At 42.5% G+C, this 288358-nt stretch overlaps 1 protein-coding gene and 1 non-coding gene across 3 annotated transcripts; both read left to right on the top strand.

Moving 5' to 3' along the window:
* Nucleotides 1–92440: 92440 nt before the first annotated feature.
* On the top strand, nucleotides 92441–271529 carry Prickle2 (prickle planar cell polarity protein 2). 2 transcript variants are annotated; one of them, XM_090323515.1, is made up of 8 exons: nucleotides 92441–92509; nucleotides 196206–196389; nucleotides 222755–222868; nucleotides 225859–225996; nucleotides 226800–227003; nucleotides 228868–229054; nucleotides 233417–234307; nucleotides 270595–271529. In XM_090323515.1, the coding sequence occupies exons 1-8, from the start codon at nucleotides 92505–92507 to the stop codon at nucleotides 271458–271460; spliced, it is 2589 nt and encodes an 862-aa protein (XP_090179641.1). In that variant the 5' UTR covers nucleotides 92441–92504; the 3' UTR covers nucleotides 271461–271529. The 2 variants fall into 2 exon arrangements, with proteins under 2 accessions (XP_090179641.1, XP_090179652.1); XM_090323526.1 differs by lacking the exon at nucleotides 92441–92509 and adding an exon at nucleotides 125949–126185.
* Trnap-agg (transfer RNA proline (anticodon AGG)) lies at nucleotides 130510–130580 on the top strand. Its single transcript has one exon. It is a non-coding gene; the product is annotated as a tRNA-Pro (tRNA).
* Nucleotides 271530–288358: the final 16829 nt, after the last annotated feature.

Genomic DNA, 288358 nt, shown 5'->3' with positions numbered 1-288358 from the left:
AGCCTGCGGGACAGTGTTAATACCAAACATCTGTTTTTCTTTCTTTCGCCCAGGTACCCTGGTTGTGTGTCTTTTATTTGGCATTTCATTTAGTAAGCACAAATCCCCCAGAGGTAATATAGGCTTGCTATCGACATTTACACACAGGGAAATAAAGCCATTGAGATGGAGAGGTTTGTTGTGTGACTACAGGAAAGTTACTAGATTCCACTGGGTCTTACTTTGTTCATCTGTAAAACACAGGCATTAGATTAAACAGCTTTCCTGATTCCAAGCTGAGAATGGTGGTTCATACCTGTAAACACAGCTACTCAGAAAGGGGAAATTTGGAAATCTGAGGTTCAAGGCAAGTCACAGCAAAAAGTAACTGAGATTCCTTCATTTTAACCTACAAGTCACTGTAGTAGTTCACATCTATAACCCCAATGTATAGAGGAATAATGAAGGATCATGATTCAGCACTGGGAAAAAGGTATGAGATCCTATCTGGAAAATACATTAAGAAAGGCCTAGAGAATATCTCAAGTAGAATAGTACCAGCTTAGTAAATGTAAGGCCCTGAGTTCAAACCCTAGCACTGCTAAATATGAAACTAACTAAAATAAAATCCTCATTTCCTCTGGTTGAGGATGAAATCAAATCAAAAGCATTAATGGCAGTTTCTCATGGAAAACAGATTGTGTGGGGGTGGAGGTGTTGAGGTTATTGACAGGGAATCAAGGCTATGCCTTGTCTTTGGCTTAAAATTCTTTGAGCTGAGTCTAGGGCATGTACAAAGCCCAGTAGTGACTCAGCTTTAAAATCCATCAATGTCAAGATGCTGAGCCTGGTCTGGTCTGAGCAGTCACCTGTTGGTACCCCTAGGTAGGCAGGCACTAGATCTGCAGGAGTGGGTCAGAGGCAGCAAATGCAGAGGCAAATGGTGAGCATGTGGAATAGACTTGAGATTCATTTCCTTGTGTTTTTGTAATTCACATTTACTGAAACAACCTGACTTGTTACTCCCCCTAAAATTAAACTTACGGTGCCTGAGCTTATTGGTTGGAAGTTTTATTCTCTTGTGCAGCAACCATCAGAAGAATCAATACAGAGTCTTTTTTCATTGGCATGCTCACCTTGAGCCTGTTCCTTGCTACTTAGCTGACCTGGGTTAAAAGCAAGAGTGAAAAAAGCCATGTCAAATGGCTCTTAGGTGAGTGTGAATTTTCCTTGGTCATCATGCATCTGGTCTTTTCAGGGTATAAATAGCAGCAAGTATTTAATGACTGTGTTTATGAATCTCATGGCCAGAAAGCATCATTTTAAAGAAAGAAAGAAAAACTTATGGTAGAAGTGAGAGATATAGTTTTTATTTTTAATTGATTGCTATATATAGTTGTACCATATGAAATTGCTATTTGGCGAGGAACATCTAGGCTGGGGAAAATAAATCTGGGTATCATCAGGATATAGGATGATATTTAAATGTGTTAGCAAGATCACTTAAGGAGCAAATATAGTTAGGATTCAGGACCCTGCCTAGGCTTGAGGCAGTGAAGCATTCTAGATGAACCAGCAAAGAAATTCTATATGGGGGAAAATGTATTCTTGGAAAAGCATATTTGTGAGGTTTGCTGTCAATCCCTGCATTGTGATCATTTCACATGCCAATGTGACTGGGTCATGAGGTGCCCAGGCATTTGACCATCTATGCTTGTTGGTTCAGTGGCGGTGTTGTGAAGTGAGATTAATGTTTGAATCAGTGGATCCAGGCACTGGTGGCTCACGCCTGTAATTCTAACTGCCCAGGAGGCTGAGATCTGACGATCTGAGGGTTTGAAGCCAACCCAGGGAAGGAAAAGTCTAAGATGCTCATCTGTAATTAATCACAGAAATCCAGAAGTGGCTCAAGTGGTACTAGCCTTGAGCAAAACCACTCAGGGACAGTGCCAAGGTCCTGAGTTCAGGACTGGCACATGCGCAGGCACACACACACACACACACACACACACACACACACACACACACACACACAGAATTAGTGGACTTCAGACAGGCATATTGCTCTCATTAATGTAGGTATACTCTTTCTAACCATGAAAGGCTACACGAACACAAGCAATGCCCCAGTGAAAGTTCCCCTAGTTCAAATTTCATCTTCTAATGACCTTAGAACTGGGCCATCTGGTCTACCAGAACCAGCTGTATGTCTTGACTCTACAGATTACCAGCCAGTTTTGGATTTATCTGCCACCATTGTTGTAGATGCTGATTCCTTACAGTTTCTATGTTTCCAGCTCTAGTTCTACCTCTATCCTTCTATGTTTCCTATTTCCATTTCTCATCATTTCTAAGAGATCTGGGCTTTCTACCACTGTCCTCTACCATCAATTTTTAAAAATATTTTTTTAATTTCAATGTATAGAGGGGTTATAGTTATATTCGCCAGATAGAAAGTACATTACTTCTCACACATTGATATCCCTTCTTATGTTTTTGTCCCCATTTCCCTCCCTTCACCTCCTCTCCTCATTTTTCCCCTCCTACTTCAAATAAACAAGTAAACATCTATTTAAAATACCAGGTAACAAAGTAGGATACTGATTAACCAAAGAGTAACACAAGAGAAGAGAGAAAAACATAATACATAAAGAATAGCAGTCACTTATAATTAAGCTCTTTTTTCCATGTCCTGGAGGTCCATTGAAACCATCAGTTTTTTTTATTCATGTGAACTTCCGAGGTCTTGACATGATACAGTCTGTTATATTATTGATGCTGTTTGGACACCAACAACAGGGATGGAGTATTGGGTCCCATTCACATCATGTTGATTGCATGGCTCTCTGAGCTGGGGCATTGACCTTGTTCGAAGATTTAGAAAATTCATGGCTACCACAAAGCACTGTTTGGATTCTGTTCCATTAACTATTTGAACTCTGCCTAGCATAGTAGCAGCAATGTGCTGACTGTCTTAGCCCCTCGGGCCTTATTTTTATTTATTAATTTACTTTCGTATGTGTTGCAAATGGTTTCATGGAATTGGTGAACAGGAATCAAGAGAAGAAGGAAGCACTAATGCTTAGATTTTCTTTTCTTTACTTGACAAGTATGTATTCAGTAGCTAAAAAGGTGTCCCAGAATATATTTTAAGCAATATTTACTGTTTGTTTTAGAAGACATCTTCTCATGCATTCACTAATTTAAACAACACAGGAATCCCAGGAGAGTACAAAATAAGACTTTCTCAGGGTTGAAATTTATTCACAAGGCCCCAGAATTACTGTGCTGTGGTTACACTGTTGATTGACATTGGTACTAAACTAGCAAGGTGGAGAAGACCTGGAAGGTCAGAGGACAGCTAGGGGAACTAAGTGGTAAGGCCATCACAGGGTCTGTCCTCTGTTGCAGAGTGACTGGCAATGAGCAGAGCTTCAGGGAAGGAGACAGAGCAAGAGATGTTGATGGCATCAGCAGCAGAGGCCAAGGTTGGCTGTGTCTAGATTGTATGGGAGGAGCCGGCACCTGGTTGCTGGCCAAGATTGAACCAGTAGCATCTGGCTTCCTTCTGGCTAGAGCAAAGTACTAGGGGTTGGCGTCTTCTTGATTGTGGATGATGCAATGTCCTTGAAAAAGATTTATATGGGTCCCTGATCCAGCTAAAATTCAGATAGGGCCATCATTGACTAGTAAGAGTGCACCTACAACCCGCAGAGTCAATAAAACATTTTAGAAAACTTTAGGATAATTTACGTATTATGTGATAGAGCCCAGGTCACATAGCAGTTTTTGGCAGCAGCTCACTTTTATGCACATATATACATTGCTTCGAGAAGACACGGGAATGCATTTTTAAATCTTTGTCTGTGTTTATAGATCAAGCTGTAGTAAGTGAATTGTTTTGAATATAATCAATGAATAGTCTCATTTTACAGAAAAGCAACCAAGGGTGTCTGATGCCAAATGCTGGGCCTTTTCCATTCCATTCTGCTTCTTTGAGCTTTATTGATCTCTTCTCTACATGATTTATATTCATAGATTTGCAGTAACCAATCAGGCCTGATGCTATTAGTCTTATCCTAACTGCTTCACAGAAACTGTCATAGTTAGGGTACTGGAAGGCAAAGTATTGAGTTAAAACTAGTTGGCATCGAGTAAAATGTACTCAGAAGACTTTAGAACCTAGACAGCACAGGCGTTCTAATAGTAGCAGAAGATTCTGAGGCTCTGAGCATTACTGATCTATAAGAAGGACAGTTTGGAAAGCCCAGTAGGTTTATGTGACTCAGTGGACAGATGGTACACAATTATGGTTAAAATGATGCATATAATCGGACCTGGGTTCCAGGTTCAAGTCTTGTCTCTTCATATATATATATATATATATATTGCTGAACCAGTCATTTTCACTCCTAGTCTTAGTTTTTTATCTGTAAAATTAACAAAATCTTCAGACATGATAAATGCTTCTGAATATTTGTGATGATTATTGCTACTCTGTGTGTGTGTGTATGTGTGTATGTGTGTATGTGCCAGTGCCAGTGCCAGTGCCAGTGCCAGTGCCAGTTCTGAGGCTGTAAGTCAGGGCCAAGGTGCTGTCTGTTAGCTTTTTTTAATCAAAGCTGTCACTTTACCACTTGAGTCTACTTCTGGCTTGTTAATGGTGAATTGGAGATCAAGGCCTCACAGACTTTCCTGACCCTACTGGTTTCAAACATAAATTCTCAGATCTCAGCCTCCTGAATAGCTAGGATTACAGCTGTGAAGTTCCTAGCTTATTAATATATTTTTCTTCTTAAGTGATCATACAGATTAGACAGACTCTTAATTTGTCAGAAACTTTCAACCTTTGTTCAGAGATGCTTTGGTATTTGTTGGCAACATCCATTTTGCTTTCTAATATAATCCCAATTTATAAAATTTGCTTCCAGGTGTATTACCTGAAATATACCCTTAAAATTTCTGAAATGTTCATCTTTTGCCATTAGATCACTCAGCCCAGGAAGTATTTTTTTCCATTGGATGAGTAAAAAAATGACGATGAGAATTGTAATCCTAACTACTGTGGAGGCTGAGATCTGAGGATTACAGTTAGAAGCCAACAAAATTAATGAGACTCTCATCTCCATAAGCCACCAGAAAAAAAAAAGCCAGAAGTAACTCTGTCACTCAAGTAGTAGAGCAATATCCTTGAGCAAAAGAAGCGCAGGGACAATGCCTAGGCCTTGAGTTCAACCCCAGAACCAGCATACATGCGCATGTGCGCGAACACACACACACACAAAATCATGATCAACATTGATACAGGGTTCAGGAAATATGTTTGCTGTCTCTAAAACCACTGTGACCTTGTTAATACCTATGGCCCTCATTCTTCCCCCCCATTTTGCATGTTCACCCTATTCAAGGTGACCTCAGTCATGGGCCTGCTCCCTCTTCGCAAACAAAGGCTGCAGCAATAAACACATCATCTCTTCTCACACTTCTATAATGTGGTCATCATTTATAGACAGATATGCCTAGTTTCTATTCTCCTGGTCCAGAGGAAAAATGAGCAGATATATAAAGTATCATAGGATAGCCAGTCAGATATTGCCTAAATCAGCCAATCCCTAGACATGAGAAGTAGCCAACCTGATTTGCCTGAACCATTCAGACTCATGGGAAATAAGTGCTGCAGTGATTTTATACTCATCATTATTGTTGTATTAGATAATGGCTATAACCAGGCATGGAGGAAACTATATGTTCCACAGTCAATTTTTCCATAGGGAAAATGTTGGGTTGTTTTTTCTTAATCTTCTGAAAATTTTATTCCCCAAATACATTTATTTCTCAAAGGGATTATGGCTATAAGCTGACAGATCCCCAGGAGTGTCAACTAGATTTTCAGCTCTGGCAGGACATTGTTGTTTAGAGTCTGCAGGGAAATAAAACCTGTGTACTCATTTGATGCTGCTTGTAAGTGCCACAAACAATTATCTATAAAAATAAGGAACGGGATCTGGTTGCTCTGAAGAATTCTGCAGATAAGTGCCAAAAATAGTGAGAGCCCAGGTCTTCCAATTACCATCAAGAAAAAAAAAACAATCTCTCAGGGGTTACTCTATCAGTTATTTTTGTGTTGCTTGTGTTGCTGAGCCCCCAAATACCTGACAGAAACACTTAAGAGACAAAAGATATAGTTGGCTCACAGCTTCAAGAGTTCAATCTGTGCTTGCTGCAGCAGAGCATTATGGTGGGGGGATTTTGCATTAGAAGAGCTTCTTCACCTCATGGTGGACAGGAAGCAAAGAACAAGTGGAAGTTAGTGACCAGCACAAGATTTGCCCTTCAAAGTCATGTCCCAGTGACCTACTTATTCCAACCAGGCCGTATTTCCCTGGTATGGATCTGGTCTACTGTTAAGAATGCGGGATGGCAAGGAAAAGGAGAGTATCCCTGAGTATTTTATAGATTGTGTTTGAAAGAAGGTTCCATTTCCAGGAACTTTGGTGGGGATAGTTGCTTGTGGCCACTTGGACCCATCTCCTTCAGGATGTTTGTCCCAACAGCTCTTAAGGAAGCTGAGCATCTGCTATTATAACACATTCTGCCAAGGGTCTGGAACAGAGCAAGCTCCCATTTGACTAGGATTCCTCTAGGACCAAGTGAGACACTCCCTTTCCTTTGGGGGGAAGTACTGGGAATTGAAGCCCAGCATCTTTCTAAAGTAGTATTTATCATTATGTGATCACAGTTGATTTTTTTTTGGGGGGGGGAATCATTGGGCCTGAACTCTGACCTGAGCACTGTCCATGAGCTGTTTAGCTCAAGGCTAGTGCCTACCCCTGGGTCTGGATGCTGTCCCTGAGTTCATCAGCTCAAGGCTACCACCCTACCCTTGAGCCACAGCTCCACTTCGTATTTTCTAGTGATTAATTGGATAACAGTCTCGTGGCTTTGTGGCTTTGTATTGCCGGGGCTGGCTGGCTTTGAACCTCTATCCTCAGATCTCAGCCTCTTGAGTAGCTAGGATTATAGGCATAAGCCACCATGCCCGGCTTTGATCTTCTTTTTACCTTTGGAATGAAATGGAAGTGAAAAGGAGACATGTGGTCATTTTATGGTTACAGAAATAGTCAAGGCATTTCCTGAATATCATGACACAGATGCCCAGAATTGACAATTAATAATGTCCACAACCTAGGGAAGCGGTCATGGATGGAAATGAGTCCTGGACCCCAGTTAACCCTTTGGTACTAAGGAGGGTACATCGTGGAAAGGTGCACAATAAAATGGCTGCTTGGTAACAAGTACTTTAGTGCTTGGTTATACGCTGAGTGTGTAGCTGTTCATGTGTATGGACCAGCAGGCAGTCCTGTAAAGACCCTCCTTATCCACACATGAGATGTCATTAAATTCTAAACTCCATGCCCTATCCCCTCTTTCTCCAGGTAACTTGACATTTTTACCACATAGGGAAATTTCCTCATTGAGTACAAATGGAGGCGCATGGGTGAGGTGTGACGGCCTTTGGAAAGCATGTGCTCATGCCCTGCAGGACAATGATACATTCTACACACATTCAATGAAAACATAGTGAGGGTTTTTTTGTTTTGTTTTGTTTGTAGGTCGTGGGACTTGAACTTGGCCTGGGCACTGTCCCTGAGCTCTTCAGCTCAAGGCCACTGCCCTACCCTTGAGCCACGCCCCACTTCCCATTTTCTAGAGGTTAATTGGAGATAAGAATCTCAGGTCCTTTTGTGCCTGGGATGGCTTTGAACCTCGATCCTCAGATCTCAGCCTCCTGAGTAGCTAGGATTATAGGCGTGAGCCACCTCTCTGGCTATGTTTTTTTAAGCCAGCATTCTTCTCTCTCCCACTGAACTAGTTCTGCCTTTTGTCATTTCATACAAGCTTGATTGTCTTCGCAAAAGTGCCTCCTCCCTCCTCAAACCCAGATCCCTGAGCAGCTGCTGGCTCTCTAGGTATCCTAGCCTAGTCCTTCCTTCCCAGTATTTTCTCCTCTGTGGTTTCCAGACAACCCCCTAGCTTTCGTCCAATATAGCATTTTGTGGTCATAGACATGCATGCACAGAGCTTATTGAAGTTGATGGGCATTCTTTTTTTTTTTTTTTAACAAATTGCTACCTTTTGAGATTTTCTTTGGCAAAATTCATATTCTGTCCAGAGAATTTTGGCAGCATTGGCTATCTTATTTGGCTTGTTTGTGTTTAATATTATAATTGCTTTGTTATCTGTTCCTGCCTCCAACTTGGTAGAATGTTTTTGCCCAGTGCCTGTGCTTCCAGAAAGCATGCTATGCAATCTATAAATGTGTTTCTCTTCTCTGGCTTATCTTAGTGTGGCTTTTTAGTTCAGCATGGCAGAAATAGGTACCTTTGACTGGATTTGATAATAATAAACAACTTTCACTCAGGCTAGGGGAAGGGTATTTAACCCAGTCACAACCCCTAGGTGTGTATTAGCATTTGAAAGAAGAATATGCCTGAGGTGGTAGAACTACAGAATGCACTGTTTAGCAAACATTTGTGAAGTTGTAAGTCATTAAGTCATCTTTGTTCCTGGCTTTAGGTGAAAGGATTTAATTTGTCAACTGCCTTACTGAAGAGATACTTGTGCCTCTACACATGACTTGGTAATTTTAGTCAAATCAGATCATTATTGACTGGTATTGTTGAAACTCTGCCCAGGAGTAATTTTTAAGGAGATAATTATGAAGTCACAAATCAGAGCCTTAGTGAAAAGGAATGTGTCACTGAACAAAAAAGGGGAGGGGGCATTTCCCTGCCATGTATAATGGAGCTCAATTTGTTCCTCTACAGTAAAGTGGGAGATCTCATTCTGAATCCATTTCTCTCCTTCTTGAGCCATTTATTGCCATTTCCACAGTCCCAGTTAAAGGCCAGAATAAACGGTAGAAAGTTACTGGAGGATTTATGCAAAGAGATGGTATCAGATAAGAATCTCACTGAATTTCTTTTTTTTACTGTTGGGGTGATGTATAGAGGGGTTATAGTTCGTCAGGTAGTGGGTACATTACTTCTTGAATATTGTTCCCCTTTATTTTTCTCCTACTTTCTCTCCCCCCAATCCCTCCCACTCAATAGACTTTCTTTTCCAGGCTCCCTTCAACCTGGGATCCTCAGATCTCAGCCTCCTGAGTAGCTAGGATTATTGGCATGAACCATTCAGCTAGCCTTGATCAAAAGAAGCTCAGAAACAGGGCTCAGGCCTTGAGTTCAAGCCATAGGACTGGCACATACATGTGTACAGGAGCATGTGCATGCATGCACACACATACACACACACACACACACACACACCACCACCACCACCACCACCACCACCACCACCATTCCTTTTTTTTTTTTTTTTTTTGTCGGTCCTGGCGCTTGAACTCTGGGCTTGGTGTTGTCCCTGGGCTCTTTAGCACAAGGCTAGTGCTGTATCACATTCATTAAGTCACAGGGCCACTTTTGGTTTTCTGTTGATTAATTGAAGATAGGAGTCTCATGGACTTTAGTGCCTGGGCTGGCTTTGAATCATGATCATTAGATCTCAGCCTCCTGAGCAGCTAGGATTACAGGCGTGAACAACTGATGCCAGCCGCCATTCCTTATAGTAGCCCTATTTAGAGGGAATTTGAATTTTATTTTATTCCTTTTTGCATTTAATCAAGCTACTAGAAGTGTTTTTCTCCAGGCTTGGAAAGATACAAAGATCATCCTCAACAAGACAACTGAGTTGATTGATTCCTGACACACAGGAAGAAGGTATTGAGTATACTGAAAGTCTTAGGTGGAGAGTATTCACTCTACCAGGATTAAGAGCCCTGAATTCTGAGTATAGTCTTCGCAAATTGTCCTTTATTCATTGATTATAGTGCTGATTACGGTGACACTGAACCAAAATGACACATGGCTAGGAACAAGCAGTTACACCAACCAGCTCCATGCCTAGGCATACAGTCAATGAAAAAAATGCTGTGCTCCCATAATTCCCCAGGCCAAGAAGACTAGTTCAAAATAGGCATCCCATACAGCAAGGCAGCACATGACAATAATACTATTTAGAGGAAAGGTACATCTTCTTAGCTCATTAAATATACATATAGCTCATTAAATATACATAGAACTCAAAAAAATCAACCACCCCCCAAAAAAAGAAAATAAATCCTCAAATAAACAACCACCCACTAAAAAGTGGTCTAAAGAATTAAAAAGAGACTTTTGGGCCAGGAGTTTGGCCTAGTGGTAGAGTGCTTGCTTAGCATGCATGAAGACCTCAGTATCGCATACATAGAAAAAGGCAGAAATGGTGCTGTGGCTCAAGTGGCAGAGTGCTAACCTTGAGGAAAAAGCCCAAGGACAGTGCTCAGACCCTGAGTTCAAGCCCCAGAACTGGGAAAAAGAGAGGGGGGAGGGGGGAGAGAGAGTTTTCTCTGGAGAGAAAATAAGAATAGCCAATAGACATATGCAGAAATGTTCAGAATCTCTGCCCACAAAAGAAATGCAAATCAAAACCACATTAAGAGTCCACCTCACTCCAGTTGGAATGGCCATTATCAAGAAAATGAACAATAGTAAATACTGGCTGGGATATGGCCAAAAGAGAATGTTACTACACTGTTGGTGGGAATGCAAACCAGTTCAACTACTCTGGAAAGCAGTATGGAGGTTCCTTAAAGGACTAAACATAGAACTCCCTTATGATCCAGCAATCCCACTCTTAGCATTTATCCAAATGATCACAAACAAGGCCACACTAAAGCTACCCACACAACCATGTTCATTTCAGCATTACCTACCATAGCCAAGATATGGTGCCAACACAAGTGCCCCTCAGTAGATGAATGAATAAAGAAAATATGGTACACACACACACACACACAATGCAATGCTTCCATCTGAAAGAATGGCATCACCCTATTCATAAGGAAACAGAAAGACTTAGAAAAAAAATCATATTAAGTACAGTAAGCCAGACCCAAAGAAACATAGAATCTATGGTTTCCTTCATTTGTAGTAATTAATATATGTCTAGGATTTTCCTAGCAGAGGATCACAATAGCTCATTAGCTATGGATATAAAATATAAAATATAAAATAATGGTAACCAATACATTAAATTGTTGTTTTTAACATATGTATCTTTTCTTTTCTCCCCTTTTGTTTATCTCCAGTAATCACTGTTTTTGATTCTGGTATCCTGTGTCTTGTATATATGTTTATCTATTTGGGGGAAGGGAAGGGAATAACAAAATGGTAAAACAGAACAAAGGGTAAACCAATCCAGCAGTAATACTCATTAAACACTAGATGGAAATGAACTTTACAGCTAGGGAGAGAATTGGGAGGAAAGGAGAGTGGGAGAAAAACCAAAGTAGGAGAAAATAAAGGAATGGGTAACAATTTTGACAAGAAATGTACTCGTTACCCCACTTATATAACTATAGCCCCTCTGTACATCACCTTTACAACAAAATTAAAAAAATCAAAAGTCAGTTAAGTGCTTAAGGTAAACCAAGTATTCCTTTGAATGTGAAAGGAAAGCATGAAAGAAAGTAGGGAGACTCTCCCCCTAGAGAAGAATCCAAAGAAAATCTAAGGAGGAATCCAATGGAGTCCTCTCTAAGGGTGGTTTCTGTAGTATAGAGTTCTTCCCATATCTCTTCTTCAGGGCTCTGTGCTGCTTCCTTGATGGCTCGTGCATGAACTGCCCTGGCTTTTTTAATGGGTTGAGCAGGAACCTAAGGTATTATGGGAAGAAGAAACATTTGAGCAGGAACCCAAAGAACTACGGAAAAAGAAGCACCATGATGAGACAGGCACATATTATCTGCCATGGAAGGCCTACCACTTTTTATTCCTATCTAACAATGGCCTTGTCTCTCTCTCAGAAGAAACTCATCCTGCTGTAGGGGTTTCTTTCTTTCTTTTGTTGTATCAGAAGTGGGACCATAGAAAGGAAATGCCCAGTGGGGACTGCAGTGGAGTCCTGTGACTTGAACAGTAGAAGGAGCAGAAACTATTCTCTCCTCTGGGAGGTTCAGTACTGAGCAGCTGTTTGACTATTCTTCATCTCTGAAGCATGAGAGTAGCAGAGTTCTATACCAGATCTGAAGACTGCATAGAAAGCTATAGATGCACAGCTGCAACCTTGTTGATTGACAGAGACCTGGCTCTGGCTAGAAAGAGAGCAAAATGTTTTCTCAGAAAGGCCAGGCTGGCGCGTGCGTGTGTGTGTGTGTGTGTGTGTAGAAGTGAGTTTGCTTTCTCCCATTCTTTTCTCTTTTACAGTTCCTTGACAATTCTGGTCATGCTTTGAAATTAACTGGGCCTGAAGTCATGTTTGTGTAGAACAGATTTTGATGACTCCCACATTCTGTATTTATTTGCCACTTAAATCATCTTTGGAGCAGATTCAGTACCTGTAGCATCTGATCTCTTATGGTGAAGTAAGGAAAGGTGATAGGAAGCAGGTCCCCTTGGAGGGGCCTGTTGTGAAAGGAAGTCCCATGGGGACAGGAGGGAAAATAAAATTCCACATGACAAGGAGGGGTTGCCAGTTAAAAAAAGCTTTGAGGGAGCTGGTGTCTCTCACTCCTCCTGGAGGTTGATGGATGGATGCCTTCAGGACGGTTCTTATCATGTGGAATACACAGTGCTCATTGTTTCCTCCCAGCTGGGCCTTCCATTCAGCTCTACTTGGGTCTCCTTTGTTGTGCCCTGCCTTAGGGTGACACCAGGTGCTGGCTGGTTTCTCAACCTAGAATTCAGGAGCTCTCTCCACTCTGATGGCAGAAGAATAAAATATTGAAAGTTTAAATCAATTCAATTAATTTTAAATGAAGACAGGACAGCAACAGAGCCCTGCAATCCTAATACTGGAACCTTGGGTGAAGAGAGGACAAAAGAGATATATTGAGTATTTTATGTAGAATATTTGGTATTTTCTTATTGTTAAGTTATGGAGGACATTTCATTTGATCTTTAGGTATGTTGTAGGAAAATATTGTTATTGTTTTCTTTTTTCTTTTGTCTGTGTTCCTTGAATTTCATGTTCAAGGTGAGTCTCACTTGCTTCTCTTGTGTCCCTGCCCTGGCAATCAGTTCTACATGAATGATTTTAATAAAATTACTCTAATAACTTTGGCAATGCTACTTGTCCTCTGCTGAATGCTTGTGCTAGCCTGTTGTCCTGAGCTGACTGTTATCCCAGTTCTTCAATTGGAAGGAGGATCACTGTCCAAAGTTGACTTCTGACATAAAAAGTGAGGCTATCAAAAACAAAGATAAATCGACAACCAAAATTAATATTTTTTAAAAGGCTAGGAATGTAATGGAAGCAGGAGGGCCCCTGCCTAGTGAGCATGAGGTCGGAGGAAGGGAGAAAGATGCGGAGAAAGAGAGAAAGAGAAAGAGAACATTTACAAGTGCTAAGTCCTGAATTCTGTCAGAAGTAGATATGACTTGTCCTGTTCTAGAAAAGAAGGGGAAGAGGCAGTGGGAAACTTGAGGTTTTCCACAGAGGAAATGCATTGTCTTGATTTTTGCCCAGGATATCATGCATCAAGTTCAAGTGGAACCTGAAATAAAGGATGTGAGGAGAGTATGGACAAATGCTCAATTTTGTTCACCCATGCAAAAGGAATATATATGTATATGTATGTATGTGTATATATGTATGTGTAGATATATAGATATACTCTTCCCACTTGTAATTAAGGCAGTTTTAAAGTAATGGTTTTTAATAGTTCTACTAACAAGTGTAATATGCAGAATATCCATGTCAGTATTGGTTGGTTCATCAGTGATAGTGACAAGAATTGTTTTTTTGCTTTTTTGCCTTCTCTTGCTTTTGCTCTAATTAAACTCGATCTTTCTGAGAATTTCAGATCCTTACATGAAATGTTCCCACCCCCATTCAATGTACCTATATTTCCTAGGAAGATGGCTAAGTCATTTTGTTACCGAGAACTTGAAATGTACTAATCCTAGTTGAGATGTGTTCTACGCCAATTCATAGTATAGTCTGAAGACAGCCTAGTAAAGAGAATATGAATTATCCCATTTATAATTGTTTCATATAGATAACATCTTATAATGACTCTTCGAGCCTACTAGTTGAATGTATTTTCAAAATTAAGCCAGGTGTGGTAGGGTACACCTAGAAGCCCAAACATAGGCTGCTCTACGAATGTTCAGAATTTATCACCTAGGCATCACTGAAGATGGAGGCAGGAAGAGTTCAAGTTCTACCCTTACCTTCCGTAGCTACATAACAAGACCTTGACTGTGACTATGGCCACCCCTCCTCCCACCCAAAATGGTTGGGCCCAAGAGTGTGGCTCAAACAGTAGAGCATCTACTAGCAAACATGAGGCCCTGAGTGGTATCATCCCTCCCCCCAAAATGTTGTCAAAATGAATTTCACCTGTTTTTGTTTCCATTTGATAGACATATATAATTACATCTGTACCTTCCTTCTATTTCTGCCAGACAATGCTAGGGTAAACTATTGTTTCTCAAATGTCTCATTGATGAGGCCCATATTTGTTGTATTTTTGTCTTTAGTAATGGTGCAGGAGTAAGTAAAATCTGTCCAGATAATAAAAGTAAGAATGTTAAGTGCTTAGTGTAGAGGTGGAGGTTGTAGTCTCCCTTCTGAGTGTTCACAAACAACCCCTCTGAATTAATTCCACATTTTGTTTGTTGTTTCATCGTACAGCATCATTTCCTTGTAATGAAATAGTGTAAGGATACAGGGACAGCCTCACCCCTCCATCACCCTACCTCCTCCCCTTCCCTGCTTCCCAAACCAATCTCAATGTGCTCCATGTTCACACATGTACATCAAGTATTCTGACCATAGTCAACCTCCATCACTCTCTCCAGTCACCCTTCCTCCTGCCAGAAATACCCCCACTCTAGATAGGAACTGTTTTACATTCCTGGCCTTCTCTTTCTTTAGCATATGCTAATTATTCAAAGGGGTTTCACGATGCCATTTGTTTTTAAATTATTTCATTGGTGCTTAGGTTTTCACTTAAGTTCTGAATCTTTACATTAAGTGTACACACACACACACACACACACACACACACACACACACACTTCCTTTACATCAGGGACCCCAGTGGTTTTCTAGGTGTCAAGACTTGTCATCTTGGTTCTTATTTAGTCTATTCCAGATGCTGTGACAAACACACCTTAGAATGGGTAATTTCCAAGAATCAGACACTTAATCCTTATGTTTTTGGTGACTGATACAAAAGACTAAAATTTCTTACCCCAGATATATTCTTTGACATATTTTGAGGTAGTTTATTCAGTAGAACTATAGATCTCTGCAGACCTAGGTGACTCTAAAAGCTATCTTTGGTTAAAAAAAAAAAAGACAAAGGAAAAAACTTGACATCCATCTTGATTGGTAAATTGTATGTGCAGGCACTGGCTTTTTGTTTGACATCTCCGTATTGTCCTATATGTGATCATTCCATAGGAAAGAAATGATGGAGTTTGATCCTGGCCCAGACAGAGGTGACCTTCTGATAACTGTTAACTGGGATATTTTAAAGGTGGCTCCTTCTGGCTGGATGACTGCAGGACACATATTAATCCCCTTCATGATGGCTGAGACCTAGGGCTTTTCCAAAAGACCCCACCCACTGATAAGATCAAATTGGGGACTAACTTCCTTTATAGCAGATTCATGGGGTATCCCCGGTGAAGGGCAGATTTGCAGGCGATGAGCCCTGTAACATCTGGTGTAGCGGCTTTGATCCAGATCCATCATCAGCTGTGATCTTTGCAGGGATCCCCTCCTCTGCCTCTGCTCCCATCTTGACAGGGGTGCTCAGGCTCTGTCTCCACTTGGCCTTGGGGATGTCTTTGTTTTTCTTCTGAACAAGTCTCAGAAATTGAATCCATTTCCCTTGATCCTTCCTTTGTATACTTCATAGAGTCCAACTTACTGCCAGATGGATACAAGGCACTCCTAACTCTAAAATTGTCCTTCAAGTGCATGCGTGGCAGGAAGGGGAAGGAGGGAGTTCCTTTAACTTATCTCATGAGTCTGTGGAGTTTTATTTAATCTGAAAGAGGATGTAAGTGTTTATTAGACCTTGGCACACCCATGTGTGCCATCACATTTGTTGAATGGGTGGATTTTTTTTCCTTGTTTGTCTCCTTTGAAGTTGTAAACACCCTTTCTGGTCACTCTGATTCATTGGCATATTCCAGTAGTAGGGCTTGAACTTGGGGCTTGGTCACTATCCCTGAGCTTTTTGGGCTCAAGGCTAGTGCTCTGCGCTTTGAGCTGCAGTTCTGCATGTCGGGGGGTTGGGGGTAAGATTAATTGAGATCAGAGTCTCACAGGCTTTCCTGTCTGGGCTGCTTTCAAACTGTGATCCTCAGATCTCAGTTTCCAGGGCAGCTAGGATTACAGGTATGAACCACTGGTGCTTTGCTATAGAGCATTGGAGTTGGGGTTTTACTAACCTGTACAATATGCCTGAAAGCAGCTAACATGAAGGCCCTTCTGCCTCTATCATTTTTTCTTCAGACTCTTTCAGGCTACCACGTGTCCAGTGTCCCTCTCTTTCCTACAATAGAGGTCTGTCTGGACTGTGTGTTGCCAGTAAACACGAGACCAAGTTCAAAAGGGCTTAAGTTTGGAAAAATAAAAGTGAGAATTGACTGAAGTGATTGAGGTGCTCAGGTGGAGCGGTGCTCAGAGGCTCCCTGCTTGGTGTCTCTAAGCTGCATTTCACGCAAGTACAATTGCTTCAGCCTCGGTAGCTCCCACCTCTGTAGGACGACCTCTGCTGCCTTTCCTCAGTATTTCTGGGGGTCAAAAGGTTTTAGGTAGCTCTGGAGAAAGTTCATGAGCTCTAAATTTCCTCTGGAATGGTGGCCAAGCAGATAACTTGCTAGCTTACCAGTCCTGAGTCACAGACCTACCTAGGCCAAGGGTATGGTCAACCTCTGTCCAACTGCTGGAGTTAAGAAAAAGGATAAAGATGGCACCCCACAGTTAATCCAAGCTCATTGTATTGCTAAAAAAAAAAAAGAGGAAGATTCAGTCATAATATTCAATGTGCTTATGTGAAAATGGAACTAGGTAAATGGAACTAGCTAGATAGGGTTGGGAGAGATGGGTGAGAATGATGAAAGGTGTGACATTGGTGAAGATACATTGTACTCACAAATTGACAGGCTGAATTGAAGCCCCACTGTACAACTACCTAAGGATAATAATAAACAAATAAAACATAGAGGAAAATCTAAGTACTTAGTTGTGAAAATAAACTAAAAAGCCTATAAAAATTCGTGATTATTGTTTCTTCATGAAGCTGCATTTTAGAGAAACCATGGCATGTTTCCACCTGCAAGAGATCCCTGCCGTCAATAGCCTGTGACATCATCAAATACTATATTCAACCATATCAAAGTAGAGGGTTTTTTTTTTTGATGTTTTATTTTTTTGTTTTGGGTGATTCTCAGGTTTGAACTCAGAGCCTTGGGCTAGCTCAGATTGCTTGCTTTGCTGATGCTACACTATGTGAGTTATGTCTCCAACTGGCTTTTTGCTGATTATTTTGAAAACAGAGACCACTATATTTTCTGCCCAAGCAAGCTTGGAACCTCAATCCTCCAGATCTCAGCCAGGTATGAACAACTTGTAACTGGCACTGTTTTGCATGTAGATATTGCATGAGCTTTACTTTTTAAGAATTTTTCTGATCAATAGAGTGTTATTGTGCACCTACTGCGTCATGAGATTATTAAATTAATGAGGCCTCTGCTCCTGCAATCATCAATCAGATTGAGTGTCATACTATTCTGCTATGAGGCAGACCTTTGGGATAATGGGGGTGAGTCTCTGGATCTGACTGTTACCTACTTGCCCTGAGGTGGGTGGGTTTCCAGACCCTGTCAGCCATACTTTCTTCATTTAGAAAATGAAGCTAGCATGGAACCATCCCTCCCAGAGCAACTGAGGGGGTTAAATGAAGTAATATGGGCACAGCAGTTGGCTAATAGCTAGGGCTGAGGTATGCTAATTAATATTTCTATGTATATAGTTGAAACAATAAGTATTTGTTGACTATTTATATCCATCCATTTAATCTCTGCTACAGTATTAATTTTTTTTGGCCATATGCTAGGTCTCTCATAAGGTCCCTGTTCTCAAAGTACCCAGTGGTTGCTTGGCAGAGTGGTTGTACAGACTCACAGGGAATGCTGATCAGTGCATGGCCTGGCTGAGCAGCTCTCAGAGTTGTGGACAACCTAAAGGAATTTCAAAAGAATTCAGACTTGTAGGTCAGCATGCAAAGAAGTGCAAGCTCCACCAGTGCCTCTTATCCATGGAGACATACAAGTCCTCGTCAGACTTTACCCACTGCCACCACAAAGGTGCCTTTCTGTACTCTTATCTGGAAGTATCCACATTGGTGGCTTCTCTCCCCTGATGGCTGTTTTTTGTCTCTGTGACTTAGGTATCATCATCATCTTTGCTCCCAGGTTCAGCTTGTAACTTACTTTCTCTGACAAGCCTTCCAGGACTTGGTCTTGACCATGCCTTGCTTTGCTTCTAGTTGTCTAACACGCAGGGCAGGCTGCCCACCCATTTGGTCTTTAACCTTCTGATGTCATGTCCGTTGGCCTTCATTCAAGCCTTCCCAGCTTTTGTGCATCCCTCATAGGCTGATCCTCCTTAGACAAGCTAGGGCTTCTTGAATTTCTTAGTATCTAGGGATCACATGAAAGGGAGGGAGGAAAGGAAGATCGAAAGCAAGTGACCCTTTCCGGAAATGACCCGAGTTACATTTCATGGTCCTCTGTAGGACATTTCTTTTTTGTGTGTTTGCTCCTACTGGGGCTTGAGCTCAGGGCCTCACACCCCTTCTTAACCTTTTTGATCAAGGCTGGTACTCTTCTACTGGAGACACCCCTCCCCTTCTGGCTTTTGTGCTGGTTCATTAGAGAGCAGAGTGTCATAGACTACGTTGGCTTTGAATCAGGATCTTCAAATCTTAACCTCCTGAGTACGATTACAGGCACAAGCTACTGGCACACAGTATCCATGGGCCATTTCCAATATAGTCTCTATCTTCCTATATATGATGGGTTTTTTGGCCTAGATTTTTTTTAAAAAAAAGCAATTATGCACACAAAATGGAGTAGCCTAACTACTATGAAATGACAACTTTGCCATCAGTTGGTACTGTGATGAGCTTTGAGCACTTGTTGGTGATGAACGAGTTACCTTACCTCTTAAATTTCCTTATCTCCAGATGAACATGAACATTGAACCTGATAAAGCCCCAAAGGATGGTAGATGCTATTATAAATGCAGATAAAAGTGTTTTGGAGTGGCCTGGGAGTTTGGCCTAGTGGTAGAGTGCTTGCCTGGCATGCATGAAGACCTAGGTTCGATTTCTTGGTACCACATACATAGGAAAAAAAGCCAGAAGTGGTGCTGAGGCTCAAGTGGGTAGAGCTTTAGCCTTGAGAAAGTCCAAGGACAGTGCTCACGCCCTGAGCTCAAGCCCACGACTGGCAAAAAAAAAAAAAAAAAAAAAAAAAAAAAAAAAGGGTTTTGGAGAGCTCCAGTGGTTTATCAAGATGAACCACTAACAATAGTTTTCTCCAAGGAAGTAGCTTGATTTTTATTTTTAATGATCATTAGGAAAAACAACAAGAACAATAGCATGTTGGTGGCAGAGAGGGAAAATGATTTTGTTTTGGTTGTTTTTTTGCATTTGTTTTTCACACCTGCTTTCTCTGAGGAGTGGAACTCAGTGTCTCGCCCAAACTTGACAACAAGTAAAATACGTGGTTGAAAGTCGTCAGCAGTCACAGCAAATGTGAAATCAGATCTCTCATTTGCTTTTGGAGCGTCCGGACGACAAGGACAGCTGGAGTGTTGCTATTTTTTATTTCAAATAAAAGAGTCAGCTCCTAGTTACCATAGAAACCACCAACCTAATTATAAGGAGTTTTGCTCACTGGATAAAAGTCTTCATTTCTCTTTTCCTCCCTAGGCTCACACAGGTCCCTAAAATATTTTCATAGATTTGGCCCTTGATGAAAAGCTTTTTATTTTATTATAGAATAATTACAATGTATTGACCATCCAAAACAGGAAAGAAAGCAAGTGTACCTGACTAAAGACAGTGAGAAACCACATCTACAGCTTATCTCCTATTTTGTAAGAAGGGAAACAAAACAAAACAAAACAAAGTAAAAACCTCATAAGCAATTTAGTGTTTTAAAAAGAGGTTCAAAGGAACTGATCTTTCCAACCATGAACGAGGTAGACACAGCGTTTTTTTTTGTTGTTTTTTTTTTTTGTCTTCAGTAGAAGAAAGCATTCCTTTCCATTTTGCATTCCATGCTAACTGTGGGATTTTTCTGACCTAGGATTTGTTTCTGCTGAAATTTGGAGATCAATCATGTTATATAACCTCTCAGTGTTTGGAAAAGCAGGGCTCAGGCATGTATTCCAAAAGCTGACAGGCTGTGTGGTATATGTTTGAGGTTTGCTGGTATGGTAAATAATTGTATCTCTCAACATCAAGGCCCAACCCAGGGAATGTGGAGACCTCTGGCCCACAGCTCGCTTTCCTCAAACGTGCTGTCTTGTTTACTGACCGTGTTGCAAGATATGAAAGCAGAGATTTTTTTTCTTTGACTGTGAAGAGTAAACAGCATTGGCAAGCAAGCGTCTTGGATGCATTTGGGGGCCTAACATTCCTTAGGGGATTGGAGATTTTTTGAGTGTAATTATAATATATATTTTGGGGGTTTCCATTAATAGAATGTACCAGCTGTAGGTTGCTGTTGGCACTGGGCACACTGCTTACATGTTGTTGATGCTGTGAGTATGCCATGCATGTATCAGGAGTTCTGGGAAATGCTTCTGACTATTTGGGATTGAGAGGGAGGAGTCAAGCTTCACAAGGGGGACAGGGTCTGGACGAAGTTTATGAAGACTGCGGTCCTTGCAGACACTGCAAACACTGGGAGAAGTTGATATCAACAGGGGGCAGTGCCTGGACAAGGAGTGATGTTGAAAAATGAATGCAGCACTTATAACTTGGGTTTCATCCTGTGAGAAGTAAATGCTGGTGTTTTGCCTATCCAGAGCAGATACCTGGCAGCGGACATAGGTTGCCTCTGTGTGGACTCATTCCTCCTCTGGTTCTTTTGGTTGTTTCTGTCTGCTACTTCTCCCTGACTTTGTCAAATGTTTCTTTTTGAATTGGCACCCAGTAATTGGGTACATGTTTTCATATATGTATACGTAGTGGAATGGAAATGTCAAGCTAATTAACAACTGTTGTCTAGCCAGGCATGCTGGTGGTGTATTCTCAGCAACTTGGGAAGTGGAGGTAGGATTATGGGGCTCACTTGGGCAAAGCCAGAGAGCTTACCTGAAAAAACAAACTAAAAGCAAAACATGATTCAAGTGGCCGAGCGCCTGCTTAGCAAGTTCTGTGGTCCCGTGTACTCAGTATACACACACACACACACACACACACACACACACACACACACACACACACACACCATTGCATATTTTTTATGCAATCTTTTTTTAAATATATTTTTATTGTAATTAATAAAAGGGTTACATGATATTTGCCAGATAGAAGGTGCATTAATTCACTTACATTGATACCCTTTCATATGCATTGCATATTTTTTAAATCAGATCTCTGTGGTGACATCTATGGTATTCTCTAGCTATTTTTTTTTTTTTTTGCCAGTCCTGGGCTTGAGCTCAGGGCCTGAGCACTGCCCTTGGACTTTCTCAAGGCTATAGCTCTACCACTTGAGCCACAGCACCACTTCTGGCTTTTTACTATGTATGTGGTACCGAGGAATCGAACCTAAGTCTTTGTGCATGCTAGGCAAGCACTCTACCACTAGGCCAAACTCCCGGCCCCATCTCTAGCTATTTTGAAATGCATGAATACCGTTATTAACTACAATGACCATGCATTGTAAGAGAACACAGAAACTTCCTTCTGTCCAACTGAAACTTTGTAGCCTTCACCCTAGCATTTAGTCTTTCCCAACTCCCTCCTACCCCTATCCCCTCTGGTGGCCACCATTCTGTTCTCTTCTTCCTGAGAATCTCACTTATTTGTATCTCAGCATCTGCCTTACTTTGCTTAACATTATGTCTTCTAGCTTATGCGATATTGTTGCAAATGATACCTTTCCCACCTTTTAAAGACTGAGCAGTATTCCCTTGTATTCATGTCATATTTGGGAAATCTATTTGCCTATTTTTGTATCCTTCAGTTGCTGCCATGTCTTGAACATTGCAGTAAACAGGAGAGTACAGATATCTCTCTGATGTGCTGATTTCAGTTCCTTTGAGTATATAGCTAGTAGTAGGAATGCTGGATTGTATAGCAATTCTATTTTCAGTCTTACAAGGAAACTTTGTACTGTTTTCCAAAATGGCTGCTAATTATAGTCTCAACAGTGAATAGAAGTTCTATTTTTTTCCCCTGTTTATATCTTACCAGTGCTTGTTACCTTTCTTATTACTGAAATGAATCTAACAGGTATAAACTGACCTCCCTTTGTGGTTGTAGTTATATTTCTCTGATAGTTAACGATGATGAACCTCTTTTCATGTATCATTTCATTGGCCATTTATAACCACTATTGCACTGTGTATTCTTCTTTACAGGAACGTCTATTCAGGGCCTTTGATTATTATGTCGTAAGCTTATTTTTCTGTTGTTGAATAGTTTGAGATCCATGCTTTTTTAGGAATTAGCCCTTCATGTGCTATATGACTTACAAATACTTTCTCCCATTCTCTAGATTGTTTCTCATTTAGCCATTGTTATAAGTGGTGGTGTTATTGTTTGGGGGTGCAGAGCCTTTGGATTTGTCTATTGTTGCTTCTGTTGGCTATGCTTCTAGTATCCTATGTAAGAAATCAGTCAAGTCTAATACCATATGGTTTTCCCTTCAGTTATTTTTCTCTCAGTAGTTGCTCTACATTTAAACCTTTCATCTGTTTGTTTTAGATATTTTTATTAGCATTTATGTGCATTTTCATACTTGCATACAGTATGACCAATCAGTTAACTTTACCCCTTCTATCAGTCTCCTTAGACTTCCCCCAGTTTCCTTCTTCATAGAATCAGGATCAGTAACTCAACAAAAATCAGTTAAAGAAAGGAATATATAACTAAATGTTCTATTTATCTTAAAACTTAAGAAACTATTTATTATCATGTAATTGTAGGTCATAGACACGAATGGCTGTTTATCATGACTTATCCTTTGGAACTCATGTAATGTACTACCTATAACTTGTCATATTGATTATCTGCCCAATAGCTACCTCCTTACCCATTCTGCAAGTACTTTTCTGCTTCCTGTGGTTTTAATCTATTTTGAGGTACTCTTTAGATAAAGGATGAGATAAAGATTATTTTCACTGGTCCTTTCTCCATGGTCTGTTCTTGTTACCTTTGTCAGACCTCACTGACCACAAGTAAATAGGCTTTCTGCTTTATCCTGTTGGCCAGCATTTCTATTTTGTGTTAGTATCATGGTTTATTATTATTGCTGTTGTTTTTATTGTTGTACTGTAGTTTTGTAATATATTTTGATTTATGGATGTGTGATGCCACTAGCCTTTGTCATTTTGCTCCAGATCATTTTGGTTATCCAGGGCTTTCATAAATCTGAATGAATTTCAGTATTGGCATTTCTATTTCTGTGAAGAATAACAAAGGAGTTTTGATAGTGATGTCTAGTGCCCATTAGTTAGTAACTGGCAGAATAAATACATTAACAGTATTAAATCTTCTACTCCATGAATGTGGGATGTCTTTCCATTAATTTGTGTCATCTTGAGGTATTTCTCAAGTACAGTTTTAGTGAATTTATTTATTCTGTGCATGTGTGTGCCTGCGTGCGTGAATGAGTGTGTGTGCATTGTACTTGTCAGGCCTGGGGCTTGAACTCAAGGGTTAGTTACTGTATCTGAGATTTTGTTTCTCAAGGCTATTGTTCTACTACTTGAGCCTCAACTCTACAGCTTTTGAGTAGTTAGTTGGAGATAAGAGTCTCAAGGACTTTTCTGCCAGGGCTGACTTTGATACTTAGCTCTCAGCCTCTAAGTAGCTAAGATTGTATTAACCACAGGCACCTGGCTGTTCTGTTTTCTGAAGGAATCATCCTAGTTTTCTGTACACAGTCTATGTTGTTGTCAACCAGACAATTTTATTTCTTCATATTTAATTTAGATGTCTTTATTTACTTTTCTTGCCTAATTGCTATCAGGTCTTTAGTGTATGTATCTTTAACCTCCTTGCTTAAATGTCCTGTTTAAGTTTTTAAAATGTTATTTGAAAAGATTTTTTTTCTTCAGATAGCTCCTGCCACCTAGATTGTAGCACACCTTGTTCCCTTGTTTCCTAGCAGACTGCTTAGACTTGACTTCTCCAGAGAAGACTTAATTTCCTGGCCATTCTTTGTTAATAGTAGTCTTTCTTTGCCTGTCGTGCACTCTCCATCCTTTCAACTGAAAATTTCTTCCTAGCACTTAACACTATGTTATCATATTATAAAGTTTAATAATATGCCTTGTGGGACTGTTTTGCCCCTAGGTTATGAATTTCAAAGAAACAGAGACCTCCTGTGTGTCATTTATCTCTGTACACTTACAGTTTACCACAGTGTCTGCCTCATAGCAGAAGCACCGTAAGTACTGGTTGAAAGCATTGACCAGTGAGCCTGTCTGACATACAAAGTAATCATCAGGGCAGGGTGTGGTGGTTCATGCCTGTAATCCCAACGACTTGGGAGGTAGAGACAGAAGGATCATATATCTAGTCCAATCCAAAACAAAAGTTAGTGAGACTCAGGTGCAGTTTGCACATGACCTTACCTGGAAAACAAAAACAAAAATACTAAAAGCAAATGGATTGAGAATATGGGTCAGTGCATGGCCATGAGTTCAATTCCTAGGACTGGAAAATAATATGCTATTCTTGCTAATAACAATAGCAGCAGCAGCAGCAACAACAACAATAATAATAAAGGATAATATTAAGAGATATAGTTTCATACTGTAGTGATAAATTCTAGATTAGAAATCTGAGATAAAAGGCAAGCACTTCCATTTTTTTGAAGAAATTGGAAATGAATCTTGAATTTAGTACTCACACGAACTTCTTATACAGCTCTAGCCCTGAAGTTGAACTCTTTCTCCAGTATAGCAATGCCAGAGACTAGGTAAATTATAAGGAGTAGAAAATTATTGACTCCACTTCTAGAGGCTAGTAGTCCAGTATCAAAGAACTCACATCGGGAAGGGTCTTCTTTTGTCATTCCATGGTAGAAGGCAAAAAGGCAAAGGAATCTCATGAGAGACGAAAAACTAAGGGACCCCCCAGATACCCTGCTTTTATAATGAACCCTTTACTTCCAGAATGTTGCTACATAAATTCATTCACTCCTGATAGCGTGACCTAATTGCCTTCAGTTAGGCTAAACATGTTGTTATGTTGTTCTGTTGCAGTGGAGACGGTGTTTTCAGCAAGCACTTTTTTGAGAGACTTGGGGAAACATTTAAATTCATGGCAGTTACTATTTAATCACATTGTGAATTTACTTTTGTTAGGTTTTGAATCCTACCCACTAGACCACTGGGGAACCTGCCTTTTGTTAAATTTCGACAGTGGTATATTGTGAAGTTTTGTCTTTATTGATACCTACATTACATACTTCACAAATTTAAATTTCATAACTCGGTGTATATGAGTATATACAGAATTGAACAATTATTACAATGGTTAATTTTTAAATAATTTCACTGTTAACTAGGTGCTGGTGGCTCACGCCTTTAATCATGCCTCAGGAGGCTGAGATCTGAAAGTCAAGATTCAAAGCTAGCCCAGGCAGAGAAATCCATAAGACTTTTATTTCCAATTAACCACCAGAAAATCAGAAGTGGTGCTGTGACTCAGTGAACATGGTAGAGTACTAGTCTTGAGCTGAAGAGCTCAGGGACAGAGCCCAGGCCCAGAGTTCAAGTCCCATGACAGGACAAAAAAAAACCTCAAAAAAGAAACCTCACATGCATTGGGAGTCACTTTGTTTTTCCCTCTTGCCCTGCTGACTTAACTATATTATATGTGGCCTCTGTGTCTTCCTTTACTTTAGCCTTATATTTTCCAGGTGGCTCATGCTATATCCTGTGTTACTTGTCTATTCCATGTTTTGGTTGAGGATGACTCCACAGTCTTGCTGTACAACATTTTGTGTATCGAGTCATTAATAGACATTTGGGAATGTTAGGATGATCACTGCTGTTTATGTTTTGGTAGGGATATATGTTTCAATTTTCACGAGCTTAATATTTTGAGGGGCCACTAGAAGAGTTTCAATATGGCTGTTCCTCTTCACATTCCCTCCAGCAGTGAGTGAGTAGATAAGGACTTCCACTCCTGCACATCTGTGCCAGCACTTGTTACTGTCTATTTTTATTTTTATGATTCAGTCTCTCAGAGTGTGTGAATGAGAATTCATTTCCTGCTCTCCTAGAGGAGGGAGGCCCTTGGAGCCATCAGCTGGGAAGCTGTAAGGTCTAAGTAGAATTTTCATCTCTATTGTGTTTCATTAAAAATAACAAACCACTTTCCTTTTATTTCTCTTTATTTTAAAGTGAGGTCATTATATTGACTTTTAAGAAGCAGTGTTAGTGAGATGTAATTTAACATCCCACACAAATTCCACTTGGTAGGATATAATTCAGTGGCTTTTAATATATTCACAGAGGTACACATTTGTCATGAAAATTTTCAAATGTTTTTGTTACCTCAAGAGGAACCCTGGAGCCCTTAGTTATCATATCCTAGATTCTCCTCCTTTCCCATCCGTAGGCAATCACTAATTTATCTCTCTTTATTTTCCTGTCCTGAGCACTTCATATTTTTTAACACATGATTATTTCCCTTTATAGCAGAGTATATTGGGTTATTCAAGGGAATAAAGTTTCCTTTTAAACTAAAGATATTAAAAGTGAGCATCTTTGGCTCACATCTATAATCCTAGTTACTTGGGAGGCTGAGATCTGAAGCTCTCAGTTCAAAGCCAGCCCAAACAGATAATTAAAGAGACTTGCATTTCCAATTAACCAACAAAAGACCAGAAAAGGAAGTGTGATTCAAATGCCAGCTTTTAATAAAAAAGGTAAACAAGAGGAAGAGGCTCTAATTCAAGCCCTAGTACTGGTGCAAAAACAAATAAGTAAAGCTATTGAGAGATCAAAGAAACTAATGTTGGGGGATATAGCTCATTGAGTGGCAGATTCTGGCATGCACAATGGCCTGGGTTTGAGCTGCAGCACCACATAGACAGACAGACAGGCAGACAGACAGACAGACAGGTAGACAGACAGACAGGTAGACAGACAGACACATATACACATAGACACACATACTAAAAAATGACTAAGTTTAAACAGTATTCAACAGAACAAACAAAACTGATGTGTATACTGTGTAAGTAATGGCCACAGTGGCTGTGTTGAACAATCCTGGTTGAATGCAAATGGCCAATGTTCAGGAAATAGTGGCTGATAAAAGTTTTTGGGGCTAGACTGACCAAGAATAATATAAGAATACCAAGGGTTCTTGAGCACCTACTAAGCCCACACATCTACATCACCAAAGCATATTCTTCTTGCTGTCTGGGTAGCTTTGCACAACAGTGGCTTAGTTGCTTAATCTGGCTGAATGCAGATGGTAACAAGATCTGTTTCATAGCACTGTGGGTGCAATGAGAACTAGGTGATTGACATATGAAAATGTTTAGGACATGGCCTGCCACAAATTAGGACCTATTGCATGCTCACCAATTTTTAATCACAGCCATGAGAAAGCTCTGGTCCCTACCATCTTCTTCCAGCCCTATTATATCATTCAGTCCTCTGCTTCCTCCTTTTCCTCTCCTTCCCCTTCTCCTTCTCCCCTCCCTACGTTCCCTCTTCCCCCATTACTTCCTCTCCCTCTTCCCCCTGCCCCTCTCCCTGTCTTCTCTTCTCCTCTCCCCAACCTCTCTTCTCTCTCCTTTAGCCAGTGTGTGTGTGTGTGTGTGTGTGTGTGTGTGTGTGTGTGTGTGTGTGTGTGTGTGTGTGTGTGTTCCTGTGCTTACCTCCCAAGGAAAGATTCAGTATATGAGTTCCCACTCTAAGAGATGGAAAGCATTGCTTAGCTAAGGGTATTTTGCTGCTCAGGCATCCCAGCTAGCTTTCAAGTAAGAAACACATTGACCAAGTTGACAGAAACCACAGGTTACCTCTTACTGCTTTTATAGTTACATCCAATGAAACCTGAAAGCCACATTCCACTGGGGTGGGGAGGGGAGTGCCTTTGTTATCATTTTACCAAGTAACCCTAGGGCATGTCCATGTATCCATACCCCAACATTTGGAAGGCATCAGCAGATCTAGAGGCATGATAAATGATTTTTTTTTTTTGGAAAAGCATTCTACAAGTAAAATGGGATTTTTAAAATGCACTCTAACATGTTTTTCTTGGGTTGGATCAACCATATGTTAAAGCAAGCTTCACCTATGGCAACAGTTTTCATCTGCAGCTTATTATAGCTTAATAAAAGGGTATGTGGGTGGTGAGCTGAATCTTGTGCAGAGCTGCTAGGAAATCAGGACTCTAATGGCTTTTGTCTTTTCCTCTTTTGTTGGTCGACAGTGGCTTGAGTTTTTTGGGGGGAGGGGGCCTGGATGGTAGATGAGGAAGCCAAGTCACCCTCATCCCAGGACCTAAGCTTGATTCTGCACTGTCCAGGCAGAGGACATCATTACAGGTGTGGATGAAATGACTCAGGTCTGGCTGCCTGGGTTCTAATCCTAGCTCTAACATCTTAAATAGCTTGTGTGAAGTTAAGTCCTCTGTGCTCAAGTTGCTTCATCTGACAAATGGAGATTGATGATCATACCTGTCTGACATGATTGTTGTGGGTCAAATGAAATGTGTGTGTGAAATTCTTTGCTTCTATCTTACCCCAGAGATCACTTGCCTGATATTATTGGTAATAACACCTCTCTTTTCCCTTCCCCTAAAGATGATGGAGGATTTCTTTGGGCTTATCCAGAACTCCTTCCTGTATCTGGTTTGTTTAATTGCATGAAACGCTGGCCACACTAGACTCTTCTGTTTCTTCCAGCCTCTATGCCTTAATTCGGCTACTTAGCCCTTTGCATGATAGCTCTGTAGGAAGCCTTCAGATCTGATAGCATCTCCCTCTCACTTCTGATGCTTTCTTACTCAGCTCTTTGCTTCATTTCCCACTTGAAAATATCTTGTTCCTTCATTTGTTTTCTCATCTGCTGTCCATTTGCCTCCCCCCACCCCCATCTAGGACTATAAGAAGATATGTCTTGTTTGGAGTTCTGTGGCTACTTCATAGCTCTCTGTCTAACACATAATAGGTGTTTCATAAGTATCTATGAGATTTCAGCTTGTGGCTTGGGCTTCAAATGCAGGTAGAAGGATGGGACTCGTCACTTTAGAAAAAGTCCCCAGGCCGAAAGCCTTCCTGACCCTTTCAACACATACTAGCCATTTCATTGTTGCTACTTACCACTCCTTGATCCAGCAGAGGACATTGGGAAGAAGACAGAGAGATTAATATTGACTTTTTTTTTCTTTTGATGTGCTGCTACTAGAGCTTGAACTCAGTGTCTTTTTTTTTTCAAGGCTAGTGTACTACTACCACTTGAATCACAGATCCACTTCTAGTTTCTTTCCAGTAGATAATTGGAGATAAGAGTCTTATGGAGTCTTGTGTCCTGGTTGGCTTCAAACCGAGATCCTCAGATCTCAGCCTCCTCAGTAGCTAGGATTACACAAAAGACTTCTGTCTCCAACAAACCACCCAAAAGACAGAAGTAGAGCTGTGCCTCAAGTGGTAGAGCCTCATTCTTGAGGGGGAAAAGCCCAGGGATGGCATGAGGCCCCGAGTTTAAGCCCCAAGACACACACACACACACACACACACACACACGCACACACACACGAATTCCTGAGAGGATATGAGTGTGGTTTGCTGTAATTTAATATGAAAAGCACATCTCCTGAGGGTTCCTATGAAACTGCCCTTCCCCATCCTTTGTTGGCTGAGCCGAGGGGCACCTGGTTGATGTCTTCCCTTGTAGACAACGTGGGTGCTCAGTTTGCTCCTGAGTCCATCCATTTCTCTCTCTGCTGCTTTTCTCCTAGCTGATGGCAATGAGTACTGTACAGTCAGAGGCCACACCAGATCCTTGGATCTTCTGGGACACCAGCTGCCAGGCCTCACAAGCTTAAAGCAGAGTTTTCCTCAAAGGGAGAGAGGACAGTGTTCACTTGTGGTTCAGGTGCTTGTTAGAGGGCATGCTGGCCTGTGTCATGCTAGATGCTTCCAGACTAGATCTTAGTGTTGTTGGGAGTCAGGCAGGAAGGTGGAAGGTGAAGGCTCTGCCTGAACCAGTGGGGTTTGTCTTACCCTTCAGAACCCGGAGAGCACCCCTTTGAGCACATCCCAGGCAGGCATGCTTCTGTGTGGCTGTGTGCCTACTTGTACTGATGTTCATTCCTTTCAGGCTACTTCTGTTTTAAAGGCATCAGTGTAGGCAGGCCGGCTGTGTGTAAGACTGGCTTGACCCTTTTAGCTTAAGGCCTGTGTGAACCTCACAACAGGTATGAGAGACATGGTTTTGAGGCCTGATTCCTTCCTCCAGTGGAGAGGAGGGGGACGCTAAGATGGAGCTGAGACCAGGCCTGTCCTCAGCCTCCTCATTGTCACAGGATTCCTTCATCACTCCTCCCTGCCAGGTACTTAGAATCAAGGAGTAGAAATCATTCTCATGACTAACAGGTGGGGAAAGGTGTATATATATATATATATGGACCCATCTGTCCATTGCTTGCAATTATATTGTCACCATTCACATTTCTAGTAACCACAGTTAAATTTTTGTTTTATAAACTCTATGTGGGTGTGTATATATGTACATGTATGTATGTGTATATGTATGTATATATATAAACATGTGATTATGACTTATTTTCTCAGTAACTTCTTCCCAGATTAATAGGTCTTTGCAGTGTTGTCTGAATAGTGGTGAGAATTCCTTGCAATGTGGGTGCCATGATTCCTGCCCTTTCCTCTCCCCTGCATTCCTCTTACCCAGCATTCACTATTCCTTCGCGTTTGAGATGAGTGGCCTGAGCATTCTCAGGTCCCATCTTTCCTTGTTTGAAATGACTAATGGAGGTCTTTGTTCAGGAGAGTTTTTCAACTTGTCTTATTTCTGTAGAATAATTCTTAGAGTAGTGTCCATGTCTTCTCACAAAGGACATTTCAGGGTAATTACAAAGCCACAGCTCATTAGACCTTGAAGAAAGAATTGTAGTTGTTGTGATTAGGCACTTAACCCGGCCTTCTGCTTTCTGGACTAGTAAGTACTGGGGGACTGGCCAGAAACAGTTGGCAGGTAGACAGCGATTGAAGCTTGGCATTAGATGTGGCACATTGGTATGACCTTGGTAAGTGCAATAATTGAACTCTACACAGTGCAACATATGAAGGAGAGCTACCCACCTCCCATAGGTTTCCCTGTGAAGTTAGCATGGAGAAGGGATGGCTGGCATTGAGGCTAGCAAAGTACAGTGTCCTGAGCTGAGATTAGCCAGAGTCAGAGCCAGCAAGGAGCCCTGAGCCACATCAGAGAAGGTTTGGTGTGGGTTTGTTGAGAATGATAGAAGCTGCCTCTAGATTGACAGTAGACATGATGAGGGGACTCTAGAAGGGCTTTAAGTTAGATAATTTGCATTTTAGGAGATTGATTCCAGCCAGGGAGTAGAGGATGATGATATAGGGCAGAGACAGACATGGAAGGATCATCTGTCAAGAGGATGCACAGCGATCAAACAAATAGAACAAGCTGTGCATGGAATGGCACACCCATACTCCCAGTACTTGAGCAGCTGACACAGAAGGAAGGAAGGAAGGAAGGAAGAAAGAAAGAAAAGGAAGGAAGGAAGGAAGGAAGAGTAGCAGCAGGAGGGAAGGGGGAAGAGGAGGAAAAAGGAAGAAGAGGAGGAGAGGACATGGAATGGAATGAACACTGGTTACATTAGCAGATTACATTAACCCAGATACAGAGCTAACAATACAGAAGAATATAACCCCTAGAATTCTGCCACAAGTTATGCTGGCATATAAGATATTATTTAAAGACTTGCTAAGACGTGGATGAAGGGTATATTTGTATCTATTTGTTCAAGGCAAAACGGTCAGATTTTCAAGGGCATCTCTAGTTCCATCCATGTGGCTACAAATAATGAGATTTCATTTCCTTTAATCCATTCATGTATCATTTGTAGCATTGTAGCTGGAACTGTAGGACACAATCTTAAGGGAAATTCATCAGGCCCAGGAAGATAAGTATGTATTTCTACTTCTTTATGGGGCCCCAAAATGTTGTATCATAGAAGTAAGCTGTTGAATAATAAGTACCTAGCCTGGGAAGTTATCAAGAAAGAAGACAGGAGAGAAAAAATGGGTAGTGGGTTGTGCAGAAAGAATGACAATACTCTGGGCACATTAGGGTGACCAGGTGGACACAATTAAGTACATCAAGAGGGTTTTAAATGTATCCAATACAAATGATAAGTATATATCATGTATTGAAATGTCACACTGAGTATATATGAAATACTGTATATTAATTGTATGTCAATTCACATAAGTATTTTAAATAAGATTCTCATATGTGACATCATAAAAGCTTTCTCAATCTTGATGTGAGTCATGGTTTTGCAACTCACTAAACTTGCTAAAAAAATCAATGTATTATGCATTTAAAATGAGTGAATTTTGTGTTGTGTAAATTATACCTCAATAAATTTTATTTTAGTAGAACTGGGATTTAAATTCTGGGTCCCGTGCTTGGGGAACTGGCTCAATACCATTGAGCTTTGCTTCTAGCCCTGTTTTTCGCCTAACACTCAGGCAAATATCTCAGCTACAATCCCCCTTCTGAGACACAGTGTACCTACTTTAAGCTTTCCAGGTTCCTTTCGTGTAGCTCTGATTCTCACTGTGGAGCTAGTCTCACAGATCTTTCTACCTAGATTGGAACTGTGGCCCTTCTAATTGCAGCCTGCAGTCTCCAGGCTGTGATGAAATCGTTGCCTGGTTTTCCATGCTCCTGTCCTGCACTTTAAATTTTAGCCTCTAGCCTACAATATCGACTTGTACATGAATTTTCAGTTTGCTAGCCTGCCCTGCAAGAATTCAGACTTGCCAGCCCCGACAACTGCATGAGCCAGTTCCTTAAATAAATCTTTTTCCTATTGGTTCTGTTCCTTGAAAATCCAGACTGGTATGCAAAGTGAGATGAAATCTTTCAGTTGCTTTGATGTGTTAAGTCTAACCATTATGGAAAGCATTTTCTGACCTACTGTTCATCATTGTGTGTCATGAGTAGCTGTTTGTGTACTGGACAGCTCAAGCTTGAGCTCTATATTATTGTATATATGGGTCACACTATGCAGAAACTTTGGGGAATTCTTTCTCTCTCCAGGTAAAGGTAACATTTCAGTGCTAGCAATCTGTGAGAGGCTAGACAGGCAGTATGACCCAGCCTGTGGTGGAAAGGGTAGAGGCAGGCCAGCCACTCTGCTGTTTGGACAGAGAAAGACTTCACTATGTAGGAGGGAAGAGAGTTTCATATAGCTGATGCTCTTCAACCAGCTACCCCTCCCCACTTGGCTTCTCATCAACAAACCAACCATTGGACAGTGCTGAGTGTTACTGAGAGTTGTCCAGAAGCCACATAAACCTGGCAGCCAGTGCCCCTACTAGCTCTGGTTCTCATCCCAGATCAGGTTCATGACTCACTTTGTGTCCAGCTTGCAGTTTTGTACTTGAAAAGCTAAAGGCTCCTTTCCTCCTTCCCTCCCTTCTTCTCTCCCTCCCTCCCTTCTTTCCTTTTTCCTTTCTTTCTTCCTTTCTTCTTTCCTTTCCTTTCCTTCCCTTCCTTTCCCTCCCTCCCTCCCTCCTGTCCTTCCTTCCTTCCGCTCTCTCTCTCTACCTCTTTCTTTCTTCCTTTCTTTCTTCCTTCCTTCCTTCCTTTCTTTCTTTCTTTCTTTCTTTCTTTCTTTCTTTCTTTCTTTCTTTCTTTCTTTCTTTCTTTCTTTCTTTCTTTCTTTTGTGACAGCATCCAGAGTGATCCTGCACTTGCAGATGGATGGAAGGAATTCTAAGGCAGAAATTTCTGGGGAGGGCTCCTGGAAAAGTAGAGATTTCTTTTCTTTTTCTTTTTCTGCTAGTACTAGGACTTGAACTTGAGCCTGGGCATGGTCCCTTAGTTTTTTCTTCTTATGGCTAGTATTCTGCCATTTGAGCCATAGCTCCCACTCCCAGTTTTTCAGGGGTTCATTGGAGATAAGAATCTCATGTAGTTTTTTGGTCAGGAATGGCTTTGAGTCACGATTCTCAGAAAGCAGCTTTCTGAGTAGCTAGAATGGCAGGTATGAGCCACTGGAGCCTGGCTAAGTGGAAACTTGTTACAGAGAATGAACTGGAACATGGGTGCACCTTGGACTCGAATGACTCAGTGGTTTGTGAACACCTATGATGTGTCAGTAATTGTGGTTGGCTTTGGGATGTTACTGGTTCTTATTCTTGGTGTGCTTGTAGTATTGCTACAAGTAACAGAAGTAGCAATGGAAAATAGCCTATCTATCTCCAGTGTGATGACTGGAGACATTGAAACAAATGTAAAACTTTAACAATGGAGGACTATTGAAAAGTAATTATGAACTGATAGAAGCTGTACCTCCAGTTCTAAGTCAAAGGGATGGATACCAGGACTCATGGACTGGTCTCAACCTAACAAAGTGGTTCAACCTCAACTTAGTGCCCATAGACTTGGAGATAGACAGTCTTTACTACACACTGAATTACTATGGGAAAAAAATGTTATCCTTCTTTTATGCCTACATGCAGATTTCACAATTAAACTTCACAGCCAGGATCCATGTGACCTGTATATGATGACTTCTGTGGTGTTTTCCGCTCCCCATGAATCTGTTCTTGTCTCCTTACTGTCTCCCTCCCCTCCCCCATTCTCTGCTCCTCTTGGTGTTATCTTCTTGATCACAGGGGCATCCTGTGAGGAACAAGGGTCCTCTATGAGTCCCCAAAGGAAAGCCTGAAACTGTTAACCCCATGTAGCAATGTGTCTTGAAGCAATGAAAAAAAATTGATGCCCAGACATTGTTTCTTATCACACTGATAAGCAATAAGAAAAATGACCCGCACTGGAGATAATGAACATAGCAATTATTAGAGCTTTCCATGGAGAGAAGAAGGAGGGTAACTACAGGGAAATTATATACATATATATATGCACTTACATATATGCATACACTGCAGGAAAACAGATTTGCAGCAAAGCTCAGCCTCTCACTGTTTTTTCCCCCTTCGTATCTTATTTGCTAAGGAATCTTAAGCAGAAAAGAGAACTGATTACATCTAATTGCCAGTAAAACTGTTCAGAAGAAATTTTTATTATGCAGTTTGGGCTGGGTAAATATCTAGGAGCTGAGCAGTACACATGCAGAATGGCAAGAGAAATGGGAAAGCCTTTTTCATGCTGCATTTGTTTAGAATTTAGCCAGTGAGGCCTGTGTTCATTGCTTAAACTAAGAAGGAATTGTGTTAACTCAGGACAGATGGCAGTTAATTCTGGCCACACATGGAGACTGGTGGCCCCAGGCTTCTGGGTCAGGCACAAGGCAAGATAGATTTGCTTCTGTACAAGATGGTACCATGAGACCTGGGGGTGCTGCGATGTAGAAGTGCAGTTATTTTAGCCAGGTAGATACCATGGATCTGCTTGGCAAATTTGACTTTCCAAGCCAGGCTCTGCAGTGTATGTAATGTTTCAGATACATCTGTTCATCATTCAATTTCATCATCAATGTGTGGTGGTCTGTTGAGCTCCAATTCTACCGATCCTAAGTCAAGATCACAAAGATGTGATGTGGGACTAGCACTTAAGCCTTGAGATTCATCCTTTTTGGTTCAGGATCCAGTATCATTTCCCCTAGTCCATAATTACCCATTTCCTAGTCATCCCCAAGGATTAAACACTTGCATTTCTTCATGTGTCTCTGTGTAGGCTTCTCTGTCTCCACGAGGAACCAGCCTTCTTCTCTGTCTTTGAGGGTCCCTGTGGTCCCCTTTGGCCATCTTTAAATCCATTCTTTATCTCTAAGGAACATTCACATGCTGACCTAGTGTGGGAGGGAAGAAACTCTGAAAACTTACATATATATTTATTTTTAAATAATTATCCTTACAAATAAAGACATTTGAAATAATTTTAATTTTAAGGTTTACCAAAATAGAATGAATTCTTAGATACCCTGCTCCCAACTTACCCTACAAAATCAGAGTACAATGATCAAAGATAGGAAATTCATATTACTACATACTGTTAACTAAAGAAACTAAAGGCCTTGTGTAAAATTCAGCAGCTTTCCACCCAGAGTCCTTTTTCTGGTCCTGGATCCTCTCCAAAACCTCATGCTACATTTGCTTTTCATGTCTCCTCATCTCCTCCTCCCATCTGTGATATGCCCCACTCTGTCCTTCATTGCTTCAGCACATTGAAAAAGAACTGGTCTGTGATTTAATAGCTTTATCTTTCAGTGTGATTTTTTTCTCCCAAATACATTTGTGTGATTGAACTGAGGGGTGCCCTTTTGGCAAGAAGGTCATAGAAGCCAAGCCTTTATAGCCTATCAGAGGGTACAGATCAGAAGTAGACATGCCTTATTTTTTGGTGATGCAATTTCACTTTACTTATTTGTTTGTTTTAGAGGTACTAGTGTTTAAACTTAGTCCCTCCCACTTGCTTGGCAAGAAATCTACAACTGAGCCATACCTCCAGCTCTTTTTTGGTATTGGCTATTTTTTTTAGCTGATATCTTATTTACTCCCCATGTCTATGCTTGGATCATGATCCTCCTATTTTAGGCTTTCCATTACAGCTGAGATGGCATCTAGGTCAGGCTGTGTGCTTTCTTGCCAATCTTCTTCTATTGGATGGAGTCTCCTGAACTTATCTGTTTAAGATAGCCTAAAATCTCTATCTGATCTCAACCTCCCACTTAGCTTGGATGACAGGCATGTGCCACTGGCATCCAGCCTGGTGACAGTACTTTTAATCACTTATTTCCAGTACTGTCTGTTAGGTTCCTTTTTACTTTGTAATTCATGCACTGCTCGTAGGGAGACACTTTTGAGGCTGCAGGTAGACTTTTTCTCAACATACTTCCTCCCCTATATGAGTCTCCATTGGTGATCTTCATTTGCTTTAATTATTACCATGTGGTTTGCCTAATGAACTTCACTTAAATTTAATACATCTGGTATCATGTTACATGTGTGGTCCTATGTCTGATCTATTTCTTCCATTCCAATTTCTAGATTCTCTTCACTTTGTGTCCCTATCTTTTCTCATATATGACATTAGCTCACAGTTCATGAATATCATATTAAAAACAAACCACAACAATGATTTTGTTGGAAGAGCAGCACTGACAGGAGATGAGAACTCCATGGTTGTGAGGCAGGATATTCCATGGAAAGACAGCCCCCTGCTGTTTGTGGACCAACAGAATCAGGGTCTATCTTCATCTCAGTACTTGTTGCTATAGCATAAGCATTTCCACATGTTTTCAGTGTTGATGATTTCTATTTTTAATGCCTATATAATATCCCAAGTGCTAGAGTCTGATGTTCAGATTGTTCCACATTTCATAAGGCTCACATCAATAAATACCTTCATACCCAGTGTCTCTGAAACATGGGTGCACACTGGAATCATCAGTAAAATTTTACTTCTTTTTCATTTCTTCTTTATTATTGGTTATACAAACAGGTTCCAGTGTAACATTTCCATGCATTAATATCATGTACTTCGATTAAATATACCTGTCCATCCTTTTTTTTTTTGGTCAGTCCTAGGGCTTGAACTTGGCCTGAGCACTGTCCTTGGGCTTTCTCAAGGCTAGAGCTCTACCACTTGAGACACAGTACCACTTCCAGCTTTTTCTATATATGTGATACTGAAAAATTGAACTCGGGTCTTCGTGCACGTCAGGCAAGCACTCTACCACTAGGCCAAACTCCAGGCCCATCTTCATCCTTTTAAACAATTTAATTGGTTTCATTTTTCTATAGGTATAAGAAATGCTTTAGTCATATTCATCTTCTTCTATGTCTTTTCATTCTCTTCCTTCCTGCTAGTTTTCTTTCCCAAACAGTTCCTGTGTTTTATTCTCATGCCATACTCTCTTATTTTTAAGGTATAAATTCCAAAAATGAGAGAATGTAGGCTATTTGTCTTTCTCAAACTGGCTTATTCCATTCAACATAATGATTTCTAGTTCCATCCACTTTTTCTATATACAACATAACTTCTTTTCTTTATGGCTGAATAATACTTTATTATGTATACATGCCATTTTCTTTACCTATGCATCAGTTGATAGACACGGAGACTGTGACACGGTTTTGCTATTGTGAATGGTGCTTCTATAAACATGCATGTGCTGGTATCTCTGTATATGTTGACATACATTTCTTTGGATCAAATTGTAGCTCTGTTTTTAGTTTTTCAGGGACCTCCATACTGATTTCCATAAGGACTTCACTGATTTCCTTCCTGTCAAAAACAAATGAGAGTTCGTTTTCCCCTATGGAATTTTAAAAAAGTATAGGTGGCTGGGTTCTACCACCAGAGATTCTGATGTAAGAGAGGTGGGTTTGGCTTGGACACAGACAGCTTTTAAAGATGTTCAGAGATTCTGGTATGTAGCCAAAGTTGACAAACACTAGTTCTGCAATATCTGTGGCTGGAGTGGCATGTGATTTCTTGTATATAAAGAATCTGTGTGTTTATTCTTTCCTCATGATCACAGAAATTACTCCCATTTTCTGTCTAGAAGAAAGCAGAAAGCCTAAGATTGCTTTATAGTACATGCTGAGCATCCCTGATTTGAAAATCCAGATTTCAGGACTGGTTAAGCATGAACATGCCTCAAGTGTAAAATTTCACATCATGAAACTTTATTTCATGTATCGGCCTACTAAAATGCATAGTTACCTTGATATTACATGCATAAGAGATGTAGGGGACTTAATTTCTTCCTTGAGATCTATCCCTAAGATATCGCTTTATGGCTTGACGAATACTCCAAAATCAAATGTCACTGAAATCCAAAGCACTTCTGTTCTCAAGCATTAGCTTCATTCACCACTCCCTGCTTATTAGATGAGAAAGCTTTTCTAACTTCTAAAATGCCTTTAGTTTTACACCTAGTCAGTAGTAAGATATAAGAATATCAGGACTTAGAAAGAAAAGGAAACCCAGAGCCTTTATGCACAGTTGTGGAGCACAGACATTTATTTTAAAGAACAACTGGTAAATTCTTGGTAAGATTTGAAGCCTTCCCTCTGAGGAAAGCTTTGGGCACATAACAGTAGGTCCATCCACCTTCACAAGGGTGGTTTCTCTAGGGCTGTTTCTGAGCCATTGTGGAGCCATCCTGTGAGGATTCTCCAAGGCAGGGCTGGATAAGAAGTCTAGATGAACATGAATCTCCTCTTCTCCCTGAGACATGGCCACGTGCTGTAGTCATCCCAGCTATGGAGGGGTGACTTCTCAGTGTTTGGGGTTGAATTTTGTTTCTCTTCTTATTTTACTCAATATCTATCTGCTTTGGATTTGGCTTTATACCATTGACTTGAATGATGTATGTGACATTGCAAAAAGCGTTAGCTCCCAAATGCCATATCCACAAACAAAAACTGGAATTAGGTTAAGTCTTGGAGAAAATGAGTCATAAATGAAGCCAGGCTGGAGCTCAGTTACCCTAACATTGGATATGGTTCTTTTAAGAGTCAGCAGCTCTTCATTAGCTGTGGATAGTAGTTGCCACTGTTGAGTATGTACTACTTACTGGATATTATGTTGAGGGCTTTACAGGTTTTATTTAGCACTCATAATTGAACCTTCAGCAGCAGCATGAGTTTGAAATAAGTGTTGATACACACATTTAGTGTGTGTACATGCACATGCGCATTTTTGCATACCAGTACTGAGGGTTGAATTCTTGGGACTAGATGCTATCCCTTGGCATTTTTTTTTTTTTGGCCAAGGCCAGGGTTCTACCACTTAAGCCACAGTTCCACTAATAGCTTCTTTTTTGGTGGTTGATGGGACATAAGAGTCTCTTGGACTTTCTTGCTTGGGATGGCTTTGAACTGTGATCCACAGATCTCAGCCTCCTGAATAACTAAGAGTACAGGCATGAGATAGGGATGTATCCAATTCTTACTATGGGTGTTAAGACTGTTCAAATAGTCTCATTTTTATGAACTTACTGCTCAGAGAGAAAATGAATAGCTCACCCCTTGTCACAGGAGCTGCAGTATAAAAAGTGGACATAGAGCTGGTGTTAAATCTCAGCTGGCATGATGTCTAGGCCAGTCTCTTCATTCGTGTCATTTGATTGTTTTGCCTGAAAGCTGGTGTTTGGCCAGCTCCTTAGGTGTGCAGGCATAGAAGGCAGTTGAAGATTTCATCTCTTGCCAGGCAGGAACACAAGTGGCTATCACAATGCACATCAGAACAGCTTCTATGTTCTCAGGAGCTACAGAAGCATTGGCAGTCAAAGCCTCAACCCAGTACACCCCTGCTTCTTTAAGATGCTGTCCCCACAAGACAAGGAAAGCCCCAGGAGTTAGGTTTAGGAACAAAACCACTAAATACAACAGCCTTTCTTTAATGATATGTCCTCCAATGATAGATGAACAAAGGTCCCTGTTGACTTTTCCTCCTGGGGAGTATGGACCTTTCTAGACGAAGAGGGTCTACCCTCCACAACAGGCCACTCTGTGGGAAGTTGTTCAGGGCCTTCTTGTTTATCATTCACAGCAGGTCTTTGCTTATGAAGGATAGTGCTAGACGGCTTTTTATAAATGCTGGTGTGTATCACGTTAGACTCTTTATTCTTTTGCCTTTGGGAAACCTATAATTTTTGCAGCTTTACTAAGCTCTGACACTCTCTCTGCCTCCCTATTTCCCTAGCTCAGAAATTGTTCTTAAAAAAAACCCTCATGCCCAGTTTTGCCAAAGGGGGCATCATTCTGAGTATTATTTTGTCAAGATCCCTGAACACCTGAGAGTTGAGATTCCGCCTTGTCTCATGAAGGTTTCCTGCGGGATCCTGCTCTGCAGGCCTGTCAGACCAGAGGGGCCAGCATCAGGGAGTGTAATTTCCATGCACTCAGGATGTAGATGAAGGGAAGTGATGGATGCTGAGATGAATTCTGACAGACCACTAATTTCCCTTCTAATTGGAAGTCGCTATAGAGGGAGCAGCTCGGCAGGGCCTCTTGAGTCTGTGTCCATCCTACTCTGAGTTTGGGCAGCTTTTTCCTCCCATTGTGGGCTCCAGGTTGAAAAGGATGCAGATCAAACAAAATGCACACAGGATGAGTTGTCCAGAAGTGACTGCTCTGATCGGACCCAGACAGATCAGCTTCTTATCTGTGAGTGGGAATGGGTTAGCTGGCATTCGTAGTCAGGGATAGACCAGAAGTGAAAGATGAACTAAAAAAAATATTATGAAAGCTTAAATTATGGAGGTGCCATTTTTACCTATTAAAGTTGCCATGTGTTTTGGGGTGGGGGAGAGGAGTTTGTTGCTTGTGACAGTAGTCCATACTGATGTAGAATGGATGACACACTCATCCGTACAGTTTTGGTAGAACACACCTTAGCTCAAAGTCCTGGCAAGCTGGATACCAGTGGCTCACACCTGTAATTTTAGTTACTCAGAAGACTGAGATCTGAGGATTGTGGTTGGAAGCCAGTCCAAGCAGGAAAGTCCATGAGACTCTTATCTCCAATTAACCATCAAAAAGCTGGAAGTCAAAGTGTGGCTCGAGTGGTAGAATGCTAACTTTGAGCAAAAAAGCTAAAAGACAACGTCTGGGCCCTGAGTTCAAGCCTCAGTATTGGCACTTGTACACACATACCCCTCCCTACCCTCTCTCTGGCCTCTGCTAAGAAACAGTCCTTTTGATTTATTGATGTCATGTTTTAGCAGTCCTCACTAAGGAAATAATCTGAAGAAGAAGAAGAAAAGAAGAAATGACTTGTAGTCATTCAAGCACTTATAATAATGTTACTGCTTCGTAATTGCAAATTGGAAACAATATAATTCTCAGTAATGTTATGAAACATTCTAGTAATAGGTGGCTGGAATATTTTTTTATAACTGTTATATTAATAAACTGAAATGAAGTAGCCATTAAAAATGACACATTCAACGATTTTGAGGACATGAAGAAAACTAATGCTGTATTGAAACACAACATTGTTTATTTAATTCCCCATTATTTTAAAAAATTGTAGAGAGAAACAAGAAGGGAATGTACTGAAATGTTGATGACAGTTGTGTATGGCTGGTAGAATTTTCTCTCCCTCACTCTCCTTTTTTTTTAAGTTTCTGGGTATGCTTGGCTTGTTTGATTCTGGCCTCCTTAGCACTTTTTTCTAGCCCATTCATAATGATCAGATGCGAGTTATGTGGCAGCACTGATTTATTAGCTCTATATGCTATAGAAATAGTTTTGTTTTGTTTTTTTCTCGGTCATGAACCTTGAACACAGGGCCTGGGTGCCCCCACCTTAAGCTTTCTTGCTCAAAGTTAGCACTCAAGTGCTTTGAGCCAAAATGCCACTTTCTGTTTTCTGGTGGTTAATTAATTGGAGATAAGAGTCTTAATACTTTCCTGTCTGGAATGGCTTCAAACCACAATCCTCAAATCTCAGCCTCCTGAGTAACTAGGATTACAGACATAAGCCACCTGAATCCAGCCTTTTGTTTTTTTAATAGTAATTAATGGATTACAACCTGAGAGCTGTATTCTCTCAACTGCTCAGTGGAATGAGTTCCACCACTCCAGGCCTAAGCATTCTCCTGGGCATTCCTCCACTGGAAGTGCATGGCAAATCTCTGATATTTTTTCCTTCTGCTAAAATTCCATGATGTTCTAAATAATATGTACCCATGATACATGGAGCAGGACTCAAAGGGGTGTTACCCTTGCTGTAATAGTGCCAGGAAAAAAAGAAACTGTATGCATTGAATACTCAAGATGCATGATTGATAGTGAAAAGCTCACAAGAACATGCCAAGGACACATTATCAAACCATCATGTTGAGCCAAGTGTCCTTGGACTTCAAGAGGGTACCATTAACATCACTTCACCTGCACCTGGAAGGCCAACAGTAATGTGGAAAAGTGGGTGGGGGGTAGAAAACAAAAATAGTTAGAAAGATGATGCGACGTCAGGGGACTTCAACAGAAGGAAAAGGGTTGCCAGGGTGTTGATGGCTAGACTTTATCTTCATATACCTGAGTCTAGAATGGTCAGTGTAACTGCTTTATTGAGCTCTTTTATTCCCAGTAACAAATTATTTTGAACGTGATAAAGATATGCATACACATGTTTCCCTCTCCTTTAAATTGGGGCCACACATGCAATTTTAATGTTGGATGCCCTTATTTTTAAAACAAGGGCAGGAAGAGGATAGAAAAAAAAAGGAGACCAGTTGTCTGCTGAGGAGAGAGAGAGAGAGAGAGAGAGAGAGAGAGAGAGAGAGAGAGAGAGAGAGAGAGAGAGAGAGAGAAATTTGTGAACGTGGAGAGAGAAAAGAAAGCAGTGAAGAGGAAGCAGGTTCAGAGTATTGCATTGTGGGAAGTCCCTCCTTCCCTGCTCTGGCCATTCTTAGTTGGGGACCATTGTGCACCTAAGGAGGGCAGAAGGAGGATGAAAGAGTCCCTGAAGTCAATCAACTCCATGACATGAGAAGTAAAAAGTGTGTGCTGGGTCCCCGCAGGCTGTGAAGATGCAGACAAGGCAAGTGAGTCACCCTTGCCCACAACTGCTCTGTTTGTGGAAATGTGAAATAGAGGATAAGGTCATATTGGCCAACGTTCGCATCCATAATTAGGGTGGCGGTCCCATTGAGGTGGGCACAGTGTATGGAGAACAGTGCAGACTGCGTCCCCTGGTCCAATGAGTTTGATCGCAATGGAAACATCAAGAAAAATTAAAACATGCAACATTTCCATTTCACAAAACTGGCCAGAGGCATGCGTGTGTGTGTGTGTGTGTGTGTGTGTGTGTGTGTGTGTGTGTGTGTGTGTGTGTGTGTGTTTGAATGAACTCATTTCCAGTATTGCTCTGTCACAGCGTGGATACCGCTGGAGATTTAGACTGGCTAGACAAGCGTGTGTAAAATTGAAGGTGAGATTTGTTCATGGATTCTGCTGTCACTATACGTTGTCACTGCCACCTGGGTGTGGTGTGTATGTCCTTGTCTCGCCTGAGGACAGGGCTTGTTCCCGGGGAATATGCCTGTGGGCTGTGAACCTGGCTCTCCCTTTGAATGAACTGCAACTGTTTCGAACTTCAGTTTCCCCATCTGTGGAAGAGTCTCCTCTGCTACCTTACACTAGCCTAGAAATCACAGTAGCCTTCATGCTTCTAGACTTCCCTTGGGGATGAGAACTAGGCCGCTCACCTCTAGCTCTTGCTGCTTGAGGAAGGGCCACCTGAGTTGCAGTCAGTTTTCTGTGTTACATCCCGTGAACTCTTGACAGCCAACTCTGTGTTGTGCTTGCATGTGGGAAGATTAGCAGCAGGATGTTCTCATTCTGTCCAGTTCCTGTCTCTTCTCTGACTTCTCCTTTGTAGAGCTTCTCCACTGAGTTTAACAATGACTTTTGTTGCCTGGTATTAACTATCTGGAGCTCATCTGAGCTTTCCAAGAAAGGGAATCAAACCTGAGTGTGCCCCTGTCTCTTGTCTATCATGCTTCTGTGGTATATATCTCCATGAACTGTGGCTGGGTGGGTAGCTGGACCAGGGAAGCACCTCAGCCAGTGCTCTCCTTTAATGTAGGGAGAATTTCCATAGCTTTACTTGGGAGCAAAAATCAATACCTTTATGAAACTGGCTATCATGCATTGAAGGCCTCACTTCATCACAGTTCATCCTCACTGAGAGCTATATTATTATGGATATAATGGAGTATCATGCTATCCATCTTAAAGAGATCCACAGAGGCAGAAAATCATTCATTCACACAGCTGGTCTGTGACAGAGCCAAGAGCAGAGGCTATATCCGGGTCTCCTTAACATCAGTACACTTTATCACTGTTCATGTCTTCTCTACTCTGTTTTATTGCCAGGATCCCTGTACAGGATATCCCAACCCCCAAAGCATTAAGTAACAAAAATGTCAGTTACAGCTGGGCACTGGTAGCTCATGCCTGTAATCCTAGCTACTTGGGAGACTGAGACCTGAGGACTGTGGTTTAAAACCAGCCCAGGCAAGAAAGTCTGTGAGACTCTTATCTCCAGTTAACCACCAGAAAACTGGAAGTGATGCTGTGGCTTAAAGTACTAGATCACTAATATTGAACAAAAGAGCTCAGGAACAGCACCCAGGCCCTGAGTTCAAGCCCCATGGCTGACCAAATAATAGTAATAGTAGTTAAGAATAACAATGAGGTAGTCACAGATAAAAATAAGACCACAAACCTTGTTATCTGGTATATTGTATACAGGTTTATTTGTTTATTTGAAATAGGAAAGGGAAGGAGGGAAACAAAATGAGGAAAGGGGGTAGGGGAAGGGAAATGGGGACAAAAACATGAGAAGGGGTGTCAATGTGTATGAAGTAATGTGCCTTTTATCTGGTGAACATAACGGTAACCCTTCTATTAATTATAATAAAAATACATGAAAAAATAGGACCACAAATGTATATTTGAACCAAATAGATTTTCTTGAGGAATTGAGTCATTGTCACTGTTTATAAATCATAGGTTTAGTGGGGTACTGGTAGCTTACACCTGTTCAGGAGGCTGAGATCTGAGGATTGCAGCTTGAAACCAGTCAGGGCAGAAAAGTCTGTGAGATCCTTATCTCCAATTTTCTAGCAAAAAGCTGGCATATGAGGTAAGACTCCGGTGGTAAAGTGTGAAAAAGCAAGAAAGAGGGCAAAGCCCTGAGTTTAAGCCCCCCCGCCCCACTCCATTCATGTTTCACGCTGGCCTATAGCCAGGCAAGGCTGCTTGGTGCTCAGAATCCAGTGCTTCTCTCACAGGGATACTGGTTGTGACGTCTGCTGCCTTTTCTATCTGACTGCTGCCCTAGCTTACATTCATTTTTGGGTTTATGGAGAAATCTAGTCTTTCAGATGACACCAAATGGGGCAGTGAGTTCCTCAAGGATTCTGGTGTAGCCCCAGCAACAGCAGAATTGAAAAATGGTACAGATGTACATGTTTCCCCCTCTTCCCCTCTCAAAGTCATTGAATATCAGGTCTAAAAATAACAATGTGCAAAACATTCTCAGGTACACACTGTGCCAGAGCATTCACATATTTACAAAAAAGCTTCACCAGAAAATCCCCTACAATGAGGAGCTCATTTAAATCATGATTATCTAGACTTGAATGCAACTTCTTCAAAATGTCTCTGACATGAAGCAAGCACGATCCTCCTGCACTGCAATTGTTATTATTTCTCAAAATATGGTGGCAGTGTTTGGGGGTCTATTACATGCTAGCGTTGTTTAATGAGAAACTGGGCCTCAAAGCTTGATGCTGGCAAGTGCTTAGCTGGGCATCTTTAGAATACTTACACAACTGCTCTGAGCCTCAGGCTATTGTTATTGTTATCATCATTATTAATGTAAAATGAAGTTGTTTGAGAATTAGAATAGGTATGTGAATATCTTGATGGGTATAAGTAAAATTACTAGATTCTAAAGCATTTAAACATAATGCCTTCCACATTGGAATTACCTTAATTACCTTAAATTCAATTACCCCATTGAATTACCTTGCTATGTTTAGCCACTATTGTTTTCCTACCTATACTAATCTCAAAATAAAACAACAAAAAAACCCTCTATTTTCTCTCATCTCTGGCCCGACCACTTTCTAGTACCTCTTGGAAGGGTTCATAACATCTCTAACACAGGTGATATTTTCCTATGGATGCAAGAACAGAAGTTTACAAAATCCACCCAGGTTTAGACAAGGCAATCTCTATGAGTGTTTACATTTACCCTGTACTGACTTGGGGAAATCACAGTAGCCTTCATACTTCCAGTCATCCCACGGGGATAGGGCGAGGCAAAGCTGGGAATGAGACCTCTGCCATCCTCCTCGAGCTCTTGCTGCTTGAGGGAGAGCCACCTAAAATCCACTCAAAGCCCTCTGCTACATCTTTGTGTTGTGCTTGAATATGGGAAGATAAGCAGTGGGATGTCCTCATTCTGTCCAATTCCTGTCCCTTCCCTGCTTCTCCTTTGTAGAGCTTCTGTATTTCACTTCTGTCCATGTTATCCATGGCTCTGGCTGCTGAAGAAATGGTGTCCACAGGAGCAGAGCCAAATTTCTTCTTGTCTCATGATAGGACCTGAGGACTGTACTCATTACCACTGGGGGGAAGCCTCTTCTTATGTTCTCCCAGTATCCCTCTTCCATGCCTTCTTTCAGGAACAGAGGAGGACTCAGGGTAAAAAGGACGTTGCCCAGCCTCCTTGAAGCCTGGCAGGGCTCCTCATTCTAAACAGCAGGTATGTGAAGCCCTAGGTCCTGTGCTCAGAAGGAGGTGAGCCCTCCCCTTTTCCCCCCTCTCTCTAGCAAGTGGGTTGTTGCTATGGTGATAAGAAGCCCTAGCATTTTACAGATGAGCCGGGTACCACAGAGAAAGCAGTCTGGGTCCTTGAGAACACAAGATCTTCATAGCAGTCCTGGTCTGTATGTCTTCAGTCTCTGACACAAAACAGAGAAAAATGCTCTCATCTTTAAGCTGCTACTATTCTGATCTATTAGAAAACAGATGATGTAGGATCACACACACACACACACACACACACACACACACAATTCTATTACTTCTGACTAAAGACTTGATCATCTGGATCTGTGATTCTTGTACCCAAAATGCTGTTGATACATCCTTAAAGCTTAGGGGTGAATGTAGCCAAATCCAAAGGTACTATGAGAGACAGATTTTTGAGTTTGAGTTCTGCTATGTGGTTGAACAAATCAGTGATAGCCACTAAAGCTTTAGTTTCCCATCTCTAAGATGTCAGGGCCTACCTCACAGAGTTAGTGTGAGCATTGTGTATGTATGTATGTATGTAGGTATGTAGGGATATATGTACGCATGTATTCATGTTTGTGTATGTGCTGTACATAGGTATGTCCTGTACTCTATACTTAGGCTTAAACTGAGAGCCTGGGCACTGTCTCTTAGCTTTTTTTTTTTTTTTTTTACTCAGAGCTAGCACTTTATCATTGGAGCCACAAATCCACTTCCAGCTTCTTGGTGGTTAATTGGAGATGATTCTCATAGACTTCCCTGCTCCAGGCTACCTTCAAACCAGGATTCTTAGATCTCAGCTTCTAGAGTAGCTAGAATTATGGGGGTGAGCCACCAGCACCCAGCTGGCATAAGCACTTTGGTAAAGTCAATTGAAGAGCACGAGAATGCTCCATAGACAGGAGCAGGAATTGGCTATGGCTCCTCTTAGCAAACAATTTTAGGTGGACCTTGTAGAATTAAACTAAGTCTACAGAGTTTTGGATGTTGGCAATAATAATGGCATGGGCTCACTATGATGACAAGGCAACAAGCAGTCTGTGAAGACTCCACAAGTCTCGTACTTTTTATGTCCTCCTTCTCTTGTCTAGTATTTGCTTCATGCTGAGCTCAAACCAGTGCCAGTACACTGAATTAGGAAATCCTGGACTCATTCTTTTAGTAAGCTCAAAGCTCCTATGTTATACTAGAAGTTGGGTTTATGATAAAATAACTTTAAGAAGATTTGAGACTTATTTCCTTGCTTTTGTTTTTGCAAAATGATGGCTTCTTAAATCTTGTTTGGGTGGTTGGGATACTGTTACATGGAGGAAGTTGCCTATCCCTCAGTCACATGTCTCTGAGCCTCTCAGGTTTCATATACATAAGCTTTGCTATAATGTGTCACACTTGGGGATGGTGGTCCAGTTGTTTACATCCTCATGGCTGGATGGTACTTCCTCTTGGCTTGGATATTAAACCATCTCATGTTTGCAGAACATTCTAGGGCTTAGAATGTAAATTCTGAAGCCGGACACCAGTGGCTCATACCTATAATTCTAGCTGCTCAGGAGACTGATATCTGAGGATTGTGGTTCAAAACCAGCCCAGGCAGGAAAACCCATGAGACTTTTATCCCTAATTAACTACCAAAAATGTTGGAAATGTGAATCTGTTCTTGGCTGTCCTACCCAAACTAGCTTATTGCCTTAGCTACATTACTTCGTCCCTTGATCTCTATTTCCTGATCTATGCAGAGCATGGGTTTGTTTTAAGGACTTAAAGAAACTCCATGTATGACAATGTACTGAAAAGAATAAAAATCCATGTCATAGTGCCAATTGGGGAAAATCTGAAACCGTTGTGTTTTACATGTTCCAGAAAAACTTAGCAGATGAACACACACACACACACACACACACACACACACACACGTTAAAGAGAGATCATTCTAGGTGGTGAAATTATAAGTGCTTTAATGCTATATAAACCTGTGTCCTTGGGAGTTTCCCATTCTATGTATTGACCATATAAGCAGAGAGGATATTTTAAAGTAATAATGTGTATAATATAAAGGTAGGCATAGAAAGAACCCATTTTAACAATGTATAGGACCTTTTGAGCCCTGGTGTTATTATGTTGGGCTTAAAGGAAAGAAAACATCCCCTGTCTGGAGGGCCTTGGGCAAACCCCATCCCATTTTTCTATGAGTATCCTGGAAGCTTAGAGACCTGCTATCCTTCCCACAGTTTCCAATCTTGGCACTGCACCTGATGTCAGCTGTGTGCCTTGCAGGTTGTGCTCAGGATTTGAGACTTCCTCGAACCCCCCCAGGACTCCAGGATGCTGGACAGCCACAGACTCGGCAATGAGCAGCAGACATTCCACCTTCAGCTAGCCAAACTGTTCACAGCTAGAGCTGCCATTTAAGAGCATTCATCTAGGATTCATGGCCAGCTCCATCAGGCCCCTGTGCTCATTGGCTTTGAGTACCAGATGCCCATCCATGGAGGCATTACGCAGTGAGCTGCAAGTGGGCAGTGGTATGGGTTTGCCGAAGGAGCAGACATCTTTGTGGGTGGACATACCTGGTCTTGGGGACAGGGTATGTCTGTAACCAGAGCCACCTTGTTCAGGTTTGGACTTCTGTCTCCCATGCCAGGAACTCCTTGCTGTCATAAGCCACCTTTGTCTATGCCTTTGAAACACTTTATTCTCCAGGGCCTGGGGGCAGATCAAATTCACTCCAGAAGGTGACTCACCAGGCATCCTTATACTTAGAGAAGTCATTTAGATTTCTTTATAGCACCTGGTGGAAAAAGACCAGAAATTGTTTTTTTTTTTGTTTGTTTGTTTGTTTTTGCCAATCCTAGGCTTGAGCTCAGTGCCTGAGCACTGTCCTTGGACTTTCTCAAGGCCAGAGCTCTACCACTTGAGCCTCAGCACCACTTCCGGCTTTTTTCTATGTATGTGGTACCGAGGAATCGAACCTGGGTCTTCGTGCATGCTAGGCAAGCACTTTGACCACTAGGCCAAACTCCCGGCCCCAGAAATTGTTTTTTGTGCCAGTTCTGGGGCTTGAATTCAGGGCCTGGGTGCTGTGTCTGGTTTTTTTGTTTTTGTTTTTTTTCTCAAGGCTAGCCTTCTATCAGTTGAGTTGTGGTTCTCCTTGCTTTGTGGTGATTAATTGGAGATGGGAGAATATTGGTCTTTCTTGCCCAGAGTTGGCTTTGAATCTTGATCCTCAGACCTGAGCTTCCTAAATAGCTAGGATTACAAACATGAGCCATTGGTACCTGGCCTAGGTTTTGGTGGTTGTTGTCTTCATCAGAGGCTAACTCTCTTGTTGGAGTCAAGTGACCCTGTATTCTAGGTCTAGAGTTAAGTGCTTAGTAGCTGAGTGGTCTTGACACTCAGCTTTGTCTTTAAGTTTTGCAGTAGACTTGGTAAGAGGAAGGTAAAAACAGCCTCTAGGTCTTGGCATTGGGACAGTAACTCAGGTGATCTAGAGAGAGATGCTCAGCATAGTGTGCTGTGCAGTAAGTGTTGAGTCTAACCATTGATTGATGAAGACACCTTTGGCCTACTTAGCTTGTGGAACCAGAGCAGAGTCTGCATTTGCCTCTCATCCACATCCCAGTATTCATTTCCGAAGTTTAAGAAAACTGTGAGGCCTAGATTTGAAGTTATGTGTAACTTATTTTTTTCATAATTTTTTTCTTTTCACCAGCATAATCTTTTTCCAAAATCACATGTCCCCTCTATTTTCCTATATCATTAAGAAATTAATAAGAGCTAAATAACAAGAAGAACAGCAAATGCATCAATACATAAAGAGATATTTGTACTGGTTTGGTTCCTGTGAGTCCACCAATCTTGTGGAATTCTGAACTTTTTAATTCCTATTTTGCAAATTAGGAAAGTAAAGCCCAGAGTTTGCACAGTTTACTCTGTTAATTAAATGGCAGGGCTAGGACTTACATGCAGACCATTGGATCATAACTACTATGTGAATTTCCCAGGTGACATTCCTCTAGACATTTTTAGGGCCCAGTCAGGCCTTCTCCTTTTGCTTGTTTTGATTTTGGAGACAAGAGTCTCACTACATAACCCAGCCTGACCTCAGGTTTCTGTGTAGCCTGTGAAGGCCTCAAACTTGGCCTCCTGCCTCTGCCTGGAAGGCTGGGATTACAAGTATGTGCCACACTTCATAGGGATTAGCCTGTTTCTTTAAGGATTGTAATAGCTGAACACATTGAAAGCAAGGCCTGGCCCAGGAAAGAAATGAATCACTTCAATTCCTTGAATGCTTGCTTCGTGTGTGTGTGTGTGTGTGTGTGTGTGTGTGTGTGTGTGTGTGTGTGTCTTTTTAATTTCACTAAAGAGCCAGACAAGATGAATCAGCTATACCTTGTTTTAGGAAGGGAAAATCTCTCTAGGTAGTTCAAGGTAATAACAAAAGAGATTATTGGATTGAGAAAAGAATAAATACCTTCCCATTCCTACATCTTGGTGCTTCCATTTGTCAATCTGTCAAGAATGAAGACTTCTTTTTTTTTTTTTTTTTGCAAGTCCTGGGCTTGAACTCAGGGCCTGAGCAGTGTCATTGGGCTTTCTGAAGGCTTGAGCTATAGCACTTGAACCACAGCACTACTTCCAGATTTTTCTATGTATAGGGTACTAAGGAATCGAACCTGGTTCTTCATGTATGCTGGGCAAGCACTCTACCACTAGGCCACACTGCCAGCCCCAACAATGAAGACTTTCATTGGAGAGTTTCCTAAAACAGATTTCTCCATCAGGGTGCTTTGGGTATTTGGGGCTGCGTGGAGTTCTTTGCTACAGGATCTGTCCTGAGCTGAGCATTGTAGTGATTCCAGCATCCATGCTTTTAAACCTCTTAAGTGCCCATACCATTTCTACCCCTCTTCATAGTACATCATCCAAATTGTCCCTGTGTGGTCCCAAATAGCCCCTTGAGTGCACAGTCATCCCTGTGGAGAGCCATCAGGGAGTGGCCCTGGTTCCTCAGGACATATCGTGGCTCTTGCTTTGTTTTCCTCCACTATGTAAAGGGTACTGCAGTTCCTACCTGTGGCATGACTGGGAGGTGAGGAGGGGAAGCCCAGTTACACTGTCCTGGGTGGTTAATTCCCTGTGTGTTTTGGTGTTCTCCAATTCTACTTCTCCTGCTTTCAAAATCCAGCAGTTCTTATCCTAATTATAGTTCTTCATTCCATTCCAGAGGCATGTGTTAAATTAATTTATAGTTCCGGGGAAAACAACATGGGAATGGAAGTTGAGAGTTGTTTTTCTTTCCCTTTCCCTTTTTATTTCTCTTTCCCTCCTTCCCTCCCCCCTCCCTCCCTCCCTGTCTGTCTATCTGTCTGTCTGTGTCTGTCTTTGTCTCTTACTCTATTTCTTTCCTTCTTTTCCTGTTATAGTCCATCTTCTTCCAATAAAACAAAACACTGGAGAAGTCTTTTATTCTTGAGTGTAGAGCATTGTTTCAAAACTGATAAATACCAGCCCATTTGAATACCCACTGGCAGTGGAGAAGGAAATGAGTTGAAATAACAGTCCTTGGGACATCAGTTATTTAAAAGAAGGAACTTGCAGTCAGAGCTATCAGGCCAGGGGAGTACATTGCCAGGGAAGGGATACAGTGGTCTTTCTTGGGGCCTGGTGAAACCTAGAAAGCCATTGATCTAGAACAGGCTGGAGGGAGACTTCTTGGGAAACCTTGCAAACTTTACGCTCTCTTCTTTCCATGAGCTGCAGCTCCACTCCTGTCTGAGAGGGTGACAAAGGTTCTGGAATATTCAGTAGTGTGTCCCACTTTTCCTCACCTCTGCCTTCCCCCACTCCCACTAATTAATTTGCCATCAATTAAGTGTATTTTGAACATAATTTTTTTTTTTTACAGGAAGCACAGGCAAGCAGAGTACCATGATTCTTTCACAGCCACAGTACACATGACCACTACATCAGGTCACCCTTAAAAAAAAAAAAAAATGAAGGGCCGGGCGCAGTGGCTTACACTAGTTATCCTAGCTACTCAGGAGGCTGAGATTTGAGGATCAAGGTTCAAAGCCAACCCCGGGCACAAAAGGACCTGAGACTCTTATCTCCAAGTAATCGCTAGAAGACGGGAAGTGGGACTTGGTTCAAGAGTAGGGTGATAGCCTTGAGCTGAAGAAGTCAGGGATAACACCCAGGCCAGTTCAAGGCCCATAAGCCACAAAAAAAAAAAAAATTAAGGGTGAAACCCTGCCTCTGAGTCTCCAACGCCAAAGATGAGAGGGGCCCAGGTAATCATATATAGACGCAGCACACAGGTATACACAGGCCCATGTGCACACAGGCAAACACACATGTACACAAACATACACAAGCACAAGCACTTTGCATCCCTCTTCAAAGCATATGTGTTTCATGACTGTGCCTCTCCTCTGTAAAGCGAATATAGTATTAGCTGTGGAGATGATGGTGTGCCATCATTCAAATGTCATGCCTAGCACAGTGACCCAGAAAAGATGTGGCTTCAGGTTTCAGTTTGTTTTCTGTCCATTTTCAGAGGTTTGGACAACCACTGTCATTCAGTCACCTCTGTTCTAGTGCTCTTCCTTTTGTCTGTTTCCTAATTGCCACATCTGGGTGATTCTGTATCTCCTTAAGTTTATCTCTAGCTGATCCCTCACTCTTTCTTTCTCCTTTCCTCCCTCCTGTGCATGCCAGCAACAGCCTCTTGGCAGCTCTTCCTGTGTTTCCCTTTCCTCTTTTAACATACAGCCAGACTCAACTTTCAGGTGTGCATCCGGTAGCACTCCCTTCAAATCGTCTCTTGTGTTTGAAGGTGCAACCAACTTTCCCCCAGAGACTGATGGCACTTATGCCCCTCTGTAGTCTCCCATACCTGATCTGCATCACAGTGATATCTGCTGATTCCTGACTGTACTGCAGTAAGGCTGAATTCTTTTCCGTATCAGGTCCTTTGCACAGGGCTTCTTCTAAAACTCCTGGATCCTTTGTGTAGTCGACCTCCTTTGGCTTTATGGCTTAGCTTTTATCACCTTCCCAAAGAGGCCTTATCCATCCAGTCTGCAGCATATTCCTCATCTGTGTTGCATTCTTTCATTGCACAGTGCATGCGCCCTGTGGTTATTCTATTTATTGATTTACTTACATCATGTCTCCTCTGGCTATCATACATGGAATATATGGGAAGTGACCATTTTTGTTGTCTTACTCAATAAACAGTCGTCATCTTCTTGATCAGTGCCTACCACCTACTTTTATGCTCAGGAAATAGCTGTGACACAAGAGAATGAAGGAGTGATGGATAAATGGGTGGGTGCCTTTGTTTTTCCCCTGTCCATGGATAATTATTAACTTCTCTAAGCAGGATGAAGGTGGGTCCCCCAGTGAGCTGGGATAGATTGATGTTATTCAGGACAGATGTCAGGATGTTAATTTTTTCTGGAGATCTTTGGACTGGTTTACTCTTTGGACATAATGAGTTGTATAATTGTATAATTTTTCCCTTTTGCACACTGACTGCTACAAACTTAGAGCCAAATTTGTGGTCCATACGTCTCTCTGGTATGCAATTTAGCCTCATTCTTGGACCCATTTCACATCCCTGTCCTCATTTTTCTTTTCCTTTTGTTCCTATCTTTAATTTATGCCATCTTGTATTTCATATATCCTCCTAAGCTGCCTTAAATTCCCTCTGAGCAAGACAAAAGTTATCAATCAATCAATATAGAAAAATGTGAAGCATATACGAAATGTAACATCAAGTACTTCCTACATTAGAGAAGTAGCAGTTGGCAGATGACTTCTGAACCCTCCCCAGGGACAGGCAGGAGAGGTAAGAGACTTCTCTCCAGGGAGACGCAGGAAGGATGGATCCATTGCGATTAGTGAGGGAGAATTTAATTCTGGTAACTGGCTATTTTGGCTGTTTTGACTGCATGCTGAGGCTAGAGACTTCATGCTGAGTTTTCCCATTATCTTCTTTCTAGAGAAGCACAGTCTAATTTTCAGAATAATCAGGAGCCACCCACTCCGCTCCCTCTGACAGGCTCCCACCAGCTTTCCCACAACTCTGGATCAGGCTGAGTGAGTTCTTGCTGACCGGCTGCAGTATGGGTGTGGAAGAGCTGGCTGCTTTACTGCGTCTGTCCATTGCTGCATTCATTTGGTCACATCTGCATTGTTTTCAAGTGGAGGATGGAGGAGGATCACTGAGAAGCCTGTTCTGCATTCCCAGGGTTCTGTGCATATGACGATGCCACTGCCAGTGGGAAGATTTCTCTTCTCCTGGTTCTGCAAACTGTGCCCAAGACCATTGGATTCTTATCCTAAGTCCAGAGCCGTTCCCAAATGCAGATGACATTGTTAGTGGCTATCGTAATGTCTCCTCTTGAATGGTTTATAGATACGTCAAACTTAACTGGTCTAAAATTGAACTCTTGATCAGGTCCCTGAATCCTAGTCTAGTTCTAGGCAAGCCCCACATTGAGGTCATCTTTGACTCTTCTTGCTCTTACACCCCTACACATGAATTCTCTGTCCACTGCCCTCTGGCACCCCCTCTACCACCCTAATATGAATCCCTTGTCTGGATTCCAGCTTGAGCATTCTTCCATTACAACCCCAGAGGCCTCCTAAGGAAACAAGCCAGGATCCCAATCAAGACTCTACAATGTTGTCACCAGTGTCACCTCCCAGTGTAGAAGCCAGGTACCTTCAGTGACCTTCGAGTCTCTGTGTCATCCCCAGCCCCTTTCCTTGCTTCCATTTTCTCTCATTCACCTTTCCGTTGACTTCCTCAGGCCTGCCCTGTTGTGATCCCACTGGGCTGCCTTTGTTCCTTGAATGTACTGTCTTCTTTGGTCCAGGATATTTGTTCTAGCACTTCCTTTTGCCTGGATAGCCTTCATTATCTTCAAGTCTGACCTTGGTCTGCCTAGACAATCCATGCAAAATTTCAACATTTCTCCTCTGGCACTTTCCATCCCCCAAAGTGGGCGTGGGTCCTTCCTCCTTCCCTCCCATCCTCTCTCCCTCTTTCTCCTCCTCCTCCTCCTCCTCCTCCTCTTCTGGGACTTGAACTCAGGACCTGGGTGCACACTGTCCCCTAGCTTTTCCACTGAAGGCTGGTTCCTTGAGCCATTCCTCTTCTTCCAGCATGTTTCTGTTTAATTGGAGATTAGAATCTCAAAGACTTTTCAGCTTAGCTGGCTACTAACTGCTATCCTCAAATCTTGTAATCCTAGCTGCTCTGGAGGCTAAGAGTAAGCCTCCCACGCCTGGACTGTTTTTCTTCTATGCAAAAGCACCTACCAATTTCTAACATACCATACAATTAACAACATACATTTTTTGGTGTTTTTGTTTGAATCCCTGGCATAAATGTAAGCTACAGTACCCCTTCCTAAGCTTAAAGCTGGAATCTGTTTTAAGACATATCTCAAGGGCTAGAAGAGTACCTGGAACAGTGGGCTTTCGCTTATCTTTGGTGAACGAATGAGCAAAACATGGCCTCTTCTCAAGTGAGGATGATCTTAATTCTTTGACCCAGTTACCCTGTCCAACTTTCAACATTGTTATCTTAATTACGTTGATAAAACTGGAGCAGAATCCTCCAAAAATCAATGGGTTGTGACTGCGCAGCACGGGTGTGCAGACCATGGGTCATTCTTCAGAAACCTCTCTCTATGAGCCTCCTGGACCCATCTGGAAATCATTCCCACCGTCATCCCTCCCAGATTATAGATCACAATTTCCCTTCTCCCCAGAGTCCACAGTCAGCATGGAATTGAGCACTCTTCATTAAGAGTGCTCATGTTTGGTTGCCAGTGCTGCAGTCCTCCACAGTGCAGCCTACCACAACACAGGCAAGCGTTTGCCAAATGATCCATAAGCATATGTCCCAACACCACGCAGACACACTTTACATCACGGCAGAGTACTGATCCCCTCTAGTGACACAGTAGAGGCCGAGAAGGAAAGGCCATAGCTCTATTCAAAGACATTTACAGGGCTGATATAAAGGAGTAGGGATGAGATGAAGATGGAAGGGACATGATAAGGAAGAGACTAGCAAAGGAGCCAACTGTAAGTGTAAGCATCCTAGATCCCACTCCGAACAGCCTTCCAGGCAATCACTCCTGCACACCAGCTCCCCAAATGTCAATTCAGAAGAGAAGACTCCATGGGTTTTCTGATATGGCAGTTCTGGAGCTGACCTTTGACACTTTGACTTTTGTATAAAGGTGGCAGCCACCTGTGAACTCAGCAGCATGTGATCTGGCTGCTTTGTGACTGACTCACATCCACAGAGACAGAAGCATGTTAGCAACTTTGGCTGCAGCGACATAGGGAATAAATAGATGACCTCTGAAGTTCTCCAGGCATCTTCCTAATTAGGAAGCTCAGAGAGCTCTCTAAGGACAACGCCCAAACGTGGCTTCCTGGTCCTTGTGTTCAGTACTCAAGAACACAGCACCCGGGGTGGCTGGCTTGGAGACATCTCTCAGACGTAAATCTAGTGAAAAATGTAAAATGCAATACTTGAGGTTTGGGTTGTTTTCATGAGGAGAGGAGAGGTTGTCTTATCAAAATCAAATATTTATCTAGCAAACATCTCCCCCTCTCCCCTCCCTGCTTCATCTAGCATTCTGGCATTATCAGCAAGTAAATGTTAGTAAGGGCTTGCAGGACAGACAAATAGATCTTCCCAGGTGCTGAAGTAGCTGAAATTGAAAGCAGGGTAACACTGCCAGCTGTTTGGGGAGAGGGGCTCGGGGGGAGGAGTGTTCAATAGCAGTAACTCATGGTTCACTCTGAAAACTCCCTGGAATGCTTTTGAATTGAAGAATTGGAAGAATTTACAGTTGTGAAATGTTGATGGATTTCACATTTTTATAATGTGACCATGAAAATATTAGCCTGGAGCAGAGACTAAGCTGGACTCCGAATGGGCTCATCCTGTTTGTTGAGTGTGGGTTTTAAATTTAAATTCCTTTCCTTCAACTTATTTTTCTATAACGGACAGTCTTCTTATAATGCCCAGAAACTTGAAGCCCCGCGGAAGGATCGCCAGAGGCCAAGGATCAATGCAAACTGCAATGAGTCGTTTATTGAGGAACTCGAGCATGGGTCTCTGTGCACTGATAGTAGAGTGCAGACCAGAGGCCCCGAGCCCAAAATTACAGCACCTTTTATACATTCTTTGGTAGGGGGAAGGCCTCAGTAAGCATTAGTAACGAATTTATACACCACGCAGGAAAATTCATACCAAACTTCTAGCAATGATTGGCGAGACACAAAATGGGAAAGGGGCGGAGGCTAATCATTGGTCGGGCTGGCGGGCTGGCGTGCTTTGAACTGTTTGGACAGAGCCCCTATGGTGATTCTAGGAGGATAGTTTTAGCTCCACGGTAATGGGGCTTGCGATTGCCCTACTTTGCTGACCCCCGCAAATCTGACCTTGTAGGTTCCAGATGGCCCTTGAAGCCCCAGGCCTAGGTGGAGAGTCTGGAATGTGTATTCCCCCTACCAGAGGGTAACTCCAGATCTGGGAGTGTCTAGGGCCCAAGGGCCAGTGGGTGCTTGTAGATTAGTCACCAGAACTGCTGTTACCTTCCTCAAGGTTATAGCAAGCAAGTATACAGAAGCAGAAAAGCAAGTTAAAGAAAATACAAATTCAAAAATGCAAATGGTTCATCAAAATATAGATATATATTTTTCTTCGCTCCTCATTCTGTGGATAGAGAACTGCCGCCTTCCTCCCTCCCCTACTCAAATCAACGGGAAGATATTTTCCATGGAGAAGAGAGCCCTAGTGGTGGTATGGCTGAAGTGGTAGAGCACTTGCATTGACCTGAAGAGCTCAGGGACAGTGCCCATGCCCAGAAGAGGAGGAGAAGAAGAGGAGGAGGAGGAGAAAGAAGAGTCTTAACTAGGTGTGGGTGGCTCACCCCTGTAATCCTAACTACTGGGGGGGCTAAAATCTGAGGATTGCCATTCAAAGCCAGCTCAAGCAAGAAAGGCCATGAGACTTTTATTTTTAATTAACCACTAGAAAACTGGAAGTAGCACTGTGGCTCAAAGAGATAGAATGCTAGCCTTGAGCAGAAGAACTCAGGGGAACAGTGCCTAAGCCCCAAATTCAAGCCCCACAAGTAACCCCCCCCCCCACACACACACTAAATAAAGATTTCTAGCCAGGTATGGGTGGCTCACTCATGCCTGTCTTCCTAGCTACTTAGAAGGTTGAGATCTGAGGATTAGAGTTCAAAGCCAGCAAGTTCTTGAGACTCTTCACTCCAGTTAACTACCAAAAAGCTAGAGGTAGGGGTGTGAAACCCTAGTATTGATACAAAAGGTGTGGGGGGGGGGAGCAGGGCGGGAATTCTTGGGGAAAGGAAGAAAAAGAATTGGGAATCAGGCTGAAAAACTCCCAAGAGTCTGTAAGTCAAGTTAAAGTGACCTCATCCACAACCCACTGGACCTTATATCTGAGAGGAAGTCCAAGCTGAGGATTAGAAAGCAGCCTAGGGCTACATAGTTAATAGAAAGCCTTAAACAAGGTTCCTTATCAGTCCAGATGTATATCCTGAGTGCTGGACTGGGCAATTCTAGCCGACAGGGAATGAGAAACAACTCTTCCCTCTGGTTAATAGTGTCTTATCTGTCTTAGGGTAGCATCTGATTACAGCCCTGTGTATTATTTAAAAGCTTCTTTAAAAAATCATGACCTCGAGGGGGAACTGGAGTGGCTGCTCCATTCCTGCTGTCTGTGGATTATGTTTTAATCATGCCACATATAAGGATTCAGCCTTTTCTGATGAAATTTGTCAAAACTAATAAGGCAATTTCCTAAGCTATGGCAGCTTCACTTAGGGAATTGATGTAATTAGACGGACAACTCAGGCCTGCTCTGGGGTTTCAAGCAGTGTTATTGTCTTTGTTTAGCACCCCCAAAGACCTACATGGAATGAACTAACACCCCCAGGTTAATCCTGTGGAGATGTGTTTTCCAGGGGTGAAAACCTTATTGTTTTGTCAGGTAGGCTTGTTTACATGTAAGAGGATTTAATACAACCAACTTAGGAGGAGCCTTTCTTTAAGAATCTAGAATCCAGAGTTGGATGAGAGGTCAGGCAGACCTTCCTGAAACTCCTTAATTCTAGAAATCCAGAATAGTGAATTGTGAAGAGAGTGGATCAAAGTTAAAAGTGCTGACCCCAACTGGATAGTGACTCACTGGGAATGCTCCCTGTCTAAGGCAAGGTTGGCAAAAGGGTCATTGGGCCAAAAATCTAGCCCATTGCTGGTCTTTATGAATAAAGTTTTATTGGAACACATAGGATTTGTTTGGCCATTATTTACTTCTGGTTTTCTGTGATAGTGGCAGTATTGAATGAGTAATTCTGACAAATTATATTGATCTGCAAAGGCAAAAATTTTACTATATGATCCTTCAGAGACTGTGGCACCCTCTTGATCTAAAGGAAAGACTTTTTTTTTCAGTACTGAGGCTTGGACTCAGAGCCTTGAACTTCATAGGCAGTTGCTCTATCAGTTGAGCTATATTCCCAGCTCATTTCTTTTTCATAGTCCTGGGGCTTGAACGCAAAGACTAGGTAGCCACTGTTCCTAAGCCTCTTTATGCTCAAAGGTAGTGCTCTACCACTTGAGCCACAGTACCACAATCAGCTTTTTCTGAGTAGTTTATTGGAGATAAGAATCTTTTCTGGACTTTCCTGCCTGGGCTGGCTTTGAATCGTAATCCTCAGATCTCAGCCTCCTGAGTAGCTACAGTTTCAGGTGTGAGCCACTGGCTCTTGTCTTCCTAGCCTTCTCTCTCTGTCTGTCTCTCTCTCCCCCTCCCTCCCTCCTTCCTTCTGAGGTCCTCCTCTCATGGCTTCCAGAGTAGCTGAGATCGCAGGTGCATGCCACCATGCCCAGCTTATTTGTTGAGATGGGGATCTTGCTTTCTGTCTGCATGGTGACTCATACCTATAAGACTAGCTGCACAGGAAGTAGGGGTAGGAGGATCATAACAATAGCATCTCCTTAACAACATGTAGTGGAGAATATTCAGCATTTTGCATGAAATATCTGACTTTGTTCTCATAGCATCTCAGTGAATAGACGTCTCTGTGCAGCTTGCATGTGCTGTCCCCATGAGGATTTCTAGCTCCCAGTCAGCAAAGGAAGAACCAGAAATTGAGTCTGTCATTTGCAGAGAAACTGGAAACTGAGTCTGTTCATTTCATAGGATTTCACTTATACAACAACAGCAAACCCTTTTCTAATTAAGTCTGTACTTCAGATATGGGTTATCTTTTCTATTTTTTTTTTTTTTTTTTTTTTTGGTGCTGGTCCTAGGCCTTAAATTCAAGGCACTGTCTTTGCATTTTTATGCTCAAGGTTAGCACTCTACCATTTGAGCTGCAGCTCTGCTTCCAGCTTTGTGGAAATTAAAATTGGTTTTTCTTGCTCAGGCTGACTTTGAACCAGAATTCTCAGATCTCAGCCTCCTGTGTAGGATTAGGTGTGAGCCACCAGAGCCTAGCAATATGGGTGGTCTCTCAAAAGGCACACAAAAAATGTATGATGTTAATCAGCGTGCCTTTCTCCACGCTTCTACTTCTTATACCTCACTCCTTATGAGACCTCCCTCTTAGTGATTTGGGCCAATTCCTGGCTCCATCATATCCTCATTCCTTTCCATCTCTGGAGATGCAGAAATATCACAATACACACTCCGTTGCCCTACGTGGCTCTATTATACCAAACCTTGGAGGTTAGGCCCAGAAATCTGTCTGTTATCTGCATCTACTGGTATCTGTGCTCTGACCAACCAAGCATGGAAACCCCTCTTGCAGAGGCCCCCTAAATCTGGCCCTGGAAGAAGGTCAGGATGAAGGTGGGTTCTGGCTGCTAAGGGCTGACTGCTTGAACCCAAGTGACTCACCCCCACCCTTTGGAAGCAAGCAACATGTTCCTTCCATGCAGTTGAGTCCTCCTGTCCAAACACAGCCAGCCGTCTGTGGGTGGTCCCAGGCTCCCAGGAGCTCTCCCTTTTGGCACAGCCCTGACAACAGGCTGAGATACAGTTGGTTCTTAGGAAGGGAATAGAGGAGGTGGGAGTGGCAGGATTAGGAAGTCATTCCGAACTCTGACTGGAGTTCTGGAGAAGAGAGAATGGCCTTTTACCACCACACTTAGGCCATATTTTAAGCTCTTTACTGTTTTTCACATAATGCACAAGAGCCACAGAAGTTTAGAGCTGGAAAGAAAGAAAGAAAGAAAGAAAGAAAGAAAGAAAGAAAGAAAGAAAGAAAGAAAGAAAGAAAGAAAGAAAGAAAAGAGAGAGAGAAAGAAAGAAAGAAAGAAAGAGAAAGAAAGAGAGAAAGAAAGAGAAAGAAAGAGAGAAAGAAAGAGAAGGAAGGAAGGAAGGAAGGAAGGAAGGAAGGAACATGATAACAGACTATGGTCTTTTGTTTCAGAATTTATGGTCAGGATTCAAGCAAATGATCTCTAGAACCCTGAGCTATTTACAAATTATCTGCTATAGTTTAAATCCACCCAGGTCTAAATTACATACAGACTGAAAGTATGAGAGAGGCTAGCTGGGGCCCTGAAAGTGGCTGCAGGACACAACAAGTGAGCTTGCCAGACAGTTGAAGAGAAATCGACATGGAGAAAGAGGGAGGGAGGGGTGTGTGTGTGCATTTGATTTTCTGCACCAGTCCTTTGGAGGGGAACTAGAATAGTTAGTCTTGCTTTTCTTCTTCACTAGAAGTTTAGAAAGAACTTGCAGCATTTAAAGTTTGGAAAGTGTACAGGGAGCAAATGTATTTATGCTAAACTTGATATTTGAGAGTCTTCTTTTGCTCCACAGCAGCATGAGAAACTACCAGTGGGAACTGAACGCTTTCTGTTCCATACATCCATTTCTGTCTGGTTTTCCTGCTGAGCTGACGTCCTAGGAATCTCCAGGGTGCATGAAACGTCATGTCTAGCATTTGGCTGAAGTGTTCCCCTCCTGCATGAACTCCTTTAGGGGGAGTGGGAGAGCACAAATGAAATGTAAATTGCCCAGAATAAATCAGCTAATTGAATTATTAATTAGACAAACCTCTCACACATTCTAACCCCTGGAAATACTTTGCTGCTCAAGCCCATTGGATAGAAAGTTTGGATTCACATGTGGTCTCGTGTTCTGTTAGTATATGGATTTAAGAAGGGATGGCAGATGGAGTTAGCCTAATTAAAATGAAAGTCTTAATTAGTTGCAGAAAAAGAGAAAGTCAGTGTCGCACTTGTACTGCATTAACCATCCTCCCCCAGCCATCCTCTGGGGGCTGCGTTATTCTTATTTAAAATCTAAGACATAATCTCCATCTTTTGTTGCCTTTCCATGTCCTCTCCAAGAGAGGTCTCAAACCAGAAACTTGATGGCACCATGAAGAATATAGAAAGGAACTCCATGCTGATAGCTCATGCCTGGAATCCTAGTTATCGAGAAGGCTGAGATCTGAGGATCAAGGTTTGAAGCCAACCCAGGCAGGAAAGTCCCATTGAGACTCTTATCTCCAATAAACAAGTCCCATCATACACACACACACACACACACACACACACACACACACACACACACACACACACACACTGTGGCACATGCCTGTAATCCTAACTAATCAGAAGGCTGAAATCTGAGGATCGTGGTTCAAAGCCAGCCTGGGAAGAAAGTCCATGAGAATATTATCTCCAGTTAAACACCAAAACAGAAACAGCAGTAGCAGTAGCAGCAGCAACAACAACAAAAACACAACTGGAAGTGGAGTTATGGTTTAAATGGTAGAGTACTAGCCTTAAGCAAAAAAGGCTCAAGGACAATGCACAAACCCTGTGCTCAAACCCCAGGATTGGCACAGAAAAACAAACAAATAAGATTATAGAAATACTTGGAAAACTGAGTTCTGCACTTTTGGCTGTAATCATACCCCTGGCTCTGGAGGGACCTCACTGCCTAACTCTCATCATCAAGTTTCTTTTATTCCTCAGAAATAAAAATTTGTCTTGGTCATAGCAGAAACATGGGGAAATGGAACCAGGGTGGACTGAGCTTTAGTTCCTGACCTGAATCAGCACGATGTTCTAGATTGTAAGAAAGCTGTGAGAATAACACAACAAACTACTCAGACAAAGCCAAAAGTGGTCTAATATCTATGGTCTTCAATACCACTACTGCCATGTCATTTACATGCTGTTCATCCTGCCTCCGTAAGTGTATACTACAGTGCTTTCTTTCATGTTGATAGAGTCAAGCAATCATCATTAGTAAGTCTAGAACGTTTCACTACCTTAAGGACAAAGCCCTGACCCATTAACAGTTACCACCCCATTTCCTTCCAGTACATTCACCTCAATTAATGTTTGTCCATGGACTTGCTTATTCTAGACATTTATTATAAATGGAATCATATAGTATCAGGTTCATTTTGACCAGCTTCTTTCAAAAGGTAGCATAGCTTTCAGGGTTAAGCCATATAGTATATATTTTCTGGTGGTTCCTTCTTTTTTTAATTACTGAATAATCTTCCAATTACATCACATTTATGTTTGCCCAGATGGTGATGAACAGTTAAGATCTTTCCATTTTTCAATTATTGGTTTTTTTGTGTGAGGCAGATGCTCTACTACTGAAGCCACAGCCCCATTCATTTTGCTTTAGTTTAGGGGCTTTCTTTTAAAAATAGAGTCTCAGCACTAGTTTAATCATTATTGATAATGCAGCTATAATTATTTGCATATAGGATTTTGCATGTGTACATGTTTCTCTTGGGTATAGGATACTGGGTCATATAGTAAGTCTGTTTCTGGTATTTTAAGAAATTTTGTCCAACCGTTCCAAAGTCAACACTCCATTTTGAATTCCCACAATTATGTGTGAAGATCATTATATCTCCACATTCTTAGCAATACTCACTATTTTCTGTCTTTGGTTTGTAAGCATCCTGGTGAGAGTTATTTGATAACTCACTGTGGTGTTGATTTGTGTAGTCCTAATGGCTAATTTTGTTGGCCCTCTTTTCTCAGGTTTTTTTTTTTTTTTTTGGCCATTCAGTCTTCTTCATTGCCAATTATTGATGTACTTGTCCTAAAATTATTTGGGGAGTATTTTAGATATAGTCCTTTATCAGGTAGACATTTTCTGATTATTTTCTCCACTTTGTGAGTTGTGCTTCCTTTGAAGTGTAGAAGACTTAGTAATTCTGATAAAGTCCTGTGTAGAAAATGTGGACTTGAGTAGATAGGTTTTGGTTGTATGACATGAAAAACCCAGCTACTTAACCTGGTTCTTGAGTTCCCTTTAAATCCCATACAATAAGAAGTCTAGAGTAGGACCAGGAGCATGGCCTAGTGATAGCATGCTTGCCTAGCATGCACAAAGCCCTGGGTTCAATTCCCTGAACCACATACACACACAAAAATTGCTGGAAGTGGTGCTGTGGCTCAATTGGCAGAGTGCTAGCCTTGAACAAAAAGTGTCCAAGGACAATGCCCAGACCTTGGGTTCAAGACCTGGAACTGGACAAAAAAAAAATGTCTAGAGTAGTGCTTCTCAAATTTCAGAATAGAGCTGCTTGGGTAGCTTACTAAAATGTAAATTCTCACTTAGTAGTCCCAAAGAGGAACTGTATTGTTCTTCCAGGGCCATGTTTTAAGAAATAATAAGGTACAGAACTTACAGGACATAGAGAGAAGAGACATTCAAGATGACCTCTGATAGATAAAAGACTTTCATCAAGTATCACATAGAAGACCACAAAGGATACCATTTTACTTGGATTGTATAGTTCTCAATGACTGAGTTCATTTCCTTTTCTATTATCCTGTTTTCTTCATTGCCTGAGTCCAAGTTTTATGTTTTATTCTTTGCTAGTTGTTTTATTTCTTATTTTTTTTAATAAGGAAAACTAATTGAAATAATGGGAGTAGAACTTAGAATTCCTACTAAAGTGCAGGTACTCTAATTGTAACTATTAGGCCAAATGCTGCTAGGAACACCATTTTTGTTTTTGTAACTATGTTGTAAGGCAAAGAATACCAAAGAATTGATCATTGTATTAGTGAAAAATAACTTTTGAATTGTGGATAGTTTACAGTTTCTTTTTTCCTCCAGTAACATATTTATTTTGAATTATCTTTAGTTGAATAAAAGATTTAACCAATCGTTTCATCTTAATCAGTGTCACTCCTTTCATCATTCTTCCCCATCTCTTCCAGCCTGCTCCTCTCCAGACTCTCTTAGTAGGAAATGTTTGGAAATAAATTGCTGATGATCCTTGTACATTTACTTATCAATAAATGATACATAGTACTATAAGCTAAAACAAGCAGTATTTTGGGGGGGGGCAGTAGTGTGGGACCACAAAAATAACCGTGAAAGCCAGAAATTCACAAAGCAATCTTAATACTTGTACTGTGGTCTTTAATTTTTCCCTCAAACATTAAGATTTTTCTTATTATTGGTTATTCATGTGTAAGGAAATAAGGAACATAGTAAAACTAACATAGTGCTAGTTTAATCCATTGCTACTTAAAAATTTGAAATTGCCACTGAAAAATTAAAATGTTTTGTTTTTTAGTTAAGATCTTAATGAAGAATAGTTCAGGTAGAGTCTGCCTGTGTCAGCTCTCATTGCTGGCATGAAGAATGAGCAGTTTTCTGTGAAATGGTGAACTACCATACCCCAAAGTTGAGCTCTATTTCCAATACATTCTGCTCCCCAGCTTTGATGTCATGAAGCATCTCTGAGAGTTTATTTTACATGGAGGTTTTTGCCTATGTCCTTTCCTGTGGTACACAAGCTCTTTCTTCTTTTATGAAATTCTTCTGGCTTCCTAACTAGAGGCCTTTCATTCTGTGCTCTGCATGACCTTCTGGGATCTATTTGAATTTCACCTCCATGCTTATCGTTTTGTGTTTCCTGGCATCCTTTTCCATTTTAGTGGACAGTTCACTCCAGTTTGGAAAAGGTCACACAAACCTATCACTGGGAGATCAAGAAGCAACACAACTATATACTATGCTGTCTGGGAATAAATTGACTTACAAATGTCCAGTGAGCAATTCTTAACATTTCAAGCAAAGGTATGCTTTTCCTTTCTAGAAGAGAAGTCCTGTTTTTTCTCTTTCTTAAGCAGTTGAATCATGCTTTCAGGGTATTGAGTGAACTGGAGATGAAACTTTTTGTAACAAAAGGTTTTGTTTGTACATCAACAAGGCTCACAAGGCCCTTATCTGTTTATATGCTTGGGCGGTGGTAATAATGTGAAAAGAGATGACAAGAAACAGGCAGTCAGCCAAGGAGGAACTAGTAGCTCATGTCTGTAATCCTAGCTACTCAGGAGACTGAGATCTGAAGATCACCATTCGAAGCCAGCCTGGGCAGGAAAGTCTGTGAGATATGTATCTCCAATAAACTACTCAGGAAAAGCCAGAAGTGGATCAAGTGGTAGAGCACTAGCCTTGAGCATAGAGAGGCTCAGGGACTGCACCCAGGCCCAGAGTTCAAGCCCAATGACCAACAAGAAAAAAGAAAGAAAAAGAAAAACAAGAAAATATGCAATAGTCAGTTATGGCTAGTGAGTATCTATAATCCAAGCTTCCTGGGGGGCCCAGATAGGAGGATTATGATTTGAGGCTATCCAAAAGTTTAAGACTCTCCTTAAAAAAAAAAAGTTTAGGTATGGTAGTGTGTGTGCCTCTGGTTCCAGCAACCTAGAAAACAGAGCAGAGTCAGGGGAGGGAAATGGGGACCAAGACATGAGAAAGGGTATCAATGTACGTGAAGTAATGCACCTTCTATCTGGTGAATATAATGTAACCCTTCTATTAATTACAATAAAAATATATGGAAAAGAAAAAAAGAGAACAGAGTAGAGGTAGGATGATTGAAGTCTGAATTGTCATCTCCCACTAAGCAAAAGCATGAAACCCTATCTGAAAATAAAGCAGCAAAGGCCCTGGGGCACAGCTTAAGTGGTACAGCAAGGTCCTGAGTTCAAGCCCCAGAACTGGCAAAATAATAAAATCAAAGGAACACACAGTAATGCCTTCTCTTTATGCAAATGGCCAACAAATTCAGCTGGGAAAAGGATACAATGTGTCAACTTCAGTTGGAAGGTAGATTGGACAGCTATAATATTCAACAAATAAGGAAACTAAGACTTCAAGGCCTTTGTATTTGACCATTGCAATTACTGCTCAAGTCCTGAATTTTTCCTGTGTACCACCTCTACCATGAAACCATCAGGGAACACAAAGCCTAGCCTCCAATGGCCAGGTGCTCACCTTCTTTGGTAAACATCACCTTTGCATGCTATTTGATCTGTGAATGAACCAGGATGTAGCAGAAGGCTCTGGAATGCATTTACTGGCATTCTCCTTGTGGATGCTCTCTGCTTTTGCATTTTCATTCTGTTGATGTCAAGTTTCTAACAAAGCAAAACAAAACCAAAAGCACACATCACTGGCCATGCCTGGTCTCCTTCCTGCTTACTTGAAAATAATTGAAGTACATGTGAAGTCAGAGTAACTGTCTTCCAAATATTTGAAGGGGGGAAAAAAGTATCTTGCAGAAATTAAATTAACTGCTGGATTCAAGAATGTAGATCTATTTAAGGAAATGTACATATCTTTTTGAAATCTGTTTTTGCTAAATGTAAAATAGACCTAACACTGCTTACCTACCTCACAGTGGAATCTTTTGGCTTTAATTAGTGAGTCTGTGTAGGTACCAGGCACCATCACCATCCATACCATTATGGTGTTGGGTTTTTTTAAGTCTTTCTCTTCCTTCTCTTCCTCCTTTCCATTCATTCATTCTTTCTTTTTTGTTTGCCTATAGTGGGACTTGAACTCAGGTGGGTCTGGGCCCTGTCCCCTAGCAGCTCGTTCCTCTCAAGGTTGGCATTGACGCCCAACTCTACGTCTGCCTTTTTGGAGGCTAATTGGAGATAAAAAGTTTCATGGACTTTTCTGTCCCAGCTGAGTTTGAACTGGGTCCCTCAGAGCTTAGTCTTCTGAGTAGTTAGGATTATAGGCATGGACACTGGTGTCCAGCTACCATCATCCGTTCCTTTCCATACAGACAGCTCTTTTATGTAATTGCTGTACTTCAAAGACATGGAAACATTATTCCTTTCATACTTTTCTCCTCCTAAAACTTTTTCTACCTCCTCCTCCCAACTACCTTTCCATTTTTGTTGCTCTGGGATTTGGCAACCCAGTTTAATTTATGATGAGACACCCTGGAAAATTGAAATGAGATAACAGGAGTTGATTGGAGCTTAAAAAAAAAACTGAAAAGCAACCTTAACTTCATTTTAACTCTTGAAGACATCGGCCTCCCTAATTCCTTCCTTTCGTCCTTGAAAATAGAACATCAAGCACAGCGCACACCTGTGCCGAGTTCTAAAATGAATCTGTGGCAGTCGTTGCCAGAGTAGCAATTAGACAATTACAGCTAAATTTCACCCACAGAGGCAGACTGTAAAATCCTGGTGGTTTGACCTTCTAGACATGGGGATGAGGTAAATAATCGTGGGAGGTAGGTGATGTCATGAAGTTGGGGTTGGCAAGAAAGTCAATGGAGCCATTCTGACCTCCATGGCCCAGGGGGCTTTGGATACAGTATGCAGTTGACATAATTGAGCTGCTTTTTTTTGTGGGTTTTTTTTCAGTCTGTTTCTCATCTCTAAGAGAGACCTATTATGCTTGCCCCTCCTCCTTCAAGAGGAGGAGAAATCCAAGGACCTCTCCCACCCTACCTTGGTGATTCTCCTTTTAGAGAGTTCATCAAAACCAGAGAGATCCTAGTGAATTAGTATGATTCCTTTTCTCCATCCTCCCCCAAATATAGCTCTGCCCCCAAATATAACCTCCATGAAGAGTAACGTTCTCATCTGTTTTATATTTACATTGTACACACAGCTCCCAGAATGCATCTTGGTATGCTGCACATGCTCAATAAACTTTACTAAATACATGTATTTAAAAATGTCTTGGCTATATAACAGCAGAAATTACAAGCTGACAGCACAGGGGCTAAATATGGTTCGCAAAATCCTTCCTTCCTTCCTTTCTTTCTTTCTTTCTCTCTCATTCTTTTTCTGAATTATACACAAAATAATGAAATATAATATTTAATATAAAGATAGTGACTTTGTGGCTAGCATTTAAGACACCACGAGCCCTAATGCCAATTACTACACATCTGCCTTCTCTCATATTTCACTAAAAAAAAATCCAAATGCTGGACTACCCTTAGGAGAAATAGACTAAAAAAATTATATAACAGGAAGAATACACGTTCTTGTCTCACCTAATCTCCTAACCTCCTGAACTGGCTCTAGCAATTTTATTCAAGAAGCACTTTAAGCAAATTGAAGTTCCCTAAGCCATTCGCTGTCCTCAATGAGTGAAAAGGCCTGTCTAGCTTTGAAAGCAGAATACCTGGGTCACAATTCCTTTTGTCATTTCCTAATAGTGTATTATTTAGACAATCTGCTTAATTTCACAGCCATGCTATGTGCATATTTGCAAGCTGAGAATGATAATAGAACTTTCCTCACTGGGTAACAAGGGTTACATAAGTGAATATGTAGATATCCCTTAGACCCTGATATAAATAGCCTAACAAATCCTCCCTGCTGGTGCCATACTTGTAAATACATGGGCAAGCAGGTGACCTTCTTATATTGACTGGCATTGTAGCTAAGCTCAGTGTTTGTAGGCCATCACCCAACATGCTCCTTTTTTCAGGGGGCCTAGCTGGCTTCCTTGGTATACAGTTGGTCATCACCAGCCTGAAGCAGTATAGCGTGTGTCAGCTATGACTCCTCCACACACACAATGAAGAGAAGTCACATGTATTATGTGTCTGCTGTAGAGTAGGCAGGAAGCTAGACCCTCACCACATTTTTCCTCATCCATTCCCCCACATTCCTGTGTTGGTGTTTTTCATCACTGACTATCCATGAGGAAAAGGCAGCTTAAAGGAGAGGAGATTCATTTTGTCTCAAAATTTCAGAGGCTTCAATCCATCTTAGCCAGCTTTCTGCTTGCCTAGGGCAAGGCAGAAAGAACTTGAAAATACAAGCTGGGGAGTAGTGCTCCTTTCCACATGGCAGCCAGAAAGCTGAGGGGTAGGAAGGAAGGAGAGAGGAAGATAGGGAAGAAGGGTGGGAGGGAGGGAGGGAGGAAAGAAAAAAGAAAGGAAAGGAAAGGAAAGGAAAGGAAAGGGAGGGAAGGAAGGAAGGAAGGAAGGAAGGAAGGAAGGAAGGAAGGAAAGAAGGAAGGAAGGATAGATAAAATGTACATTTCAATCAAAGGCATGTCTCCTACAACTACTTCCTCCACCTATCTTTTCACTTCTTAATCACACCATCCAATTATGGCCTGTCAGTGGATCTTCATATTAATTACATTAGAGCCCCATGATTCTATCAGTTTCCCAAAACCCACTTTTGAGCATTTTATTGGAAAGAATACTATCACCACAAGAGTTTGGGGATATATTTCATACTCAAACCATAAACAATTTTGAAAAGGTTAATGTTGTTATGCTCCCCTTTATAGATGTAAAACTAGAGATTCAGAGAAGTTAAGTTACTTACCTCAATCCACACATCTGGTAAGAGGCAGAACAGGAAACATACCCCTCATCATAGCTGAATGTTAATTTATGGTACCATGATGTTTTAAGGTAGCACAGAAGGATAATAGTTGGTATAAAATTCTGCACTGGTCTAAACTATACAGCAAAGAAGTAAAACCTTTCAGCTTTCTCATAACCCTGAGGGGATCCTAGTGTAATAATAATAGTGTGTTTTGATTCTGTTAATGGAAGGTATTTTTTGAAGATTGGCATACAAACTGAGATAGGTATTTCCATCCTTATACTGACACTCAAAATACTACCCTCTAGAAATACATTTTTCTTGATTCATAATTGAATTAAAGAATTATTCTCTTTATGTGGCCATTACTGGTGGAATGTTTGTCAGGTTTGAACAGCACAGGACTCAGAGGTTTGTGGCACTCATGTGCTTCCTGTGCTTTGGGCCTTTTCAGGGACCTGTCTGTCTGTCTGTCTGTCTGATCACAGTGCTTCTGAAAACCCAGGTGTGGGTCTCTACCAGCTTGCAATCTTCTCTTTTGTCTGAAACCAAATGCATAAGCTTATCTGCAATCCTCTAACAGACAAGCATGTCTAGTCCCAATGAATATGGGTTCAAATTTACCTAATTTCTGCTCACTTGGAGCAGAAAGGTTTTCCATCCATAGTAATTCAATGAACCTTGCATTTCAGTAGCAGGGTTTAATAAACCAAGGAGCCAGTTAAATCTATGCACAGCATAGATTAAAGGTGATCTGTTGATCTGTTGCAGGGAGGTTAGAACTTTCCCGTCTCTTCTCCGGTTTGACAGTTTGAAATCTACAGAATCAACTGACAGTTGACAGATTAACAGGAGAAGAGGCATGCAAATTTATTTCATGCATATTCATGAAAGCCTCACAATATATAAGGCTCAGAGAAGGGCTATATGATTGAGCTTCAGAGAGAAATGGCTTGAGGCTCTTGGTGGAGGTGCAGGTGATATTGAAGAAAGGGAAGAAAGTGTGTGGTGAACAGAATTCTTTTGCTACACAGTAAGTGTTCTCTGACACAGCAGAATAACCATGGCTGAAAACAATTAATTATATATTTCACAGTATCTGTTTTGAATACAAATACAAAGAAACAATGTTTCAGGTGGTGGTTCTACTAAATACCTTCATTTGATTTCTTATGTGTTGTGAACTTGTATTGAAATGTCATACTGCACCCCACAAATAGGTACTGTTATTTTGAGTCAATTTAAAAGTATAAAATGAATCTAATCATAAAATATAAATGTAAGAATAAATTTTGTCTTGCCCTCAGAAAAGTAGGTGATAGACTTTCTAGGCCGGATCCTGACTTTCAGTCTCTTTTTCCTGTGCTAGGAGTCTGTGTAGCTCAGTGAACTGTCTGGAGAAGAGATTCTGCTGTATTAAATAACTTGGGAACAATCTGATCTTTAAGCAGATGAGAGATATTCCCAAATGCTGCTTCCAATTTAGTATAGTCAGTGTACCAAACCCTGGGCTTTTCTGTTCATTTTCTGAGCCCTCACAGCATATGTCACAAAGGTGGGATTTAAATGACAGGTGTTTAGGAATAACTACTCCTGCTGTCATAAGGAAGAAGGACATTGATGCCTGCCCTCAGTGTTTGCTGCCCAGAGATCCCTCAGAGGGGTGCTCTGGTGGGTTCCACACCTTCTTAAAGCTAAGTTTGATGGGAGAGGCCTGGTAGAAGGTCAAGTGATGACAGAAGAAAGACAGAGTCAGCCAGATCAGCATTCAGGGCATTGGAGCTCAGATCCAATCCTTCAGAAACAGAAACCATGTCCCTGTTACTTAGTGACTCATGTTAGATGTGTAACTCTCACAAGACCCACAAACAGGTGCTTCAATTTGAGCTGGATCCTGAGCCTGGAGGGGAATAGAGTTGTGGTTAAACTCACTCCTTGTAGCTTTCAACCTGTAAAGAATACAGCATCTATAGGGATTTCTTCCCTCCAAATGGGCCTCCAAATCCACCCTTTGTGGTGGATCCAGGGAAATCTGTATGGAATCCTGGATTTACCACTGACCAGCATCTTGAAGTAGATTGTGTTAACTACAGTATGGAAAAGGTGTATCCAATATGGATTAAGCTGATGGAACCAAATAAATTTACACAGAGCCTACTGTGTAGGGTGTAGGGTGTTTATTGAAGAAGAAGGTAACACTGGATGAAGGACTGCAAATGTCGTGTCCTTTCTTTGAAACTCTGAAAGCCAGCATCATGTCTGGGATTAGCATTTGGTTGCATTAGTTAGGGCTCTTGAAGAAGCAGCAGAAGCAACAGGTGGCCCCACCTGAATCTAAGAAAGATCATGCAGCTATGTAATCTCACAAGACCATTGGTAGATCCATTGATACAATTCTCTCTTCCTTGTGGGATGTTGAAACTTTTTCTAACAAGATTAATTAATTAAGTTAATACTTAAAGCCTGCTAAGTATTAATCCTATCAAAGAAACACTTTTACTGAAACATGTGAACTAATGCTTGATCATGTCTGGTCCTTTGGCCTAGTCAAATTAATCCATTCAAAGTAACTGTGACAGATTTTGTTGTTTTGTTGGTTGGTCAAGGGAGTGTAAGTAGAACTCTATGTCACAATGGGCAGCATGCTACTTAATGCGGGGTTGTTTAAGGAGCAGTCACAGGAGGAACTAATAACTCTAGCTCAGGTCATCAGAGGTCCTAGCTATTAGATGCCCAAATTGTTTAATGAGGACCTCTCCCCCTTATCTTGTCTACATTCTCAAGCAAATCCTCCCCTTGTAGTTAAATTGCTCTCACTGCCATTGGTTTAAAATCCCCACAAATTCTTTTTGTTCTTGGAACTTCTGACAAATTTCTGGCCTAAAATTTGACTGGACCAATTTGTGTATTCCTGGACGAATCACAGGGAATAAATGAATTGATTGAAATAGATCAGGATCCTGGGATCTCCTCTGGGCACTCAAACTTAGTGGAAGGAAACCTTGGAAAAACCAAAGAACTCTTTCTAGGAATAAAACAGGATGCTGGACAGGAGAAGACATTAAGTGACTCTTCCACCCTCACATACATGTCTTTTCTCCTCTTTGTGGGTCCAGTTCCTCTCACCCCTTTCCCTCTTTTTTCTTCTTTCTCATCAGCAGTGTTGAAACATTTTCTATCCGTTTAAAAACCCAGTTCCTTCTTTCTTCATTTTTTTTTTTAAATTCCCAGTTCATGAAAGAAAGCAGATGCTCCCAAAGCCAGCCGCTTCGGAGATCAGTTTCCAGCCCATCCGGATCGTTGCCACCCTTCTGTTCCTGTGTGGGAGAAAGGAACTCACAGTGACTTAGCATAGCTGATACTGGAGGAGGGTGGGTTGATGCTACTTCTGTCTCTCTTTTGTCTGTCTTCGAATCTCCAGGTCTGCTCAGTAGTAAGGGCTTTCAAAGAGAAAGTCAGGACTTGACCTCTGAGTGGTAGCACCCAGGAAGAAATCTCATGTTAGAGCAAAGATTAGAGGGAAGTTTCTGGACACTTAGGAGGGGATGCAATTGTACATGAATGTGGGTGCGACCCTTTCATCATCTGTGAGGTGTATGATGTCTGCTGGTCCTCTGAAGGATGATGCTTAGATTGATCCCTTGGCCAGGGGAATGTCTGCCCCATCTCTCCACTGCCGAGGCTACTTTCCTCCCATATTACTTCAGAAGTAATCTGTGGCCAGGTGCCTGTGGTTCATACCTGTTATCCTAACTACTCAGGAGGCTGAGATCTTAAGTGGAAGTTCAAAGCCAGCCGGGCAGGAAAGTCCATGAGACTCTTCTGAAAGACTGGAAGTAGAGCTGTGGCTCAAGTGGTAGAGTGCTGGTCTGTGCAAAAAAGTACTAAGGGACAGTACCCAGACCCTGACAACAAGGCACTGTCCCAAAGCAAGGAAAAAAGAAAAAAAAAGAAAGAAAGAAGGAAAGAAAATATGTGACTAAATATCTTGTTGTCCAGAACTTTCCAATCACATAGCATCTGTTACTAATTCTTGCTTAAGTCGGTGATACAGTGAGAGTTGCAAAACAGTGATTTTCTAATATCCATTCCACATTATTTAGCAAATATGCTAATTATAAGAGTCTTATTTATTTTATTTTCTTGTATCCAATTTTACTTCCTTTTTCTCCCCCCACCCCCCTTTTTTCTTTTTGATCATCTCTATGGATTCAAGATTTACTTTAATTACTGGTGTTTTGTAGTTTAAAAATATTTATTCCACAAAGTATTTTTGAGAACCTCATATGTAGTGAGCATTTTAATTTAAAATTTCAATTTCTTGTCCTTAAAGTCCTTTTAGATGATGCTTATTTTGTGATTTTATCACCAAGCAGTATCAGCATTTTTTTGCACTGTGTCCCTTCCTGTAAATAGTGCATCTAATTTCATTTATTTTGAGAATTTTTTCCTAACTTTCTAGCCAAATGTTTTGGTAACATTGTACTTGTTGGTTTCTGTTTTTATCAAAAGAACAAAAATTTAGTCAAAAGAATGAAATCAAGAGAAACAAAACTTTCAATATTCTGTGTGTCAGTGTTCAAGGCCTAGGAAAAGAGTGACTAAAGACATCATGACACTTCTAGTGCTGTCCAAATCGGTGACATGTTACCTCATGGCCACCAAACTCTCCTGTGTCCTTAGGTCACAGGCAATGTGTTAGACTTACCCTTAGATTGTATGAACTAAGTGCTCAGCCACCATTCTGCTTCCCATAATACATCCAATATGTGAAAGAGTACATGTGACTCTACCCATTTTATTCACAAGGTTTATACACAGAGATGAGTGAGACAAGAGGTGAGAACTTCACACTCATAATTCCATATATTTCAGGCTCCATCCTTCTTACATGACTAAAAATAATGTGTCATCCTCTGTTCACACACTTTATCTTTTCAGCTATTCATTCACTCTTACATCGTCTATTAGAGCTTCATGAGACCTTACATATTTTTGTCTTCTACATTATTGTTTCCTGGTATACTGATTTCATGACCTAACCCTTTACTGAGAGGTTTCTAGTTTCCTACTCTTGCAGATTATTATCTGCACAGTTGTGACATGGACCTCTTTTCTGCCTTAGAGGCTGATCAAATGACAACAACCAATGATTCTTCTTTAATCCTGCTCCACTGCTACCCACTTCCATTTCTCCCTAGCACTTGGCAGGAGAAAGGGTAGTTAGGTACCCTGAGACAGTCTACCTGACAGTTCACACCTATAGGTCGAGTCCTGTTTCTTTTATGACTTTTCTAAACCAATGCTCTGTTCTCAAAGGCTAGACTCAGAGTTCACACCATTTAGAATTGTTTGGTTACAAGCAACCAAAACTGATTCCGCTACTTCAGTGAAAAGGAAGGCCGTGTACACTGCTTCATACATTCCAGGGCAATGCAGAAGAAGCAGAACTCAGAGCAGGGCCTAAGGATGGAGGGAGAAGGAAGGATGTCTGTTTGTCTAACTTTGAAGACATTGGTCCCTGCTTAAGTTCCTCAATCACACAAGCAAGAATTCAGTGTGTCAGTTGGGATCGTGGAGATGGGACATGACTGACTTTTCTATCACAACTCTCGGAAACTTGCCCTGCTCTTTCTAGAAATGACAAAGGAAGTTAGACAGATGCAAAGAGCGTTGTTCTTCATCCAATACCACCTTCCATGTTTGTCAGTTAGTGCCTAGGATGCCTGGTTTTGTACAATCTGCCATTTTCCCTCTGCATCACTAATCTTATACCTTGTCTAATGATAATACTTTTCTCTTTCTCCTTCCTTAGTCATTTTCTGGCTTTCTGTTCTTCTTTCAAAACAAACAAAAACAAAACCCCCAAAATACCACAACAAAAAACAGGTTATTAATTGCAGGAAAAAAAAATAAAAGAGAACTGAAAGAGAGAAATGATGGGAATTGGGTTCAAATTGTTAAATCCCTTCAGGAAGTTTCCGTCTGTCAAATATTTACTTTTGAAGACTATCACCTTTCTCATCAGAAAGTCTCTGGCCTGGTCCCTGCTGCCTGGAGTGTAGGCATGTATGTAAATGTCACCTTTCTCCCAGGCAGGCTGGTGGAATTTGCATTGGTTGGGAGAGTGCATCATCTGAAAAGTTCTGAGTCACTCAGATAGGTCAGTGGAGAAGGTGGTTGGGTGGTTTGGGGCTGGGAGAGAAACAAACTGTCCTGGGGAGAAAAGTCAGGCTAGCTAGCAGCAGGGTTTTTAGGTGCCCTCTGCAAGATCATTTGCAGTTCTTTCTTGGGTCTTTGAGGTAAATTTGATGCTACCTAGGTCAGATAAGGGGAGCACTGACCATCTGAGTCAGGCTCAGAGTGAAAGGGAAAGCTCTGGTTCCCTCATCCAGAAGCCAGGTTTAGTCATAGAAATGTTGATGATCATAAGAGTGAACCATTTGTCAACCACATACTGGATATTGGCACCAGAATTCAGCAGTTGGCATCTGGCCATTGGCATGCACGATTGCTACATGAGGAAATGCTCAGGAGAAATCCATGGCCAGGTTGGTAATCCCAGGTACCACACATGGTAAAGAGGTGAAGAAAGGCCAGCATGTTGATGGTAACATTTCTGCCATGTAAGTATCAAGTGCTTGATGTCCTACTGTTCCCGTGGCCTTAGTGAGAGTTACTCTGTCAGAACCTAAGGAGCCTGTGATACTGAAGTGTCACATCTGAGCTTTTTGTGTTTTTTTTCCTATAATGTTCATTTCGTGAGCTGTGGTAAATTCATTGATAGATTATTTGCCTGGCAGGTATGAGGTCTTTGTCCAGTTCTTACCACCTTATAAAAATCATTTCATAAATGTTTACTGAGTTGTCTCTCCCTGGTAGGTATATAACTAAATAGGTGTTGCAAAACAAACCAGATTCTAAATTTCCATTATTACACCCACTGGCCACAGGCTACAAATGTGATCCTCCTATTAGAAAATTGTTTCACTGAGATTCTTATCCTCATTTAACTCCTTGATTAAATTGTAGAATACAGTTATATCAGTCTCCATCCTCTTGTTGGTTTGTTTATTGGCAGATTGGACTGGAGTTTGCCCTCAGGAACTCAGGGTTTACTAGGCAGGTGCTCTTTCACTTGAAGCCACACCCTCTGGCAGTTTTTGCTTTAGTTATTTTTCAAGTAGGGTCTCAAGATTTTGCCTAAAGCCAACTTTGTATCTGAGTCTTCTCACCCATGCATTCTGGATAGTAGGAATCAACTGTGTACCAGCATACCCATCTTATTGGTTGATATGTGGGGCTCCTCCCTAAGATTTTTCCAAGCTGTTTTTGAAATGCCATCCTCTAGATTTCTTCCTCCTAAGTAGTTGGGATTATAGGTATAAGCCACTAAGTCTGACCTTAGTATCACTTCTAATGCTGAGTTGGTTTTACAGACTAATTTAGAAGTAGGACTTGGAAAAGGGAAAGGAGATTACAGTAGGAAGTGGAGGAATCTGGCATTTGATAGAAAGTATGTTCAGTGAAACAACTTACAATGGAAACCCAGCCATTTTTGAATGTAACATAATCCAGATCACATTGCATTTTCACTCCTAACAGAACCCCAGGAAGTTCATGTGACTGCTCCATTTTATTTTGCTATTTAATAAACAAAGCCCAATAAGTTTATACTAAGTCAGCCTGCCACAGTGAACTGTAGAATTAAAACCAGGTCTTACTGACTCTAAGGTCCTGTTCATTTTTGTCTGGTCTTCTTTTCTCCTCTTAAGGGCTACTCCTTCAATATATATTGAGAATCTGATGACTTGTAGTCACTGCCTCTTTCCGAGCCACTGCCCTCTCCCATCGGATGATTGCAACAGCCCCATAGCTGACCTTAGTTGTTCTTGCCTGTTTTCAACCTCTGATCCACATGAGAGCCAGAGTGGTGCTTTCAAATGGTCCATCTTCCCCAGAGGTGAAGCCAAAGTCCTTCCTTGGCCTCCCTTCCTTTCCCAGACGGCTGGCCTGTTTGCTGTCACTGAACACTTTGGCTGCAGTCTTCCCTCAGGATGTCATCTTGCCTAGAACATTCTTCCTCAACACAATCACAGTACTTGTTTTCTCACATCCTTCTGGTCATTTCTTTCATGTCACTCAAAAGAGTCATATCTTTTACTTATCCTGTGAGTTCCTTCTTTAAAGTATATTCAACTCTAGTCAGGTGTATACCAATGCACCTAGTTTATTGGTTGCAATGGGGGTGGAAATGGGGACTTACAAAACCCAACACTGTGAAACTGGTCTATCTAAACTGTTAAAATTATGACTTTACAGTAGGACTAAATGTGGCATATGTAATAGACAGAATAACAAGCTGGCTTTCATGACTTTGACCTCTACTGTTGGTTCTGTGATTATGCATGCACAAAGTGAATATTGAGATTGGCCTGTGCCCATCTCATGAGCACAGAGCTAGCAGTGGTCTGAAGCACAAGAGAAGTAACTGCACCATTGCTGGCTACACAGGTAGAGAGATGATCATCAGTGACCTTGAGTGGCCTTTAGATGCTGAGAATGACTCCTATCTCTCAAGAGAACATAAGCTTGGGTCTTCAACTGCCACGAAGGACATTCTTCCAAGGCCCTCACAGTGGGAATCTATTTCTTCCCCAGATCCTCTCACTGAATCCTTGACTTCAGTTTTATGAGAACCTAAATGTAAAGCCCAGGCAAAGCCTTGTAGACTTCTCATTCACCCAACCTTGAAACAGTGAATGAATAACATTGTGGAATAGCTGCTGAGTTTGTGACAGTTTGCGACCAGAATCATTATCTCATGGCCTGTTGGATCCTTTAACAGTGCTTTCCCTTACAGCCATAGTGAGAAAGATTCTGAGCCTGCACATGAGCTGTGGATGGGGAAGTGGTGTCTGGGTGTGACTGTGTGTCGTTATATGATGAATGCTATTGCCTGTTGAGGATCTTTCTTCTGACCTAGAATTGTTCTGCATATGACCTTGGTAGGCCAAGGTCATAGACAGACCACTAAAGAAAGCAGTCAATCGAGAGAAAAAAAAGCATAAACCCAGAATTTAGTACCAAGCATATGCACTCTCTAAGACATGACTTTTTGCTTGTGTTTTGAAAATTTCTAAGTACTTTTCTTACCCCAAATAACACTGGGAGAATTGGTTGTGACATCGTGCAAGGGCACTGTGCAGTGAGTGCTGCACTCAATGCCTAAAGCTGCAGTCAGCATTTACCCAGTGGGAGCTCAGTTTAGATTTCTTTCTCAGTCCACGTTCTTCAATGAGGGACAGTCATGAACTTGGGCTGATGGAAAATGAGAAGTAATTAGTCAAAGAATAGCACGAAGTTTACAGAAACTCCTACAAAGATGGAGGATCAGGCTCTGAGCAGAAACGCAGGAAAAGAAAGTGCTCTCTGGAGTCAAACAACCAGCATCATACCTAAGAACAAGCCTGCATAGACACGAAACACTTACACATTGGTGAGGGCTCCAGCCCATATGTATACATTCTATACCCAATCTAGTGCACCCCCTCTGTGCTGTTGACCTTGGTCCATTGAAAGATGGTCAACACTATGCTCTTTCTTGCACTCTCTAGTGTTATTGGATCCATATTGGAGTCTCTGGACACATTCACGTCATGGTTCATGCCCATGTGCTACCCAGCAGGGAACCCCCATCAAGTTAGGGGTTGCCTTGCTACCTTCTCTGCTTTACAATTGCCCCTTCCCTTTACAAGAGAAAAATTCTATATACAAAGGAAACAGTTTTGATGGAAGACAGCATGCCCCGCTCCCCCCTAAAAAATAAATCACAGATTCACCTTCAGTCATCATTAGGTCACTAATCAAGGATCAAAACAATGATTTCAGAAGGACGCAATAGCTCCAAGGTTGAGTTTCAAGACAATTCAAGTAAAAGGGAAGATTCACAGGAATCTTGGGTGAGTGTCTTGTTTTCTGCCCAACCCTGAATTTCAACCTAATCTTTCTCCACTGCCATGGTGCCTTGCTTCTAGCTACAGAACACAGCAAGCTCAGGGAGGTACCTTAGCAGCCTGGGTTTGAATCTGGTTTCAGAGCACTTTGGTCTTCATTTCTATAGCAAGATGTATAGATATTTATGAACTGTCTAGTAACTAACAGTTCCATGGTTATACATTCAAGTATTGACTTTTATTCTTTTTCTTTTTTTCCCTTTAATCTTAGTGTCCCTTCTTGTAAACCATTGTATGATGAGGTTGCAGTTTCCTAGTGTGAATCATTTTGGGGTCTCTGGCTCAAAGCTGTGTATTATTATACAGTTTATTTAAGTTTTAACTCAGTCAGGCATGGCATAAATACTCCCCTCCACTTAATAAATGAGAAAACTGAGGCATGGGGATCAGGTCAGCCATATGGCAGGTGGCAGAATTTGGCTGCACTCCAGGATATGTCTGAGACTCAGGCTCGCGATCAGGCATGTGTTTATGCAATGCTGGAAGAGAGTAAGTACTTTGAAATATTTTGAGGAATGGTCTTTATTCTTCACAATGGAGCATCACCAAAGGTCGTTGTTCTGTGTAAATTCAGCATAGAGCCAATAGAAAATCAACTGATGCCCCTTTTAGATTTTGGGTGTAAATTCTGGAATTTTTTTTTTTTGAATTCCAGGTCTTTCCCTCAAGGTTTTGAATGCAGATAAAGCTCCTTTAAAATACAGTCGCAGTATGAGAAAACATATAATCTTTTTTTCTGTAATCAAGATAATGAACATTGTTGCCTATATTTATTTCCATTAGCACAGTGATTACATGTAATTAAGACTAAGGCATCATCAGAAAAGGTCAGATAACAAAAAAACATACTATGGAATAGATGAATTATCTTTTCACAGAGGAGAGTTTGTCTGGGCCCACTGAGAAAAAATGCCTATGTCCTTCTACCTGGATGCTAATCCTCAATACTGAGTACTACTTTCCCTCTTTTTCTTATGTTTCACTTTGTGATATTTTTATACTTATTTATTATTAATTATGCTCATTTTCTGTCATCTGGCTTTTTAAAAATGTGAACTCCTTACCAGGCACTAGTGGCTCATGCTTGTAATCCTAGCTACTCTGAAGGCTTAGATAGGAGAATCAAAGCTAAAAGCCAACCCAGGTAAACAAAGTCCAAGAGACTCTTACCTTCAGTTAACCAACAAAAGGCCAGCAGTAGAGGTATAGCTCATGTGGTAGAATGCCATCCTTAAGCAAAAAAACAAAACTAAAAACTAAGGGATAGAACCTAGACCCAGTATCAGCACCAAAAACACAAACAAAAAAAAACAAAATGTGAGCTCCTTGAGAGCTGACACTAATTTCATTCTGTTCCAGATCTCAAATACTAAGTAGAGCTGTATTGTATAATAGGTACTCAGTACAAAAAAAAATGTGTGAAGCAGTAGATGATAGACGTCAATAGTTATTGAAGGATGGGATGGAGGAAATCCTCTAAGCCTATGGAATATGCATGATAATTTAAGTCATCTACTGCTGTGAAACAAGCTGGTTCTTGTTCTCATTCATTGTGTCAGGAATTAGGGTCAGGCTTGGTTCCGATAACTTGTCTCTGCTTCAGGTATTAGCTCATTGGGTTCTGGCAAGTTTGATAGTGGGATTCTTGGTGCAGGCTGTTGGCTTGAGTATCTTGTTTTTCTTCCATGTGGCCTCTGTCTCCACAAGGCCACCCATTCTACCAGAGCATCTCTCTCCTGTGGCCTTTTTCTCCAGACAGATAGTCTGCACTTCTTTCTATGGTGGCTGGCTTCCCAGAGTGAAAGTAGATGCTCTAAGAGCTGCCAATACCTCAGCCTCCAGATCCCAGCATGTCACTTCCAGTGCTTTCTGTGGGTCAGAGCTGGTCTCGGGGTCAACTCAGACACAAGGGAGATTGACCTGGCTCTTGGTGAAAAGATCAGGAATATCCCATTTCAACACACAATTCCACTAACACATGATTCCAATATCACATGATTCTGATACAGAAGAGGGAACTGTTTGTGTTAGTGTTTTCTTTTTCCAGTTTACTATATTCTTGTGCTAAATTATACATTATAACAATTTTCAAGTATGCAATTTACAGGACTAAAATCCATGGATTTTATCAACCACAGAGAAAAGCAAACTAACTCTGTAGGGAGCAGGTAGACTTTAGCTTTCTGTCATTGTTCCTCAAATAATGTAGCCTGACAGCTATTTGCATAGTGTTTAACTTGTACAGGTATTAACATCATTAGATGAAACTTTAAAGGGCTTGAAAAATCCCAAACTTGGTGCTGTAAGTAAAAGATGCCACACCTGACCTCACATGGTAAGTCACAGTCAAAACTCAGACACACTAAAAATACTGCATGAAACTGCCTCAGGTTACATGTATAGGTAGGTGCCTGTGATGCATAAATTGAATTTGTGTTTAGTATCAGGTCCCATTCCCGATGGCTCATTTTATATATGCAAATATTCCAAAATATTGAAAGCTAAAGTATTCCTGATCCCAAACATTTTTGACATGGGGAAGTTAAGCCAGTTGTGGATATTAGAAGTAATCAAGATCATTTAAACAATATGGGGAGATGTGAAAATACTGTGTTATAGTTGATAAAGGGCCTGAACATCTTCAGATCTGGGGATCTATACAGGGCCCTGGAATCCACAAATGCTAAGGGATAACCATATATTTTTATATGGAGAACCATTGTTCTGCTTCATCTATCTGTGAATTTGACTGTGCAGCAATAACCTAGCTAGATGCTTCATGCATGTGGCATAAAACAATGTTTTTCTTTCGTTGGATTATTTTATTTAGTATAATACTTTCAATGTTTATTCATCACACACACACACACACACACACACACACACACACACACACACACACATATATATATAACTATCTTTCCTTTTAAAGGATGTATTCATCTTTGTAGCTAATTTCTAAAACTAGATTCATCTGCCACTGTACAGTGGTTACCTCTACCCTTTGGCTACCTGTATAAACATTGTGTATGTTTTTTCATATCCTTGTTTTCAATTCTGGGATGGCCTCAGAAGTGGAACTACTAAATTGTAAGGCATTTGTATATTTCACATCTTAAGAATGGCTTCACCATTTTAAAGAGAGGAGGCCCTTTATAACCATCTATAAGATCCCAACATAGACAGTATCAACCACATTTGTGTAGTGTGTGTGTGTGTGTGTGTGTGTGTGTGTGTGTGTGTATGTTCACACATGTGCTCCAGTCGTGAGGCTTGAACTCAGAGCCTGAGTGCTGCCCCTAAACTTTTGTTTGCTCAAGGCTAATGCTCTACAACTTGAGCCACAGCTCTGCTTCTAGCTTTTGGTGGTTAATTGGAGAAAAGCATCTCATAGACTTTCCAGCCAGGGCTCGCTTTGAATCAAGATCCTCAGATCTCAGCTTCCTGAGTAGCTAGGATTACAGGTGTGAACCACTGTTGCTCTGCTTTTCATTTCTGTTGAAATACATTTGAGGGCATACTTTTTCCTTTACTTTCTTTTAAAAATTCTTTAAATTTTTTCATTTGCATTTAAGGTCATGGAAAACTTAACAGTGTCAGGGTTTCTCTCATTCCTAGGCCAACTCCTCCCTAATGTCCAGAGAAAGTCCTTTCCAAGTTCAGCTAAAGGCTAAGGTCGGTCAGTGCCCAAGGTCTCTGCCCTCTGCCTTGCTTACAAGCTGCCATTCCCACAAATGTTGAGGCTCACATGGCATCATTTTCCCTGAAAAGCTTTGGAACATTGCCCTGAAAGGTGACTTTTGAGATACCTTCAACTTTCCAGCATTTTGCCAGCCTTCTCTGACTAATCTCAAAATGAACCTTTTGAGAAAAAGAAGCTGGGGGGGTAGGGGGGGAGACAAGCACCCTCCCTAGACAAACAAAGAGAAATGGCTAAAAATAATAGAAGCTTTATTGTTTCTCTTCCTAAAGGCCATATTTTTGGCTGGCTTTAGCTATTATTCATTCCCCTGGGGCACATTTCGTTTTCCCTGAAAGATTGTACAGTAAGGGGAACAGCTTATAATTTGAGCTACAAATCGTGTGTGACATTTCTGTATCTTATTTAGTGGTTATCTCTATTATTGTCTGAGAAAGAGTTTTGGCCATCGTAGGCATTATTTGGATGCAAGTAGTGCTTTCCCGCAAACAAGTGTCCCCCCTTATTTAAAAAGATAAATATAGCTCAGCTATTTTGTTGAAGAATGAGATTAATGTCCTCACCTTTCACATATACAATACTGTTCTGTACCCCACTCATATCATAACTGGAACAATTATATTCTTCCCTATAACTATTAGTATTGGGAAGGATCCTACAACATAAAAGTGAATGTCTCTAGGCCTTTTGGGGATGAAGAATATGCCTATTTCCTTTTGAAGATTATATTTGACCCCAAACTTTTCAGGATTCAGACATAGTAATTCTTCAGATTCTTCAGAGTATCAATATCAGAGTGTCAGATGGCAAGGGTTTTGCCATCTGGCAAATGTTGGTTCATGTTGGTCATTGCCTGCTAACTAGCCATATTATTTTAGGAAACATTCAATCTTGGTCTGTCCTTGTTCCTACAAAGACAGAATGTAAAATTTAGAAGTACCTACCTCAGTGAATTGTACAGTTCTAAAGGAACACTGGCTGGTAGGAAGTCTAAGGTACAAATTGTATGTTCTTCTTACCTTTCCTCAGGGCACAACTGAATTCTTTTCATCTTTGGAAGTACAGAGCTTATTGATAGACCTCATGATGGTTAAGTTTAATTATCAACTCAATTGGATTGAGAAATGTCTAGTTAGTAAAGCACACCTCTGGGTGTGTCTGAGCATGTTTCCTGAGGCACTTAGATCATAGGAACTCTGACCTAATGAACAGATTAATCCCTTGATGGATTCATAATATGATCCCATTATTAGGAGGTGCTAAAAGACAGGTGGCAGGGCCAGGTTGGAGGAAGTGGGTCACTTTGGGTATGTCCTTTGGTGACTATCCCTTGGACTGGCCCCTTCCCCTCTCCCTTTCTCTACTTCCTGACTACAATGAAGTGAGCTGTGTACTCTACCACACCCTTCTTGTGTGGTGGACTAACATCTTTGAAACCATGAAGCCAGAATACATACTACCTCCCTTAGGTTACTTAAGCCAGATATTTTGTCATGGTGATAAGAAAGGTAGCTAGTACAGACAACCATTATTCAGAAATAGTTTACTAACAAGAATTGCCATACCACAGTGTTAATTCTGTGTCATTTTGTAATACTATATATTCAGTTTATCACAATAACTGCAACAATTGAGATTTATAGAGCATTTGCCTATGTTGATTCCATTAATCCTTTCCTTACAACTGCCTTAGGACATGTGTTCTATACTTATTCTCATCTTCCAGATGAGGAAACAAGGGCAATTAAAGAGAAGTTTCAGTAACTTCCCTTAATAAGTAAAGGAGTTTATTGATAGACATTGTGATGGCTAAGTTTAATTGTTGACTCTAAGAATTTGTAGGAGATTTAAACCTATCTAGTCTGGGTCCAGAGTCTAGGCTTATAATCTTTTTCTTTGGGCCTTCTAGGACAAAAGTCTGTCTTGGAATCAGTTTCTGGGTGAAGGAGATAGAAGGCTGCTATCAGCAGAGTTTAGAAGCGTGTAATGTATGACTACTGACAGCCAAATGAGTAGAAGGTAGGTAGGCCTGTCTAGACCTTGATCATCTCATGTGAGGGCAGAGAAAAAGCAACTTCCAAATGAAAACTAAGATGCTTTGAACAAAAGAAAAAACCCTAGGGCAAAAGAATCTGAACAGGATATCTATATGATTGCTATGTTTTTTATGATATGCTATTATTTTATTATTCATGTTCTTTAGCTATGCGATTCAGCCCATACCATAAATGCAAGTTCTCTTGATTTTCCTTTCTTCCAAGTTCTTATTCAACCTGGTTGTTATATAAGATTCCATGGACACATCAAAATATTCTCTGGTCCTTTGCTCATAAGAAATTTACAGTGTTGTCTTGGAGACAAATCAGAGACATACAAAAGGCTCTGGGGGGGCGGGGGGAATGGTTACCAAGCAATGGATTTGCATATGGGAAATGAGATCATAGAATGGGTTGAAAGTCTGTGAGCCTTCACCAAGGGATTGTGTAAAGAGTCACGACAGACAAAAATTAAGGACAGAGAAGCATCTTGGATGTATAAATTGCAGGGTAACAGACACGCTTTTGGACTGCAAAAACAATGTTCTCAAAAAGTCTTTGTCATTTGTGCTGGGAGGTGAGCTATTGGGCTGAGAGTAGGAGTTGTATCAGAGACTCCCACAAAAGTTCCATCCCTTCCTTCTTTCCACCTCCCCCAGGGTTGCTGTGGTGAACGTTTTTGTATCTAAATAGAACCTGAGGAACAGCTGTTGCTGTTTTCATGTCCAGTACCTATCCGATGCTGTGCCCTTAACAAGGAGCAGCAGGAACACTACTTCTGGTGGTGGCTAATTTCACTGGAAGGATGAAGGAGTGGGTGGTTCTGAGAAACTTATGGTGCATGTTTGTCAAAAACTAAAAACTCAGCAATATACCGATGAACTGCTACCAGATCAAATTTGTGACTGAATGCCGATGAATTGCAAGAAAAGCAACTGTTTAAAAAGAAACTCTCGTATTTAACCAAGATGCTAATATTAACATAGGATTTCTGTTTAAGGGGTATTTAAAAAAATCTTTCAAGCACTTCATATATTGTGAGCCCAGCATGATTATTAACCACTGTGAACCATTTGTTTAAAGACAGAAGGGGGCAAAAACCATATAGTTGGAACTGAGCAAGGTCTGCTTAGCTGTTAACTCTGCCTCAGAAATTCAGAGACTATTACACTTATTTCAGAGTCAAAAACAACTCACTCTGCATTAGCCTCCCCTGGAAGATTTTGCTTTGAAATTTTCCCCCATTGTTTTCTGTGTGGCTCCCTTTTCCAACCCAGACATTCACAGATCACGATTCCGTGCTCAGATATTGTAATGCTCTGTCACTCTAGTGAGCAAAAAAAAGCAGAGGAAATGGGCATTGCTACAACCAGTTGGAAGCTTTTATCTCCAGGTTTTTGTGTTTGATGCTTAAAGCTGTTCTACATGCATTGGCCTGAGTTCTGCTTTCACTCAGTGTCCTGGCTGATCAGCAGCAACCAACTATCCAGTCTGGACTTTCTGTTCACACCTTCCTTCTTGGTGGCACATAGTAGGGCCTTTCCCCTCCTTCCACTCGGCTCCATTCTCCTTCTCACCCCAATCTGGATAGATTCTCCACCATTCTCACTCCATTTGATAAAACAAAAACAAATAGAGACCTGCTTTACTGTACAATATCAGTGTTGTTGATATTGGTCAGCTTGTGCTACTGTAACAAAATAGCACAGTCTTGGTAACTTTCACAACAGAAAGTTATTTTCTCCCAAGTTCGGTAGGCCCAAAAATTCAAGTTCTAGGTGCCAATAGAGTTAGTTTCTTGTCCTGGCCTGTGGTCCTGGCTCATGGACAGACATCTCTTCTCTGGATCTTCACATGGCCTTTTCTCTGAGTATGAACATAGGGACAGTCCCTGGTGGCTCCATTCCTACTATTCTATTAGATTAAGGCTTTATCCTATGGGCCTCAAATAAACCTTAGTTACCTTCTTGCTGACTTTATCTCTAATTGTAGTCTCATTTCAGGATAGGGCTTTAGCATACAAATTAGAAGGGATGCAGTTTAGTCCCTAAGTATCATTCTCTCTCTCTCTCTCTCTCTCTCTCTCTCTCTCTCTCTCTCTCTCTCTCTCTCTCTCTCTCTCTCTCTCTCTCTCTCTCTCTCTCTCACACACACACACACACACACACACACACACACACACACACACACACACATATTTAAGAAGGTAAAGATGGAAGCCTTTCCTGTGCTCTCCAGTCATGTGGCATTTTTGTCTACCACCATCTCTGCAGCAAGCTCACTGTGGGTAGGAAAAGGACAGACTCAGCTATTTCAGCCAGTCGGTGAGAATGACATATGTGAAGGCAAGCTTAGAGAATTGTCATCTCTCCTCTCTTCCGGAATGTTGACTTCCTATTTGTAACTGCCTCTTTACCACCCAGCCTTCTCTGTGATAAATGTTTGTTATTAAAGTGAATCTACCCCTGGAATGATAATAACCGAGACGATTTCCCAGGGTGCAGAAGTTGTTTTGCTTAGTGCGGAGATGAACTTTGTGCTTGGCATTCTCACCTTTACCCAGAGACTGGGGGAGTAGATCCAGGGATAGTGCTTCTTAGCTTTCTGCCATCATAATCTTACCACTGTGTCTTAATGTGTCAAGGTACTTTACTTCATAATTGTCTTAGCCTCTGATTCTATACCTGTTATATGTCCAGGTGTTTATATATCTGTAATGGAATAATGATAGGGACCTAGTAACAATTATCCTATATGGTTCCCAGAATCAGGGGCAAGACAAGATGGGAACAGTGAGCATAAGTGCAGAAGATGTTGGACCCACTTGAGGATTTTCTAAGGACCTTTTCTTTCCAGACAACAGGCCTTGCCAACATCACCCTCAACCTGAGTTGATGTAAGAGACAAACTACAGGAAAACATCATCTTTTTAGGAAGATAAATGCTTCCTGTGAGTTGTTATATCTCTTTTTGTCCTGTCAGAGAGCAGAGAAGGCTGTGCCTCGTGTTGAACTCATTGAAGCCACTTTGATTTGTCTTTAGCTTCCTTTGGAAGCTGCTAAGGAAGTTAGACTTGGGGAGTGTTTGCTGTTCTGCTGTAACATTGCTCTGATTTTAAATGAAAGCAGGCCTCAGATTCAATTCTCCCACACATACAGATATTTATTGGATGAATATGGATTAGCAGAGCAGCTCAGAACAGCTCAAAAACCCCTTTGCATGCCCGATGCAGTCCTGTCTTGCTGCCCATAGTGGAGAGATGTTCATCCCCAGCCAGGAGCTCAATCATAGGGCAATTGAAGACTCTAATGCCATTCCTACCTCCAGACATCACCATTTCTCTCCCCCCAATCCTTCTCACTCTAACAGTATTAGAGCTTGAACTCAGGGCTTAGCTTTTTCATCATAGCTAGCCGTCTGCCACTTGAGACACCCCTCTACTTCTAGCTTTTTGGTGGCTCATAGTCATTCCTGTTCATGATCCTCAGATCTTGTCCTCCTGAGTAGCTAAGGACTACTACAGACATGAGCCGCCGCCACCGCTGCTCTGTTTAAAAGCTCTGCATGGCATGCTCGTGATCAGGTAAAGTTGAGAACAAACCCTTGAGACATTCCTATCAGAGTCTATATTGTATATGCTGGCCTTGAGTATACAAAGTATACACTCAAAGCCAGCCCACAAGAACCACATGTCAGAAAAATCTCCTCAGTCAATGGCTGGAGTGTTAAGTTGTGTTGTGGGTATCACTGCGAGTATTACAGGGAGCCAGTCCTGAGGAATCCTTATACTCCTTATACAGGAGTTAGAAGGGTGTCCAGACTCATTAAGCTACTTCACACACTTCAAATGCCTTGCACCTCACCAGTGAGACCCTGTTTCTAGCATCCATGGTGTCAATGAACCAATCATTGGTATCATCATTAAGACCATGGCTTTGGAACCTCCTTGGATTTGAATGTCCCTATCAAAAATCAAGTGAGTTATTGAGAAGGTGGAAACTTAATTCTAGAATGGGGTTTAGAGGCAGGGCTTTTGGGAGATAATCTCATTAAGACTATAAGGGTAGAAACCAATGACACGCAATGTCATAGTAAGAGGACTTTAGCCAGCAGTATGTCTTACCAGCCAATGTCTCTGACTTGCAGCTCTGCAGAATAGTCTCCCCAGCAAGTAAGACTTCATCACATATGCCCTGACCCCAGCCTTGAACTTCCCAGTTGTCAGAACCATGAGGTACATAAACCATTATAAATTACTCAGCCTGTGAGATGTAAAACATCAGAAATTGGACTAAGATAGCCTCCTGATTCTAGTCAAGAACTGCTAGCTATAGACTATGCTAGACTGGGAGCAAATCATACATCAGCTATATGTGTGGATTGTAGCCCTGGATTGTAGCCCTCTCCAACTTGAGCTGGCTGACCTTGCCGAGTCTGTGTATTCTTGGTATCATGTTAGCTGACAACCCCTACAATTAAGGCTAACCTCACTGGCACATATATGATATCATAATAATTATGCCGATATATTTTAAACTCAATGGCAGTTATAATAGCATGGCATCTTCCCAAAGCCAAAGAGGAGGTATCATTTGTAAAGGCAATGGGTTATAAGGTTGGGATATTTCCCAGCTGCCAATCAATCATTCACCTTATTGGTCAGCCAAGGTAGGGTCTGAGGATCTCCTTTGGGGTTGCTGATTGTGGAGAGACTGCATTGGTTTATTACTTGACATAAACTCAGTAACAAATCAGGAGCGAGGGACTAGCACATAGCCTGGCTTACTTGGAGCTATGGATGGTGTGTTCACCTTTGCTTGTAGGCTCTGGAGCTGGATGACAGAGCAAAAAGTGTAGAGGGAGATTGTAGATTTGTTGGGGAACATGGCAGAGGAGAAGAGGTACCAGTATGGTGAGAAATGTGTCCCAAGACCACAAGCTCTGAGTCAACCAGAAAATGTGACTTCCTTACACTTTAGAGCTACCTATCATGGCGGGATGGGATGGGGAAAATAAATTGGTTTATCCACAAAACTGAAGTTTACTTCTAAGGCCTGGCCTTGGAATACTGGAATGAGACTGCTAGAATGTGAAGTTACAGACTGGAGAGTTGGATTGAGATTTGTATTGAGGGAGCGGTCCACTCAGCAGCAGAGAAGGGGAAATTTGACATGGACCAGTCAAATACTGAGACTTGTTAAAAAAAAAAAATCCATGCCATTTCATGTTTATACCTCCAGGTCCCGAGACTCCTTGGTAATCTGTTACATATGCTCACTTTGGTGTTATGCTGGGGCATGCCATTGTGGAGCCCTTTGTCTGGTGGTTGGCTGGAAAGGAGTACATTTCAAATGAGCTGTGCTAGGGAAATTCACTTAGCTTGGCAGAATGGAAAAGAACGGAACAGATGGTCTCTATGGAGATTTTCCCTTCACTCTACTGTAAGAAGTTGCTTCCCCTCTTGGCGATTCTAGTTGCCGATCTGTGCATCCGAGGCTGCCTTTGGTAATTCTCACTGGTGCCCAGTTTTGAATCCTGTAATTCCTGGTTCTCTGGGAAGGTTCTATGTTCAAAGGTATTTGGGGAAACAAATATCGTAGTTTCCCTCTTTGCAGGTTTTTTTCAGAACCTTGAAGTAGAATAGCTTGTACTATTTTAAAGAACTCATTTTATCTACAAAAAAAGCTTTGTCTTGGAAGAATATTAGATCTGCAGGCAAATGATATACAAAATGTTGCCCAAAAGAGTTTATAGGATGAATTACTTTTTGGAGTAAAATGTTAGATAAATACAGATAGTATATTGTTTCCTTTTTAATTAACAAGCTCGTTAATGTGCTCTTTGCAGAGCACTTCCACTAAAATCTGCTTTACCTCGTGAGCCTGACCCTCTGACCATGGTAATGTCTTGGGGAGCTGTCAGGCAGGGGGGCAGGGAGGGGGCGGAGTGACAAAAAAAAGAGCTTAGGGAGACAAAAAAGTGAAATTGATGGAATAGTGCACATATATCATTGATACTTCTCTCTGCTGGCAAAAGAACCAGAATTCTAAGTCAGACTCTAGTCACTCACACCTGTAATCCTAGCTGCTCAGGAGGCTGAGATCTGCAAAAGTCACAGTTTGAAGCCAGCCTAGAAAGGAAAGTCTGTGAGACACTTATCTCCAATTAACCAGCAAAAAGCCAGAAGTAGAAGCATGACTCAAGTGGTAGAGAACCAGCCTTGAGAGAACAGCACCCAAACAGAGTCTCTTTACCAGCCCCACCAAAAGAATTAGAATTCTTTTCTTCCTTGGGGATAGCTAAGGTTTATTTCATTGTAGCCATCTCCTTTGAGAAATGTAGTGAAATAGCTTCCTTCTTGGTTCCATTAGCAGAGCATGCTTACTTTTTTCTTAGCTCAAACACCATTTCCAGTCCCTCTGTGTGGTTCTACTTTCTCCCTCTTTCCTCCCCTGTGCTCCCTTTCTCTCCCCTCCTTTACCTTCCTTCCCCCCCTTCCCTTACCTCTCCCCTTTCCTCCCTTCCATTCCTCTCTCCTACCCACTCCTTCTTTCTCTTCCTCTTCCTTCCCCTCTATCTCTCCTCTCCTTTTCTCTGCAGCCCTAATACATCAACATCTTGGAAAAGTCCTGCCATTGTTTATATGTTGTGGATCCTGGGTTGTCATGTTTCCTAGGGAAAGATTCATCACCACGAGAGTGACATGTTTACACAGAAATGGTTTCCTAATCTGGCTGGGTCTCTCTGTGTTTGTCACATTTCCCATGATTCCTCTTCAAAGGGCTTTTTCTTTCCCACTCCACCTTTTCCCACAGGACGCATAGGAAAGAAACTCACGAATGATTTCCACTGCTTTATTCTCTTCTGCTTCTAGATAGAGTGGCTTTCCTGCCCTTCTTTCTCGTCAGTCAGAGATTGCCTTGAACCTTACCCAGTAATGAAAGTGGCCTGCATCATTTAACCCAAACAGCTTTTGGAGCTGTACCATGATATCCACTTCGAGGATATGGTGAAGCAATTTGTAAGCATCCCACAGTTTTGTGTTTGGATATGAAATGTTCCCTATCAAAGGCTCCTGTGGTGAAGGTTTGGTCCTCAATCAAATGCTTAAGGTCCTCAATCAAATGGTGAATCAGGGGATGAATCCATCTTGACTCTTGCGTAGGACTGGGGAAAGTACCACGTGATTGGAGGAATAGATGCAGAGAGTGAACAGCCTTCCTCTGCCATCTCCTCACACCATGATATTTTAGCTTCACTTCCAGTTCAAAGCAATGAGTCTACCTGACCATAAATTGGAACCTCTGAAACCACAGGCCAAAATAAACCTTTCCTCTTTGAAATTCCTCTAGGGAATTTTGTCACAGCCAGGCTGACTGACTAACACACTCCTCTAATGGTATCATGGTTAATCTTAAGTGGGATCCCATCCTGAAGTTGAGTTCCAGAATTCAGATAAATCTTTTTCCCTCCATCATTTCCTTCAACTTTCTTAAAGAAAATAATAACAGTTTCATACCAAGCTATGATTCACATATCATTAAATTCCCTGCTCTAAATTGTACAATTTAGTGGTTTCTAGTATAGTCACAGTTGTAACCAACATCAGAATCTAATTTCAAAATATTTTCATCATCTACAAACAAACTTTGTGCCTGTCTTTCAGCCATTGCCCACCCCTAGTTCTTTTTTCCACTCATCAACTTCATGACTGTAGCTTTGCCATTGCTGGGTATTTCATATAAATGGAATCATACAAAATGTTCCTTGGGGCCCAGAGTATGACCTAGTGGTAGGGCCCTTTCCTAGCAAGCACAAAGCCCTAGGTTTGATTCTTTGGTTCCACATACACAGAAAAAGCCAAACATGGTGCTGTGGCTCAAGTGGTAGAGTACTAGCCTTGAGAAAGCTCAAGGACAGTGCCTAGGCCCTGAGTTCAAGCTCCAGGACTGGCAAAAGAAATAAAATAAAAAAGATTTTTTAAAAAGTCCAGTCCTGGGGGAGGTGAGGAGGGAATAGTGAATGGAATCTTTCACTTAAGATAATGTTTTCAAACTTCACATTTTTAGCTGTGGGAGAATCTAACTCACATCTTGTTTGTTGTTTGGTTTTGTCTGGTCTTTGCTGAATAATATCTCCTTGAATAGATATACCACATTTCATTTATCCACTTGTTAGCTGATGGAAATTTTGTATTGCTTCTGTGTGTGGCTATTAGAATATAATGCTTTCAGTATTCATATATACTCACGTGTGCATGGGTGTTTGTTTCTCTTGGGTGTATGCTTAAGAGCATCATTATTGGACCACATAGAAAGTTTAGGTTTACTAATTCTAGGAAATTTTTTTTTTCAAAGAAGTCCTTTTGTAGTTGAACCACACTTGCATGTGAGTCCAAATTTCTCCACATTCTCAGCACTTGCTTTATGGATTGTAGTCACCTTTGAACGTGAAGGTGGTGTTATTGTGGTTATTTCCCTAATGATTATCAATGCTCTACATCCTCTGCTTGTTTATTAACCATTTCTATGTCTGCTTTGGAGAAATAGCCATGTAAATCTTTGGCCATTTTTAAGTTGAATTTAAAAAAAATTGTAAACTGTATCTGACTTTGTTAACTGGTATGTAAATGGTGTATATTTGTTTATTTGAAACAGGGAAGGAAGGGGAAAATAAGATTGGGAGGGGGGCAGAGGGAGGGAAATTGGGACAAAAACACAAGAAAGGATATTAATGTTCAAGAAGTAATGTACCCATTACCTGACGAATGTAACTGTAACCCCTCTATATGTTACCCAAACAATAAAATACAATAAAAAAGAAATCAAATGAGAAAAAATGTAAAGGTTCTCCATATCTACATATGATTCGTAAATATTTTCTTATATGTGAATTGTCTGCTTTTTCAGCTCGGAAATTTCCATTTGTTCTCTCCCTGGCTTGTTTTTACTGTTTTTCTACTTAGTTTTCTATTTCTGTCTATTAAACCTTATCCTCCTACTGTCCTCTTTTTCTTTACTTCTTTGAACATACTTAGATTGTTGATTTGAGGACTTTGTGTCATAAATCCAACATTTAAACTTACTTCCATATAGTTTTGACCAAATGCCTTTCCTTATACACTGGCCTCACTTTCCTGTTCCTTTTCATAGTGTATAATATGAAAGGTGATACGTGGTTTTAGGGGATTTTGTCAGTTAGTCTGTTTGATTTTGAAACATATTCTCACCATGTTGCCTAGACTGGCCTTAACTATCCCTGCTGTAATCTGGAAATTTTCAATAATACAATATTACAACTCTGAACATCATATCCACTCCCACCCAATGTTTCTTTTTATGCTATTGTATGTCTAGTGATTTTCATGGTTGTGTGCTATTCTGTTTGATTTCTTCATCTGATATGATCACGGATATATCTGTTCAGTTACTTAAGCTAATAATTGAACAGACAAGTTGTTTTGGTTTGGTTTGGTTTGGTGCTGGTATTAGGGCTTGAACTCAGGGCTTTGACACTGTCTTTCAGCTTTTTCATTCAAGACTTGGGCTCTGTTACTTGAACCACAGCTTCACTTCCAGCTTTTTGCTGGTGAAATGGAGGAAAGAATTTCACAGACTTTACCATCTGGGCTGGTTTTGAACTGTGATCCTCAGATCTCAGCCTTCTGAGTAACTAGAATCATAGGCAAAGGCCACCAGAGAACAAGGGACAAAGTAGTCTTCCCTTTGCTGATGGGCTTTAGGGAAAACCTGCTTCTCTTCATTAGCTTTCATTTGCTCTTCCTGCAAAGCTTCTAGGTCAGCCACAGATGAGACCCTTGACCCTCTTTTAGGTCTTTTTGCAGGCAGATTTGTAGCTTTTCTTGTGTGTGAATTTTTTAGATTATGTTGGAATTTTTAGAATATGTTGGAATTTTTCTGAGTTACAGAGCTCCCATCTATAATTTATTTTACTCTTTTTCTGGTGGGGGGTGAACTCTGGACCTGGGTGTTGCCCCTGAGTTCTTCAGCTCAAGTCTACCACCTTATCCCTGAACCACAGGCCCACTTCCCATTTTCTAGTGATTAATAGGAGATAAGAGTCTCTCCTTCTTTAGTCTTAGCTGGCTTTGAAGGGTGATCCTCAGATCTCAGCCTCCTGAGGCTGAGATTACAGGTGTGAGCCACTGGACTAGGCTATTTTACTCTTTAGATTTTTCCTTTTTCAAAGATTTTCTTTGAAGAAGAGCTATTTTTGTTTCTATTTGCTTACTTGTTTTGCCAACCTCTTTTTTTGTCCACATGATTATTGCTTCCAGTACCTGTAGTGTTAAAATGTGTGTGTGTGTGTGTGTGTGTGTGTGTGTGTGTGTGTGTGTTTGTTTGTTTTCAACAAATACTTGGGAACAAGTCCTTTTTTTTTCCTAAGCAGCTCTGATTCAGGGCTACTGACAACAAAGCCCTGTTGATGAGACTTTTCGAGGGAACTTCCAGACTGATTAAGCAAGTTTCTGGGGATAAGATTCCCAAGGTTCCAAGCCCATTCTGTCCCTTTCTGGGAATTTCTGGCTTCCCTCAGATATCCTTCTTGCAAGACTGATGCTTTTGGAGGCTGTTGTAAGAGCTGAGAACAGAAATGAGAACAGAAGGAAGTAAAAACGCTACAAAACTTGCTGTGCTTGCTAAGAGTCTGCTGTTTTTCTCCAAGTTCACAAGAAGTCCCATGCTGGTTTTAAGTTTTTAACTAATTGAATTCTAAAGAAGTAAATTTCACTATATTTACCAGTGTCCCTGTTGATTTTATAGACTGATAGACATTCAGAGGTATTTCTAGAATTGCTTCTTTAAGCAGGGTCAGTTTTAGAGTATGTATTTTAGTAAGTTCATAATAAGTACTCTGAAGACCTAGTTAAGAAAGTGATCAGACAGTTAAAGGATTGTTAGTCGTTTGTACAGGAGAATTCCTGGAGGGATTTAATATTTTTCTATTAGTTAAAGATTATGAAGGATATTTGTATCTAATAATGTGCAGATCGTGCATACAAGATGAGTTTTTCTGTGGGTTAAATTTTCATGAGGAGTGTTCCTTTGGTAGAGGCATATTGTGATTTACTGAGGGTGAACATACTCTTTTCTCTCAGTCTTTCCCTGTCACTAATCTTTTTTCAGAACATGCTATTAGACATATCTTTGCGTCTCTAAGTCTCATAAATCCACTGAAGTGGACTGTTAGCTAAAGGCAATAGAAATCATGTGACATTTTTATTTTCATTTCTGAGAACTAATATTTTTTCTCATTCTTGTGTTGGGGATATTTTTTCTTTCATGACTCATTCTTTGACCTTTATTATGAAAGGTCCTGAAACAAGATAAACTAGCTTGAAGTATATATTCATTATATTTTTCCAGTAGATTATTCTTTTCCTTCTTGGCATCCTTTTAGATGGAATATCCTTACATTTAAAGCAATGAGGCCCATCTGAAAAGAAGACAGTGAATAATACAGTGTCTTTCTCTAATTGTCCAAACTTTTTAGATTTCCTGTAGTTTAACAAGTAGATACTTTATTTTATTCAGATTTAGCATATTCATACAAGGTATACCAATCTGAATGGCTAAAACTTTTCTTGGATTTGAAAAGCTTACTTTTCATTTCTAGCTGGGGATTTGTTTTCCCCTTCCATTGAGCTATAGCGGGTACCTTTCCCTTCCCTATCAGTTTGTTACCTACAGGACCTAGTCTCCTGAATTCCAGTCCACTGTTCTATTTGCTACACTGGGTAAGGGTCTGATTAATGCCACACAGTACAAAGAGGACCTTTAAAGCCTTAGTTTCAAGGACTGGAGATGTAGCTCCATTGTTGATTTCAGGTTTAGTTTGTACAAGGCATGATTCAAGTTGTGCTGTCTGTGCTTACATTGCATAAAGAGAAAATCCAAACTGTCTTTTCTGTCCTGTACCTTAATGTTTATCTGGCTGTCTTTTGATATTTTATTACTCATTCTACCTTCTGACAAGCAAAGCAATAAAGTAGATTTTAGGCAGACTATGTTGAGTTATTAATTGCCTCATTAGGTAGGAAAAAGAGGGCTCGTGTGCCAACACCCTCTGGCACAAGGATTCAGGAAATAAAAAACGTCTCCCTTTGCTAATGCTCATTTAACTTATAGGCCAGTTCTCATTGCACAATAGAACCTGTGCAAGAAAGACACGAAGGTTTCCAAATTACAGCTATACAATGCCCTGCTCATTTGCAGGCAACATGACCCTGGGCCTCTATGTGCTTTGGGAGGCTTTTATAATGGGATCTGTCCTGCAGTCATGTTTAAGCACCTGAACGGTGCTTTCAGAATGGGGATTCTGTGCCTGAGTGCCAGGAAGGAAAAGATTCATTTGTGTTTCTCTGAAACATGCTCTCAGCGAACCAGAACAGTCCTTTAATACCGTGATGAATCCTTGCAGTAGCCAGGAGATTAGTAAAAGCAGTTCAATGAAATGTGGTCAACAGCTCAGGCTCCTAGAACAAGTGGTGATTGCCAGTCTCAGCCCCTGGCACCCACGTTGCCCTAGGGAAATATCTGTTGACGAAGAAGAGACTAAACGCAACTTTGCCTTGCGGTTTCCATAGTCTGTGAATGGAAAAAGTCCGCAGGGTAACTCCGGCCTTCCCAGGAGCTGATTTTTAATTAGCATTGCAGACAAGTCCAGTCTTTTATGAGTCCACTGGGTCAGGTGCTGGTAGCCCCGAGTTCCTGCCCCTTACTTCCTGGGTGTGCCCTTGGAAGGAAGGAAGGCTATCATGAATTTGAGTTGGTTCTATGGAACATGACCAAGGGACCATGTGCAAATCTGCTTAGTTTTGTTTCTCCCAATCTTCTCTTTATCCTCTTGCTCTTTTTTCTTTGTTCTTGCTCTTTTTGCTCTTCTCTCTCTTTCTTGAACTCAGGACCTCACACTTGCTGAGCAAGTGTCCTACCACCTGAACAATGACCTTTAGTCCTTTACCTTTTAGATTTTCAAGTAAGGTCCCACACTGATTTTACCCAGCTCAATCTCTGACTACATTCCTTCTGCTTCTCAATCTCAAGCTGGGATGGCAGGTGTGTACTAACACACCTGGGCCCGCAAGACCGCTTTCTGAAGAGGAACTGGGATGACATGGGAGTCTTCAGAATGAAAAAACATCTCTTCTTGTCTGTGTCTGCTGTTGTTCCCTGAGCTGAGATTGGAGTGTATGGTAGAAGACCAGGGGAGGATTAGGTATAGGAACAAAGATAGCTGTAACTTCAACAACCATAGACTCTAGTAGTATGAACTTGAATAATAATAGTAATAATAATAATGGTGAATTCTTAAATCGTGCCTTTTTAAAAATTTATTGTAATGTATAGAGGGGTTACAGTTATATTCTCCAGATAGTAAGTTCATTACTTCTCACACATTGATACCCCTTCTCATGTTTTTGTCCCATTTCCCTCCCTCCACCCCCTCCCAATCATCTTGTTTCCCCCCCTTCCCTTTCCTATTTCAAACAAACAAGTAAACGTATATACAATATGCCAGATAACAAAGTCAAATATGGTAACAATATAAAATTAACCAAAGGGCAACAAAAGAGAAGAGAAATAACGGAATACATTAAGAACAACAATCATACAAGATAAAGCTCTTGTTTCCATAGCCTGGAGATCCTTTCATTTAGCCTCATCCTATATGACCTTAGAGATCTAGGATTTGCACTATTGTAATCCACTGCTAGGAAAGAATGACATCCATTGTAAGGAAATAGAAAGACTTGGAAAAAAATCATATTAAGTGAAGTAAGCCAAACCCAAAGGAACATAGGCTCAATGGTTTCCCTTATCTGTAATAATTAAATGGTGCCTTTTATATTCCAAGTACTGAACAAAGGGTTTATATCTTATATTCTTTTTCATTTTTTTGTTGGTCATGGGGCTTGAACTCAGAGCCTGGGCCCTGTCCCTGAGTTCTTTTGCTCAGTGCTAGTGAGTTCCACTTCTGGTTTTCTGGTAGTTAACTGGAGATAAGAATCTCATGGACGTTCCTTCTCGGGTTGGCTTTAACTATGATCTTCAGATCTCAGCCTCTTGTATAACCAGGATTTGAGGTATGAGCCACTGGCACCTGGCTTCTTTTCATATTCTTTATCAGCAAGGATACCTTGGGAAAATGATTTTTTTTTGTGGATCATGACACTTGAACTAAGGGCCTGGGCACTGTCCCTGAGCTCTTTAACTCAAAGCTATGGCCCTAACCCTGGAGCCACAGCACCACGTCCCATTTTTTAGTGATTAGTTAGAGATAAGGGTCTCATGTTCTTTAATGCCTGGGCTGCCTTTGAACCTCAATCCTCAGTTCTCAGCCTCCTGAGTAGCTAGGATTATAGGCGTGAGCCACCACTTCTGGAGAGAAGATATTCTTTTTCTAATTTGCAAATGAGGAAAGTGAGTTATTAAGGGGCCTGATTTCACAGTTACTAAATGTCAGAGCTAGAATTTGAACCCAGGTACCCTCACACCATAAATCATATGTGATACCACTTTCCTCTGTTCCTTACATCTGCAGAATACATGTATATTTTGACAGAGCAGCTCTCTGGCAAGAGGCTGATTGTGCAAAGTGTGTAGCAAATGTTCCTGAAACTACTACCATGGGCCAGACTGTGGATGACAGCAGTGGACAAAAGGAGGCAATGTGTCCTCCCCCACCCCCCCGCCTTGTGTTCATGCTAGTGCAGATTAGCAAAGAATAAAACCTGGTCCCATGGTGACCTTTCTTGAAGACATCTGCTTCCGGCAAGGAAGAAGTGACATACAATCTGAGTCATCAGAGAGGATTGGCAAGGGGAAGGGCAGTGTTGCTCATGCAGGGGAGACCTTGACCTTTCCAAGGAACTGTAGCCTTGATGGTGAGAGGAATGGGGTCTTCAGACTGGCCTGAGCAGGTTGCTGAGGACCAAGACCTAATTTACAAGCAACAGAAAATTGTTGAAGCACCCAAAGCAAGAGAACTCAGGACCTCACAGTTGCTAGGCAGGTGATCTTCCACTCGAGTCCTGACTGTCCTTTTTGCTTTTAGTTTTTTCCAGAAAAGTCCTAACACCGTCTTTACCCAGACCCACCTCTGACTATAGTCTTCCTCCTTCCCCCTCTGGAGTAGCCACAGTCATAGGAGAATATTTGGATTTTGGAAAGATCTCTCTATGGGCAAGACAGGGGGCTCCACAGAAAAGATATTGGAAAAACAGTCTGAGGGCTCCTGCCATGAACTAGATGAAAGAAGGAGGGGTGTATGAAGGGCAATGGCAAAAGTAGATAAACAGATTCGAGAGAGTTGTGGATAAAACCTGTATTTCATCTCAGATAAAATATGTGGGAAGACTATGTAGCAGGCTCTGTATTAACATGGTATATAGACAGAAATCCTTTCCTATAGGGTTTTTTGGGGGAATCCCAAGAAGAGAAATTTATTTCCACTTTCTGCCCTTAGGAATAGTCACCAAGTGGCCTGAAGACATTTTTGAATGTCATGGTGATGGTGTTGGAAATCCACTAACATCTAAGAGGCAGTGGTCAGGGAGTTTGCTCAGCATCCTGCACTGCTCAGGAGTGCCCCAACAATGGGTTCATAATGCTGGGGTTAAGAAGGCCTGGTTTATACCTGGGCTGGGGAGGCAGGGGAGCAAGCAATATAGATTTTAATGCAGGTGATGAGGCCAAGTGCAGGGCATCACAGGAAGTCTGGTACTTTCACTCCACCTTTATAGGCGGAGAAGTGGAGGAGGCATCACCTCTCAGCTTAGGTTGGAGAGGGAGGGCCCTGGAAGTTCATTAGAGCAGTACTTAGTTTCTGTTTAAGTCAATTGAACTAAATAGGAAGTCTGTAAGTATTGGTGTTCAAAGGTTCACATCCAGCTTCTGTCTAGTCTGTGTGACCTTTGACCTCAACGCACCCCATTTCTCCCACTGTTAGTTCTTATTTTGTAGCCCTTGTGAGAGCTGGAGCACATAGCATTGTACGTATGGTGATTGATTAGAAAGTGGCTCCCAGAAATACCTACCTTCCTTCCTTCCTTCCTTCCTTCCTTCCTTCCTTCCTTCCTTCCTTCCTTCCTTCCTTCCTTCCCTCCTTCCTTCCTTCCTTCCTTCATTTTTTTCCTTGCATATTTTTCTTCATGGTTATTTCCTCCACATTTGCCCGAACTCCTTTGCTCTAGCCCCTTCTCAAACTTGTATTTCCCAATTTAGCAACTCTGAGTCGCTATATTTGAAAGAAGAAGAAATAGGGCCAGGAGTGTGGCCAAGTGGTAGAGTGCTAGGCTAGCATGCAGAAAGCCCTGCTTTTGATCCCTTACTACCCACAGAAAAAGCCAGAAGCTGTGACTCAAGGGTAGAGGCCTAGCCTTGAGAAAGCCCAAGGACAATTCTCAGGCCCTGGGTTCAAGCCCCAGGACTGGCAAAAAAAAAAAAGGAAAAAAATGCCATACTAACTGTTTTGTTTTAACTGTAGTATTCAGATTTGTGTGGGAACACCTGATGGGAACGTTGAGATTTTGAAACGGTAGGTCCAGCTTTTCCTCACTGTTGGGCAACACATGAGATCCTCTCCAACACAAGACTGGGCTTGTGTGTGGAACAACATCTTCCAGTGAAAGAATGGCTCTACAACATATTTAATCATCCTGTAGTCCTTGGCCCAGAAATGCTTCAGAATGTGAGGCATCCTAGTAGGTAAATGTGCTCAAGCCAGTTGTATTTATACAATTATGTTAACCCAAAAAACTAAAATCCAATTTTTTTTATTTCCTAAAGAACTTAATATGCTTAAATCCTTCCATGAGATTTCTGTATACCTGAATGGAAGGCATTTGGGGAAAATTCACCCTGGACTCTTGAACACTGGTTCCACAGTGAAGATTGCTTAAACCTGAGTTTAAGTTTCTTTCCCACCTAAAGATAAATGTAAGGTTTGGCAAGGCTGACAAATAGCATTATTGGAAATTTCTGCCAGTGAGAGAGGGGTAGGGCTAAAGATGCCTTCCAGTGTGTGAGAGGTCTTCCAGAAAATCAGAGAATGGGTGTTTCTCAGTGTTATAGTTCGTACAGTGGCAAACTGGGGCCTAGAGGCCAATACAGCTTATGTTTGGAACACTGACATATGTTCCCCTAGCAAAGTTAAGTGGGTGTAATCAAGATTGCATAGCCGCCAGGAGTTTGGCCTAGTGGTAGAGTGCTTGCCTAGCATGCACGAAGACCCGGGTTCGATTCCTTGGTACCACATACTTAGAAAAAGCCAGAAGTGGTACTGTGGCTCAAGTGGTAGAGCTCCAGCCTTGAGAAAATCCAGGGACAGTGCTCAGGCTTGGAGCTCAAGCCCAGGACTGGCCAAAAAAAAAAGGAAAAGTTTGGGCTGGGATGTAGCTCAGTGGCAAAGCGCTTGCCTAGGAAGTGCAACGTCCTGGGTTCGATCCCCAGTGCCAAAAAAAAAAAAAAAAATACAGTTAAAAAAAAAAAAACAAAAACCCAACAAGATCGCATAGCCCACGAAGTTCAAAATTCTTTCTGTTTGGCCTTTTGCAGAAATTTCACTGGTCCTAACACTAAAAAGAGTGATTCTCAAAGACAATGGACATAAGCAAGAACCTTTCTTTTGTTGTATTGATAGTGCTGTTCTTATACATATTAATGGTTTTCATTATCATGTTTCCGTGCGTGCATATAGTATGTTTTGAGGGGACCCATTAGGGTCCTAGACAATACCAGTTTTCATGGTGCTAAGACCACATTTTTGATGAACAGGATTCTAGGTATGGATTGGCCGGGTAGGATATTGTTTCTACAGGAGCCAAAATGTTTACTGGTTAAGAGCACAAGGTTTAGCTTTTATTCCTTGAATTTATTACATTCCATCCTGAGATGATACCTAATGTTCCTAAACTTCAGGTTGCCATTGTCTAACAGAGATGTACTATCTACGAATTGCCTGGCACAGGCCCTGGTCCCTCAGTGTGGATTCAGAACTTACTGGCCACCCTTACTCTATGCACCCTGAGACATGTTAAATCACCGTGGAGGAAGGAGTCTCAAACTCATGTGTGACCTTCAAAATGGCTCTGAGAGGATATCTTAGGATCATTTTTATTTTTATTTTTTTGAAGCCTTAGAGAGACGTTTTTAATTTAAAAGAAAGAATATTTATTTTGATACTGCTTTGGTTTTAAAATTTAATATTCAATTAACTTAATTCTTTAAGTTCAATATTCATTCGCCTTAATCTTCTATCATGTTTATAAACCTCTGGTCCCTGTTTACAAACTTTAATTATTAAACTGTATATTTTAAGATGTATTCAAGATTATAACAGTTTTTTAAGCAATATGACTTCTCTCTTCTTTTCCAAGAAAAATATATTGCCCCATACTTTTTAATAATTTGCATAGTGTTCATAAATCAAATTTATAATTACAGTAAAAATTGGTTGACTTAAATATCCTAAAAATGTATTTAAATTTTGCTAAGACCTCATTTTCAAATAAGTCTGTACCAATTACTCAACTGAATGCTTTAAATTGGAAATGAAAGAGCAATCTGTTATTTAGATTGACCAAATTCTCTTAAACATTAAAATGATTAAAGTATCAAATATTTACATGTTCCTGAAAATAAACTTGTTATATATATATATATATATATATATAAAACAAACACACACACACATATCCTCAAATGTTTATTTCTTCAAAATGTTTCTGTTCCTTATTAAAAATCTTTCTAGGGTTAAATGATGTCTCCTCACTAGGATACACTCACTATATTAATGATTTTTGGATGACATCAGAAGCTCCAGGTGGAATATGAACCAGGTTATTGTCTTTGATGACACTGGAATACTATCCCTATTTATAGTTACCATGACATTGGCTCCATAAATTAAAAGTGAATGGTCAAAAGAAACAAAAGGCACATGGTCCCCTTGATATGTGGATATTAGATCCAAACAGTACAAGAGCAACGACTTAGTACTTGGGTACTCAAGGTCATTGATGTGAACTTGGAGATATAAATATAACTACATAGACATATAAATCTATGAAGGGATATATATTCTATAGACATATTGATATATAGATCAATATGTATCTATAACTTAATTTTAATTTTGTTCTTAAATTCATGTGCCTGTGATTACATATAGAAATTCCATTCTTGAATACTTGTTTGTTAAACTTGACATTTGAAATATGATGTAAAAAAGTGTTAATAAAATCTTTTAATAATAAAAAAATAGAATGGTCAGATAACCAATAAAACAGACTGACGTTAGAGGTGCACAAGTCTAGAATAATCCTCCAGGCTGCTTCATCCTTATTGCATGGAGTTTTCATTTGTCTGTTGAGTGCCTTGATATCTTTTTTGTGTGTGGCTTGAACTCAGAGTCTGAATGCTGTCCTTTACCTTTTTTCTTTTTTTTTTTGCTCAAGGCTAGTGTTCTAGAATTGAGCCTTGAGCCACAGCTCTACTTCCAGAGTTTTTTGGTTATTGGGTAGACATAATGGTCTCATGTACTTTCCTGCTTGAGCTGGCTTCCAACTGCTATTTTCAGATCACAGCCTCCTGAGCAGCTACCAGGCTAAATAGCTTGGGTTTTTTTTTTTTTATTAAAGAATTTATTAACATTGATTTTTACAACATATTTCAAATGACGTATTTAACAAACAAGTATTCAAGAAGGGAATCTCTATATACAATCACTGGAACTTAGATTTTAGAACATAATTAAAATTAGAATAGCTTGGTTTTTAATTTGTTCTTTTGAGTTTGTTGGGAAATAGCATTAAAAAAAAAAAAAAGCAACTCCCTATCTTTGAGGGCTATAACTTTTCTAGACAAAAAGGAAAACCAGGAAAACCAGGGCTGGCCTAGTGGTCGAGTGCTTGCCTAGGATACAGGAAGCCCTGCATTTGATTCTTACCACATATACAGAAAAAGCTGGAAGTGGTGCTGTGGCTCAAATGGTAGAACATTAGTCTTGAGAAAGCTCAAGGACAGTGCTCAGGCCCTGAGTTCAAGCTCCAGGATTGGCAAAAAAAAAATAAATAAATAGTAAATAAAAAGTAAAAATAAAAGGAGAACCAGATTACTTTTGGATATCTTGAATGCAACGTTGTATAGGCCTCACTTGTAAGATCTTTCTGACTCTGTGATTTGCACAAGTCAATAAACTGCAATGGTGCCAAAAGCCATTATGTCAGTTAAGTATCTCTTTGTGGTATCTTTGGTCAACCTAATCATAAGGGAAAATATTGCAGATACAACTGGTCATGACTGTCCAGCTTATGAAATCTAACTCCTTTACTCTGAAGAAGAGAAAAGATTCATGTCCACAGTGTCATTCAGTTTCAATCAATGAAAGCCTCAACCATACTAGCTGTGGTGATTCTTGCCAGTAAAATCACTGCTACCATTTTTTTTTTGCCATAGCAAAGCCTTCTTATAAATGCTAAAAGAGAAGCTACACCAGATCCTTATTTTGATTGTTGCTTGCCTTTTATTACTTGGAAATGGGAGCAGGTCCTGGGTTATTTTGCTGTGGTTGATTTGAAAGGCTCTTGTATAAACAATAGAATTTCTCCAGTTTGGGCCAGTTTTGATTAATGGATATCTGATTGATGTTAGCACTGGAAAAAAATATGCTTTTCTGGTATTAGACTGAACTTCAGGAATATATCAAAAAACCTTGTAGTGTGTTTCTGCTATAAAGATTTACTCAGTTGATGTATAATTTTATGAGCTATATTTTTCTAGGAAGAAAATATCTGATTATGTTTCTCCGAACTAGTCCCCTGCGGAAAGCTAATATCTATCACCTAAAAGGGAGCTGGATTTTATGTGAAATTCACACTCAGGTATCTTTTGCCCAACAGGGCCTTTTTCATTGGTCATGCATTTCTTTTGTAGTAACAGGTTAATGAAAGTTTTAAAAACTCTTTTTGCTTGGAGGGGGGTCTCAGCAGTTAAATCTGTATGGATGTTAGAGATATTAAATAACAATCCTACTTCCTTAATATTAAGAGATTAAACTATTACCTCTGTTCTTGGATAGGATTAAAAACGCTAGGATTTAGCTAAGCCTCTTGAAATACATTTATCTACATTTTCCAATTTTGAACAATGAAAGATTCTTTTCAGTGATAAGTGAATGTAGGATTTATCGTCATTATTTTATGTGTGTGCCTATCTTGTGGCTAGCACTCAGGGCCTGAGCACTGTACTTGAGCTTTGGTGCTTAAGGCTAGCATTCTGTCCTTGAACCACAACCCCATTTCTTGCTTTTTGCTGGTTAATTGGATGTAAAAGTCTCATGGACTTTCTTTCCCAGGCTGGTTTTTAACCATGGTCCTCAGATTGCAATCCCTTGCGTAGCTAGCATTACAGGTGTGAGCCACCAACGCCCCTCCTCAGTCATTCCTTTTTTGCACTGATGGTAATTTTTGGTATCTCCTTAAGAAAATGGACTCTCTTCCTCTCAAGAGTCCATTCATCTTGTATTGGAATTGCATCTGAAATTCATACTTCTCTTCCTGTGTTCTCACCTGGGTCCCATTTTTGTTGTACTGTTGTTAGTGATGCATTTGAGAATAAAGTCATCCTTTAAAGTTTGCTTTAAGTTTAAGATATGGTTATTACTGCTCAAAATATTTCTGGGAGCTTTGAAAAATTATTGAACTGCATTTGGAAGAAGAAAAGACCTAAGTTAATGAATCTTGAAAAGATAACATCTTTTCATTTTGACTTGAGTTCAAAATCCAAGGTTCTACATCCACATTCAGACCCTCCAGCTAGTACCACTCAGTACCTCTCAGTTAGCACTCAGGGCCCCCAGCCCTGCTTTTGTCCTAGTAATTGTGGAAATGGAGTCTTATAAACTTTTCTGCTTAGGCTGGCTTTGAAACCCAGCCCTCTGAATCTCAGCCTCTGGAGTAAACCTCAGATGACAGGCATGCATGCCAGCCCTCAACTTAGCCCATTTTCTTTTCTACGAGCTGTAATTCTAGTTCTATAAGAGCAATAACGGATCTTTGCCATTAGAGGAGTAGATGGACAAATCAGTTATCAGAAGCACAGAGAATAAGTGATTCCTGGAAGACTTTAAATCAATTGACATTAGAAACTTTATCAGTCCATTGTAGCTCTGTTGGTGGCAAGAATATCTCTCTCTTGAGGGCTTTAGGCAATTGGATATGCCTGAACCACAAAGTCGAAGTCAAATGTTTCTGTCTCCTCTAAATGAAGAGACATCATTCAAATGTAAAAATAGCCATGTGCCAGCTCACAGATTAATATTCCACAATGAAAAGATGTGCAGTCTGTCTGCTTACGCCCACTCGCACATTTGCCAATGCACACATTCTGTCCAGGTGGCAGCCCTCCCCCACTGCTGGCCAAGACACACGGGGGGAGGGAAGTGATTCCAGATGCTTTTCAGGTGCTGACATCTGCATGGAGGAGAGTGGGCTCTTTGGAGCCTCAGCCAGCTGAGAGTTTACTGGGCTGCAACCCAGACTGGCACTGAATGCCCTGCAGGCATGCAAACACACCATCCATGCTTATCCTTCCAGAAGTGCCCTACTGGCTTCTTAATGGGCCAGACTGCAATGCCATCTTGTAGTGAGCCGTTCAGGTGTTTGCCAAGTCAGGTGAATTTGGAAACAGAAATCTGAGCTGTTTCTCAGGGCTAACAGCAGAGCTGTTAGTCTTTCCTTAGTTTTATGCATGGTGTCAGTTTCTGCTAGGTGAGCTGGCTACCCCTGGAAGAATGTTAGGGTGTGGTGAGTCTTTGTGCCTTTCCAGCAGCTTGAACTAGAGTTAAGAAGGCAGATAACTCAGTGGGAGGGAGGTGTGGAGGAGGGTGAAGTCAGTAGAGATAAGAGCTCTTGGGAAGATAAGGGAGCTGAGGTGACACAAATGACAGATCACAGGCCTCTACCTGCCTCTGGCTGACTGCACCTTCTGAAATTGTAGAGCCCAGTGTAATCTTAAATTTGTGCTTATTGCATGCACATGACATCTCCTGATGCCTAAAATGTTAGCCACTGAGGGGAAACTTTGGGAGAAAATACAAGATGAGCCAGCACAGCACAACTGTTGGTCAAAGGGCACTTTTGTGCTGTGAGACCAGGCAGGCCCCCGTATCCTCACACTGACAACCTCAGCCACAAGCAGAGTTGGACAGGAATGAAGATTCCCAGGCCTCTTCCCCTCCCTCTTTCCCCTCCCCCTCACAACCCACATTTTCATAAGATTCCAGGTCATTCCTGTGCACATTAAAGCTGAGAATTGCCAGGTTGAGAAAACTTGGGCAGGTCACCATTAACTATGCAAGAAGAAGCATTAGAATCATTGATAGAAGTATTTGTAAAGAAATTCTTATAGTTCAAAGCCAACCTCATCCTTGAAATATTAGCTTGTATGTGAACATCTCTGGAACGACTACTTTACAAAAAACCAGGTTAGGGGTTTCTCTCTCCTGTTGTCATTGCCATTTGGCCATGATTGAGGCCTCCAATGCCTGGGATAGATGAATATTCAATGAATGAGCCAAGTTAGGGCAATCTCAGTCTTTTTATTAAGCATTGCATAGTGTCTAATGAGACTTGTCAGGAGGAAAGCACAGCAATTTGGCAGTTGTTTTTCACTTCATGGCCACTCCTTTGAGGTCTGTTTCCATTTTACTAACATTTCTCCCTCACTCTAGCAGTCTTAGGGTCTGTCCCATGATGTAGCCTATAGTAGTTTCTCAGTAAGACTGTGTTAAATGGTCGAGGGAAAAAAAGCAAAGAGCTCAGGTGTGTCCCCAGCGTTAATGTTTCTCTGGTCATCTCTTTGAATTACCCAGATTAGAGACTGGCCTGCCTCTCTCTCTCTCTTTCCTTCTTTCCTTCCTTCCTTTCTTTCTTCCTCCCCCCACCTTTTTTCTTTCTTTCTTCAGTGCTTGTCCTGGGGATTGAACTCAGTACTTGGGTTCTGTCCCTGAGCATTCCATTTGAACCACAGCTCTACTTTCAGCTGTGTGTGCATGTGCGTGTGCATGTGTATGTGTGTGTGTGTGTGCTTGCACACGTGTGCTTAATTGGAGATAAGAGTTTCATGGACTTTCTTGCCTGCCCTGGCTTTGAACCATGATCTGAGGATCACAGCCTCTTGAGTAGCTAGGATTACAGATAGGAGCCACTAGCACCCAGCGCTATCTTGGGTTGTTTTATTTTTCCCTAATACCTTTTAAGTATGTATAGTATCTTCCATTATGGGAAAATAGGGGCACACTACCTTCACACCTGTTTTAATTCATAAAGAATGGTCAGAATAGCTTTCTTAACATCAGCACAAGGCCCTTATGAAATAAACCTGAGTCTCACCACAAGTGTCCTCACCAATTACCTGCTTCATCAGAACCTCTGTCAAATAGTGTACAGATAAGGAGAGAAAAAATGGAGCCAACGAGATGGAGAGATGATGTTTTCTGGGTTACTGCTTACCTTATGCATTCCCCACAAAGGTCAGTTGTCAGAGAGCCAAAAGCTTTTGATTCAAAGAGAATAACATAAGTTGAATTAAAAAAATTACAACTGGCCCTTCTGTTTGTATAGAGGTAAGCTGTCTGGGCTTCATTCTATCATAGGATTAGAAATTAACCTCATGCTTACCACCTCCATGCAGTAAATCTGTTGGAGAACTTGCTTTCTAAGAAGCTTTATGCTTCTTTCTTTTTTGGGGGTGGGGGGTTCCAGTTCTAGGACTTGAAATCAGGGCCTGAGAACTCACTGAAGGCTGTCACTCTAATCTGATGCCTCAACCACTTCTGGCTTTTTGGTGGTTAACTGGAAATAAGAATGTCAGGAACTTTCCTAGCTGGGCTGGCTTTGAACTGTAATCTTCAAATCTTAGCCTCTTGAGTAGTTAAAATGATAGGTGTGAGGTATCAACACCTGAATGACTTCTCATTTTAAAACTGTACACATGTTGGGTTTCTGTTGATGTTATTTTGTTTGCTTATGATTTTTAAAATATATTTTATACCTCCTGGCTGGCATGTAGCTTGGTTATTCTGAGTATCTTGAATTCACTTTTGAAGATATAGTAATAGCTTTAACACAGATGAGAATTAGATAGAAAATAACAACAGTTAGCAATTCTATTTTAGACTTGAAATTCTTTTTTTTCTTCAACTCAGGGAGGGTCTTGTGCTCTCACTTGGCTTTGTGTGTATGTGCGTTTTCTTAAGGCTAGTATTCTACCATGTAAGCCACACTATTGCTTCCAAAATAGGCATCCTTAAATGTATTGAGAAAGCTAAACCTTTCTACTGATTTTGCAAAGTGGAGGAATATTTGTCACTTTTGAGTTAAAATAGAACAACTTTTTTGAATATAAGGCTGTTAAAATACACTCTTGAGATTTTACACCAGTAATTTTTTTAAATTAATTGTATAGAATACTCATTTGATAGATGTTTAATAGCTATACTTCCATAATTGAAGTAAAAACCTAGACAGCTTTATTTTATATTAAATATACTGTATTTATATATTTGATATATTGTATATTAAATTATTATCTACAGTCACAAAATAGGAAGAGCCTTACTGTTACTTTATATAATATATTCATTAAATTTTATAAGCTTATATTATTTTGTGTAATAAAATATGTGATGTATACAGGAATTGTATAACCTAAAATTAACAAACCCAGTTGAAGCTTATTATATATTTATATGTATTGGAGGATCTTTCTTTCGTTATTTCTTTCTTTCTTTTCTTTTCTTTTTTTATACTGGCTCTAGTGCTTGAATTCAGGGCTTAAGCACTGTGCCTTGGCTTTTTTTGCTCAATATGGGTGCCCTTCCACTTGAATTACAACAACTCCATTTCAGGATTTTTGCTAGTTAATTGGAAATAACCTAGAAATTTCCTGGGCCAGCTTACAACCATGGTCCTCAGATCTTAGGCCCCTTGATCTACGTATGTTTTCAAACTACATTCTGACAGTAAATATATCTGTCAGAAATTTTAAATAGCATTTCCTATGAGCTGGTTGGGGATACTTTTGACACACTGCTATGGAGGACACAAAATGCATTCCTATGGCATTTCCTTTGCAGAAGAGTACATTGTTGACATAATTGCTCATTTTTAGCCATCAGAAATGAATAGAATTGAGAGTCAGTTTTGGTAGGAGACAAGTCAGTGTTGTGGAGCTAGACTGCCTGTGCTCAAGTTCTAGCCCTGTTACATTCTAGCTTTGGGACTTTAATTCCCTCATGTAGGAACTAAGTCAATACACTGTTTCTAGAGAACTGTTGTAGAAAACAAATGGGTTAATTTATGGAAAGCCCTTTGAGAAATGTCTAGCATAATATAAGCATTTTATCAATTAGTTTCTGCTGTGTAACAAAGTACCTAGAGGGTAAGCAGCTTATCAATATACCATTGATAATTTCTTAGGATTTCAGTCTTTATTTAGACAGTTCTTCTGGGCTATCTTGGCTGGAGTGGAAAGATCAGAGGGGCTTTGCTTGTGTTGTATAATGGAAGGTTGAACAAGACCAATTGTGCTTGTGCATATGGCTTGGACGCATAGTACTGACACCAGCAAGAGAGCCAAACTGGAATGCACAGTTTCTTTGCAAGCCTCTGCTTCTGTCACATATGCTAATACCTTGCTGGTCAAAGCAAATCACACAGTTGGGTCTAAAGTTGCTATGAGACAGAGGTACTCAAGAGTGTACTCAGTTGGAGGGCTTAGGCAGACAGACCAGGCTTGCACTCTACTTCAAATACTATGTGAGTATTCACTGCTATTATTATTGTCATCATTATTATCATCTCTCCAAACATAAAGCTGCTGAAATTAACTGCTCTTGAGTATGACTATAGTCAGTCATTAGCATTTGCTGTTTCCAAATATTGTGGGAGCCTCAAAAATTAATACTTGCAACAAGAGAGTTTTTAAGAGGAGCTTATTCTGCAGAGCTGAAATTATTATTTTTGTTACAAACTGTAGCTGTCTCTACTGGTCTCCCTGGGAGAATTTTGTAGGTTATAAAATACAGCGATTACTATGGTAATCATATTGCAAGTATAAAATGGCTTTGACCTACTTGTTAAAATGCAGTGTGTATTAAAATAAAGGCTGTGATCTTAAAGCTAAATGCACTTGGAATAAAAACAGAATAGCAGGCCTACAGTGTGAGAGACATCTTTACAAAACGGCGGACACTAACTAGGGAAGAGGCATGAAGGTTTTCTTACATGTCTGCTTTTTGCTCTTTGTCATCACCTGTAGCTCACTGTGTGTGTGTGTGTGCATGTGCGTGTGTGCGTGTACCTGTGTGTGTGCATGTGCATGTATGTGCGTGTGCTCATGTGAATGTGTGGATGCACACATGTCCCCAGTACTGGAGCTTGAATTCAGCTTTTGGACACTGTCCCTGAGCGTTTGTGCTCAAAGCTAACATTCTACTACTTGAACCACAGCTCTACTTCTGGCTTTTTGGTGGTTAATTAGAGATGTCTCAGAGACATTTTCTGGCCTGGTCTTTTGGTTTTGGTTTTGGTTTTGATTTTGGTTTCTACCTATACTCAGCTTTTAGTTATCTTTTTTTTCTTTTAATTTCCAATAAGAACTACTATTTGCAAAGGTGCAGTGGCACTTTGTTCAAGGTTCTGCTGTATTTTTCAATGTACTTTCCTGGTTCTTTTTCATAATATCTCCTTGAAGCGGGAATTAATAATCTCCTCTTATCTATGAGGAATCAGGCTCAGATAGGAATCAACCTGCCCCACATTTAGGCCTGGATCATTGAGGACATATAAATTGGGACTCTGAGAACTACAAGAAATTGGCCAAAGTTCACACAAGTTGATTTGATTTCCAGGAGACTCCATTCTTTGGACATTTTCATTGCTTTTGTAAATTGACTTATTCACCTATTTAAGAGATATTTATTGTCTGCCTCTTGTGTGCCAAACAACATGCTAATTGCTATGTAAATCCACAGACAGGGCCCTGAGAGGGTTTCTTGAAGTCAGGAAAGACTTCTCAGATGTCCAGATGAAACTTGGAGGATGAGAGAGCATAACTCAGGGGATCCATGCAGATTTCATGCAGTACTAGTACTAAGAGAAGAACTTACACATGGCTCACTTGAGCTCAAGTGTGGAGAGCAGGCACTGAAAAAGCAGTTCTGGTAAAGAAAGCATCATAAGCAAACATTAGATCTAGAAGGGTTTTTTGGGCCTAGTTTCTTTGAGGGCTCTGGGGAGCCCCAGGAAGATTTTTGAACAGGTTATAATATACTCAGATAGATTACTTAGCATTTGCACTCTTGACCAAGTGTGAAAAGTGAGATTGAGATGGGGAATGGGAGAGATGAGACCTCTAGCATTGGAGTCCAATTAGCAAAACTAGTGAAGCAGGCTAGGGTGAGGACCAGGACAGGGATAAGGAAGTGAAGTATACTAAGGGACATGTTCAGGTGGTGGCTGTGGAGAGTCAAGAATGACATCCTGTATCTGACTCAGGAAAAGAGTGCCCTGAGCACTGGAACTTAAAGGAAAGAGGATGCTGTACCATCACAAGTCTGAACCTTAGATGAGTTCTTCAAGCTGACAGTGAGATTGATGACTTTAGCACCCTCCCAGAATTCTCTACTCTATTTTGCTCTTTGTACTTACCTGCCTATTGTCCCCTCCCACCATGCACCCTTAGAGAGGAGGGGAAGAATGCATTTGACCTTGAAGAGTGCAGATGCCAAGAGGTCAGGAGTCCTAGACAGATTTGAGGGGCTCCACTAAAAGGAACAACAGAGTGGGGATGAGGGGGCTTTGAAGAAAATAAAACAATGCCCTCACTCTTGGCTCCACAAGGATCTTTGGAGTGAGTCAGAACGTTTAGAACTTTCAAGAACTCTTGACTGAATTGCCCAGGAAACCTGATAACTTCTGAAAAGAACAGACAGTATATAGAGAAAGCCCATCCTCTTTCTTGTTCCTCTCTCCCTTTCTCTTTCTTCTTCTCCTCCTTCCTCTGGGGCTTCTCCCGATGCACAGGGGTGAAGGAGAATAACCATAATTCCACTGAATGATGGAAACACATTTGATTTTATTCATTGTTTTTTAGTGCATTGATTCAGTCATCCATGGCTTCTTTTCACAGGAGAAAAATTCTGAGGCCAGCTGTAGGCCTGCTGGCCAGAACTATGGTCATTAATGGGGTATGCTATGGGCCTTGGCCTGGATAATGTCCCAGCTGATAGACATGTCCCACTCTCCTCCAGAGAAGCCACTAATATGGAGTATCTCTTTCCAGAAATACATTCTATTTCTCATGATGTGTGTTCACTGAGATTCTCCCTTCCCAAGTCCATGGCTTTAGTTCAGTCATTTGTGGTCCCCTATTTGGTCTTTTTGACATAATTCATGAAGGAGTTAAACCAGGCCACAGTGTGAATCAAGCTGACTTTTATAGCCTAGTAATTTTATGCTACCAGGAATGCACTGATTCCATAGCTTATAAGTTCAGGCTTTTTGTTTTTCTTATAGCACAAATAATTTTGAGGTATAAACAGCCCCCAGCATTATAATTATCAGTCATATTAATTGACCTGCTGATAATTACAGAAGTGAAAGGAAATAACGTAGAGGCTGGCTGTTAACTTATATCCCAGGAATGTTAATTCCAGATTCTACCCTGGAAAGAAATCTAAAGGTAAAAGCATCATGTATAAATAGGGTGTGTGTGTGTGTGTGTGTGTGTGTGTGTAAAGGTTTCCATTATGATGAATTTTCATTGCTCAGTCAAGAGTGATTGGATCATTAGGAATGTCTTCAGATTTATTTCAAGGAAGACTGGATTGAGAAGTACAAAGGACATTAGTAAACACATCCAGGTGTTCTGTGAGAGCTTTCCAGATGGCCTAAGGGGCAAGACCACTATCCTGTAAGCTGGGTATCATGATAGAATAAAAGGGAATGAAGAAGAAAGCTAGCCCACACATTCTCAGTCTGTCACTGTCTCCTTTATGCCTACCATGAGATGAGCCACTTTGCTCTGTTCTAATAATAGACTGAAACCACTGAAACCGTGAGCCACTATTCCTTGCTTGAGTTGAGTTGTTGCTCTAGGTAATTTGTCATAGTGACAAAAATGATGACTTAAATGCACAAAAGCAGAATATTCAACAGTCTAGACTAGTAGAAGGTTCCAATTTGAAAAACATCTCTCAAATTGGGTTTCCTCAGTAGGAAACTAAGCTATAAATCCAGCATCTGGGAACCTCAACTCTATGTCTAAAATCAGAAGAAAGCCTACACTGAAAGAGACCGTGAGAATTTTAACAGACCAGAACCAGTCACTTGGCCATGAGAGAATCTCCAAGAAAAGATTACGGATGGAGGTCTAAATGGTGTTTTTACATACTGAAGCTGTAACTTGTGAATGTGTTTTGCTGCTGCTGTATCTCCTCATTCAGAGGAGGGAAGTAAAAGATTTAGGGCCACAGATCAGTAATGATTTACTAGGGGCCTACAATGAGCTTAGCATGATTATGGAGATTGTGAGAAATTCTAGAGATTCCTGAAGATGATGAAATTCTTCCAAGAACTTTTCAGGGAAGGGCGAATTAGGAGGAGAGCTGTAAACCTAAACTACAGACCGAAACCTTCCCCAGATAGAAGACCATGCAGACACAGGAATCACAGTGTTTAGTGATCCATAGGAGAGATGGTTAATCAGTGAGAGAATGCACAAAAGGAGGCTTTGTGGCGCAAGAAGGATTTAAACTGGACTTCGGAGGATTGAGGGCTTGTGATATTCCCTTTCTGTTGCTTTATAACAAGTTACCATGAATTCAGCAGCTTACAACAATCATCTGTGTCTTATCTCATAGTTCTGTCATCCAGAAACTCATGCCTGATGTGACTAGCATCTCTGCTTAGGTCTTGTAAAGCTGGAAACAAGGCACAGGCCAATCTGCAACCCCATCTGGTTCTCTTGTGGGTGTCTAAAGAGACATAGCTTGCGAGTACTAGGGTGGAAGGTCTCACTTCCTGCTTTTGGAGTCGAGATGCACTTCCTCTTAGATAATATTTCCATGGCCAAGATATATAGATATACATTTACTGCAGGATTCTAGGCACAAAAGGTACTGCGCGCGCACGTGTGCACACACACATACACACACACACACGCACGCGCGCAGTATCTATCTGCTTGCCTGTCCTCCTACCCACCCACCAGTCCATCCATTCACCCATCTAGAGGAAGTGCTTTTGCATTTTTCAGCCCCCCCCCCCGGAAATTCAAATTCATAATGTTTGGGATATGGCATAGATTGGTGCCTCTCCACCTTGGAGAAACATTTCATGTGGACAAGAGATGTGGTCACTAGACAGTTCATTTTTTGCAGTTATGTGTAATCAATATGAGATAATACCAAGATTATTTCCCAAGCCTTCTGTTCCTAAATGTAGCTAATGATTCCATTCAGTCTTCAGATGTTATTGTCAGCTTTCCAACTTGCTTGACAATGTCATAGAGAAATGATGCACATATTAGTTTAGTTTATTTTAGTCCTTGAAACCTCATAAATCGCTCAAAGAGGGAGCCTCATTGGAGGATTCAGTTGCCCCTTTTTCCAAAATTTCATCATCTCCCTCTTGAAATGAGAAAGGAGCACCTCTGGGTTCACAGCCCGTGGCAGGCTCCGGTTCCTAATTAACTATTTTTGAGTCATATGTTCCATATCTGGATAAAAATGAGCATGAGCCAGGTGTTGGTGGCTCACACCTGTAATCCTAGCTACTCAGGAGGCTAGGAGCTAACATCTGAGGATCAGGAATGAAAGCCAGCCTGAGCAAATAAGACGCTCATCTCCAATTAAACACCAAAAAAGCTAGAAATGGAACTGTAAATCAAGTGGCACAGCACTAGCCTCGAGCAAAAATGTTCAGGGACAACTCCTAGGCCATGAGTTCAAGAATTCAAGTCTCAGGATAGTCCTAGGAGAAAAAAAATAGAGTGTGATAAGGAAAATATTTAGTATGGAATAATCATCATTAAAGTGATAACTCTAGAAGGTTTTAACTTTGGGGAGTATTACCTGCTTGCTCATTGTTTATGTTTTTCACAATATATAAAATTTATTCACAAGCTTAGAGTTAAATGAGTTTGGGCAAAATGCATAGTCATGTAGCCAGGCTCTTGATAAGGTGAGTCAGTTCTATCACCTCCCTTCCCCAGCCCTCTCTCACTACCATCCATCAACTCCCATCCTCAGCCCCATCAGCTGCTGAGCCACTTACTGTTCCTATAATTTGCCTCTTCAAGGCTGTTTTTGGTCTGTCACTTAGCGTGATGTATTTGAAATTCATTATTTTTCTTGTATCTGAGTAGCCTTCTACTATGTGGACAAATCATGCTTTGCCTATTAGAAATTAAGGCAGATTCCATATGATGCCACATGACTCCGGGGTTTGGTGAAAGCAGGTTCTGTAGAAATCCTGACATGCTATGCAAATGACTGCGTTTGGAGGAGAAACTAACGTTAACTCGTGCACGCCCTGCAGAATTGTTTAACATAGATCATCTTCAAGTTTCATAGCCACGTCATCAACAACGGGTTTGATCAAAATATAAAATATGACTCATGAATTTCAACTCAAAGCATTGCTTTTGGAGGTAAAGCCAATGGTTTCTAGAGTATCCTTTTATATTCTCCGATTTATTTATCACCTTCTTTTCTTTGTCTTTCTCATCTCCTTTATTTTCATTCTTAGGCTCTATCACTTTCTTGTTCTCTCTTCCACCCATCCTCTTCCCCCAAATATTCCATTAGCATTTATATAACTGAATTTATTAGACTTATTCTCAAGGAGCTCAAATTATATACATATACATATGTATTATGTGTATGTGTGTATATATGTGTATATATATATATATATATATTATGTACTCTTGCATGTGTGGAGGAGGTGGGGATGTACTTTGTAGCTCCTGGAGAGATCAAAGTTGGTAGCTTTCCCAATTTATTCAGCTTGCTGCAGGCAGAACACAAAGGGCTGCTAAAGGATTGGACTTCGTATCTTAAAGCTCATCAGAAAAATTCCAAGCCACAGATATTTTTTCTCTCTCTCTCTCAGCAACATTTCAGATATAGAAGTTCTTCTTGGTTGCCTCTGCTAGGGTGGCTGAATTTAAAATGCTGCAGTAAGAAAGAAAATTCTATTCTTTTCTCATCCGTGGAATGGACTGGCTATAAAATGTCACTGGTGCAACATGACAGACATCACGAATCCATTGCTGCATGCTTCCCTGCCAGATATAACCTCAGACTTTTTATCAGGTCAGCCTTCTAGGAAGTCACCACCCATCTGTGTTAGCTTAAGGGGGTGGAACTTGTTTGCCATTCTAAAACAAATGGTATTAAATCCCAGGAGTATGGCTGGGATGGTCTACAAAAAGGTCAAGGGTCAGAGGTCATCAGTAGTGAAGAAGATCTTGGATTACTGCCATTCATGCTCCCTGAAGGCAGGAGTCGTGTGTGATTCAGGTTTTCCCATCTTCACCTAGCCTATCAGGAAAGTCCTTCTCGTGTTAAACACTGTAGGAAAACTAAACAGGGCATGAAGGAATAAATGGAAGAACATGCCTATGGCTGATTCCCCTCCTTGCCTCCACCTCAGACTTTACAGTTCATTGCTTCTTCCAAAGGGCAGGCACAAGGCTTGCCCTTACTGAATTTCATCCACTATAATTCAGGCCATTCCTACAGATTGGCTAGATCACCTCATATTCTTATTTGCCAAACAAAAGCCCAAGCAGCTTGGCATCATCGGTTGGACTTCATTTCCATTTCATCTCCTTAGTTGCTCACAAACTGACCATGTATTGCTGAGAAGGGTTCCTTGGCCTTTTTCCTTTGATTAACTGTGAGTCTTTGTGGTTGCTTTTGCTGTTTGTGCTGGTACTGGAACTTAAACTCAGGACCTAAGCATAGTCCTTCAGCTTTTTCACTCAAAGCTAGCACTCCACCATTGCCTTCTAGCTGCACTTCTGGCTTTTAGTGGTTAACTGGAGATAAGAGCCTCATACTTTCCTGCCTCAGCTGGCCTCAGATTGTGACCCTTAGATCTCAGCCTCCCCTGGTAGCTTGGATTACAGGCATGAGCCACTAGCACCCAGCTGAGTTCTTAGAGTAGTTTTATGAAAATAGGCTACAGCCAATCTTCTTTAACTGTTAGAAGGAAATTCTCTTTGAACACAAAAAGAGATTTTCTCTTTTAACCAGGCACTGAATTTTATCTATTGATATCAAATACCCAAAGACTACAATGAATTATTGGTTGAATATTTTCCTAACAACCCTAGAAGGAGTGGTATGAATTCTATCTTACATCTGAGGTAAGCAAAATTTCAAGAAGTTGTACCGTATAGATGGTCAAAAGACAGGGACAATCCTAGTGCAAAGGTATACCTAACTCTAAAGTCTTTTCCTGAGAAAATACTAGCATATTTCAGTGAGGATGCCACTTCCTCCAGGAAGCCATTGTGGCTTGCATTCATTTACCAGCTTCTTCATTGTCTGATACACTGGTGCTAACCAGAGTAAGGTTTTCAAGGGCAGAGGCTATCCTTCCTTTGGCTTCTTTTTTTTTTTTTTCTTCTCTTTTGCTATTTTTATTTGGTGGATTTCCTGGGAGATCTCTGTCACTTTGCCCTGTACCTGAGTGCCACAGATAATGCACAGCTATGTCTTCAAACATCTGTCATTTTGCATTCATTATAAATGCAGATGAAAGATGAAGGGAAATGCATTTCAGTTTCCTACAAGGAATAGCAGAAGTCATTTTTCTCCTGGACAATTGAGTGTTTTACGCTAACTCACTTCTGCCATTCCATTATTAAACTGTTTCATTTTGCCACACTTCAATTTTTTATTGACTGTGCTCTTATGAATAATTAACGCATGCGAATGTTCTCATATTTGTCCTGCTTCATATGCTCTGTGCTTCTTAAGTGTGACAATTTCACAGTTTTATGAATGCCAGAAGATTCGGTGTGGTTATATCTTTAGCTATTGCTTTTCCCCAATTTCCTTAACTGTGTTTCCCAATGGAAGTCTTACTATACATATATTGGGTCTTTTCCTTTTGTATTTCATGTCTCTTAATGGTCTCTCTCTCTTCCTCTTCCCCCCCCCTCTGTTTTTCACTTCTTTTTTCCTTTGCTTTATTTTGCATATGACATTGTCTCTTCAGCAGTCTAATCTACTGAAGCTATCTGTTGAATTCTTTCTTTTCGTGATTCTGGTGATTGTCATCCTATTCAACTCTTTGCAAGGGTTCTGATGGCAGCTTCCGGGTTTAAAATCATGTTAAACTTCCTCAGGTCATGTTGTTGATTTAAGGTCCTTAATTCTTAAGTCTCTAGTTCTCTTACATGTTCACTTCTCGCTGCTCAGATCTTTGGCTGTTCAGTAACCTATTATGGGAACTTCTGCATTGCTGACTGTAGTGTGAGTTGGGCAATGGGTTCTCCAGGGAAATTTTTAATTTACTCCTGTGAAGCATTCCTTGGCAGTCTATAGATGAGACAGTCTCCCCTGCTCATTATTCCTTCAGAACTTCCGATTCTAACTTTCGCTTTCATGCCCCCAAATCCCAACAGTCACAGGCCTCAGATAAACTTAATCTCCCACGACAAACATCAGGGTAATGTCACAGGGCCAGTAGACATTTCTCTTTTCGAATCTATATCTTTTCTGTGAGTACAACCCTTGGTGAATATTCATGACTTACACAAGGGTCTTATAATAACTTCTCCTTTTCCTAGTCCCAAGGCCTTGTCCCCTCTTTCCCCTTACCCCTGCTCCTCAAGAAACTAGACAGAGCCTTTCCCTACCACCTCCCTCCGGCCTCAGCATGAATCTGCCTGCTTGTTTTTCTTATTCTCAGCTGGTTATATCCTAACACTTGGGTATTTTCTTTATTATTAATCAGCTAAGAGTTTACTATCTAGCCTCTTTATTTGAAAAGTTGGCATTTTTAAGCTGTCATCATTTTCCAAATTTCATCCTTTTCCATTTTGCTAGAACCTAGAACTTGTTGCAAGCTTCTAGGACAAATATTCAAACAATACTTAAGGATATGTGTTAAAACATTATCTCCTTCCCATCTGAAATCTTATTCTCTAGCCTTGTCAGATAATAACGTTTACCATTTTCGGAGGCTTATTTCTAGGATAGTGTATCTACAACATACACGTGTATACCTAAAATGTGAAGATTTGTTTATATAGCAGAAATGCATTTAACTTCTGCACTGTAGTGAACAATTTATCTTATATTTCATTGCATACTAGCACTCTCTTATTCTCAAGACTGTATAGTATTCCATTACATATCGTAATTTAACCAATTCCTCTATGAAAATATAACTTATTTGGTTGTTTTGATAGTACAGAAGCATTCTTGTGCAGGTATTTGCCTGTATATCATTAGAAGTAAATTATTTGTCTAATTCTGCTGCTTGAAGTCTGACCTCACCCATCCAACAGGGAGTTCCTGGCAGTCAGAAATCTTCCACTGGTGTCCTGGTGTGTGATATGTAATCTGGCACAGAAGGGGAATCCACTTCATCTTTGTTTCATGAGTGACTATTCAGCAAGAAGTACAAACCAGTAGTCAGACTCAGTCCCAACCTCCAGCCCCTGTGTTTTAATCCTAGTACTGAGGGAAGCTCTTTACTCTTCCGAGGACCTCCCACTAGACATCTCCTCTGGTCTAGACATGAGCTGATGTGGTTTTCACAACAGCCCTGTGAGATGGTAGGTTTTGTGATCTTGCTTTGCACATGGGAAATGGAGGCTCAAGGTTCCATCACCAGAAGAAGCAGACTCAGGCTTGTATACAGTTTTGCCTGAAGTCAACACTGAGGCCCCTTGATTTACCCGGAATGAACCATGATTGACACAGCCAATTACAGACACACCTCATGGTCCATTCTCTGTTTATTCATTCAGTCCATCCACAGATAGTGCCCAGGAGCCCCCAATGTTCCAGGCATATACATTTTTTTTTTTAAATGATGGATGGTGTAAAGCCATTGACAGGTTAAAGAAGTGGGAGCTGGAAGAACAAGTATCCTAAGAGTAAAGGTACAGGGAAGGCTGAGTATGAAGCCAGAGATTTCTTGAGGAGGTGGTCAGGATGGGTGGAGGATCCAGGGTGCCCGCCCCCACACCCTTTTATGTTTTTCTAACCTGGGTGCTCTGCCTAAATCCCTGGTTCCAGCCGTGGCTAGAGCTCAGCACCCGCCGAGCTGGAAGCCCTGTCCTGCTTCTAGAGAGAAAGGCTGGCTGAGCCCCTCATCAGCCCTTTCTAATTTTAAAGCCCTGGCTCCCTTGATTGAAATCTCAATTTGGGAAAGGGCCTGCGATTGGCCGGCGGCTGGCAACTTTCACCAATAAGCAGAGGGGAGGTGGGGCAGCGTCCCTTTAAGCCGCCTGGAGGCAGCCTGCCTGCGGAGCTTGGAGCTAGCGTCTTTCCTCTGGACCTAGTTTTATTTTATATTATTATATATTTATATATATATATTAATTTATTTATTGGGAATCTGGAGCTGCTGCCGCCCAGAGGGAATGTCACCCCCTTCGAGCGCCGCAGGGCCCCCTCCGGCTCTGCGCTCCGGGAGGCTGGTGTCCCGCGGGGCTCCTTAGCCTTGTCCCCCAGCCTCTCTGTCTCCAGCCCCTGCCCCAACCCGTGGTTCCTGCCTCTCTGCACGACTTCCCCCCCCCACCCCACTACCCCCGAAAAGCCAAGGACTCCGGAGTAATGCAAGGCTGAACTGGGTAAGTGGCCCCCAGGAGAGGGGGGAAGGCTCTCCACCTTCCCCTGGGAAAAGGGGCGCTTGCTTGGGGACACTGACTTGTGAGATGCTGGGAGGTGAGCTCTGCTGGGGGCAGGGGGCAGGGGGGGGGGCTGTGTCATTTTTGGTCTGCCTGCCAGCTTTGGTGTAATCATGTTATAAACCTGCAATGGGAATGAAAGGGGGTGGAGGGACCACTATCCCAAAGAAGGGAAGATGTTATTACATTAGAACTTCTTAAGGGGGGAAACATCAACTTCTCAGAATTTGCTTGTCAGACGGTATTTCCTTTTAATCCATTTCCCTCAGGTATTTAGAATGTATTGACAGCTAGTGACCTATTTGTGTCCATTAAGCTATCAAAAACATTGTGTGTGTGTGTGTGTGGTTATGTCCATATGGGGTTTGAACTCAGGGCCCAGGCGTTGTCCCTTACCTTGTTTGCTCAAGGCAGGCACTCTTCCAATTTGAAACAGCCAATTCTCCACTTAGAGCCTGGAACCTCAGAGCTCAGCCTCCTGAGCAGCTAGGATTATAGGCACAAGCCACTGGACCTTGGCTTCACAAATGCTTAATGTTTCCAGGAAGGTCAACTTTAAGATATGAATTCCTTCTCCCCACCCCATACACACACATGCTGTTATGTTTTGAGCTATATTGCCTAAAACTGGAATGTTGCTTGTTTTGCAAGGACTTAAAAAATTCATTTCTCTGGTGGTTGATGAGGACGTCTATAAATAAGCAATTCTGGATTTGTTAATTTGGTCTCCCTGATTTGGCTGTGTATGGGGGGAGAGGTAAAGGGAGGAGGGAAGGAGAGATGGTCTTTCCTCTCCTGGTCTTCCGCCCTCTGTCTATGGAAGGCAGTGTAGTTTGCACACAGAGGAAGAAGGATCCTAGGCCTGCTCTTTCTGGAATCACATATGTTCCCAGCCACTAGTCCAGAGTCACTTCCTAAAGCCTAGAATCATTGCAAATTTGGGGTGCTAGTGTATCTGTGCCTTGAGTGAGGGATGGATATAATCCACACACTGCAGCTTTAGCAGCAATCTTTTCATTTGTCTGTGCCTAAGCAAGAAGTTGAGAGGTAAAGCAGGTCAGAGATGGTTTATTATTACTATTATTGTTATTATTAATCTTCAGGATGAGACAGCTGGAAGACAGCCTTTCATAATTGGAGCAATGTCTGATGCCTCTGTTGCCAAATGCCATTTCCGCCCATATTAAAATGATTTTTGGCTTTTAGCAGCCCTCTTTTTGCCCAGCTAGCTTTTCTTTGTGATTCTTGAGGTGGTATGAATCATTTGTATACTTTGGGTTCCCTGCTTTTTTGCACACCGATGTATTTTGTTTTGTTTAAATCCCTGCAGCTAGTTGAGCAATGAGAGAGATAGCCCTGACCCTGTCTGCACAGACAGAACAAATACCATGGGGTTGGAGCCTGGGGCGGGGTTGGGGGGGGAGAATTTGGGCCTTTGCTTTCCAAAGCATCAATTGCCAAATCTTCCCAGCCATTGGGCAATCCAGATAAAGGTGTCAAATGAGCTGAGCAGTAAAGAATTTATATGTGCAGCTAATTCTGTTAGTCCCACAATAAAACATCTTCCCATGGGGCCAAAAACCAAGGTGGGAGAAGGCTTAGTTTAAAAAAAATTTAAATAAATAAAGATCCTGTGTTCTCAGTCGCTGACTATGCAGCTCTCTCTAGATTTCTGAGAACCTTCCAGAAGAAACTGTTGACTGGATGGAAGTTTTAAGAAATGCAGAGCCAAAATCAGGACAAGCCCTGCTTGAGGGACTCTTCACCTTCTGTTTGAAGGAAAGGAACACTTGGTTAGAATATCAAATCATGGCTACTTTTCAACAACAACAATAATAATAATAATAAATAATTATAAAAAAGGTCCTTGCTCCAGAGGCAAGGAATCATTTGGTTTAGGTTTTTTCTGTCTTATTCTCCCCCTCCCCTCTTCTTTCTTTTTTTGTGGTAGAGGCTTGGAGATGGTTAAACATCCTGTCTGCAGGAAATCACCAGGAGATTCGAGCACTTTCTGGTGCAGCCTCAGATGGGACTCAGCTTTGGGTATAATACAGGAAAACTCTGTTACTAGACAGGTGTTCTTCTGCCATACCTTCAGCCTTACTCATCTTCCCAGCTTCTCCATCCACAAACTTTGCTTTTTCTATTTTTAAGATTATGCCTGCGTTTGAGAAACTGAAATGCCTCTCTCTCCTTACCTTTCCAAGTTTTATGTTATTTAGTGTTTGGACAGCCCTTCCCTGGTAGCCCAGGCTTGTCTCCAAGTCTCGACCTCCTGCCTCAGTCTCCCAAACCCACATCTTCCAGAGCTTAAGACAGGACTTACTTGTGAAAAATTTGTTTTAAATCAAACCCACTTCCCTTCCTAGCCTCTTCCCATTAGCGTCAGCAAGAACAACTCTTGGCTCCTTTCCCCTAAGATTTCCTTGAAGCCGGGATTGCAGTCTGCAGGGACACAGATGTCTGGAGGAATGAGCGAGGGGAAGGTTTGACTAGCATTTGCCAGTTTGGTGGTGACATTTATGGTCTTTGTTGAGTTGTTTGTAGAGCAGGCAAAGCAGTTCTGGGGTGGGTTTACTCTGAAGCACAGCAGCCAGGCAAGGAGGAGGCCATTAAATGACTGTAGGACACAATGGAGGGGCTCCAGGCAGGGCTTTGTGGGTGCTATGTGGAGAGAACTGTAGTTTTAATTTGGAAAACCTAATCTCTGAACTGCTCTTCCCTGCGATATCTTTCTTAATCTTCCCCAAAAGATAAGAAAGCATTAAGCACTTCCTTGCTGTGTAATAAAATTGGAGCGCTCTGGGAGAATATGACTATCTGATGTCTCTAGGAGGAAGCTAGCTCTGTGTGTGTGTGTGTGTGTGTGTGTGTGTGTGTGTGTGAGAGAGAGAGAGAGAGAGAGAGAGAGAGAGAGAGAGAGAGAGAGAGAGAGAGAGAGAGAGAGAGAGAGCTTGCTTTAGTCATATCTCTCTTGACAAGCAGAGACTTCTGGGAGGCTTCCATAAGAATGGAGACAGTATGGGGTGGTGGCTGAGATAGACTCCATTACTGTGGGATACAGTGCCTGGGAAAAACTTAGAAATGATTTCCCAGAGGCCTTTGAGAGCAGCTTCACATTTGACTTTTAGCAGCCAGGCTGAATACAGAAATCACTGTACCTGTCACTAAGGTCTCTCCCTACGAAGCATCTAGCCCAACGTGACTTTGATCTTTGTCATATGTCACATCTTTGAAATTTGCTTTCTTACTGTTTTCCTTTAAAATCAAAACAACAAAAACAAGTGCTTGGTCCCTGAAGAACATTTGAGGAAGGTCATTTTGTGTTCGCTAAGCCTGCTGTTTCTTCCCACTGATTTTATTATTTTATTCTATTTTATTTATCCTAAGTCAGTGTTTCAGTGTGGCACCCAGGCTGCTCTCAAACTCATGATCTTGAAAGATACCCATGCTCCTCCTGTTTCCAATTCCTAAGTGCATTATTGTAGTTCTTCCAAGTGTTTGTTTTAATTCTTCCTAAAGCTTACTGAGTACTTTATTTTATTTTAGTTTTTTTTTTATGATTGAGGCTGTTTTGGGAATGAGGGAATATCACTTGTGTTGAATTTCAGATAAAGTCTCATCTTCAGCACTAGTCATCTAACCTGACTAAAGGCATATTATAAGGTATAATAGCCATACCCAGTGATACCTGGTGCTTTTACCAAGCACATACTTTCTCTAACTTCTCTATGCATACATACTCTTCGGCAAAAAGAAGTGGCTCACACTTGCAGGCCCAGCTTCTGTAAAGGGGAAGCTAGAACTATCACAGTTTCAGGCCAGGCAGGGCTAAAGTTAGCAAGAATTTGTCTCCCCAAAACAGCCAGGTAGCTAGGCACCAGTGACCCATTCCTATAATCTTAGCCACTCGAGAGTCTGAGGACCTGGAGGTTCACGGTTTGAAGCCAGCCAAAGCAGAAAAAGTCTAGGAGACTCCATTCCAAAATAATGAACAAAAAAAAGCAGGACTAGAAATGTGGCTCAAGTGATAAGAGTGCCAGCTAAGCAAGCAAACTGTGTAAGCTCAAGGGCCTGAGTTCAAACCCCAGTGCCACCATAAATAATCAAAACCCAAACAAAATAATACAGACAAACAAAATACATTAGTGCATGGCTCTGTAACCTCAGCTGCTGAGGAGGTGGAGAAACAATGCAAGTCAGAGGTTACTGGAGATCCTATCTGAAAACAAACAACAATATGGAAACACACACCACAAAGGACTGAGGGTATAGTTCAAGTGGTAGAGCATTTGCCTAGGAAGCAGGAGGCCCTGGGTTCAATCCCCAGTACTACCAAAGCACACCAACAGCAGATTTTCCTAAGTGTCTCAATAGGTATGGCCTAGAAATCTGCCTTTTAAGATATCCCAAGTAGAAACTCCAGGTTCTACGTTGAGATGCTCTGTGCTATTGCTTCTGGTCCCTATGAGATCCATTCACTTTGAAGGTGAGGAAGAGTTTGTTACCAGGCCACTAAGTGATCCTGTAGGGTACCTAGACCTGAGCATCTAACTCCAGGGCATATGCCCCGGGTGTGGGGGGGCTCCTGGAGCCTTTGTCTCATCACTAAAATCTCCCCACTGAAGGGCCCTTCTCTAAGAGCTGACACAGAAGAGGTGGCAATCCTGTATTGCAGAATTAAGGAACACCTCCAAGGGGGTACTGGCCCTCGTGCTGACACTGGAGTGCCTGGGGATCTGAGATAAAATGACTGCCTAAGAGAGATAGATTTCTGAGGTGCTTGGCTGTTATTTTTATTAATTAACTAATTAATGAATTAATTGCTGCTGGGGTTTGAACACAGAGCCTTTTGCTGGCTAGATTTTCTACCACTTGAGCCACACTCTCAGACCTCTTTTATTTTTTTTTCATATAAGGTCGTGTGTGTGTGTGTGTGTGTGTGTGTGTGTGTGTGTGTGTGTGTGTGTGTGTGTGTGTGTGTGTGTGTGTGTGTGTGTGTAGCTGTGTGTCTGTGTCTCCTGCCCCCCAGCCTTGGACTTTGATCTTTTTGTGTATGGCTGCTTCATAGCTAAGATGACAGGCACAGCATCTCCATGACGAGATTGGTTTTGAAATAAGGTCTCATTGGCTGTTGTCTGAGTTGACTTAAAAGTGTAGTTTTCCTTCCTCTGCCTCCTGTGTAGTTTGGGATTACAGATGTATGCTACCACATTTATTCTTGTGAGGCTCCTTGAAGTCCGCCGCCAGCTTTTAAAATCCTTTACTCAATTCTCTTCACTTTCAGAGGCCTTTCCACAAATGCCACTTCCTCTCCTCCAGCCCATAACACCTCCCACAGAATCTCCCACAAACCCAAGAATATGGAAGGCTCTCCTATAACTGGTGCCCAGAACCCTTCTTCAGGCCCCTTTCTCTTTCTTCATCCCTACTCTGGGAAGAATCCTGCAGAAACATATGCAAAGGGAAGTGGTAAAGCAGAGGAGCAAAAATGAGGAAGGACTTCACTCAGCCTCTGAACTGATTCTCCCTTGGCTAGACCTGCTTTCTCCCAACCATGGGGGCCAGTACTAGTTTTTGTGGCCTGGTTTACTACAGGGTTGTGAGACAGAACCAACTTCTTAATCTCCTGAATTTTACCTGTGTTTGTGAAATGGAATACCTTATTCAGTCCTTGCTCCTACGGTTATAAATAATAGAACCTCTGTGAAAGAGTTTTGAACTTTGTCTAAACACATTTTTTGAAGCTGGGCTCAGACTACCATGTCACCCTGTTCCTCAAACTGTGGTGTGATTGCCTGTCCCACCCTGTTGGTAAAACACTCTTCTACCTAGAAAACAGACAGCCCTCCTAGGTGCTTAGAATGTGCATGGCCCTCTACTCCTGTCTCTTGAGGAGCTGCAATTCAGATGAATATATGCAAGGTCAGAGAATTCTGGGAGGACAAAAATCTGTGTAACCTGGATTTTGTTTTGTTTTGTTTTTTTCATATTTCATGATGTTGAGGCCCTGAAACTCGTTTTCAATCACACCTCTCAAGTGCTGTAGGACACATGTCCCAGGAAGCCACCAGTCTTCTTAGTCTTGTGACAAGTCACATCCTTTGTACAGCACAGAGCTTATGGTGTGATACTTTCCCAACAGAGGGCGGGTGAAGGGAAGAGAGGTATAGACATGGTGTTTCTCCTGTAGGATGGCTCCCTACATCTTGCTTTCATACCTCAGTTGTGGTACAGTTGCTTTGTCTCCCTCTGACCTTGTTCCGCCTATCTGTTCTTTCTCCTCTCCTGCTTCATCACACATTGGTGTGGCCTCCTGTGCTCCTCCTGGCTCATCCCTTGCCTTCTGATGATGTTACTTCCTCCATGGCTTTGTAATATATAGCAAATGTTCAGCTTCGGTCTGCATCTGTATCCGGAGCCCTTGGTATCTTCAGAGGTCCGTCTAGGACCTCTCTCCTCCCTCCCTCAGATAATCAGACCCAGGGATGCTCAGGCCCCTTGCATAAATTGCATGTTCCCTTGTATGAAGTCATCTCTCAATGACCTGTCATAACCAATGCAATGTCAATGCCAGGTCAGGTAGTCATCCTTCTTGGTTCTTTAGAGAATGCCAGGGAAACAAAGCTACACATGTGGTGACAATGGTTTTTGTTGGCTACCTGACAAAAACTGGTTAGGTGGCTGGTTAGGTACCTAGGTGGCTGTGGCATGTAGAAATACAGAAGGCCTGTGGTAGAATAGTAGGTGGTCAGCATCTTCACCAGGTGGTCAGCTTCTCCAGCCTCATGTGTGAAAGCATAGCTAGATTTGTTCCTCTCTCCGTGCATTCATCATGTCAGTCAACGGTACCCACACACACCCGGACGCTTGAAGCAAACACTCTGGTACCCTTAATCTTTGTTGTGCACTCTCACATCCAATCCAGTGGGAATAAATCCTTTCAGTGCTACCTCAAAAATTATATGCCAAACTGGGGGCAGACAAGGGGAGGGACAGCAGAGGACTAAGGGCTGACTAGAAAGTGGCAGCATATAGTTTCCTGAGATAGTTGCTGAAAATCTTTTTTTCTGTCTCGATAAAGGGCAAGTTTCAAAGATGCAGGAATTTGTCTATTAAGCTCTACACATCAGAGCTATGCAATTTGCTGTATGTAAATTCCACCTGAGTGAAAAAAAGGAGGGGCCGGGAGTTCGGCCCAGTGGCTAAAGTGCTTGCCCAGCATGCACAAAGACCCAGGTTTGATTCCTTGGTACCACATATATAGAAAAAAGCTGGAAGTGGTGCTGAGGCTCAAGTGGTAGAGCTCTAGCCTTGAGAAAGTCCAAGGACAGTGCTCAGGCCCTGAGCTCAAGCCCAGGACTGGCAAAAAAAAAAAAAAAATAGAAGAGATAATATATACTGCAAATAGACCACTACCACTTCTACAGGGACAGATGTTTTGTGATACCATCTTTATGGCAGCATGCTACCTTAATTTTTTAAGCCTTTTCTCACATACAGAGGTTGATTTAGACAATAATACTTCTCTGTGTATAGCTTGCACAGCTCCCGGCTACAATAAATAAAATCTAAGCCCTATACCATGACTACTGACCTTAATACTTTTTTCATGATCCAAGAAGCTCCTGGCATGGAGGCTCATGCTGGTAATACTAGCTAATCAGGAAGCTGAGGATCAAGGTTCAAAGCCAGCTGGAACACTAAATAACTTGAGACTCTTATCTCCAATTAATCACTGAAAATACAGGAAGTGGGGCTGTGGCTCAAGGGTAGGGCAGTAGCCATGAGCTGAAGAGCTCAGGGACAATGCCCAGGCCCAAGGGCAGAGTGGAAGCCTTGAGCTGTAGAGCTCAGGGACAGCGCTCAGGCCCAGAGTTCAAGCCCCTTAATTCCCCCCCCCCCCCCAAAAAAAAAGATTTGAGAAGCTTTGTTCTGATGGCTTACATTTGTAGTCCTGGTTACTTAGGAGACTGAGATCTCAGGCTCACAGTTCAAAGCCAGCCCAAGTAGGAGATTTGGCCTGGAAATGGAGATTCTTATCTCCAATTAAACATCAAAAGGCCAGAAGTGAAACTGTTGCTCAAGTAGTAGAATGCTAACCTTGAGCAAAAAGGTTATGGGGCAGCATCCAGATCCTGAGATCAAGTCCCAGCATGAATGCATTCTCTCTCTGCCTCTCTGTCTCTGTCTGTCTGTCTGTCTGTCTGTCTCTCTCTCTCTCTCTCTCTCTCTCTCTTGCTCGCTCACTCGCGTGTGCGTGCACACACACACACACACACACACACACACACACACACGATTCAGGAAAAGGATTGTTATTCCCAGACACTAGTACTTAAGTTTCTGCCAGCACCTTCTATTCTTTCTACAGGAATGCTCTTTTTCCAAAACTTTGCCTGGCTCACAGTTAATTGTCTATATGGCCTTAGCTTTTATGAAATACATTCTTGTCAAAACTTCTTGCCAAGCTCTCTTCCATTGCCCTCACTCCTATAAGCCCCCATTTTTCTTGACATTACCTTATTACCTTTTCTCTGAAGCATTTCTTAACATCCAAAAGAGTTGTTTTCAATATGACAGCATTCTGCCGGTCCCTCTTAGTCCTGTAAAACCAGGAATGTGTCCTTTTTAGTCTCATCTTCAATGACAGTGATTGTCACTTAGAGGCAGCTCCCTAAATAGATTTTGATTGACTGTTGCCTGGGCCAGTATTTGTCATAACAACTGTAAGAAATTCGCTAGCCTATTCAGATTTTGTTAAATGATTTTTTTTTGGTGTTATTCATTCTCCTTCCTTTCTCATTTCTTATTCCCTTCCTGAGGTAGGGTTGGGGTGGAGGTGGGGGTGAGGGGCTAGAAAAACCAATGTCCCTTCTGACTCTGCTATGGTCTTGAACTTTCTTGGACTTAACATGCTTGAGCCTTGCAAAAGATCAACAATGGTTTTTTTTTGTTGCTGTTTTTGTTTCTAATTTTGATCTTTTGGGTGCTGGGGATTGAATCTGCAGCTCCACGTATGCTGAGAATATGATTTACCAATAAGCCCACCCCCACATCATCAAGATTAAGTTTTAGGCCTTCGTTTCTCCAATGTCTTTTCAGTACGTTTAGCCTGGTATACTGAAACCCTTTCTGATGAAGTTCCCTGAGAGCCTCATGGAGCAGCCCTGTGATGGGAAGGAATTCTACATCACAAAGGCATGTAAGACATGGAAGCATCATTGAGATCCTGAGGAGTCCAGTCACAAGCAGGCCTGTGGAATGTCATGGCCCAGACCTATGCCATCCAGGGCACTGGCTGATTCAAAGATACTGCTCCTGTTCCTTTGTCTTTCTCCACACCACCCGCCAAAGCAGTTGGCTGTGTATGCATTTTCTTGATGTGTTGAAATCTTTGGAACTACTGCTGGTTTCTAGAATACTTCCCCTTGGCCTGCCTTCCAGTGGAACTGAGTCTGGATATGGTGATTTCAAAGGAGCCAATGCCCAGCCAGACACAGCTCTATTTGGTGCCAGACATTTGCCCACACCCTGTACTACCAACTGCCAAGTAAGCCCTTCCTTTCCGGGCTATCTTAAGGACAAACGGGATAGGCCCCAAGTGTCCCTTTCCTTCTCCATCTGAGGCTTCCACTGAGCTGTTCCTTCCCTCTCATGTCATAACCCCAAGCCTGGTATTCAGAACAAACCTTCACTGTCTTACAGATTAGAGCGTGTCCAGCTGACGGTTGGGGGCAGAAGGGTGGAGGGAAGAATTGGCAGAACTTGCCAGAATGATGTGGACATGAGCCAGAAGCTTAGTGCCATTGCCCAGAAAGGTTGGGAAGCTGCTGCTTTAGCTCAGTCATCAAACTTTTCCTTTGTTGAGGAGGCTGGAAATCATGTTTCAAGAACTCTCAGTGTTACTTGCATAGGAAACGCTTTTGGATCCTTAAATTAAGTTTGTTCATAGGTGTAGCATAGCTGTAATGGGGTGAATGAATGATTGGATCATATCTTTGACCCTGTTTAAGGTTCCATTCATTTGTGCCAGGTTGGTGTTGTGTGTGTGGGTGTAGGTGATGGGCAGGGGTGTCCCCCTCAGGCTTGAACTCAGGGCCTAAGCTCTGTCCTTGAGCTTTTTTTTTTTTTAAATTGTAATTAATAGAAGGGTTACATTATATTTGCCAGATAGAAGGTGCATTACTTCACAAACATTGATACCCCTTCTCATGTTTTTGTCCCCATTTCCCTCTTCCCTCCCCCTCTCCTCATCTTATTTTTCCCCCTTCCCTATCCTATTTCAAATAAATAAATAAACATATATACAATACACCAGATAGCAAGGTAAGATACTGTAACTATGAGATAACCATTGTCCCTGAGCTTTTTTGCTTAAGGTTATCATTCTGACATTTGAACCACAGTTTCACTTCCAGCTTTTTGGCGGTTAATTGGAGATAAGAGTCTTAGGGACTTTCCTGTCTGGGCTGGCTTGGAATCATGATCCTCAGATCTCGGCTTTCTGAGGATTACATGCATGAGCTACTGGTGCCCTGGCTTAGATTGGCAATTTACATCTGTCAGCTGGGGGAATTAACTAGGGAAATATATGGTAGATGTTAGGCCCAGTTACCAAAACACTCCAGAGGGATATAAATGAAATTAGGCTGGGTGCCAAACACTCCTTGTCTTATCCATTTGTCCCTTTTTTATTAGGTGGCCTTAAAAATACATCTGCGACAGATGGAGAGGAGAGGGAGATGGGGAGACATTGCATCTTAAGTGTCTTTGTTAGGCTCTTGTTTATTTTCTCTTGCCTTGTGACCAAGATGTAAGAAAGCAAGTGGAGATGTTTGGGAAGGGTGAGGTTTACTCTGGAAAATGTTTATCTCTTTAAGTCAACAAAGAACTAAGCCATCCTTTTCTGTGGGATTATAATATCTCACAAAAATGAATAAATAATTGAGTAATTCTATGTGGAGCTCCTTAGGAGGTGGGGTTACAATAGCAGTTGCCTTTTATTGAGCATTTTCTTTATGAGCAGCAGTACATTAGAGATTTTTTTTCCCTACATTTTTGTCCAGCAAACTTTTTCAATAAAGGGCCATGATCTAAATGTTTTAGGTTTTACAAAATCAAAAATAGCATGCAAATGCTTGTATAATAAAAAAGAATATTCCATAGAATTGCACTGGCATAATTCAATCTCTAATGACAATAAGTGAGTATATTTGTTTTTGTAATACAAATTTATTAACAAGAGTGGACTTCTTGTTTTGAGGAAGCACAAGGTAGGGTTTAGGGCTGTTGTTCCATATCATCAAATTCATTACAAATATTTATCTATAGAAATAATTTAGCCCATGGAGCATACAAGGCCAGGAGGTAGGGCATCTAATTCCCATTTCCTGCTAAGGAAATGGCTCACAAGTTCTCTCTCTCTCCCGCCTTTCTATTTCTCCCCATTTTAACCCTGTTATACTAAAATAAATCCTGCTAAAACTTAAATTTAATAAAAGCAGATGGTGGGCTGGATTTGGCCTGGAGACCATAGGTTTAGTTATTTTATTGCTGAGTCTTATGAATATATAGTAATGCTTATGTTGGGCTGTAAAGAACAGTAAAAAAAAAATCAACAGTGGGTTGAATGAATTAGCCAAAATACATTTTAAAGGTGGCTGTGTTGAGCTCGTTTGGCAGCTTCATTGTGTCATAGAGACCTAGGTTTCTTTTTTCCTGCTCTGCAAGCCCAACATATAACGCCCTTCCTGAGAGTCCCCCATAGTCCCAGCTGCTGCTACTCTGCATGCATTTCAGGCAAGGAGATGAAAAAATGAGGGAAGTAATAAACCTCCGTACTCTTCGTAAGGGGCTTCTCAGGTTTCTATGAAGATGCTCTCAGTCATGAATAGCCCAGGTAAACATTGAAATCTTCTTCCTGAGCAGGAAGAAGAGATAATTGATGAGGAGGAGGAGTCCTCTCCTATCCCACAGTTTTGTTATTCACAATCAACTAGGGTCCAAAAATATTAAAGGAAAAAAAGTCCACACATTTAAAATGACACATCATTTCTAATAGCATGATAGAATTTTCTGCTGATCCATGGAGCACTTTGTGTTGTCTGGGACATGAGCCACTCTGTGTGTCCTATCTGTTCATTTTGCACACCACCCATCCTCCAGCCTACTTCTTGGCTGTCAGATCAACTGCAGCCATATTGGAATGCTCATGTTCAAATATCAGCTAGAGTTTGTGCCATCTGCAGTTATATGCATCCACTAGGGGGCTTAGTACACATCCCTTGTAGATTAGAGCAGTATTGCTAGTTCCTTTCCATGTCTAAACAAGTATTGAACATAAGCACACAAAGATTATGACTTCCCCTGAGGCCTTATGTTATCAGAGTGGGATTTAACCATGGTCTGCTTAGGGCTGTCTCCCCCTAAGCAAGGTGGGAAGGTATACATGTATAATATTAAGAGGTTAGCTATATTCTGTATTTCCTTGAAGGATGAAAAACCAACATCCTTCAGTGCAGAGCCTTGCAAAAGCTGAATGAAGGCACATATGTCTGAGTACAAGGCCTACTGGGATCTCTTAACACCTCTAAACACAAAGGCAACTCTGGTATATTTTTTGTTGTTGTTACATTTTGTGTGTGTGTGTGTGTGTGTGTGTGTGTGTGTGTGTGTGTGCGCGCATGCGCAAGCGTGCATGCGTGCTGGTCCTGGAGCTTGATCTCAGGGCTTGGGATACTGTCCCTGAGCCTTTTTGCTCAAGGTTAGTGCCCTGCCACTTTGAGACACAGTGACTTCCACTTCTGACTTTCCAGAGGCTAATTGGAGATAGGAGTCTCACACATATTCCTACCTGGGCTGGACCCAAACCAATGCTCAGACCTCAGTCTCCTGAGTAAGTAGGATTCTACGTATGAGCCACCGTCATCCAGCTCCCTGGCCTTCACTCCATTCTTAGGGAAGAAGAAGAAGAAGAAGCAAGTATGATGACCCACAGGTCCAGGGCTGCATGCCGAGTACCCAGTTCTCCTGTAATCCCAATTCCTATCAAGCTGTATGGAAGGAAGAATATGGGAGCAAGTTTCCCCACTCATGACTGTGGCTTAGAAAGGAGTCAGGAAAGCTCACAATGTCTTTCCTAAAAGGGCAAAGGTTTTGGAACACTCAAGTTCTTCCTCCATACATACATATTAAAGTTTATCTTCCCTTTAGGAAAAACATATGCCTACTTGCCAAATCCCAAAGGGTTCATCTCATCGGTTCTGTGTGGGGTACCGCCATTATTTACTTAAGACAAGGTGGTGTGGTGCTGAGAACTTTCCTTATGCCTATGATGCCAGCATAGATCCTGAGTTGGACTTAAATTCGTCTTCATTTCCAGCTGTACTGTTTATGATTGTAATGCTTAAGTCACCCTAAGAGATCAGAGCTCTCACAGCCTTATCAAGACACATGGGGTTACTATGGAAGGGATGGTTCATTTTGACTTGGAAAGGCAGTGGTAGGAGGTTCCAAGAAGGGATGATGTTCAAGCCAGGCTCAAAGATGACTAGGGCTTGTGTAGGTGGGAAGAAGAAAAACCCATTGAGACAAATTATGATTGGTTAGATGTATCATACAGCAGAATAAAGAACTGGCCCTCACCAGTTAGGAGGTAAGAAATAGATTGAGGTACCCTGTAATTTTGCTCACAGAAATCACATCATTATCACATTGGGGAAGCCAATCTCTCCTCTCGCTCATCATCTTATCTGACTCTGTTTCACAGGCAGATAGGGTGAACCTCTTGCCAAATGACTTCTGGTAAGTCTTGGTGGGTAGAGGTTGCATTGCTTGTCTGTCTACTGTGTTCACAACTGCAGTTTTGTCTAAAGGCTGCCTCAATGTCGGCGTAAAGGAATAATGCTCATAAATAAAAGAGGAGGTGAAAGGAGGTTTTAGTAATGAGGGGCTCTTGTTTAATCGCATCCACAAGCTAAGAGGAAAGGGCCATTAAATATTTATTGAATTGTTGAATTAACATTTTCACTGCGCTTGCTATGGACAATGGAATTCTCTGGAGAATGCAACTGTCTACCCACTAGCAAGGGACCCAATGGAAGGTGCCACCTATGTGGCTATGCACCTGTGTTCATCGGAAGGCCTCACAGAGACGGTGTCAATAGTCACCGCTCACTTGAGAAGGCTCTGATGAGGTTATGAGAGGGATACCACCTGAAAGCATTGCGGGAGCCTCAAAAGGAGCCTCCCCCGGAAATGCCTTTCCCCGAGATGCGCCTGCAGATTCTATACATGTTCCAAGCTGCCCTCTGATTCCTGCTCCCCTCCTCCCAAGCCCACTGTTGCTTGAAAGTTTTGTTTAGGATTAGTGTAACTGTGATAAACTGTGGTAAGATGGTAGGTCATTGATTTCCGCCCCACCCCTCCTCCCCCCACTTCTCAGTTTAAAGAATTCTTTAAATGGAGCTGTGTTTGCCCAGATGAGAGGCTGCAGAGTACACCACAGATCTAACACTGGTCCTGCGGTCACCTCCAAATAAGGCATGCTGTAGGTATTCCAGCTGCTGGGAGGTCTTGAGCTGGTCAAGGAATCAATTATTATGCATTAAAAAGCAATTCATCATCTGGAACAGTGAACACTTGTGTTATTTTTAGGCCAACCTTTTGATTTATGTGACACAAAGAGCAGGGTTTCTCACGTAAACTTCTGGAGGGTTCATGGGAGAGTAACGGGGTAAGGAGTGGGGTGATGGTGTGGGTGCAAGTCTGAACGACTTTGTGATGCTTTTTCATGGTTAGTACTTGTGAACAAGGGTGCCAGAATTGTCCAGCACTTTAATTCTCAGTTCTGTTGGTTTTGTAATGTTGCATGGTTACTTAGATGGCTGAAGTCTCTGTCTTATGAAAATAGGATAAGTATGCTATTACCTCAATACATTGGGGCTGAAATGAGATAATTCATATAAAAGTCATTAGCATATTTGAAGTTGTAGCAACGGCTTAATAAACATGAGCAGTCGCTGCTGTTTTCTGGATATTTACGTTTAGACTGGAACTTCCTAACCTTAAAGATTCCATCAGGAAAGCTCAAAGGTTGGTCAATCTTAAATGATCGAGTTATGAAAATTCAGAACTACCAGGTACCCAGAGATCACCTAATCCAGGTGGGGTGTCACCAGCAGCCCTCTAGCCAATCCTGCCTGCAGCCTGTTCTAAATGAAGTTTTATGGGAACACATAGTACCACATTCACTTATGAACAACAGTCATTGCAGTACAAGAGGGAAGTGCAGTACAAAGCTCAAGACAGGGACAACATAGCTTAAAAAAGATTTATTTTCCTAAAATATTTACTATCTGAGCCTTATAGAAAAAGAGTTTCTTGACCCTTGCTCTACTGCAGGGAGCTTTTACCCTGAAGTAAACCAGTAGTCAGGGGAAGGGAAATGATTTGTGAAGATATCCAGGATACACAACCAAGTATAGCTTACCACTGAAAGCCCCCAGTGTCCCCAGCTAATCACTGCCATTATACACACTGACTCTTGCCTTCCTAGAAGGATAGGGAACAGCTTCCACCACTGTGTATAGAAACAATAGTTAACAGAGATGAGGGCCAGAAGCAGACAGATTTGGCCATGAAAGGAAACTATTTCACAGGAGTAAATGCAAGTTCACTACTCTCTGTTAATGAAAAGACCAAAGGACTCAGTTTCTCCAGCCAGTTACCCAGTAGATTGGGGAGGGGGGGCCTCCCACTGGCCCCTCTAGCATGTGGTTGATGTGGGTGTACATATATACTTTTTAATTTTTTTTTTTTTGGTCAGTCATGGGGCTGGGACTCTGGGCCTGGGTACTGCCCCTGAGCTCTTCAGCTCAAGGCCACCACCCTATCCCTGGAGACACAGCTCCACTTCTGCTTTTCTAGTGGTTAATTGAAGATAAGAGTTTGATGTCTTTAGGGCCTGGGCTGGCTTTGAACTCCAATCCTCAGATCTCAGTCTCCTGAGTAGTTAGGATTATAGGCATGAGTCACCACACCCGGCTTTTATATATTGTTTATCTAAAATTTTGTATTATTATTATTATAAAGGTGATGTATAGAGATATTACAGTTACGTAAGCCAGGCAGTGAGTACATTTCTTTTGGACAATATTACCCCTTTCCCTTACTCCTAGGTTTTCCTCTCCCATTCCCATTGGGTAGGCATATCTAAAGCCACCCAGTTTGAACATCCCTGAGCCAGAAAGCTATTGGGAGGTGATTTGCAAAGGCTTTTGTTGATAGTTTGTTTCAGAAAATCTAAACATACTTATTACCTCAGATTTTGTTAAGGTTCTTTTTTCCCATATATTTTTATTGTAATTAATAGAAGGGTTACATTATATTCACCAGATAGAAGGTGCATTACTTCACATACATTAATACCCTTTCTCATGTCTTGGTCCCCATTTCCCTCCCCCCACCCCCACCTCTCATCTTGTTTTCCCCCCTTCCCTATCCTATTTCAAATAACCAAATAAGCATATATACAATATATCAGATAACAAGGTGAAATACTGTAACAATATGAGATAACCAAGGGACAGGAAAAGAGATGAGAGAGAACATAATACATTAAGGACTACAATCACTCATTATATGGCTTTTGTTTGAAGCATTTCATTTAATTCTCCCAAGAACCTTATATATAAGGCAGATAGCTATGGGTGTGACTTATGCCTGCAGCTTAATTTTCTTGAGACCATTTTTGATAGATTGAAATACATCCTTAGTCACGTTGCAATAACGTCTCCAGTGTGTTCCATTAAAGTGTGTACTCACCCATAGGAAGATCTGATCAGACAGGCAATAAATCATCTTTGCTTGCAAAGTGACAAGGGATCCATCCCCTCCTCCCAGTCCATAGATGGTGCATCAGGACAGAGGGCTATGGTTTTCATCTTCATTGATAAGTTTATTAATTCTAAAATGGGGCCTTGCACATAGTAAGATTTTGGTAAGAATTTGTTGAGTATTTGTTGAGCTAGAATTCAACATGGAAAATGGTGTTCACCTAAGTACTCAAGTGTAACTACATTGCTGTGCAGCCAAAGAAAGCCAGTTTGGATGAATGAGCGGCACAGCAGAACCAGAAATCATAAACTTGAGATTTGCTAATAAGGCTGAGCATATCAATGAGTAAACGATATCCCCCCTGAGGTGAGCAAGTTCCCAGTCTGTGATGCTTCTCTACACTTTCCCCCACATTGATGCAAAATAAACTTGACTTTGTCCTAAAGTATGCAAAAGGGGGTGGGGTGGGAAAATCTCATGACTGCTTCTCTCTCACCCTCATTGAAATCTTCCTTCTTCTGTCAAAGTCTATTGTGTCAAGGTTTGTCATCTGTGCACACAGATTCAGTGTAATGGGATTGCTTGGTGAGAACCTAGATTTCTTCCCTCCCACCACTGAGGAAGAAACAGCCCACAGTGTTTGATACAGTGTTGGAAGGAGGTGACTGGAAGCAATGATGGCCAAGCAGGAATGGCCAGTTCTTGGGATTATTTTTGGCTGGTTTCTTGTTCTGCTGATTCCAAGTGTTTTGTGGTCATTCTGTGTTTGCCTCTAGGGACTCCCTGGAACAGAGATGCTTCTGATTCAATGTTTTTAATTTGCTGCCACCTACAAGCAAGACAACCACACTAGGCTCCATGTCTTGGATTGTTTCTTCTGATTTATCCGTCAAAGGATCTTTACTGAGCATTTATTGTATGTGAATGGTGGAGACTAAGCCCTGACACTCAGGGGCTGATGTGTTCCATGGTGAAAGCAGATAATAAATAAATGGAGGGCTTGTCAGATGGTGACTTAGGGGATGACTAGAGGAGGTTGGAATGTAGTTAGACCTGGAGGACACTCAGGTGTGCTTGTATCAGGTGTGCTAGGAGTGTGTCCTAGGCAGAGGAGGCAGCACATGCTTTAGCATGGAGAGAATATGTCTGGATGTCCATAAACATTGAGGAAGAACTTGGGGCAAAGGAAACTGAGGAGGGGAAGCGGGGTGGTGGCAGAACACATGAGAGGCCTGGCCATCCTCACAGGACTTTGGTTTTCACTTTGTGCTAGGAGGGAAGCCCATACTGGACCTCACACACTGTGATCATGATAGTGGATGGATTAATCAAGCCCCATTGAATTGCAAAGTTCAGATTCTGAAGTCAAACCAACATCAGCCCAAAGGGAATTAATTGGCTCATGGAGCTGGAAATTCTGAGAGGTAGCGCTCTCGGCTGGACATACTTGCACAATATTTTAGGGCTCCTATTCTCTTAGATTCACTCTCCTGTGACTTTGTTATTAAGCAGTCTTATTCTACTTACCACCAAAATAGCTCTGGGAAGCTCTGGTGTACAGGAATATTGTGCTCTCATGAGGGAGGCTCTCTTAGCCTGGCTATTATCAAGCCCTTCTGGACCAAGAACAAAACAAAACTTCAATTGGCTCTACCTTGATGTCTCTACACAGAGGAACTAATCTAGGAGATAGAGTGGTATGACATTGGTTCAGCCATTTGGGTCATGTGCCTATCCAGGTAGTATATACCTGGCCTCAGTATAGCTCCATGTTTCTCAGCTGTGTAAACATTTCTGCCTCATCCCCCATGTTGCAATGACTGAAAATAATATTTATTGTTGGAGGTTTTATTTTAAGGGGGTTGGGGGTAGGGTGGGAAAGGGTCTACTTAGATCAAGTAGAAATTGAAAACACAGCTTCGATCCACAAGCCACTTTCCCCCAAGAAAAATGCTCAGCCCAACATAATAATATTACTGGATTTGAAAGCCTGATATCATTCCATAAGAATATATAGCTTTGTAAGAAGAACCTGTTGAACAGACATGGAAGACAGACTCTCATGGTTTTCCCAGCACTTGCTGGCTGGTGGCACCATGATGGGTAGGTATTAAAACCAGGGTATTGTTAGGGAAGGGAAGCGGATGTGGCAGTGCAAGTCCTAAGTTCCATTCTGATTTGGCTGCCCCAGTGTTTGGAAGACTCAAGCAAGTTGTTAAGTTTCTACCAAACCCTTGCACCAGGACAGTGGGAAGGCTGAATTGGGGAAATCCATGTGACCTGATACACTGCACAAATGATGCCTTCTATCAAACAAGTAAGTCAAAGTACAACCCTCAAGACACAGTCTCCATCCTCCAAGAGTATAGCTTGGGAAATATGAGCATGTTCACTAAGATGAGTAGAAAACTATTCCTTAAGAGATAGATGAGATTCAGTCCTAGGCATTCTGGGAGTGGAGTAGCACAGATGATCTGTAGATTTCAAGAAATGGACTACTTGCTTTGCAAGATATTTACTGTGTTGCTTTCCTCCACTGGGGCATTAATGAATGGTTGGCAGTGTATTTTGTTGGCCTGTAATAATAGTTTATACAGAGCTTCCCTTTGACAAGACCAGGAAATGGTTGCTACTGGCTACTTCAGTTAAATCAAATTATTATTTGAGATTGTGAGTATATATTTATTTTAGTTTATGTGTTTTAGTTTATGGAGAGGGAAACAAGCCAGAGATTTGCAGAGTAAAAAAAAAAAGTGGTCAAAACTCAGGTGTTTACTTGACCTCTTAGCCTTAAACTATGACTTTGGATATGGGATTTTTAAAATAATCCCTAAAAAAAGTTAAATTCAACTCAGTTTTTTCAGCTTTCTTAATGTTAGGTTGATAGCCAAGGTAGAATGGTATTGGGGATTCTGAAATATAGTTTGATTAGTCTTTTTTAGAGATGGGCCCTATTTTCCAGGATGAGTTACTGGAAAGGGGGAGAAAAATGGTTCTTCAAAAGAGGTGCCATCTTGACACATGAAGGGAGAAGGGTTTTCCAGCTGGGTTTTGCTTAATGGCCTCATCTCTTACTCCTTTGATGTGAATGGTGATTGATCTGTGGCTCCTCTCATCACTTTCTTGACAGTGAGAAAGGCTGACCTTTTTCTCATTTTGTGGATGACTTTAATTATTAGCCTGCAACTTGCTGAAAGTGTGGGTGTTTTGCGTCTACACGCTGGTTGCACATTAATTAACTTCTGTTCTTTCTGATTGGAAACTTATTGGAAAACAGAAGCAATTTCCCTTTGCAGTTGACTGGCAAGTTTTTTTTGTTGTTTTGTTTTGTTCGACTATTTGCCATTTGCCCCATTTTGAAGTGTTTTCTTTGAAATGAATAAGAAAGAACGAGAGGAGTTAGATAAAACTTGTTCTTGTTAAGACAGATCATTAGCAAGAAGTTAGTGGGAATGACTCAGAAAATTAACTGATGCTAAGAGGATTTCTTCTAATGGGTATTATAATTTTCATCTGGTAAGATAGTGGGCTGCCTTTTTTAAAGAGAGGTATTGTGTGCTCCACTTTCTGCTGCAAAAGAACAGTTTCAGTTACATAAGTTTTAGAAAGGATGACTGAGTTTTAAAGTTTTACAGGCTAGGGTAGGGCGAGCTAAGGGAGATTCAATTTTCCTGACCCATCTATGGAATGAATGATTTTTTTTTTAGTTGCAAACAAGCTAGTGAAAACTAGATTAGACCTAGAGTTACTTTAATCTCAAAATGACTTTACCCAGGCACTTGTGTTAGAGGCCCATTAGAAAATGTGATTCCATGCTGTAACTCCTAATTAACTTAATTTTCTTCATTATGAATCCATTCAAGTTGTCTGTCTTATGGTATTCTATACCAAAAAGCTTATTTCATGTAAAGTCATCATTTCTCAGTACAGTGATAGAAACTTTGCAAGGCAAAAGTTAATTTTCTCATGCATCTTGTCCGTGGCCTGGGTTACGTTTTCTTCCTATAGTGTTTCAATCTTCTCTTAGAGACAGTGTCTTCAATAAAAGGAAAAACTTTTTGCCTTGCTCCTCATTGCTTTGATATCTTGCATAGCTAACAATGGATTGAACAGATTCCACCTACAATTAAAGCTTGGTTCAGTAAGATACAAGAGGTTATGCATGATGCAAGACAAAAGGATTACAAAATCAAGTATCTTTATCTTCTGAGAATAATAGTTTCTTCAGGGTGTTAGTTATTCTTTCAGATCATAGTGTTTAAAGATAATCAGCAACCTATAAATACATGAGAAATGAGTATATATATATTATATAGAATAGTGTGACTTAAAAAACACTCATACCATTTGTGTACATTAAAATGCATATGTATTAATAGCTGCAATTATCCAACTGTATTTTGGGAACTTCCTATGCAAATGAGAAAAATATGATATAGATAATTAGAATCATCAGCTGATCAGAAGCCCCATTGTGCAGGAAAATGGTCCTGTGTTTAAAGATGAGTCGACAAGAAGCCCAGATTCAGGGAGACACTCTGCCCCTGGCAGCCAGCATTGTGGCTTCTGACTGGTTACATGATCTGCTTTGGTTTTAAGATCTGCTTCTGTAAAATAAGATGCTCAACTACATGATCTAGATATGTATGTGGTTTTTACAAAACTGAGTTCAGATTGGATTCGGAAGCTCTACTCTAAGTTTCTGGCGAATACCCACTGCGAGCCCTGGAACAGCTCCCATGGTGGACAGTGTGCCATCTCCTGGATTCTTTGCTGTCCTATGAGGCAGGACAGGACAGGGGCCAGAGACCTTCATGAGGGGACTTTGTACTAGGAACAGGAGTGCGATGACGGTAGAGAAATAGCATTGAAAAAATAAAACTTTGGGCCATGAATGGAATAATTAAACCCCCTTTTTTTAAAGTAGGGCCTAATTTTCCATGTTTATGAATCAAAATCAAGATTCCTCAACCTGTGATCCTACATATGCCACAACAGCTTTACCAATCTCTAGAAAGTTCTTAGAAATATAACTTTACAGCTTACGCCTTCCTCAGATCCATCAAAAAGCAGAAGGTTGAGGTCCAGCAGTCTGCCATTAACAAACCCCATTATGTTGCACATTAAAACTTTAGAGCAGATGGATCACCTTACCAAACCCTCTGGGTCACCACAGGCACAGTGAGGTGCAGAAACAGGAAGATCAAAAGGTAGCAAAGGGCCTTATGCTAAGGGTTAGGCCAGAATTATCTGAGAAGATTGCCCATGTATTTGACTTGAAAAAATTATATGATTATAACTAACCCCAATTGACATCAAGTGATCAAATAAAGTATTTCACCATCTTTAAGCTGGCTATCCATGCTATGATATGTTCAGTTTTTTAATTTTTAATTTCATTTTGCTGTACGTGGCATTGGACTTAGATCCTGGTAAGTGGTTTACCACTTGAGCCATTCCTTCAGCCCTTTGGCTTTCAGCTTATTTTTCAAATATAATTGTGTATCAATTTTCTCTCAGCCATTATTAGACCATACTTGTCCTATTTCATCTCCTCCACAAACTCCTCAGTAGCTGGGATTATAGGTGTGAGCTATCACATGTACCTGGTGCTAGAGAATACTTCTTAAATTGGAAAAAAAATAATATATGTGTGTGAACTAAAGTTTAGCAGCCAACTTTTGAAGTACTCAGTGTACATTCTCATCCATTGCTTTGGAATAATTGTTCTTCCCACAACCTCAGCATAATCTCATCTGTGTATTATGTACATAGTTACATCTTTCATTTTTTTTTTTTGCCAGTCCTGGACTTGAGCTCAGGGCCTGAGCACTGTCCTTGGACTTTCTCAAGGCTAGAGCTCTACCACTTGAGCCTTAGCACACTTCCGGCTTTTTTCTATATATGGTACCGAGGAATCGAACCCAGGTCTTCATGCATGCTAGGCAAGCACTTTAACCACTAGGCCAAACTCCCGGCCCTACATCTTTCATTTTTAAGTCATGTGGCACTTGACTAAAGGACTATGCCTTATTTTTCCTGCCTTCTGATGCCCAACTAAAGCCTGATTTATACTGAAGTATGATTTGTTGAGGGCATGAAGGCAAGAGTGAATATATTCATTCATTCATTCATTCATTTCTCTCTCTCTCTCTCTCTCTTTCTCTCTCTCTCTCTCTCACAGACACACACACACACACACACACACACACACACACACACACACACAGCTTTTTTCTTCCAGGCAGAACACTGTTTTTGTTTTTGTTTTTGCCAATCCTGGGCTTGAGCTCAGGGCCTGAGCACTGTCCTTGGACTTTCTCAAGGCTAGAACTCTACCACTTGAGCCTCAGCACCACTTCTGGCTTTTTTCTATGTATGTGGTACCGAGGAATCGAACCCCGGTCTTCGTGCATGCTAGGCAAACACTTTAACCACTAGGCCAAACTCCTGGCCCTCAGAACACTGTTTTTTATTGGTCATCATTAGTGGGCATCAGAATGGTCTGCATGTGTCCATTACATTAGCAGAATTGAACATCCACTCTCGTCAGAGAGGGCTCCCTTCTAGTATGACTTGATAATTCACCCTGACATTTCCAAGTGAGTGAGTAATTATTGCAGCCATCATTACATGACTCTTCTATGATTACAATAAAAATATATGGAAAAAAAAGAAGGGTTACATTATATTCACCAGATAGAAGGCGCATTACTTCACATACATTGATACCCTTTCTCATGCCCTGGTCCCCATTTCTCTCTCCCTACCCCCTACATGACTCTTCTTGAGCCAAGCCATCTCATATCTTCCTAGAAAAAAAAAAGACACAATATAAGTAGAGAGATCAGAACATTTTAAGATAGAGATTTCCACTGTAACTGAGAGCCCCAGGGGATTCTAGACTAAGTTACTAGTAGTCACATAAATGTTTTCATGGAGCCAAAGGAAACAGCATGAAAAGCCTGGGTTTGATAGAATCTGAGTATCAAGAACAGAGTCAGTAACTTTGAGAGGCAGGATTCGGAGCCATTGCTCTGGGTCATTAACTTTCACGTGGATGCTTTTGCCTTTGATTCAGTTTCACAGCAGACATATGGTAGGACTTCCCCCAAAAGAAGAGATTATTCTTTTTAGCTGACACAGATTGGAACCTTATGACCTAAGGAGAGATGAGAGAACACAGGTATAGAGATAACACAGGAGAGCCAAGTGTGGTGGCTCACGCCTGTAGTCTTAGCTACTCAGGAGGCTAAGATCTGAGGATTGAGGTTCAGAGCCAGTCCAGGCACTAAAGTCTGTGAGACTTCAATTAACCACCAGAAAACTGGAAGTGGTGCTATGGCTCAAGAGGTAGGGAGGTAGCCTTGAGCTGAAGAGCTCAGGATAATACCCAGGCCCAGAGTTCAAGTCCCATGACCAACAAAAAAAGAGAAAAGGGGGGAAAAAAAGAAATACAGAAGAGGAAATGGCTAGATAGCACTGGTCACTTTTTTAAAAAAGTATTTGAAACAGTGGCCAGATAGCTGTATTTCTTGGAGAAGTAAACTGGGTCCTATTCATTGTCAGTATCTCCAACTTCAGAGCCTTGCCTGTGAGGAGAGGTGATTATATCTGATACTTACTGGGGCCTCTGTACATGCTGGGCATGTACACCCTGAAGTACCACTAAAGTATACCCTCAGTCTGTAGATGATATAATTGTATGGCTCTCCATCATACATTCCAGTTTTTCTTGACCACAATGCCATTATGGTGGTATATGACTGAACTTGGCCCAGACACTGACAGCAAAGAATTATCTGACACAACTAAGCTACAATGGTAATCCTAGCACTTTGAAAGTTGAGACAGAAAGATCGTGAGTTCCAGGCCAGCCTGGGCTGTATAGTAAGATATTGCCTTATACAGCAACAACACGAACAAATATAGGCCCATCCTAGAAATGGGGGAATCATTGGAACAGCTCATCAGCCATTATCTATTGGCTGATGAAGGAAAAGCGAGCAGGCTCAGGGAATGCCATCCTTGTTCTGGAGTCTTGCCCTATACAAGCAGTGTCTAATCCTCTCTGTGTTCTGTTGCACTTGCTTGCCACAGGCTCTGGTAGGAGACAGATCTCAGTTCAAATCTCCAATTTATCCCTTAGCATTTTCCTCTGGGCATCCTTTAAACTCTTAAGCCTTCTGTGTTTCATCCTACAAATGGAGATAATCATTCTCTGTCTTGGGAACACTGGGCTGAATGTAGCAAGTGCTCATCATGGATGCCTCCCTCCTTTTGATCATTCATTTAAAACCCTGGCCAAAAAAAAAAAAATAAATCGATGAGACTTTTATCTTCAGTTAACCATCAAAAAGTCAGATGTGGAGCTGTGGCTCAAGTGGTAGAGTGCCATCCTTGAATGAAAAATATTACAGTACCCAGGTCCTGAATTCAAGCCTCAGTACTGGCACTTACACACACACACACACACACACACACACACACACACACACACACACACACACACACACACACACACAAAACTATGGGAGCTGAACTATGTAAAATGTAACCATGGGGCGGGGAGTTTGGCCTAGTGGTTAAAATGCTTGCCTAGCATGCATGAAGATCCGGGTTCGATTCCTCGGTACCACATATAGAAAAAAGCCGGAAGTGGTGCTGAGGCTCAAGTGGTAGAGCTCTAGCCTTGAGAAAGTCCAAGGACAGTGCTCAGGCCCTGAGCGCAAGCCCAGGACTGGCAAAAAAAAAAAAAAAAAAAAATGTAACCAGAAATTGCAACTCAAGGGTGGGAAGGGGTGGAAAGAGCAAAGAATCCAGGAATCTTGGATCCTATCCAAAGCCTGCTGAAATAGAGTCTCAGGGTTGGCTGGTTTTATTGTAGAATAAATTATTGCACTATAATGTAAATGGAAAATTAACTTGTGCAACCAATCAGAGAATCTTTGTGTTTCTTTGTGGAACCTACCAACCAGATAATCTAAAGATTTATGCTTTTTAAAAAACATTTTAATTTTGTAGTCAAGGTGATACACAGAGGGGTAACAGTTATATACATGAGGCAGTGAGTACATCAACTCCTTTTCCAACATTGTTACCCTTCCCTCATTTTTCTTCCACCTTTCCTTCCCCTCTAACACCTCCCACCAAGTTATAAAGTTCATTTCCAATATATTGTCTTGTGAATATTGCTGTTGCAGTGAAGATATGGAAACAAGAGGGTTTTTTTCCTTTGTTATTATTTTTAAGGCACTGTATGAAGTCATTAATTTTTTCTTTCATTTCCCCCCCCTTTGGTTTAGCCAGTGTTGTTATTGTAGTTGATTTTGGTATCCTATATCTTGTATATATGTTTATCTGATTTGGGGAGGGGAAGGGGAAGAAAAAAACGGTGAAACAAAGGACAAAGAGTGGACCAATGCAAAAGTAGACCACTATAGGAAAGAGTGTGCAAGTGGAAGAATGGTCTGTGTGCAGGGGAGGAGGGGAGGGAGAGGAGGGAGTTGACCAGGAGAAAGAATTTCCTTCTTGGAAAGATTCCCAAGGAAAATATGCAGTTGGCTATGCTGCACTTAATTCATGCAATTGAAGTTGAAAAAACAAGGCCCCAGCTAGACTGCTAAGAAGGTGACATTAAATCTGCCCTTTTCCTTCTTTAAGGACAAGATCATTATCATTATATGCACATTATTTATTTATTTGGGCCAGGTCAGCGCAGGGGTGGGAAAGGAGGGAAGCAGAGGGAATGAGGGTGGATGGCTCTAAGTAAGACCTCTAGTCCTGCAAGTCACTTGCAGAGATGAGGAAAGATGATGAGCAGGCGGGGTTGACATTCTGAGCTTTACAAAGAACCCTGCAGATCATCTGAGCACAATAACATCCAGAAGGCTTTCCTGCCATACTCCCTCCATTCCATAGCAGGTGAGGCAGGGAACTGTAGGACTGGCATGCTGAAATCACCCCCTCTCGCATTTAAGGACGTGATTAGATATCTTATGAAGGGAAAGGGCAAAATAGCAATCTTTCCCCTTGCTTTGTCCAACGTTGCAGCCTTTCTTAGGAGCTGCCTATCTAACCAGCCCTGCTGTCTTCTCCCTACAACCTTGAGAAGGACCATTGATGTCACTGAATGCAAGAGGAAACATGGGAGTGTGTTATTCAAGGACAGATCAAGGCCCTGAGCTCCCAGCCATGTATCCCAAACCAGGCTTCTTTATACTACTACAATGACTGGGGCATTTCTCCTCTAGACAATGGATGTTTTGAGTGTACATAAACAGACAGATTAGCAGAAACACACACACACACACACGTATGAAGTACATAGATGCATTCCAGAAAGGACAGTGAGTGCCCAGTAGGACTTGAAACCATTTCTCATAGGGGTGGAAGGGATGGGCATTAAAGGTAATGCCTAGAGAGAATGCACAGGATGGAAGTAATGAGTGAGGGCTCAGAAGAAGAGGTAGCAGCGCTTCTCACTGTGACATTGACTTCTGTGGTAATCGTCCCTGGTAAATAAAAATTCCCACAGGGGGCTTTTATGAGGATTGGATTCCTACTGAACCTCCCTTTAGTTAAAGAAATTGAAGACAAGCCGCTTTGCACATTTCCTGCTTCCCCAGTGCCCTGGTTAAAAATAAACACCGGAACGACTACAACACATTTTGGGATGTGAGTTTCTGGCTTTCTTCACGATGCTAGGTCATTTTAGAGATAATTGGGATGGGAAGGGAGACCCACATAATAGAAAGCACTGAAGGCTGGTGGTGTTAAAAAATAAAGAGAAACCCAGGAATACACAGAAATGTACATTTTCATATGCATATGCATATGTTCGCATTTATGTCCACCACCAATAAAGGGGGAAAATGTGGATAATGAACATGGACTGACTGTGTTTTCCAGTATTCAGGAACAAAGAAATGAGCGGTGGGGGAGATTTACACCAAGCTACTCAGATCCTGCTGAAGGCCCACCACTTGGGAAATTGGGCCCTTTGTGGCCATGTATTAGGTTGTAGTGTGTTATCTTTCAAGAAAAGCCAAAGCCAAATTGAGCCCTTAGCCAGTTTTGTGGAGGGATTGGGATCTGGTAGAGGGGTTGGGCTACGGGGATTGAATTTAGGGTCTTTGTCATTTGTTAGGCAGGCACTCTACTACTTGGGCCACACCTAAGCTCCCTTTTGTGTTTGTCATTTTCTAGGTAGGGTCTTGCTATCAGCTCAGGGTCTTGCAGCATTCCTACTTAAGCTTTTCCATGTCACTAGGGATGTTAGGTACTCACCACCAAGCTAGCCATTAGTTGATATAGTAGATATTGAGCCTCCTGAATCTCTCTTTTGCCCGGGCTGGCCTCCAACTTTTTTTTTTTGTGCCAGTCCTGGGGCTTGAACTCAGGGCCTGGGCACTGTCCTTGGACTTTCTCAAGGCTAGAGCTCTACCACTTGAGCCACAGCACCACTTCTGGCCCTCTCTCTCTCTCTCTCTCTCTCTCTCTCTCTCTCTCTCTCTCTCTCTCTCTCTCTCTCTCTCTCTCTCTCTCTCTCATGATATATGATATATGTATATATGTATATATATAATATATGTGGGGGGGGTACGGATGAATCGAACTTGTGTCTTCGTGCATGCTAGGCAGGCAGTCTACCACTAGGCCAAACTCCCGGTCCTGGCCTCCAACTTCGATCCCTGCATCTCTGTCTTCTAAATAGTAAGGATTCAGCCATGACTAGACTTCTTAGCTTGTGTGGATAAAGTTTTATTGGAATACAACCACACTCATCTGTACTGACTGTGACAGCTTTCACAGTGTCAGCAGAGTTGAGCCATTGTGATGGTAAACCATAGGACCCAGGCCATATGGCCTTCAGAATCTGAGGGACACACCCGTGTCTCCACCTCTGGCGTATAGACCCAATAAAATGCATGTGTTGGCTGAATTCCAGCTGCAAGCCATGGGCTGGCTATTCTGGGCCTCTTCAAGGGCGCTCCATCTTTCGCATTTGCTCAACTTATCCTTTTTGGTGCTTCAGTAGCAGTTGTTGGATATCATGCAGATCCTATTTCTTTAACTGAGCATGTACACAGAGTCCCTGGAGGACATCTGGGTGGGGCCTGTACATCTGCACTTCCATTAGGCTCTGACGTGGAACTGCCACTTCTGGTACGGGATCCTACTTTGAAACCACTGTTTCGGAGGGCCCCCAAGCACCCGACCCACAGAGAAGATGACTCAGCTGGTCAGAGGAAAGGCCTGAACTCTGTAAGACCCTTGACTGGAACAGACTCCCCAGGCACTTCACAGCCCACTCAAGGACTTCAAGCAAAGAATGCTGTGGCTTCCCCAGCGTCCTACAGAGTTCCTGTATTTCCTCAATTTGGAGAGAGTATCTCGTGGGCTCCATCCAAGACGAAATTCACTCAGCCTGCACAGGGGTTGTCTGGACTCAGCATTTCCCATTGATGCTGTTTCAGTCACTGACAGCACAATGAACTTGACAGTCCTTTCAGGCTTGTTCTCCTGGTATTCTTGGCCTGGCCAATGTCTTAGTACTGTAATAGTTCTCCCCACACATCTGACCACACCACATACCACTTATAATAGGATCGACTCAAATCTAGATTAGAAAGGGAAGAACCAAATCAGCCAGCCAAATAGAAATGGTAAAAACTGGAAAAATGAGCAGCAGAAAAGGGAATGCACCCAGAACTAAGATGGTTGTATTAGTCCGTTGTATTTCAGTTTCTTTATCAGAAGAGACCACAGGTGTAACCCTGAAGGATTGTGGTGTAGGTTGAAGTAGACATTGCATATGCAGTAAAAGTCATGTACAAATGTAACTTATAAAATCTTCTCCAATGTTCTTATGGCCTGGCCTCTGGATAGCAATGGCCTTCGTTGGAAAGGGAGACCCCAAGCAGAGTGGCCATCATCGTACCTGTGGGTGTAGCTGATTTGACTGTGCAAATGGGTCTATCCAGGAAGTATCCTATTTTACCAACCTCCTTTTATTCCTTACATTTCTCATTGCCTGTATGTGTGTCTCCTCTTACCCCAGCTAGCTGGAATCCCCTTCTTTATAGCTTCTTCTTGGCTGGGCTTCTAACAACCCATCCTTCTACAGCCACACCAGCTGGGATGAGCTGAGCCCAGAAGAATCTCTCCCAGCCCTTCGGCCCCCAGCAGGGCTCTTGCTCTTGCTGTTTAAGGGAAGAGGAATTCAGCTCCTGAGGATGAGTCACAGCTGCTACCTCATGGAGCACGCAGAGCTGTCTGTGAGCTGCTCAAGCTCAGGCCCCCTCAGAGAAGGTGCTAAATAATTCACAGCAGCCTGTGACATCTATCTGAGCCTGTCCCCTGGTGACCCTGAGGATGAACTCATTGGGTTCCTGCTAGATGTGTGGTGGTATCTCAGAGAACAGGAAGACTGTGAATAAGCAGTGTGAGACCCACCCTGGCTACCAGGACCACTCCCCTGCCGCCCCCCAGTAAGGGAAATGAAGGGTGATGGCACGTAAAAGCTTCCCATGGTCTGCTTACATAGGGATCCATCAACATGGATTAAATACTTGCTGTATGCTTGGCAGTTTTACCTGCAACATGTCATAGATCCCAGAAAAACCAGGAGGCACAGACAGTTAAATGAGACTCAGAGAAGGAAAGGGATTTGTTTCCATTCACACAGCTCTGAAGGGGCCCTTAAGCTGTCTTCCTGCCTGACACAGTGCCTGTTACCAGAAGTCCCAGGCAATAGTGGGCCGGTTTCACTCCCAGCAGACAATGGCTAGTTTGGTATTTCACCCTGCTCCCTGTTAGCCCTGATGCTAAGAGACTTCTCTAGAAGAAAGCACACTATGATTTTAACCTGTTCAAATTCTCAAGCGTGCGTCTTATCTTTGGCAGTCTACACTGGCGTGCTCATTTTGGGGTTAAGATGGTGGCTGGAAGGTCAACCTCAAAATGATGGCCTGTCTCTGAAGCTTCCTTCCCCGAGGAAAGATGACAGTTTTCAGGCAGAATTCCTAGCAGCTTCCAGCAGGGGCCAGTTAACCTGGCTGGGAGAGAGTTTTATGAAAGGTCGGAACTCAGACCCGGAGGAAAAGAGTGTGATGGACCAGAAAGAAACCACCAGGGGACTGTTTTGTAGCTCAGCCAGCTAGGAGTCCTTTGTTTAATAGTTTTAAGGAGGAAACTTTTACATAGATCATCACAAAGGTATTTTCTCTGATAGCACTGGTCTCAGTAGATGTGCAGAATAGGTGGATAGCTTTATATTATAACTGCTTTACCTAGAATAATAATAATGATCCTAAATGCTGAGAGCATGCTGATGTGTTTAGTGCAGTACGAGGTTATTCATGAACATATTTCAGTTCTCACCACTATTTAACTTTTTAAAAATTATTTAAGTAGTTATACAGGGGACTCAATTCAATATGTCGGTTTATGAGTACAATGCATCATCCTTCTCCCTATCTTTCTCAACCCTACCCATCCTCTTAGTTTTCCTAGTTCCATTTTTGCAGAGATATATGGAATATCATAACTACATTCTCCCACTCTTCCTCTCTCCATTTGTCTATTTCCCTCCTCTTGACTTCACCAATCTCCACACCCCTCCCCCCTGCCAGCTTCCTGGTATTCATTTTATTAGATTGTAAGTTAGTTGTTAAAATAAGTTATAGCATTGGAATCCTCACTTGTATATACCATACTTGAGTTAATTTAGTTGTTTATATGCATATAGTCCTATATATGTTTATATTTATAATTTAGGTCTAACTTCACATATGAGAAAATATACATCCTTTGTCTCTCTGAGCCTGACTTACTTAATGTGGATTTTTCCCCAGGTTTATCCATTTACAAATTTATTCTTCCTGATAGATGAGTAAAATTCCATGTATGTGTGTTTTTGATATATTCATTCACTGAAGGCTATTTCCATAATGGCTCTAGTGAATAGCACAGCAGTGAACATGGTTGTACAAATATCTTTACTATATCTTTACTATATATTTACTGACTTGTACTATTTTGCTGGATTATAGGGTAGTTGTTTGGGGAATCTCCAAATTGCGCTCCACAGTGGTTCCATCAGTTTTCATTCCCATCAACAGGCTTTAAAGGCTTTATGGAGAGAGAAGGGGAAGTAAACATAGTTGTCACAATAATTCATACTTTAAAAAAAGTTTTCTGAAGAGTAGAGAGAGTAACTTGCTCAACATCACACTGAGAGCAAAAGCCATAGTTCAACGTCAGACACAGACTTTTTGATTTTTGTAGATGGGTTGCTTCTAGGACTTTCTTTTAAACAAAGATAAATTAGATGTTCTTTGCAGGGAGCTGTTTATAGGTGTTAAGGAATATTTAAGATGAACAAAGGCAGAATCCAGGATGGCAAGTTGAGAGCTATCTATGCCATATCTAAACTTCTCACTCTTTTTGCTCCATCAATGCCTAACTTAATAACTTTTATAGGTTAGCCAGTTTTCCTGTACTGTAATCAGTTTCTGAGGATACTGAAAAGAAATATATCACTTGGAAATAAAGAATCCTAGTTACTCCTGATAGTTGTAATCTTGACTGCATCATCAGTTGTGGTAGTCTCTGTGGTCATTCATGGCACATACAGGTGCCATGGTATGGATCCCTGGTCCCTTCTTCTGTGGCTGGCTCAGCTTATCTTTGTTGGGGGGGGGGTCACCTATGTGCCAGGCATTCTTCAGTTCATAGTTGACCAACAAAATGTAGAGTGGGTTTTAAGAGTGCTGCTTGTCCACTCTAGCAGTGCGAAAAACAGGGTAGACCCTTCAGTTGGGAAAGTAGCTGTTTGCTTAAGGGAAAAAAAAGAACTCTGTGAGTGTGTGTGTGTGTGTGTGTGTGTGTGTGTATTAAAGGCAATTTTTTAAGTTTTTTTTTGTTTCAAGGGTATGCAGCCAATAATCAAACCCTAGTCAAGAAAATGTAAGTGAGGTTCTATGGCAGGTTGGCTGTGCCTGTCCTTCTCTTCCCTCTTCTGCTCTGGAGCTTGTACTGCCAAGAAGATGGAACTTCTCCACCAAGCTACTAGTCTAGGGCTATTGTTCTATCTTGGGAGGGGCAGCTTGGAAGTCTGGCCCCACCCTGCCATTGCAAGGGCACTATGCTTTCGTCAGATCAAACTTTTGAGCAATTTATTTCAAAGGACATTGTATAGAACAATAGAACAATCAACTAGCAATCAGTGGAGACTAAGAGCAGGGTGTGATACTAGGCAGTAAGGACCAGCCCAGTTGCTCAAGAAGACTTCCAAGGCCTCTGAGAACCCACATTAGAAGGTGCAAACTGCAGGGGAAACAGGATCCACTCTCCTTTTCTACCTAGTCATTAAACAAATAAGCATACACCAAGCTCTAGAAAAGAGGGTGGTAGTCATTATTCACTATTGCAGCAGTACGTTCTCTAAAACGTCCATTTTTTTTTGAGAAAACACAAAATAGAAAACTACAGCCTATACATGTAGGTTGAAGGAAGCTAAATACTAGAATTAATAAAGACTGAAAAGCAGTTATTACAAATATGTTTAAGAGCTACAGGAAATTGGGGAAGCCTCTGGTTTGTAGGAAATATCTAGCCTGAGCTCTTAATATGGTGGTGGTATTGAAGCTCTTAGACCAGAATCAAGTAATGAAAGGCAACAGAGAAGAGTAGATGTCCCAGGATTAAGCCCTGAGTTTCTCCAGCATTGAGATCTCAGACTGATGAGGCGGAGCTAGTTAGAGACCAAGAAGGAGCAGCCAGAGAGCAGGAAGGAAACCAGGACATGTCCAGGATGTTGAACTAAGAATGTATTTCCAAGAGGTTAGCTCCACCCTTTCCTGCTCACAGTAAGCCAAGGTACAATGAACAGAGAGATGTTCTTACCAAAATCATCCTGATTTTCTCCTAGTTTTCAGACAGAAAAGATCCTTGTCAGGCTTTGAGCTCCTTCCTTTGTCAGCTGAATTGATTGGCTGCTAGGCTAGGAGGTGCACCAAGGCCACAGATAGAAAGGTGAGACACCAAAGGCATAGTGCCTGCCCTCAGACAGCTTAGCCTGGTTGGAGAGAAAGATATCAGTCAAGTAGTAATATTTTTCCAGGGATGACTTGCTATTGTTAACTGAGAATTTAGATCTTTGCACCAGAAATGAGAGCTCTAAAGAAAACAGCACACATCTTGGCGAGAATACTATTCTTCCTTTGTGCAAAGGCTGTCTAACTTGGAGGGCTATAGGACCTTATGTATTTATTTTTAATTAAAAACTTACTTCCAGTATCCTGATGGGTCCACACCTGAGTTTTTGACAACCACTTTATTGAAGGAATATAGGGTTTGAAACCAGGCCCAGGATCAAATTTTAGGTCTGGATCTTTCCATCGCTGTTTATCTCTCAGAACCTCAGAATCCTCTACTGTATGATAGGAAATAGTAAAAGCTTCGCTTTTAGATCATGGCCAGGACTGACTGAGATAAAGTGTGCAGAACATCTGGTATTGTGGTCCTTCTTGTTCCTTGGAGAACACATTTGTGCTATATGTTTGTGATATTTCCTCTTCCGGATCTTGGCAGTTAGTTTGCTACTTTATGAGGCAGGGAGTTTTTCATTTTTTTTTTCCTAGGATATCGTTCATTTTTGTCAGAATTCTCTCGAGAAATGTGGAGGAGCCTGAGCACCTGCCTCTGGGAGATACTGGAAAATCAAAACCTCCTTGTGTGGGTCTTGTTTATTTTCCTAGTCTTTTACATAGAGCTAATTCAGGTGTCTACTCAACTGTGTAATAAAAGTCAGTAGTTCCCAAAAGCTGCCATATAACGCACAGCTTTCTTTGTCTAAAGAAAAGCTGTTTGTTAGCTCATTGTGCCAATTTAATAATCTTTTCATGGCCATCTACAGTGGTGAGCCTGCTGAAATCATAGCTGCAATTTTTAACCTTCTTGTGTGTAGGGGGGGAATGTGAGGACAATCTGAGAAGTCTTTCATTTTGAGATGCACAGTCTAGCCTGTCCATATTTTTCACTTTAATTAATGTAATTAAAAGAGGATAAAAGGCTGGGTTAAATTTTATGCATTTGATTATTGGGATCAAGAATAATTAAAATGTATGAAATGTGGCAGATTTCTCAGATGATGGGAAAAAGAAAGGTCTCTCCCACCACACCCCCAGCCCCAAACCTGGATTTAAAATGTGGACATGTTTTTTATTTTCTTCAAGCTTTAGACGTATCCATGATCTGAGCAAATAAAATACAGAAAGTTTACATATAGATGAGGAAGAAGGCTGTTGGCGGGGAAGGGGCGGGGAGACTGAGCCTTCATGGATCATGAATAATTTTATCCCGTATGGTAGTAGCCATCTTGCTGAGCCTTCCTCTGAAAATCAAGTGTGTGTGTGTGTGTGTGTGTGTGTGCATGTGTGAAAGAGAGCGAGAGAGTGAGAGCGAGAGAGAGCGAGAGAGAGCGAGCGAGAGAGAGAGAGAGAGAGAGAGAGAGAGAGAGAGAGAGAGAGAGAGAGAGAGAGAGAGAGAGAGACCTGGAGGGTTACATGCAGGACCCAGTTCCTGCCCATGAGTTTTTGTGCTCAAGGCTCCTGCTTTACCACCTGAGCCATGGCTCCACTTCCAGCTTTTTGGTGTTTAGTTGGAGTCTCATGACACAGATCAAGATGCAATATATTCATATGTTGCTTTGTTAACTGATATCTTCCTTGTACAAATACTTAAAGATAATTAAAAACAAAAAAAAGAGGGTCAGGAGTGTGGCCTAGTGGTCGAGTGCTTGCCTTGTATGCATGAAGCCCTGGGTTTTATTCCATGGTACCACATATACAGAAAAAGCTGGAAGTGGTGCTGTGGCTCAAGTGGTAGAGCTCTAGCCTTGATAAAGTGCTAGGACAGTGTCCAGACCCTGAGTTCAAGCCCCAGGACTGGCAAAAACAAACAAATGAGACTACTACTACTAATAATAGTAATAATAATAAAAGATTTTCCTGACTGGGCTGGCTTTGAACTGTGATCCTCAAATCTTAGCCTCTTGAGTAGCTAGCATTACTGGACTGAGCCATCAGCCACTGGCAAAAAGTGATTTTTATCTTGATATTTACTGTTTGCTGGCTAGCCTGCAAAGTTCTTAATAGATATTATCTTATCTAGTCTTTTGTAAACCCTAGATAGATAGACATCTCCATACTAATTGATTACTTATTTTTGAGTCAACATTATAGAGATGATTCATTGGGTAAAATAAAATGTAGATTGGATTAATTATGTTTATTATAATCAGCAGAGTTTTGTTAATTATACAAGAGCTGCCATCAAGGGAATAGCAGAAAACTAAATGCCACTAAGTGGGATGGTATGGAAGAACAGACTAATTCTAGTTCTGATCTTAACTCCACATATAATACTGAGTCTAGATAAGATACCAGGCAAATTCTCTGTGATGCTCAGGGACCCTTGCTGTAGTTTCATCCCCAATAATACTGTCTCTGACAGCATCATCACAAAGGGCTTATAAGTACCACCACTGTAGCAATTGATAGTCCTGGGGCATCTTGCTAGACAAGTGTTCTACCCCTAGAGCCACATCCACAGGCCTCTCTCCATTTGTAAGTGGAGAAGCTGAGCCTTATAGAGGCGATGAGGTGATTGGAATTACCCAGGGTATGGAAGTGAGAGAATATAGAGCAATATTTCCATCCAGGTTTAGTAAAAGCTCTTGCAGTGACAAGGCCCTTGTCCTTTATAGGATGTGCATGATAAATCTGAGTTGGAAAAGTGGTCAGAAAATTTTTTGGACCTCTCTTCCTCTTTTCTAGAAGGGGAGTTATACCCTCTCTGATGCTTTATGCATCTTCCCTTGCATGTTTTAAACATTTGTTTTCTGTGTGATTTCTTTGGTTGGATGTTATTGTTTGAAAACTCCTAACAATGGGGAATATGTTTTTTGTTTTTCTCCTAGTTAGATCCCTAAGTATTCATGTAGGACTACTATCAGGGCATTTTGAGTGGTTAATCTCCCTTTTGTTTTAAGGCATTGTACGCTTAATAGATAGTGTGTTTTTCTTAATGTCTTTACACAGCAGACATAGAAATTGACATCAGTGGCAGATATGATGGGGCTCCCTCATTCTTGCTTTCCCTCTTCTTCCTGTACATTCTCTCCCTCTGCCAGCCTCCTTGCAATAGGGTAAGGTTACAGAACTAGGTTGATCAAAGTATATTCTTCGTCTCCATATCATATCATGGGAAGGCCTATTCATTTCTCTCTTCTTCTATTGCTATAATTTGAAAATTATGGATTGAAATCATAGAAACACAAGGAAAACAGAGCAGTAGTTCAAGATACTATTTATAAGGAGAGAAGGTACATAGAAAGCCTCTGGAACAAAAACCAACCTTGCCTGAGTGAGAAATCAGTGTTTATTCTGATATAATCTGAGCTCTGGGATTGTTTGCTACTTCAGCATTTGCCTAGCCTAACCCTGTTAATATAACGATCTTTGCTAGCTTCTCCTCCTTCACTTATTTTATTGGATTTGGATATTTGAATGTCAGAGAACCATCTTTGAATAGGTCATTTAAGCACACACATACACACAGTGTACTAGTTTTAAAAATAAATGAATTTGTTGGATGAGTGGTTTGAAATTTTGCTATTATCTCTTGTAATAATTAGGATTTCACAGAATGTCTTTATCTAAACCAGCTAGGATAGCCCACTGCCTTTATCTTAATGAAGTTTTTCAAAAGTCAGAATTTTATCATTTTTTTCCAAGTGACCCACACCAGTTCTTTTTTTTTTTTTTTACATCAGTTCTTATCTATGTATTCAGAAGCCTTTCTTAATGTCCAAGTAAAAGCCCTCTTTGGCTCATTTAAAGTTCATTGCTCCTTATTTTATGCCTGGAGATTAAAATTTGCTCATTACATCCTTCCTCATCAAGCCCTTCCTCTAGGAGGTTATGGCCCTTGTCATCGCTTACCCTTCTCTTCTGTAAGCTAACCAGGAAGATTCACTTAACCTTTCGCCATAATCCTCTAACAAGATTCCCACTAACAGTGGCTGGAATGGAAGGATGATTTGATTTTGCAGCCTACATGGAGCTGCTTCTTTGTCATTACCTGCCATTGTCAAGCTGATGCAGCTCTGCTATCCTGTGCCCATGCAGACAAGCCTTTTAATTCTACATTTAATTCCACAGTCCGAGCTGTGTTTATCCTCTTGCCTGGAACTAGCTGCTTAAAATTTGACCTTAACTTTGGCAATTTGAGCAGCCTTTCTTTTTTAAAATTTATTTATAGCTTCTGAATTTTATGTCATGCTTTGTAAGACCTTCCCCTGTTGAAAATTGTTTTCAAATTCCGAAAGAGTAAAATTCATTTTGACTTGAGGGCCTGACTGAAGTCATACTTTTCCTGATGCTTTATCACCTTCACGAATCAGTCCTGGCCTTCTTGACTCTCCTGTGCTCCCTATACAGTTACGGTCACTTATCTAAATGTTCCAACCTTCTACATAAACAGAAAAGTGTGAGTCAGCAGTTATATGCTATATCCCAACAAGAGTGTGTTCCGTTTTACAGGTCACTATATTAAATACATGATTCTGTCTTCTTTATATACAATGTATGTGGCAGGCCTGGACTTTCCTACCCTGACTTCATATCTGCTGTCATGGGTGTGGGATTTTCCTAATTATATAAACATGAAGTATGCTTTGTCCCTGTTTATTAGTTATCTGAAATTCCTAGGTTGTTCTTTATCTTAATTGAATTGAATAATTTGGCATATTTTCCAAAAACTCTCTAAAAGAATGCTCTCTAATAGAAAAATAATAGTCAGAAGTAATTACCTGTGGGTTTTATTGTTTTTAATACTCCATGTGAGCATGATTCATAGATATCTAGCTTTCTGAAGACACATGCTTCCCCATCATACTCCTCTAGACTACAATTAGACTTTCTAAAGACTCACATATGCTCTGTCCTATATCATAACACACATCACATGTGACTCTAATGGCTTACTTAATTATCTTCCCTTTCTACTGCCCAGGTCTTTTAAGGCTGGGACCATATCAATCATGATCACCATAATGTCCCCAAGGCCTATCACAGTGACAGACAAATAGAGGGTGCCTTATTTAATGGGTAAATGAAGGAGTACATGAAATATCCAGGGATCTCAGACATATATAGACAGTCCCTGACTTCAAATGAACTGACCGAGTGGTGTTTCAGCTTGACAGAGGTGCAAAAGCCATGGGCATTCAACAGAAACCACACCTTAAATGTTGACTTCGAATCTTTTCCCAGGCTAGTGATACTCAGTATGAGACTCTCTTGTGATGTGGGCAGTGAACTACAATATCCTGTCAATTGCACGATTACAGTGGGAACAACAGGATACTCCATGCTTTATTGTGTTGGTTAGGTGTGTCAGATGCATTTAGGACTTGAGATATTTTGTGTTTTCTGTCCTTAATGGGATTGTCACCCCATCAGAAGTTTCAGAAAGGCCCTGTTGGTCTTGTCCCGGTGTATAGCTTTGATAGAGGAGTTCTCTTTGGTCCCACTGGGTTTTTGTTGTTGTTGTTTGTCTTTTTCTGTTTTCCATCCTAGTTTTTTAGTAAATGGAAAGTGTTTGTGCTTTGTCATGTAGAAATGGGCATGTCAGGGTCTCACTTTAGGTAGAACTTCCCCTAGGGATTAATTCTATGGCCTTCTCTTTACTCCCACACCACCATGAGAATATCAGGTCTCTTAAGTACAGAGCTAGAAAAGTCAGAGCAAGGGTTTGATCTGGGACCGGGCATTCTAGGCCTGTTTTCTATTGTGAATTTGTAGAAAGTAAGCAAATCCGTTGTCAGATTTGTAGCAGATGAGGACAAAATCCCTTATCACTTTTTATATCCCAGCTTTCCTCTTTACTGTCAATCTCTTGTGATTTGCTTCTCATACTTCTCATATGATCAAGCTGCTGACAAGTAGATCCATCTTCATGTAAAGAGACCAGGGCCTAGGAAGTTAAAATGACATATCTCTGGCCATATTGAGATATACTGTCACTGTTCCTGCCTTGCCATGGGTGGCTCCAGACTATTATATTTATTAAGATTTTTTTTTTTTACTCTGAGTTCTACGCACCAGGGACCTAAGCAGAACATTACTCATTTGCTTATCTTCCCATTTCCCTTGGTGAAAAGTTATTCCTGGTCCCGTGATTTTCACCATGAAAGGTCTTCTGTGAACTGGAGAAGAACATTCTAAAAGAAGTTATTAAGCATTATTAATACAATTATAGGTAACAAAAGATGTAATTTAACTTCCCCACATCCAACAAAGAAATTCATTTGAAGCTTCAGGAGCTCCAGCTGAAAGGGCAGAGCTCATCTGGATGCAGAGGGGGATGTGGGCAAGGAGCCCTCTTGCCGCTTCATCCTTTGGGGCTTCCCTGCCAGACGTACCACTGCAGTGCTCCCCCCCCCACCTCCACTCCTTCCTCATTCACTAGCACCAAGTCCTTACTTAGTACCTGTTTCTCACCTGGCCTGGGCCTCCAGGATACCTAAAAGAACTATTGATTTTCTTCAGTGAAAGCAATGGAAATTTTACCCATAGAGGAGAAAAATCAATAGTCAATCCTGCTGGACTCAATTTTTATTTACTTCATTTAAAATAGCAACAACAACTAATCATTTGGCAAGCGAGTGACTTCGTGTTAACAGTCGTTGCTATCATTTCATTTCAACATTTGTGCTTCTTCTTATTGAACTTTTAGTATGGAAGCTCAGTGAATGCAGACTGTGGAAACACCTAAGCCTTAGATCCATCTGTACAGCAGAGTATGTGCTTACTAAAAGTTTATTTTTATGAGGGAATGGTATCAGTAAGGCAATCAAAGACCCCCTTAAAGTTTGGTTCAAGGTCACTTGCTCCACATAGGAAGTAAAGCCAGAATTCAAACTGAAGGCTTTCTTGCTCTACTAGACTCCTCCCTTCCCATTTCCTTTGAACAGGCATCTTTGGAGCACAGTAAAACAGAGATTCCAGACCCCAAAAGATTCAGGGAATTTACAGTCTGAGGGTCACAGCCAAACGTGACCTCTGGCCCATTCTTGCTGAAACCCCTGCGTGACTTTGGAAAATTCCCTGTTTTCTAATCTGTCCAATGGAGCCACTCTTAAGGACCCAGAGGAGCTCTGGTGATCCTGAGCCTCTGCATGATTGGTCATTTTCTCTGTCTAGTAGTAACTAGGGGAAGAGGTTGGAGGCTGTGTGTGACCTTATTCACCACCCAAGCCAATGAGGCTAGAGTAGCATTTTATTCCCCAAGTTGTAATACAACTCAAAAAGTGCTATAGTCCCAAGCCAGCCAACTACTGACACCCTGAAATGTGACTTGGAGAGAAAAAAAAAAAAAAAAGAAAGAAAAGAAAAAAAGTTCAGTATTTGAAGGTGCAACTTTTGATTTTAAGAGAGAGAGAAAGAGGGAGAAAGAGAGAGAGAGAGAACGAACTCTGTTCTGCTGGCTTAGTGCACCATCTAATCTGAAACAGGCGCTCAGGTTGATAACTGCCTAGCTCTGATCCAGGGCACATCAGAGTACTGCTTTTGAAAAGGAAAAGAAAAAAAAAAAAGACATGTGTCTTTAAAACACCATTTCTTATATGTTATTCCTCAGATCTCTCCTCCTCCCCCCCCCCCCCCATTCCTTTGGAAGCAGCATAGCTGGGGCCTTTGCTTTAGCAGCCTCTCCCTTGGGTCTCACTGGCTTGGGGATTATTGATTTGGAAGGCGAGGCTAATTTACATGTAAATAAATCTGAGCCCGGGGCAGCCAGGCTGGGACGTCCAGATGCCGTGACTGACTTGCTGACATCACGGCCTCATTAGCATGCGGAGGATGCAGGCTTTGCAACAGCGACTTCTCTGGCACCACCAGCAGCTCCGCCGACAGTTATTATTATTATTTTCTGGCCAAGCTGCACATTTCCTGGTTCAGTGGCCTGGGCTTTTTGAGCAGCTGACTTCGTCTCCCAGGTCTGGCTCAGGATCAGCTGGTGACGCGCAGGCTGGGGTCTGTGACTTCCTTCTGACTGTCGTGAAGACTGGGGAGTTCAGAGGAAACGGGGGTTCTCAGGAAAGCGATCGGAGGGCTTGGGTAGATCCAGAGGAAGGGCAGAAGTCCCACTTTCCCCTCCTTCCTCAGCTTGGGGCTTGGTGGATCACCTCTGGTCTAGATCCAGGGATGGGGGTTCTCCCTGGGGGAATGCAGACTGGCTCCGGCTAGAGCCTACTGGCAGCTGGTTTGGGAAGGAGGCTCAGATTTGCAAAGATGTTGGTTAGAGAAGATGCTTGGGCTGCCTGAGCTCCTGCTCGTGTTCTCAGACACCGGATTCAGACAGAAAGTGAACTGGGGAAACTGACCAGCTCCCCTGTCTGGGAGAAGCTGCATCTGGCAGGCTGAGCAGCTCATCTTCCCTGGAGGTGGGTAAGAAATTTGCTCTCTTAATTCACAGATGAAACAGAACTGTGTTTTCCAAGCAGGATGAGAAAAAGATCTAGGGTCTTTGCATGGGGGACAGGAGAGTGTTGTTACCTTGTGACCATGTAGTGAGTTTTGGTGCTCTGGTACCTTTTGCCATTCTTTTTGCACATTAGTAAGTTCAGTTTTGCAAAGAGGTATATCACTGCTCTAATGTGTCTTGAAGCACTTAGATCTTGATACGTAAGATGCAAAAGTCGTTCTCTGAAAACCTACCTTCCTTCCCCCCTCTCTCTCTTCTTCCCTCCCTCCTTCCTTTCCCCTCTTCTTCTCTTCTCTTCCTTCTCTCCTACCTTCCTTCCTAAGGGTGGAAAGGGTTAAATGCCTGGTAGTGTTCAGGTACGTCTGTCATTTCCAGCACATCCTGTCAGAAACTCTGAGGCACAAGGATTCAACTCAGTCTTACAGGTAAAGAAATGGCTTTTGAATTACTGAGGTTTAATTTTAGTCAGTGCTCTGAGATTAGAAATGGTGACAGAGTCTTGGAGTCTGATTACATAGCCTTCTGAAACCACATGATTTCATTTATTCCCTGCCCTGGGCTGCTTGACTGAAGGTTTGTAGTTTGTTCTCCCCAATACTGAAGCACTCAAGCTCATCTGCCATGGAGGTGTGGTGATGGAATACAGATTTTAATCCCCTTTTTCTTTGTTATCTCAGACTCTGCTGGGGGTCAAAGGGACTTTTATGAACTAGAAATCATCCAGGCTGGGACAATTCACTCTGGAGCAAATGATGTGTGCCAGATGTAGTGCCATCCACTAGTGTGACGGTGGCCAGGGCACAACTTGAGCACATCAATTGCTTCCCCAGGGGCAGAGCTGTGCTTGTACTGAGTGCCGAAGCAGGGCAGACCACAGATGGTGCCTTCCAGGCCTGCAGCTTATCAGGCTGCATGTGGCTTGCTTTTCTTGGGCATCCACCCGTCTCAGTGAGAACTGCACTGTACGAAGGCAGCCTTAATTCCCTGTTAGAGGGCGGTTCTCATCCTCTGCTCTGGCTTCTGCTCACCAGCCTTTCACAGATGGATTAGGATGACTGGGAGAGCCTCTGGAGGAAAGTCACAACTTGGACAGAATTACAACATTCTGGAAATTTGGATTTTAGTGTCTCCTGGAGTGCTTGTGAAAGGGTTTTGCCTTTCCATCCAATGCTCTGTCCCCTTGAGAAGTCTCTTTTTAACGAGAAAATTAAAATACATTGGCCCCATCAGGCATTGGGGCAGAAGTGTAAGCTAGCATGTCTACAATGGCTTGTTTATAAAGATTTACCCGTACAACTCCTGGGGGTGGAGGTGGAGGAAGAAGATTTTTTAAAAAGCAGGAAGAATGATGTACTGACTTGGGGAAAGAACAAGGAATGAGACATAAACTCAGAGGCTGGTCATGAGATAAGGGTTTATCCAGAGGGCTTGAGTCCTGTGAGCCGATGGAAGTTAAACTTGCTCTTGGTCTGTGGATCTCATCTGTGAAATGGGTAGAGCAGTGGGCCCTATAGGTAGTGTGCTAGGTGTCAAGATTTGGAGAGATGCATATAAAAACCTATTCTTTTCTATTTTATTATTGGGGCAACATATACAAAAAGCTATTATTGTCATGGCTACTTTTCTTTTACATGATCATACTTCATGAAAAGAAACCTATCTATTGAAAAGCAGTATGTGCATATCCAGTTGCCCGCAGAGAGGTTGTACCAGCAAACAATGCTGTCTCCGGAGACTGTGGAGCCCAAACCATTCCCACACAAAGGAACTTTCCACACTACTGATGGAGTTGACAGATTTGAAGCATATTATCCAGAACTACTGAATTTTTCAGATCTAAAAATGACTGATGATACAAACTGACCGATGATACAACAAAAATTTCTTGCTAGCTAGGGCTCAGCACCCTTGAAGAAGGCTTCCTGCCTAGGCTGCTAACAAGTCACATGGAAAAAGCTTGCAGGGTCCAAACTGGAATGGACACATTTCTGCATTTCTCCATATGCATGTGAGTCCCCCATCTTTCTCCCCCTCTCCCCTTCTCTTTCTGTCTCTTTTCAGCACAGATTCTTAGCAATTTCTTTCCCATCCAAGAAGGCTTTTGAATGTGTATATCACCTGCTAGGTAGCTTTTGAGACGTTCCAAGGTTGAATTTATGCCACCATCTGAGTGCCTTTAGCTTCTTTGGTTTGACAATTAAGGGAAAGGCTCTTTTCCCCCACCCACCTGCCTGCCACCCACCTCTGGCTTCGTTCTATGTCCACTGTTGTAATATATCTATGCCAGACTTTTGATCTCTCTTTCCTGCCAGTGAGTAGTCCACAGGCACTCAACAGGGCAACTATTTCTCCCTGTCCTCTACACCTTTTTTCTTTTTAATTTAGGAGCAATGAGATTCTAGTACAAAGGTCTGCAAGATGAATACGAAGTACATCAGAGCTAGTAGTGTCGCTTACTGGTAGAGAGCTTGCGTAGCATGCATGAGGCCCAGATTCCATCCCCAGCAGTGAAAGTAAAAAAATAAAAATATATATGGATTCACTTAGAGAGAATATTCATAGGAGAGGATCACAAAGGCTTAATAGCTATGTGCATATGATCATATAAAATAATATCTTGTGAAATGAATTTCAGGAAAAGGAAATATGATTTTTTTGTCATTGTTGCTATTTTTATTGTCTTCTCCTTTTGTCTGGTTAGTTTATTTGTCTTTGAGAGGTCAATGGGGGGGCATAGAAAAGGTAGAACAAAATGTGAAGAGCAAGTATAGTGGTGATACTCACTAGACACTGTGTAGAAAATGAACTGTACATCTTGTGGGTGGAGATGGCAGGGAAAAACTTGAGGAGAGTGGGGGTGACATGGTTCAAAAAGAAATGTGCTCAATCCCAGACTTATTAACTATAACCCCCCTGTACATCACCTCTACAATAACAGTAATATATATATATATATATATATATATATTAAAATGTGGGAGAGGGCAGTTAAAGGAATCAGTGAGGTCTTTTGTAAAATTCCTTATTAAGAAACTCAGATCCAGTATTAGTACTTCTTAATTTCCATTGACTGGCCAGATCTGTATTTTGTTTGGAGAATAATATTTATACCTCCATAAAAAGCTTACCTAGTTTGCCTCCTGACCAGCCTCTAATGATCTTGGGAGAGTTGCCTAGCTTCTCTGAACTTCAGTTTCTCATACGAATATTGGAAGTAAGTTCCCCTGAATGCATAGGGCTGTTGGAAGTTGATGATTGTAAGGCCCTTGACCAGTTCCTGCCGCTTGCTAGCTCTTGGGTTTAATTTTCTTGTGATACCAATAAGTTTCCTTTTTCCTGTTGCTTTTTTGACCTGTGAATGACAAGGGCAGTAGCTTTATTATTCATTTGTCAGAAAAACTGAAGGCTGAAGAGGCCAAAGAACTCAATACAGGTTCCAGTCTTGTGTTGATTCCCTTGCACATTTATTCCCCAAGCTCAGTGCAAGAAGTGCTTCTCTCCATCTAAGTGCCCATGCAGGGACCAGAGCTCTTTATTCAGAGGCCTCCATGTCCCATCTTCTCAGGAATGTCCCTCAGGAATTCTAGGTGGCATTAAGTAAAGCCTTTTATTTTTTGTTCAGTACTCAGATTTACACCTAGAGTTCATGTTTGCCAGTCCTTTTACTTTGTTTGTTTTTTACTTTTTGCCAGTTTTGGGGCTTGAACTCAGGTCCTAAGTGCTATCCCAGAGCCTCTTTGTGTTCAAGGCTAGCTGTCTACCACTGGAATCACAGTGCCCCTTCTGGCTTTTTGTGGGTAGGTTGTTGGAAATAAGAGTCTCATAGACTTTCCTTCCTGGGGTTGGTTTCAAACTGTAGTCCTCAGATTTCAGCCTCCTGAGTAGCTAGGATTACAGGCATGAGTCATTAACACCAGGCTAGTTTGTTTTTCATAGGATCTTTTTTATCTAAGCCAGAGCTGTATCACCTTTAACCATGACCTTCCTATCGCTGCCTCAGGAGTAGCTGGGATTATAAGTGGGTACCACCGTACCAGGATAGGATTTAAATTCTGTGCTTGAAGACCCACTGAAGCCTTTTTACCATCTCTTCTGTGATTGTAGACAGGAATCTCCTGGGGACTATAAGCTGCTACAAACCAAGAATCTGAGGGACTAGGCTTTTCCAGACTTGTTTTTATTGTTGATGGTTTGACTAGTACTTGCCACTTTGTCTTGTTCTAACCTGTAAACATTTTACATGGAACTATCTGGTTTTTGTACTCTGTGTGTATATGAGTGGCATTTTTGGATCCAACTGGATCCCTTGAGTTTTTGATTTTGGTTTTCTTTCCTCTTGGGTGTGTTGCTAGAACCTTTCGTCATTTGTAGTCTGGAAGCTGGGGTCGTATATTGTTATTTCTCTGGGGATAAAGTGAGGGGAGGGGGAGAGAAATACAGTTACTGAGCTAGGGATATAGCTTCTGGAAGAGTACTTAGTAGCATGTGTGAGGCCCTGGGTTCAATTTCAGCACTGTCTTGTGGGGGACAAGGGAGAGGGAGATAGGAGAAGGGAAGAAAAAAAGAAAGAAGAAAGATTGGCTAGAAAAGCTGGAGGGAGGCAGGGAAGGGAGATGGAAGGAAGCCTCTGGAAGCATGTCAGAGCAATTTCAAGTCCACAATGAAAGTGGGAAGCTGAAGGTTACATTGGGTGAAGTCACAACTCAGGAGACCAGGGTTTCTGTTCTACTTTTACTAAAAACTCCTCTTTCCATCTGTCCCCCAAGACTCAGAATGAAGCCATTTGAAATCCTAAAACCTCCTTGTGACTGAACACAGCATGTCTTTCCCACTAGCACACACCACAGGCCCCTTTCAAAGTGCATTAATTAAGCAGAGGAGCACATTTTTAAGTACACCATGAGCCTGCCACTCCTTGGTGGGTGTGGAATGAATCCTGTAAACATTGAGTTGGCTGATTGGGAGAGACAAAGATGAGATCTGAGTTGGAAGATGAAATATTCTAGAAGCCCCAAATCCAGAGATGGCACTGATCTGGGTGGAAATAAGGACACAAAGGAAATCAGGGGGTGGCCTTATTTGAAGTGTCACCAAACATGGTATTTGCTAGGAACCATGATGTGAAGCTATAGGAGGAAGGAATCTTGGTGATTTCTGATCCCTCTTTTCTTTCCAGGTCTAATATAGAGCTGCCTGCTAAAAATTATGCTGGGGGTCATGGGGGAGAGGGAAAATGGAAGACATTTATCTCTTAGGATGTAAAACACAAACGATTTCTTTTTTTTTTTTTGGTCATGGGGCTGGTTAGGTAGAGTCTGGACGCTGTCCCTGAGCTCTTTTGCTCAAGGCTAGCACTCTACCACTCTGAGTCAGAGTCCCACTTCCTGCTTTCTGGTGACTAATTGGAGATAAGAGTCTCACAGCCTTTCCTGCCCTGGCTGGCTTTGAACCAACAATTATAGGCATGAGCCACCAGTGCCTGGCTCAGATGAACTTGTTTTGGGACAGGCCACACTTGGCCTTTCTCAGATGATAGTGCTCCCACTCCATTTGCTTCTGCTCCTCCCCTACTGGAAGCCCAGTTGGCTTTAAGTTTTCCTATTCTCCTTGATTCTTTAAAATCAAATCTTATAAATATTACCCAACCCCATTCAGGGTTAAGAGTAACTGGGACAAAAATTCTTAGCATTTCATTTCATCTGGGCAGGGTGCCATTTTTCCAGCTCTTTTCTTGGCTTCTCTTCATCTGTTATGAGTCCTTGGAGATATTTATTCATGAAAGTTCCAGGACTCAGCTGAGAAGCCAGCTATACTTTCTGCGGTTACAAAATCAGGTGTGGTTTGGGGGTGTGGGTGGGTGGCTGTTGTATGTATGGAGGTGTACGCTTGGGTATCTGTGTGGGTGTATAGGAAAACAAAGCACCATACTATCTGCTGTCCAATATAGATTAGGCACTAGATAACCGGCCTTATTCATATGTGTATGCACACATCTATGTGCATGCACACATGCCAGTCTTAGGGCTTGAACAGAGGACCTAGCTATTTCACTTAAGGCTGACAATTCAGAATGAAGCCATTTTAAATCATAAAGACACTTTGTGACTGGCCATAGCATCGCTTTCCCCCTTCCACAATGCCACTTCCAGTTTTCTGGTAGTTAATTGGAGATAAGAGTCTCATGGGCTTCCTGCCTGGGCCTAACTTCTTAACCATTTTCCTTAGATCTCAGCCTCTTGAGTAGCTAAGATTTCAGAAGTGAGCCACAAATGCCCAGCTCTTGCCTTATTCTTACACTGATCATGTCACCAGAAATGATCAGTTCTGTTCCATAACTGACAACCCCAAACTCTTAGAGGCTAATTAGCTTCTTGAAGGTTCATAGACAGTGAAGGACAGTCAAGATTCAGACCTATTATGATTGAAGTCCAAAGCCTAAATGATATCCTCCATTTTAGGCTTCTGCATTTCTTGGCTATCCCTTGTCCTTCCTTGTGCTTATGGGTTTCCTTCTAGATTGTATGAAAGAATGAACCTTCTTTTTAAAAACACCGTATTTCACTGTAGAATTAAAATATTTTTGGTTTATGTTTTGGGAAAACTGGAACCATCCAAAAGAAGATGCCAGATGTCAAAGAGAAGGAGGCTTTGGGGGTGAAAGTGTGAGGGTGGGCAGCCAGGAAGGCGTTGATATGAAAGCCAGAATGAGTGGAAGATGCCCTTGCTGCATGGGAGAACATGGGGCAGTCCTCTTGGGCACATCCCTTGGCATATGAATGGAGAAACATACTTGTTATACTGCACACCAATTGTATGCACATCAGGGACTAACTAAAGTATCTGTGTTCCCTTGCTGAGCCTCACTTCTTTCCTCTCTGACACAAGGCTGGTGTCAGCTGATCTGTAAGTTCACTTCCAATCTCAACCTTAATGAGTGTAAACTTTCATGGTGAACCCAGCCTTGACAGTGAAAGGCTGTAATTTGCACTGTTGGCTGCTCTTGACGGGAAACTAAAAGGTCAGGTTTGATACCAGGACCTCACCTGTCTGCCTTATGAATCTATGCTGGAAGATGGGAAGTGGGGGCCTTCCAGAGACTGACTCAGAGCTTCCTGGAAGAACGCCTGACCTTGGTGTATGTCACCCTAAGGCAGAGGGGGTGGCCAGGGAAAAGTGTGGTCAGGGAGACTGCTATGTACATACATAGGGATCCCAGATGTACTACACAGGTATCACTCACATGCAGATTCTACATTTTTTTATGTTTTTTTATTTGTGCCAGTCCTGAGATTTGAACTCAAGATCTACTCACTGTCCCTGACTTTTTGTGCTCTAGGCTAGTGCTCTACCACTTTGACCCACAGCGCCATTTTTTGGTAGTTAATCATGGACTTTGCTGTCCAGGCTGGCTTCAAACCATGAGCCTCACATCTTAGCTTCCTGAGTAGCTAGGATTACAGGTATGAGCTACTGATGGCCAGCTCAGATTCTCTATTTTTAACAGGCTTCTGCTTCTAAGTCACCTTGGTAACATGGTGAGACAGGAAAGACAATTGGGCTGTTCCCAATTGTGTTGTCCTTCCTTATTTGAATACACTTCAAAGAAATCACCTAGCTGCCCCATGACTCAGCTTCTCTCTCCATAAAGTATTAAAATAATTAATAGTGTTTAATTATCACTGACTCTGCTTACTGTTTTATATGCTGTGTCTTATGAACCCTCCCCTTATGAGGTAGGTTCTCTGCTGCCATCTCCACCTCTTGGTAACACAAAGAAACTGGGTATCTTGCGTAAGATCACATATCTAGTGAGCAGGGAAACTGGGATTTGAATTGTTCATGCCATCTGATTTGCTAGAAGCTGAAGGCATTGGGATCTTTTGTGTATATCTGTGCACATGATTTATAGGATACACACACTTAGACATATTTTGGGGCAACTGAGATGATGAGAGATTCCCAGATGACATAGTATTGTTTTGAAGTAAAATTCCAGTTTTGGGAAACTCTCGTGCATTGTGAAGTTCTGAAGAGCACAGATGTTTTCTTGGTTGTCTTGGATAGCTAATGGAGGAGGTTAAAGAGTGTTGTGGCTGAGTTTCTGGTTGTTTAGAATTTAGACACCATTTATTTTCAGTCTTGGTTTTACACCTTGGGACAAAATGTCCAATCTCTTTGTAGAAAAAGCAACATTCACTCACTGAGGAGTGCATCTTGTGACTTGAGGGATGCTGGGCATGCACGTAAGTTCTCAGTGAACCTCACTTGTACATGAAGACAGAGTTCGTGATGGCAAGTACTAGAGAATGACGTTCCTCACCTCCGTGGATAGCAGGCTGTGAGCTAGTCAGAGAACAGATGTTGCTTTCTTCCCTTTCTTCCTTTAACTAATCCTCTAGAAGCTTCCATCTTAATAACAGAGGATGTTTTAAGTAGGGGGAGTGATTCCTGTTTGAGGGTACACCCATAATTGGGACTCCATTATTATAATGTGCTATGTACATCAATCATAACAGGCTCCAGTGGTGACTCCAGGATAGCTGTATCCTAGCTACTTAAAAGGCTGAAATCCGATGGCCATGGTTTGAAGCCAACCTGGGCAGAAAGTCTCTGACATTCTTATCTACAATTAACCAGCCAAAAACTCCAAAAGTGGAGTTTTAACACAAGTGGTAGAGTTCCAGTACTGAGCAAACAAAGGCTAAAGGACAGAACTCTGGTCCTGAGTACAAGACCCATTACCAGCTCCCTAAAGTGTGCTATACATAGGACCAGTGAGGGTAATTCTCTAGCCCCAACTTCTCTTGTCTATCTCAGATCCCACTAATGACTCCTGCATTGTGTCAGCCGCAGTATAACTAGGTCCCACTCAGCATAGTGTTTCCAGCAGCCTGTACAGTACAGCAGCCGGATACAGTTGGCCCAAGACATTTAACTTGCCTCTGAGCCACCTCTGTCCCTGAATGCTGCTTAGAGAGTTCTCTTTTTGTGTGTAGTAAAATACATATTGAAAACATGCCAATTGCATAGGTGTGCGCTGAAAAGAAATGTCAGTTTCTACTGATCTGCACTTTATTCTTTGTCCAGAATGTGTGTGATCCGTTGGCTTATTGAAAGTTGTAGTTAGTTGAACTTTGGCTTAAAGTTTTAATATATTTTATCTTTCTCTGGAAGTTCATCCTGTTCTGATTAATACAGGGACCCACCCTCCCTCCCTTTTTTCTTCCCTCCTTCTCTTCTTCCTCCCACTCCCAGTTTTGTTTGCCATCCTGAGAATGGAACCCAGGACCTTGTTCACATTAGCCAAGCACTGTACCCTCTGAGCAACTTCCCCAGGCATTCTTAACTGGGTAACTTAAGCCATTTTTCATTGCTAGGGATACTAGGTCTCTACCCAGCTTTCCTACAAGAGGCCCTCAGAGGAATCTCTCCTTCTCTGCCCATCCTCACCCATTGGTGAACTGCACTTCACATGCCAGTGCATGTGAAGTGGCCATTCCTGCCTGGGCAGCTGCATTGTCCTCCTGCCAGCTACCCATTGTGATCCAATACTGCCTTGGAATCACTGCCTGAGTCTATTCCTTGCTTTCTAGTCCACCTTCTCAGAAGGTGCAGAATAACCAGTGGAGACTAGAAGCTTGCCACAGACTGGATTATGCAACACAAGCCCCTCTGCTACACTTGCCTCATAAGGAGAGTAGGTGAAAACATAGCATCAAACACTTCTTGGACTCCTCTTGACAACAGAGGTTCTCATTCGTGCTAAAATGGCTTGCAAAGGGTGATGAGAGGTGAAAAGCAATGGAGTCCTTGAGCTGGATTGATCAGGAAGCTGGAACCTGCCTTCCTATCACTCTGTCAGTTTGGCTGCCTCAACACCAATATGTCTTCCTCTTATGATGCTTTCAAATTATTCTAAATCCTGCCCTGCTGAATTGCTAAGATGTGGTATCCTAAATGGTAACTATGATATCATGCACTATTTTGGATTTTTGGAGGAACACTGCTGAGAATGGAAAAGAGCATTTAAGCATTCACAAGGTAGGAGGCATTGCCTCGGGCCCTATGGGTCATTTAAAATATTATAGAGGATCTTTTATATTTAGCTAACCCTTTTAGCTTGGGTTTCATGATTGCAGGATTGATAAACTTTATGAAATTAAATTATGCTTTTTTTCTTTTTAAAAATTTTATAATACTGGGGATTGAAGTAAATCCTCAGTATTACCTGAACCACACCTCCAGACCATTTTTGTCCTGGTTATCTTTGAGGTAGCATCTTCTTTTGTGCTCAGCTCACAGTGAGGAGATACTCCCATGTGTGATTTCCTGTGTCACAGAGGATGACAGGTGTGTTCTTTTATTTATTGCTTGATTGCTTGATTGATTGTCCGTCCTGGCGCTTGAACTCAGGGTGTGGGCCCGTCCTTTGACTTGCTTAAGGCTAGTGCTCTATCACTTGAGCCACAGCATCTCTTTCAGCTTTTTCTGTGTATATGATTCTGAGGAATCGAATCCAGGGCTTCATGCATGCTACGCAAGCACTCTACCAGTAGGCCACACTTCCCAGCTCTTTTAAATGCCATTTGCTGGCTAAAAGCACAATCCCTTCCCTCATTTCTGCCTTTGAGTTGGTGAGCCAGCTCACCCAGCTTCTGTTCAATTTTTAATAGAGAAGGATCCCAGTTTCATCAGAGTCACCCAGAACATGAGAAATGTTAGGTTGGGTGCTGCATTAATATAAATTCATCTTAAGAAATCTCCAAGGTTAATGTACTACTAGAACGAAATATTGTTCTATCCTGTGAAAAGACAACACTTTATATGGCTGGTACAATCTCTAACATCTGTGGAGCTGGAAGGAGAAAGACCTGATTTCTTTCCATTTTATAAGTGAGTAGATTGAGGAGCACGGGCTCAGATGCCCATGCTGTTAGAGTTCTTGTTTCTCTTCTCTCTCAGATTTTTTAAATTGATTATTTAACAGTTTATCAATACTGGAAACATTCACCTTGTGAGTAAGTGAGGGTTTGTAGTCTTTCTGCTCTGAAGGCATTCTTTCAACAGTGGACATGTTAGACCAGGAGACAAGAATTGAATTATATTAAAGTAGTTACAGTCTTCCTCTACGTTAACCTTATTTGTCTGGTGACCTCATTAATTGAGGACAAAGACAGTTTTCTTTGTGAGGTCTTGCTGATAAATTATTCCTTGTATAATTGAATTGTATACCACACTTTTCACCTCAGTGTATCAATACACACTTTCTGTTATTTATTTGTCAGTTATGGGACTTGAAGTCAGGGCCTGGGGCCCTGAGCACTGTTCCTCGTTCTCTGTCACTTTGAGCCACAGCACTACTTCCAGTTTTCTGATGATTACTTGGAGATACAAGTCTCATGGACTTTTCTGCCTGGGCTGGCTTCAAACTATGATCCCCAGATCTCATCCTCCTGAGTAACTAGATTATAGGCTTGAGCCACCAACACCCAGCTGTTTTTTAAAAATACAAAATAAATTTGCATATTGCTCAAAGCTGGTCTTTGCATGCCCATTAAGGTTATATGCATTACTGATAGACAGCCACTGAGCTGCTACATTGACTATTTCAAAAGCTACCTGTGAAGTACTTATCTATTATGCTAGATACAAGATGATAAGAATTTCTGGAATTTTTATTCCAGTAGGGTAAAAATATAGGAGCCACACGGCCAACCAATAAACAATTTCTATTCATGACAACTGCCAAGGAGAAGCATTTAACAGTCATAGAGTGACTGAGAAGAGGAGCGCTATCACTGGTGTTTTTAATAGAGGCTATGCCTTTGATGATGTGAAAAAAAAATGTAAGAGATAGCTGGCCTAGACTAGGTCATGATAGACTAAGGCCACTGTGGCTGAAGCTTTAGACAGGATGGAAAATGGAAGAAAGCAGAATTGGAGAGAGAGGGATGGGCCACATGCTGAGTCTTGCAGGCCATATTTACAGAGCTGGCCCTTCTTTCCTATTGTAGCTGAAGTCTGCGGTGCATTGCAGAGAGGGAAATGAGTCAAACATCACTGGTTCAAAAACAGTGGTGAAAATTAGATTCTAAAAGAGCAGGCAAGAAGCACTGCCGTAGGCAGGACATGGTGATGAACTGGATTACAATAATAAGATGGGGGGGAGAGGGGAGTCAATGGAGTTATGCCAGAGACTCAGCCCATGTACCGAGGAAGGCCACAGTTGGGGCTATTTGTCATATCATCTGTGATCCAAGTGTGTGTACATGGTCACATCCACCAGGCTGTGTCAAGGGAACATACATCCTTCTACCAGCACCTTGTCAAATCTGAATCTAGCAAATTTTTAAATGTTTTCCAAACCTTACTGCCGCAGACCATGTGAATTCAATTCATCGAGGGCTTCTTTCCAATAAAACATGAAACCAGGAAATGTTATTTTCTTTCTATGTACTTCCCTCCTTTCTTTCCCTGCTGCAGAATGAGGAAATGAGTTCTGGCTGAGAACAAAACCGCAAAAAACGGTTCCACGGATCCAGCTAGAAGAAGATGGGAAGTCAGCATCTTGCCTTCTTTGCCTAGCCCTCCTGTGGGAAACGCTGAGAGTTGTTTTGTTTTGCCTTTTCCCTGGGTCCTGACTAAAGCCAGGTCTCCCTTGAACAGTCATGTCTTTCCCTCTGCTGTCTAACTCAATCTGAATGGAAGGCTTTATATCCAGCATTGGTATTTGGTAAACACCCAATTTCTTGATGCTCTTGTTTCTCAAGTCCACTGGGGTCGTCATGAGCCTTTGGCCTCATTTACTGAGGGCCATGGACTTCTGGGAAGTTTTTTTACGTCCAGCTCTTCAGTATAGATATTAAAAGGCCCCTGTCAAGTTGGAAAGGGTGTGACTATTGCCAGAATCCCCTCAAGCCAAGACCCTGAGGGAGGCCTCTGCCAGCTGGCCCCCATCCACACCAGAGAAGGCTGGCTTTCTGTGGTTCTCTGTGTATGGAGCTGGCCCAGTTCCTCTGGATGAAAGGCGGCCTAATATAAACTGAAAATGTTATTAATAAGCAGCCACTTAAGAATTTCCTATGACTTGCCAGTGATTTGGGGGCCTCTGTGCGCATAGGGAGAGAAGCGTAACTTGTTTTACATGGATTAAGAGACCTAGGCAGCGGATCAGCAGGGTCCTCACAAAGGCCTTGAGGTCTTGGTAAAGGGCTTTGGGTAAGTTCCAGAACCTCTCTGAATCTTGCTTGTCCCATCTGTGGAGTGAAGATAATAATTCCCATCCCTAGTGTGGATTAGAAGATTGGACAAGAAATGCTTGGGAAGTTCTTAGCAGAGTCTAATGCTCAGAAAATGTTTTCTTAAAAAGACAACTTGGGGAAATGATAACTCCAGGCATGAAACCAAAGTGCCTTGGCTTCCTCTGACTCATAAGAATAAGAGATAGGAGGAGGGTCCCAGATGCCTTCAGTGTTGGGGACTGGCAACAGCACTGCTCAGCTTCTCTAAGCCCCCATCTGCAAATAGTCTTGCTCTTCCAATTGACCTTGGGAAGAGATTGGCAGTTTCCAAGTTACTCAAATTGAAAATGTGTAATAAGTAAATAGTCTGGAATATGTGATTAGTCCAAAAATATCTAACGTGTCTGCTTTTGTTGATAGAAAGAGAAGGTCATATGTGTGACTTTGAAGAAAAAAAAAAAAAAACAAGCACCAATGGCTCATGCCTATAATCCTAGCTTCTTGGAAGACAGATCTGTGTATGCATGGTTTGAAATCATCCTGAGCAGACATATCTAAGAGACTGTTACTTTCAACTACTCAGCAAAAAGCTGGAAGTGAGAATATGGCTCAAGTGGTAGAACACCAGCCTTGAGCAAGAAAACTAAGCAGGAGTACAGAGCTTTGAGTTCAAACTCTAAGTACCACCCCCCCCCACTGCTGCATAATCCCTTCAGTAGAATGGTAACCAAATTATGTGGTTCAGTCCAGCACACCTAATTCAGTGCCAGGTTTTTAATAAAAAAAATTATAGAAATCAACTCTTTACCAGCTTTTTCCCCTGCTAACAATAAAACCTTAAGTAAGATCTAGATTGCCTTTTAGAGAACATGAACCCTAAATACTTTTATTTGTTGTTGGGTGTTCCTCCTCCTCCTCCTCTTCCTCCTCCTCCTCCTCCTCTTCCTCCTTCTCCTCATCTTCCTCTTCCTCCTCCTCCTTTTACTCCTCCTCTTCCTCCTTCGTCTTCTACTTCTACTTCTTCTTTATACCTGGATATTGCCTAGGGCCCAACACACTGAGCATATAGTCTGAGTTTCTTAGATACATGCACCAGGCATGGTGCATATATTAAAATGATTGCATCCTAATGGTAATTTTTAATAAAGTTGGCAGAGTTAGGGTTTGAACCCAACTCAATGTGGCTATAGAATCTAGGATCTCAGTATCCTCTGCCTTTCAAGTACGCTATTTAGAGGACATTGAATGTCTTGGATCTTGCTTTGTAGATTTAAGCAACCTCATCCACAGAGGAGATATAGGCCAGCAAATATTTCATCTGATGTCATGAAGAGAAAGACAAAGAAATACTTTATGGAATCTTTTTCTCCTGGCCTTGAAGTTTAGATATGAGGAGTATTGAAATTTCCTTTGCTATCATTTTCTCAGAAGCTGCTCCCTTGACTGAGCCATTTGGAGAGGGAGGGTTCTTGGAATTTGTCCTGTTAAACATCCAACTCAGCAAAAATATACATGCCATAAAATCCCAGTTAACATGTGGACAGAATGAACTGGAGGCATTCAGAGAAGCAGAGCTGTGCTGCCTCCCTTGGTTTATTCTTAGCAGAACAATGAGTCTGACAGCAAAGGAAATCAGAGCTTCTCTGGATATGTACAGTCTTGGATAGGGATGGAGTGATGCAGGTAGTAGAGTTGCCATGGAGACACCATCCATGGCCTAACTCATCTCCTTTGAGGGCTCACTCTGTCTACTCAACACAGTGCTGAATTAGCTATCTGCGTGCATGGTGGGCAGATCCCTCACTGACTTGTGATGCTTTTACAATAAAGCCAGACCTCCTCAATGGTGCCCCAGCTGCCATCTTGTCACCATCTGATACTGACTTCTCGCAGAATTTCAGTGGAATCATGTTCTCGCCCACCTCCATGCTTTTATTCACCTGTCAAGAATACTCCTTCCTTTTCTTCTTGCCAAGAAACCTCCTACTCGACAGCCTTCTGCTGGAGCATCCTCAAGCAAGGCTCCTCACCCCCAATCTTATTAACCTGGCATCCACTGAAGCACAGGACCTGGCACATTTATAATAACCAAGACCTCAGTCAGACTGCTCTCTGTGTGGTGTTAAAAGCTATATTGTTAGAATAGTATAATGAACTCTCATATACCCTTTTGCCAGATTTGAGTTGATTTCATTCTCTTCTTTCTTGCCTCCCATTCATTTCCTTTTGGTGGCTCCAGAGATTGAACTCATGGGCTCATTCTTTCTAGACAGGCATTCTACCACTAAGCCATGGTCCCAACCCCTTTTTGCACAGGTTTATTTTTGAGATAGGCTATTACTTTGTGCCTGGCTATGTGCTTAGACCTTAATCTGCCTGATTTAGGCTTCACATCACAGGCAGGGTGACAGATGCATTCCATAACATACAGCTTCTTTCTGTTAAAATTGTCATGAATTTTTTTTTCTGCCAAGACTGGTCTGGAACTTTGATCCTCCCCGCAAGGTCAGCCTCCCAGCCAGCTGATGTGACAGGTACATACCATTACACCCAACTATTGCCTGAGAAAGGTCCTCTCCTGCATGGCGAGGCTGACCTTGAACCACCACTCACCTGATCTCAGCCTCCCAGCTAACTAGGATAACAAGTGTGAGCCACTGGTGCCCGGCCTCTTGCACTCATTCTCCTCTTTCCTCCCTCTTTTTCCCACATCTCTGTATATATACACAGATGCATTATTGTTGAAACATCTGGGAACCAGTTGTAAGCGTCACTCTCTATGGGTATATACTTCAGCTATCTTTTCCAAAAAAGGACATTCTGTCCACTTTGAAATTTATGTTCCAGCACCTAGTGGTTGTCTTTGTGTCCTAATCAGACAGATGATGCTCCTGGTTTGCTTTTCTTTAATATCTCCGAACACCTACCACTATCCATAGTACAAAATAGCTGAGTGGGTGATTGCTTAATAAATGAAGCTGCCTTGCCACAAATATTATGTCATTGTCCTTACTTTCCCTTAGCACTCACCTGCCTAGTATATTCTGGCTCATGGCTCTTTTGGCACTAGGGCATTCTGAGGTTCCCTTTCTGCAGAATCCACATCCTGTGCTCGGGTGAGACCAAGAGCTGGGGCTCTGATGTATTCTTCCTGCATGACTGATGGGAATAGGTAGGTAGGTTTTCCTTAACCTCATGACTCACCAGTAGACTTTACCTGAAGCATATTCAGGACATCTCCCAAGGTCTTCACTGGAAGGGGCTCTAGTGGTCCAGAGTGACCACCTGCTCATGTGCCATTGTCATCCTGCCCTTTCCAGGTCACTGCCAGACCTTCCCCAGGATTCTGTCCTCCCTGCCTTCATATTCAGACATCTCAGGGTCTGGAGCTGGGGAAACCCAGTCTTCACATATTACTCCCCGAGTGACTAACATATCATCTCTATAAATCCAGGTATATAGTAGGAGACCTTTGTATGTTTCTGAGCAGTCATCCAGGAAGTCTGTTCCTAAAAGAGAATGTGTTTCCGTGACTCCGAAATTACATGATAAATCAGCCTGCAGTAAGGCTCGGTGTGAATTTCATCATCCAATTCTGAATGGGCATATTCAGGAGAAGAGACACATGCCAATGAGAACTGCTACAGGGGGCTACGTTTGGTACCTTCAACACCCCTCACCCTCCTGCCCCCCGCCCCCTGCCCCGAAGACAGGAACACCTCTGTGCATATGGCTGGAGCTGCTGTAGCCAGGCAGAAGGGAGGAAGTAGGGCAGGACCAGGCAGCAGGGTTCTGGCACTGGATATACACCAGCCTCGTGCCCAGCTGGCCCCGTCACGGTCTCCACCCTTCAGCTCTGTGTGCATTAGGAAATCTTTTTATTTTTATTTTTTCCTTTCTCACGGAGATAGCAATCATGCTTCCAGACATGGCAAGTGTCAAAGTTCATGCCTGGGTTCCTCATTCAGACTGAAGGTTTGCCAGAAAAAAAAAAAAAAGGATAAGCACAGTCTTGTGTCTGGTGGAGTAGAGGGAGCCAGGCAGGCTGCAAAAAAAACCAGGAAGTACTCATGGCTGATATAGGGGGCAGAGACACAGGAATTCCAAAGAGACAGACACTGAGGAGAACAGAGACGGCGCTGTCTCCTGAATGTTGCAGCTCCTCTTGAGTTTTTGGGACAGACAGTGGCTCCGCCAGTCTGGCCATGGTCATGCATACTGATGGTACAGGAGGAGGAAAGCCACCAGCACCTCCTAGGAACAATTCGGGAAGTTCCCTCCCCACCTCAGGGCTTTCAGACGTGTTTTTCCTGTGCTTGGGAAATGCTCACCCAAGTGTTTCTTAGAAGTGGAACTTCTAAGTGCAGCTCCAGTGTCACTTCAGTGGGGAAGGACTGTCTAGACCCTTCTTCAGACCCTATCTTTTATTTGTGGTACTTACTACAATCAGAAAGTTCAAGTTTATGTTCATTTACTTGACTGCTATCTATCTTTTTTAACTTGGCTTGAAGCTCTATGAAAGTAGGCATATTGTGTGACTTAATTGTTGTGATATGTCCACATCCTGATATAGTACCTAGCACACTTGTAGAAGCTCAATCCATGTTGTTTAGTTGGGTGGATAGGCAGGCAGACAGATGGATAAAGATGGATGGATGGGTGGGTGGATGGGTGTGTAGGTGGATAGATGGATGGATGGGTGGATGGATGGATGGATGGATGGATGGATGGGTAGATGGGAAGATGAGTGGGTAGATGAATGGGTAAATAGATAGATGGAAGGAAGGAAGAAAAGAAATACAAAGGAAAAAAGGGAAGGACTATTTGGCCCCTATCTAAATAAGGGAAGCTGGTCCACAAAACTTCTAGTATTTGTAACTTTGGGTAAGTCACCGAGTTTAAGCTTAAGTTTCCTATTTGTGAAATGGGTAAAATGACAGCTCTATAGAACTGCTGAGAGTGACTAAATGATACAAACGATGTGGGTCCACTATAAATGTGCGCAGTTATCGTCATGGTAGAAGACAACTGCTGTAGTCACCCCTGTCCTGTTGATGTCCAGGCCAAAGGTGTCAGGCCCAGGAAGGCCATAGGGAACCAACATTTATCCCTCAGAGCAGACTTTTACCTCTTACAACATGCTCATTTCACTTGATGCCAGGCTCTACAGGCAGGCCATCATCTCTTTTCCACCTTTTTAACACTCTTTTCTTCGCTTGCATTTTGGGAAGTATGGATAAGAAGGAGGTAGGCCATTTTATGATATGACCTGAGTGGGTTCTGAGAGGGACCTGTCTGGTCATTGTGATTGCTCCATTTCCCCAGCTCTGACTTCCTCATGGAAGGAGCCCTTCAGCAGTGTCTTAGGATTATTGGACCTTGCTTCTGGTTCTTTCTACCTCGTTGAGCCCAATAGGGAAGGTTGTCCTTTTACTCACATACTTCTAAGCATCCTACATCCCAGTAAAAATTCCCCTCTTACCTGCTGAAACCTGGAGGAGTTATCACCAAAGGTCAGTAAACAAAAACCCAATATAGTCGGGCACTGAGTGGCTCATGCCTGTAATTCTAGCTCCTCAAGAGACTGAGATCTGAGAATCCTAGTTCAAAGCCAGACAGGTAGGAAAAACGTCTGTGCGATGCTTATCTCCACTTAACCTGAAAAAAAGTGCAAGGCCCTGAGTTTAAACTACCATGCCAGCACACACACACACACACACACACACACACACACCACCACCACCACCACCACCAAGAAGTTTGGCTCCTGGTAGGCTGGTGCCTTGGTGCATGGGAAGAGCTGATGGCTCTTACTGGAAACACAGAAGATAAAGCTGGGCAACAATGCACTGGGGAATCAGACCCCTTCCCAACTCCTTCTGAGTCAGTCTTTCCCAAGGCAGATCCATTAGGTGTTTTGAAGTGGTATAAGTTATCACAGCGTTGGCGAGGATGTGACTGATACACAAAGGCATAAATCAGAGCCAAGTCTTCGTGGTTTTAAATTATCCATGCCCCATCTCTCTCCATTTGCACAGAAAATTGAAAGTCGATAGCTATTGAAATCTGTTTTTCAGATTTTTTAAAAAAATCTCAGGGTCATAACTTTTAACTCTGTGGTACTCATAGGGATGCATGTATATATCTGTGTGTGCATAATATGTGTTCAAGTGTATATACAACGTGCATATATTTCCCATGTTGGTGCTATCTTTCATACTACATAAGTAAATTCTTGATCCTACTATAGGGCACTCCATCAGAATGAGCCTCACTTATCTGGATTGAATAATGTGCAGTCTGTTTGCAGAGAGTGTTTGTGTGTATATGTGTGGGTGGCTCTGGCTCATGTCTTGTCATTCCAGGCCCAGAATATTGTCCCCTGGCTCTCAGTGAGAGAGAACACATAGAATAAAGTCTGCTCTCCAGTTTCTTAGCACTAAGGGGGAAAAATGGGCCAGCAGCTGTTTCTGCTTAACAGTGATTATCTTTGGGATTGTGAGTGTTTGGAAATTGTTTCTCCTTTTTCTTGCTTATCTGCGATTTCTGATTTCTTTCTACATTAATTGTATGTTGCTTTTCCCCTCCCCCTTCTAAGTGCAGGAAGCAGTAACTTTAAATTATGATAAGTATAATAAGGAGTAATCTATTTCCCCCCTTTCCCCTTTCTTATTATGGATAAAAGGAGTTATTCTTTTGCTTTTAGTCAGCTAAAGTTGTAGGAGAATTTAATTACCCTGAACACATTCGGTATTTAGGGGGGGAAAAGGAAAGCTATGGAGGTCTTTGGGTTACATTTTCCGTTTGTCTTTAACAGAAAGTATTACCCTGTTGAGTCTAGCAATGTACTTTTCTATACTTAGGTTTGTGGTGGGGCTATGCTACCTATCCTAAGCAAGCCATGCTGTGTCCCCGGGTGTGAGTGTGACATGAACCCCATCAGGCCACATACTTGGGGCAGAGAAGTCCATACCCCCAGGGGAGAGGAGGTTAGAGGCCCTGTGTCTGGGCTGCAGGGAGGCACACTGTTCTCGCTGACAATGTAGTCCTGTATCTCACTAACTGCCAGGTGGCTGAGTACTGCAAGAACCTCAGACATGGCAGTTTGATGAAGTTGGCATAACCCCTCTCGGTTCCCCCCCACACACACACTGAAGGCATTGCCCAGAGTTGCTTAGACTGTCAGGTCTTTTAAGAGAACCCTTACCAGTTTTCAGACCATAGTTTGAGATCCTTCTAAACAGGATGCTAGCTTCAGACCAGCATTTTCTATCCAAGCTCAGGAGATGGGCTTGCAAGACAACTGTTCTGACCTCTGGCTCAGAGCTGTGAAGCTCATCGCTGGAGAATGGCCTCTATTGCCTTTGTCTTTCCATGCAGTGCCCTGGCAAGCAGATGCAGAATATTCCTAGAGCCAGAATTATTATTGATGTGTACAGTTTACTAACTAGGACGTATCTCTTAAAAGCCATGAAGAGCCTCTATTCTTTCATTGTATTCCCATCTATCAAAGTATCAAGCACCTCATTTTTATTTTGGTATATCTTAGGGATAAATTAGAGGAGCCCAGAGAGTCTTCAGGGTTGTAACTTTGGGCCTTTAAGGACATAGGTATTCTGATGGAGCCTGGACTTTGGAGAGGAGGTGGAACTTGAAAGAAGCTGGGCCTGTGGTTGGTCTCCTTAGCGTCAACATAGGAAAGTCTACTTTATACATTGAGCTTCTGTATCTGAGTTATTTTTCAAGTGACACACAAAATCTTTTCTCCTCATTAAAAAGGGGGAGGTATAAAGGAGAAAGAGAAGACAAAGGAAAAGGTCTTAATGATGTTGACATCATCAGGCCATCGAAGCCTGCATTTCTAGTTTAGGACTTGCAGCTTCTTAGAAATCATGTTCTAAAGGAAGACAGATCTATCTTCATCTTATCAGACTACCCCACAAAATAAGACCTCTTGTTTCAGGGTTCAGTGTTGCAAATAACCTGTCAACATCTCAGGATGAGTCTGTCCACCCCTCCCTTCCCCAGTCTACTTACATGAATCTCTCCTCATCACAACAAGTCAGTTAATTGGCATAAATTATTAGTACTTTTTCCAAATGGTGCATTGCTGTGCGTTGACCTAGCTGCACTGAGCCAGTTAGACAAATGGCCACTGGCCAACAATATGTGAACCATGACAAAGCTGACTGTGGCTTCCAAGACAGGGAAACAAATGAGTTAACCAGTTTATCTTAGTAGGGAAAGGGGCTGAGGAGTGCAGAGGTTATTTGGGGCAGAGGCCAGGAAGGAAGAGGAATACTGTATCTCTTCTCTGAGTCATAGCTTATTCTTTGAAAACCTGTCACTCACATGGCCAATTATGTACAGGTAGACTGTCAGTTTGACAGAATGAAACCAATGCACTCTCAGCACACACGTGCAAGCAAGCAAGCGCGCGCGCGCGAGCGCGCACACACACACACACACACACACGTATTTAATGAATTTCAGCTTTACTAGCAGGTTTTATTTCCATAAATGTCTAATTAAAAAAGAAACAACAAATCATGCATATCCCCCATACACACATCTCTGAATCTGCTTCATTGAGGTAAAAAGCTTTCATTAGAGTGTTGAAAGAGTGAGTTACTGAGTGACACTGTACATTTTGCCAGTGGTAAAGAGAGAAAGAAAAAGATTAAGGATCTTGGCTCTCTCTATCTCTGACCCTCTGTGCCTTTCTGAGCAACTGAGCCTTGAGTTCTCAACTTGCAAATGGAAGTTATTAAATCAGCCTTTCCAAAGGCCGTCATGGAGTCACTAGGGGTTGAAAATTCTTTGCAAATAAAAATGGCTTGCCTTGGGAGTTCCCGTTAATTATAAATGAGGAGCAGAAGGCATTCGGCTAGCAGGGAAGATAGATAAGGCCCTTGTGGTTTTGATTTGCTGTTTTTGTTTCCTTTTTTGTTTTTTTTTCCTCTTTGATTTTGCTTTTTTGGGAGGAGTGAGGGTGAAAGAGTGAGTTTACTTTTCAGGAGTAAAAGGGACCGTGGGTAGAATTGGGTGAGATTTCTATAAGTGATATTTTCTTTCATGGAGACTCAGATGATTGCTATTTTGAGTCCCCATTATTCTCAGAATTTCCTTTTATCAAGTTGCTTGACTCCTCTGAATCTTTGTTTCTTCTCTGAGAGTGGAGATGATAATCTTTTCTTGGGGAACTGACAGGTAAGGGTGGGTCATATGTGTAAGCAAAACATAAGTCAATTGCTATGCATTTATCTGAGTGTACTTCTCACCCCATCCAGCCCCCTGACCCCACACCAGAACTTGCCACCTTTAATTTGTCATATAATTGAATGGTTGTATTTATCACTTAATGTAGTTTCTTGTCTCTGAGAACATACATGTCATGAGACAGGGATCGTGTTTTGGCTACATGTCTCAAGTGTCTGTAGCTGTTCCTGGCACTGGAAGGTGGTTGCATGACTTTATAGTTATTAGATTATGCCCTTTCAGGATCACATATTGTACCTTCCCTTCCATTGCTGAATAAATAAATTTCATAAATAGATATTCCAGGGACCAGATTTGATGAAACATTTTTCTCCATTTTGATTTTGAAGTATAGCTTTCTACTAAGAAACATTAATTACCCAATACTTACAATATTTGCTTTAGTGAAACTGAAACTTTCTTTTGTCCCTAAAGTCATAAACGAGCATCAAAAAAAAGTTCAGTGGAAAAGAAATACTGAATTTTTCCCTCAACAACCTTGACCTATTTACAGTAGCTGATTAATTAAAAAGTGATGGTTAAAAGGAACTCTGATTACTTTTCTTTTGGCAGTATTGGGGAACTGAACTGAAGAACTTGTACTACTTTTGCAAAGCAGCATCCAAGTTTCTTGTAATGGAACATTTTGAGTTCTAAGATGCTAACCAGACCCGAGGTGTGTGTTCTGTCTGGGAGTATCTGACACACTTTACTTAGCTGAGCAAAACTGATTTTGTTTTTTCAAGTACATTTGTATGTCAAAATGCAGGCATGCATAGCACATTTAAGAAATGAGAACCAAAAAAATAATAACTAGTCATTTCCAAAAATGCAGAAAAAAGAATTTGCCAACATTCAATGCTCTTTCCTGGTATTAGGATTCCGTAGATTAGCAAAAAAGGGATCTTGATTCCTCATCACAATGGAAGGCACCTATAAAAAAGGGTAAAGCTGCAAAATACAGTGGCTCATACCTGTAATCTTAGTTACTCAAGAGGCTGAGATCTGAGGATCACAGTTCAAAGCCAGCCTGGGCACAAAAGTCCCTGAGACTCTTATCTCCAATTAACCAGGGAGATAACAGGAAGTGGCACTGTGGCTCAAAGTGATAGGGTACTAGCCTTGAGTTGAATTGCCTAGAGACCGTGTCCAGGCCCAGAGTTCAAGCCCCAGGACCAAGAATAATAACAACAACAATTACAAAAAAGTAGAGTCTTGAAGTGAAAGACTTGTATCTAAGAACTACAGCATATCCTAGAAGACGTTATATGGATCGACATCCTATGTTCATGGATTGGAAGGCTTAATATTAAAATTCCCAAATAGACCTCAAGATTTGGTACAATTCCCCACCAAATTCCCAGCTGGTATTCCTCCAGAAATTGGCAAACTAATCCTGGAACTAAGTCCAGAAACAAAAACTCTTCCACTTAAGGTCACTTGATTTATTTTTTACAAGGGGACCAAGAGAATTCACTGGGGATAAAATATAATCAACCTCTCTCTCTCTCTCTCTCTCTCTCTCTCTCTCTCTCTCTCTCTCTCTCTCTCTCTCTCTCTCTCTCTCTCTCTTTCCTCCCTCTTTCTCTCCCCCCTCTCTCTCCCTCTCCCTCTCTCTCTCTCCCTCCCTTTCTCTCTCTCTTTCTCTTTCCCTTCCTCCCTCCCTCCCATTCCTTCCTCCCCCCCCCCGCCGTGTGTGTGTGTGTGTGTGTGTGTGTGTGTGTGTGTGTGTGTGTTGGGACTGAGGCTTGAATTTGGGGCCTGGGTGTTATTCCCCCCTTAGGTTTTTATCCCCAAGTCTAGCACTAGCACTTGAGCTTTGATGCTTTTTACTGGTAACTGGAGATAAGTCTCACTGACTTTCCTGCCTGGGGTGACTTCAAATCACAATCCTTAGTTCTCAGCTTCCTGAGTAGCTAGGATGACAGGTGTGAGCCACCAATGCCTGCCTAAGACTAGTCTTTATTGGACAAATGATATCAGGGCACTTCGACAGCCAGGTAAGAATGGAGCTGGACGTCTCTCTCATGCTTCATATAAAAACCAACATAAAAGGGATCTTAATGTAAATGTAAGACCTAAAAGCACAATATTCTTTGATGAGAGGGAATAGTTAAACAAAGGACTAAGGGAGAGTGAGTTTCTTAGATATGTTTCCAGAAGTTTAAGTAATAGCAGAAAGAAAGAAATTGGAGAAAGTAAAAATATAAACCTTACAGAATATAGGAAAATTGTTGCAAATCAGGTATCTGATAAAAGACATATATCCAGAAAAGATATAATGACAGCTTGTAGTTAGAAAATAAGTCCAAACAACCCAAAGAAAAAGTAGAGTAAGGGCTTAAAAGACAATTCTCTTTTTCCTAAAGGAGACATATAACAATCACATAAAAAGATTCCCAATTTGGTTAGCCATTAGGGAAATGCAAATTCAAACCACATCATATCTAAAAGGAGAGCTACAATCCAAAAGACAGGCAAACTAGTCTTTTAGAATGTGGATAGTTTAGAATAAAAATGTTCAGTTCTTCAAAATATTAAACCAATTCCAGTGCTGGTGGCTCATGCCTGTAATCCTGGCTACTCATAAGGGTGAGATCTGAAGATCAAGGTTCAAAGCCAACCTGGCAGAAAGGTCCCCGTAAGATTCTTATCTCCAAGTAACCACTCACAAGCCAGAAGTGGTGTGGTAGCTGAAAGTAGTATAGTATTAACCTTCAGCAGAGAGCTCAAGGACAGTGCCCAAGCCCCATGACTGACAAAACAACAATAACAAAAACCCAAAGCTAAACCAGGTTGCTACATGATTCAGCAATTGCCCAAAGGAAGTCAAATTAATACCTACAGAGAAAACTTCAATTTAAACATATAGAACAGTCTTATTTATAAAGATGAATACACTGAATGAGTATACATTTCTGTGTATGTGCTGATCCTGAGGCTTCAACTCAGGGGCTGGGTGCTGTCCTTGAGAATTTTACTAGCAATCTACCACTTGAGCCACAGCTCTACTTCTGATTTTTAGTGGTTAATTGGAGATAAGAATCTCAAAGACTTTCTTGCCTGGTCTGGCTTTGAACCACAAATCTTAGATCTCAGCTTCCCAATTAGTGAGGATTGATGTATGAGCCACCAACACCCAGCCAGTGTGTGTGCGTGTGTGTGTGTGTGTGTGTGTGTGTGTGTGTGTGTGTGTGTGTGTGTTTCTTTTTTGGGTTGGTTGTAGGGCTTAAACTCTGGACCTGGGCACAGTCTCTAAACTGTTCAGCTCAAAGCTATCACCCTACCACTGGAGCCACAGCACTACTTCCAGTTTTCTGATGGTTAATTGGAGATAAAAGTCTCATGGATTTTTGTGCCCGGGCTGGCTTTGAACTGTGATCCTCAGATCTCAGCCTCCTGAGTAGCTAGGATTACAGGCATGAGCCACTGGCACCTGGCTCAGTATATATTTTTAAATGGTGGATTTAATGATGTGCAATATATATATGTATATATATATACATATATATATATACATATATATATATATATATTGCTAGTCCTGGGGCTTGAACTTAGGGCCTGAGCACTGTCCTTGGGCTTTCTTAAGGCTAGAGATCTACCATTTGAGCCACAGCAACACTTTCATCCTTTTCTATGTATGTGGCACCAAGGAATTGAACCCAGGTCCTCGTGCATGCTAGGCAAACATTTGACCACTATGCCAAACTCTCAGCCCCTGTGAATTATATTTCAGCAGAGTGGTACAAAACTTCAGTGCTAGGGACATGGAGCAAGTGGTAGAGCACAAAATTCTGAGTTCAGACCCCAATACGATAGATAGATAGACAGACAGACAGATAGATTTGATTTAGAATTCCAGGCTATTTCATACTCTTTCATTGCCTTTATAAATGGCTACTGAAACTAATAATAAAAATCAGATAAACAGAAAATTACTTACTTTCCCCATCTTATTTTTATCTATTGATGGAAACTAGAAATACTTTTTTGTATTTTGCTTGGTCATGGGGCTTGAACTCTGGGCCTGGGCTCTGTCTCTGAACTCTTCAACTCAAGGCTACTGCCCTACCCCTTGAGCCACACTGCCGCTTCTGGTTTTCTGGTGGTTAATTGGAGATAAGAGTCTCAGAGTCTTTGGTGCCTGAGCTGGCTTTAAACCTTGGTCCCCAGATCTCAGCCTCTTGAGTAGCTAGGATTATAGGTGTGAGCCACTGTGCCCGGCTTCAGAAATACTTTTGTATTACTGACATCAACACATTTATTGCTTCATCGTTTCTGAAGCTATAAATGTGGAAACAGATGGTAACCTTAAAAGAGAAATGTTCAATGTGGGGAGAGATTTTTTATCTGTGACTGCTACCTTATGAATGCATGATCTTCAAATGCATGATCTCCTTGTATATTCAAAACCTAACAACAAAGCTGTCAAAAAATTCACCAAGGCTGAGGACATGTGTCTAGTAGTAGTGCACAAGGCCCTGAGTTCAAACCCCAGTACAATAGGTAGGTATGATAGATAGATAGATAGATAGATAGATAGATAGATAGATAGATGGAAAGAAAGATAGATAATTTTGGTTTTCTAATTAAGATTCCAATCCATGATCTTCTAATAGAGATGAACATATCTGTCCTATGAAATCTTAAGACCAGATTTGTGGCCAGGCACTGTTGGTTCATACCTGTATCCTAGCTACTCAGGATGCTGAGATCTGAGGCTCATGGTTCAAAGGCAGCCTGGGCAGGAAAGTCAGTAAAACTCTTAACCTTCTATTAACCAGCAAAAAGCCAGAAGTGGAGCTGTAGTTCAAGTGGAAGAGCTACTGGCCTAGAGTGAAATAACTAAGGCTTTGCATTCAACCTTCACTGTTTCCACATGCCACGCAGGTACCACACCTTCCACCAACACAGGCATTCTCTAGATCTGAGCTTGAGGAATTGGTTGCCAAAGGATGTGTTACTGGTCGGGGATCTGAGGCTTATGACTGGTTGGCTCTTGAAGGGGATGAGAGGGGGAAAGGTTTCTTTTTTCTTCTCACCTGCCCCTGTCTGATGTCTGCAGGAAGATCTGCCTGCATTGCAAGTGTCCCCAGGAGGAGCACATGGTGACAGTGATGCCGCTGGAGATGGAGAAGACCATCAGCAAACTCATGTTTGACTTCCAGAGGAACTCGACCTCGGATGACGATTCGGGCTGTGCCTTGGAAGAGTATGCCTGGGTCCCACCAGGGCTGAAGCCTGAACAGGTACTGGTCTCCAAGGGGTCTCTGGAATGTGAACTCTGTCTTTCCCATGCTTCTTCCTCATTCTAGTTCAGAAGGGGGTGGGGGACTCGGATGATTCAGAACAGTGTTTGGAACTGAATGGGTTGGCAACGTCATGAGTCCCAGTGGGAGGTGGAAATGGCAGATGAAATCAAGCCTTAGGTGATTTATGGTTGATTCATTTGACTTGATTGACTATTCCTAGATTGGGTGAAAACAGAAATGTTTCTGGAACATTGACTTTGAAATGTAAGATATTGACATATTATTTTGGGTGGGGGAAAGAGGAGCTTGTAACTTGGCCATGAACTTTACCAATCAGAGGTTTTTGAAAGGAGATGGAAGAAGTATGGACTTAGCCTTTTTCTTCCCAGTTATCCTTGCTGTGTTTAAATACTACCTCAAAGAAAGACCTTGACATTTCCTGAAGTTGTCTGGCACTATTCCCAGGCTGTCCTGGTTTGCTGAGAAGAACTTGCTTCCTTTCTGTTCTCCCTTTTTTCTTACTAATATACAGTCAGACCACTTTACTTGCAAATTTTTACACATATTTTTTTGTTGATGATGGTGGCAATTTTTTATTGTTGTTGTTCTTACCAAGCGCAAAACAGAAAAATAAAAACCAAAAGACAGTTCAAGAACTGAAACTTTGTACTTCAGTCAATATAGAGAGCTTCTAAAATCAGTCCTTTACAGCTATGTATTTTATTCATAGCAGGAACTGCGTAGTGTTTACCTGCTTTCAATTTTGTGAAAATCTGTCTCTCAAAAAATACAAATGAAGGGCTGGGAGTTTTGCCTAGTGATATAGTGCTTGCCTAGCATGCATGAAGACCTGGGTTCTATTCCTCACTACCACATACATAGAAAAAAGCCAGAATTGGTGCTGTGGCTCAAGTGGTAGAGCTTCAGCCTTGAGAAGGCCCAAGGACAGTGCCCAGGCCCTGAGTTCAAGGCCCAGGACTGACAAAAAATACAAATGAAGCTAGACAGTGCTATTCAGGATACTGGAATCTGAGGATCAGGATTGAGACTCGTATGTCTACTAAACTACCAGAAAAATCTAGAAATGGGGCTAAGGCTCAAGTGGTGAAGGGCTAGCCTTGAGCAAAGGTAGCTTAGGGATAATGTCCAGGCCCTGAGTTCAAGGCCCAGGACTGGCATAAAGAAAAAATTCAAATGGTACCCCTGAAGCAGGGCAAAAGTGAATGTGCTAATAATACTGTAAGTGATAAGGTGAAAATTTTAAATGTGTTTGAAAACAGCATGCCTTTAAAGTTTGATGGAGAAAAGTACCAAGCACCTCCAGTAAAGCCCTAAACTCTGTGTTCTAAGTACTCATGGGTTTCTCTTGGAACTATGTATCTCAAATACTTAGGGCCTGGTGTACAGCCATTCTTTTTTGCCATTTCTTGGTGCTTCATACTTTCTCTTCTTGTAGTCTCAGCTTAGAAGCACATCTCAAGCTAGGCGTTCTCATCTTTCCTGCAAACTTTCAGAGGCAACATTGCCAGACTGAAGTGTTTGTCCACTGTTGCCTTCCCTTCACCCACTGAATTCATTTCATTGGAGATCTTTTTGTTTGACAGAATGTATTTGAGTTTAAACCACCTTAAAGTAGCACAAGAACTTTCAAGGTGCTAATGTTCTCAGAAAACGTTCATTATAATTAAGCAAGATTTAACAATTCATTAATAACTGTAGTATAATGACTCTTCTATGCTGTCTCTGTCTCTGTTTCTGTCTCTCTGTCTCTCTCACACACAGACACACACACACACACACACACATATGCTGGGGTTTGAACTCAGAGCTTTGTACTTACTACCACTTGAGCCACAACTCCAGTCCCTTTGCACATTGATTCTTTTTGAGCTAGAGTCTTGCTGTATGTCTGGGCCAGCCTGGACTAAATCTATATGTGAGTCTCTCTGTGTTGTTGAAGATGATAAGTGCTTGTCACTGTGCCATCATCCAGCCATTGTACTCCCCCCCCCCATAACGTGGATAGCAGACACATACCACAGCACCCAGCCATTGAGTGGGATGGAGTGGGAAAGAAGTCTGCAAGACTTCTTTCCATCCAGGTTAGCCTTGATCTCTGCCTCCTGAGTAATAGGGATTATAGGCTTAAGCCATCTGACCCAGCTACTTCTTTCATCTCTTTGGCCATTTTTTTTCATTTCCTTCTTCCATGTGGAGCTAGCAGACAGATAAAATTGAATATAAAGTTTAGGATTTGCTCAACCAGGAAGGTATTCTTTAAATTTCCAATTAGAATGCAGGAATCTTTTCCTGTATGATTTTATGTGTCTGTCTTGAAAGTTTGGCCATTTGTTGTCAACAAAATGTGCTCTTAACTAGTCTTCACTTAGTGAAGTATTCTTTTTACTGAATTTACTTCATCTTTTGGTCTTATTTGTCTGAACAGTATAAGCTCTTCAGCTTTGCCATCTCTGTTCGTGGTGCAGAAGAGAAAATGTCTTAGACTAGAATCACAGAAAACATCTCCATGAAAACTGAAGGTTTTTCTCTGTTGGTGACAGCAAAGGGATGCTTTCTCATAGTTGGTCACTGAAGAGTAGCATATTAAAGAATTTGTTTTAGAAGAATGAGAGGGTTTGATTCTGTCTTGTCTGGAATCTCTGATGTGGTGCTAATTGGCTGAAGACCCCAATTATGCTATTGCCAACAATAGAGTGCTGAGTTCCTACAACTAACTAGATCTGTGAGCTTGTTCCATTTTCTTGCTGATCTCATTTCCAGCAACTTTGAGTGACCTGTCTTTTCTTTTGTTTACCCAAAGGACATTGTTTCCTGCTAAGCTGGGCCCTAGATGTTCCAGAGTTGAGCTGTTAAATTTTTTTTTCGGCTTGAGTAGATTATTCCCTAGGACCATTAAATAGCATCCAGTAGTACATTCAGGGGAAATTTTTACTCATGTTGACCCAAAGGAACAGAGAGTTGCAGAAGCGAGGATTCTTGATTAAATCTAACAGACCCAAATGTGAGTGTCTATGGTATTTTTGGAGACCATTTGACTCATCCACTTGTCTTTGGGAAACATAAAACTGAAATTTCCTTGATTTGTTTTGAAAGAAAATGATTAACACGATTAAACAAGTGGTTAGAATTATGGCAAATGAAAGGGTATTCCCATCTCTTACAGTTCTATTGTTCCTTGGCAGGTTTTCTCTGCTCTCTACACTTACTCAAACCTAGATGACGCACACACATGATTAGAAAAGGAAATTGCTCTCCAGGGAGAGAAAATGTCTTTTCGTGCTATTTGGAGGGTTCTATATTTGTCCAATAAAATGTGAGTCTATATTAAAGGTGTTTGAAAGGGTCATGTTGTGTGGAAGAAATGAGCTTTAGATATAAAATTATGAGGTCTTTGAAAGTCTATTCTTTACAAAGCTATTTATGGATCTTAAAATTTTGTTAAAAAGACAAACTGTTGTGTACTAAGATTAGAAAAATGCTAGCTCTAAATGCCTTCCACTCATAAAAGTTCTGATGTTTAATATCATATTGTCTATGATTTGAGATAAACCATTTTTCTATCAAGAGAAATTATAGTGAATGAGGAAAAGCTGTGTGCTGGAGGCAAAATAGTAAAGACTAGTTAGGCCTGAGAGTAATGTGTTTTCATTTTGGCTTGAAACCTTTCATCTCACTCCCGACCCTGGGGTTGGTGATATACCTTCCGGTGATACTCTTTATTACTCTTATTTCCTCTGAGAAATGCCTTCAATTTAATAGAATGCAAATTGTAAGCCATCTCCCATGTAGGGAAGTATTCTTGAGTGTGGACATGTGGTTACATAAAAGCTCACTGGCTCTTCTTAAAACAATGTGAAAATGACAAATAGGATAGATGACAAAGGAAAGGCTTGTATCTTGTGATTTCAAATAACTGAATTGAAAACCAGTCAAAGACATTGTCCATATCCTTTGCCTTTGCTGAGTCCAAATTAAGACTTGAATATCACCCAGGGAGGCCTGCAGGGAGCCCATCAGAGAACCAGAGTCTACTACTGATTTGCTACCTACAGTCTCTGCTTTCTCTCCAGACTCAAACCATTAATAGTGTCTCCCTTTTCCTGGAGACAGTAGAGTGACATGTTTACAGCAGGTAAGGCCTGTAGGAGAATTTGGAAAGTCATTGGTAAGCTACCAGAAATAAAAAACACTTGGTGAGCAGGGCTCGGAACCTCAGTCTTCTTGACATTTTGGCCCAGTAGCTCTTTGCAGGAGAGCCTGTCATGTGCTCTGTGGGATAAATCCCAGTGTCCTTGACTCCAATCTACCAGTTGTCATATTTGGGCCTATCTATAGATCTTAACTAGTGTTCCTGGGGAATCCAGAAGCACTGGGTGAAAGTGATGCCTTGTTGAACGAGATCTCAGCAAAATTCTGACCCAGTCAGGATAGAAGAGGGCTGGCGCAATTTGGCACAACTTCATCCAGTACCTACCACATTCTGGCTCCTACATGGTTTGGTGACATGGTCAGAGGTTTAGTAGAAGATGGAAGACTGTGTTGCTTGAGAACACCTTCACTAAGTCCAGGCAAGAATCCAGGCAGGAGAGCCTACTGTGGGGGTTTTGAAACAGCATGTTCTTCCTTTATAAAGAAAGAGAAGGAGCAGAAGGAAAAGAAGAGATATCAAAGAAGGAGGAAGAGGAGAAGGAGGAGGAGGAAGAGGTGGATGAAGAGGAGGAGGAGGGGGGAGGAGGAGGGAGGGGGAAGGAGGAAGAGGAGGAGGAGAAGGAAGAAAATAGCATGTTTTCTCTTTAAAAAGAAGAAAGAGAGGGAGGGAGGGAGAAAGAGAAGGAGGGAGGGAGGGAGGAAGAGAGGGAGGGAGAGAGGGAGGAAGGAGACATCTAGAAAAACAAGAGGAAAACAGTCATATTTCTACCAAGGAAAATTGTTTTCCAGCCTTTCTTGCTTGCATGTTCAAGTACCTGTATAGAGAGTAATGAATTTTTCTAGTTATTTTGGGGAAACAAATGTGATGATGATCACAACTTACCCTAACTTTCCTGCTACTGTGTATCCTGTGAATATTTTTGTATCCCAGTATGTTCATTCAGCTTTGTCTCTGCAGGCTGTGGGATGCGTTTTCATTGGTAGCTTTTAAGAGGGAGTGGCACCTCCCACCACTAGGGGGCATTTGAACATGAAAGTTTGGGGAGGGCAGCCATTGTCTAAGGGGCAGACCTGGGCCTAGATGCTCTAAACCTCCTAAAGAGAACCAAACGTTCATGCTCAAAGCAAAAGTGATCTCCACAAATACTGTGAGTATTGGTTTTTTTTGGTCAGTCCTGGGGCTTGAACTCAGGACCCAGACAGAGCTTCTTTTTTAGAACTTTTTTTTTTTTTTTTTTTTTTTTTTTTTTTTTTTGCCAGTCCTGGGCTTGAGCTTAGGGCCTGAGCACTGTCCTTGGACTTTCTCAAGGCTAGAGCTCTACCACTTGAGCCTCGGCACCACTTCCGGCTTTTTTCTATATGTGGTACCAAGGAATCGAACCCGGGTCTTCATGCATGCTAGGCAAGCACTTTAACCACTAGGCCAAACTCCCGGCCCCTACTGTGAGTATTGTTATTGAATACTAGGGGTGAGTCTGTCTCTGACCACTGTATGGTGGGCAGTTTTCTATACCTTTTTTTTTTTTTAATTTTTGGCAGTCCTAAGGCTTGAACTCAGGGCCTGAGTACTGTCCTTGGGCTTCCTCAAAGATAGTGCTTCTCTACCACTTGAGCCACAGCACCACTTTCAGCTTTTTTCTACGTGTGTAGTACAAAGGAATCAAACCTGGGTCTTCGTGCATGCTAGGCAACCACTCTACCACTAGGCTGTGGTGGTTCCTTAAGTACTGTTTCTAGAGGAGGAGGGCCCCATGTGAATCCCTCAAAGGCTTTTGATTTATTATATACTACCCTCCAATATGGTTGTTACACGTCTTCCTCCTGGTGGAGATTATACATTGGGTGCACGAAAAGATGATTTTCTTAGAAGTTCTCTCTTGTCGCTGCTTCTTGAGAATTGTGTGAGATCTTCTAGTTTCTTCTCTGGAGTGAACATCCTTTTTGTAGATGTTTTAGCTACCTCATGTGTCTACAGAGAGTTCTCAAATACACATATCCCAAATCCTTAATCTCCAAGGGCTAGTAATTTTACTGGGGCCTCAACTTCATATTCACACCTAAGAAATGGCAAACAAGACCTATCCAAAATGATAAAGGGTGCAAGTGGTAGAATGCCTGCCTAAAAGCATAACCCAGGTTCCACCATTTTAATTTAGTTATTTACTTATTTTATTGGTCTGTTGTGGGGCTTGAACTCTGAGCCCAGGCTCTGACCCTAAGCTCTTCAGCACAAGGCTATGACCCTACCCCTTGAGCCACAGCTTCACTTCCTGTTTTCTGTTTTCCACCACACCCGGCTCAATTTTTTTTAAAGGGAAGTCTGTTAGGGTTGGGCATGGTATAATGCCTGCTTTTCAGAAGGATTCTCAAGAGGATCATGGTTCAAGGTCAACCCAGGCAAAAGTTATCTCTCCTCATCTCAATCAAGTTAGGACCCAGATAAGAGCAGTTCATGCCTGTAATCCCAGCTACATAGGAGGCTGAGATCTGGGTGATGACATTCAAAACCATTCTAGGCAGGGAAGCTCTGGTGACTCAAATTGCACAGAAAAAAAAAAAAGCTGGAAATGGAGCTATAGTTCAAGTAGTAGAGTGCAAACCTTGAGGAGAGCAAACGCTTGAAGGACAGCGCTCAGGCTCTGAGTTCAAGCCCCAGTGCCAGCACAAAAACACAAAACACAAACCCTAGACGTTATGCTGCCCACGTGGAATACCAACTGCTCTAGAAGCTGAAGTAGATGCATCAGAATCTTAGGCTAGCCAAGTCGAAGTGAGTGCTACACTCTATCAAGAATAAACTAAAGCAAAGGACTAGGAGCATAGCTCAAGTGCTGGAGTGCTTGCTTAGCAAGCCTGAGGGAGTGAGTTGAATCCTCAGTACCAGAAAAATAAGTAAGTAAATAAGTCTTATCACTTAGCACATCTTCCCATTCCCTGTACATTTCCAAAAATATCTGCTGTAAGCTGATTCACCACCCATTCTGACCTCCTCAGAGTTTTCTCAGGTTGCCAGACTTCAGGAAGAGAGAGTGTATATGTGAAGATTGTGCCTCACTGCAGATGGAGTCAGAACCTGGACTGCACAGGAGCAGGAGGGAGGAGCTGGGGGCAGAAGCACACTGTTTCTAAACCAGCACATTATTTATCCAAATCAAAGTCTGCAGGGCCCATTGCAAGCTCCAGCCTGCAAAAGAAGCCCCGCCCATGAAAATCATCTCTGCAGTCATGCAGAGATGACCTCTGCTTCCTTGAGTGGATGATGATAGTGGTGGTGGTGGTGGTGATGATGGTGACAATACTAGAGAAATTTATTAAATTTTCATTGAACACCAAAAACACAAACACCAGTCACTGGTGGGGGAGAATGCTCTTACACTGTTAATGGGAATGTAAATTAGTGCAACCTCTATGGAAATCAGTGTGGATGTGCCTCCAAAGTCTAACAGTAGATCTTTCCTATAACCCCACCATACCAGTATGGAGCATATGTGTATGAGGGAGAGTGAATCAATGTATCAGAAAGATCAGCCCATTCATATTATTGCAACACTATTATAAAAGCCAAATGATTGAATCAGATAAGGTACCCAGGAACAAATGAAATAAGTAAAGAAGCAGTGTGTGTATATGTGTGTTTGCATATGTAAGTTGCATTAAATATTCAGATATATCCACCATTTCCTTTTCCATTTATCTGCCCCCTCCCAGTAACACTCCATTCAAAACTTAGTTGAGCTTTCTGATAATCATTTTGTGAAACTTTTAATTATTCAAAGAGTTTGTACCATGGAATTTCACTTCTGCATATAGTTCTTTAGTCTATAGTCTTCGGTTGTATATGGAAACATATGCCTCTACATGTGAATATAGGGGAGGTTATATTTGGGGGGCGAGGTCCACTAATGAGAGAAAACCTGTATCCTCTGCCTGGCTTACCTTGCTCATTATGATGTTTTTATCCAGATCCATCTATTTCCCTCTATTCTTCCTGATCTGCTACTATTTTTTTAATATTCCATGTATTCTCCCATTTTATCTTGTTAAGAACTATGTTTGAGCTGGGCATCAGTGGCTCCTGCCTATAATCCTAGATACTTAGGAAGCTAAGATCTGAGGATCATGGTTTGAAGCTAGCCCTTGTAGGAAAGCCGAGAAAAAGAGAGAGAGACGAGACAGAGACAGAGACAGAGAGAACAGAAATGGAGTTATATCTCAAGTAGTAGACAGCCAGCCCTGAGTGAAAAGCTAAAGAATAGCACCCAGGCCCAGAGTTCAAATCGCACTACCAATACACCTACAAAAAAAACCAAACCTATGTTTGGTGATTACTATTACTGCATCTGTTGTACAGACAAGTAAAGTGAAGCTCAGAGAAGTTAAGGAACATGTTGAAGATCAGACAGCCATTGAGTTAGCAGAGGTATCTTTCATCTCAGACAGCTATCCCTGGAACCAAGCCGAGACCTGTAGACCTCAGGGCTGATCTGGCTTCAAATGAAGAAATGTTCATAAAACACATAGGAATTGCTCAATAAAACAGTTGTTTCTTTCTTCCCCTCCCTGCTTGGGAAATAGGAATGATTTAAGTGAGCACTGTTAGTATGAGCTGGTATGGAGAGTCAAAAGCAACTTTTGTGGCTCAGGAGAAGAAGGTTAAGTGGAGAGAGGAGGAGGATCTTAAAAACTCCAAGGAATCCTGGGTTTCTTCTCAGCTCTCTCAAAACCTTTTGATTTTTGTTTGTTTGATGTTTTACTTTAAAAAAAAGTATTGTATATTGTAGCCCAGTAGAAACTCAGGATCCTCTTGCCTTCAGCTTCTAAGTACTGGGATTATAAGCATGTACCACCACACCCGCTCTCAAAGCTTTTAAAAAAACTTTTTTTTACTTCTGCCAATACAGAAGCTTTTATGTTCCCTAGATTCTCAGCTATGGGGTTGTTTTTAAAGGTGTGACTTCATTCAGATAAAGTTCTGTGGCTCCACTGAGCCTGAATGTCTTGGACAGGAGCCCAGGTGGAGCCACCAGACTAAACTCTCTAATGCCCCATGCAGGCTTCAGGAGACCATCTGCTGAAGACCTGAGCACCTCCACCCACCTTCCTTTCCAGCCAAGATTTGCACCTGCCCTCCCAAGCCTGCTGGATGGCAGCCCCTGGGGCCTTCTCTCTAGGATGTGCTGAATGCAGAGAGAGACTTTCCACAAAGAAGAATGTTGGCATCCATCTTTGGGAGGGAGTCAGCAGGTCAGCAAGAGGCTCTTTCCTTTGACCTCTGACTTTGCCACATGGAGCCTGTTCCAGGCCTGTCATCATTAGCTGTTGATTGGCTTAAGGGCACACTGGAGTTTTCTCCCTAAGAAAGAAAAAAATCAAAGCCTACAACAGAAAACTTTGTCCTGTAGGAATGGCCATTGAGGTGGTTTTTTGTTTTTCTTTTTGACTCATTTGAATACCTACTGTGTGTCACGCCCTATGTGGCACTTGGGTTGAAGTAAGAACAAACAAATCCTTTCGCATTGAATCTGTAAAGGGAGGAGGATAGAGACTAATAGCTTAGAATGTAAGTATATGATAAAAAATAGTTCCAGATTGTCATTTTTAACAAGTAATATCTTATTTGTAATAGTAAACTCTTTTTATATGGGAAGAAATGAATGACTTTGCTGAGTTGCTAGCTTCCACCAATGCAGCCATTTCCATGAAGGCTGGAAAGTCACACTGGCAGGCTTGCTTCAGTCATTCATCACTTCAGTGTTCCTGTAGCAGGTGGAGATAGGACCATAGAGAGCCCCCATTGGTAGGGAACCAGAGAGGTGAAGAAAAACATATTTTACGTCCTAAATTCACAGCAGGCACCAGGCACACATTTATTTCTATCTACATCTTTTCTTGACTGTGCTGCCTGGTAAGATCTTGACTTTATTAGAGGAAGACACACCTTGTCCATTCACCACTATATGCTCAAAACCTAAAAGAGGGTCAGATGCCTATAAACTACTCAATAAACTCAATATGAGTAAATAATCATTTAACCCATGGAGCAAAAGTCCTCCACTTGAGAATCCATTGAGGATCTGAAAAGTTCACCGTCTAAATCCAGATACCACAGCTGGTGAGCAAAGAGCCACAGGGGCTATTGATCTGCCGCTGGGCTCTTGCCACTGAAGCCTGCCTCATCCATCCTGCTCCACCCAGCATATCAGATTCTAGGAGGCTGCCTGGCCTTGGCTGGAAGGAGCATACTGTGGTCACACTGGGTTCTTTTCTTCTTAGGGGTGGAAGGCTCTTCCAATCCCAGGCTGGCCCTGGTGACTAAGGAGTCTGATTTCCCCATCACTCTGAGAAGCAACATGGCCCAGCATTCCCTTCCTACCTGCAAGCTCTGGCTTTGTTTGGCTTCCTGGCAGTCTCTTATCTTGCTGTCATCCCATTTCCTCCACACACTCTTGCTATTCTGGGTTCAGTGGCAGGTATTGGGGACAGTCCACAGTGACATTCTTCCATCCAGAAAATGCTTCCTGACTTCCAGCTACCTGCCAAGCCCTTTTGTAGGCACTGGAGGACATACACCTTCAAGAATGTATTGTTCCTGCCCTTGTGTGGGTGAGTCTGCTGGAATACAGACAGGTTAAAAGTGAGTAAGTAAGACATTTAGACAGGGATATGTTTGTAAGGGGATAAACAAGTAAGACAGCCATGTGATTTAGAGCAAAGGGCTAAAACACTTTTTCTGTAAAGAACCGGACAATGAATCTATTAGTTTTCATGGACCCTAGAATCAAGACACTGTTTGGGACAAATATTTGACTTTGATTTGGTACCACAAAAGTAGTTGTAGGAAATAGACAAAAGAATGGGCTGGGTATTTGGTGGACACCTGTAATCCTAGTACTTGAAAGGCTGAGGTTAGAGGATTAAGAGTTCAAGGACAGCTTGGTCTACATAGTGAGATCTTGTATCAAGGAAAAGGCAGGGGGAAACATGGCATGGGGGTTGGTAGGATTCAGGGACTGTGATTTGCTGGCTTTGGATTAGATAGCAAAGCAAATCCTCTTCAAAAGATAGCTGTGAGCTGAGTGGCTACACAGCATGATGGCTAGATTTTGTAGACCTCATCTGCCTTGCCCAGTGGTTTTCAATATGTGGTCCCCATACCCTCAAACTGTATCATAGGGGAACTTATTACGAAACACAGGTTCTCAGGCTTTACTCTAGGCCTCTGAGCCAGAACTCAGAGGTGGGGCCCACTTGTCTCTTCCCACAAAGCCTTTGACACATGTGCTCTGGACACATGCCAAAGTCTGAGAACCACTCCAGAGGCAAAAGCAATGCTGAAGAACTATTGGAGCTATGTCCTAGCGCCGATTAGCCAGGCAATGCTACCTTTGGCACCTTGAGCTTTGGTTTTTCTAGCTGTAAAATGGGAATGCGCATGTCCATATCTCCAGTAGCTGTAAAGAATAAATGGACTGACATCTCTGACATGCACAAAAATGCTGACACACACCAGGCACTGGTGGCTCACGCCTGTAATCCTAGCTACTCAGGAAGCTGAGATCTGAGGATCACAGTTCAAAGCCAGCTTGGGCATGGAAGTCTGTGAGACTCTTATCTCCAGTTAACCACCAGAAAACCAGAAGTGGCACTATGGCTCAAGTGGTAGAGTGCTAGCCTTGTGCTGAAGAGTCCAGGGACAGAGCCCAGGCCCAGAGTTCAAGCCCCATGTCCCCTCCACCCCCCCCCCCCAAAAAAAAGCTGACACATCCCAGGCCTTCATGAAATGGTAGTTGCTGTCATTATCATCAGCATTATTTGAATCTTCAAGATATATAAACAGGCTCACAGGTGCGGGATAAGAGATGAGCCCCTCACTCATTGTTGCCAGCTCTTAAGTCCTGGATCTCTCTTATGCCCTCTTTGTTCATGGAAAACTCAAGGTGCCTTAAAATCCATCATGAATGCGCTTGCTGCTTCTTCCTTGTCCTGCTGTCATGCTTCAAGACTCACCGTTGGTGAACTGGAGACACTACCCGAGGTGCCTGGCTATACCATTCACTTATAGTCTGTTGACAGTTGGGTCTTTCTATGTGAGAAGCTATTTATGCCAGGAGGACAAGAGGCTGACAGATGTTGGAAGTGGAGAGGGAGAGAAGAGTAACAAAGTGGTTCATCTTACAACAGTCCATTGAGTGGTCTTGGGAGAGGGAAGGCACTGTCTAATAGCCCCACTAAAGGCCCCATAAAACCATCATTAGACTCACCCACCATTTGTAAATGTGTGGCTTAATCTCATTACCCCAGGAGCACATGCTGAGTTCAGAATGGAATTTCATGATGGAGACAAGAGGCAAACCTCAGCAACAGAACTAGGGTTCTGTGTCCCCCAAACTGCAACTACTAGTGTGAACTCCACTGTCGCCAGTCCCCAATGTTTTCAGGGTAACATGAGTGATGAGAGGAGAGGAAACAAGAGTCAGGCAAGAGACGACCCCCTCCCCCAGGCAGTCTTCCCCGGCATTCTCAGGAAAACCAGTCACATGAACATGACTGTGTTTCTCTTGGCTTCAGAAATGCACTTATGTCATCAGATGGTAATGAGAACTATGTGCAGCTTTCAATAAAATAGCCTGTGAATGAACTTGTTTTCAACAGAGCTGTCAGAGATGGGGCTTGAACCTGGGTTCTCAGGCTGGAGGGCTTCTGCCAGATAAAATCAGCGGCAATGTGGCTAGATTTCCACCAGCTGGGACTTGTCAAGGCTCAGGTACAGAATGTGAAGCCTCGAGAAGCCAAGATTCATTTCTCAAGGCTGGAAGGAGACAAGGTACTGGAGTTCCCTGCTCTCCACACAGGTGGCTCCAGACTTCAGAGTAATGCATTCTGGGATTTAAAGGGGAAGGCACTCTGTACTTGGCCTTCTTATGTGGATTCACAGCTGCACACCATCTCCACTATGAGCAGCCTAGACTTGAGGCTGGGCTGAGAGGTGATTTATTATCAGAATGACCCCCTCTGCATTGGGATGCCTGTAATCTTTGAAGTCATTTTAAAGGATGGTTGGATGACGCCACCATCAAATCAACAAAGAGCTTCCTTCCACCAGCTCTCTTACCCACCTGTCTGTCCATCCATCCCATCCCATCCATTTGAGCATTCAGCCATTCAGTCAGTCAGTAGTGGTGTATTAAGAACTTATTATGTACAGATCATTAGTCTAGGTATGGCTTCATGGTAGTGTCTTCTAGGTATAGTGGAACCCACAGCTCTGAAACCAGTCTTTCCTATTTTACTTTTATGTGGTGTGTTCCATTGTGACTTCACAGGCAGATAGAAAATGTCCGTCAAGACCCCAGGCTTTGTGTTGCTCTTCTTTGGCTTCTATCTTTTTAAGTACTGTCCCTCTAGGCTGGAGCTGTGAGTCCCCTGAGCTTTGATTTTAACTGGCTCTGTGTTCAAATCCCGATTGGGCTATTCTATAATACTGATCAAGATTATTTACCTTTGGGAGCTTTCAGTTCATCATCTGAAAATCAATGGTAGTCTTAGACAACTACAATATCATTGTAAAGATTCAGTAGGACAATGCCAGAGGAACTGATGCTTTTGAATCTGATGGTGGTTTTTATTTATTTTTTAAGTGGAAGCAAACCAAGCATGGAAATACATGATTATAATGCTTGCTTAAGGAGAAAAAGACAGGAGGATTCCAAGTATGAGACTAACCTGGGCAAGTCAGACTCTGTCCCAAAAGCAAAATAAAAGGACTAGGTACATGGCTAACGTGGTGGAGTACTTCCCTAGCATGTACAAAGCCTTGGGTTCAATCCTAATCTCTCTATCTCTGTCTCTCTCTCCCTCCCTCCCTCCCTCCCTCCCTCCCTTCCCCCCCCCTCTCTCTCTCTCTCATACACATACACAGAATGAAAATCACCCATGTATTCACCAGGTAAAAGGATTAATGAGTTGTGTTGTATTTATATAGTAAACTACTATTGTGCAATAAAAGAAAATGTACTATTGACAAATGCCACAATAGGACTAGATCTCAAAGCGCTATGTTGCATGAAAGAGTGGATGAGATCAAGACACCATATACCATATGATTCTGTTTATATAAAACTGTAGAAGATGCAAACCAACCTACAGTGACAGAAAATAGGCACACTAGTGGTTACTTACAGAGAAGAAAGCTTCTAAGGGCCTTGTGTATTCTCATGATCTTGATTGTGCTGATACATTCACGGATGTATATAGATGTCATCACATATCAAATTGTGTGCATTCTGTACATACATGTGGTTTATTAGATATCACATGCCCCAGTGAAGTAAATGAATGAGTGAAGTTGGTCTTCAACTAGGAAGGCAGAGGCCTCAGGAAGAAGAAACTGAGCCTTCTAGCTGATGACTGTCAGAATGAACTGTTCTGTATTAATTATATACCATCAAAAGGAGATTTAGGGCAGAAACCCATCAACAACCCAGATGGATGGTACTAGAGAATCAGTTCTGCTAGCTGGCTCCTTTCATCATGAATGCACATTTACTGGGGATAGTGTCTAATCCTTAGTTGGCCTTCAGCTACCACTGGTGCTTCTTATTTTTGCTGCTGTGGTTAGGAAGATCAATTAAGACTCAGCAATTGGATCTTACTAAGGGAAGATAATTATTCTAGCAGTCTCTTATCCTTCATTTCTCATCCAGAAAAAAAAAACATTTATAGATTGGCTATTAGCTTGAAAGGAGATTGAGACTGTCACACCTAGGTGTGCAGTCTGTGCACTGATCAAAGGTGCCTGGCCAAGGGAGTGATTGAAGGTAGTTATTTACCTATGCTCTGATAACTCCTAGAAGTAGCTCTATTTTCTTTAACAGGTGTCATCTTGCAGTTTACCTGGCTGTGATTGGTTCAGGATTCTCTCTGCTTAGGCTTTTTCTTCATAGTTGGGAGGCTGGAGGTGGGGCAGGGTAGGGGGACAGGCACTGGAGCTTGAACTTGGGGCCTTGGGGCTGCCCCTTAGCTTTATTGCTCAAGGTTAATGCTCAACCACTGTGCTCAAGTCACAGTTCCACTTCCAGCTTTTTTCCCCCCTGTGGTTAATTGGAGAGAAGAGTCTTATGGACTTTTAGGCCTGGGCTGGCTTTGAACCTTGATCCTCAGATGCCATCCTCCTGAGTAGCTAAGATTTTAGACTTATTTCATACAATAGCTTCTCATTTCCTCCATTCCCTTGCCTGATGGAAAACTGTAGAATACATTTGTATTCGTGGCATGATTAGCTCCTGGTCTGTCCTTAAACTCAACTACAGGCTGCTTTGCAGCCTGCTGTAGCCTGAGACTGGGTATGTTCTATAGATCAGCAGTTCATCCTCTCACAGGTGAAGGCGAATGTGCTACTCTGACAATGATGGAGTGTTCTGAATTTGTTCCTGAACTTGACAGAGAGCTTTGTGTTTTCTCTCTTAGAAATTGGGAGCTCTAAGGTCAGTGTACTGGGGACCAGTAAGCACATTTTTTGCTGCATCCTGATAAGGACAAAGGCAAGGGAAAGGATGAACACTGACAGAAAAGCAGCAGAGGGTGGACCTGCTTTCCCAAGATCCTTAGATTGCAATGTTGTTGCCTTGTTTATTCACAAGGCAAGAGCCTTTATATTTCCTGGATCTCCTACCAGACCCTACTATCCAATTCCAGGTTGCACTGGGAATTAAAGTTTCCTTGCATGAATTTGGGCAGTGCGGGGGCGTACATTCAAACCATGGCATCACTCTTCAAGAACTCCAGGCGTCCTCCAGCCTCAAGATCTTTACACTTGCTATTCTTAAAGACTTCCTTCTGCCCTTGATATTTGTGTGTGTGTGTGTGTGCACACGTGTGCGCGCGTGTGCACGGACCAGTACTAGGGCTTGAACTTAGGGCCTTGATGCTGTCCCTTAGCTCTATTTTGCTCAAGATTAGCACTCTGCCACTTTACTCACAGGTCTATTTCTGGCTTTTTGTTGGTTAATTGGAGAAAAGGATCTCATAGATTTTGGTGCCTGGGTTGGCTTCCAACCACAATCCTCCGATTGTAGCCTCCTGAGTAGGCAGGATTGCAGGTGTGAACCACCGACACCCAGCTTAATAAATGTCCTGAAATTCAGTATTTGATCTCCTAATACAACTGTGATTTTATGTGGTGAAGTTTTCTCCCATGTTGGGAGAAGTGCTCTTGAGCCACCTCGCTTGATTTTGAGATCATATGCACTCAAGCTCGCATCAAATCTTGTTTGGGACAGCTTCTCTTTAAAATGAAATCCTATCATGGTACAATTTGAAAATTACTTCCCATGCACTGTTGTTTACTCCCTTCCTTTGTAAGACCCAATTCTGAAACATAGTTTTTCTGATTCTGTGTCCTAAAAAAAAAAATTAGAAGTAAAGATTCTTTTTTCTTTTATCCATTTCCTGCCAGCATTCCAAAAGGGTTTAGGAGCACGTTTAGCAAAGTAATTGCAACCAGGGTAGAAAATGCTATAAGATCCTGGGGGAAAGGATGAGCTTACAGCAAAAACTGGAACTAAAGGAACTCTGTGGAAGCTGGGCACTGTGGTGGCTCAGCACGCAAAGAAGGCTCTGGGCTTTGGGTGCCAACTGTGGTGAGCATGAGCATTGTTTAAGGTGAGACGTGACATCTCTGGGATGCTGAAGGCCGCCATCCCTCTTCAGCAGTTGATTCTGAGCTCTCTTGGCATTGGGTTGCTTCTTTTACATTGAGCAATCTGAAACCGGTAATGAGCTAGGCTGAAGTGTGCTATAATGGGGATTCTGTGGTCTGTAAAATGTAGAGTCAATGGCCCAAGACTGAAAATTCAGAAGTGCTAAGTGGCCAGTTTATGGGTGATAATTTATCTAAGCAGAAAACAGCAGGAAGGCCTGGGTGCTGGTTCCACTGTCTGGGTGCAGGCTCTGCGGGGGGTGGGGGGAGGCAGCGTCTTTCGGAGATGCCTCTGTTGCCACTCTCTGATCCAAGTTCTTGAATGTCAGGGCGGATATCTGGGCTGACTCAAGTCTTTCTCCTTGATTTGCAACATAATCTCAGAGATGTGTTGGGTTCTAACGTGTAATAAAACTTACCCTCAAGTTGTCAAATGGAAGAGGGTTGTTGCCAGGGTCTGGGGGAGGGAGGAACAGGAGCTGTTGTGGAAGGGGTAGAGCGTTGTGGTGTGGGAGGATGAAAAAGTTCTGAGATGAAGGATGGTGAAGGTTGTGCAGAGGTGTGAAGGCACTTCACACCACCGAACCCCACACTCAAAAATGGTTAAGACGTAAGCCTAAGTTCTGAGCATTTTACCACCAAGTAAGTAAGTGTGTAACACAGGATAATAGAATAAGCCAGGTGCTAGTGGTGCACAACTGTTATCCTAGCTACTCAAAAGGCGAAAACCCGAAGCACCCTGGTTAGAAAATAGCCTGGTCAGAAAAGTCTGTGAGACTGTCTTCAATTTAATCACCCAAATGTCAGAAGTAGGTATGTGCTCATCTGGTAGAGAGTGGAAAAGTCAAGTTGAGAAGGTGAGGCCCTGAGTTCAAGTCTCAGCACCAGTAATAAATAAATAAATAATCACTATAAGCAATTGAACTAGTTTTTCTACAGTTCACATGGCCTCTGTTGAAAAAGTACTTGGACAGATTAACTTCATTCACATAGATCCCTGGGGGAAAGTCAGCCGAATGGGAGTCTGCGTGATACATTAGAAGTGTACCCATTGCCAGACAGTATCCTTGATGTCTACCTCTTCAGAGTTCCTATAGATACTATCCATGATTCATATGATTCCTGTTCCATGGCTTTCGTGATGAAGGCTGTAGGATATACTTCGCACCCAGCGGATTTAGTAGGATTCAAAGCTTGAAGATTCCTAGCTATATTGCTCCTTCATTCCTGGAAATGTTGACTCAACAGTAAAAACTGAAAACTCACAGAAAGATGCCATGTCACACATTCCTAAGGAAAAGATTTAACGCTCTGCTCACATGACTTGAGTGGTAGGGCACCAGCCTAGCAAACACAAGGCGCCGAGTTCAAATCCCAGTACCACCAAGAGTTCTGTTAAGGGCAAAGGTGATCCTCAAAAATCCGTCCTTTCTTAGGGGTGTTAATAGGTTTGAGTACCATCTCTATCCCTGGGAATATTGTGCCTGATCTGACTGTGGCTGACAGACATGGCCTAGAACAGTGTGTGGCTGAGTGTTTCTCCCCAACCCCCAGGCCTGTTGGTGGCTGTCAAATGATATAAAGTGCACTTGACTTACTGTTTGATTGAAAATATTTTGGAAGTATATGGACTTTTATCTGGAACCTCACCCTTGCTCATGGCTGGCCATTCTACCACTTGAACCACACCTTCAGCCTACCTTCTGAATTAATTAATTCCTAAGTTAGCCTAGATGATTAGCTAAAGATGGAATATAGTAGACTTTCCTACCTGCACGAGCCTCGTACTGTGATCCTCTGGATCTCAGCCTTCTCCATAGCTAGGATTCAAGGCATGAGCCCTTTGGTGCTGGGCTCCTGATTGAACTTCTGCAGTTTTTGTCAGCATCTTTGACCATTTGTTTTGTAGCGGTTTGTCTGCTGTATGGAGCATCATCTTAGAGGTCCTTTAAACTAGAGGTTAAGATCATTTCCTATTGCAGCAAAGCCTGGCTTCTTGCCTTGCAAATGGCAGACCTCTTGCTTTGTGGCCTTTTCTCCATACCTGTGCTCTTCTGGGGACTTCAGTGTGTTAGATAGGATCTAATGATGTTCCTTAAAGACTGGTCCTCCAAGCAGAGCCCCACCAGGGGTCAGAGATGCCTTTTGTGAAAAACTCAGAGGTGCTGGGTGATTCCCATACCTGAAGCACATTCATGCCCTAGCCACTTCGCAGCCACCCTTATCTGAGCCTTCCAGCTCTGCCTGCAGGCAGACAATGCTGTCCCTATTTTACAGATGGAGAGAGGGCTGCTGCGGGCCAGGAAATAAATAGCCAGCTATGCATGTATGCATGGTACCTGTTGGATCTGGGGTTCAAACCCAAACAGCTCCACCCCCAGAACTGTGCTGAGCCTCCTGTAGGAAGCTTCTGGCCTTTCCAGGCAGGCAGGGAATTTAAAGGAGACCTTAGACAGATTAGGGGTGAAGAAATCTTCTGGAGAATGGTAGCTTCCCTTTTCCCCTACCCCAAAGCATTCAAACTCTCAGCTCTTCTTCTCTGAGAACTCTTCTTAAAGTCAAGGTAAGAAAAATAACTGTCAGATAATAATATTCCACACACTAAATGGAAACTATTTTCTATGTAAACGTTGAGGTTTAATATTATAAATAAAAAGAAATTGGGGTGGGCTGGAGAAAAGAGCCCTCCCCCACCACGCCTAACCCCCCTGTCCTCCCAAGAGCCAATCCACAGAAGAGCAGACCTGCTTATGTGGTTTTGACTTAAGGCACCTGCTTGGGACATAACTTGATTGTTTTCCTCCCTGTGTTTGAGCAAAGGGTAACTTGTAAGTTTCAAATACAGATGTTTGTGTCTCTTCTTCCTAAAGAAACAATGCATCCTTAGTAACAATCTCAGTGTCTCCTCCACCCTACTCCACTCATCTTTCTTTACTTATTCCTGTTGTTAATTTGTTTCTTTTTTCTCACTGAATGTGTCTGTCTAAATGTTTGGATGACAGCTAGCTAGGCCCAGACTGAAACCTAGCATTCAATGCACCATTCTTGACCCCATCTAGGGGCAGACCCCTCTGGAGGGACAGTCTGTTCCTGGTGGTCAGGTTCCACAGGGAAAGGATACTCTGCCACACCCTACGCTGCCCAGAGTCCTCCACTGCTCCTTTCTCTGAAGAACAGCACGTTAAAGGTTTATGGATTCTGGCAGACATTGTGGATGAGAAACTGAGGGTGATTTTGGCATTCGGATGGTCTGGTAGAGGGAACTGGACTCTGGTTATATCTGTGTATAGCTTTATAACTGACAAGACACTGCTGAAGGAGACATGGAGGGAAGCAGAAGAAAGAAATGGGGAAGATGGGTATTTGGAAATGCCCGCAGTGAGCTTTCCTTTCCCATGCTGATTGCGGCCCTGTGGGACCAGAAGCATGCAGGGACATTAGCCAAGCACTAGGTATTACAGCGCCATTTCCAAATTACTTCCTGAGTAAAGCAATTAAAATTACAGCCTGAGTCTCCAGGAGGGATGAGAAGGAATCAAGGTGGTGGATGTCTCCTTAGATTCCAGGAAACAGCCTTTCCCTCCTGTTCCTGCTTAATGAAACCCTGACAGGTTTGGGGACGTGGGGGGTGGGGAGGGAAGGCAGAAATGAGCACCCTGCCCCACCCCTAGTTCATAGCTGGGATTCTGCCTGATTGGCCTCCAGGTCTACATATCAGAGCTCCAGCGCCATTGCCCTAAACCAATCATATTGCCCCAGATGTCAGCAGCATCTCTCCTGCCTCTCCAGGGTACCTGTGGGGGTCATGCAGACCCAACCTCCAGGCCCAATACCACCTCCAGGCCTATGCTAGGCTCACTGTAGGCAAGGGGGCGGAGACAATGAAGGCCTTTACTTCTGATGGGTTCCTGGGTTAAAAAGAGATTGCCCCCCCCTCAACAAACTTGCAGAGGGGCTGGTTCACATCACAGTTCCCACTCTAGGAATCTCCCCTTCCCCTTGTGAAGTCACACAGGCCTTGCCTTCAAACCTGGATTTTTTTTTTCTGGCATATTGTGAGCTGTTTTAAAAGCCAGATGACTATGGCACATGCTAATGTTTATCGGGCTGTTACTGCATCTTTTAGGAATTGCATTCATTTCCTAGAGAATACAAATAAAGAAGTCATTAATTTCTGAGGGTGTGGGGTGGGAACTAGAGATAGGCAATCCAGCGTATGTATGGTAGCTCCATGGTATTATTTTTTAAACCTAGGCACTTAACTTTCTGTCATACCATTGTTACCCCCACAGATTCCATCACTGAGGTTGCTTCGGGATACAGATTGGCTGCTAGTACTCCACCACTCTGTTTACCTTTCAGGCAGAAAGGAGGAAGGAGGCAGAATGGTCAGAAACTTTCCTGGCCCCCTTGAAAAGAATGTTCCCTCACATCACACCAGTCACATATCATTGGCCAGCACGTGTTCACATGGCCCCATGTCACTCCTGGGGAGGGGTGCTTAGTCATATCCATGCACTCAAAGCCACAGTATTCTTGTTGAGGAAGAAAAGGATAATGGAAGCAGATGGGCAGCCATTGCTACCCCACCTCTCTACCATCAGTGTTGCACAGCATTGTGGGAAGACTTCAGTGTGAGCAGCCATGTATGGTTTCTACAAGTAGAAAACACACAGGAGAAATGTACTTATTTCTGTGGTCAGCTGCTGGTCTGTCTTTCTTGACAAAAGCCAAGAATCCACTAAAACCAAGGGCAGTGGAGGAGGAGGGCACTTCTACAGTTTACCTCTGTGATATTCAATCTGCTGAGTATAAAGTATACCCACCTCTTGAGTGCCACAAGGGTGTGCGAGTGAACTATTGCATAGAAAACCACTTCCAGCCAGAGTCACTTGGGAGATAAGTAGTTTGCCACCCTTTTCTTCCTGTGACTAGTCCAGAGCCATGGCTGCTGAGATCAGCCATGGACATCATACAGTGTCTGTTGGGCTCCTGCGACAAGTAAGTGAGGAAGCTTCAGATGTAGAAAACCTTTGCCCTTCTGCATCCTCATTGGTGGCCTCGGTTGATGGAAAAGGTCTGCCTAATCTAATCGGTCTGCCTATATGTAATTGTGGGAGGAAACTCCAAAACACATGGGTAAGGAACAGTAAGGTTTTTTTTGTTTTGTTTTGTTTTGTTTTTTTTAATTCCTTTGACTTTCCTAGATTTCTTGGGAAAAGTAGGGATACCATCATGCCTTGCTGAGATGAAAGCAGTAGGCTAGCTGGAAAGCTTTCCCAAGCGGGGTCCATTGGTCCAAGCAGCACTTCTGAAACGGCTACTCATGCCTGTCAGAGGGCTTCAAGCCCAGGCCTGTGGGACTGGGAATGTGTGTTGTAACCAGCCTTCCAGGGGATGCTGCTGCAATCTAAAAGGGAACAACTACTGCAGGAACAGATGTGCTTTTTGATGGTTCATCGGAGATGGGAGTCCCCCAAACTTTGCCACCCAGGTTTACTCCAAACCACATTTCTCAGATTTTAGCTTCTTGAGTAGCTAGGATTATAGGTATGAAACTGGCCTGTACACTTTTTCCCACAGTGGCTTGCTAGCTCCCCTCCTCCTGTCCATGTAGACATGCGATGAGATGTGTGGCTCCTCCTCACAGGCCTGGGCGCAGTTGCAGTGTCTCTAGTGGGGTGAGGCCTTGCTTCAGAGAGTATTTGCACACTGACTGAAGTTCTGACAATCTGATGCAGACTGAAGTGGTTCCAAGCCGCCCTGTTAGGGAACAACCCCTTCAATAAAGGCCTTTGGCTATTTCATGTTCATAAGCCAGTTTATTGTATTCTAAATAACACAATAAACTGCGGGAATGTGTACCCAGTCTTACTTCACCCAGGGCAGAATCATAGGACAGCCCTTACCTGGGAGCAGCCAAGTGGAGCAAAGCTCCAGCACATTCTGCAGAGGGGTGTGCCTGTGGCATTCTTATACCCAGGCTCACTGACTGGGGAAGTCTGGAGTGCTGGGACTTGCTTACTGCCTTCTCATCTTCTTTATTCAGTGGCAAGCTTGGGAAACCCAGCATCCAACCCCAGATGTTAAATTCCCAATGTAAGAGACAGGGACTTAGACTTACAGTCTGGAAGCCATTCATGAAGAGCTAACTCACCCTCCTTCCTCAGCACAAGCAGGAACTAAGGATGCTCTGTGATATTTGAGCATGGGAGCATCCCACCACGTGAGCTTTTAAATCATCCATCAAATGATGGGTTCCCATGGAAGAAAATACTTCAGCACATTCTTCACTGGAAGAATGAGTGGAGAATACTAGGTAGAAATATGTTTCAGGTGGTGATCAGTAGGTTTGAATTCTGTCCAGGATACACAGACCTGTGCTGCAAGGGAGTGGTCACTGCCTCTGTTGAGAATCCAAGGATAGAATCCTCAGCATACTCTTAGAGTTTGGATCAGAAATGACCCCCAAAGGCTATGTGCTAAGAGTTTGATCACCAGTGTGCATCACTCTTAATGGGTGGTTGAACTCTTAGGAGGCGGAGCCTCATGGAAGGAAGTAAGGCCCCCAGTGGGGGTGGCAGGGGGATGAACCCTTGAAGGAGATACTAGGATTCCAAAGTCTCCCTCTCCCTCTCTCCCTTTTGCTCTCTCTGTCTCAGTCTCTCTCCCTCCCTCCCTCCCCCTCCCCCTTGCCCCTGTGTCTGCCTCTTTCACTTCTGGGCCACCAATAGGTGAGCAGCTTTTCTCTACCACCTTCTCCTTGCCACTGTTGAATCTTGTTACAAGCTCAGTGTGACAGAGCCAAGCTAAAAGCCTTGGCAGCCGTCTATCAAAGTCAGTCTTCCCTCCTTTCAGTTGCTTGTCTCGGGGAGTTTTGGCCCAGCATTGGCATGGGGTGCCAACACTCCTAAGCATCTCTATAGTGCTGTAGCTGAGCCAGCTCCACCTTTGCTGATTGTGTCCTGTTAGGATTATCTTGTCTTCCAGTCTTGGAATGTGTAAAACTTCTTCTGTCCCATCAATTGATGTGGATCCAGCCCAAGATGAGATAACTCTACAGAACTGAGAGAACTGAGGGAAGCAAGTCACTAGATTTGAACTGAAGCACTTTCAGCACCAGTGCTGTGGGGGACCTCTGGTTCTGAGAAATCAGGGGGCATGCAGATCTACAGAGAGAATACAGCAGAGGTTAGGGAACCCTGAAACCAGAGAGATGAGAAAGCAGATCCTGGTCAGTTTACACATCCGCTTCCATTTCCTCTAAGCAACTGGGTTTCTTGAGAAAACACCACACCTTTATAATAGGTTGCTATTCCCCTCGCCCCCACCCCTATTCCTTGCCCCTATTTTTCTTGTTTGGGCTGAGAAATGGCTCACAGAGCCTAGGGTTGGGTCTTATTTACATACCAATAATGATGTTATACAACTTAAAAAGGGAAGGAAGTCCAGGAGACATCTGCTTATCTCATTTGGATTTAGCCAGGCTGCAAAACAGAATGCTTATTTAACACTCACAGTGCTCATTGAGCTTGAGGACTGCTTTTGATTAGTCATCTCGATCCTATGGTGGGTGCTCTGAGCTGCCATGTAATTTGCTTAGGAACCTAGAGGTGGGAAATGACAGAGGCACAGGGTCATAGCAGGCTTGGTTCATGGTGCTGCTTGAGAAAGGCTCTCAGAGATGACTGTTCTGGGCAAAGAAGAGAGGGCTGTGAACACAATGAGCAGCCATCCAGAAGAGGGTCAGGCAAGATCCAATCCAGTTCTGTGTTCTCAAGCAACATAGTAGTTAACCTCACATTCTCAATAGCCATGTGCTTATGACTGTAATGGAAGGCATAGAATGATAGCAGATCTCAGGTCATGGCCTCTCCATCACCTTTGGTTGTTTTGAGACACTATCTCCCTGCATAGCTCAGGCTAGATTTGAACTTGCAGTACTCCTCCCTTAGCCTTCCAAATTCAGACTAAGGCCTTTCTACAAGCAACATGTTAACTTAAAAGGCAAAATCTATGTCCTAAGACACAGAGATTGGACTTACTTGCTGATCCCTGCCCCATGTGAGCCGTACAGTAAAGTAGGACCCTCCAGACACAAAGCTAACTTCTGATATGGGCTGCCACTTTTTCTTAGGAGTGCAGGCAATCTGGAAGTTGCCTTCACAACCCAGAACCATTCCTTCCTGTCCCAGGATGTGGCAGTCTGCCAGGCGCCTGTAGGAAAGGCTCACAGCAGCCCAGCCTTCTTGCAAGGAGCCAGCAATCTGTGAAGAGAGTTCTGTTTGTGATTGGTTTGGGGCTCTGATTCGAAGGACAATAGGCACATGTTGGTCAGAAAAGTGAAGTTAGGCTTTCTCATTTTTTAAAGTCCCTGTCATCGCAAGCTTTCCCCCCCACCCCCTGGAGCTCAGTTCTAACACTCACGATTTGATCTCTAGAGATCAAAGGAGAGAATTGTGCAACTCTTCACCCCTGCATTCCCAGAACATGCATTCATATCCAAGGTCCCGTAAATGCAAAGGCATTAGAACAGGAGTGAACTATGGACTCTGGAGGTTGGAGCTCCTGCTGCTGTCTTTCCCAGCATGGGGCATGTATGTCTTTGGTTCTCTAAAGCTAATAGTCCTGCTGCATGAAAGTTCTTGGAAACCTTTTCCAGAATGTTATCTGAGCTGCTGGCATTGTGGGTTAAAAAAAAAAAGTTACAGTTTTATATGATAATATACTTTCTCTCTGGGCAGATAGATCTTTCTTGCTCTCGTTTTACATATGGTTAGATGGTAGAAATGTCTTCTTCCTTCTCTCAGGGTAGCTTAAATGTTTAGTGCTTTCCCCAGTGGTTAAAATGAATGCAGGAATATGCCCTAATAAACTGTCACCATCAGGAATCTTAAAAGATATGAGAAGGTCCTTGTGTTAATGACATTGTCCAGTGACACACTGCACCCCCACATTGGGTCTCTTTTGAATGGATGTCAACTGGAGCCTGCTTCACAAGTGGCTCAAAACCTGGCAGGCTTTTACTGTAGGTGGAGGCTGAGGTACCCAGGAGTTGGTGAGTGCCAGCGACAGCTTTGACTGCAGCGCCCAGACAGGCGCTGACATATCCCTCAGCTAAGGAGGTGCCGCGCCAGGAGACACACAGAAAATGGTAAAGCGACACTCGGGAAGGCTACCGAGAGATCCTTACCTTCTGGCTTCACCTGTAGATTGGTTGGATTCTTCTGTGGCTGGGACATTTGCTGACATTCTCTCCCCCCCCCTTCAGAGGGGGAAAGCCTTTCATTGCCATTGGTTGAGGAGTAATCTGCACGCCTCTGCCTGAGCTGAGCCTCTCTGTGTATTGCAGGGGAAGCCAGCTCTTGAGTCTCATGAAGGGTTGGGGGACAGCGGAAGTACCTGCTCCCTATGTGCACAGCTTCTCTCTGGGAGGGGAAGTGGTGACTGGCACTGTGCATAATGGGTAAGTGCTGTGTCTGCTCCATCGCTCAGGTTCATCAGTACTACAGCTGCCTCCCGGAAGAGAAAGTCCCTTACGTCAACAGCCCTGGAGAGAAACTGCGAATCAAACAGCTCCTACACCAGCTCCCACCACATGACAATGAGGTAAGAGGCTAGAAGGGGCTTAGAAAACATGTCATCAGAATCTTCTTTTTTTTTTTTTTTTAAATCATCAAGGCCATGATGAGTGAGATTGTGGAAGGATCCCTCTGTTGATTTCTTTTTAGGAGTTAGTGGCCTTAATTAGAACCTAAAGGAACTGACCAACACTTGCTATATATGTATTGCCAAAAAAGAATCTTAGTTCTGGACTGGTTGAGCCTCTGAAGCTGGGGTGATCAGCTATTTGTGGTAACTGGAGCTTATAAAGGTGTAAAAACTTACATCCTGGTATTCTCACTTGATGAAAATGTGCCTGGTGGTTGCCTGCCTGCGTTGGAAGAAGGACTAGGGCTCCTTGGGACACTTCAGGCCCTGTACAAATGAGAGTTTTCAGCATGGTTTCATAGTGAGTGGGCTCAAGTTTTGCACGCCAGGCTGCAGGAGTTATGTGGGCAGCGGCATATCTTTCCATATCTGTGACTTTTTGCCACAGTGAACCCTGGCTCTCATGAGAGTCCTCCATTATACTGTTCAAAGTATGGCTCATGGGCTGTCCTGGTCTCTGAACCCAGAAGCACAGCCCTGAAGGCAGACCTTTCTTGCCCTTGAGTTCATATTGATCTCAGAGGGGAATTTTGTAAACCTGCTTTATAGAAGACCATGCTGGGAAGGATTAGGAGTGTAAGCTGGAACTTAATTGTTAAGTATCTGGTTTTTTAAAAAAAATAGGATTTTTTAATCAAATTATACTATTTGACTCTGACTTCACTTAAAATTCAAGTGCAGCCTAATGTCCATAGCTTACTCCTGTAAACCTAACTACTTGAAAGGCTGGAATCTGAGGCTCACGGTTTGAAGCTAGCCTGGGCAGGAAAATCTGTGAGATGCTTATCTCCAATGAACCTGCAAAAAGTCAGAACTGGAGCTGTGGCTCAAGCCACAGAGTACCAGCCTTGAGTGAAAAGCTAAGAGACAGTGTCTTGGCCCTGAGTTCAAGCCTCAGTACTGGCACCAGAAGAAATAAAGTTATTTTAAATGGAATAGGAAAACAATCCCCCTTTTGAAAGCTAAGCATCACCTTCCTCCATCCACAATCTGTATCCCAAGGAAATGAGTGAATGCTACTTAGAATTGCCTTCCCACGTTTTGAATACAAAGTGACAGTATAAGAGCCTGAAAAATAAATTTGAGGGGCTGGGAGTATAGCTCAGTGGTGGAGTACTTGCCTAGCATGTATAAGACTTGAGGTTCTATCCCAAGCACTGGAGGAAAAAAAAGAATGAATTTGAGTAATCAGGGTCAAAGCTTATACAATTACAAAATTAAAACAACTAAGAAAGATTGCTCTTTCCTGTTGCTTATGTCTGACTTCATTAAACAAATGTAAATAATGATTTCTCTTTTCAAGCTAAGAGCAGGCATTGTAACCTGATGCCCCGTTCACTAATTTGGAAGTAGAAATGGAGCTTTATGAGCTGGAGGGAGGTGTCTTTCTTCAAAAGCAGGCCCATAAAATACCACTAGGGAACTTTGTGTTCTGGACTGTTCCGGTCACTGTAATTCCCTTTCTGAAACATTCCCACAGAGACTTTTTTTTTCTTTTTCTTTAAAAAAAAAAAAGAACCATCTGTTTACTTGAGGAAGGGATGTGTGATCTGTTCTTTTGTGCGTTTAGTGGTTTATTTTATGTCTATGCTTCCTTAATAAGTCTCTATTTAGATTATTACCCAGCGGGCTGACTCAGCCCATTTGACATGGCTCCTTTTGAAAATAAATGATAATGAATATTCAAGCATATATGTTTTTCATTTTCTTTTGTCCCAGATAAGCCAATTTTGGTAGATACAGATGATCTGGTTTCCAAACTAGGATACAAGGTTTTCCTGTAGCCATCTTTGTGACGGGCATCTGGGTAGCACTGCTGGTCTTTCTCATGTCCAGTTGACTCCTGCCTAAGATAAGACAAAGGGTGGAGATGGGTGTAGAGCTGTGTGGTGAGATGGGAACATGGTAGTAAATACTTCTCACCGATAACAGGGTTACTCCTGTTGAAGCTGCATTGCATTCCTGGGATAGAGAGGTTGAACCATGAAGGAGAAGGTTCAGTCTGGTGCTAGCAGGTGTCTCTTGGCTCTCTAACACATCCCAGCCTACAGGTTTAAATAGGAGCATCGGTATCTCCTGAGGACAAAGTGGCCACCTTCCCCCAGATTCCTAGTAGTAATCCAGCCCTGTCATTTTGTTCTCGAATTCCAAGATCCCCTTCTAGTTATTCCAGGTGATCCTTTACTTCTAGGCATGATATACTTTCTTCCTCCTCCTCCTCCTCCTCCTTCCTTCTCCTCCTTCCTTCTCCTCCTTCCTTCTCCTCCTCCTCCTCCTCCTCCTCCTCCTCCTCCTCCTCTTCTTCTTCTTCTTCTTTTTCTTCTTCTTCTTCTTCTTCTTCTTCTTCTTCTTCTTCTTCTTCTTCTTCTTCTTCTATATATATATTTTGGGAGTTTCTTTGAAAGTGGATTTCTTTTAAAACTACCATTACTAATTATTCAGGACTGGTCCAAATGCCCAATATACAGAGAATACCTGGTATCCAGGTGACCCCACAGGGCCTTCCCACAGCTCCGTCACTGCCTGGGGACCAGCGCCAGGCTCCACTTACTTTTTGCTGCCACCAATTTACGTGGATACTCATGGGTATAAAAGGAAGAGAACATCCCAGAATAGGACAGGCACTTGAGCCACTCCAGATGATTGGGTGTAAGTGTGGTAAGTGAGACAGAGGGCTAGCTCCAGAACCTTCAGCCTGCCAAGACTTGAATTCCAGAGTTCAGAGGCTTCAGTAAGCAGTGTGGCTTAGCACCATGGTCAGAGGAGGCTCACCAAAGTCAGTCCACACTTGGGGTGGGCACATGCCAGGCAAGGGCTATGAAACCAAGATGGAGCTCGTGCCAAGAGAAAAACACATGAGCTTCAGGATCCATTCTTTGTGTGTTCAGGTCCGATACTGCAACTCCCTGGATGAGGAGGAGAAGCGGGAGCTGAAGCTGTTCAGCAGCCAGAGGAAACGAGAGAATTTGGGCCGAGGGAATGTCAGGCCCTTCCCTGTCACCATGACAGGAGCCATCTGTGAGCAGGTGAGCATGGATGGCATGGGAGGAGGCACGGGGCAGGGTGCTCTCATTTACTTGTTTGTCCCTCATTTATTTATTAAGTACCTGCTGTATGCCTGGTTCCTAGCTAGAAATGAGCAAAGAACATGAGAGCTTAGTCTTGAGCTGTGAATGAAAGGGCAAAACCAGACAATAAATTGAATCAATAGAAAAATAATACAAGCTGAGCTTTGGTGGCCCACCCTGAAAACCCTAGCTATCCTGCCTTGTTTCTTTCTGGGAAGAAATGCTACAAAAGGAGATGGTAAGGGAAATGGAAGAGACAAAAAAGCCTGCCTGAAAGGCATTGGGAAATGGAAGACAATCTGTAAATACAGATAGGATTTTTATTTTCTTTTGGTGCCCAGTCCTCCTTTGGTTTGCTATTACCGACCAGCCCCGCTGAATTCCCCCTCTCCCTGGCTTCCCCAAACCCAGCCTGGTGTTAAACTTGACATTGCCTCAGCATGCAGTATGGAGTGTGTAGGAGAGGGTGCATCCTCCCTGCCCTCACCTCCACCTCAGCCACTTGGCCTCCTGTCCCCCAAGTTCCTGTGTGCTCCTATGCAGGCCTCTTTCTATCCCCTCACCCTGCTTTCCTCTCTTCTCATTTTATCCTATGTAAGGGGAGGGTGCAGGGAGAAATCTGTCCTGGGAACATAATGCAGAGTATATGGTGACTGGCATGGAATAAGGGCTTGGTAGCTGCAGGTTCAGGTCCTGGCCACTTCTGTACAGCACAGAGGGCTACCGTCGGCCATGGGCTGATGCACCTGTTTCCTTCACAGTGCGGAGGGCAGATTAATGGCGGAGACATCGCTGTGTTCGCCTCAAGAGCTGGCCATGGCGTTTGCTGGCACCCGCCCTGCTTCATATGCACTGTCTGCAATGAGCTGCTGGTGGACTTGATCTACTTTTACCAAGATGGGAAGATCTACTGTGGCAGGCACCATGCCGAGTGCCTGAAGCCCCGCTGCGCAGCCTGTGATGAGGTCAGACTCCCTTCAGGGGCTCCCAGTCCCCAGTCACTCAAGAGTCTTGCTTCCATAAACTTAATAATAATAATAATAATAATAGTATTAATAATAATGATTAGGGGTTGGGAATGTGGCTCCATGGTAGATTGCTTGCCTAGTCTGCCTGAAGCCCCAGTTCAAATTCTCAGTATCACATAAACAGAAAAGGCAGGAAGTGGTGCTGTGACACAAGTAGAAGAAAGCTAGCCTTGACCAAACGAAACTTAGAGACTGTGCACAGGTCCTGAGTTCAAATCCCATGAATGACAACAATAAATAAATAAATAAATAAATAATACTGCATTAAAAAAAATAAAAAAAAAACACATTGTGAAGCTTTAGATCACAGCCCAAATCCTGGGAGTGGTCACTGAGAAACAAGTGCCTCTGTGCAAAACTCCAGGGGACTGGTTAGTTAAAGGATAATAGATGGCATGATTTGATTGTCTTTCTGATTCCCAAAGTTCGGAGTGAAAATTCAGGTACTCCATCCAGATGACTCTGCTTCTTGCTCCAGGAGGTATTTGTATGTGCAATGTCCACTAAAACAGAAGAGATACAGGACCTCTTCCTGGTATCCCAAGGACTCTATTTTTTTCTAAGGCTCTATCTTTTTCCCCCTATTAGGTCTTTGATCTCTAACAGGTTTTTTATTTAATGTGTTTCAATAGTTGTACAGTTTTAATTTAACATCTCAGTTTATGAATACACTGTGTCTTGGTTGGCATCTTCCCTTCCATCATTCTCCCTGTCCCCAACCTCAGCCATCCCTTCAAGTTACCTGGCTCCATCTTCACACATGAACATGGAATATTATGCCTGTAATCACCAGTTCTTCCTCATTTCTTTCATCTACTTACCCTGCTTTAGTTAGATTTATATATGTGGTGGAGGTAGGGAATCAAATAGACTTATTTGTTTTTTTCTGGTAGAAGATTTTGAATTCATGCGAAGGGGTGCTTTATCACTTGAGCCATACCTCAGTCTGTGTTTTTACTTGGGGATATAATCTACTAGACTCTTCAACACAGGATAACTTCGAACTACTATTCTCTGGATCTCAGCTTTCTGAACAAATAACATTACAGGAATGAGCCACTGATACCTGATTCCAAACTGATTCTTTTTACATGAGACTTCCTGTTGTCCTAGCCTCATTTGCTGGACTGTTTCCTCATGGATTCTACCCTGTAGTCTTTTTGATAATCAGTGGACCATTATGAATGGATTTATTCCTAGACTGTGAGTTTTGTTGTTAGTACTTTACCTCAGTTCTTATCTTATAGTTTGGTAGTATGTTTTGAAAGCTGTGCTTTCAAAGTTGAAAACAATTCTATATGAGAAATTGAAACATGAAACACTTGTGAGAGCCAGATAGGTACTATAAATGAGCATGACTCATTTTGAGACACGAGGGAAGGGTGAAGGATGTACCTCTGTGAGAGAGAATGGATGTGGTAGCTTTTTCTCTTGCTTAGTATTGTCGTGTATGGTATATACACTGTGGTTTAAAGGAACAGCTAGCATTCCAGCTGTTGATAGGACATTCTCCACTTTAGAAAATACTGAATCCAGATAGGCACGGCCAGTGAGCACATGACCTATCTCTTCCTCATCCTGCTTTCTAGTCTGCAGAGTGTTCTTACCCTTATTTAAATGTAGCTGAGTTCCTCCCTGGTGCCATTTTGAATTGTGTTTCAGGCAGGTGCAAATGCAGAGCTGCTTTGGCAAGACCTGCTTTTTGCCCTTTTATTTTAGACCTCCCACAGTTCCCCCTCCTTGGAGGTGTATCTACAGTGGCCTGGTATCAGACATTCACCATCTGGCTTCCTCTCTGCAGATCATCTTCGCTGACGAGTGCACTGAGGCCGAGGGGAGACACTGGCACATGAAACACTTCTGCTGCTTTGAGTGTGAGACAGTGCTGGGGGGGCAGCGCTATATTATGAAGGAGGGGCGACCCTACTGTTGCCACTGCTTCGAGTCCTTGTATGCGGAATATTGTGACACCTGTGCCCAACATATAGGTGAGTGCTTGGCATTTTCAGCTTGGTTTTCTGAGACTGGATCTCCCCTAGAACCCCTTTCGTTGCATGTAATAGAAATCTAACTCATACTAGCTTAAGTGTCAAAAGGGAATTTCCATGTCTCATGTAACTTGAAAGACCATGGAGCATGTTAGCTTCAGGAAAGGATGGATCAAGGGTTCCAACAGTCTTTTGTTTTCTGCATTCCTGCTCAGCTCATTGCATTCAGGAGCAAGCTGACCTCTTCCCTCACTAATTATAAATTGTAAATACTTGAATTGTCACAAGGAGATGTCCATAGTATCTCTTCCATTTTCCCCCTGATCAGAATCTTATCAGTCCTCCTTGCCTGTGCTCTTACCTCCTCGGTAAGAGTAGGTGATACACCCTCTCCCTTTCATGCCCAACCTAGAACAAGTGAGAAATCGGCAGAGGGACAAATCAGTTGACCCTTTTGGTAGAGGGGAAGCCCAGTAACTTCAGGCAAGCATGATTTGATTTGATTTTATTATTTATTTATTTATTGCCAGTCCTGGGGCTTGAACTCAGGGCCTTAGCGCTGTCCTTGGGCTTTCTCAAGGCTAGATCTCTACCACTTGAGCCACAGTACCACTTCTGGCTTTTTTCTGTGCACGTAGTACTGAGGAATTGAACCCGAGTCTTGTGCATGCTAAGCAAGCACTCTACCACCAGGACATGCTCCCGGCCCAGCCAAACATGATTTTAAAGCATCAGCAAAAGTCTCAATGTGATTGGGCACTGGTGGTTCACACCAATAATCCTGGCTGCTTGGGAGGCTGAGATCTGCAGATCACACTTGGTTAGATCTCCAGTTAACCTATAAAACACAGATTTGGAGGCAAGACTCAGGTGGTAGAGTGCCATCCTTGAGAACAACAAAAGCCAACATAGATAAATACAGAGTAATTCAGAGTAAGAGACATTGCTTATAACTCTGAAACCCAAGATGGTAGAAATCACTTCACCTTTGCAAGTAAGAGATTTGTTCTACCATTCAACAGTGGGTACCTTGTCTTTTCTGGCCCCCTTGCTTTAAAAAACAAAAAACAGGTTGGCAATAGATTAATGTCTGTGATTCTGGCCTGACCCTCCTATGTCTCGTGGAAGTCTATTAGAAGCTTGCTTGGAGTCAGACCAGGTGGGCTTTCAGTAGAATTCTCCTTTGCTTGCCTCCTAAACTCATTTTTTTTGGGGGGGAAAAAAAGCCCATCCATGTTTTGCCAGCAAAGGGACTGTTGTGACCTGAAGTACTGTAGGCTGTTCTTATTAAATCACTGCTTGTGATGTTTCTTTTTGAATCCACATTTCTGCAAAACATAAATTTCCTGCCACAGCGAGTCTGCTCTGTATCTCAGGCACACTTCAGTCTCTGGGTGACTTACCTCCAACCACACTGTACAAATATTCCATATTTATCCAGCCACTTGGTGCAGGCCCTGCATCAGGCAGCCGTTGCCAGGGCAACGGGACTTTAGCCTGCACGCAGCAAAGTAAACAGTCCTGTAAGCTGAGTGCGACTGTGGAGGCAGCAGACAGACAGACACCCTTGGAGAACTGCTCCAGGGACTTCAGAGAGGGAAGAGGGAAGGGATCACTCCACTCAGATGTGGAGCGCTAAGCCCTTTTCCAGATGTCCCAAGTTCAGGAGCAGTTCAGAGCACAGTCTGACATGGTTGATGTTTATCAGGGAGCTAGGATCCAGTGCTGCCTGCCGGGGCCACTTTGTAGCATTCCTCCCCTCTGTTCCCTCCGCCCCCCTGTCAGCCTCCCTCTTGGAACCCGGCCTTTGTACAGCCTGAGCTGTTTGTTTCCTTGCAGGAGCAGCTGGGGGAGGACAGGTTGAGGACCTCACTTCCCAGACTCTAGGGAGGCACCCAGGCTGCAGCTGCGTGGATTGTGTGCTGAGCAGCTGCCTGCAGTCAGGGACCCATGACAGCCTGCACCCAGCTCTCAGATCTCTTGTCACATGGGAGAGGAATGGAAAGGGGCAGAGAGAAGGCTGCGTAGCCCCAGACCTCACTCTGAGAGAACAGGAATGTGAGGGGCATCCCTGTCCCTTCACAGATAGGGAGATTCTAGCCTAATACAGTAGAGGAAGAATAGCTGAGAATAACAGCCAGCAAGCAGCTATGGCCCAGCAGCCCAGGGCAAAGCCAGTGCTCACACTCAGTTAATCCTCACACAAGTTCTATAAAGTAAGGAGGGTTATCTTCTACATGGCAGCTCTGGGGAGACCGAGGCACAGAGAGATGCAGCTAGAAGATGAAGCTAGAAAATGGCAGAGCTAAGACCCACCGAAAGGGATACAGGTGGGATCAATGTCCTCTTAGATAGTCCAGAATTGTACATGCCCGGGCCACCTGGCCCCCTCCTCAGAATGAAGTGTGGGTGGACTGTTACCTCTGCTGGCGGTTCTCACCTGTCACCGCCCACTCCACTTCACTGCTCCTGGAAGCCCTGTGTACACAAGTCTTGGGAATTGATCCACGTTTCCATCATGCCCTCGTGGCTTTTCCCTCACTTTCTCTTCATCCTTAGGGCCACACCCCTGTACCATGCATATGTGGTGAGGGGGTTTATCCATTCAGTATGGGAATGGATGATTCATGGCCTTTGGGCATCAGACAGTGTCTTCCTGCAGAAACTTCCATCTCTGACCTCATAAAGCTTTCCTTTAGAGAGAGAGGGGGGGGGGGGGAGGGAGGGAGGGAGGGAGGGAAGGAGGGAGGGAGAGGGAGAGGGGCAGAGAGGCATACCAGTGCATACATATGCTGATGGCATGATGTCAACCAGTATTGAGGCTATAAAGAAAAGCACAGTGCAGTGGTTATGATTGTAACCCCAGCTACACTGGAGGAAGGGATAAAACCAGCCCTGAGCAAAGTTTGTACAAGACTCAATCTGAAAAGCAAACTAAAAGTGAAGAGATACATGGGACATGTGGTTTAAGTAGTAGAGCTTTGCCCAGAAAGCACTGGGTCTTGAGTGTAGTCCCTAGACCTGAGGATAGGCGGCAAGTGGGGAATTTAGCTGATAGGGATGGAGAGCAGCCAAGGCTTCTATTAGGGCTGGCAAGATTTCTTCACTTCTCCAATGCCTGTGAACATTGTGTTACTCAGTTTTCACCACTGTGACAAATACCTGAGAGAAACAACTTAAAGGAGGAAAGATTTGTGTTGGCTCATCATTTCAAAGGTTCCATTGTTTCTGGGCCAGTGGTAAAGGAGAATATCATGATGGAACAGAGCTCTCGAAACTCATGGCAAACAGGAAAATGGGAGAGTAACGGGAAGGGGATGAGTGAGTAAAGGCCCATGCGAGACACATACTCAAAGACCCTTCTCCCACAACTACCCACCCCCTAGATACCCCAGTGGCTGCTTCTTCCAACTAGGCTCCAGAACCACAGTTCCACAACCTTCTAGTACTCTACTCATATTTTGACTCTATCAGTGGATTGGTTAATCAATGAAGGCAGAAACCCTCATTGCTGATGCTGATTCAATTACTAAGGAAAACTTCCACTATGTACAATGCTTTTATCAGGGACCAAGCCTTCAATGCGTGCATGTTTAGAGGAACAGTTCATATCTAAATCACACCAAGCAAACACATAAGTAGAGTAAATGGGACAGGATTAATATGATAACTAGGGGCAAGATTTCTGGCAAGTTACTTAATCCTATGTGTCTCTGTTTTCTTCAGTTGAAAAAGGAAAAATTATCCTAGAATCCTATGTCAAAGTGACTAAGTGATACAGATAAATGTTTAAACCAGTGCTTTATCATATTAAATGTGTTATAGGTTAAGTACTCCCTGTGTAAGCGTTAGGGATATCTTTGTGAGATTTTGGAATATTTGTATACCCATGAGATACTTAGAGAATAGGATGCAAGTCCAAACAGTTTATTACCTAGGTATATCTATATATTCCTATGCATATAGCCTGAAAATAATTTTATATGCTATTTTAAATAATTTTGTGCATGAAGCAAATTTTTATTCTGTGGAATTTTCTGTGTGTGATGTCATGGTGACGCTCAAAGTGTTGATATTTAGAGCATTCTGATTATTCCGTCTTTGAAGTAGGACTTCTCAATCTGTCTTACTGTTTGCAGCATTCCTGAACTGCCCTTATTAGATACACGTAAATTAAAAAGGAGCTGACTGGGAGATTAAGTTGAAGTAAGATGTGAGTACCATTGATGTTGGAACCCTGATCACTGGTTGATTGACACATCACACATTTTGTCATTCTGAGCCAAACCAAAATGTTGTGCTTCTCATGGCAGTACAGGGCTCTGAGCAGTTCCTCAGCCTCTTCTCCGTCTCATTCTCCAGGGATCGACCAAGGTCAGATGACATATGACGGCCAGCACTGGCATGCCACTGAGACCTGCTTCTGCTGTGCTCACTGCAAGAAGTCCCTCCTGGGGAGGCCATTCCTGCCAAAGCAAGGCCAGATCTTCTGCTCCCGGGCCTGCAGTGCCGGAGAGGACCCCAATGGGTCTGATTCTTCCGACTCAGCCTTCCAGAATGCCAGGGCCAAGGAATCCAGACGCAGTGCCAAAATCGGCAAGAACAAGGCCAAGACCCAGGAGACTGTGCTGAACCAGCATAGCCAGCTGCAGGTGAATTCCAACAGGCTGTCCGCTGATGTGGACCCCCTGTCACTACAGATGGACCTGCTCAGCCTGTCCAGCCAGACACCTAGCCTCAACCGAGACCCCATTTGGAGGAGCAGGGATGAACCCTACCATTATGGGAACAAGATGGAACAGAACCAGGCCCAGAGTCCCCTGCAGCTCCTCAGTCAGTGCAACATCAGAACTTCCTACAGTGCCGGAGGACAGGGGGCCGGGGCTCAGCCTGACATGTGGGCCAAACACTTCAGCGGGAATCCCAAGAGAAGCTCATCCCTGGCTATGAAGGGACATGGTGGCAGCTTCATCAAGGAATGCCGAGAGGACTACTACCCAGGGAGGCTGAGGTCCCAGGAGAGCTACAGTGATATGTCTAATCAGAGCTTCAGCGAGACACGAGGCAGCATCCCAGTGCCCAAGTATGAGGAAGAAGAAGAAGAGGAGGAGGAGGAGGAGGAAGGGAGCCTGTCCACTCAGCAGTGTCGGACCCGTCATCCCATCAGCTCCTTGAAATACACAGAAGACATGACACCCACAGAGCAAACCCCTCGAGGCTCCATGGAATCGCTGGCCCTGTCTAACACAACAGGTAGGTCCTGCTCACCTCTGGGTGCTGCTGCTGGTCCTCAGGGTCTTAGTGTGGTTTATGCCATGTGTCCCCTTCTCTGACAGGCTGTCAAGCAAGGTCAGCCCAAGTCTCAGATAGCTTCTATCTTTGACAGGATCCCTATATAAGTGGAGCTGAGTGTGAGATTGCATGCCTGGGCTGTATGGAGTAGATGGAGGTGGGGGAAGGGGAGGAAGGAAGAAAAGCAGGACTGGACCGGGCTTGGGGAGGAGTCAAGTGAAGAAACATATCTAGTCTGGAGTCTGTCTTCGCTCTGTCCCATATGGGCTCTGGATGCCGAACTTGTAGCATAGTTCGTTCCCTCTTGTGACAAAAGCACTACCACCATGTCTGTCTTTAGCTTTGGGCTGCTGCACCGTGACGAGGGTGAGGTTGTGGAAATGTGTGTGAACCAGGCAATTCATGTTGGCCAAAGACACCAGTCAGGAGAAGAGGCAGCAGTTCCTAGGAGCAGGTGACCAGCTTGCTATAGCTTGGGATACCATAACATCCATGGCTGTTCTGAACCCTGATATTTCTCAGGGCTCCCATTTTAATATGCACGTAAAGACTAAAAATCCACAGACTGTCACATGCATGTCATCACCAGCACAACTGGTCACAAATGTGATCACAGTTATGAAAATTAGATGTGGGTAATGTGGCGCCATCCACAGCATCATCAGGATGGACTTGCCATTGCAGTGACAGCCAGCAGCATGTTCAGTGGGGTCATCTATAGCAGGGCATATAGGCCAGACTGCATGCTGTAGGAATCACATGGTGAGTCTTTTTTTGTGTGTATCATGTACCACCATGTATCCATCCACAGTGGTCCAAAAATAACAGATTTTCAACACCAATCGTTTGAGAAGAGTGCTCTAAAATGCTAAGATCCTCCTGTCTCTGTCTTTCCAATATCTGGAATTACAGGTTTGAACCCCCATGCCAATTCTAGGTGTTCATATTTTTCAACTAACACACAGCTCTTACCACATTATCATACATGGTTTGGAACAATTCCACAAATATTAGGTGGCTTGTCACAATACTGTAAGGGAAGCAGACAATGGTCATTTTTTGAGCTTATGACATTGAGAAATAGTGAAACCTGAGGCAGTATTCCAGTGCCTAGTGGGGAGGGGGAGGCGGAAAAGAAGGAGTCCTTCCTGAAGACTGAGAGATTGCCCAAGTCACCCATGTTTTAGGGGGTAGAACAAGGATTTGAATCAGTGCCTCTGACTCTAGCACCATGCTTGCCCTTAATTACATCAGTCTGCCAACCTATCATGACCCCTGCCTTGCCTAATATTATAGTATTTCCAGAGCACTTACAATGTGGATTTCTTTTTAATCTGTGGAATTCATTTACCTTTCTACTAGGCAAATGAAAGGTATCTATGGACCCCAGGATGCTTTCACATCTGTGTTTCCTGTTGTCCCAGAGGACAAGGGGCTGATATCCTCACTTCTACGTTTCAGATTCAAAAAAACAAAAACAAAACAAAAACCAGAACTGTGGTGATAAAGCATCTTTCCTAACGTCATAGAACTGAGCAATTAATGGAGAGTGGTAACTCTCTGGCTCCCAGCCCAGGCTCTGTTTTTCTTCCAAGATTGATGTGCTATAATCATATCAGAGGCCAGCAGGTAACTATGTGCGTCAGCCTCTGAGGCTGAGCTTCTCACAGCTGCATCGTCTGTATTAGCATCATCCATTGCAGAGCTCATTGATTAAAACATGGCAGCCCCTCTCTATGTGGATCTTCAGCTGCAGAAATCTACAGAGGCGGGGCCTGGGAATCTGCATTTTGAATAGCTTCCTGCTGATGCAGACATTGCTGGGATGGTCTGCCTGTCTATCTGTCATAAATCTCACTGCCTTACACAAACTTTCCTTAGAAGGAATGTGTGGGATGGGAGCGGGAGAGCGAGTCTTGGGTTTGGGATGTGGGAAGAGTAAGAAAGGACACAAAATCTACTCATACAGAAGAGATCATGGATTCCCTGGGGATCCCTTCACCTCTGGTTTTAGAAAGTAGCCTGACTTCTATCCGATAAAACCAAGTGGGGGATAAAAACAGACCTGAAGTTGGTACTGTCTGCTATGGCAGCTCCTAGCCACACGCAGCTGTTGAAACAGAATACAGCTAGGTGAAAGGAACATTTTAGGCTCTCTGTTGTACTGGCTCAAGAGCAATGGGATGAGATTTAAGGTTCATTTCCTCTTCAAGGCTAACAGCAGCCTTGCTGGACAGTGTTGAAGACCACAGTGAGCTCTTGGGCTTACAGTCCTCTTACTTGTCTCTCTGGGAAATCTTGACTCTCAGTTGATGGTTAGGAATCTGGCGTGGAGACCCAGCCTCCAGGGTTCAGATCTTCCCTGCATCCATAGCCTCAACCAAGTCACGTAATTTTAAGAAATGAGAATTCAGTGACTAACAGTTTTCCCTCTATGGGGTTTTATGAGAATCCAACCACAACTTTTTTTTGAGTCCATTAATGTAGTCTTTGAGACACAAGTCCTCTGTAACAGATACTTGATGCCTTTAAAAAATATATTGTTGGGGCCAGGAGTTTGGCCTAGTGGTAAAGTGCTTGCCTAGCATGCATGAAGACCTGGTTCAATTCCTTGGTACAACATACATAGAAAAAAGCTGGAAGTGGTACTATGGCTCAAGTGGTAGAGTGCTAGCCTTGAGAAAGCCCAAGAACAGTGCCCAGGTCCTAAGTTCAAGCCCCATAACTGGCATATATATATATATATATATATATATATATATATATATATATAAAATTGTTTCTCTGCCCTGTCTCACTGTGCTTGCAGTGCTCCCCAGCTGGGAAGGTTTTCATTTCAGATTTTAAATGTTCTTGTGGATCCCTGTTTTCACCTAGGGAAAAGACAGCACAAGAACTTGAGAGGTGAGAAGTTAGAGAAATTCGATGAGAAACTAGAGAAATTAATTTTATGCCCTTGTGTTTCCATGAACCAATCAGATATGGCAGTCTGTCAGGGAAGTGGTGGCTACCAATTTATCACTGCCTTTTGTATCTTACATCAGGGATGTCTTGTTAATTAGACTCGGGAAAATGGTGTTGGTCTTCCTGCCGTTAATCTTTACTGTTGCCTTTGGATGTTCAGTAGTTTTCTGAGAGGACATTGTTCTGAACTACATACCCTTCAACCCCAGAGTCACAGTCTGACTAACAAACATGTCTTAGTCAGAATGACTTGGTCCCTTGCCAGAGGATAATGGATCTCTTTTAGATTGGTACCTAATGTTACTGAACAAGTCTGTGTGCTTCACCTGGCACAAAGCACAATCTTTTCTTGTGGGTAGCACTGAGAAACCAATGGCTCCAGTGGCTTGCCAGCCCCTGATCCATCCAGGCCCTGGCACCTTCTGGGTTATTGAAAACTAGGGGAGCATGTCCCTTTCCTAATACTCACCCACAGTGACTCACAGGCTCTAGTAGCTTGCACATACCACGCTGTGTTAGATGTGAGAGGTTCTTTAACCCTCCTATCCCCAAATGGGCATTGGACCCAGCTGACAGCTAGGTGATCATGGTCTGTAAGATGACAATGATGCACGCACTTGAATTGAATGCCAGTAATGTCCTGGGCACAGTTGTAAGGAATCCATGTGACCCAATACTTAACCATCACCACACTCTAGACATAGACACAACTGTTGTTCCCATTTTACCAGATGGGATAAGTGAGGCACAGAGAGGTCCTGCAGCCTCAGGCCATGCTACTTGAAAGTAGGCATTGTGGCTTTGTCTGTGCCTGTGATGACCACACTGTGGCACCTGTGAATGATGCCGCTACTGCCACCACCACTACCACCACTGCTGCTGCTGCTGCTGAGCATGAACAAGAGCATGAGTGCCATAGCAGACCACTGACCATGACCATGACCTGGCACGCAGAGGCTTTTACACATTACTTCCCTTCTACGTCATATAACAACCCTCCAGAAAACTCTGACTTATACCCATTTTACACATGAAGCACACCAAGGTTTGTGGAGGTTGCAAACTTTCCTGCCTGTGTCACAGACAAGTAGAAGGTCACACTGTGGTTGCCACAGGGGCCAGGACTTCATCCAGGTTGGGGTAAATCGCAGAACCCACATTCTTGATTGCCGTGATCTGCATCTTCTCAAGAGAGGTGATCATCACAGTGTGTATCTCCAGAGTAACAGCAAGCCCCACGATAGCTGCTTCATTGGTGGGTCAATCTGACCCTGGCAGTGAAGCAGCGGAGTTTGAAGCAGCCACGGAAGTTGCCATGCTCAGTTGTCAAAAGACAAGAGGCCACCACAGCCTGTCCAGACTTGGTGCCCACGCTTTGGGGCACAGATGTGACAGAAGGCCAGGGATGAGGCTGAGAGGCAGAGATCAGAGGTCAGGTCATACCCTAGGACTAGAAATATGGTAGAGGGCCAGGGTGTGGGGATTATCAGAGGCCTTAGCACGACCACTGCTGGACATGGGGAACTGATACCTGGTGTAGAATGGTGAGGCCGGCAGTGTGGTCAAGGGATGGTTGAACCAGCGAGCAGCAGGAGCTACAGGAAGGAAATGCAGGGGTGGGTAAGGACAGGGAAAGGGAAAGATGATCTGTGCTCATTCAGTGATCCTTCCATTCATTCAACAAGCATGACAGGAGTGCCTGCCCCGTGGCTGGTAGCAGATGGGGAGAGAGTATGGGCTTAAATTGGTCTGTTGGAGTTAGAGGCTAGATTTGGCAGTTTTGTAGCTAAGTGATCGTTGTCAACCAGATGATTTATTCTGTGCCTGAGTGTGCTCACTGAAGTGGAATGGATTGCTATGGGAATCCAGTGAGTGAACTCCTGTATGGAAGCTAGAGTGGTTCCCAGCACTGTAAGTGCTCGTTGAATAGTGGCTGCTATTAGCATCTGTAGGACCCACAGCCCACAGCCCATGCGTGGTGCTGAGGAGGCGGTGCTGAGCCCAAGTGGACCTGAACCCTCTCTTCTTGAGTATCCTTGTCTAGTGGAGTGGAACTTAACCTCCAGCTGTGCCTTGCAAACTCAAACCTGCGGAAAGTGAAGGACAGGAAGCTATGCAAAGGGGAACGTTGGCCAAATCAAGGAGGGGCCCCCCTGATCATTGGAATAGGGAAGAGGCATTCCCATAGCAAGAGCAGCACAGAGAAAGGCCCTGTTGTAGGAGGATGGTAAGTATGACGGAATGAAAGAAAACCTTGTGGTTGGATAGACCACAGTGAGTTATAAGACTAGAAAAGAAAGGCACAGATGGTTTAGAGACATTTTAGGACTACTTTAAGGGCCATGGAAAGTTTTTAAAAGGTTAGGCCAAGAAGGGATCAGAGTGGCACAGTACGATGTGTACTCTAATGAGATGAGAACTTGATCAGAAAAGTAGACAAATGTAAGCAGGGACTCCCTTAGGAACTAGACCAGGACTGGGCAAGAGGAAAAGGTGCAGCAGTCAAGCCATAAACAGAAATGTAAGAGAAAACCTAAGATGGTGTCTTGGGAGAGAAATTAGCAGAGGCTTGCAGGGTCCCTGGAGTCAGGGGCCAGAGATCTGGAGGAAGAGAAATTCCTCAAGTCCTGGGTTTGCATGCTTGGTGATTATTGAAGCATCAGCTCCTGGTGTCTGTGTCCTGTGTGTCCTTGACCTGGACTTGAGGAGATACTGTTGGAAGAAAGGTCAGAATAGGCTTCTTTGAGTCAGCAGTGTATTATGACAAGTGTCTGGTCCTGACATGACTCACATCCACGAAGCTGAGGAGTACAACACTAAGGGAGGGAGGGGACATTTTTCAGTGTGGCTGGCAAAACTGGAGAATTTGGAAACAACAGTGTGAGCTTCTAAAGCCAGGACCTGAAATAGTTCACTTTACCAAGAATGTCTGCAATGTTTTTCTAATCCTCATAATGTAAAACAGTTGCATATTTAATCTGGGGATGGAATATGTGTCCTGTTCCTCTGCGGGGCTTGGATAGACATCTTTTAAACCCAAATATTTTATTTAAATAGCTGGGTAAAACCTCCTAACCAGCTGGCGCCTGGTAGTTAGAAGGCCAGAGCACGCACAAGAGCTGTATAGCTCAAGTTCTTTTTCTTCTTCCCCTTCCCTGGGTAAGTTGTATGATTCAGTCTAAAAGCCTGAACTTGCTCCACTTGAGTCCCATCTATTGGCCCTAGGGTTTGCCTGAGAGGTACTTGGAAAAGCTTTGAGAGCATCATTGTCTACTGGAGTTGTAGAAACCTTCTGTTTGCCAGTGTTTGAATCTTAGCTCCAACAGGGGCAAAGGATTTTTGTTGTTGTTTCTGGTTTTGGTGCCTGTCCTGGGGCTTGAACTCAGGGTCTTGACACTGCCCTTGAACTTTTTGTTCTCAGTGCTAGTGCTTTCCCACTTGAGCCACAGCTTTACTTCTGTCTGCTTCTCCTCCTCCTCCTCCTCCTCCTCCTCCTCCTCCTCCTCCTCCTCCTCCTCCTCTTCCTCCTCCTCTTTCTTTTTTGTGCTTAATTGGGAGATAAGAGTCTCATGGACATTCCTGTCCTAGCTGGCTTTGAACCATGATCCTCAATCTCAGCCTCTTGTATAGCTAGGATTCTGGGCGTGAACCACCAGCACCTGGCTGGATTGACCTCTTGATGGAACAGATTTCTGTTCTCTGAAGAGCCCAGCTATTTGAATTTGACATTGAATATCCATTGTGTATTCAAAGTTCTATTCCCTGGCTGGTGTGAAGCTGTAGTGCTCTAGACAAGGGTTTTCAGATTATGGAGATGTTTGGGAAGGGTAAGTGAATAGAGATCTACCCTCTCATTCAGTGTTTGGAAAATGCCTGACAACATTAAACTGGTCCCATGGGAGTGACTCCCTCTGTGGTCCTCAAGAAGCTGGGCCTTCTTGTTGGTATTTTGGGTCCCAAATACCAATCCCCTTCTCCCCTCCCCACCCTGCCCCAAGCCACAGAGGAGGAGACAGATAAAAGTAAAAAGAGTGAAAGTCATGGGTGAATTTCTCCTTCATTTCTCTTCCTAGGTCAGATTTCTGGTAGAGGAATAGCAGGCAACCAAAGAGCACAGCAGGTGACAAATGGAATGGAGTTGAGCCCAGAGCAGCCAGGACACCCATGATACATGTCATGGTCTTGCTGACATTTTCTGGGTCCAGGGCAATTTTCCCTGTGTCCTGGTTTCTGATCTCTGTTGAGGCATATTTATAACTTCCCTGGGCGTGTGCAGCCATCCGTGCCCAGGGTAAGTAGCCATGGCTGCTGACAGAAGAGAAAAGATTGCTGATTTTATTCATTCTATTACTGAAAAGACAATGCTTGGAAAATTGAGTCAAGGTGATGGCAGCAGGAACGAGGAAAGTGACATGCAGGGAATGGAAAGATTGTTTTTTTTTCTCAATATTACGTGTGCATTTCTGTTAGGACATTTGATTTGGACTCTCCCAAAGGGACATGAGACAGCTTTTGTGTACTTGAAAAGGACATTGGAAACCAGGTTTTCATGATTTGTTTTTATATATGAATAATTAAGAAAATGTAGGAGAGAAAAATTAAGAAGAGATAGAAGAAGAAAAAAGAAACACCATTTGTTTGATGTTAATATTTTGTTGCTTTTTCTAGTTTCTGGTATATTATTGGTGCATTATTATTTTTTTCCTAGTGTCACCATGCTCAGTATTTATCTTCTGAATACGTTTGTCCTGTCTTCTTAGCTTTTCTTCCTGACTTTGGTTACCATCATTTTTAGTGACTGCATGAATAATTTGTTCAGTGGGTGTTTCTACATACTCAGAATTGGGCATTTAGGCAGTTTAGGCTTCTTGTTTGCTTTTGTTATGTATTTTGTATTGTTTTGTGCAGGTGGTATTGGGAATTGAACTCAGGGCCTCCTACTTGCCCCATACTAAGTGCTCTATAACTTGACTCTTTCTACCAATCTTTTGGCTTTTTGTAATTTGTTTTTTAGAGTTTTGTTCTTTTTTCCAGGACCAGTCTTAGACCATCATTCATCCTTCCTTACTTTTTTTCCTGCCTGCCTGCCTACCTTCCTTCCTTCCTTCCTTCCTTCCTTCCTTCCTTCCTTCCTTCCTTCCTTCTCATTTATGAAGATCTGGAATTACTGGTATACACTATCAAGCCCTGCTCATGTACAAATCATTTAAAAATGATTTGTAGTTAAAATTTAGGACCTTTTCTTTCCTTATAAACATAAGAAACCTTTCTAAGTAGCTTCCCTCAAAGCTCTCAAGTCCCTGTTCTTTCACATGCTGCTAGCACATATGGCAGCATGAGTCCTGCTAGCCCATCAATGCCCACCACTGCTAGTCTTGCCTTTCTTTCCAAAGCAGAGGCCTGACTTCCCTCTGTGTGTGCATTCTCTGGGCTTATCTTTGGACTCTTCTTGGAGTCAGCTGCCCAGCCTGGTCAAAGTAGACCCCATCTTTGTGTGGCCATCTGCAGGAGTTCAGTGTTGGCAGTGATTGTGCTCTGCCTGGAATGGAGGATGCAGTGCCTTACCAGCGTCTTATCCTGACATGAGTAGATTTTCTTAGCACTGCCTTTTAAAATAAGGGTGCAAATTTTAGGAGGTACAAGAGTCCAGGTCAGACTTTACTGGTGTCTTTTCTTTCTGAGGGTTGCCCTGAGAGGAGAGGAGACCAGGCCCGAGTAACGTATCATTTCTGGTTGACTCCTGAGGCCTATGTAAATTGATAACAGGAGGACTTCCCTTTACCTGAGACAAATGCTCTTCCATGAGCACTCACCCAATTGCAGGATGATCCACATCCGTGGTACCCAGTAGGATTGGGTCAAGGGTCAGGGAAAGTGATGGCGCCATGAAGGGGACATTTGACAAGTTCAAGTGTTACAACTGTAGGGTCAGAACGCTACTGGCTGCTAACAGGCAGAGTTCAGGGAGCAGCTGGCACTCTGCAGTGCATGGAAGAGCAGCCCCGCCCCCACCCAACAGAGAATTATCTACCACCAACCGTAAACTAGCAGTGCCAATTAAAAATGAAATGTGGCCTAACCACAGGGAATTCCACTGGCAATCACCAGCCCCCAGTGTAAATCATTCTGGATTGAACCAGAGGACAGCGTGGTATGGTGGGAGGCTTCCCCCAGTAGACATTCCAGAAGTCAGAAAAGGGAGACCTGGAAATCTGCTTTTATTCCTCTGACTCTAGCAGCACTCTTTGGGAAATGATGTTTGTTGGTTTGAGAATTGGAGATAAGACACTGTATTCCTGGGTCTAAACTCAGGGTCTCACACTTGCTAAGCAACTGCTCTACCACTGGACCAGGCCCCTAACCCTTTTTGATTCTGCTGTTTGTTTGTTTTTTCAGATAGGGCTTTATATTTTCCCCTGAGCCAACCTAAGCTACCTACATCGCTGGGATTGCAGATGTGTACCACCATGCCCAGTCCTAGAATGTTTGGGGGCCAAACTGACCTCCTTGAAATCCTGCCACCTCTAGTCATGTGACCTCAGACATGGCTTACCTCTCCCCCGCCCTCAGTTTGCTGATCTCACATGCCACATGGAGCCACATGGATGGTAACTCAGGTAGTCCTCCTGGCACACATCACTGCCTGCCTGGCGCCTGGCAACCTCAATATTAGAGAGTTATTATTAGTTTTATTATTAACTACCAGGGTATGGACTTGTTTATACCTCCACACACCTTTTATTTTTGCCTCAGCCTATTGCTCACTTACCAGTGAGAAGGAAGATGGAAGGGAGCTGGAGTATTATTAGAACAGGCTAGGAAGCAAAACGCAGAATCAGTGGGTGAACGTGAGCCGTGGCTGTCCTGGAGTTGGGGTTGTGATCTTGATCAAGGCTGTGCCGACCCCACAGCTGTGCAGCAATGCCACTGTGGAGCTTTCAGGACGAATGTGCAGCCTGAAAGATGAGCCCTTTCTCCCTGGTCTGGTTTCCCATCTTGTCTGAGCTAAAAGAGACTACTAGAATCTGTGACCTAATTATCCCCCTGTCACACTTATTAATGCTAATGGAACCCAGCCTCCCTCCTGGAGCGAGAGAGTCTGTGTCAACTTACCCAGGTCTGCTTTGCAGTGCCAAGTCCTCCCCCACCCCAACATCAATTAACTTCTCTGAGAATCCCCATTTGCCACAGCCTAGAGGAGTACATTTGTCCTTTGAGATGGCAGATGAGAAATAAGCCCACCTTGGGACCTCGAGCAAGGAGGACGAGACTCCACCATGGAAACTTCTCCAGTGGGTACATTATCAGCTCCAGCGTGTCCAGCTGCACCCACCTCTGTAGGGAAAGGGAAACCTTCAGTCCTGAGGAGCCACCCATCAGCTCCTGTTGATGTCTGCACCCCCAGTCTCACCACAGATCTGTGGCTAGCCAGGCCATCTGTCATCCAAGCATTACCTCATGAAACCATATTTTAAAGCCCCAGGCCCAAAGTCCAGGAGTCCCAAGATAGGTCTGACCACTCTCCCCTTTATGCCAAACAAAGAGACATGGTGAAGGAGAGAGAAAAGGGATGTGTGACAAGATAGCCACAGGGCAGCACTTCAATACATTTTCAAGAGTCTTCTGAGGTACAGACATTGGCTTTAGGTTAAATAGGGAGAATATGGGACAGGAAGTGAGAAAAGGCATTACAGTGAAGAGTCCCTGAGCATTGCCCAAATCCTTGCCCTTGAAGGAGTTCCAGAGAATTGTTACCTCTTTATTCTTGACACAGAACAGGAGCAAGTTGCCTGGTGGGTGATCTTCGGGGAGCTGTTTCCTTTAAGGTGGTAAGAACAAAGCAGTACCTATTAGAGGGGTGGTTCACCTTCCACACAAGGTGCTTATCAGTAGATCTTTGTCTTTCCCTCAGGAGCCAAGGTGACTGTGACAGGGAATAGCTCAAATCACAGGCCACAGATACAATGTCCTTTTTTTGGGGGGGGAGGGTTGGGAGTGCTTTCGGTTCATTGATTGACCCTGAAAATGTATCTTTTTAAAATTTTAATGTATAGAGGGGTTACAGTTATATTCCCCAGATAGAAGGTGCATTACTTCTCACACATTGATACTCCTTTTCATGTTTTTGTCCCCATTTCCCTCCCCCACTCTCTCCCCTCATCTTTTTCCCCCTTCTATTTCAAATAAACAAATAAACAGATACTGTCACAATGTGAGATTAACCAAAGGGCAACACGAGAGAAGAGAAAAAAACCCAGCATAGTACATTAGAACAACAGTCACTCACAATTAAGCTCTTGTTTCCATTTCCTGGAGGTCCAATAATTTGGCCTCATCCTATATGGCTTTATGTATTTAGGGTTTGAGCTATTGTAATCCTCTGCTAAGAGAGTCCAAGGTTTGTACCAATTATTATAAATGAGGGAAACCATTGAGCCTATGTTCCTTTGGGTCAGGCTTACTTCACTTAATATGATTTTTTCCAGGTCTTTCCATTTCCTTACAAATGGCGGGGCGATATCGTTCTTTCTGACAGCAGTATAGAATTCCATTGTGTATAAATAACACATCTTGTTGATCCAGTCATCTACTGAAGGGCATCTGGGTTGGTTCGATATCTTTGCTATGGTAAATAGTGCTGCAATGAATATAGTTGTGCTAGTGGACCATTGGGTAAATGCCAAGTAGTGGAATTGCTGGGTCATAGGGGAGTTCTATGTTTAGTCTTTTGAGGAACTACCATACTGCTTTCCATAGTGGCTGAACGAGTTTGCACTCCCACCAACAGTATAGTAGTGATCCCTCCTGGCCACATCCCCACCAGCATCTGTTATTAGATTTCTTAATCATGGCCATTCTAACTGGAATGAGGTGGAATCTTAGAGTTGTTTTGATTCGCATTTCTTTTATGGCCAGAGATGTTGAGCATTTCTTCATGTGTCCATAGGCTATTCTTATTTCTTCTTCAGAGAAGATTCTCTTTAAGTCTTTAGCCCAATTTTTAATGGGATGGTTGTTTCTTTGGAGATTAGTTTTGGAGTGATTCAATTTTTTGAGCTGTTGTTATATTTTAGATATGAGGCCTTGTCCTTTGTATGATTAGTGAAGAACTTCTCCCACTCTGTAGGCTTTCTAGTTAATTTGCTAGCTATGTCCTTTGCCATACAGAAGCTCTGCAGTTTAATGCAGTCCCACTTATCCAGACTTTCTCTGGTTTGTTGTGTTTCTTGGTCCTTATTAAGAAAGTTTCAATCTGTGCCAAGGAGACCTAGTGTATCTCCTATTCCTTCTTGTAAAGTTTTCAGTGTGTCACCTTTTACCTCCAGGTCTTTGATCCATCTGGAGTTAATTCTAGTGCAGGGTGACAAAGAAGGATCTAACTTTAGTTGTCTGCAGGTGCTTAACCAGTTCTGCCAGCACCACTTGTTGAAGAGGCTGTCTTTCTTCCATTCTATTTTTTTTTTTGCTCCCTTATCAAAGATTAGGTGGCCATAGGTCTGTAGGTTAATATCTGGGTCCTCAATTCTATTCCATTGATCTTCAAGTCTGTTCTTGTGCCAGTACCAAGCTGTTTTGGTCACTATAGCTCTGTAATAGTCTAAAGTTTGGTACTGAAATTCCTCCTGCGCTGTTCTTTCTGCTAAGAAGTGTTTTTGCTATACAGGGTCTTTTATTATACCATATGAAATTTTGGATTGCCTCTTCTATTTCTTTAAATACGACATTGGGATATTGATGGGTATTCCATTGGATTTGTAGATAGCCCTTGGCAAGATGGCTATTTTCATGATGTTAAGTCTTCCAATCCAGGAGCATGGGAGTTTTTTCCATTTCTTCAGTTCTGCTTTCATTTCCTTTTTCAGGGTTTTAAAGTTTTCATCGTAAAGAGCCTTTACATTCTTAGTCAAGTTAATTCCTAGGTATTTTATTTTCTTTGAGACTATTGCAGAAGGAGTTGCTTTCCTGATTGTTGCCTCATTCCTCTCATTGTTGGCATATAGGAAGGCAGTTGATTTTGAGGGTTAATTTTATACCCTGCTACCTTGCCAAAGTTTTGAATCAGCTCAAGCAGCTTGGGAGTGGAGTCTATAGGATTCTTTAAATACAGGATCATGTCATCTGCAAAGAGGGAAAGTTTCACTTCCTCTTTCCCTATTTGGATCCCCTTTATGCTTACTTCCTGCCTTATTGCTCTGGCTAGGAATTCTAAAGAGGAGTAGAGAGAGTGGGCATCCTTGTCTCATTACTGATTTTAGAGGAAATGGCTTTAGTTTTTCTCCATTCAATATAATGCTAGATGTGGATTTGACATACACAGCCTTTATTATACTGAGAAATGTTCCATGGTTTCCTAGTTTCTCCAGAACTTTTAGCATAAAGGGATATTGGATCTTGTCAAATGCCTTTTCTGCATCTATTGAGACAATCATGTGATTCTTGTCCTTGCTCCTGTTGATGTATTTAAGTATATAATTGATTTGCATATGTTGAACCAGTTTTGCCTCCCTGTGATGAATCCTCTTTGATCATAGTGTATAATTTTTTGATGAGTTGCTTAAGATGGTGGGCCAGTATTTTGTTGAGAAGTTTTGCATCTGTATTCAAAAAAATGGGTCTATAGTTCTCTTTCTTTGATGAATCTCTGTCTGGTTTTGGGATGAAGGTTATAGTGGCTTCATAGAATGTGTTTGGCCAAGCGCCTTCGTTTTCCATTTTGTTAAAAAGCTTGAGGAGTATTGGTATGAGCTCTGCTTTGAAGACCTTATAGAATTCAGCTGTGAATCCATCTAGCCCTGGGCTTTTCCTAGATGGAAGGTCTCTTATTGCCATTTCTATTTCAGTGCTTGAAATAGGTCTGTTTAGTTGGATTAGGTCTTCTTGGTTCAGTTTGGTATGTTAATATTGGCTAGAAATTCATCCATTTCTTCTAGATTCTCAAATTTGTTGGCATAAAGGTTTGAAAAGTATTCCCTCATGATGCTCTGAATCTTGGTAATTTGTCGTGATATTACCATTCTCATCTGTAATTTTGTTTATTTGGGTGTGCTCCCTTCTTTTATTGGTAAGATTTGCTAAGGGTTTGTCAATTTTGTTAATTTTTTCAAAGACCCACTCCTTGTTTTGTTGATTCTTTCTATAGTTTTTTGGACTCCAATTCATTTAATTCAGCTTTGATTTTAATAATTTGCTTCCTTCTACTGGTATTAGGGTTGGTTTGTTGCTCTTTTTCCAAGAGCTTAAGGTGGCCTAAGACCTAGTGCCACATTAAATTGGTGGTTTGTGATTTTTTCCAATTTGTTAATGTAAGCACTCAGAGCTATAAATTTTCCTCTGAGTACTGCCTTTGCTGTGTCCCAAAAGAGCTGGTATTTTGTGTGCTCCTTTTTGTTAAATTTCATAAACTGTTAAATTTCTGTTCTGATCTCCTCGATGACCCATTGGTGATTCAACAATGTGTTGTTCAATCTCCATGAGTTACAGGGTTTTTGTTGGTGGAGATTCAGTCCCAATTTGATGCCCTTGTGGTCTGAGAGAATGCAGAGTATAATTTCAGTGTTTCTGAATCTGCACAGATTTGCTTTATGCCCTAAAATGTGGTCTATTTTGGAAAATGTTCCATGTGCTGCTGAAAAAAAATGTATTGTGACGTTGCTGGGTGAAATAATCTGCAGATGTCTGTTAGATCTAGTTGGTTTATACAGGTGTTCAATTCTGAGGTTTCTCTGTTGAGTTTTTGCCTGGTTGATCTGTCCATAGGTGAGAATGATGTGTTAAAGTCACCAACAATCACTATGTTTCAATCTGTGTGTGGTTTTAGTGAAAGTAAAGTTTGCTTGATGAAGTTCAGTGCTCCAGGATTAGGTGTGTAGATGTTTAGGATGGTTATGTCCTCCTGAGGAGAGATCCCTTTATTAGTATGTAATAACCTTCTTTGTCTTTTCTCATTAATTTTAGTTTGAAGACTATTTTATCTGATATGAGGATGGCATCTCCAGCCTGTTTATGGGGGCCATTAGCTTGATAAACTTTATTCCAACCTCTCACTTTCAAAAAAAAGTTTGTTTTTCTGGGCAAGATGTGTCTCTTAAAGACAGCAGAATGATGAATCTTTCTTTTTGATCCAACTAGACAGTCTGTGCCATTTAATTTGAGAGTTAAGTCTGATATTGAGAGTTAGGATCCTTCCATTTATAAAAGCTTTCATTAGGGCCTGTGGCTTGACAGTTCTTGCGGTACTTAGTTGTATGGTATTTAGGTGCCATTTCTTTGTCAGTATCACGTTTGTGTTGGTTTTCAATGTGTAGAACATCTTTGAGAATTTTTCTGTAATGCTAGTTTGGTTGCTATGTAATGTTGCAACTTTTCCTTGGAAGGTTTTTATTGTCCCCTCAGTTATGAATGAGAGCTTAGCTGGGTACAGTATTCTTGGTTGGTAGTTATTTGTCTTAAGGGCATGACATATATCCTTCCAATCTCTTCTTGCTTGCATGGTCTCTGCTGAGAAATCTGTGGTTATTCTGATTGGTTTTCCTTTGTAGGTGATTGTTCTCTTCTCCCTGGCTGCTTTTAGGATCCTTTCTTTGGTCTCTATTGATCTTGTATGGATTATAATGTGGTGGTGGGATGTCCTTTTCTGGTCAGGTCTGTTTGGGGTTCTAAAAGCTTCTTGTATCTGGATGTGCATTCCCTTCTGGATATTTGGGAAGTTCTCTGAGATGATTCCCTGAAATATATTTCCAAAACCATTGACTTCTTTCTCCAGGCCTTCTTCAATACCAATTAGCCTTAAATTAGGTTTCTTAATTGTATCTTGGACCTTCTGAAGTGTTCTCTCATATTTCCTAGATTTGGTTTGACTCATTTTCTATTCTTTCTCTATAACAACTAGATTATCTTCAACCCTCGAGATTCTGTCTTCTGCATTGTCTAATCTACTATCAATACTTTCTACTTTATTCTTCATCTCCCTCCTTCATCTCTTGTTTTAGATCGTGTATGAACTTCTTTAACTCCTTGATTTCCATTTGAGTGATTAGCTCAGCAGCTTTACTCTCATTGGACATTTGTTGGAGTTTGGTTATCTTTTTGATTGTGGAATCTATGAATTCATCCTTTTTTCTTTGTAAATTCTTTATTATGGCCTCCTTTATGGCTTCCTCTCATTCATGTATCACCTTCTTTATGGTTTCATCTCGTTTAGATATGGCTTCCTCATGTATCTCTGTATGTTTTCATTAATCATGTTTATCAATTGCATTTGTGTAGCATTTAGAGGACTCTCCTCTAGTTTTGCCATTAACTGCTCCATTGCCTGTTTATATTGGGTGGGAGATGCTATTCCTTGATTTGCCATTTTTCTTGAGTTTCTTGTTCTGCCCATTTGAAAATGGGAACAAGATTAACACTGAACAATATTACAGTTTTTAAGATATAACCAATCTAGAGCTCTTTAGCTGGCCAGACAATAGATGTTCACAATTTTGGTTTGGTATTATCACTCTCTGTCTGTTTTTGTGCACTTATAGACAAATCTAATACCACCACCAGTCACCATTTTATGACCAAACCCTGCCCCCCCCTCATTCCAATTTGTATTGTTTTTAAGTCCTTCTGGACCTACAGTATAATTGAACATCTAGATATACAGTATTGCTCAATAACCATCAACTGTAGATCCATACACTATAAAAGTTGAAGGATGAATAGAGGACCAGAGATAGAAAAATAGTATGAAAGAGAAGAGGGGAGATAAGAAAAGAGTAATGTATGAGTGTAAGATTAATATAGTAATGAAGAAAAGGGATAGCGTAAGGATAACTGACCTAAGGTAATAGAAAGGTAAAATAGTTGAGCCCAAAATTTAGAAAAAATAAGATAAACTTATGAAAATAAGAAGAGTAATTAGAAGAATATATAAAGAAAAGAGGAAGGTATATATAGGAGAGTTCAATGATAAAAATTTTTAAGTAAAAATAAATAACAAAAAAAGAAAAACAGGAAAAAAGGTCGGGGGATATCCAACACAATTGTGAGTTTTTAGACAAGAAATACTAGGGTTAAGAACCAACAGATTAAAAAGCAGGTGACTGTATCAATAAAAATATCATTTGTATCCAGTCTGTACCTGTGCTGTCACTATGTTTCTAGGAATGGCTACCATGACAGAAGGAAAGAGAGGGAAAAAAAATGGAAAGAATCATAACATTAAAAAAAAAAAGGTGGAGGTAAAATGGCAAAAAAAAAACAAAACAAAACAAAAAAGAACACATAAAAATGCAAATGAAGAAAGGTAGGGAAAAATAAGTGGTATTCTTCAGTTTGGGTTTTTTTTTGGTGGGGGAGACAGGATAGGAAACTTGTGTCTCCACTAAATTCGGATCCAAACACTTCTAATAGTTTCTTTTCTCCTGTGATTTGGCTTTGTTCTTTTTCTGATCAGTTTGCTTGATTGGGCAGAAAAAAAACAAAAAAACAACGATTGAGCAGCGGCTTTGTTTACCAGGACTACGGGCCCCTCCCAGGGGGAGGAACTTCCGCTAGCGCTGGGGGCAGACGTCAGGCTAAGCTGCTTCTGGGAAAACCTTTGCCCTTTTGAAAGATGGCGCTGCCAGCACCACTTCTCAGGCTCCAGTTGGTTTGGCAGGGTCTTTGCCAGCAGTCAAGATGGGCTGCTCTAGGCTAGTGGGGGAGGGGATTCCTTCCCAATGCCATTCCACAAGCAGAAGTGGAAATGTCTCCACTAAGGTAGTCACAAATTGCTGAATTTTCTGGTTCCGTGAAGCTGGCAGGTCCGTGCCACGGCCAGGTGATGGCTTTGGGCTGGCGCAGGCTCTGTGTGGCTGTGTCTGGAGCTGGCAGGTCTGCGCTGCCGAGAAGCGCTGTCTGCTCAGGTGCGGGAGAGAGGCTTTGTCTCCGCGGCTGCTCCTCTCTGTCTTCTTGCACCAGTTTTCTGCCTTTTTCCTCTCTGACTGAGATCTCTGTGGTGCTAAAGCTTACTTAGAATCGATCTTTTGGTATGAATTTTCCCCTGCGATGCTAGTACTGGTATCTTGGCGAGAGCTCAGAAAGACTCACACTGAACTGCCGCCATCTTCCACTGATCTCTTTTTGTTGTTGTTTTTACTCCCTTATAAAAGATTAGGTGGCCATAAGCCTGTGGATTGATTTCTGGGTCTTCAGTTCTATTCCATTGGTCCTCAGGCCTATTCTTGTGACAATACCAAGTACTATAGCTCTATAATAGAGTCTATAGTTTGGTACTGAAATTCCTCCTGCACTGTTCTTTCTGCTAAGAATTGTTTTTGCTATACAGGGTCTTTTATTATTCCATATGAATTTGGGATTGCTTCTTCAATTTCCTTAAAGAATGACATTGGGATATTGATAGGTATTGCATTGGATTTGTAGATAGCCCTTGGCAAGATGGCCATTTTCATGATGTTAAGTCTTCCAATCCAGGAGCGTGGGAGTTTTTTACGTTTCTTCAGTTTTGCTTTAATTTCCTTTTTCAGGGTTTTAAAGTTTTCATCGTAAAGGTCCTTTACATTCTTAGTCAAGTTAATTCCTAGGTATTTTATTTTCTTGGAGACTATTGCTTTCCTGGTTACTGCCTCAGTCCTCTCATTGTTAGCATACAGGAAGGCAATTGAATTTTGAGGGTTAATTTTATACCCTGCTGCCTTGCCAAAGTTTTGAGTCAGCTCAAGCAACATGAGTGCAAATGTATCTTTGAAGTTGCCTCTGAAAACTATACTTTGCTTCAGTTGTCTTCTGAGCCCCAAGACTACTTTAAGAAAACAATTTTAAACCATCTCAGTGGAGTCATAAGTTGCCTCCCTTATCCCTCACCACTGTCTTCAGCAGCTGAGTTCAGGACCCCCTTGAGAGCACCCATTCAAAATATCATCTGCCCTCAACCCAGATCCTAATACTGTGTATTTGCCGGATGTGCCTAAAGCCATCACAACTGTCCACATAGTCCCTCCCCGCGCTACCCCCACACCAGCACCCAAATCTGTCTCTAGCATATTGGGTTTCTAGAGTCACCATTGAAGAGGAAACAGTGCCACCCACCTGCAGTCCCAGCACTTGACTCTACCAAAGTTTGATCCAAAATGTTTTCAGAAAGGAAGTCATGGAAAAACAAAAGATACTGGGGCCAGAAATTTGGCCTAGTGGTAGAGTGCTTACCTGGCATGCACAAAGACCTGGATTCGATTCCTCAGTACCATATATATAGAAAAAAGCCGGAAATGGTTCTGTGGCTCAAGTGGTAGAGCTGTAGCCTTGAGAAAGCTCATGGACAGTGCTCAGGCCCTGAGTTCAAGACTGGCCCCCCAAAAAAAGATATTTGAAAACTCTTGATACTGGGTTGTTTTACATAGCTTTATTAAAGAAATACTGAGTGCTTATTGTCTGCCAGGTTCTCTGCTAGTCTTCAAGTAAACACTGATGGATATCAGATGCAGTCTCTTTGTGGGTCAGTGCCCCAGCAGGTTGACCTTCACGGGTGATTACAGAAAAGCTAAGGAAGCACCTAGATAGCTCTTCCCAGAGTAGAAAGCTGTAGTCATTCTGTAGCCTGATATGTAGGTATCCATGGCAGTAAACCTTGACTTCCACCCCCTGTCATCTACCCTCTTCCATTGGCTACAAGGAACTAAAAGCCAGAGGACCAGGGAGCCACTTTCAGGACAGAACAGAATGGAGAATGGCTTGAGATCCAGCAGCTAATGTACATTCACACAGGCAAAACAAATTATGGTATGGGGGCAAAGAAAGCAATAAGCCCAGGAAAGGGTAGAGAATATTGAGAATCAACTCCCATCAAGAGAATGACCCTGGAAGCTCTATAAAGGGTTGTATAAGCTCTGACTTCAATAAAATGGACTTGACTTCCCAAAGAAAGGTGAAGAGGAGAGAATATGATTGTTAGCCTTAAGGCTAAATATGCAAAAACCCTGAAGCAAGGAAGAATCTGTCTGGTTCCTGGAGCCTAAAAGAGACCAGTGTAGTGAGAGAATAGTTGAGAATGAAGGATTATATTTGGAACTGTGAGGCCTTCATATCCCATTGCTGGCTCAAACTTGGCTTCCTGCTGTCCCTCTGAGGATGCTGCCCTGCCCCCCCTTCTTGGTGGGATAACTTAAAGTAGAAAAAGTCAGATGACTTGCAGAGGATGCAGCAGAAGCGAGGACAAGGCTACAAAGAAACGGGAGATCCAAACTTCCATCAGAAAGCTGTATACTGGGCTGAGATCTTGTTATTTCAAATAGAAGCCAGGAAAAAAAGTACTTTACAAACTCTTGCTATAGATCTTTGGGTTATGGGGTTTTTTTTGTTTTGTTTTGTTTTTAATTTCAGGTCTAATTTCTGCCCTGGTTAACTCTGGATTTCATCTGCACAGTGCTCAGTTTTACCCCAGCTATCCTGATTTAGCCAAGCAACTAATATATAAATGTGATTCAAGCCAAAGTCTGTAAATAAACATGAAGTCATGATTGGACAGAAATATAATTCATAAGTTCTCACATTATTTTTTCGTATACAGTAAGCCAATATGGACAATTGCAGGCCAGTTCTAGGGCTCTTTGGATAAATCTGGTGGTCTTTAAGAACAAAGATATGCAGTTGATATTTTCTCTGTGTAGGTATAGCCATCATTACAAGAGGCTTTCATTTACCTTTCAAACATCTCTATTTTTCCACTGGTTTTCAGCATCCCTTTGTAATGCTGATGAGGTCCTGGAGTATGTCAGGAAGGTTTTATTTGATGGAGAAGAAGTCATTACAACATCACCAGCCTAGAAAGTCCCTCACCTGTGATGAAGAAGCCATGAGACCAACTGAGATCACAAGTTTAGGGCAGGTTCAGTGACTGGTGACTGAGACTTGGCTGTATAAGTCTCAAACTCCCTTCCATGTTGGAAATCAGCTTTGTTCTGCTTAAAGTACCAAACAGAACCAGTGCGTCATAGGATTTCCAACCCAGCCTCACAAAGTTTGGGATGATCCCAGCACCAGTGGCTCATGCTATAATCCTGGTTAGTTGGAAAGCTAAGATTGGAGGATTGCAGTTCAAAGCTAGCCCAGACAAGAACATTTGTGAGACTCTGTTCTCATTTACCAACAGAAAGCAGAGCTGTGGCTCAAGTGGTACAGCACCAATCTAAAGGGAGAAACCCAGTTTAAGCCCCAATGCATACACACACACACACACACACACACACACGCACACGCACATCATTTAGGATCAAGGAAGAATGAATACTTGACACCAACTAATCTTCATCTCTCTTAATAGAGCTTTTGATGCACATCCACTAGAAAGATCAAAGACAGATTCTGAAAATACCCAGGCACTGAATCTCAACATGGACCTCCCATAGAGTACTCTGAAATGTTCAGAATAAAATCCCAAGCCTGAGTTCTTGCTCTAAAATTCCTGTTTAACCAGTCTGCTAGTTGGTCTGGATAAGAGACCATATGGGAGCCATCCCATAATTCTATTAGACATACAAGATGAATAGCCACTCCATTAGAATAAATGGAAAATGCTTATCTGATGCCCATGTTTCTAGTATGTAGGATAATCTGTGAGTAGTTCTGCTTCTATGGTCTAGTGCATACTCTCTCCCTCAAATTTTCTCTCCTCTCTCTCTCTCTCTCTCTCTCTCTCTCTCTCTCTCTCTCTCTCTCTCTCTCTCTCTCTCTCTCTCTCTCTTCTTTGCCCTCTCTTTCCCTTACCCTCTTTCTGCTCATCAAAGTAATCATCCAGAGAATGAGAGACCACCTTCTCAACTCCCTCCTCTATCTCTTACCAGCTTTGTGAACTTGGATAAGTTAACTCCTCAAGCCCAAATTTCCTCACTTATAAAACTTTCATTTCATGAAGCACTCATATCATGCCCAGATCCTGGTAAACAATTAACCATGGGATTTGTTTTTAATCAACAGAAAATAGCTCATCCCAGGACTCCCAAGTGTTGAGAATATAATAGTTAAGTGGCAAAGTCAAGTGAAGTGCAATAAACACTCACTCCAAATGATAGAGATTATCTTTACCTTAGAGATGAAGAACAAAAAAGATCAGAGTTCAAGGCCACATGGCTAGTGAATGCAGTCTATTTGAATCCCTGCTCTGTGTTTCCCTCCATAAAATCAAAGCTATTGCAGGAAGAGGGTCTCTCAGTGATTTGGCCCTTGATCTTAGCTGACACAGAGCTTGGGTCTTTCTCTGACAAGAAGGGTTCTCTCCAGAGATGTCAGCAAATTAAATAAAAATGGGTTGGGTCTGCTGACTGGGGGGAGGAAGGGGTCTGGGATATTTTCAGTCATCCTCTCTATTTCACACTGTTGGCTGTCCAGCTCCCATGACATCCCTAGCAGTAGGGGCATATGCCCTGCTCTTCAGCTGCCATCACAAGATAATACATCCCGGATAGATATATCTTCCATCTTCTTCCTCCTGCTCTAGCCAACACAAGCTCCTCTGTACTTCTCTTTCAACAGCTGTTACTCAGCTCAGCATTTCTCAAGCCTTTAAATATAATAATCAGGCGTGGTTCCATTTTAACGTAGTGAACATGACACCCTCACACCTCCCGTAATTCCAGAGTTTCTGATTCCCTGTAACTCCCACTCGCTTGTCCACACACGATCCTCTGCCTATCCCCAAGACAACAGAAATCTAACATCATAAACAGTACAACTGGGAAGCCTTTTAAGTGGGACACTGTGTTATCTACTAATGTGTAATTACCCAGGTCACTCTTAATAGTAATGCTGTATGGTATATGTATCATATTCATCCCTGTTTTACAAATAAGGACACTAGGATTTGAAAATGGCAGGTAGCGTTGCCAAGATCTCCTACTGCCAAGTAGCTCAGAGCAGGCATCCCAGCACTTGCGCCTGTATATTTTTAACCATAACTCTTCAGTTCTCAACTAGGATGGCTGTATGCACCCCTCTCCCCCAGAGGACCTAGGACAATGTCTGGATATCTTGTTGGTTGTCACAAGAGACAATAGGATGTCCAGCTTCTGATGGACAAAGTCAAGCATGCTCCTTAACACCATGAAATATACAGACTCGATGGGCCAAGGACCACATAGCCTTCACAGAAGTGCTTCAAATGGCCTACTTTCTCTTAGCAGTCCCTACCTCCTAATAGCTCACTCACACCACTGGCTTCCATTTCTCATGGCTGTCCAGCTTCCATGATATCTCCCGCACCCAGAGCACCGGCCCAGCTCTGCAGCTGCCGTCAAAAGATAAATACATCATCAATGAATTAGCTCATAATCTCAACCTCATGAGGCAATCACCTATCCATGGGGACCTAACCTTGAACACTTGAGCCTCTGGGATCATTTCATATACAAACTACAATGCTCAACCAGGCATCACAAGTGGTGGCAGAAGACACTATAAGCCAGCATCTCCAATCTAACAAAAGACAGAGGCAGCTTCAAGCTAGGAGACAAAAGAGCTATTCAGCTGAAAGCTAAAGCCCAAATATTCTCCAATGCTTCCCAACTACTATGAGCTACAAATTGCTCTTTTGTTAAAGGAGAACCCAGTCTTAGATGTCTGAGGACCAAATGAAGATGGATATGGAAAATTTCCTGGCTTATGGAAAATATTCATAGTAGTACCAAATATTCATAGTAATATGTCTAGTTGCAGAAATAGTTATTATAAGTTGGGCATGGTGGCTCATGCCAGCCCTGGCTCTTTTATCTCCAGTTAACCTCTAGAAAAGCAGAAGTGGTGCTGTGGCTCAAGGGTAGGGCAGTAGGCTTGAGCTAAAGAGCTCAGGGACAGCACCCAAGCCAAGTCTAAGCCTCATGACTGAGAGGATAGAAAGGAAAGAAAGAAATAGTTATTGTAGGAGAACTCAGGGAGAAGTCAGTCCCTGAGTCATCTCAAAATTGTGTGTTATTTCCTTGATTCTTTTAACCCATGCTCTATCATTGGATAGTTTTGTTTTTGTTTTTTTTAACAGCCATAGTTTATGTTTTTTTGGAGTTTTTTTTGTTTTGTTTTGGGGTTTTTTGCCAGTCTTGGGGACTGAACTCAGAGCGTGAGCACTGTCCTTGGGCTTTCCTCAAGGCTTGAGCCTCACCACCACTTCCAGCTTTTCTTTGTATATCGAGGAATCCAATCCACTGCTTCGTGCATGCTAGGCAAGCACTCTAGGCCAAACTCCCAGCCCCTATGTTGTCACTTTTCACAGATCTTTCCCATTGCATAAATTCCTAGAACTAGAACTGCTGAATTAAGGAGTATGCAGTGTGTAGTTGTGTCCAGATACAACCAACCATTGTATCTGTATACAAATAACATCCTTGGAGATGTTGTACCAATTGCACTTTAACCAAAAGCTTGGGGCTACCCAGCAGGACCAGACAGTGCTTCTGGATGAGGCTTCACAGCAGGAGTCCCCACGGATTAGGGGTTTTAAGCACAGCTCTGATGGCCTAAGCTGGAGGCAGATCAAGTCCAGTGCTTCCCTCTCTGCCAGATCTCTGCTGTCCTATGAGGTTTCTCAGGTGCCAGCCATCTGAATGGTTTCCAGAGGAGTTGGGTTGCCATCACCCTAGCTGAGTACATTTTTGCCTCTCTTGGTGGATTGGCACAGGGACCAGGGGAATTAAGTCATCAGTCTTCACCAGCCAAGATCTGGTGGGATGGGTGGCACAAATGGTCCTGAAAATCCTGTGTGTGACAGAGGCCCAGGGCTTGGCAGTCACAGAATTCTCACACCTTGTGTGGCACCAACCAGGCAGAGTGACAGACAGCTTTTCAGACTGAGTCTGCAGGTTAGCCACAGGGAGAGGAGCTGATGCTGGGGACTTGATTATTTCTTGATAACCATATACATGCCTTTAAAGCAGTAGTTGGGTTTTTGAAGGCATTCAGATCAAATGGAGAAACCATGAAAGATGCAGAGCCTTGGCCTGATTTCCCACAAGTTTTGATTCAGTGGGTCTGGGAGAGAGCCTAAGGACCTTGCATGTAAACCAGACCCACATGACTCTGAAGTGGCAGGTCCACACCCCACGCTGAGCCTTAGCCACTGGGAAAGAAATTTCAGGATGAGACGAGGTACAGACTGCCAGTCTCTGTCCTCATATATGGCCTGGCTTCGACTAATAACTGGTAACTAAATGATGTAAATACAACTTGGGTTACAGTTTCTATTTCTCTCTTTGTCTTTTCTTTCGGTAAATAAACAAATCTCCAAAATGTTTCCTGGTGGTCTAGGTACCTTCTAAATGTTTTCCCTTTTGCCTTTTTTGGCAACACTCCATACTCTCTCTCCCTATCCCTGGTTTTGTCAAAATGAATTGCTGATTACCTTTCCTTTCCTGGGTCATGCCCTTGAAGAGATACACACACACACACACACACACACACACACACACACACACACACACACACACACACACACACACACACACTCCAATCCACACTGAATCTGGGAAGTGGAATTCCAGGCTGGAGAGATGCTCAAAAGTCCCTGGGGATAGTTCAGAAAAGGATGCCAAGCTCAGAAGGGGGGGGGGGAGGGACAATGGATTCAGGATCTCACTAGGTATTTTGTGGCAGAGTGACCTGTTTTCTAAGCCAGACATTTTTCTACCACCCCACAAAGCACAGGGCATAGTAACCAGACAAGGCATGGAATTTCACAAATACAAGTCAAAGATTGGATTTCAGAAGAAAGGGAATAGCCCATCTGGCAGAGTGGGGAACAGGAGGCCAGCCAAGGCCCTTGGGGCTATGTAGTTTAAAGGCACGTACTGTCGCCCCAGCGTTCAAGAGGCTGTGTCAAAAGGATCTCAAGTTTGAGGCCAGCCTGGGCTATATAGCAAGACCCTGATCCAGAAAAATAGAGGAAATTTAAAGTATGTGTACACATACATACACACCCCTCAGGAACTGAATTAAGGCAATATTTTAAGAGTCAAAATCCACCTCCCCAACTATGATTTAACAAAATAATGATTCATCCATGAAGAGAGGAGTCCTTCGCTGATTCTTTCCATACCACTGCACCCCTTTGACCCTAATCTCTAGTTTGGCTCTATTCCAGTAACTGGGGCAGAAAGTATAAGCAGAGATTCTAGAGTAACAACGGTCAGCAAACAGCAGAAGCCGCCTTTTCCTCCATGCATCTTGCAGAATTAGGATGGGGCTGAATGGGGAAGGGGTCCTGTTTTCAAAGTATGGGAAAAGTGAGTGTTCTCTTTTCCTTTCTGGAAATTCCTGCTGCACTTAGGAACTGGGTATGGAACCCAAGGCCTTGAGCATATCACTGAGTTCACCCAGCCCCACTTTTTAAGAATTCCCAAATTTATTTTTCTCCCTTTCCTTTCTTTTTTTTTCTTTTCATTTTTTCCCCACTGTGTTTTGTTTTGTTTTGCACATGATCCAAAGAGGATGTGTTGGAAGGGCTTCTTTAACTCCTAAGTGGCAGCACAGGAGGGCCCCAGGGAGCTTCATGTGTGCAGCTCCCACCAGGTAAGCAGCTGCTCTTCCGTCTGTACAGAGCCTGAGTCTAGCTTAGTCCAAGTTGCCTCAGGAAGCAGCCAAGGAAGGGCACGGGCTGCTCCGACAGGAACTAGAGACTGAAAACAGTACAGAGGAAATTTCCTTGGCCCAGTTCAGTATCTTTATGCTTTCCAAGAACCCAGCCCTGGCTTGGTTGTGTCTTGGCAGAGGGCAGGACAGGGGGAAGAAGGAGGGGGTGATGGCTTGGTGGCAGCTTCACCTCTGTTGATCAGAAGGAGAAACCAGAACAGAGTCAGGGCAGACCTTTTGTCTTTCCTTCTGAGGTTTCTGGTCCAGGAGTCTGGGGAGCTTACATGTTCAGATACCCTCGGTCATAATACCTAGCTATAATGCCTAGTTTCTTGAGTGTGTTTTGTGTTTTCCTTCCAAAATCAAGAGATTAAAAGCATGCAGTCCCAAATGTGGCAGGTTGGAACAACTCTAATAGCTTGTTCTAGGAGCTTGTTAGGAATTCCCAATCCTGTGTCAGGCATAGATATAGTGGATCCAGGCTTTGATGTTTAGAAGATCCTTGGATGATTTATGCATTTGCTGATGCTTGAGAAGAAAGTGCCTTAGAACATCCAGACACCCCAGTACCCCATCTTTGCAGCAGCCATCCATGACCATGGGCTCATCTCATTTCCTGTTTTCAGTTGGTCCTCTGTCAAAAGAAGGATCGACTACTGCCCAGAACTCCAGAACTGAGAAGGCATGATGTATTTTATGCTCTCGAAAGAATAGAGTATGGCAATGCAAACAAATAGACACAGTAATGATCAAAATGCTTCATTCTTACCTACACACTCTACTCCATACCCTGCATGCCTTTCCTGTTATATGTACCACTTGAGCATCCATTAATATATCCAGTCTTTTGTCCCATCTCACTTTGATCTGTCTGTCCTTCCTGCCATTTGCTGATCTGTTTGAAAACCATTCCATCTCACTGCTCAACACTGTACCCATTCACCCACCCATCAGTCAGGCCTCTAAATCCATCTCAGAGGTTATAAACTAAATGGGAAGAATGATATCAACTCTAGGCTATGGAAAAGTGGGGATTGGGAAGCAAGAATCTCAAGCTCACACCACACTGCTTCTTCAATCCATACACTATGTTCATACCAGCGATTACTAGCAAGCTGCCTGGCAATGGCCAAAAATGAATATGTTCAAGGGTGAAGTGAGGAAAGTAGGTAGATAGGTGTAATATAGATTTGGCCAGGGATAAGATAGATCATAGGTGGTGAAAGTCCTGTGCATCCCAACTTAAAAAGAAAAAGAGCTAGGCACTGGTGGCTCACGACTTTAATTCTCACTGCTCACAAGACTGAGATCTGAGGATCATGGTTCAAAGCCAGCCCTGGCAGAAAGTCCATGATACATCACCAATAAACCAGCAAAAATCCAGTGGTGGAGCTGTGGCTCAAGTGGTAGAGTGCCAGCCTTGAGCAAAAAAGCTAAAATATAGTACGCAGTCCAAGTTTAAGCCCAGTAATAGAAAAATAAAGAAGAACTAGAGGAGGGAGAGAGGGAGGAAAAGTGCTGGAGTTGGAACTCATTGGCAGTATGCTTGCTTAGCCTGTATGAAGCTATCTATGAAAGTCAGGGTTTAGCACAAATGAGTGAATAAATGAATGAGAAGGAAATATTATCCTTCCATCCAACCAAAATGTAATATATTGGCCACCAGTTTGAGCTGTTGTTACATAGATATGCTATCCAAATGTGCTTGTATTAGAGTCGAGGGAGGGGCTGACTATATTTACCTATGAAATTGCCATGAGCACATTCTGCTCCTCTTGGGGGTCATTTTTAATAAACAACTTACAGATGTATAAGAGAATCACGTGTAAGTCACACACTGAAAAATCTGAATTACTACATTCATGATACCATGTCCGGAACCAAGTAGTAATAGACCATGACAAGCAACCCAGAAGTTCCCAGAAATATTTTCCCCCACTTCCTTCCCCTCCTCTCTAAAGCATCCCTCATCATGGCGTAAGTGGGCTTTACGTAGTCTTTATGTAAGTGGATATGTAGGTACAAATGTTTTGTGTCTGGCCTCTTCGACCTCACTGTATTTGTGACAGTTGCCTGTCCTGTGCAGTACCTCGTATTTATACACAATATGCAAAGAACTTGTGAATGGCCCCCACTGGTAAGGGCCTGCATGTGGCAGGGGACCGGCTTCTGCCTTTGCCTCCTGTCCCCTGGGTCCCTGAGTGTTGGCACTACTGCCATACTCTCTTCTAATCTGCCCACAGGACTCAAGACAGAAGGTAGGGGAAGTGCCATTGGTTCCCCACTTCCTGATACCCAATTGAGGAAGTATGTGTGTAGTGTCATGCATACCAGTGTTCAAACATAACAAATCCGGGTTGAGGGATGGTAGGGAGGTTGAATGTTGCATCACTTGCTATGCTCGTGCTGCTCTGATTTTTCTGTATTGACCCAGTTAATGCCCTCACCCCCAAGTGGTGCATCCAGGGGAAACCAAGGCACAGAACTAGAAGGTGATATCTACAGAGATGGTTCTTCATTTGCTGTTCCTCGTAATGTTCCTGGACATAGCCCACAGTGGCCTTGACCTCTCTGTCCTCCTGCCTCTGCCTTCCAAGTGCTGGCACTATAGGTATGCCCCACCATGCCAAGCCACTGGAAGATGGCTTTATGAAGCCACCTGTGTTTTCATAAAGACCACTCTCTAAATTCAGAGAGGCCGAAGAAGAAGTTCATTTGGGTTCCTGTTCACTTCATTCTCTCCATTCCCCTCTGCCCTCCTGGCACTCCTTATAGTGCGTGGAACTCTCTCGTACCAAATGGGCCTGTTCCATTTGCCTAGAGCACTCTGCCCTGCCTTTTCTTGACTGGCTCCTCCTGGCACTTTAGTTCTGAGTTCTTGACCAACATCTCTCTAGGTGGTGCTGTTCCTTCCTACCCAGCACTCCCTTCCCTACCTGGGACTTGTTCTCTGCTAGGCTACCAGGTTGGCTGTTGCTCCTGTACAGGCTAACGTGGTTGTGAGGTGTCACCTCCCAGATCTTGTTCACAGCTGGACTCATACAGTGCCTAGAAGGAGCAGGACTTTGTCAACCATCTCTGAGGAAACTGAATGGGTCTCCAGACTCTCTTATCACTGGAGGGCCATTTAGTCTCTGTCTCCTGTATAGTTAAATCATGGCTGAGCAGTGTGTTCTGCTTGCTGACTTGGGCTAATAGATTCTAGAATGCAGCATGGGTGCTGGTGTAAGGCCAGAGCAAACTCTCACACAGGCTTCCATTTGTTTGAAGTTTTCATCATGTTTTAAAATAGCAATATATTCTGTGGCAACACAGCCCAAACCTCCCAAACTGTTGAGCAGGGCCCAGTTAAAATTAGCTCCCAGTAAGCTAGGCATGGTGGTTCATGCCTGTTAGTCGCAGCTACTCAGGTGATAGAGATCAGGAGAGTTGTAGTTCTACACACACACAAAAAAATGAGACTTCCATTTCAATCAGTAATCTAGGTATAGTGTTCACCTGTGATCCCAACGACATAGGAAGCTATAAAAAGGAGAATCACAATCTAAGGCTAGCACTAGGCCAAATAAACTAGTGAGAGACACTACCTGAAAAATCACAAAAGCTACTTCTTCATCCTCTTCCTAGTCCTTCTCCTCATTCTCGTCTTCCTCCATCTTCTTTGCCTTCTTCCTTCCTCTCCTCCTCCTTTTTTGTTTTTCTTCCTTCCTCCCTTCTTTTTTAAATGAGCTGAGGGCCCTGACCTGCCAGGCTAGCACTATTATACAACTTTCCTCCAGATCCTTTACCCTAACTTTTATTCAGATAGGATCTCTTGCTTTTACCTTGGTCTACCTAAAATCCCAGCATTCTCACATCTACTTCCTGAGTTAGGATTATGGGCATTTACCAGTATCATCAGTTTTTTCTTTGATATAGGGTCTTACTCACTCTCCAGGCTAACTTCCAGTCATGTTCCTCTCAACTCTGCCTCCACGTAGCTAGCATTGCAGTCATGAACCACCATGCAGTTCATGTAGCTTCATGTAGTTAAAATCAGTTCCACAAGTTAGATGCTGGTGGTTCCTGCTTATAATTCTAGTGATTTAGAAGGCTGAAATCTGAGGATCGGGGTTCAAAGCCAGCCTGGGCAGGAAAGTCTGTGAGATTCTTACCTCCAATAAAGTACAAAAGCTAAAACCAATGGGAGTGGAGCTATGGCTTAAGTAGTAGAGTGCTGGCCTTGAGAAAAAAGAAAAGAAAGAAAGAGAGAAAGGAAGGAAGGAAGGAAGGAAGGAAGGAAGGAAGGAAGGAAGGAAGGGAGGGAGGGAGGGAGGGAGGGAGGGAGAAAGAAGGAAGGAAGGATGGGCTTAGGCCCTGACTTCAAGCCCCAGGATGGCACACACACACAAAAGAAAAAAGTTCCCGTGTGTCAGTGTTGTACAGGAATCAGGCTTGTGTTTGTAGTGTGGGCATGCACTTGAGTGGACAGGAGAGGTTTCCTCTTAGCTTCCAGACAGGCAGCAGCTTGGGTACTAGGCCCCTTAGAGCAGAGGCTCACATCTCTGGATGACTTTGCCCCAGGGTAGTGTCTGGGGACCATAACAAAGTATTATCTGATGGAAGGTGTTCCTAATACGAAGATTGAGGACCCTGAATTCAAATCTCTGAGGCCATGAAGATCAGGTGTCGGGGGTAGAAATACTGCTAGTTTCAAAGAAAGAAGTCCTTGTAGAGTGACTTTCCAACCCTCTCGTGGACATGGGTCATCCCAGGAATCTCATTCAAATACAGGTTCTCATGCTGCAAGTCCGCTTTCTGCCTGGGCCTCCAGGCCATGCTGCTGAGCTGGTCCAAAGATGAATGAGAAGCAGGGACCTTTTCCTTTATGCTGTGGTCCACAGATGCCATCTGAGTAGCAGAGACTTTACTTGTGTTCACAACCTCACTTTCCTTTCTCCCTTCCCTCCCAAGCCTTTCCTGTCATACTCAGTTGAACATTCCTCACCCTGTCACCATGAAGCACCATGCTTCACTGCCTGCATGACTTTCTCTCCAGCTGTAACCAATTTGAAGTTCAGCATGTTGATGTAATCAATTGACTGGATTGGAATAAAGATCCCAAGGGATCAAACTAGTGCTTCTCCCCACAACGTGGGCCTCAAAACCCTTCTTGCATGGTCTGAGACAACCCTAAAACGTCCAGACTTACTGCAGTGCTAAACCAATAGGCAATCTTCCTTTCCATCAAGAGTCAGCAACTAAGAGTATTTTGGCCTCACACAAGTCTTTACAGAAAGAAGTCTCAGGTGATATGCAAATGAGTGGGTGTGGTTATGCCCCAACCAAACTTTATTTCTCAAAAGAGACAGCAAGGCAGCCCTTTGCAAACCCCAGTTCTAAATAGCTCCAGCATGTGCCTCCATTCTAGACCTACTTTAAAATAATTACCACTTCTTCAGGTCTCTGGTTCAGCAGAGAGAGGGAAGAAAAAGGCATGCTGGAGAAATTTTGCTGAAATGAAGCTAAATCATCTGTATGAGAGAACATTTCCAGAGGGCAAAGAGGAGAGATTCTGTTTCTTTCCCTGCACAAGAATTTGAATTGTGAATGCATCTTTTAAGTTGGCAGAAACATGTCTTCCCCATACTATTCTTTTTTTTTAAAGGAGTAGGACAAGACAGGATAATAAATAAAGAACAGAACTGTGCCCACAGGGCTGCCTTTAAATTTAAGTCTGTTTTCTTGTTTCTGGTCTTGTGTGCATGCCTGCTTCAAGCAAGCACTTAAGAGTCACTCCGTGGGGGAGGGGTAGAGCAAAGATCTTTCTTTTCCATCAGACCCTGGGCTTTCTTTAAAGGACATCAGTTTTTCTCACTGACAGATTCTGTGTGTTTTCCTCTGGGTAGAGAAGGGGACATAGCTCAGACAGAAATGTTGCTGTCATTTAAAGCATCCCAGCTGTACTGGGAAATTGACAGTTGTACCACAGAGAATGGTAGGCTAAATTAGATACTGACCTCTCCTTGCTGGGGCAAGGCCAGAGGGTCCGGAAAGCCTCACACATCTGTGTGGTACATGGATGTCTGTGAATTTCCCCAGTCCCTCAGAGCCCTGGGATAAGGATAAATCGAGGCCCTTAACTCTGCGGTCACCATCCAGACCCCTCTCTCAAAGACTTCATTATTTGGACAGGAAAAACCATCTGTCTACAAAAGAGTGTTCCACAGAGAAGAAAAGGCCTGAAATCGATTGTGTCCTTTCAGTTGCTTGGTGCCGGCCTTGGGCTACTCAGCATGCCAGATTTCATGTGGGATGAGACCATATCCTAGCCAGAGCTCTCTGTGTGCCACACACCATGGCTCAAGTAGCAAGGAAAATGCATTTATTGCAAGAGAGTGGGGCATACTTTCTTTCATTGAGGTTTTCCAGGCCAGTCTGTTCGGGCCCGCTCTGACCTTATAGTCTAGCCAAGCAAACAAAAGTATAACAAAATAATCATAGAGCATCATATCACCACCACTGTCATGCTTAGATACTGTTTTAAACTAATTTTACTATAAGCGTTTAGGCATTGTCCCATAGCACCCCACCAAAAGATTCCTGTCCAATGCCTATGCATGATTAAAGAACAGTATTGCTCAGGTTGGAGTGTGAACTGTTATGTGATAGCCTAATTCCACCTTGGGGACCTTGAGACTGTTGACTACAGTGGATCTCCGGGGCTATAGTTAATCAGATCAAAACACTTTTTGCAGCTCAGGGAGCTAATTAGAAACTTTCTAACTTCTTCGGCTTTCAAATTGGAGAAGTCCCACTTGATGGGTTGGGGGGGCATCTATAATGACCTGCAGAGGCCATGTGATTGGCAAGTGTGATCACAGAATTGTATTCCTGGTGTCTGGAATTCTCCCCATCTAGGATCTAAATCTTCCCCCTAGCCCAGTGTGGGTCACAGAGTGGTTGCTGTGGGAGGCATAAGGATTCATTTGCCTTTGTTCTGGGAATATCTGTTGAGCCTTGAAGGAGTTCTGGGCACGGCTAATTCTGTGAGCATGTAGGTGACCAGGGACATGATTTCTGCTCCCACATGGATTCATGCAACTACATATTTATGCTGAGATACAATCAAATAGGACAAGTGGGTAGCTTAATTTAAAAAAAAAAAGGCCAAGTACAAGAGTGAGAGTGGCTAATGACTAGGTAGACAACTACTTTTTGCTATTTTAAAAGAGTGGTGTGGCACCTTTGAGGAAGTTCCACCTGAGAGCTGATCTTAGTGACCAGAGATGTCAGTCATGTGGAGAGGCAAGTTTTCTCAGGGAGGGGGAGGGGCAGTGGTTGGAAGCGTGTCTGAAGCAGAGTAAGTGAGGGAGGATATGGAGCTGATGGGGCGGGGGGCGGGGGGAGGAGAGGAGCCAAGTCACGTAGAGTCTTGAGATCTGCATATAAAGACACTGGGTTTTACCAATAAAAAAGTTAACTACAGAACCACCCCTTTTAGAGGCAAGTACACACTTATTGCTCATCTTTGAGCTACATTACCCCTTCCATTCATGTCCCTGCAAGCAAAAAAGACTGAGAGGAAAATGTTAAGTTAATGAATCACAGGAGGCAGATGTCCTTCCTATAGCCAGACAGGTAGAGTTTGTAATCTCTTCTTGCATCCTCCAGGAGACTAGATTTCTTCCAGGGAAAACTGATAATGGATGCTGGGCTTGAGCAGAGTCTTTCTGCTCCTGCCAAAGTATTTTTCTTCTCCTGGGAGATGCAGAAGGATGGTCTTGGAGGTGTGCAGTGGGAGCTGTTCCTGTACATTTCCCTCTACGTGGCATTCATGTGCAGCATGTTGTCAGCCCAGGCTGACAGCAGGCAGGGGCAGGGAAAACTCATGTTTGGAAATTGACAGTGTGGGCTGGATTATTGATGTAAACGTCCATTCAATTTCACTAAAGAGCTTGTGTGGAAAGTCCAGTCAAGATCATAGTACCCGCCTAGAAAGCTCTTGTTTCTCCATGTGATTTGGAAAACTTTTTCCTCTTCCTTACTAGAGTTCATCCTCTCCGTCTGCTCATTCATCATCTCTTCACGGTCAGGATAGGGAGGTTCTGGAAGTGATTCGATGGCCATAAATCAGCTTTTATGAGTTGTACATTACAGATAAGTAACAAGAGAAGCAGGCCTGGGAAAGCAGGCCACTCCTTTGGCCTTCCTTTTGGTGTCAGGAATGAAATGATAAAATAACATGATAGGAGCGTGTGACGCTTAGTCGGATGCATTCAGGCCTCCCTGCAGACAGGTCCACATCTGCGGATGCAGCCAACCTCAAATGGAACATGGCTGCATGTGAGGGGAGTGTGTACATCCTTCAGCTTGTCATTGTCCCTGCACAAAACAGTAGAGTGATGGCTGTGAGGCATTAGCATTAGGCATTGTGAGTAATGTAGAGGTGATTTATGGTACAAGGGAAAGATGTGTGTAACTCATATGCATATCTCCTTACCTGTGAATTTTTGGCACTTCAGGGGATCCTAGAACCCCTGCCCTGCAACTACACAGGGATCTCTGTAGTTTTATCTGTAGACCTTTCCAGCGTTCAAAAATGTGATTCTTTCACAAATATTACTTTGATTTTAGACTGTTTCACTGAGGATAACTTCCATAAAATGAAGCAAACAAATTATTGAAACTACAGCTCATGCGAGGTACCAGTGGTCCATCCCTCCTGTAACCCTAGGAGAAGGATCTGAAGCCAGCCTGGGCATCTCAGTCAATAGCCTGACACAGTGGCGCACACCCACCCTCCCAGCTCCACTGGAAGAATAAATAGGCAGATTCACTCGGCAGGCTAGCCTGGGCATACACATGAGAACCTATTCTAAAAAAGAACAGAGGCAAAAGCAACTGGAGGCAAACCTTAAGTGACAGAACAACTAAGTAATAAATGCAAGGCAATGGGTTTAAATCCTAGTACTGCCCCCCAAAGCCCAACTACAGTCAGCAAGATTTATGCTCATATGTCCTTCTGTGTCCTCCATCCAAATTTAGCAATAGAGCTCAATTCCAGGGCCCTGGGAGTTTCATTTGTGTCTCCTGCCCCTGACATCCATCACCATTGACAGCCTCAGTTTGCTCTTGAGCCTCATGTGAATGGAGTCATAGAGCATCTGCTCTCTTTGTGCTCGTCTGTCTGCATAGTCCGTGAGATTCATCCACAGTTGCTTTAGGTTAGAGTTCATTCTCATATTCTGTAGTTGTCATTATGTCACTACTTGGGTGAGGAACTGTTGAGGATGGGATTGTCCTGTACACTGTAGTATGCTTAACAGTTGTCTGGCATCTGCCTACGAGATGCTGTTGGCAGCCTGTGCAGTCCCAGCAACCGAAACTTTCTCCAGACATTTCCAAATTGAAAAGCATTGCATCATCATCTATACTATAATTTTATTTATTTTTTGCCAGTTTCTGGGGCTTGAACTCAGGGCTTTCTCAAGGCTAGAGCTCTACTACTTGAGCCACAGCACCATTTCCAGCCTTTTCTATGTATGTGGTACAACTCTAAGCCACAGTGCTGGAGATCAAAACAGTCCATCCCGCCCCATCCCTTCCTGTACCATTTGTAATTAACTGCCTTGATTTTCTCTCTTATCCTCCCTCCCTCCCACACCCTTGTCCTCCCTTCCTTTCTTCCTCTCCACCCTCCCCCCCTCCAGGCCTGTCCACGGAAGGCGGTGCCAAGCGCCAGGAACACCTGTCTCGGTTCTCCATGCCAGACCTCAGCAAGGACTCCGGCATGAACGTTTCGGAGAAGCTGAGCAACATGGGCACCCTTAACTCGTCCATGCAGTTCCGGAGCGCGGAGTCGGTGCGCAGCCTGCTCTCGGCGCAGCAGTACCAGGAGATGGAGGGCAACCTGCACCACCAGCTGAGCAACCCACTGGGCTACCGAGACCTGCAGGCCCACGGAAGGCTGCATCAGAGCTTTGATTTCGACGGGGGCATGGCGGGTAGTAAACTCCCCGGGCAGCCCATGAGCGAGCGCACCCGGAGGAGAGCCACGTCTCGAGAGGACGCGCCCCGGCGCTCCCGGCCCCACCGCTCCAGACGCTCGCGGCGCTCGCGCTCCGACAACGCCCTGCACCTGGCCAGCGAGCGCGAGGCCATCTCCAGGTTGAAAGAGAGGCCGCCGCTGCGAGCCAGGGACGATTATGACCAGTTCATGCGCCAGCGCAGCTTCCAAGAGAGCCTGGGTGGCCAGGGGTCCCGCAGGGACCTGTACAGCCAGTGTCCCCGGACTGTGTCGGACCTGGCACTGCAGAACGCCTTTGGGGATCGCTGGGGACCCTACTTCACCGAGTACGACTGGTGCTCCACCTGCTCCTCCTCCTCCGAGTCCGACAACGAAGGCTATTTCCTGGGAGAACCCATTCCCCAGCCCGCGCGCCTGCGCTATGTCACCAGCGACGAGCTGCTGCACAAATACGGCTCGTACGGGGTCCCCAAATCCTCCACGCTAGCCGGCCGGGGACAGCTGCACAGCAGGAAAAGACAGAAGAGCAAAAACTGCATCATTTCCTAAACAGGCCGGGGAGGGCGGCGGCAGGGAGCTGAGAATGTACCTTCAGGAAGTTGCACTGTTGGGAATCCTTGGAGCCTTTTTGGGGGGGGTGGGGTGGGGTGGGATGGAGGGGTGCTTATCCGGGGGAAGAAGGGGGGAACATGCTTCAAGTCGATTGAGGGACGAGGTGAGGTAGGCCACATTTCTCGGCATGTTCCATATTCTTTGCACATTTTCACTTTTGGTAACACACAGTAGGCTCTGGGTCCCTGCCCACTAAAGTCCGCCGTGGAATGGACGGCTCGAGAGATGGCACATTTGTTTCTTCTCACTTGCTTGTTCTAACGTCTTTTCTGGTTCTCTTCACTTTTAGGAGTCTCCCACCTTCTCCTCCCCCACCCTAGCCGCCCCCACCCCGTAAGTAATTTGCTTATTAACCAGGACCCCCAGACTAAGTTATTTACATGTCCATTGTAAATGCAAATGTAAATGAGAGTTCTGATAAAAATAATATTTTTGTATTTTGTAATATCAAAGGAATTTCTATATCGTAGAACTCAGTGAGAACTTGCATGCTGGTCCAATATTGTCTTGGAATAGTAGTGGCCCAGAACCACCTTTTTATTTTCATTCCTTTTTTTTTTTCCTATACAGATTTGTTACGTCAGTGAGATCTTTTTCAAAGGAGTATATTCAATTGGCTTTTTGTAGCTGAGGCAAACAAACACAAGACTTAATTCTACCAAAAGCATTTTATGCTCTATTTCATTTTAAGGAACTGTCCTTAAACACCCTTCCCCTCTTAGTAGAATTTATTCTCTACAGAGTGATAGTAAAATATATATATATACATATTACTATTATTATTATTATTGCAAATGTAACTTTTGCCAATTAGAAAAACAGAAACAAAAACCAGTGTCAGTACAGTTCTGTGGGAAATGCCATCCCTGCCAGGGACATTAAGTTGTTTAATGTTTATCTGTCCTCTTGGGGACAATCACAGTGATCGTGAGTGGTGCCGTTCTGTGCTTGTCAGCATGACGTTGTTCTGAATGTGGCATTCTTTCTGGTGCTCATGTTTCCTGGATTGTAGTAACTACTTTCCTTTTCCAAGGCAGACAGAGCTGCTGCCTTAACCTGACAACTCGTTGTCCTCATAGCAAATGAGCTTGGCATTTGACATGGAGGGATTGGAAAGTTTCTGAGAGGGGGGCTCTGAGAGTCAGAGCGTGTCGTACGTGGAGAAAGAGCAAGGCAATCTGAAAAAAGAAAGCAGGTCAGGATAGATGTTGAAGAGAATTAGGAAGGAAGATCAGGGAGAAACCTCTGGAGAGGGTTGAAGCAAGAGAGAGGTGATTGATTCACCACTTTCAATTCCCCTCCATTGTGTCTCGAGAAGATTCTGTCTAGTAAGCTTAAAATGACCAGGGTGGCTGGCTCCCCCCTCAGAAGGACCAAGTTGCTGAGAGTTCAGGGTGACCACCTGGAAAGAAAAATACAGACCCCGCTAAAAGGAAGATTTCCATTTTGAACTTTGAGGACTGTTGATCAGGCAGAAAATGGGCTTAAAAGTTGAGTTTGCATTGAGACGACACTTTACGGTTATGCTGTTTATATAGTAAAATAAAAACTTCCTGCCTTGCTTCAGTTTCCAAATGAAGCGCTTGCCTTCTTCTGTCCATTTTCCTCCTCTCCTTAGTGGTGGTTGAAATAATCCATCGGAGGACCCACCTTTAGTGAGCTATGCTGTCCCCGTGGTATCTGGTGTGTCTCAGTGGCCATCTGCTGTGGTGAGGTGAGCATGGTCTCTGTTCAGTATAATAGTTAACATTTTCTAGTATTTTCTAAGGAATGGGAAAAGTGGCTTTTCAGACACCATCCCAAATGGGTCTGGGGGAAGGAAGATTGTAAAGGATGTGGTAATGGCACCCTATTTAGGATGTATTTTTTTAATTGCTCTTCAGGTATTAATATGACATTTGTCATTGTCACTAATGTTTTTCTTTAAAAACAAAAAAAGCAATGCAAATGTTGGTTGTGGCTGTTTTTCGCATGCTATCTTCATATCTAAATGCTACATTAATTATCCGAACCTCTGAAGAATTAACTTTATTCTGTTTGTATAGTAAGTTTGTAAACTGCTCGGCAAACTGACTAAGACATTCACTCACTACACCATGCTACTACAGTGGCCGGTTTCTGGTAGACATTGGGTGATTCTAATCTGGAGTTTCTTGGTTAGTCAGAATGAAAAGGTGTGTGCATGGGGGCACAAGGGGAGAGAATGAGAGAATGGGGGAAGTAAGATCATTTCATGATTGAGACCATGTCTGTCCTCTGTGGCCCCAGATGCAATGAATGCAATTCTCCCAGTAAAAGTTGATGTCTATCTTTGTCCTTCCCGGATTAGCTCTTGTGTTTCTTAAATAAGGCTTGAACTCCTATCTGCAGAAAGGAGAAGATGGCCCAGAAACATACCTAAAATCAGAACCAAAGGGATCCGAAGGTTCATTAATGTTGGTCTAGTGGTACAGAACAGCAGGAGTCCTTCTGGCCACAGGCTTAGCACATAATGAGGTACAGGCCTCAAGGTCAATGTGTGTACAAGCAACATGGCCTCCTGCAGGCCTCTTCCCACCCCCAAATCATCACAGGCACTTTATCAGGAATATCAGTAGCAGAAGCCCAGTTCATGTACCCTCCAAGTGAAAGGATGCCATGTAGAGGCAGGATGTCACTGTATTAGGACTTCTGTTTGGAAGAGATAACTTTATCATGACATCCAGAGTCTCACTCCTAAGAATTTGATGCAGTCTTTTTCTTGAGGCAAGAACCTAAAGTCCTCCCCTGATTTTGGTATCCTAAGCATGAGCTCCTATTGTCAGGATTCCCTCATGACCAGAGCCTGTACTCACCCCCTTTATTTCATCTCTATAGAAATTTTCAGAAGTTCTTCCCCCCCCCCACTTTCAGATGTCTTGGTTGATTATTTTTTTCCTGCCTCTCCTGCAGTATCAGCCTTGTCTTGGGCCTAGTGGAGTTAATTCCATTGCTTATTGCTACTAAATTCCATAACCACGGAACTTGATTAAGAATTGAGCGTATCTTCTTGATGCTATAAATGATTTCTTAGTGACCTGGGGGCATTGAGAGTGGCTTCTGTGGGCCCTTCTTCCTGCTGTGGAGTTCTGGGATCTTTCCTAGGTGTGAAAGTGAAGGAGACGAGGAAAATCAGACCCTGTTTCCTGGATTTGCACGTGCCCAAGGAATTCTTGCTGTTGGCTGTCAAACACCAAGATTGTATTCCTTTCTATTCCCAATCAGCTGGGCAAACTAGCAATTTGGCTTTTCTAATAAGAGACTTGGTGGTGGCACATTCTCATTTTTCCTGTAGGATGTTCTGTACTGCAGCAAGATTTTTTTCCCCTTCTCTCTTTCAACTTGTTGGGCTCTACTAGCCACGGTTGTTGTCAGCTGGAACCAGTGGCAACATAAATGTTAGTGCCTGTTCTGTTCTGCTAGCCATCTGAACAGATAATAAGCAATAGACTATGGTATACTCTATACTTTCCCAGAGATTGAGGGCGCAGCCCCAGAAGAATTTATAACACTCCAACCAGCCAAGACCAGTTGGTCTTCTTCATCTGATAATGAATCTTCTTATGAGCTGATTCTTATCTGCCATTTTATCCTGAGCTCTCTTACTGAGAACAGCAGATATTTAAGAGGCATCCATCATCAGTAATCGAAAGTCTCTATTTCCTCTGTTCTCTAGATTGTGGGATACTAAAAGAAGCTGCTCTTCTGGGGTAAACAAGGACAAGGTTTTCTTGGTTTCTTGTCCCATTCTCTTAGTTGGAATGGTCTTGTGTTCACCTTGTAGAGATCCAAACACCTCATCTGATTCCTGATCAAATCATTCCTTCTAGCAAGAAGAACAAATATTTGCATTCCAAGGAGAAGGGCTCTTTATCTATCTCTTAACAGAAAACAGATGTCAATGCTTTTTAAAAGGAAGATCAACCCAGGGCCAAAGAAAGTAGAAAACTGAACCAGTTATCTGAATACCTCACACCAAGAGAGTTGCTATTAGCAACGGTCTGGCACTTTCAGGGCTTTCCAACAGGCTCTGCTTATATATTCCACAGCTTTCACTCACAATTTCAAAGGCCACTGCTGATTGCCACCTTTTGAAAGGTCCTTTAAGTACAGCAGAAATAGAATTAAAGAGACCTAGACTTTGTCTCTTGTAGTAGGTCCCACTGGGGCCTTGGCAAGTACCAGAACATAGCTGTATAAACTGCCTTAGAAGTCATCATTAAGGTCAAGAATGGAATGGATTCTTTTTCCACTTTCCCATCCTAGTAGCATACAATCAACACAGAATCCCATACAACATGGCTCCTGGCTGGGAGCTCTACTGTTTTAGAAGCAAGCTTTCCTCAAGAGAATAAAAAAGGAAGAGGAAAAAGTCACCTTGTTGAGAGACATGTTTACAGTTTTGATATGAGGCATCTATAGGACAGAAAACAAGAGTAGAGTCCTATTCTGAGAGTTTCCTGGAGAAAATCCCTTTACTCAACCTGACCTTTGACCATTCATATTATTCAGTAGGTTGGTTGATTTACCAAGCTTTTCTAAATTGTTCAGAATTACTTACCCATAAGATATGTTATCTAACCTATCTAGTTCATTTCCATTATTTTTCATGAGGCCTTCTGCTTTGATCATGACCCTGACAACATTCTAAGGCCTGTGAATCCTCCATTTTCTTTAGCAAACTAAATTTGACTTTTTTTTTTTTTTTTGCCAGTCCTGGGCTTGGGCTCAGGGCCTGAGCATTGTCCTTGGACTTTCTCAAGGCTAGAGCTCTACCACTTGAGCCTCAGCACCACTTCTTTGCCAATCTCCTGCTTTCATTTCACACACATACACAAAATCACAGAGGGGCTGAAAAAGTGAGGCAGGTGGGAGTCTGTGTTCTGTGTTGAGCGTTGAGCTGTTTGTTACAAAGGCCTGACACAGGCCTTTGGTATGGACTCTGCCAGAGACTCTTTTGAACACTTTGCCTGAGATCCGTGCTCTGTAAAATGGATAGGATGTTTTACTGCTGTCTGTAATACATTTGTAAACTTCCAATAAAATTTGAATAAAAGAAAGGCTGTCCTTCTCCTCAATCCTCTCTCACTTTCCAGATTTGGGGAGAGGGTGACTTGGTGTCCATATCTCAACGAAGAAGAGAAAGACCACGTGACTATTTGAAGTTGAACCTAGTTACTGACCTCTGAGTTTCTCTACCTGGTATGCTCAGTATTGAGAGCCAGTGAACTCTGTGTTGCCTCACATCCCCCCATGTGTCATGAGAATGAAATGTATGTGGTCACATCACTGGCACACTCACCTGAGCTGTGAAAGGTAAAAGTGGCTCTACCCATTAGAGTGCTACTGTTAAAAGAAAAAATAGAAAACAACAAATATTGGCAAGGATGTGGGGAAATTTGGAATGTCTGTGCACTGTGAATAAGGATATAAAATGGTGCAGGGCTGTAGGAAACAACATGGTTCCTTGTAACGTTAAAAATAGAATTACAGGGGCCGGGAGTTTGGCCTAGTGGTAGAGTGCTTGCCTAGCTATGCACGAAGACCTGGGTTCAATTCCTCGGTATCACATACATAGAAAAAAAGCCGGAAAGGGTGCTGAGGCTCAAGTGGTAGAGCTCGAGCCTTGAGAAAGTCCAAGGATAGGGCTCAGGCCCTGAGCTCAAGCCCAGGACTAGCAAAAAAAAAAAAATAGAATTGCAGTATGAACCTGAATTTCCACTCTGGAGCTTTACCCACTCAAAAGAATAGAAAGCAGAGTGACAAAGCTATTTGTACATCTGTACTCATAGCAGTATCACTTACAATACCCCAAAGGTGGAAGCAACTGAATGTCTACTGATGGGTGAATGGAGAACCAAGATGTGGTATATACATACCGTGGAATAATATAGAGGAAGGAAACTGTGACATTTGCTGCAATTTGGATGGACCTTGGCGACAGTATGCTAAGTGGGATAAACCAGATGCAAGAAGACAAAGACAGTATGAGTCCACTTAAATGAGGTATTTAGAATCAAATTCATACCAAAGACAAATAGAGGGTTATTATCATGGGGTGAGGGAAGGGGAGTTGAGATTTAACAAACATGGAGTTTCAGGTTTTCAAGATAAAAAAGATTTGAGGATGTTTGTAGAACAATATAAGTGTTCTTACTGATAACATCTATGCTTAAAAATTGTTCCAGTAGTAAATTTTTATACTATATTTCTTTTTTGTTGGTCACAGGGCTTGAACTCTGGGCCTGGGTTCTGTTCCTGAGCTCTTCTGCTCAAGGCTAGTGCTGTACCACTTGAGCCACAGCACCACAGCTCCTTTTCTGGTGGTTAATTGGAGATAAAAGTCTCATGGATTTTCATACCTAGGCTGGCTTTGAACCTTGATCCTCAGATCTCAGCTGCCTGAGTAGCTAGGATTACAGGTGTGAGCCACTGGTTTAAATTCATTGTCTGCTTAGCCACCCTGTTCCTTGCAGATTCTTGAAAGCAGTTCCTGCTCTGGCCATACACTAAGTTCTCAGAGATTAGCATGAATCAACATTGGTAGACAACCACCCCAATTTTACATTTGCTTTTAAGCCAATGGTATGTGGCTTGTTCCCTGCTGCGGCAGAATACAGCCTTTAGACCACTGAGTATTTTACTCAATTGCTGTTTTTTTCTGTAATGCAGCCAAAATGATGGGAATCAAGTAAAGCCCCTACCCAGCAATAACATGGTAAGCCAAAGTCACCCTATTTTATTTCTGTAAAGGGAAATGAGAAAAAGTCCCAACTGAAGTCCTTTGAGTCCAATATTTATAGGCAAGCCAGGCGTGGAAACACACACCTGTAATCCTGGCTACTTAAGGGATAGGAGGATCAGGATTTTTCAGGTAGGGTCTCCCCCTTACTTTGCTAGTCTGGATGCTGTTCTCATAGCCTTTTGTGTCATTCAGAATTAGATGTTTCAAGCTCAAGACAGTCTGCTTTTGTATTTTTTTCCTCCCCATCTACAGGGGAGGGAAATAAAAATGCATCTCTAGACACCAGACAAAACTCAGGGACAGCACCTAGGCTGAGTTCAATCCCCATGACCCAACCACTTTGGATCAAGTCCTAGCAAGACTGGAGATCCAGGAATGGAGTCTTAGCTGTATATGAACTAGGCAGACATCCCAAAATATATCTCCTTTGAGAACTATTCTAGAAACAACCCAGAGGTGAAGAGTAGAGTGTATTTCTAATCACTTACAGTCCATTTACTGAAATGGACCTATAATCCCATGAGAAATTTTCTACGATCTCCCAAGTGTAGGGATCCATTGGGTCCAGGCTCAGCTGCATTTGTATCCAAATGTAGCAACCAAATCATACCAAAAATTTACTCCACATCTTAATTTTGTACCAATTAGTTGTGTACAAAGGGGTTTCCATTCTACAAGTCTGATTAGGAATACATCTTTCTCTCCTATCTTTCCCCATCCCATTTCTACCCTCAGGTTATGCCGTTCAGCTTTTACATTATGTTTACTGAAAATAATGACTACCTTTGCTCACCCTTTGCCTCTCCTTTCATGTGTCTCTCCTCTCCTTGCTCCTACCTCCTCCTCCTCCAGCTCCGCCCCAACCAGAATGTTTCCGCTTCCAGGTGTTCATTTTGTTGAATTGTTTGTTCAGAATAGTTACACCATTGGGCTCCTCCTCTAAGAGTACCATCATTTAGTCAATTTGTGCATATATACATGTGACCTTGTATATGTTTTCATGTATATCTGTATTTTAGATCTAACTTCCACACTTGAGAGAAAACATCAGCTGTTTCCCTGAGCTTGACTTCTTCATTTAACGTATTTTTTTAAGTCCATCCATTTCCCAGAACAGGTGAATTCTTAACACATTGAAAACATCTTAACAAGTCCCTCTCTTTGCTGCTGTCCTTGCCAGAATCCTGCAAGTGGATGCCAGCTTTTTCTCCAAATTCTCTTGCCCTCAGTCTCTACTTCCACCCCGAATACACCTCAGGCGTAGACTGTGCCTGCCATGCTTTGTTTCCCCTTGCCTGCCCTTGGTAATGGAAACCAAACTGAACACTCTCTCCTTTCATTTTTGTTGTTTTTGTGGTTGCTTGCTTTTTTGTTTTTGTTTTTGTTTGTTTTTGCCTGTGCTCAGCTTAATACCCAGACCCCCTGAGAACAGTATCATTTCTGGAACCAGATGAGATTCTTTGTTTTTTTTTTTTTCTCCTAAGCTGCTGTGGGGAGCACGGAGGCCTTTTGTCCCACAATGTCACAGGCTGTGTCAATTCCATCCAGCTGGTAACCCACCTGTCAGGTAAGATAGTAGCTGGTGGGAACTGTGACTTGGTCAAGTTCAAAGCCCCAAATCCAGTAGGCATCCTTGTTGTATAACAGGTCTCAGGCCTAGCACTTCCTCTGTCTTCATTGTCATAACTACACACACACACACACACCACTAACTACCAAAAAGCATTGCATGATGTGCACATGACAAATGAATGATGGGACCAGCCAACAAAACTGAGCTTTTGGTTCCTTCTTACCAACTCTCCCTGGCTTCTATTACAGTTCCTGAGGCTCTTCCCATTTAAAGTACATTTCTACATTCAGCTTTCTACTTTTTCTTTGCCTGGGAGACAAGTCCTCATTCCTTGGTGTTGCCTTAGTCATGCATCCTTTAGGCTGCAAAGTCAAGCTCCAGCAAGTTGCAAATAGCTACGGCTACCCTGAACTCCCTTGGGACTGAGTCTGTCTCCCATTTATCTTGTCATCATGGGAGTTTCCTTTTATCCCTTTCTTTCATAGGCCCAATTGGCTCTGGGATCAGAGTGGTGCTCACAAAAGATTTTGAAGGAAAGTCAGAGGTTCCTAAAATTCCTGATGCAGCCTATTCAAAGGAGGAACAGGGTGTATAGCTTTAATCTTTGTCCTGAGTGAGGATTTGAATCTCCCAGAGGGACCAGAAGGTAAGTGGCCTTCTGGACTGGGTCATGAACTGCCGCATGGCACAATTCTACTCTAAGCAGCCCAGAAATGCCTGTGTCTGAGGTCAAGTTTGCAGTGCTGAATTTACCCCAATTTGTTGTTTGGTTATTTTCCTTTTTCCACCACATTCTCGGTTGGCAATAGCTCTTTCCAATCTAAAGGAGTCCTATGGCCCTTTGCCTCCATAATGATACTACCAGCATTTCAAGTGTTATCAACTACAGATGCAGAGAGCAGAGTCAAGGGTTCATGCCACTGAATTATAATCAGACAATTTATAGCATAATGAAAGGACCATCACCAGAAAATGAAGACTTAAGAATAACCAAACCCATGTGGATGGGCAGAATGCTACCAAGGAATAAACTTATATTAGCAAATGGAATACATTATCATATTTCAGCATGCTTGTTTCATGGGTCTAGTATTAATTACAATGCCAATGTGTACTGGAAAATGTGCCTAAGCATGCAAGGACAAAATCAGGGCACACTTTGTGGATAATGGGAATCTGTACTGAATTAAAAATAAGTTGGATGCTGCAGCACTTCATTTTTTTGATTGGGGGGGGAGGGAATACAAGAGCAGAAAGAAAATACAAAGAAGTGATGCTTTATATCCAGTAAGACTGATTACAGCAAAAGAGACATTCAGATATTTCAGATGCAATAAATTGAACATTAACAATGAACATGAATCCAGTGGACAAAGGTTTATAAAAACATTCATATTCCTGCCCACAAAGGTTTTATAGACATTAAAAATTATTTGGGTGAAGGAGATAGAAGAATCAGGCTAGGCTAGACAAAAAAAATATTACAAGTCCTTATTTCAAGATTAAGCTGGACATAGCGGTGCAAACCTGTAATCCCAGTTACTCAAGAAGCAAAGGTAAGAGGATTATGACTTAAGACCAGACTGTAAAGAATGAGATTATGGCAGAAAAAAATAACTAAAAAAAGAACTAGAGGTGCATCTCCAGTGGTAGAGGATCTGGGTAGAAACACAAAGACACAAGTTCAAATTCCAATATGAAAGCCCCATATAAGCAAGCAAACAAAAATAACAACTACTTTGTTTTACTATCTAGAGTTTATCCCTTTCAACAAACTGGAAAAACAGATTTTGGCACCTGAAAATAGCACTGTAAGACTGGTCATTGGAAGAAATAAGAAAATTACAAACACACCCCAAAGTCAATAGTAAATTTCCACAGACCCAGACAAAGAAGAACAAACTATATTCCTTTCATTTCAAAATAAGTCCCAGAGAAAGAACCCAGAAAATATATTGGAAACGTTTTTGTTGTTGTTGTTTTGAGAAATTAGAAAAAGTTCTTTATTTGAAAAATCTTTTCTGTAAATCTCACCTATCCACTGTTTCAGTGATGATGATGGAGGATGAGAGGAGGAAGGTTACTCACTAAAGAATAGGAGATGCTGAGATATTTACTGCTTTAAATGTGTCCCCAACTTCCCAGCCCCTTCAAGTCAGGTGAAATGACATGACCAGCAGATTGATGTAGTGAGCAGACAGAGGGCATTTCTCATCCCAAGCCATATAGGACCTGGATACCAGTGTTGAAATACTAAATCCATAGATAGAGATAGATTTGGATCTCTGAGTCACTGTGTGGAAAAGACCATGCATGGAAGCTTTACTTGAACAAGAAATGCCACTTCTTTTGACAAGTTCAAGAGATTTCAGGGCTGGTTGTTTACTACAGCATAACCACAGGCAGTTGTGACTAATACACAGGTTCTTCCTATACTAGTAGGATTAAACAGGTGTGTCATCTGAAGTTCTGAAGACACACAGGGCTAGGGCTTTCTGTGCATGTAGGCCTTGGTTTGCTCCTTTAGTCAGTTGCTTGGTATGGTTTGGTTAAGGGTGATCAGATAATTACAGCTTGCACCGTGATAATGTCCTTAGACTGGGCACAAATAAGTTCTCCCTTAGTTTCCTACCTACCAGGTTTACTGTGGTAAGTTTAGTAGAGAGTGAAGGCTTAATAAATTTTTGCTGAATCAAAGGAATAAAAAAACCAATTAAATACCTCAAATGAGTCAGATAGATTTCACAGAGCCCTTCGTGATCCAGATGCTCTGGCTGAACCATGATGAAAAATTTCTCCCTCCTTACCATTGCCGAGCTTGTGGGAGAAAAATCATTGCACTGCAGTCCCGATCAGCAGACTCATTCCTCAGATAATTATTGATCACCCACTCTAGACAGCAGTCTAACACTAAGAATAAAACAAGTTACTCAGACAAAATTCTTGTCTCTCTGGAGCTCTGCTTTGCTTTGTGAATGTCTTTTTTTTTTTAAGCCAGAGTTTGGCCTATAAGAAAATGTTCTAGTTGTCTGGTTACCTGACTTACCTGGTTAGAATTAAGGCATAGCAGAAAATCCAAACACACCAGCAATGTGTCTGCTCAATTTGCCTGGAGTCTTTGATTTCTAACTCATCTACCTGGTTTCCTCTTCTGCTTCTTTTTGGAATTTCTACCTCCTGTCTCGTTTGAAGTGAGCATACCATTCTTATCCTCCATCCTGGCCCAACCTTGTTCTTAAGAAAGGCTGCATCCCTTTTAAGTTTCTGTCAATCAACTTCCGAGTCAATTTCCTGCTGTTTCTAATAGAGAGAATTTGGAAATTGCCCTGTGATAAACATGCTTGGCCAAGAACTCAGACTATCTCTCAGGGTATGGTAGCACCTCCAGAGAATCTCCCTGGTCATCTGAACCAGTCGGCATTGAGCTGGCCAAAGGACTCAAGGAAAGAGCTCGTTTCCTTGCTTCTGGATTGCCTGAGCCCACACAGAGCTGTGTCTAAGGGAGGACACAGCAAAGGAGGCACACAGCTGTGCACCCCTCCCCTGTCCAGTCAGTGCTTTCCTGCCCTTCCCTACCCAGTCACTAAACAGCTGTGAATACAGGCTACCCACCCTGGAGAGGCTGGAGCGGAAGGAGACTTCCAGGCAACCACTCCCATCTTTCCTCCTCTTGCAAAGATTCTAGGCCTCAGCCCTGCTCATGGGATACATATGTCACCCAGACCACATGTTCTTTCTTTCTCCTGACAGCTGACAGGAGCTGGGCAAGCCTCAGTCTCCTCTTTCTAGCTCTTTGTTCTGCAAATTAATGCCATGCAAACAGTCCTGTAAATGAATTGTTGTTGTTTAGTGAAAGGTTGAAGACAGAGACTGGGCACAGCACAAGATTCTAGCCTCCTGTGCTGACAATTCCACATAGAATCCTAATGGTGGGTAATGAAGTGCCCAGGAAAGGACCAACCCTAGAGGAAGCCTGGAAAGAAACAGATGCCACGGGGCAGGGAAGTGGTGCTTGCAAGTCCTCTTTCGCATCTTCCACGGGACCTATTCTTCTGCTCCTTACTGTCTCCTTACGGTGACCACTGCCAGTGGGCCAGAGGAGTCTTTGTACTATTGCATGAAGGCAAAAGTACAGACCCCCTGAAGGATCTGTAAGCTGGATTTGGGGATTTTAGGCAGGCCTGGGATTCAGCTGGACCTGTATCTCAAGGGGAAAGGTTCCCAGGCTACTGAAGTTACAGGAATTCATGGATCTCCAGGTTCAAGATCAGCACAAGATGAGCCAAACTCTACATCCTCTAACTGGCCCCTGGCCAAGAGTAACAGTAGCAGGAGAAAAGCCCATCTCCCACTCCATCTTTCTTCTTGTACTTATGAGTAGAGTTCTAAGCTAATTTTGGTACCAATCATATGGAATGGAGGGATACTACATAAATGACCTCTGTCTTTTGTATGTGTTGACCAATGCTCCTCTAGGATTTCTTTTGTGTGTTTTTCCTTTCTCTCCCTTTCTCCGTGACAACACCATGAAAAAGAAGTAGTGCTGTAAATAGGACTTCAGTTCCTTTCGCCCGTCTGACACCAAAAGGGACAATAAGTAGCCAAAAATAATCCCTGTATGATAGAGGCTCTGTGTTCAACACCACCTGGATCCTGGAACTGTAATGACACCTACAGCCTGCATGCACAGTTATGCACACACACACACACACACACACACACACACACACGCACGCACGCACGCATGTATAGATTTCTAGGGATCATTTTCAGGACTCATATGTGTCTGACAAAATAGATATGCCTATTGTATTGCAATAAGTCTTTATTACATGTTTTCTTTTTTAAAAAATTCCTCATATTTAATATTTTTTAGAAACAAAACAAGATTGTAGCCAAAATGAGACATGTGTGCATGGAAGAGTGTACAGGGAGAAGAGTTGAGAGGTTGGAGATAAGAAGAGGCAGGTATGTGTGTGAACAATGGGAAGACAGATCTGGAACCAACTGCAAGACAGGAAGTGTTTTACTGCTACACATTGCACAGTGCTTCAGGAGCTGTGGCCTTCTAGATGATGTGGGATCCCTTCTTTTTCTTTTCTTTCTTTTTTTTCCTTGGTGCTGGTATTGGAGCTTGAACTCAGAACCTTGTACTCTTGCTTGGCTTTTTTTTTCTTGAAGGCCAGCACTCTACCACACGTCCATGTCTAGCATAGTGGTTCATTGGAGATAAGAGTCTATGCCATCTATTCAAGACTTCTGCCATTTTATGCCTTGGCTCCCCTACTTACCAAGCTCAGTGCTTTCAACACTTGATGGCTCCTTGTGCCCCAAATAGAAAATGCAGCACCCAAGACCCCAAATAGTCATTGTCCTTTACTAAAGCGCAGATGAAGCACAGACAGGCTGAGTGCAGGAGAGGCACAAATAGTTGGCTGGATAGACTCCAGTCACTTCTTCCTTGCCTGCTCCTTTATTCCAGGTGGAAGGCATCACTCGGCCTCTGGGGCTGGGGCTGGCTCAGCTGGGGCCAGTGGAGGAGATGAGGCAGGCAGAGTACACTGGCCTCGCCTGACTAGCTTCCTGAGTTGCAGCAAGGAGAAGCCCCCATCTATTTCCCACTGAAATTCCCTATTGTCTCCTCTACTGAGTTCCAGCAGACACTATCTAGGAAAAAAAAAAAGGAAACAAGACTGGGGAGTGCAACATCAAGGCTTTGGATCTGTTCCATGTGACACCCCATCTGTGAGCCCCAGGCAGATTTCAGTCAGCCCATGCTGGGGGCCAGTCTGTATTTAGACCTCTTCCAGATGGTTGGTGTTCAGCAAGTCTCTGAATAAGTTGACTTTCCTTTAAAAACAAATCATATTTGTTCCCAACACTGTCTCAAACAACTGCTTATTAATAAATATACTTGTCACGGATTGGCAGGTGTAGGTAGGCTGGAACAGGGTTCATCCAAACCTGTTGGAAAGTCAGGACTAAGGGTAATTACCTTCCGCGAGACCCCAGTGGGGGCTAGTCCTGAAGGAATGGATGTAAATCATGTCTGGAAAAGAACAAACTTCCTTCACTATTAGGCTGGGGTGAGTGGGGCCAGGAGGCTTGGGGAAAAAAATCCAAATTGCTGAATAAGCCATGTCAGGATTGTGGTGCAGCGTGATCCACAAGGACTCTTACTCTCAGAGAATAAACTCAGAGAATAAAGCCCTGCTGTGGAGAAAAGTAGCAAGTTTCCTGGGCCGTGAGTGTCAGAGGTGGTTGCTGTGGCCTTTAGCTTTTTGGGTGCTTTGTATCTTGTGTGCAAGCAGGCACTGGGTTTGATTAATTACTAAGCTTCTTAGATGAAAGGACTGGAGGAAGGAGGGAGCCTTACTTGACTAGACAGGGAGCAGGAGTCTAGTTTGAAGGGATAATGTTTGTACCCTGAGCTAAATGATAGATATCCCCGAAATGTAGGATCCTCTTAGCTTAGGAAAGAGAAAAGCAATCACATAGCTGTGGTTCTGGGGTGTGCTTGCCTATAGAGATGCTGATTCATTTTTACAAAGATGTCAGATACCAACATGTTAGGTATCGTCATGGGTTCGATTTTTGTACCTTCTCCAACATAAGCTCCAAGTCTTAACCCCACAGTATCTGTGATGGACTCTAAGGTCTCTGCAGATATAATTTAATGAAACATCTCCAGAAAAGTTCATACTGAATTTAAGGCAGACCCTAAAGCCCAGAGTTGGTATTCTAAGAAAAGGAGAGACATAAACTATGCAAAGTCTTAGTAGGCAGCTATTTGAGGTATGGAACTAAAAGCCAAGAATGCTGTCAGAGTGAAGGAAGCTTCTTCGGGGAGCAGGCATCTCCTGTTTCCCAGTTTTGGATACCTGGCTTTCCAATAGTAAAGAAGACAGTTCTATTGTTTGGAGTGATCCAGTTGGAGATCATTCATGATGTCAGGCCCAGGAAATGAAGACAGGCCTCTCCTGCATTTGCTACTTGGAAAATAGACTCTGGTGTGTGGTTTCCTGCTGTTTGCTCTAATGGGAGAGTCTGGGAATGTGGTTGATTGTATGTGGCTGGTTCCTCATGTGTGCTTGGATATGCACGTGTATTAGATCACCTGGGACCTTATCAACTGGATTTTGGTGCCCAAGAATTGGAATCTCTGACAAGTTCCTATCTGTTATTGATGTTACTGGCTTGGCTCACATTTTGAGGACCAATTGAGCTAAATTTTGCAACCCCACCCTCTACTCCAGGGCAAAGGAGTGCTCCTAATTTTAGAAGCTAGAAGATATTCTGGGGTAAGGAATCCCCTCTGGATAAGTAGATAATGGAAAAGAATAAAATTTGCCAGCAATGTGAAAATTAAATTTAAAAAACAAACAGAAGTCCTTCTCTGTTCCTGGATGTCTCATTTGTGTGTCTTTGAGACCCGGTCTTTCTATGAGCCCAGGCTATCCTTGAACTCCCATTCCTCCTGCTTTGACCTTCCTAGTGCTGGGTTTGCAGATGTGCATTATCTCACTCAGCTCAAAAAGTTCTCTTGTGATTTGATGTGCCTCTCCTCTGGGTTGAGCCCCTGCTATTCTTCATGAGTGGCAATATTACCTTGCTCTAAGCTACTACTCTAGGCTGCCCTTTAGTTTTATAGTGGTTAACTGGAGATAGGACTTTCCTACCCAGGTTGGCTTTGAACCAAGATCCTCAGATCTCAGCCTCCTGAGTAGCTAGGATTACAGGCATGAGCCATAGGTGCCCAGTTCTTTCTCTTTTTATAAAATTACCATCCTATTGGATTAGAAACTCCACCCTCAAGGCTTAGTAGCTTTTTTGGCTTCTGGGATTTCTATAGTCACTGTATAAGTTAATCAAGTGATTTCCAACCCCATTCTCAGCACACCTTCCTCAAAACCACAAAGGGAAATTTTTGACTTTTGAAAAAAAAAATAGTGTGGCAAAGTTCCTCATTTACCCTGTTAAGTGTGCAATTCACATGTCCAGTCCTGGTGCTGTGCAATCATGATGGATTTTCAACCCCTTTTACTTTCCCTCAATACAGTACAGACTCCCCATCACCCAAGACTCTCCAATCCGTCTGTTTCTTGGCCTCCAACACTTTAACCTATTTCTCATTGCATGGCTGTAATGGTAGAGCACCTTCCTAGCAAGTATAAAACTCTAAGTTCAAGCTCCAGAACTGTTGTTAAATGTGTGTGTACATATGTGAATGTATGTATATGTATATACACATATATGAGCAAAACCATTCAACCGTATGTCTTTAAGTTCCACCTAGCCTAATGTCTGCAAGTATCACAGTTTCAGCATATATTAGGGCTTGCTTCTTTTTTCAAGTTGAATGCATTTCATTGCATGTGTATTTGGGTGGGTTTCACTTGTCAGCACTGTGAATAATGTTTCTATAAACATAGGTGTTCTAACATGTTTATGAGTCCCTGTCTGCAATACCTTTGGAGTGTCACTGAAGCTGGCTCATTC

This window comes from Megascapheus bottae, chromosome 2 (genome assembly GCF_031878675.1).
Source record: "Megascapheus bottae isolate mThoBot1 chromosome 2, mThoBot2.hap1, whole genome shotgun sequence".
Taxonomy (NCBI): domain Eukaryota; kingdom Metazoa; phylum Chordata; class Mammalia; order Rodentia; family Geomyidae; genus Megascapheus; species Megascapheus bottae.
Note: the sequence above shows the minus strand (reverse complement) of the source record. Positions and strands in the feature narration are given on the sequence as shown.

Coding starts and splice junctions, on each gene's coding strand:
- Prickle2 (XM_090323515.1), top strand. Junction 222,869..225,858: donor TCCCACCACATGACAATGAG/GTAAGAGGCTAG, acceptor TTGTGTGTTCAG/GTCCGATACTGCAACTCCCT. Junction 227,004..228,867: donor GCTGCGCAGCCTGTGATGAG/GTCAGACTCCCT, acceptor TCCTCTCTGCAG/ATCATCTTCGCTGACGAGTG.